The sequence below is a fragment of the Callithrix jacchus genome, chromosome 6 (genome assembly GCF_049354715.1).
Source record: "Callithrix jacchus isolate 240 chromosome 6, calJac240_pri, whole genome shotgun sequence".
Taxonomy (NCBI): domain Eukaryota; kingdom Metazoa; phylum Chordata; class Mammalia; order Primates; family Cebidae; genus Callithrix; species Callithrix jacchus.
Window position 1 is genome coordinate 120,160,460 of NC_133507.1, and position 288,358 is coordinate 120,448,817.

General features: G+C 39.0%; 2 protein-coding genes across 4 annotated transcripts; one reads left to right on the forward strand and one right to left on the reverse strand.

Annotated features, from left to right (window-relative positions):
* Positions 1 to 9,034: 9,034 nt before the first annotated feature.
* On the reverse strand, positions 9,035 to 209,088 carry SATB2 (SATB homeobox 2). 3 transcript variants are annotated; one of them, XM_078329134.1, is made up of 11 exons: positions 209,019 to 209,088; positions 200,226 to 200,306; positions 173,048 to 173,224; positions 120,996 to 121,122; positions 119,676 to 119,799; positions 107,361 to 107,463; positions 86,724 to 87,196; positions 66,818 to 67,030; positions 61,552 to 61,707; positions 46,465 to 46,662; positions 9,035 to 12,246 (listed from the first exon to the last, which is right to left on the reverse strand). In XM_078329134.1, the coding sequence occupies exons 3-11, from the start codon at positions 173,217 to 173,219 to the stop codon at positions 11,785 to 11,787; spliced, it is 2,028 nt and encodes a 675-aa protein (XP_078185260.1). In that variant the 5' UTR covers positions 173,220 to 173,224; positions 200,226 to 200,306; positions 209,019 to 209,088; the 3' UTR covers positions 9,035 to 11,784. The 3 variants fall into 3 exon arrangements, with proteins under 3 accessions (XP_078185260.1, XP_035161125.1, XP_002749652.1); XM_035305234.3 differs by lacking the exon at positions 209,019 to 209,088 and adding an exon at positions 202,336 to 203,051; XM_002749606.6 differs by lacking the exons at positions 200,226 to 200,306; positions 209,019 to 209,088 and adding exons at positions 195,678 to 195,905; positions 197,134 to 199,100.
* LOC144576820 (uncharacterized) lies at positions 202,368 to 205,286 on the forward strand. The gene is made up of 2 exons (XM_078329135.1): positions 202,368 to 202,597; positions 202,959 to 205,286. The coding sequence occupies exons 1-2, from the start codon at positions 202,407 to 202,409 to the stop codon at positions 203,182 to 203,184; spliced, it is 417 nt and encodes a 138-aa protein (XP_078185261.1). The 5' UTR covers positions 202,368 to 202,406; the 3' UTR covers positions 203,185 to 205,286.
* Positions 209,089 to 288,358: the final 79,270 nt, after the last annotated feature.

The following is a 288,358-nucleotide window of genomic DNA, read 5'->3' on the forward strand; positions in this document are numbered from 1 at the left end:
AGAAGTCCCAAAGTCTGACAATGACAGCCATGGACTATATTCCCAAAATAGCATTTCCCAAAGTAATAGAGGAGAGAGTCATACTTGCAGACAGTGCCTTAGCAAGAGGGCGCTATCCTTTAATGGTGCTGAACATAGCAAGACTTCCCCAATATTCCCAATACAGTAAGCATCTTCATTTCCACTAGAATGGGTATCAAGGATATCTTTATAAATCAACTTACTTCAGATGTGCAAGCCTGCAGATATAATGGTTAAAACCCCGTTGTTCTACTGAGTGCAGAGGTTTTCAAAGCAATGTTACCTGTAAACTCTCTGATGTAGGGAAGTTTCTTACAGTTTGACAATCTTTCTGATATTAAACACCCCAACCTGATGCTAGTCCATGGTGGAAATAGTTATAAAATGTATTCTCCCAGATAATCTAATGAGTTGGTCTGCCATCTGGAAATATTTAGTAGTGTCCAAGTGAATATAGAAGAATGATTGATGGAATTGATTTACCCTTGGTCAAGTTCACACTGAGTCACTCTTACAGTCACTCTTAGTCAAATAAGACTAGGTATTATTTGATGCCACTCCTAGTTTCTCCTAGTAAAAGCAGGCATCAGTACCACAGAGGACACTTACTTCCCCATCCACAGTGTGTCTACATTATTTCACCTTGGATTTTATTATTTTTTGGTTTACAAATTACCTACCTACTGACATATTTTTCTCAAAGGGAAACACCATGACTTCAATGAACATTCTCATATTTTTTTTAAAAAATGAGCACTTTGTACCAAGGTGCTTGGTAATGGGAATACAAAAATCTTGCAGGAAAACTATCATTCATAAGCAGGCAGTATGCTTTATATGGGCTAACCATAATTCTCTCTCTCTCTCTCTCACACACACACACACACACACACACACACACACTGCAAGGAAGTATTATTTTCATTTTTTAATTTTTTTTTACAGATGTGGAAACTAAGAGCCAGGCCAAATAATAGTTCCAAAATATAGAAAGCTAGGAAGCAGAGTGGATCTATTTCTAGATAGAAACCAGCCCTTTCTGATTTCGAAGCAACACTATGTTGTTCTAATAAGACATAGTATCTTTCCTTAAAGAGTTCGAAGCCTAGTGTATTTGGCATACTTTTTGGATCCTGATCACCTCTGACTATTTTTTCTATGTCTAGAGAATTTCCTACCTATGAGTCCAAGACAAAAGACAGAAATTTACTTTCCCAGCCTTTCTGGCATATGACTTAGGCTCCTTCAATCAGTAACTGATGCATGAGACTTTTATTTGGAAGGGAGTGAAATTTTTTTAAAAAGTACCATGTGAAATCCATTTCACTAAGCAGTAGCAGAGCCATCCAGGCTTCAGAGGCAGCAGGGGCAGAGGTTTTGCAGGTGGCTTTCAGTGCCCAGGAGCAGGGGACCAAGTTCTGATGCTTGTGCGCCGTGCTACAGCAGCAGTCTTCCCTGGAGTCATCTTAGATACTGATCCTAACCTCTAACCCTGATTTTCTCACTTTCCCAGAAATTCTCTGGGCCTTCAAATAACTTTTACTAAATTCCTTTTTCTGTTCAACTAGTTAAATTTAGTTCGGTTACTAGTTAAATTTAGTTCTGACTTTATTTCCTCACAAGGGCTTCAATATAATAGAGATTTTATAAATCTGGTTTGTTGGTTAGTTGACAAAAGAATAAATGATTTAACAGAATAAATTAATAGAAGATACACTTTCTAGGCCCTTATATATCCTTGTCACCCTCTGGTATCTCATTTTATCAACATCCTTTTAAAACATGTCATCCAGAACTGAAAACAATGTTGCAATGTGGCCTGATTAGCATTGAAGAGCATAAGATGATCACCTTTCTTGGTTTAAGCTGTTTATCTCTATGCGTGCAGTCTGGAATGACATAAGCTCTCCTAGTAGCTGTATCACATGATTAAGAAAGAAAGCCTGAGAACTTATAGGATTTAGTAATCAATATTCAATATGAGCCCTAAATATGTGAGGTGGCTACTAGAAGAGCCAATTCAGTTTTAGATGAGATCAATAATAGGGGAAAAGAGAATTAACCAAAAGTGGAATGAGCTGAGTTCCAAACTCATAAGTTCCTAGTCATGAAGGAACAAAGACTGCATGGCCTCCAGCCAAGGATGCCTGAAAAGGAATTTCTGCTTTGAATAAGAAAATGTGCAGGATGACAAAGCCCATGATTCTGTGATTCTATCTTCCAAGACAGCACGGAATCACAGACTATGAATTACCTGAATGTGGGGCTTACCAATGTCAGTTGTGGAGGCTGTTGAGGTCAAGGCACTTGTAACTCAAGTACCTTTACTATGCATTAGAGAAGTATTCAGATGAAGTTTATCTCTATAAGGCAATTGAAATATCTAATCTTGGCTGAAGTTGGGAAAATTTCAAATTCCAGCAGAGGGAAACCGCTATGAAATGTACCCCATTCATCAAATATTTATTGGCTAAAGGGGAAGAAAGGTTTGTGCCCTCCTGGTGTTTTCAATGGGGTGAGGAAGCTGACAAAAAATAAAAACATGAAACATAAGTAAATTATAGAATATGTTAGAAGCTATGAAAAAGAAAATGGAGGACAAGATAAAAAGAATCCAGAAGGCAGGTCAGTTTGCAATTTTAAAAAAGTTGATCAGAGTAGTTCTCATTGAGAAGATGATTTTTGGGCAGATGGGAAGGAATTGAGGAAGCCAGTCATGCAGCTGTTTCGGAAAAGAGCTTTCCTGGCAGAGAGAAGAGCTAGAGGAACAAAGGCCTGAGGCAAGAGTGGGCCTAGTGTATTCCAGGGACAGTAGGGAGCCTGTGTATCTGGAGCTCAGTAAACACAGGAGAGAGAATTAAGGAGAGGAGATCAGAGAAGGGTCAGATCACACATGGCCTTGCAGGTCATTGTAAGGACATTGGTTTAATCCTGAAGAGGTGACAGGGTCAAGCAGGAGACCTGTGTGGGGCTGTTTCTACACTCCAGGTAAGCAATGATGGTGGCTTTGATCAAGCTGGCAGCAATGTTGCTGGTGAAAGGTTGTAAGATTATGAATATATTTGGAAGGTAAAGCCAACAGGATTTTCCTGACAGATTAAATGCTGCATTAAAGGATAAGAATATAGGGTAAATTCAAGGCTTTAGGCCTAAGCAACTGGAAAGCTGGGGTTGCCAACAGGTGAGAGGAACAGTTTAGGGAAGAAAAGGAGGTCGTCCCGTGCCATGTGAAGTGTGCTGGGCATGTAGAGGAGTTGAATAAGCAGCGGACCCTACTGGTTTGGAGATCCAGGAAATGTCTAGGCTAAAGGCAGAAATTGTAGTGTATTCAGCATTTTTGGTGCATTTAGTATCATGATGCTGGATGAGGAAGAAGAGTACATTTGGGAAAACGAGGATGAACGGAAGAACCCTGGATCATCTTGGGCATAAAGGCTTGGAGAGAAGAGAATCAGCAAAATACACTGAAAAAGAAGAAGAATGAGGTGGCAGAAAAACAAGCAAGTGTGGTATCATTAATGTTTAAATACCTAATTGTGAAGACTTCAGAAGACTACTAAAATGCATCATTCATTTTGTGTGCAATTAAGAAAGAAAATCATATTATAGCTCTTGACTGGAAGAAGAAATGGGAGGAAAGGAGAGATGGAGAGAAAAAAACTTAATGAAAGAGAATGGAAGAAAAAGTGGGAGTGGGAGAAATGAAGAAAGTGTGGCATAACAGCCCTTTATCCTTAAAGATTTTAAATCACTCAAAAAAGATTTAAACATAAGACCTAATCCTACTCTGAAACTCATCTGAACTATTTTTAAGTCCTCTGTAACATTTGATTATATCCTGTTTTTTTTCTCCCTGAGAAAAAGGGAGGAAATGAAAAAAGGAATTATGCTAGATGCTTCCACATAGTTATTGTATATAATCATGACAACCTTGAAATATATAAATCATTAGCCCTATTTTATACTTTTGTTTGTTTTGAAAGATACAGGATCTCACTATGTTGTCCAGGGTGGTCTTGAACTCCTGGCCTCAAGCGATCCTCTTGCCTTGGCCTCCCAAACTGCTGGGATTATAGGCGTGAGCCACTGTTGCTGGCCTATTTTAGGAATGAAGAAACTAGGGATCGAGAAGTAACTTTTTCAAGATGCAGTATTAGTAAAAAATAGAAACTGGAATAACTCATTGCCACCACGCAATCAACTAGAGATGAATTAAAGTTTTAAAGATTTTTTTTCTTACCTTTTCCTTAAGGATAGGGTCCTAGGACTGCTCAGTCCAAAGTTAACACTGAATCCCCCCTGACTCCCTCAGCCTGTGTTATTTTGTCTTTAAATGGGATCATGCTTGTTAATGGATAGTGAATAAATTATAGTTATCTCTTTAATTAATCATTGCTCTGCACTATTTATTACATTGCTAATGGAATATTTTTGTAATTATTTCTCCACATGTGAAGGTAACACTTTAAGCCTTTTAAAATGTCACCAAAGAAGCTACTTCTAGATTCTTCTGGGACAGTTATAGTAGCAGATCATGGCGTTTTCTAAAAGAAAGCTTTCCCTCAGAACAAAACTCAATCAGAAATGTCATACTTGAACAAGATTATGAAAAAGTGTGTTCAGAGATGTCAAATGGTTATGTCATATAAAACATGCTGGTCAAAGAATTGATTCTCAGCTTTATGCATTCTTTCTAGGACATTCTAGGATACAAAAAGAGAGGTGGTGTGATACTGGGGAGAAATGCAGACCTTGCTTTAGAACCTGGCTCTATAATTTCCTAGCAATATTGAATTTGCAGGGTGCCTAATCACCTCCCTTCATTGTACCCTTCATTCACTGTTCCTGTCTCTGACTCAATATGCCAGTCCTAGACATGCTTATTCAGAGGACACATTGTCATGCCTATCCCCATACAGCCCTGTGTCACCTCCACCTGCCCACCCACCCCTGTTTTCTGCCTGGCCAAATGCAAAGACCTCAGTCAGGCCTTGCTATTGTCTTTAAAGAGTCCCATCCATCCCCAAGCCTGCTGAGCTATTGCTCAAATCTTTCTTAATTACTTTTGACATAGTCTCCTACAATTTATTCTTCTCCACTCACTTTGAAAAGATGAGTGGAAGGTAGAAGTAAAGCAAAATGTGCCCAATTCATAGATGTTCACTTTTAAGTGGTAAGGATTTCAGACACAAATTAATGTATTTAGCTTCACTTTCAAGGTTCCTTGGAGTAGCATCCTCTGGGGTGATAGAAAACAGAAATCTTATAAACTAATCAATTTAAATATATTCAGAACTGCTTTGATTCTGCATTAAAAATCAAGGCCACTGATGGTGCTCAATAAGTATATTTGCTGAAAAGATTGAGTTGATCATGGCATTCCTATGGTCATACCACAAGCCTTAAGTAAATATGTCTATAATAGCTATATAAAAGCTTAAATGTTGCTTTATTTCATCAGGATCCCTGAAAGTTAATAAATAAAATTAATCAAAGTTAGATCACTACTTGAGAATTTCTGAAGGCAAATGTAATATTTTCATAAAGGTTACCATTTTCAAAGCATCTTATACCACTGGATTCTCCATAACCCTGTAAGAGTCGTTAACGACATAATTAGCCCAACATTACACAACCAGGACATGAGCCACCATCACTACTCAAATATTCTGAAACCTTTATTCCCTTCAAAGTTTCAGGCTTTTCTTTATGAATATCATCTGCCATGTTCAGTCACCAAAGTCTGTAACATAAACCCAGGAGATGGGAAGTAACCTCATGAAGGCTGTCTTCAAACACTGCTCTATCATTTTTAATGCGTGGTACAGTGCCATGAATTTGGAAGAGGAAATAACAGTAACCTGTGAGTTATAATGGTCTTAAAGTAGATCATTTTAGGAATAGGTTTGGCTTTTTCTGCTTTATTTTACAAGTATATTAAGAACATGACAGTTTGGAAAAAACCTGAATGAACATCCTTAACTTTTGCCAATATTTGTTATCCTCTTCCATTACTTTTATCAATTTCCCAATTTTTATGATTTGGAAAGATCTAGAAATCATAAAAGATTACACGAACCCAAAAGCGTGTGTCTTGAATAACTGTCTAGACATATATGAAAAAGAGCAATAAACCCACTTTGAGACCTTGAGTTAGGCAGAGCTTTCTTTCTCACTGTTAATTGAGGATAAGAGTATTTGTAAGGAGTGGCTGTGAGGGGAGAGCTCTGCCAGTGTCGGGTTCCTTTCTCCTGCTCCTCTGCTCACTGTCCTACAGTGTGCCTTCTTCTCTAACTCTTTATCTTTGAATGCATTGTTTTTTCCACATATTTAATAAACAATCGTTCAATCAACATTTATGAGTGCATTGTTCTAGGTACTGAGGAACTCCATGTCTGGGATTCAGCTGTAGGTCACAAGAGCTCATGGGAAATAAACATTTAGCACAATAACCACAACATGCTACAAACTGCACAGTGGAATACCCTGGGAGTGGCATGAGCATGGAAGAATTTGTATCACACTGGCAAAGCAGATCGGGAAGGGCTTCCTGGAAGAAGAGCTGCTTGGACTGATTGTTAAAGTTAGCCAGAAATAAACTTGACCTCAGGGTGAGGAGAAGGAAGAGATGCTAAGGTGCAGGAAGTAACAGCAGGGCAAATGTGCCTCTTCACTTATCCTTATCTATCATTTTCAACATTCTTCTAATATCTTCTAATACAGAGGTTGTTAGCTGCCTAGCAATTATCCATTCTCCCCCTTTCTCTGGAATTCACAGAACAGCTAGAAACATTTACTAGACTCCCTTGCATTCAGGTATAGGACTTGAAGAAAGAGAGTATAGTCGTTCTTCTCTCTCTGTGGATTCAACCAACAGTGAATCAAAAATATTTGTTTTTAAAAAGGAATGGTTGTGTCTATACTAAACATGTACAGACTTTTTTTTTGCTTGTCATTCTTCCCTCTAGCACTTATGTTATACTAATTGTATTACCATGCATACTAACATACATAATATGTATACTAATTGTATTAGATATTTTAAATAGTAAAAGATGATTTAAAGGGTAAGGGAGGATACCCAAAGGTTATATGCAAAACTATGCCACTTTACATAAGGCACTTGAGCACTAGTAGATTTTGGTATCCGTGGGTTGGGTGTGTGTGTGTGTGTGTCGGGGGTGTCCTGCAACCAATCCCCTACAGTACCAAGGAAAGATTGTGTGTCGTTCTTTACTCCTTTTTCCCTTCTGGTGCCTGGAAGTTAGGTGTGAGAGCGAGAGCTCTAGTGATTATCCTGGACCATGAAGAAGGAACACAGGAAAATAATGGAGCTGTGAGCTGGAAAAAGTGTTGAGTCTCTGACTCCATGAAGCCAGCTTATTTCAGCAACTTCTTTCATGTAAGAAACCCTTGTTGGGTCATTATTACTTTGTGCTTTTTTTTTTCTATTGTACACAGCTAATCCTAATAATAAATGATCCACCTTCCAAAATCGTTCTAGCTTACAAGCAATAATTACTTAATTCATAGTATGTGTTTGTACCACCCATTAAACAAACTACAGTTCTGTCTGAAGACAACTTTTTTGTGACTATTTCATTTTTCCTGGATTTATGTTGTGCCTTTCCAACACAACATAAAGCACTAAGGAGGAGAAAGCACTAAGTCATACATTCTTCTTTGTCACCGCAATTTCTAGCAAATTGTCCAGTATAGAGTACATGTTTAATAAATGTTTACTATCTGATTACAGCATGATTGTCCTTTAGAAAGAATGTCTTTAAGACTCTTCAGAAAGGGGGAAGCAACAGTGTAAAGAAACATAGGTCCTCTAGACACACACACACACAGCAAAAAACCTATGAAGTGATGGCTCTGAGATTTGCTATATGACTTTGTTTACTTGAGAAATTCCTAGTTTGCTTTCTTGAAAATAGAAGTCACCAGCACAGAGACACCTAGGCAGAACCCAATTCATCTGTGTGTAGAGCCTCCCACCGATGAAGTTTGACTCCTAAAAACACAATCTCATGAAAGTGAAAGCTGCTTGTGCTAAAAGTCATTATTTCACAAATGCTTTTCTTCTTTGTCACAAAATGCAGAGTTCATTTACATTTGCATAAATAACGTTTCACCCTGTGATGAGCCACTAGTTGTTTTTAAAAACTTTCAGCACCCTGAAGCCGTCTGCAAGCACTTGGTTTTCACAAATTGTCCTTAAAACGTATCTACATGGTCCATGGGCTATTAACTGTCATAGAAAAAAAGATAAGGGAAACCGAGGAAGAAAAAGAAGCTACATCGGTATGTCAATCAAATGCAGAAAAATGAAAAAAAAAAAAAGAAAAAAAAAACCATTTACAATATCAAAAGAAAACAAAATCACTTTTTAATTTACTTTCTCTTTGTCAATTCTGAAGGGAAGCACTTGCTCTTTCCTTATTAACATTAGTCTTTTGAGCAATTTTTTCCATTGTAAGCACTTTCTAAAAAATCATTTTCACACATTTCTCAGATACATCAATCCTTTCAGCATTCCTCCATGCACACATTATGGCACCCCCAGCTCTAAATATAAAAAACTTTTATTATGTCCATTAACCGTGGACATATGTGCTCCAAAAGTTTCCTGACACGCAGTCATTTGTGGTTTTTTAATTATAAACAGAAAATATTCACTAGAAAAATAAAGCAGCAGCCTAAAAATATATCTTTATACATTTGAGTTTTGTTTGTATGTGACAAAAGATTGGCTAAATGACTGTCCCAGTTGCCAGCTCCAGGAAGTGAGCATGCATGTATTTATATAAACACAGAAACACACATATATTCACATGTGCAATTAAATCCATGCACTGTACAGGATCCATACATCTGGAATTGCGCGTACCACTGTCTTGTTTCTAAAATAAGAGTACAAATTTTCCTAAGACTCACCAGGTCTCTCTCTGCATGAAAAACTAAATGGGAAGCAAGTAATGCCCAGTAAAATACTTGACAAACAGTCATATTTATTGAATGCGTTTATTTTAACAACCAAAAAATTCTAACAGCCTAACAATGCACATAAGTTAAAAATTAATTATCACTTAGTGATAACAAAGATAGTTGATTTACATGGAAAAAAGAACATTTACAATATGTTAATCCTTATTCACATTGTTGATACCGCAATAAAACACAATTTGTTTTTTTCATTTCACAAAAAAAAAAAAAGGCGGGAAATTGTGCTTTGTCAAGAGGCACTACAAGAGAAAGTTTCTTCTTCCAAATAGATATTATATGACAGATATTGAATAAATAGACATATATGCATTGTAATTCGCAAAGATCTGGCAAGACCACAGGCTAAAATGCCCACAGATTCACTTAGAACCACTGCAAACTTGGCAGTGAAATTAAAAAATAAAAGGCAAGACTTAGCATTGAAAAATACCTAATAAATTTTTGGTTGAAGTGTAAAAGATACCAAATGCGGATGCCATCGATAGATGAACCACCTTGTAAGAGCTTGGCAAAATCAGTTTCCATTACGTGTACAGAGTGACTTTCAGCAACAGTGTAAGAAGACAATTTGGAAAGAGTAACTCGGAGATCAGGAAGCAGCAACCATGGACTTTCTGATTAAAGCTGCAGCATACTACAGAAATAGGAAGGATGGGCCCAGGGCTAACTGCAAACAACCATCCTTTCGCAAAGGTATATGACGCTCGTGTCAAGATAATTTTTAAACATCATTATTTGAAAAAGTACAGGAAAATGTCCCTTTAAAAACTCCAGAGGTTACTGAGCAGCTAGAATTAGCTTGTATTGCAACATGTCTTCTCCCTGTATATTGTAAGTTCTGAGTTAATATCTACACATAGAGGTTTTTTTAACTCCTACCTTTTATACCTTTCAAATATATAAATAGTATTAACAGTTATATTACAATGTTTGTGTAGTAAACAGAAAATAACTTTCAAAGTGATATTGCATGAGGTCTTTGACAAGGTTTCGTGAGAGCACAACTCAAAAAAGAAAAAAGAAATCCAACCACGTGGGACTGTTTAATGGCCAGTTTAAAGCATGGATTACGTTCACTAGGCCAGTCCTGAAGGTGAGGTCTCCTCTTGCAATTACTGTAAGTAGAAGTGGAAAGTAATGCTTCTGGTGTTTCTCACAGGAAGCTGAAAGAGATCTGGAGTACTATAGTAGATTGCAGCTTTAATGCTCATCCCATTAAACATCCAGTCAGCATTAGTTCTGCTTTACATAAGGTAATTGCCATGTAGGTAACTGGGATAATGTTTTCTTTTAGGATGAGTAGGTGATTCTACTGAAATCGCTTCACATACTCTATTGCCCGGAGCTGCACAAAATTCAAAAACAGTTCTTGTTAGGGCTGTCATCCCAGGAAAGGGATAGGAGAGATTAGGAACTGAAAATGTTTGATTAGGTTGATGGAATGTGTATGAAGAAGAGGAAGCACAAAGTGAAACAGAAATAAGAAATGTCTTTTGGGAGAGGGAAGGAGAGAGATTTGAGAGGGAGCCCCTTTAACTGGGCAGCAACTTCTTTTCTAACTTAATATTACACTGAACTATTTTCTATTTTAAAAAAAACAAAACAAAAAAGACAAAAAAAACAGCAACAACAAACAACTTTTAAATGAGCAGGCTTATGTTCAAATTTGAAGCCACAAGCAGGTAAATAAATTTCACAAAAAAATGTGGCTCATACTATGAATTCCATATGTCCAATGTCAAAATGTCATTTGATCAAGACTTGCACTAATGGACAGAGTTTTCTCTGCACTGAATTTCAGTTTTACTTATTTGGAATTCCACAGAAATGCATCTGTTCACTACAGTAATGACAAATTGAATAACGGAACATAGAGAGTCATTTTACTGAGTCATTTTAAGTGTGCATTGTGTCTTTAAAAATAATTTGACTTGTATCATTTTAATGTGCCCTGATTTTTTTCACTCTACTTTCTTCTATTTCTTTCTTTTTTTTTTTTTTGGCAGTGTTGGTTTATTTTGTTAAATACATACCTCAAAAATTACCCATTAAGCTGCCAGATAGGAAGCCATAGAATTAAAAAAAAAATCAGGGACAAACACAAAAAATAAATAGGAATTCAAAAATAGTCACCCCACCCTGAGAGCAGGCCGCAGTTTATCAAAAAGCCAAAGCGACTCACTGTGAAGTGGTTTTTTTTTAATACATAAACAAGTCTTTTCTTTAAGAACTAATTTCACAGTCTATTCTTTCGGATTGTAAAGTCTCTGTCCCATGCAATTTTAATATATATATGTAAATATAGAGATATATACATATACATATACACACACACTTGTAGCTTCCTTCATCTATTTCGTAGTTCTTTTCATCCTGGAACTTGCCTGATGTAACTTCCGTTAAGTGCAAGGATAATGAAGGCAGAGTCTCCTGTGATTATAATAACTATGATCCAGTCATAGAGACGGGATAAAGTGTAACGCTTTAGTGTCTTTGCCAAGGCGATGTCTGATTCGGAAATACTGAACTTATTCAGTCTATAGGTGTATCCTGTGCAACAAAGAAATGTCCAAAAGGGTAAGAAAAACAACAAAAAAAAAAAAAAAAAAAAAAAAAACAGACATAAAAAGACAAAAATAAAGCAAAAAAAAAAAAAAAAACCAAACCAAACCAAACCAAACAAAAAAACTTTTAAAGAAACAAAAGCAGAAAATCCTTGGACCGACGTATTGCTTTGCCTAGTAGGAGTTCACATTATCTCTGGTCAATTTCGGCAGGTGCTGCCTTGCTTTTGTCAGCATTTTCCTCCTCGGTTTCCACTTTGTACATCTCCTCGGAGCCTTCCTCGCTGTCATTCTCCTCTGACTCGGTCAGCAGCTCCTCGTCCTTATACTCGGCCACGTCCACTGCGGAGCCCAGGTGCTCCTTCAGCTTCCCGTGGTGCTTCACGTGGTACCGCTGGTTCTGGAAGAACTTGATGATGGTGTGTTTGGGGAGATCCAACTGGGCTGAAAGAGTGTGGATGGCTTCCTGGTCGGGGTACAGGCCTACATCATGAATAAAGCTTTGGAGGATCCCCAGGGCTTCTAAGGAGATCTTTGTGCGAGACCGGGGCTTTTTGGCACAACTGTCTTCAGTAGGAGGAGGTGGGGGAGGCGCTTCTTCTCTGGGAGGGGAACTCTCCTTGGCGGGCTGAGACTGCTGTCTATGAAGGACCTGATAATTAAAAGAGGGAAAAAAAAGAACATTGGTCTCATGATTTTATCTTTCCAAAGTGATTGGCCCTCTGAAATATGTGTTATCTATCTAGCACTGGAGGTAAGCTATAGTCATTTGTAAAGTCAGGTCTTTGGGAAGCTTAAAAGCATTTCTGGAGATTTAATATCTCACCTACAAAACAGGAGTTATAATAGTATTTGCCAACAATTAGTAGTATTTGCCAACATTTATACACTGAGACAAAAAGTCAAGTCATTTATTGCCCAAGGTCATCTTGATGTAAGCAACCTGGCTTCAGAGTCTTCTATATCTTTAACCACCAAGTTATGCCACCTCTCAGAAGGCTAATGGCAAAGAAACTGGACACAAAGGGGAAAAGTATGGACTCTACCATCATGGCTTCAAGTTCATATTCTTCCACTTAGCTGAGTATCCCTGGGCAAGTCACTTAATATCTTTAAGCCTCGATTTCATCATCTATCTAAGTAGGATAAGAAACTAACCTCCTGGTTGTAAGGATTAAATGACATAATTATTAAAAAGAACAGTGCTTGTCTTAAATTAGGGATTGGCAAACTTCTTCAGGAAAGGGCAAAACAGTAAATATTTGAGGCTTTGGAGGGTCGATCTCTGCCACAACTACTCAATTCTATTCTATTGCATAAGCAAATGAACATGGCTGTGTTCCAACAAGACTAGATTTGGCCCATGAGTCATAGTTTGCCTCATCTCTGGCTTAGAGCAAATATTCAATAAATGACAGTAATTATTATCAGTCTCATAATGACTCTTACAGTATTACAGAGGAATAATTGGTACTTAGGCCAGGAAATCAATCCTTTGTAAAATTAGAAATGATTTTAGATTATTTTGGTTCTCATTTTGATCCTTTTGATTTTAAATGTATTTTTTTTAGAATGTGAAAATGTTCAAACTAATTTAAAGACATAACTGTTTCTTAAGTTATGCGTTTAAATGACTATTTTATACTTACATAGATGGACTTTCTCAATATCACTATAAATTAATTAATCCTCTGTTTTGCATATACGCTCTAATTTCTGTGTTTTTTTCTCGTAACATTAAAGCTTTCTAATTGTAATTTAAATAATTTTTCTTTTATTTCTACCTATCCCCCACTCATTTAAATGAAAGCAAAATCTTAGGTAAACTTCCTCTTGATCTTCATAATTACTTAAACAAAATCTCTCTGCATGAAATAATTTCCCATTCTAATATTAATTGTATTAACTTCTTCAGTTTGATGAAAGAAAGCGATTCAGGGGAAATTGTCAAAGGAACTCAGCCCCGGCAATCCCCATAGTTCTATGTGAGAAGGACTTGGTAAAGGGGGAGATGGAGCATGAAGTCCTGATGAGGAACTGCAGCCACTGCCCACACCTTACAGCTTCAGCTGTATGACAGAATTACAAGGCTACTGTGCTCTACCAGCTTACAATGTGTCATGTTGGCGCCAAAGGCCAAAGACCACATTACCTATACTTAGGTCAGTGCCTAATTTCGTAAATCCCCGCAAAACTTTTAAGAAGAGTGAGTTCACGTTTTAAAAAACACAATTCTCCTTTTACTATTATCTCATATGTTATGGATGTTTTTCATATAATAACAAATTAAACATTTTCCAGAGTTCAGAAGGAAGAAATCCAACCAATTCAAAGAAAACACGTCTAGCTGCATTTGAGGATCATTCGTACCACCATCCCTGCCACCTTTCTACTATCACCACACACTACCCATATGATTCATGTCTTTTAGCTACGCAACATCAGCCTCAAAGCAAGCATTTAAGAAAGAAAAAAATCTCTGCCATTCATCCTTGTCTTGAGGGACACATGATGAAAAGATACTTTCCCACCTTGCGAAAATGTCAGTCTTTTATGTAGAACTTAGTAAGTATCAGGGCAGATGAAACTGTTACCTAAATAAGGTAGCAATAAACAAAAGAGGTTTAAAGTTTTCAAGTAATAATCAAATAATAGTAAAAAGGATAATCAGAAGCAAATAAGAGTTCCACTATAATAAGCTGATGGCTAGTGGCAGAAAGAAATCCTAAGCACAGGACTACAAAACAGTGGCACTAAAGTCCGTATAATGTTGACCAATTAAAATGAATGTTCTTAGCATTTTCCTTACCACTTTCAACTAAGAGTAAATGCATGTGGTCTGTTGTGGTAAGCTGGCATCAGCAAAAAAAAGTGAGAGCTCTGTTACTTCAGCATCCTAATTATACCCAGCAGGGAAAGCAGAGCTCTGGGGAGGTGGTGGGGGTGGCGGGAGGAACTGGTGCCGCTCAGGTCAGCTTTCACGGCAGAAGGATATTTGCTCTGAGGCCATGATCTGGACAGTATGAGCATCATAATAAATAAACCTATGTGTCAACAGGTGAGGATTCCAGTTTTTGATGAGAGAGAGACTGAAATTATGTGCAAAGTACATACTAGACTCAAGCATGAGTACTCTCCATTAGAGCAAGTGTGCTAATTGGAAAACAAAAGAGAATTAAAATGCCCCATTTTCTAAATTATGCTTGCCTTCTGTAGTAAAAGTCAGCATAACAGTTCCATTTTAATTGAATAATTAGATTGGTTCTTCGGGGACTTTCCATTGTGCATTGGTTAGATTTAAAGAGATTTTCCAAAACTATACTTTGAAGTTACTATAATCTTTCTGCATGATTGCATTTGTTCTTCTCCTTAGGTCCAACCAACTGGCCTACTTCACTCCCCCTTATTTCCTAGAACTGAGCACTAGTAATACACGTATACAGAGAAGCCAAACATGAAACAGAGAAAGAACAGTAAGAATAGCTACCCCTCACTGAATGTTTATTCTGTGCCAGGCAGTTCTAAGAACTTTACAAGGATTAACCAAATGGATCCTGACAAGTTCCTCACAAAGGTGCTATGTGGATCAAGACTGAACTGAAAACCTGTAGCATTTCCTCTTAATTCCAATAACCCTCTGAATTGGAAATTACAAACACAGGGGGCTGTCAGTCTGATAAAGAAGGTTTCCAGGGGACAATGACAAGGCAACTGCCCATGACAGACTAGGAAGGTATTTTTTCAAGAGAAGTAAGAGTAAGGAAATCATCTACAAAGTAAAATATATAGTTTCTGGTCAGATAATGTACCAAACCATAGTCAGCTGGGTGGCATGATGACATGTACATGAAGATGGTTACGTCTTCTAGCATCTTTCAAGATGCTAGAAGGTAAGGAAAGAGCAAAACACTGAATGCCCAAATTGGCCTCTCTAAAGTGAAACTGTCTTATAAGTTACCAAAGGGGCTGAGCTTTTTCTATTATACTGACACTTTTCTTTGGCTATATGTCCCTCAATCACAATATATATAATATCTGAGATTAAAAGATTCCCAAAGTTATCTGTCCCAACTATCCGTATTCCCCTAAAATGTTCTAATTACTCCAGGCAGAGAGTTACTATCTCTAGACAATTCCTAGCAAAAGGACTACATAACTTCCTCTCTAACCAATGGCTAAGAATCCTTCTTAATACCATTTGGCACTTTCCTCTAGTGGTATAAGTACTCTGAGCAAAAAGAGAGCAGTGCCTAATGCTTATAAGATGGTCTTCTCTAGGCAGGAAAACCAATCCAAATCCTCTTCTAAAATCCTCCCATTTAAAGGGCAGAATCAAGTCATCTTTTCTTCACTTTCTCACGTTTTGACTAAATAATGTCAACTCTTTTAGCCATTTTTTCACAGGAAGTTTCTGAACTCCCACTTAACTGATATTTCGGGTTTTTTTTTTTTTTCTGTTCTGCATTTCTCAGAACATCTTCTTACTTCCCTGTTAGTGAACTAGAATGAATCAAATTTGGTCTCTGTCCCAAGCAAGTGCCCTGAGAGTCATGGCATTGATGGCTGATGGAGAGACCTATAAGCGGTTTCATTCCCAGGCTCATTTGACAGTTTGGGCATACATTTTTGGTTGATTAATATTTTAAGTCACAAAATTCACAGTTAGTCCAACTAAGAGAATGCCCTGCAAAATGAAAAAAAAATTCTCTTTCCAAAGTAGTCCTTAATGCAGTCAGATCATAGTTTTCTGAGATTTTCTTTATAAGTTTAACTGAGCGTTTTCCCAACTATTGGGAAGAAAAGCTGGCAGGACCAAGGAGTTTCCAGCATTACCTTGTTTCCCTTTCTCAAAATGGGCCCAGTGGAGGGGAAATAAATCCCCATTGATATTACCTATGAACACCAAGCATACGAACACTGCATAAAACCAGAAATGAAAGCCTATGTCCTCTAAAAGGCATGCTCAAAACAGTTTTAGTCATAACTGTAAACAACCCAAGTGTCTACCAATAATAAGATGAATAAATAAATTGTGATATACTTATATAACAGAGCAGTGGGAAAAATGAACTACTGCTATACACACAAATGTAAATACCACAGACTTACTGTTGAGTGAAAGAGGTCAGATACAAAAGACTAAAAACTGTATTATTCCATTTATGTGAAAGAATAGGAAAAACAAATTAATATATAAGAATAGAAAAAAAAATAAGAAAACCCTGTCTTGACAGATACCAGCATAATGGGTTTCCACTGAGGTTTACTGAGTGGAAGGGGTGGAAAATAGCCTTCTGGGATGTTGCAAATATTCTCTATGTTGACTTGCGTGTTTGTTAAAAGGATGTGTGTATGTCTAAAAGATTATCAAGCTGTACAATTAAAATCTGTGCATTTTACTGTATGTAAACTATACCATATTTCAATATAAAAGTTTTAAAAAGTAGGCTTAGTTGTTGGCATTTATTTATTCCTAAGGTAAACCCTCGCTTCATGTGATTTTCCCAAAGAATGGAATATTTAATTCTGTAAGCATAACTATCCACTCCTTTTTACCCTTGATCTTTGCACACTGAAGCCTATCAACTCATCCTACTTCTTTTTTGGTTTGGATTTTTCTCCATCAACACTAAAGTTAATCTAGATAACAAATTCATTTCTGATAATTTCTGTAAAAAGAGTCCTAAATGGTTTATTTAAAAGCCTTTCTTTTTCATAGTTCTGCTGTTGATTTTTCAATATGACAAGCAGGGTTAACAGCAATGAAATATCCAAGTAGCTTTAATAACAGTAACAATAGTAATAATAGGTGTTACCCATTCATATAAAGCTTACTCATAAGCCACACATTGACCTAAATGCTATAAATATATTTTATGTCATTTAATTTTCACAGTACTCTTAGAGGGAGGTATTTTTGCCTTCATTTTCTGATGGGAAAACTGGAGTTCCAAAAGTAGGTAATTTGTTTATGTAGAGTTTGTAAGCAGCAGAACTGGGCTTGTCAAGCGTATCTTATTCAAGCATATGTTAAAGCCCGTGCCCTTAAACATTATGTTCTCCTGACTTCTATGAGTAAAATATAGAAAAAAATTTAACAAATACTTTAGAGTAGAGGAGACAGATCATAAATAAAATATCAGGTAGTAATAAATGCATAAGGAGGAACACTGTGGAGAGAGGAAGTTATCTGAGATAAGTTGAATCAGAGAAGGCTCCCTACAGAGGCAGCATTGCAGCCCAGGCCTGAAGGATGTGAGGCCCAGCCACGAGGAATAACATTCCAGGTAATAGAAAGGCAAGCAAAAAGACTGCTGGGTGCGGTGGCTCAAGCCTGTAATCCCAGCACTTTGGGAGGCCGAGGCAGGTGGATCACGAGGTCAAGAGATCCAAACCATCCTGGTCAACATGGTGAAACCCCGTCTCTACTAAAAATACAAAAAAAAAAAAAAAAAATCAGCTGGGCATGGTGGCGCATGCCGGTAATCCCAGCTACTCAGGAGGCTGAGGCAGGAGAATTGCCTGAACCCAGGAGGCGGAGGTTGCGGTGAGCTGAGATCGCTCCATTGCACTCCAGCCTGGGTAACAAGAGCGAAACTCCGTCTCAAAAAAAAAAAAAAGACTGCAAGGCAAGAGTATACTTGATACATGTGCAAAACAGGAAGAAACAAGAAAGCATATTAGAGCTGTGCCGCCCAATACAGTAGCCACTAGCCACATGTGGCTATTTACATTTAAATTAAACAAAACAAACAAACATTCAGTTCCTCAGTCACATCAGCCACATTTCAAGTGCTCCACTGCGTCACTTGTGCGATGCCATGTTGGACAACACAATACAGAGCATCTCCCTTAGCAGGGAGAGTACTGTTGGACAGTACCATGCTCCAGATAAACGACACCTGAGAGGGCCACGCCCATAGCTTGAAGTGCTTGGCATTCCGCTGTCAGGGTAATGCAAAGCCCTCACAACGAACTTTGATCATAACATCTGAGACAGCCAAAAGTATGCTAAGACTTGAAAACTACTAATATTTATATAATTACTTAGTAAATTATATAAAAGTAATATTTAGATAATTAGTAAAAAAAAAATTCCGTTTGTAATATATTACTGGACTTTTATCGAAGTATTACAAATAGCAATATTGTCATAAAAACAGCCAGAAGTATGCATTGGCAATTCTACCCTCAAAAGAATGGCTAATTTACATTTAACTGATTGCTGCCTTCATCAGAGTTAATTTACATTTAACTGATTGTTGTCTTCTTCATCTAAAAGGAATGATACTGAAAACAGCCTTGGGTTAAAAGAATTTTTTAAAAAATGTATCCGTATATCAAACATGTATGGAGTATCTACAATAACTGTACCTATTAATTTACACAGCCTTTTAATATGAAGTCCTATTTCCAATAATTAAGGGTTGATGAACAAGTTATGGGTAGGGTATAAACAAATATTAAGTTAAAACTCTAGTAAGCTTCTTATTTATTTGCTGTAATATCTCTGGGCTGAAATATGACACATCTGTCTATAAAGGGACGTGAAGATGGCAATGAAGAACGAGAAGTTGTAAATAAAAGAGACGTTAACTGCAAATGAAACCCAAAAGTTCCTTTCCTAGTCATAAAGCACAATTATAACATGGACACATGTTGTTTCTCTGCCTTCAAAACTGAAAAATTTGAAAACAAAAAGACCTAATGGTACCATGACCAAAGTTGACTAAGAGAGATAAAGCAGCTCTTCTTAAAGCTCTCAGTGTTCGAAATGGATGTTGAAGGCCTCAATGAAAACCAGCTGGGAGCCATGTGTAACATATAATGTTTTTTGCCTACAGGGAAGGAAGTGAGATCTTGAATGATTAAGTTTAGGAAAGTACGTAATTCACTGTTTCACTATGGGGTGAGCTGCATAAATTATAATATGCCAACACTTTGTGGTCTTCTTTAATAGAGAAAATGAGAAATTATTAAGAAGGTGACTGTGCAAGGTGGTTGATCCAGTGTAGTAATAGGGTAGAACAGTTTCCCTGGTGGTGGTATCTGTCTCCCTATGAGAAGCCTCACCCAAAACTTCAAGTCCTGTAGGGTAATGTACATTAATAGGAGATGAGAACATAAACAAGATGACCTTTGTCTACATTCATTTTGGTTTAGAATTATTTTGACTTGTTGCTTAATTTTACCTCATTTTTTAGAATAGAACAAAAACTAGGTGATCCAAAAAAGGAAAGCATTCTTCTACTAAAAGTTTCAAGAAAAAATGTATTTAAGGCCAGGTGTGATGGCTCATGCCTATAATCCCAACACTTGGGGAGGCCTAGGCAGGCAGATCACTGGAGATCAGATGTTCAAAACCAGCCTGGACAACATAGTGAAACCCTGTCTTTACTAAAAATACAAAAATTAGCCAGGTATGGTGGGGTATGCCTGTAATCCCAGCTACTTTGGAGGCTGAGACAAAAGAATCGCTTGAACCCAGGAGGTGAAGGTTGCAGTGAGCTGAGATCATACCACTGCACTCCAGCCTGGGTGACAGAGCAAGATCCTGTCTCAAAAAAAAAAAAGTATATATGTATTATATATATACACAGACACACACACGTATGTATATATGTATATATAATATACTTTTTTTACTTAAAAGTAACGAAAATTGAAAGTCCTTCTGCATAACTCAATTAGAATTTGTTGACTAGATGAAGGAATACATGCTGTCATTTTTTTAATGTACTATATATAAAATATTGTGTAGTTGAAAGTTTTAAAAACCTAGCTCTACCCTCTAATATTCCCCTTTTTTCAAAATCAGCATTAGGGACAATTAATTTTGGCTCAAACATTCAGTGAGAAGAACTTTAATGATTAATAACTAATGTAAATAGTAATGTAACTATTGTATGTCTATGTCACTATTGGACTGTGAGCTATATATTGGCATACCATATGCCTGGCATACAATTAGTGCTCAGTATCTTTGTTCTGTGGTACTGAATTCCATATTCTCTCTTCTTTACTTTCAGATCAGTTATAATTCTTGTTCAGCAAAACTAGTTATTACTTTTCTTGCTATTATTCCTCTTTAGCAAAATTATGTTTAAAAAGTAAAGAAATTGTCACTAATTATAGGAATTTATATCTAGTGTGTATCTGAGAGTAGGGATATAATTCTTTTCTGTGGAAAAAAAAATTCTAGGGCACCATATAACCTAAGACGGCATTGTATACACACCTGGTAAGGAGAAGTTTTGAGGGCACAAAGTTCTAGTTTCAAATCCAGTTTCAACCACAAAACCACAACTGCTTCCTAGTCTTCTAACTCTGAGCACATTACTTTCTCTCTCTGAGCCACAGTGTTTGTTAGTCTTTAAAATCTTCCTTGCAGTGTTAGGAGGAAAAGTGAGATAATATATGCTAAGTGTGTGGCAGGGAAGTTCTGAAGTCATAAGCAGGGTTTCAATTCGTAGTTGTTATCATTACAAAATGTGAGGAGGATTTAAGAATCAGGAGTATCACACATCACTCATTTTTGCTATCAACATGCTTACTGTAAAAGCAACAAATTAATATTTTTCACCCTCAGATCTACAAATAGGCACATCTACCAATAATTTTTCTTATTTCTTTCACTCAAATACTACATATGCTTTGTATTTAAAGTGGCACCTAACACATCAAAGCTGCTTCTGAAGCATGTGTCACATGGAATTGAGCCTCAATTTACAGTCTGTTTAAGGTGACACCTTCTATACAGACAGCCTGACATCCTCTTAGGAAGACATTCTTTATCAATGGTCCTCAAAGTGTGGTCCATGCAAGAGGCCCATGACATCAAAACTATTTTTATTACAAATATGAGATATTATTTACCTTTTTGACCTTGCTGAAATTTGCCATGAGCTTGTGGCAGTGAAAAATGCAACTGCCTGGACCATTTGGTGCTGCTGCCTTGATTGCTGCAGACCAACATTTGTACCATTTGCAGATTTCAGCAAAGTCAAAAAGGCAAATAATGTCTTGGATTTCCTATGAAGATAGTTTTGATGTCATGGGCCTCTTGCATAGACCACACTTTGAAATTTGCAGATGGTACAAAAGCACTGGTGGGAAATGCTGGCCTGCAACAATCAAGGCAGCAGCACCAAATGATCCAGGCAGTTGTATTTTTCACTGCCACAAGCTCATGGCAAAAATGATGCCACTTTCATTTAAGAGTATCTTTGACGAAGCAGTAAAATTGTACTGATTATATTAAGTCTCAGTCCTCTAGAATACTTCTTTTCAATGTTCTGTATGAAGAAAAGGGAAGTGCATATGAAGTACTTCTGTAGCATACTGAAAAAAGATGGTTGTCTTGAGAAACAGCACTTGTATGATAGTTGGACTTGAAAGCTGAGCCAACCATCTTTGTCAAGGAGTGTCATCTGGACTTGAAAGAACAACTGATAGACAGACTATGGTTATTCAGATCTGTGTATTTGACACTGTTTTGAAAATAAAGTGAGCCTATCACTCCAAGAAAAATATCTGACAGTATTTGTTGCCAGTGATACATTTTAACCTTTGAAGCAAAAATTAGAATTTTGGAAAACCTGTAGTGGCCACCATATGCGTAATAGTTTCCCAGTACTTAACTTCTTTGATATTAGCAGTGATTTAACAAATATGTTTGGTTTTGTTTTATATATGTCATATAATAAAATGTGTCAACATTTGTGTGGGCTGTATGACCTTACAAAATACAGTATTTTGGAAGACCAGTATTTTCCAAATGACCAATGTATGATGTTATAAAGTTACAAATAGGTAAAAAGAGAAAGTATGAAAAGTTCATGAATATGGTTTTAGATTCAATTCCACTTTCCAACTAACCTTTAAGAAACTACCATTTATAGAATGTTGCTATAGTATCAAAGAAGAATATCACAATTCTCTGAAATGCAAATTAAAATATTCCTTCCTATTCTAATTACATGTCTACCTGAGGCTTGATTTGCCTCACTGGTGTCAACCAAAACCACATATCATACTGTATTAGACTAAATGCTGAAGTGATTATGAAAATCCAATTGTCTTTCATTAAGTCAGACTTTAAAATATTTACAAAACTATGTAAAACATTGGCGTTCTCCTATTTTTTTGTTTTGAAAATATATTTATTGTCAAATAAACATAACATTTACATATATGCATATATAGTTGGCCCGCCATATCCATGGGTTCCACAACTATGGATTCAACAAACCATAATCAAAAATATTTAGAAAAAAAAAAGAATGGTTGTATCTGTACTAAACATGTGTCAACTATTTTTTGTCATTATTCCCCAAATAATACATTATAATGACTATATAGCATTTACATTGTATGAGGTATCATAAGTAAACTAGAGATAATGCAAAGAATATGGAAGGATGCATGTACATTATATGAAAATACTACACCATTTTATATAAGGAGCTTGAGCAGCCATAAATTTTGCTCTCTGCAAGAGGTCCTGGAATCAGTCCCCCATGGATACAAACAGATGACTGTGTATTAACTAGAATTATTACATTATTAGGGTCCTCAATAGTAACAGTGAAAAGGAATTTTGAGACCAAAAAATTTGAAAACTTTGGACAACATGAATCACACTCGGTAGTAAACACATCCTTCCTCGAGTCAAGTCACTTAGGAAAGCCTTACAGAAAGAGTGTAGGAGAAAATCACCTAGGACAGTCTTAGAGAAGAGGGTAGGAGAAATGACACAAGCATTATGATTTGTCTCTTGACTTCATCACACACAGACATTTTCACAGGCAAAACATATTCTCTTAGATACACAACTCAGCACTATTTCTAACTTCAAATGATGTTACTTAAGTTCACTCTTATGATTGTAATTTCATATCCTAACATTATAGGACTTATTAAAAAACCATGGTTTAGCTTTGTTGCTTTTTTTGGATTACACAGTATCCTAAGGTCAAAACTCAGGAAATCTGTTATTAAAAAAAAAAAGTACCCATGAAGCGATGACAAATTGCAGACTACAGGTGTTAGATTACATTTTGACTCCAGGCGGATTTAATATAAGTTGGTTCTCTTTTACAATTGCTCTTAGCACATACAGTTATAGGAGGGGGATTTTAAAAAGAGAGAGAGAAAGAGAATAAGAAAAAAAAAGTGCTGCTCAATAAAATCAGACCATGTCAAGAGAAATCAATACAAACAAGCAAAATGGTAGGAAGTCTGACACGGAAATATGTGTTCAATTTCATCCTGTCTTAGTCTGTTTTTTTTTTTTTTAATATTGTAACCAAGATACTGTTGGAACACTGTGTATATAGTTTAATGCAGTTTAATAATTGTTTCTCAAAATACACACTGGTCATAGATAAAAGCATAAAATATTGTGACACAATAAGCTGTTAAACTTGGGTTTTGGAGGAAGCATGGTTCTTCAAATAGCCTTTGGCTTATATCATTTCCTCTTTGGTAATAAATTGAGGACAACTATACCAACAGCTTTGGTATAGTTTGGGGGGGGGAAAAAGTGGCGTGGACATTAATCTGATTACTGGGAGTGGCCAGAATCTGCAAACCCCGAAGAGGTGGCTGAGTGAGCTGCTTCTTCAATTAAGGAGATGAGTAACTCTATCAAATAGATACAAAGAGAATATAGAAAACAATCCTCTCTCCAGTTAGAACTTGGGGAAAAGCATGGACACATAATGCACTTAATGGCAATTATACCTTTCCCCTTATCAGCATCACCTGAGAAACAGTTTTATTTGATCATCTAGGGCCTAACATGACCAAAATGATTCTGAAAAGACAGCAAACTCAATCCATGAGAAGACTTGGGAAGACCAGCCCCATTTAAGACAGTCAGGCTGTGAGGGTGTGTCTTTATGCCTGGGAGACTCCATCCCCAGCCCACCCGCCACACCCTCCCTTGCCAGATATCCATAAACAATAATTTCTCCCTGTTCCAACATTCCTCCACTGCTCTTCACAATGTATTCTCAGAACACAAAACCTGGCCTAAAAATTCACAGGAAAGGCCTATCTTTTGAAGAACCAATTCAAGCACAGATTAAAGTGTCTTTAAAGACCTTACATTTGGTTAAAATGAATAAAGAGTAACATGGAAATGAGCAGGGAAACAGTTACTTCTAGGTTTCTGATATTTAAATAAATGTGTGACTTGCTTCATAGGTATAGCTGAGAAAAAAAAGTGCTTCTGCACCAGCATACATGAGAGAAGATGCTCTTAGGTTAAACATAATCAGGTAACTAAATGAGGAAGCTGAAAGGTTAGGATGACTTGGTACCACAATCACAATGATATTAAAAGAACTAAACTAGAAATTTGCAATACCTCAGCAATGGCAAAAGGCCAAGAAAAAAAAATGTGCAAAGGGTTCAGATTAAGCATGATCTATTAGAATGCTTACATAGTCGATCCAGCTGGCTAAATAATTTTCAAGTGAAGTAAAAATGTGATTCAAATGAAAATAACTTGATCAATGCCAGTGATACATGATTTGTGAATTCTGAAAATTGTTTTAAAACAGATTCAAGGTAAGCTTAAAATAACAGAATACAGAGACCACTTCAGATAAATACATTTCATCCAGTAAATTTAACCAGAGAAGAGTTTTGATTCCTTTTCAATGAAAATGTTTTAAGGTACATGAAGAAAAATAATAGACACATTTAATAAGAAGAGATATCATTAGTCAGCCAAGAATTCTCAATGAAGACTTAAATAATGATTTCTAAGGTAAAGTACCAAAGAGTCAGAATTCAAACCATTTCCAAATCCCCTTATAGTATTTATAAATCTAGTGATGAAAAATGTAAATTGAAAACACCTATTCGGAATAGGATGATTTAGAAACAAGGATAATATGGAGGGTGCAAGGAAGGGGGAGAATATGTATACTTTCAGTCATAGGATCTCAGTAAGTAAGCTTCACTGAAAAAAGCATTACTATTACTGATTTATACATAGATTATATAATAAGACTCCATGGTCATATATCAAATTTCTGTAATTATTTAAATCCTGTAATTATTCTCAAAGCTCCTTATCATCTTTTGTATTTATTTCTTAAAAAGAACAAAATAATCTCACAATATTGGTAGATACTATTGTATTTATTCTTGAGAGGAAGAAACAAATTCACAAAATTGAGCTCTGACTCCAAAATCACAGACCCCTGAGTCTAACATGAAATAAATACATGCTTACTGCTGTTTGGCTAGTTAATACAAGAAAATTACGAAATTATGTTCTGTTTCAATTTAAGTTTTTAGCACAAATTTCTTTTAGTGTGAATAAACATCTTCAACTAAATCTACTAAAGCCTAAGAATAACAGTAAAAATGATGGAGGCTACTATTCGATATTTCAAGTTCAGAATTCAAAGCGAAAACAACACGAAAGGTAAGAAAAATTAGAATACCTTATGGGGAAGTTTCTTTCCCAAATGTCCATTCTGAGTGAGTTATAAAGGGATTTTTACATTTCCATCTGTGTGTACTGTTTTTAAAAAGCAGATGCCCAATTTCATCAAAATTTGCTAGCACAAAAGAGAGACCCTTCCTGACAAATCTCAGCCAAGAATCAGTTTAGGATTCAAAATCCCCATCACTATGATGGCACTAGTGACATCACAATTGAAATGTTTTAGAGCTTCTTAAAAGAGAGGGTTTCAAGTATTTAAGGAGAAAGGGTGTCTGGATGAGATGCTTTACTTCAGGGGAAAGAGATGAAGGAAGGTAATCCATGTGTTTGAAGCCTCACATGAGTCTATTTAGAATTCCATATTAGGCCACATTTTCTGTTTAATTTTTACAGTTGGGGTACTCAGAAGTCAGAACAATCTGACAGTTATGGTTAGTGAAAATATTAGATGTTCACCAAGAAAATGCTATGTCAGCATATTTTTTGCTTTCTGAATGTAACCACTTAATAACAGGACTTTAGAAAACGGCACTGTGTGAATCAAACACATAAAAGTACAAATATTCCTTTTATAGAAAGTAAATCTTAGGCAGTGCATTATAATCAACCACTCTGGTAAAAGAAAAAAATATCAAGCATTACCACACCACTGACATATTATAGTTTATTATACCCAAAAGTCCAAACTGGGTAAACAAAGTCAAATGATCAAAGAAGGTTTTTGCCTCAAACTATGAGGCAGAGGTCATTGATCTCTAGGGAGTGGCAGCAAAGATTCCTGGTGGCTTAGCATTTACAGGGTATCAAGTGAGAGCTTATCAAACATAGTCTTTAGTTTTCAACTTCATTTAATTTCATCAGAGACTGGTTTTCTTGATGATATTGTTTTCTTTCAAGAGAAAAAGAACACAGGAAAATTAAATGATGTGAGGTAAAAACTTCCCAAAAGTTAACAGGCTCTTAATTCTAGATTATGCTTTTCTATTCTAAACCACTTTTAATTCATTATGCGAATACTGGTTTTATATCCTTTACATTAATGATCTTACTACCTGTGACCAGGTATGGAGAGACTTTGGTTTCTCAACTTTGTTGCAGGTATGTTGGGAGAGAAGTGGAGAGCTGACAGACCCTCTGTTTAGACCACAGCTTTCTCAAGAAAATGAGTCTCCTTTTCCCAGGGTGCCAAGGATGGTCACTGGGAAGAGAAATCTCAGTTCCTAATTCCCTGGGGCAAAGTAACTGGACTGGAGTGACTCCTTTTTCCACAGGCAAGATTCCAGTCTCTGAGCAGCAGAGGACCATTCTACGCCCACAAGGCCACTCAGCATCCTTATCTACTCAGATTCACAAAACAAGCCCAACTGTGTCTCCATACCACGTCTCCTTGGCTTTTCTGAGCCTATTTGCTTACCCTGTGTAGGTTGTCCTTAGAAACTGGAACTGTGAAGTTATTATACTTTCAAATGTGAATATGCTTTGGGGTGGATTTAATAGCTGAGAACTCAGTGCAAAACAAACATACTTACAAATAACATTAGCAGGGAATTAATCATTAACACTCTTGATTGGTGCTCCAAGACCAACCCCCAGGTTGCTCCAGTTAAGATCTGAGAGTTCTTTCTGACTCCTTCTCCTCTGAAACTCCACGTCTCGTCGATCCCACGTGTTACTGATTATTCCTTTTAAACAATTCTTGGATTAATTTTCCCGTCTCCAGATGTACTCCCATTGCTGTAATTCAGACCCCTATAATCTCTTGCCTGAATTACTCTGACTTCCTCCCAACAGGCCTCCCTGTCCCAGCCAACCGAACATCTTGCTAAAGGCCCTCAGTGGCCTTCAGGTGGTTTAGACTTCTGTGTCCAAGAAGGCCCCATAACCTGACAGCAGCTTGAGCCCCTGCCTTGCAGGCTGTGCTCCAACAACTCTACACTGGAGCCCCCCCCACATGTTATGTCACCTTTTCTTGGAAACCTCTGATGATGAATCTGCAAGGGCCATGAGCAGCACTACTCCCTGGAAGCCTTCTGAGTTCTCCAACTCACCAGGTGTGGGGCAGGCATGCCCCTTTTGTGCTTTTCTTTCTCTTACTTACATGCTGTATTAAAGCTCTCTGGTCTCATATCTACCTCTCCACTGATCTCTGGGATCCTTAAGGCTAGATTCTGTGTTATATTCACCTCCACATACTCTAAACTTAGCACAATGTCAAGGCTCTGTGCTTTAAATGAATACTTTATGTCTATATGGGTAATAGCCATATTACACAGACCAAAAGTCATCCTAAAATTTAGAACACATCTAATAGTCCTAAGGGGAAATAAAGTAATAAGTCTACATAGGCACTAACTAAAAATGCACTTATTACCAAAAAGAGCTGAATTACCATAGTTTATAATAATGTGTTACATGCACATACACTTTGTATAGGTTCATAAATACCATATTGACTCACACAGTTCCTTAATTCCCCCCAAAATTGAAAATTATTAACACTCAAGAGACATTTAGGGTATTCCTATTCTCAGGGATAAAAACTGACATATTCATCAGTTTGCTTCTCTCTCTCCCTCCCCAGTCTGCAGAAATATTTCTTCTATCACCAGAACTTAAAGGGTCTGCAGCAGACAGCTTCTATGACAAGAAAAGTTGCTAGAGGCAAAACAGCAAATAAAAATGAGAGAATCCATATAAGACAAACAAAGGGAACCTTAAAAAAAAAACACAGAATTTATAAAAGCCCGAAGTATTTGTTAAAAAATGGATCATATGTATCACAATAAAATTCTGAAATGGCAATGGCTCTCGACTGAGCAAAAAAATATGAAGGAATACTGCCTATATACGAAATGATATGGAAAACACTGAATCTTGTCCAAAACAAATATTAAATGCCAAAATGATTTTCTTTGGAACAGAATGAACAAAGATAGCCTTTGTGAAGAAACAACAAGAAAAAAAGTAGCAAAATAAATTCAATGTATATATCTTTTGCCCCCACTTTGAGTTAACCTCTGTAGTTCCAACACCACATATTTCAAGTTAAGCAAAAAGAATGGTTTCAAGTTAGAGCCACAAACTGTCTTTACTGCTTTTTGCCTGTCTTTGTAACTTAGACTTTATCAAAATTTGTTTCTAAAAACCTGTAACTGAAACTAAATAATTTATTTTTTTAAGGTATAGTAAGAAATTCTAGAGTCCAAGTATAAGCCATTTCATTTAGACTTACAGAAATCAGAAAGCATTTTGGCATTAAACAACATTTTTTTTTAAGGTACAGTCCTTTTAGGGCATTATATAATTACCCTTACTGAGAGTACATTTTTAGTTTTGACGGGGTCTCTAATGGAATTATAATTCCATACTGAGCAAAGAATTCTATCAAAACTCATATCATATTAAAACACCTAATTAGGCCAGGCCTGGTGGCTCACACCTGCAATCCTAGCACTTTGGGAGGCCGATGTGGATGGATCACCTGAGGTCAGGAGTTCAAGATCAGCCTGGCCAACATGGCGAAACCCCTTCTCTACTAAAAATACAATTAGCCAGATGCAGTGGCACACCCCTATAATCCCAGCTACTCAGGAGGCTGAGGCAGGAGAATCACTTGAACTCGGGAGGCAGAGGTTGCAGTGAGCCAAGATTGTGCCACTGCACTCCAGCCTGGGGGATACAGTAAGACTCTGTATCCTCGCCCCAACTCCCCCAAAAAAACACTTGATTAATGGTACCCTCAAGATTCCGAACTTTCTGTTTCTGAGAAGAGAACCAACTTAATGAGATATTTTGAAAGTAGACCTGGTAAAAAGAATATTTGTGAAAAAGCAATGCAAAAAAAAAAAAAAACACTTCTTGGACTTCACAGGGCAGTAAGAGAAAAGGCAAAATTTACCACATATACTGGAGCAACGGGTATTAAATAATCATCTCTGAATAAACTCTACAAATCAATATGGTCCTTTTGGTCTAAACGAAGAATGGTATTGCCTAAAGGAAATCTCTAAGGTCAACCAGCAATTAACTGAAAGGTTTTGATTGAAAATGCTATTGACGGCTTTCATATCAGACAGCTTCCTGGCTATTATACTTCATGGGCTAAGTAGGTGCCAAGACATTAAACTGTCAATAATCTATTAATACTAGACTACTATGCTTACTCTCCCTGAATCTGGGCAGGCAAACATATTCAAGCCTTGTACCTGCTTAGAACTAATATAAATTCCCCAACCTGATGTGGAAATCATATCTTTATTACCTCCCAGTTTAAATGTCTAGTAGTGTTGACAGAGTATATGAAAAATATGCAGATAATAAATGCTTATTCAGATGAGTTAAACTAACATTTGCTTTTAAAGAGATGGCTAAAGGGATAGAGAATATGTCTTGGAATCTGACTTCCTTTCTAAGCCATATTTAACAGTTTCTAATTGAATGTAATAAACACTTTACAAAGAGAAATGAGAAGTTATTTAAAGTCAGGCTTATAGGTCTTTGCCACTCAGCATCTGGAAAGCAGTTATACATGGAGAGTCGGGGAGAACTTTTAATGAATCTAATAGAGAAAAGCACTTTAATTAAATGCTGTCAAAGTAGATTGTATTAATGATGGTACACAGAGGAATTTTAAGTCAGCCAAGTTTATTTAGCAAATAGAAACGGGGCTTTTGAAGTCTGCAAGTATTTATGTTTCTGCAGTTGCAGTACAGCTAGACGATGGTGCCAAATGAAACTGTTGAGTTATTAGATATAATTTTATTTATTGTATATTATTAAAGTTTCAAAAGTCTCATGGGGATTAATCTCATTTTCAAAATGAAATACCACATTTGATCAGAAAGGGTTAAGAAAAGAGAATATTGACCCCCAATTTTTTTCTGTTCCCTGGAATTTTGATGCAAGTGAATGTCTAGTGGGGACAGCCTTTTCTAGGTTCATCCAGTCAGAATTTACTTTATTGGACAGTAGTAGCAAAGAAATCAATGACAGTATTTCTCCTGTGAGTTTTCCTCCTGTTTTCTTTTTTTTAGTTATTTGCCACCAAACATAATTCATTCTATTTTACATAGCAATAAGCAAAATGATGACCAAAGCTCTTAAAAATCTCCATGAAAATTTGGTTGCCATAACGTTCTTAATCAAAAACATGAGTAGCCCAAAATTCTACAAAGGAAAAGGTATCAAATGTTTGACTTGAGGACAACAGGAAAAAAAGGGGTCTTTCTCAGTATTTTTGATTCAGAAGTTGACCACAGAACAAGCCTATTATTAATGATAATATTTTTTTAAATAAACAAAGAAAATATGAGCCTTAATGCATAAAAGCTGTAAAAGATTGAAAAGCTGGTCTGGCTGGAAAATACTATGTGTGTGTCAAAATGATTTTCTCTACTGTTTGTAAAAATGTAATTACCCATGATATGCTACGAGGGTTAGGCATTTCAAGTAAATCCATTGGAAGCTGAGGATTCGCTTTTGGTATTCAGTCTCTGACACTACCATGTCTGTGAGATCACAAACCACTGCCATGATTTACCACATCCTTCTTGCAGTTATATATATACCCTTTCAGTCTGTCTTTAGCTTTTAATTCAAAACATGAAAAAGGGGGAGAAAGGAAACGTGAGGGTGGGAGAAAAAAACCTCACCATCTATTTCCTTTCAAGATGAGAAAAATGATCACAAATACTTTCAACTTTCTAAATAAATAATCTAATTTTTAATGTTCCCCCTATTTATTAATATCATATGCTTGATCTGTGTCTTTGTAGTTCTGGAACTTATAAGTAACTGTGCTTTTCCCATCTCTGCCACGATGTTTCCGACTAATCTTTGAAATGTTGCAAATGCAGATGAATGTGACATGGAAGAGAAACTGATTACATACACGTTCTTTATGTGAAGAAGAGCAACACAAAAGACAGATGACAGTTACATGTTCACATGGTATAATGTACTACTCTGCTTCATATATGCAAATATATAGAGATCATCAAAGTACAGCATGCCACCTCCACTATATCAGTATTAGGAACTCAAACTGGTGGATTTCTTATCAAATGACAAGAAAATTTCTTCTCTCCTGGTACATCAGTTGCCCTCCTATGAAGATCTATCAAAGATGGGTCGACTGATAGAATATCCTGATGTATTTGATCCAGGTTATGTTTTACAACCAAAGAATCAGTTAATTTGGTTCTTTCCTTTCATTACTATGTTAACTTACTACGCATGCTGTTTAACTGTTTCAGCCCCTATCTCCTTGGGAGATTTTCATTTCCCATGATGCATCCAAATAAGAATTCCTCTCAGAAGTATGACCTTATACACCACATGGAAATATCTGACATTGGCCCACCACAATTCCTTGCCACTCTTCTCTTACCACACTTTTGAATACACTATTGACATGCATTGTCAAAAAAAAAAAAAAAAAGAGAGAGAGATGCAAAACACTATACTTTGAAAAATCATTACATGTGAACACTGCACTTATGCGATACCTGCTCACTTTAGCACCTTCTCATTTTGATCATAACAGAAACAGGAATACCTTTCCATATTCACATATATCTTTAAGAGTTCACATCATAGATTTTAGCTCTCTAATTTACTCTAAAAAAAACTACTTATTTTGAGGTGTATTGTTTGAGCTATCATATCTAAAAAAGAAACTGTTGAAATAATTTGTTCTTGTTTTCTACCTAGATTCCTCAAATATCTTGGGTGTTTGGTAGTAGGAAATCACAAACTATGGACTCATTATGCTACATGATTCTACAAAGTTGATCCAACCAGATACTCGAGTGAGCTTTGAATGTTGCACAAGAAAGAAATACAAAGATAAATGTGTCTGGACATGAAGAAATAAATTTAAACTAAAAGAAAGCAAGGAGAGGAAAGAATAGAAACAATTGCTATTTAAATAAACAATTTTTTGTTATCTGGGTGATCAAATAAGCTGTATCACCAATCAGACAATCAGCTCTGAAAACACCTGACCTTTCATTCATACAATTATTTTCAGCAAATTTTGTTTATAAAAAATAAATAACACACGGATGGCCACAGAGCTTGAAATAAAAAGTTAACTGAGGTTTACTCAGTGTTGCATTGGCAAATATTTAACAACTGAGTCTCTCAATTTAAAAAAAGACCCAGTTGGATAATCCACCAGTTTTTGTAGTGTGAATAATCCTACCACGGCCAGTTTCATGCTGCCAATGGTATAACTACCTTTTGAAATTGCTAAAAATTTAACAACTGGCCTCTCCAAGCCAGAATAGGGTTTCTCCAGCATACTCCAACTCTACTGTAGAGAAGCAACACCATGTCCCTCCTGACAAGCCACATGCTGCTTCCCACACTTGCTCACTAAATCCCTTTGCCTGGCCTGGCTTACCTGTCATTTTCCCAGCCTCAAAGTGATCATTAGGATGACCCCAATGTGATCCACAATTCCATAAAATCTTCTATATAAAAAGGTGAAGGGTTATATGATTTGCAGTGAATTTGACCTAGAAACAACTTGTGAGGAAATTGAACTTGTGACCTTAGGACTGTCAAACCTATCTAGTTTGCTTGATCTCCCATTTCTAAGGTCAAACCAAGTAATAATAAAATAAATGAATTTCAGAACTTTGGCAGTTTTCCTTTAATTGAAAGTGTGCTTTTCTATCATTACAAGGGGAAGTTCCAGACTTCAACTTAATAAAAATCAGCAGTAGTTTTCAGCAACATTAGATTTCCACACTAAACAGAAACAGCTGAGAAGCCACAGTAGGTAGGTTTGGTTACGATAGTTTAAAACTCAGTGGCTGGCTTTCTCTTGCAATTGCCAAAACCATCAGTCATAAGAAAATCAACTAAGTCTCTGAGTCCAATATAAGATGTTCATAATCTGTTATGGTGTTGCTAATTTGTTTTTCCAAAATGCATTTGAACCTCCCAGGAGCAATGTTTTTGTTTCATTTCATTGTTGTTGTTTGTATTTTATACTCTCATTAAAATACTCAAACGAAAATTAGAAATGGATAAGCCAACTCACAGTATGAGTGTTTCAGATAAGAGGGGTCTCTGCAATCACCTAACTCATGGAGTCATAATTTAGAAAACAGTAGATGGAAATTCAGAGTGAAATGCCTCATCCAAGGTCACATAGCCCTAGGACTAGACTGTATGTCACTTACAGTGCCCTTTTCTTTACCATGTCATCTTTTTTCCCACTGGGTCAAAGGATTATTGAAAATAGAGATAGACAGTAATCTTTATTCTTTATAAGATGCTCCAGTCTCTGATACAGCACATAGAAATCCTCAGGGTGGGGGCAATAATTATATAGAAAAATTTTAAATATTTGGAAACTTTTTACAAGCAAATCCCAGTCATCTGTTTATAATGCACTTAAAGTTTATAATTGGAAACCTCTGATTTCAAAAGAAGCATTTGTGTTTATTTCTATTATTATATAACCAAGATATGATTTTTTAAAAATTAAAGTCAGATGGTTATATTCATTGCCCTGTGGCTTTCATTTATAAAGCCATGACTGGTTATGTGTTTGTTGTGAACTACACTTAAAATAATTTGTTACCATCAATAGTTAAAACAGCAAAATTTGCAAATGCTTTACTTTTTTATTTCATTTGGTTTGAGTAAATTAGAACTGCTCTTATATTCCATCTACAATGACACTACCATATATATGTCCACTCCTGTTTACACGCATATATAGGAAAGAAAGAGGTAGAATTCCAGGTGGTCATGCCCAGAAAATCATTCATGTGAAAACAGGCCATGATTATTCCGAGCACAGAGGTCCTGCTGAAGGGTATCCTGGGATCACAGCAAATTCTGCATCTTCACTCTACTTGTCACTTCATATCGTAATTTGTAAAAGTCTGAATTCATCTTCCTGGTAGCCTCTAAGGAACCCAAGGCCAGAGAATAATTATTTTCCCTTGTTTGAGTCCATCAAGGCCAACATAGAGCTACTAATGTGGGAGATGCCTCTTCAGTGTTGCACCAAAGAGTCTCAAACATCATCACTACAGGGCACTTTCACAACTTTGTGGATGCTAATGGGTAGCAAGGACAGCAGAAGTCTCAGAGATGATGCAGAAGCTAAAGTAGCCTTTTCGTTTTTAAGCTTAAAAACATTAAAAAAAAAAACAAAGCACTAACCAAATTTTGTCATGCCCAATGGCATTTTATTATACTCTACAGAAGGATTTCATTCAGAGCTGAGAAGAAAAGTTCTCACTTAGCTATTAAATAAGTTACAATGACTTTTAAAAGAGCTTAAAATGTAGAAAGGCCATATGAAACCAGACAGCTGAGTCTCTAAATGTGTCTTGAAACAATTGTATTGCATGCAAATAGTAGAGGCCAGGCATGCTCCTGTATCTTGCTGAATATAAAATTCCATGCTGGCACCATCCTTGATTCAATTATTCTGGGCTCTTTTGAGTAGGAACTATTCCCTTTATCCTTAAGATTAATACTAATAATGCTCAGATCCTACTAACATTTCTTAGGTGACTTCTATGCAATCACCATCTCATATTAAGCTTCAAATAACCCTACAAATTTGGGATTATTATAGCAAATTGGCTTCAGAAATTTTAAGCAGCCTCTATATCAGAGCTCCAATTCCAGTGATAGTCCTGGAATTCAAACCCAGGTCTTCTGAAGGTCCAGTGCCTTTCCTCTCTATGCAAACACCTCGCCATGCTTCCAGCAGAGAGAACGTTTCGGTCTACTTGGATAAGCTTTTCGACAACTTATACTACCTAAGTATTTTTTAAAAATGGAGGTTTAAAATATATAAATTATATTTTCATTTGGACATTTTACTTTGGACTGAAATATTTTTTAAGTCAGACAGTCCAAAATGCTTTATCAATGACTGTATTAGTATGTATTTGTAGGTCAAGTTTGTTGAGTCCAGATCTCCAGCATGTAGCCTCATAATTATCAGAAAGGCCAACTGGGACTGAGCTTCTTAAGCTACCCGCATCTCCTATCTATTTCAACTGTAATTACTTTCTAGATTTACGACCTTGTTTGAGTGACTGGACCCAAATCAAAGTATGTGAAACAAGTACACTGACCACACAGAGTGAACTAATGAGAACTTTATCTACCCAGGTGAGGAAGCCCTTCTCTGCAGATGTTTCTTCTGCAATGATGATGAATACCTTTGAAATAAAAAATTATCAATGAGAGGCACTCTAGTTGAAATTGAAATAGAAAATGTGAAGAAGGCTCCCATTTTCCTAAAACAGCATGTGATTTTCTGCCATAACAGCTCATTATTTAGAGGGACTAGTTCACACACCTAACCTTCCAAGGACCACAGCTTATTAAAGGCACACCAATGAGCCAGGTGGTTTGGTTCATGTACTAACAATGAACTAGCCCATACCTCAGTGCCAAGTAAATAAGGTTGCTAATTTGGAGAAGTCATTCTGGCTGGAGAGAATATGAGTAGGACAAAAAAAGAGAAGTGTTTGTGTGGTCAGGGAGAAACTAGGGTCAGAATGGATATACTCATTATCTATCTGTTTTCCATCAAAACTATTTTTTAAAATGCCACTTTATCATTAATCAACAGATGCCATTCTTTGTAGAGCTACATAAATCACTTTAAACTCTACAGAACAGACTCAGAAGGTCTGTTTGGTTTGATACCTTCAGACAGCCACTTTGTTCTTTTACGGTAATCTCATCTCTGAAAGGCTTAACATGTTTTAGAGATATTATCTGTCCATTCTAGAAGCAGCTAGAAAAAGAGAAGCAAAGAGATGTCACCCAGGGTCAGGATCAGAGGAAGAAACAGAACTTATGGATTCCACTCATTTATAGTCTGAATTCTAGAATGATGTGAGGTAGTCAGAGGGAAAATGGAAGTCTATTTAAAAATACACTTCAAGTAAAGGAGAAAACTGCTCAATATACATGTGAAATTTTGGTGCCTAGAATAATACTTGGCATATTGAAGAAATTTAACAAACATTTGTTGAATGAATAAGTAAACATGGGAGAACAAAAATGGCCCATCTTCTCAATCACATCTATAACTTGAAGCCTGAGAACAGGCTTATCAATGAATTTTAATCATTTTTTCCGAAAGCCAAACTTTGCTAGATATCTATACTAAAGTATAAAGGAATGTGTTTGCCCTCTCACAGATGAAATGTGACAAGGCCCTTGACTAGAGCAATGACACATCAATATCTACAAATACCTCAATTTTAGTTTAGATTCACTGCTGTTTTTTTATGGGTGGGAAGGGAAAGAAGAATGCATTTTAATGCACTTTCTACCTTAGTCTATTTATTCTGCTGTTCTCTTTCTCGTTGTTTCTTGCTGCTCAATTTAATCAGTTTGCTCTTTCACAAAATATACTAGCCACTGACTTCTTTTAGGTTTAAATAAAGAATGTTTCAGAGTATTAAAAAAAAGGAATAAAAAAAGAAAGTAAAAGGAAGGACGGAAAGGGAAAGGAAGGAAGGAAGGGGAAAGGAAGGAAGGAAGGGGAAAGGAAGGGAGGAAGGAAGGGGAAAGGAAAGAAGGAAGGAAGGGGAAAGGAAGGGAACAAAGGAAGGAAGGAAATAAATAGCAACATTGAGTTGACCAACAGGACAACAGCAAAGCCAGCCCCTAACAAATTCCAAAGCAATAGAAAGACAATGAAGCTTTACGTTCAAAAGCATTCTGTTTCGTTTCATTTTCCTACCAAATACCAGAAAAAAAAAAGTCAAGGCACTAAAGGTTTAATATTATACCTGGTTTCATCTACTATCCCCAGAAGGAAAATAATATGAAAACATGTAGAAGGAGTACCCTTGTTATCCCAAAACTTTTTAAAACCTTTAAAAATCTCAATATTCTATTAAAATAGGACTATATTAGTAATTTTAGTGGTTTCTGAGCACTGGGCAGTGCAGAAACTTGTATCAGTGAGGACTTTTTGTACTGATATAAATGACACAGCTGACTGTAGGGAAACATTAGACAAAGTGCCTTCTGCTCAGTTTTAGAATCTAAAAACCAAGAGGGTAAGTTGCAGGAATTGTATTGCCTTTCAAAAATGCAGAATATCAAAATTAGACTATTATTTAAAGAAACATAGCAATTACGGAAGAACAAGCTACTCAAGAAATCAGGGTTCTTTATGTTTCCAGAAGGCAGGAAAAGACTGAGAGAAGTGGAACCCAGCTGTTTGACATTTCACTTCCAGCCAGTAACTAACACTGAATGTTGAATTTGGAAGGTGGTGTGTTACAGAGGTCCAGCCACTCATAGGAGGAGCTCTACTTGGCAAAAATATTAAAACTACCCCATGATGAATGAGAAGCAAAAAACTAACTTCAGTAATTAAAATGATAAGCCTAGAAAAATGCTGAACCTACTTTAAAAAAATACATAAGCAGAACCAGTAGAGACTACTATAAAAATTTATGTTTAATATTTTTCAGTTTCTACAGGACGGTGACTAAACATAAGGACCTACAAGATAAATGTTAGAAAAACTGCAATAAGATAAAAAGGTGGAATACTATGGACACACATGGAACTTAAAATCACCCTTAGGCATTGGCTTCCTACTACTTCCATGCCCACAGCACTTTATATTAAAAGAGAAGCCATATGAATCTCCCTTGATAATGAAAAGTTTATTCTAGACTTGTTAACCAGACCTGTATTCTTCTACCCTGATAAATGCAGGGGTCTTAGAAGCCAAGTTCCACTAATGGTCCTAACTTCCCAGCCCAAAGACAGCTCATGTACAGGTTACCTACAAGTGCTCTATGGCCAGGTGGCTTTCTACTTCCCCTTCTTCTTGAGCTTATTCTAATATTTTGCCCAACAAATCTCTCTTTAAAATGCAATGCCTTCCAAATTAGGCATTCAGATGATGGGAAATTAAATGTCAAGAAAGTCAGCCTTCAGGAGGATAAGGTTAACTGGTCAATTTCCCTCTTAGATAAACTTAAAGTAGTAAATATACAGTATGCAAGAGAAAGTGGGTTTGACAAAGGCATGAGAAAAGGTCATGAGGTAGAGCAGGGACCGAGGGCAGGCCTAGGTGTGGAGCAGGCAGAATTATAATATAGAGACACTGTGAGTTGTATGCAGAAGTTACAAGTTACAAGTTCTGCATATCTCTGTCTTTCTCTATAGACAAAGATATACAGAAGATGGTAGATCAGATGATGCTGGGAAGAAAACCTTGTAGTGGAAAGAAGCTGACATGAGAAAGAGGTATGCTATGTTTAGGATGGCAATGGAGAAGATGAATCCATAAACGGCAGCTGCTGAATTTCCAGTTCCAGATTCAGGGAAACCTAACTGTGCTCAGAATCTTACACCTGTATTTTCATGATGTTCTAGCATCTTCAATTTCTTTTAATACATCTCCAATTATTAAGTTGAATTTGTCTTGTAAAAGAAAAAAATTTCACAACTCTTAGAAACTGTATATTCTTTAGCGTACTTTGCCTGGCTACTTTTTAAATTTTACGGTTTCTTTGAGTTTTTAAAAATCTCAAAGTAAAACAAAGCCATAGCTAATGTCTAATCTACCGACTGTAGTGAACTTCTTCAACTTTCTGATGATCACCAAAGGAAACCTGTTCAGCACACTTTGGTAGATACTGAACGGTGAACCCAAGATGAAAATCTCTGTCTCCTAGAGTAAGAAGAATTGATAACAAATAACTTTCAAATCAAATTTAAAATTTTAGACATGTTGAAAAACTAGTAATACAAGAAATCAAGGATGATCTTCAGGTTGAATAAATATATATAGGACAACATAATATCAACATGAAAAATGCAAGTGTGGCCTCACTGACAGGAACTCCCAACATTTTCCCAAGTGAGAACCTACTTCTACCCAATTGCTACAATATTTCATTACAGATGCAAGTGCTCAATGGCATCTCTTCTCAGGACTAGAGTGGAGATTCACAACTCTGGAGCCACATTCACACAGTAGGCTTTGAATAGGAGCTTGGAATGAATCCAAGGTGAAAGAAAAATTCTAGTAACCTGGTAAAGAATTTGCAAACATTCTCAACGGATTATTTATTTTCCTGGAAGATGTCCTTCAGGAAGCAAGTTTACAAATCAAGATACAGTCTGTGCAGCTTGAGTAGAAAATCAGGGTCAGATTCCCAGGGCTGAGAGGTAATTCTGAAGTCCCCTTAAATATTAGCCATGAAAGGCACATTCTAAAGCCACCTCAAAAATGCCAAAGCAGCTATGAAAAGTAAAAATTTCAGTCACGTCAGTTCTTTGACATTACACCAAACATTTGTGGGTTTTAGTGCACTAGGTGCACTAAAATAAGAAATAAGAAAACTCTCAGAACTAGATCTACTTAGTGAATGGTTAAAAATGAAGATCTCATAAACAGCTCTGCATCACAGCAAAGCTAATAGTGAGTATTCAGGGAATGCTGGCTGCTGCACGTTAGCAGTTCTTTCTAGCACACAGATAAAAGTCACTCTGAAGGTAGACAGATGTGAATTTAAGTTCTCACTTTGAGGGAGTCACTTTAACTTCTTTAAGCTTCAATTTCTCATCTGTGAAAGTATTAATAGATAAAAATCAACCACCCCTTTGGTTGTTCACAATAACTGAAGAAGATAAGACATGTGAAAATCTCACATTTTGAAAGCCTGGCTCTCAAAAAAGCTAGTTATTGCCAGAGAAGTAGGAAAAGGAGGAGGCAGGGAGGAGGAAGAAGGGAGAAGGAGGAGGAGGAAGGAAGATGAAGGAGAAGCAGCAGCAGTGTCACCACTGTTATTATTACAGAATTTTTTTTAATAGGAAAAACTCCGAATCAGCCTCAGAGATGCTAATGATCTTTTATCTTTCATTGTTAGGCAATTACTGGTACAAGCTTTCATTCTTGGCATTGTAGGTCACATAAGTCTTTGTTTTGGGGGGTTGCCCTGTGCATGGTAGGATATTTGGCAGCATCCCTGGCGTCCATCCACTAGATGCCAGTAGCACTCCCAAATTATAATAACCAAAAATGACTCCAGATATTGCCAAAATATCCCATGAAAGCAAAATCATCCCTGGCTGAGAATCATTGTTCACTACCAAGGATAGGGAGTTTGTGGCTTATAATGAAAATCGCCTGAGTGACAAGAACCCAAGTCAAGGGACAATGCTGGTGCCTGACTGTCACTAACTGGGTCTCACATTCTTATTCAATGTACAGCATGGAATTTTAAAACAAGTACTTGTCAGGAAACCACACAGCAGCAAGCTTAGAGTTCCTGAACTGACAAAATAACCCATGGAAACAGTGCGGTGGAAATACAATAAAGCACAAATGACACAGACAGGAACAATTTGGTGAGTGCTCCCTAATCACCCTCGCTCAGTGACCTAGTCATGGCATGAACAATGTCCTTTCTTCTCTCCTGCATGAGGAGGGAAGTGTGGTCAGAGGAAAGACGGGATGCCAGAATCGCCTGTGTTTTCATTCCTCTGGTGACCCTGGCTTCAGGCAAGGCTTGACGTCTCTGCTCTAGTTTTTCCAATTGTAAAATGGAGTTGGTAGTAATGAACCTAACCTAACCAGTGTTTTATTCTAAGCTGAGAGTATCCATTCAGCATAAGGCCTTGGGTTATAATAATCACTGGGAGAAAAATCACTACAACCACAGGAAATACTTTTGCCTCCAACCTTTTGGGGTGAAAAATGGAATTTGTTTCCTCTTTTTCATAAAATGCTTTGGTTTGGTTTGCCTTACAAGGTCTCCCCTCTGTTGATCTCCCATGTGCTATCTACACATGGACTAGAAACATTATGTAGATTAGTGTATCTCAACTTGTTTTTCAGTACCAATCCCCTCAGAAGGTTTTCAGGGCATTTTGGTGTTAATCGTGGCCCCTCTTTATGAAATTTTAATACCAGAGAGATATTATCTTTTTATGTACCAGGTCCCTTTGGAGAGCCACAAGCCACTGTGAATCTAAGATATTTACCCTCCCCTAGGAACCAATTCTCAACCCCCTGGGGCAATGCTGGTCCCACTGTGAACTCATGATGTGACAGGATCTAGCTTATGAAGTGTGTTCAGATCCTGAAGAGCTAGCTTCCAAAAGCAGGGGCTCAAATGGGGGTTTCTGAAGAGACTGAGAATGCTAAAGAGAAACCTGGATAGACCAGATAATTCAATATGATGTCAAAGCTACACATCACCTGAAGAAATCCAAATTCCCAAGGAAGAACCATCTCATTCTTCCAGGGCTGGCAAGTCTCTGGGGCTGACAACATCCCTCAGTGGCTCAGGCCCAGCTTGGTCTCAATTATAACCTGTTTCAGCTCTGAAGAGAAATTCTATCAAACATACACTTAAGCCTGCAAACAACTGTGTAGGAGTTGTAAAAATAAATGGCATGTAATAGCTACCATCAAAGAAACTGGAGCCATGCGGCAAAGGCACTTGGGGCTTTGATTGGCAGTCAGGTGACCTGATAGGAGGGCAGCCTCAAGAAATCAAAAGACAGCTATATATGCACATACACTCAGAGGAGGGGAGACAGGATCTGGGGCAGCAGGGCAGTGAGTTTGTGCCCTGCAGGAAGGACATTGGTTCTAGCTACATAAAACTCTGAGCGTGGATCACATCTGACTTTCTAGATTTTACGTGGTATCTTCTAATTTTTAATGTGGACTTGGGGGTCTTATAGGAGGGCAGAAGGTAGGAGGAGGGGGAGGATCAGAAAAAATAACTAATGGGTAACCAGGGTTAATACCTGGGTGATGAAACAAACTGTGCAACAGACCTCCATGATACAAGTTGACCTACGTACAAACCTGTATGTGTACTCCTGAACTTAAAAGTTAAAAGACAAGGGCTTAACGTTTCTAAACCCTCTGTAGGCTTAACAGAAACACATCTGAAGACAACAAAAAACTGTCCATTTGTCAACTCCATTTTCACACAAAAAGCAAGAAAAAGTGCCTCTCTTCTGTAAGAAGAGAGGCTGTGACTCTAAGGGACTTCTCAATATCACAGAAAGTACCAAATGGAGAAGGAATGATATAAAGCTCCCTCTTTTTATTCCAGTACATCTGTGGGACCCTAATACAACAGATTAATCTGGTGGGTAATTATGCACAGAAAGCACTACCTCATATCTTTACCATTTTTATTAAAAATTTGGGAATAGTGTACCCTAATTACCTAAAGAAATTTAAATGGCACGCTTCCATGACCACAATGGAGAGGGCTTCTGTGTTTTTCAATATGTTGCATATATAAGAAGCTCTTAAAAATCACTGATTTCACTCATACTTAAACATTTAATAATGCACGTTTCCTATCTAATTAGACAAAAATGTAACATCACCAAACTAATATTATTCTACATATAAATTTTCAAGACTTTTAAAACAGGTAAGTAATTGTATCTCGCTAAAAACTGCGTTGATATTAAAGGCCCAAGTGAATTCCAACCCCGAGTTCCTGACTTTTGGACAATTACAGACCTTTTTGCAATAGCTTGGTATTTTTTTTTTTTGAGACGGAGTTTCGCTCTTGTTACCCAGGCTGGAGTGCAATGGCGCGATCTCTGCTCACCGCAACCTCCGCCTCCTGGGTTCAGGCAATTCTCCTGCCTCAGTCTCCTGAGTAGCTGGGATACAGGCGTGCACCACCATGCCCAGATAATTTTTTGTACTTTTAGTAGAGACGGGGTTTCACCATGTTGACCAGGATGGTCTCAATCTTCTGACCTCGTGATCCACCCGCCTTGGTCTCCCAAAGTGCTGGGATTACAGGCTTGAGCCACCGCGCCTGGCTGGTATGTTTTTAAATACAGTCACAGAGGCTGTCCCAACTGTATTATCTATGTCTCAGTAGTTCTGCTGTCTAACGTCAGTTATTTTTCTTCACTTTTCGTACTATGACTGTAATAAACAATTAATCCACAGCTTTGCATTTTGCTGACACATACAAATTCAACATTGCAAAGCAGTGACACTCAGATGTAGGCATAATGTTTTAAAAAATGTGATGTGCTGATGAGCTTCACAGTAGTTATGAGCTCAAGGTCAATGGCTGAGGCAAATTCACTTTAGAGAAAATTACCTTATTTGTACACTCTTTAGCTAAGATCTGAGTAATGGGAACAACCTTTTATAAAGAAAGTGCATTTTCTCTTAGTGTTATCAGAAGTTATGTTAATAGCCACAAGGTGCTTAAAACTGAAAAGGAAAATTAGAGATTCTTGCTTAACCATTAAATATTGTCAGCATACTCTAATTCTGAGATACTAATAGAAAAGATAATAAAACTCATAAATCCACTGGCTGCCTGCTTCTAAGATTTACTGTATTCAAACTGGCCAACTATAAGACAAAATATTATGTTGAATATCCTTTTAGCTACCTCAACAGAGGGCCCACTAAGATGATAATTTATGGACAAAAACCAGACAGGTATGGTATAAGAGCTATCATCCAGGTGAAGGGAGGCCCTCAATTACAGCAAATCATGCATTTTAGTACTTTTGTCTCAGATTTCTTTAAGTTTCCAACTTTATCATCATTTTATGATTAAAATTAGCTGATATTAATATGTAGAATAAATAACTTTTTCATTGTGGTTTTATTTTTCCTTCATTTTCTGAACTAAGATAGACCCTGAATAAAAATTCCATGCAAAGTCAGTGATTCCCTGAAGCAAGTCCTTGGCCTTGTGTTGGTTCTAGACAGAAGTCTAATCCAGTTCACATCAAAATGAGAAAAAAAGGTGGTGGTGCTGCAGGGGGAGTGACAGATTTTCAAATGGCCCAACTGTACCACTGATATGATCTTTTGTCTGAGGCTCTCCATTTCATTAATCTGTTTAATATCAAAGAGTATGTTATGAAATGATATTCATTATAACTAGGAGCTTCCCTAAAACTTTTCAAATAAATTTATTTCCTAAATTAAAAGGTTAGAAAGCCTATATTGGGCCCCTCTTTAGTTTTAACTTCAATTAAATCTCTAAGTCTGAAAGCCACTGCTCTGCGTGACTCAATCAGCAGGTTTAATTATCTATAGGGAGGTGCCCTGCTGCTTGGATGAGGTCAGAAAAGGACCAAGAAGGGAAGGGAGAGGGTGGGTCCTGAAGGGTGAGGATGAGCTATGTACCCTCATCACCCCCACCCCCAACTCTAGGATCACTGTGGATATTGCAAGAGACTGCCTCTACAATTCATGAGTCTAACTGCCAAACTATTAAATTTGGGCAGTTTACTCTGTGACTTTGACCCTGGAAACTGACCATGATAGCACAAAAGCACTGGTAGAGATGATGCTATTTAGATGAAAAGTGCTGTAAGAACTTGTTAACTTCTGGCTTCTCTCCCAAGCATGTGATGGGGAAGCAAGGGGAAAGGAGACAGAAACCTCAGGGTGGGGTGTTTCACCGAATCCCTCACCACTCCTCTCTATCAAGAAACTGTGCTTCCCTCTCTCTTCATCTTCTCCTCTTCCATTCTGCACCCACATGTGCACATGCACTCTTGCCTCAACTTTCTTCTTCTTACTCCAAGAGATTCAGAAATTGGCCAAAGGGTTCTTTTGGTGAGAGCTGAAATTGAGAGTATTGGGCAGTAGGCCCATCTTATCACCTACCCAAACAATTTGTGGGCCAAACTGTAGGGGGTCTAATGTTGGAAACCTCAATTAATATTTCTTCTTGAAAGCCATTAATTTTAGATTACAGAAAGAGGCAGTAGTTAAACTCAATTACTTTGGGAAAGCAATATTATTTCTCTCAATGAGAGCAAAAACTAAGCCAACAAACCACACAATCCAAAGGAAGGCAGATTTCTAAATGAGATGTAACCAAAGACAGCAAAGCTCATCTTAAAATTCTAAGAATCTGTCACAATCTGTCTCTCAAGGTTCAGCTGAGTTCAGTGGTATTCCCTAGGTCATGTGGCTATTTCTTCTCAGTCTAATCAAACATTCTTTGAGGAATTTTGGATGCAAAACTACTTCACAGGTTTTTTTTTTTATGGAAAATGAACTGATGGAAACCATGTTTTCCAATTGAGAGATTTCAATTCTCCATGAGTGCTCTGGCTTTACAATCCCACAAATAAAATGCTCTCAGGAAAGAAGCTGTCTTTGGCATTCAACTATTCTCAGTCATTTTTCTTTTGTATGTACATACACATACACACACACATGCATGCACACACACACTCACACACACAGTACCACTGTGACAACAGTATCTTCTGTAATTGGGGACTTGGCATGAGACATCCTCTGACAGAAGTTAGTGTTGTGTGTGCCACTTGGACCCTCAGCAGCTACTGCTGATACAGAGAGCCCTGCTCAGGCGGGGTTCGGGGGTCAGGGACACTGACCTGCACTGGCTCAGGTGGAAGCTGGACCACATGCTGCATGCGTTCACTGTGGTGGTGCCTTGACTCCTCCTCGTAGATCACGTCCCTCTCATGCTGGGGAAGGTTCAGGAAGCGACGGATGGTACAGAGGTTTTCCCAAAGGGTTCGGTTTTCTGGGCTTGGGTTCTCCTTCCAGCGGAGCAGTTCACACAGCCAGCCCTGGAGAGAGAGGAGGTCACTTGCATTAACCTGCAGAGTGCAGAGGAGCTGAGGGGGCCTTGACTGCGGTCCCGTGCCATCCTTGTAGATCATCATTTTCTGTCAAAATTGTTCCCGCCAACCAGGGGAGATACTGAAACAGTATGACTCTAAAAATGAACCCCTGACCATATAGGTGGTTATACCAATGCCCAAGAATCCTTCCTCTTGTTAAATATCGTATCGCCCTGCCTACAGAATAGATTCTCAATTGAAGTTTCTCCAAAAAAGATAAGTAAAATTACAGTTACCCGATTCTCAAAAAAAGTAAGTTGTGTCGGTCAGTTACAGTTTTTAAAAATTACCCAACTGGGCAGCACTTCATGCTAAGAAAAGAATGTAGATAGACAAATACGCATTACAGGACAGCAAATTCTAAAAAATAAAAATTGTTTAGGTGTAAACAACACTGAATTCTCTAGGGAGGAAATATTCTTACAATTATCAGTAACTCCACAAAATAGAAGTAATAACCTTGGCTAGAATGAAAAGAAATGTATATGTGCTTAATCTCTGAATACCTCGGGCTCTAGGCCCTCTTAACCATCACCTTCCCACCACAGCCACACCTGCAGGAAGGTAGGCAGTTGGTCGGGTCACACCTGCAAATGTCTGCTTCCAAACTCTGGCATCCGGATGTTCTCTCTCTTGCAACTGCATGAGAAAGAAAATGTAATGCAAATAATGATGGATTATATGAAAATAATAGAGGATGCTGTCAACATCGCTCACTGACTCATGTCAAAATATTTTACCCAGTAGCTTTCTAACCCATCATTTCCAAGCTATGTCGCTAATTTTAAAAACAAGAACTGTCCCACATCACGCCTTTTGCAAAAGAGTAAAAAATTTTTCTTAAAAGGTGCATAAACAGAAATGACTTTGTGAAAAATAATTCCCAAACCTCAACAAATTCTGTATCATCATTTGTAAGCCAATGAAAGTTCCTGACACGCATTATAAAAACCCCATATAATATCATAAGCCATTGTTTGTCTAACTCTCCACTGTGTCTTCTGCCTTTACCCAAAAAAAAGGCAAGATTTGATTATCTCCGCTGCATCAGCCAAGATAGCAACACCAGCTGTTCTCATTGTGCAGCCTCTTCCTCGCGGCCTCCATGTTAATAACCTGATCATTCCATTTTCTCCTTCAACTGCCGGCTGCAGCATTGCGAAGAGACAAAAACCCAGGCCCATCTGCAGCAGCTGTAGGCACTGAACTGTGAAGCCACCGGGGATTTATAAACTAATCTGTAACACAACACTGCCTTGTTTTTACAAGTGAGAGGCCACATTTGCACAGACCTGATCTTTTCTTGCAATAAACTGAAAGCTTGGGAGAGTTAGAAGGTTAGGAAGAATGAAAACAAGATATCTTATCATTTGCTTGGAAGTGGTTTTCCAAGAATTTTCATAGATTATTTTTTTCAACTCAACTGAAAGTCAGGTAATGGTTGATTTTCAAGGTGCAATGTATATGAAAAATGAAGACAAATTTTTTATCCCTACCAGAAAATAAACTATATTTTTAAAAAAATCTCCTAGTCCTCAAGTGTTTCCTCAAGGGTTTCTTTGCATAAAGTAAAAGAATTCTTGAAATGGAAAATAAACCATCTGTGGAAAAATAAGCTTCCACCTCTCTATCTTTTCACGAATCTGAATAAGTCTCCAACTGAATTCTTTCATATGTTTCAAACAGGTATGTTTAACATCTCCCAGGGGAGGCAAGAGCATGGACACCAATCATTTAATGGAAAATAGAAACAAAAACCTGTGTCTGTTAAAAGATGAAGATCTGAGATACCCAGACCTTAAGGAAGATAGCACCTGCTGTTCCGCTTAAGGACTGAACTGCATTGTGGGAAGCTGCAGCTAGAAAGGAGACAGGTGACAGCTGAGTGGTATCTCCACTTATGACACTGGGAATGTCTCGCACAACATTCATTGCCGCATTTGATTTATATGCGCTGTTATAATCTGCACTCATTACAATCACTTAGAACAACACTACAGGACTCGTTATGGACTGTGTGCTGTCTGCCATCAGTCTTTAAGAAGTATAGTGCCCAATTTGCCCAATGACATGCAAGGTCTTGACCTTGAAGCTATTAGGGAGCAGATTAGACACAAGTGTGATCATGTGTGCAGACATAAGCAAACCAAATTAATTTCTGGCACAGGGAGGTAGCAAACAAGACCCCGTTCTTAGGGCACCAGAGGACTTCCTCAAATCCCTGATGGAGCTGAGCTAATAGCATATTTAAGGGAACCCAGTTTTAGAGATGAAGCACGTTCATGGTATTTAGAGGGTTATTAATCTAGTTTCCCCACAAAGTGTTTGCTTGGCTGATCAGATTAAGGGATGGAGCCTTCAACAGCGCACCCCCACCACAGCAGGCCCCAAGAAATCTGTGATACTTCACAGCCTTGGACATATTGCACCATGTGTACCCAGCTGCCTCAATAATTAGCTTATGAATGTATCAGCTGGTTCTGTGATTTTTATAAATAATAACTAACCTACAGAGCAGAAAGACTGTTAAGAGCCTTATAGTAGCACAAAATTGGAAGGTGATCCTAACTCTACCTTGCTCTTCTCCTAAAGGCTGTTATTCCCTACTATGGGCATTCCTGTGATGTCATTTATAGGTATTTATTTTGTATCTGAACTGGCAATGTATTTTTGTGTCAATTTTCTTCATGGCAGCCATGATTTGTCTTCCCCTTGCTCTGGTTCGCTTGCTCATTCCACGTATTTGTATGCCTATCTTCAGGAAATCTATTCTTCCACCTCACTTCCCATCTCATGCACCATCATTTTATTCATATCATCTTTTCACCAGCACATTTGGGATGCTTATCTCTGTTTTCTCAATAGTATCTCTTATTAGCTTGTTTGCTGGCTAATGAATGTGTGAGAAAGTGCCACACGGTTGCATGAACACACACCTATGTAATTGTGAGTGAACCCATCACAGAAGAGATAAAGGGTCCCCACACTGGGATTCTTTTCATTTATATAATTTTTGCATGCCATCCAAGAAAGTTTTGCAATATCAGGCAAAAAAAAAAAGTGTAAATGTCAAATAAAACAGTGACAGATGACAGTATTCTCTATTGAATAGCACTGTTTCTGTCGTGCATGTTCAATGGGAACTCATGAATTATTAATAAACAAATCTCCTTTTTCTGTTAAAAATCTCAAGTAGGTTTTTTTGTTGTTTTCTCTGTTTTATGTGGAGCATTCCATGAGATTATTTTCATTTCAGAAATGCTGATACAGAAGTTCATCTGGTTTCCAGCCTTGGCCAGCTCTGTGAGTGGGCACCATGAACCGTGGAGTATATACTTCCCTGGGATTTCTCTCTTATATTGGTTTTAAGTTTTGAGCAAAGGTTGGCTGGATAGTCATATAGTCCATTTAGCTTTCACAGTCTGGTAAAACCAGGACTAAGTAAATTACAAGTGTTTGAGCATAGCTAGGAAGTATAGAGAGTATCAAACCTAGATCTCTGAGATCTAACTGCTAAGTTCCTGGTCTGTCATTAAATAACTGGGTGATCTTTGGGCAAATAATTATCTGTTCAAGCTCCTGGGCGCTTAGCTGTAAAAGGATGGGTGTGTTAACAAAAGATGGTCTATAAGTTCCTTTTTGGTTCTACATTCCATGATCTGTTACCTTGTTATCTGTCAGAAATAGCAGATAGTGATAAACCATCAGGGTTAAAGGTACAAAGAAAAAATAACCTTGACAAAGTGGTCAAGGTCAGCATAACTAGTGATGATATACTGACACCATGAATGTGCCGATATGCTATACTGCAAAGGATACAACATCATATCTGAGGTAGCCTTGCTCAAAATGCATAACCTCAATTAAAACATGAGAAACTATCAAACAAACCCAAACTGAGAAGCGTTCCAACAAAATAACCAAAAAATGGCAAGGTCATAAAAGAAAAGGAAAGACTTAAGAATGGTCATAGAAATGCAGAAGATTAAGGAGAAATAATAATAACTAAATGCAATGTGGTTGCTGGATAGGATCCTGGCACAGAACATAGACATTAGTAGAAAAACTGGTGAAATTAGAATAAGGCTTTTGTTTAGTTAACAGTATTGAAACAATGTCAATTTCCAGTTTTTTTTTTTTTTTGATAATTGCACCATCATCAATAATTCCACTATGGTGATAAAAGGTGTCAACATTAGGGGAAGATAGGCGAGGGATATACAATACAGTGCAATGATGCCTTCCATATTAGTTTAGCAATGTTTTTGTGAATCTAAAGTTAGTTCAAAATAAAAAGCTTTTATTTAGATACAGGAAATACCTGGAACTTACAGAGAAAAATATACATGGAGTCTAAGAGTAATGATACCAAGAGGTTCACAATTAAAACTTTATTTTACCTTCAAAATCTGAATCCAGAGAAGGAATGTATCAATAAGATCAAAGGCTGCTTCCTTGCAATCAATGGTTAAAAAGTTCCCAAGCATTTGGTGCATAAGCAAATAATATTTATTCACATCTCATTTTAGCCATCTCCTCAGCCTCTTAAACAAATATATTTCCCTCAGTAGAAAAAAACAACTCTGACTGCCCTGCCAACTATGCAGGTGAGGTGACACTCCTACCAGTCAAGATATAGTTTGTTTACAATCTGTGTGTTCCTGGGAAGTTGTATATCAATCTACATTTACAAAGCAAATCACATTGTAAATATATTAGACATTCTTACTATTTGAAGAAATGTACCACTAATTCTTTCTGGGAGATGAACAATAACTACATAGTTTATCTTTTATTAAGTTGAGAGATTCATTAATGAGTTGCATAAAGAAGAGAACTTCTAGTTCACAATTCAAGAGCATTACTTAGAGGCAACAAGAAAAACCACAATTTGCCCCTATTTTCCTTTCATAACCTCGTCTCCCACCAATTCCCCTACTGACCTTGTGCTCCAGCCACTGTGAATTACTCATAGGTACATTCTCACCTTCATGCTTTCGCCATGTTACTTTTTTAGATGGAATGTCTCATACTCAAACTTCTTTTCCCCATGAGAAGCTGTACTTTAAGGCTCAACTGATGTGGTTTCATTTGTTGTTCACTCCGGTATGACCCTAAAGCATTTTGTTTATACCTTTTCACAACTTGATAATTATTATTGTTAGGGGTAGGCATGTCTGGATTCCTATCAGAACAGTTAGCTTCTCGCTGGGAGTGGAGGGCAAGGGTTGGTTTCTTACTCATTTTAGCATTTTCAGAGCAGAGTATGGTTTCTTGCACATAGTAACTTCTCAATAAGTAGTCATTAGATTAAACCAAAATTATCAGAGCACATAGAAATTAGCCTAGAGGAATGTTTTACAGACTCATATTCAGAGAGTCATTATTAGAGAGAAGCACTAATTTTAGAGAGCAACCTTGTCAATGTTCTAAGGTTTGTTTCCCCATCTCTAATGCATGAATATGATAGGGAAAATGGTTCATTATATAAATTGCAAACAGTAATAGTAGTCTCTCAGGAAATAGATTATGTTGACAATTTTCTATTGAGCATGTATTACCTGTATGCCATGAAATGGCTAGTATATTACATATTTTATTTAATTGTCATTGTTACTTTTTACTTAAAATGTTGAGATTGTCAACAAGAAAGTGAGTAATTCTGACTATGAAGCAGTTCAGGAAAAAGTGTCATCATTGAGAATATGACATACAAGGTGAATCTTAAAAGATAAAGATAGATTTCACCAGGTGGGGAAGACTGAAAGTCTAGAAATGAAGGTAGAGCTCAGGTTATAAAGAGTGGCATGCAAAAAACTGATATGACAAAGAATTAAATTGTCTTTCTTTTCCTCTTTTCCCCCCACCTTCTTCCTTTTTAAGAAGTTCTTGGGGGAAAGACTATGATAAAATCAAGAACACGACTTATCCTAGCCTAGATATCTTTTTTCATAGTCAACTTGTATTCCTTGCTATTAACTGGGACCCACAATGGCCTGGTACTGGTAAAGTGCACACTTCATAACCTCTACCCTCTAGGGGAGTTCATTCTAAAAAGACATGACATATATCATGAAGAACCACACTACACTGATAATTTAAATAATCTGTTCTCATCATTTTAATCATTTTCTTTTCTCTCTGGGTGTATATATATGTGTGTGCTGCTATTGTTGCTGTTGTTCATATTAGAGTTTTTAAAGTTTTCTTCAACTGAAAATGAATGAGATATGGCAATATCTATTTCACTTATAAAATATTTTAGAAGATTAAAATATTTCAAGTTGACAATAAATGAGTGGCATATCCTCCAAACCACATACTGAAGGCTGAAATGTTCAAATGACCAGGGAGTCCTTTCACAAAACAATTATATGGCCCCGTGTTTGTTTGTGCTTGGAGCCTATCAGATATGAGTTTGAATCTTAGCTGTAAACCTTAGGTGTCAGTGATAAGAAGGGGAGAGGCACGCCGCAAAGAGTGGGGTTCCTGTCCATGGTACTGAAATGCCACCGCAGACAAAGTGGCATGCTTTCTCTTCCGCAGGACACTCAGTTTTGACTGCAAATTCTCCCAGCCCCTAAGTCTTTTCCTTAAAAAACAGTGGTCTATGTTTATGATCAACTTCCCAGCTTTTACAATATTTCAGAACAAATACAAACTAGAACTTGCTTAGCACTAAACACAAGTTCATAGCCTGTTCTGATCTCCCACAAGAGAGTTAATACTTTGTCCCTGTTGAATAAAGCTGTATATGCTCCTTGAAGGCAGGACCTCTTCACAGTGATTATTCTCCTTGATGTGCCTAACACAAAGCGAATGAGTTAATTCACCTATTAATTAGTAGTAGCCCCCACTCCCTTTGCCCCTCTAGGAACTCTAATGAATGAATAACTCAGCAAGTGAACAGTTCTTCAGGAGAATGACTCATAGCTTCTTGCAGCAGAAATGCAAAAGGCCATTTACTCACCCACATCTTCAATACAGAAAATGCCAGCATATGTAACCAAAGGGAAATGTTTTCTGAGTATCTCAAAAGGAAATTCATATTATTAACCACAGACAGTTCGCTTTCTAAATGAAAGCACATAAAGTCCCCAAACAAACTTTTGTAACTGTGAAAGGATTTCTCTTCAGATGGTTGAGACTCTTCTGAAGTGTGAAATGAGCCAGATAATATTCAGCTCTTGTTTCTTTGTCACTGAATTCTCTTTTCATGAATCCAATAAGTGTCTATTAAAATAAATAACCCCCTAATGACTCAAGATAACCTAATCAAGAAAACTGAAATGGATAAGAGGCTAACTAAAAGGAAGGCTTGTCAAGGGCTTCAGTGAATCCCTGATGAGGAGGTCATCTAAACCTGAAAAATTATTTGTTCTGGCTGTTTGGTTACAGTTCAAGGTTAATTATTTTATACTTTAAATGTGGTAAGTAAAAATGATCTGCTTCTGTTTTACTTTTTAAAACTGTATACTAAATTCTAAACTGTATTTTCATGGGGACCAATTTTTAGCTATCTGTGGGTTATCTGACATTTCTATGGATGTGTCTGTAAAGATTGCATCTATAATTGAGAGTAATGAAAATTTTTATTTCACAACAGCCCTTTAAACCTCTGATAGACTGGGCTCAAGTCAAGAGGGGATTACACAAAATTTTGTTACCCTTCTTAGCATAGATACATGGAATATACATAGCTATTTAATAGTATGGAGATTTGGTATGCCTTTACATGTATAAATATGTACAAACATATATACATGGGTACATGCACCTGAAAAAGCCAATTCGTGTGGAGAATAAATCCAGAATCTTGTACTTCTTCATTTAAACAGTAGAAAAACAGTAACAGCAAAATGAACTAGGCTAAAATATTGAAGAGAAAACAATCAAAATGCTTCTAGGGCCTCCCTTCAGGTCCAAATACCAGCATATCTGTCACATATCACTGTATATTGCAAACTTCCTCAAGAACTTATCATAATAAGGGGGGGAGGTGGTGGGGGATAGTGGTTGGGGGAACCAGACAGAGCAGAAAACCAGGAGTAAGAAGTTTTTTGAAAAACCAGGGTGAGACTAGAATGAGGTGAGAAAGCAACTAGGGCATGAAATGTAAATAGTATGGCCTGACAAGTGTGTGCCTTCTTACATCTTGCACCCTAGGAAGCTAGCTTGCCTTACCCTAGTCTTAATCCTGTGGGAAAAAAAAAAAATTAAATTGTCTCAACAGTAAAGTGGCAGCAACCATTCATAGATACCAACATTCTATCACTGTAAGAACCAGTTTAACTCAATGTCCTCTTCCCCAAAGGGCTGGGGAGAAATCAAAGAGGAGGCTTTAATATGGCAACCTAATTTGCCTCAAAGTCACACGCAAGTTTCTTAAGTTGCCAAGTCATGAACAGGCAAAATAATAAACTCAAAGGTTTCTGCAGAGAATAAAATGAGTTCAAAACAAGTTCAAAACTTTAGTGATGAGGTAAAAGTATTTTAAGACATTTTAAGAACTGCATATGAAGTCTGATTACATATGCAGTTCATTGATTATCATCATTATTATTGATTGTCTAATTAAGGACTCCTATAAAGCCTAACTTTAAGGCATTGAAAACATTAACATAATTAATTGTGAGGGTGGTAGAAGAACCCAATCCTTTTTTTTAATTAGTTTTTAATTTAATTTAATTTTTTTTTTTTGAGATGGAGTTTTGCTGTTGTTATCCAGACTGAAGTGCGATGGCATGATCTCGGCTCACCGCAACCTCCGCCTCCTGGGTTCAAGCAATTCTCCTGCCTCACCCTCCTGAGTAGCTGGGATTACAGGCATGCACCACCATGCCCAGCTAATTTTTGTATTTTTAGTAGAGACGGGGTTTTACCTCCTTGACCAGGATGGTCTTGATCTGTTGACCTCGTGATCCACCCGCCTCGGCCTCCCAAAGAGCTGGGATTATAGGCGTGAGCCACCGCGCCCAGCCAAGAACCCAATTCTTGACTGTGAGGTTGATGTTAAAGCTGAGATCTTATGGGAATGTCTGAGGAGATTCCTTAACTAGAATCTGATCTCTTGAGATTACACAAGAGAAAAAGGAGGAAAGGGGAGGCTGAAGGGCTCAACTTGATGCTCACACATTACTCTGTTCACATCGACTTGATTTGGCATTTGGGAATCTTGAGAAATTTCTTCACTAGGCATAATATTTTTCAAGTAATTTTAGTGTACATATATTAAATTTTTTTGAATTTGAATTTGGAATATCACCCCTAAATTTTAGTATACTTGCTCTGGTTGACAAGAGCAGAAACTAGTCCATGACAGGCTCTCAGAATGATTGGGTTCTGAAGAATTCTACCTGGCAGCTACTCAGGCAAAACTGCATACCTCATGTTAGCCTGCCTTACATGCTGAATAAGAATGGCAAAAGAAAAATCATTAGGAGTGAGACAGTCCACCAACTCATTTAACACAGGGTATTCTATGGCCTATAGTTTCTGTTATTCTTTATACCAGAGAGATCAGGGTAACCACATGTCTACTTCCAGTGCCCTAAGTTATCCCAGCCCTAATAAAGCCATACTTAAAATGGAAACTTAATAATATAAGATCAACATTAAAGTACTTTTTGTGCAAAATGGCAAAACTTTGATCTTAGTGTAACACTTTTTAAAAGCCAAGAAGCTAATGAGACAAGATAATATTTTATATTTTGTAAATTTACTATCCTACATAAAAAGGTTGTCTTAAAAAATTATAGTTTTAACTTGTCTTATAATTATGTGCTGCACAGTTATAATCACAATTAGGATATAAACATGCATATATAATCCCATGCAAACATACAAACATTGAAAGGAAAGGTTATAAAATGTTAATAGTAACCACGTTTGGGTCTTAAAATCATGGGTGATCCATGTTTTTACTTTCATATTCTTTGTCACTTTCTGAATTTTTTAAGATGAGGCTGTTAAATAACTTATGTAATCACAAAATATAAATTATTTCTTTAAAAAATGTATAAATATGTGCCTGAGACATTTTTAAGAAAAGATGCAAAAACAAAAATTAATTTGTCTTTCTTTCCTTTATTTTTGTTTTATATAAAAATAATCTGCCACAGAGACCTACACATTTTAAGTTATTAGCCTGTCAAGCAAATTAGACCATCTATCAGGAGAGATTTTAAGAAAAAAAAAAAGTTCATAAAATCTGAGCTTGTAAATTACATCTAAAACATAAGTACACTCTCACTTAGGAATACAATTTGTTAAGTAGTTGAGAACTTGAAACACTTTTTTTTTTTTTTGGTAGAAACACAGTGATAAGGCATAAAGGTCAGTACACAAAATCCACTTAATCCAAATGTACATGAGGCATAGAACATACTGAAACCCAATCACCATGTAGGTCACAGTTTCTATGGGGAAAAATGATGTTAGAATTGTGTATTAAAAGCCAGAAATCCATCTCTTCTAGCTACAATAGGATCATAATTGTGCCTCCCATTCTAAAGTGTACAGTAGGAGGAAGAACTCTCTCATCCCTGATTTTAGTGGCAGCTCTTACAGCTAGTGGGCCTTTATACATAGCATGGAGGATTGGCAGAGGTCTATATACCTTCGTAAAGATGAAGACATCTTACTAATATAATCTCACCAGAGACTCCCTTGGTCCCTGTTCATTCCAAGATCACCCTTTTTCTTTTATCCCAGCAGCCTCTGGGGCTGGCCCTTTCATTATCACCATCTGGGGTTTACAACCAGGCTGTCTCTTTCCCCTTGTCTGTATGGAACAGAACAGAGTGTCAGTTTCTCTCCACCTTCCTGATACAAAAAAACAAGTCTACAGCCCTTCTGAAGTTTGTTTTTATCTTTTTAATGGAGGAAAGGGGAAATAAAGATGAGAAATGAACCCCTTTCCATTTCTTTCCCTACTCTATTTTTACCTGAACCTAGTAGGAAAAAGCAATCACATATGTAGTGTGGGGTCTTTGGATATGCAAATAATAATAATAAATAATAAAGATTCACTCGCCTCTTAAAAAAGAAAAACGAAAGAAAACTTCAGATGATCCTTAGCATTCTATACATTAACCTACTGTAGCCTATAAAAGAGAGAAGACAGTAGGATATATGAAGGAAAAAAAAAACCAGTTTCTGGGAAATCGGGTAATTGATGTCAAGCGAGAGAGATGTGGCTGATGATGCTGTCAAAGCACAGGACCGTCCCCGGAGATGTGCCCACACGTTACAATGTTTCCTCAGCTCTAGATTTCTACTTCCCAGATCACAAGTGATGAGGTAAAATTGGGAAGAAGGAGGGAATGTGGCCCTAAAGAATCTGCAGAAGGACAGGAAGATTAGCAGAAGCTTTTGAGGAACAAAGCATTCCTGTGGCCACTCAGACTGAATGAGGGGTGTTCGCTCCCTGGTGGCCCTTTGTATGTGAGGGTCAGACTGGAGTTATACAGAAAACACTCCATGTGCTTTTACATATGGCTTCTACTAAGAAGCCCTAACTCCTGCTTCACAGAGAACTATCACTGCCATTCCATTCCATGATCTGAGTATTCTGCACAGAGAAAAGGAAGGTAATCCTTAGAATTCACACACAGAAAATTATTTTAAATCATTAAACTGGTCCTAAATAGAAAACGAAGGAAAAGTACAAGGTAAAATGTGCATAAACATGTCTTTCCCTCTGGTCTTACTCTTCTTTGACTTCTTTCTCATGAAGAAAGGGGCAAGGGTCTGATAGAAGATATCTAATTGGAAGTGGATGATGGAGTGGCCTGGCCATCACCGAGGTACTAAAGCTGAGCTGCAGGAAGTCGTCTGGGACCCTACAAATGCATCCTCATGTCACCCATGCACTAGGGAAACATATACACACACTTCCCAGTAATGGAATTTCACAATGAACTAGTTTGCCACCTTTTCAACTCCTTTTCTGAACCCCTTTCCTTGCATTGTGCCTTGACCCTAAACACTTAAAGCCCTCAAGGATCCTCCTGGCCCACCATGCCTATTCTCTCTAAAACTTTCCTCCCTCTCCTTTTTCCTGATTCAAGGCTTCCCTAACACACAGGGCAGTGTTAGATATTATTCTTAACAGCTGATTATAGCAATTAACACCAAGGACTGAGTAAGGCTTAATGGAGGGATCATTTCTATTTTAAAAGAAATTTCAGATGGAAGGAGAAGTTTGCTATGCATATTTGAACCGGGCCTTCAGGGATTCAAGGCAACTCCAGTTCACAAGAGTACCTAATTAATGGTTTCCCTAATTTCACCTTCAGGAGAAGGGAAAGCCCTCGCTGTGCATCTGCCTATTCAGTCACTGCAAGAACTTAAGATCCCTCCAAAGAAAAATAAAAGAAGGAGGGAAGAAAATGCAAGAGAAAAACCTTTGTTCTTCTCCATCCTTATAATACAATGGAGTGGGTGTGGCCACTCCCCATTGCAGCTTGGAGAGGTTAAGCCTTATGATTAGTCATCTATGACTAAGACATTTATATAAATTCATAAGGTGTATATATATGACTAAGATATATATATCCATAAGATGTATCTATGTGTGTGTGTATATGTATAGACATATATATAGACATGTACACACACATAGATACATCTTATGGATAGGCACCAAATATACTAATGGATAGGCACCAAATATACATGTGCAATGTACTAAATCATGCAATTGATTTCACTTTTATCAAGTGAATACTGATACTTATAAAATAGAGTGAATATCATTTGTTAAATTGCCTTTGAAACTACCAGTTAAGTTCATTTTGTTTGGCAGCATCATTTTTATAAAAAAACATAATGCCTGAATTGCCTATCTAGTCAGCTATTTACAATAAGGTTCCCTACTTATAAATGAAAATGAGATCATTGTTTCAGTGAAAAAAGAATAACCTCAAAGCCTCTTATCCTCACTTAAGCTCAATCTTACCTTCAGCATATTCATTCACAGAACTATGTTTTCCTCCATATTCTACGAAATCAGGGCTACTGATTTCTTCAGGAGACATAAAAAATTTGGAGAGCTAAGCTTCTGCCAATTGGCAAAAACAGCTTTCAATCAGCTACCTGAATTATTTTGGGAGGCTGGAGGCATCACTATTTCCAAAAACCATAGTGCTAGTCAACAGGAAGATTATAGGCATTTTGAATCAAGTTCTCAGACTGTGGTCTTCAGTTTTTCTCAAAAGCTGCTTATAAAAGGACTGTGTGAAACTTTGATATTTACATCAAGTCACAACTAAGGGGCAGGTTTGCAAAATCAATTGTGCAGTTTTTATACTTGCTGCACATTTACCACATATGTCCTTTATTACACAGTGGAAAACCATTAAATGCACAGTAGTTTTGCCAAGTGGCATTATGCATTTAACAGCTTTATTCATTTAACAGCTCCAACTCTCATTATATTTTGCCATGTGGTACATGGGATTTTATGCATTTAACAGTTTAAGAGGCTCTATGGTATTTTCTTTTCATGTACTTCATACTATGGTTGGACATCGTGTCTTAGCAAACTGTATTTCGCCGATTTCATTGATGAGAGAAAGTCAGAGTAATCTGGAAAAATTACTACACTGAAATTGAAAAGGGAAACAAACATTCTAATCCCTTTCCAAGTTCCTTGATGTTCTACTCCTCTCCTTTTATCAACATCTGAAAATAACCTACATCAGGTTAAAACTGCAGGTAAAAAAAGCTAACCTCATACTCTATAATTAATCTAAGTAAAACATTTAACTATAGTTTGAATTTTTTTCAGTTTTAAAAACTTAATTTTTATTGAAAACATTCTTGTTTAATAGAAATACAATAGTCACTTCCTTTCTTTATAGCACACAACAGATTTGTTAGGGAGATGATCAACCATTTTACTATTTACATACGCAGGATGAAAACATTTGTCATATAAGGACACAGAGGAAATCAAGCTCAGAATCAAAGGACTCTCAAAATTATGCTTCAATTAACTTTTGTTTCCTCTACTCTGCATTAGGTGTTCACCCTAGGTATAAATAAGTAAGCACGTACCTCAAACTAACCTAGGATTCTAGGTTTGGGCAGACGGTCCCTTTAAATGAAGAACTGAAGCAGATAGTAGATCCCATCAACTGTTGCTGCTTTCAGAAATAAAAAACCTAAGCATCTGTCTGCTCTTTTCCCCAGAGCATTACATTCTCCACAAACCCAGCACTCTGAAAAATTTTACTGGATAAGCTTCTATGTTTTTCTGTTAAAAGATTTTAGCACTTACTCTGCACTCCCCCATGTGTGTTTTCTCCTGGAAAAACAACTGTATTCTGTACGTAAAAGAAACACCTGACATCAAAAGCTGTCTCTGGGGCTGGGGAAAAGTGGTTATTATAACAGAGTCAGCCATGCCCCTGCTGGGAACAGGAGAGGTGATGAGACTTGGCTAAAACTTGGTCTCAGAAAGGTGCTGTCATATACGTTCTAAGTTTTGTTCAAATATATTTAATATATTGATATATGTATCAAATATATATATATTTAAAGGGAGAGGGAAAAAAGGGTACACTGCAGTATTTGGAATAAGGAGATAAATTATTCCAGGCTAATTTTTTTTTTAATCTTTAAAAGAAAAAAGGTGGGGTTTTGGCCTCATCTCTATTTTGAACTCCAACGGGAATAAAAGCAAACTGGAGAGCAAAAGGCAGAACATGACAAGTTCCTTGGGGATTATTATTGTTATTATTATTATAGGAACAGATGTATTTTTATTGGTGGGAGGAGGAGAAGGGTCTAATTCCAGCCCTCGATTTTGCTCTTTTAAAAACCACTCACCTGACTTTTATTTGCAGCCACTTTGGCAAACAGGGCTTGAGACACCTTGGCCCTTTTCATCTCCTGTTGGATCTCGTCATAAATGGCAGCTGTGATGTTGACGTTGGCGCCGTCCACCTTAATAGGGAGGTCTGTTGTCGGTGTCGAGGTTTTGGCCTACCAAGAGACCATGAAAATAATAATTTAAAAAGTGCTGCATTCAGCCCAGCCATCTGTGCAGAAATTATCAAAGGATTTCAGTCAGCTGATGCCAAACTGCATTAGCTACAGAGGGACACTTCCTGTCCATTATTCTAATCAGGTTAATTGTGATTGGAAATAATTGCAGTGCATTCCTATAGGACATGCAGAATCCTGTCAACCCTATTCTCTCACAGTATCCCAGATGATGGTTCACAGGTAGGATGACTCTCCTAGACACCAAACTATAAGCAATCATCTAACTACAAAACAAACATGCAGAATACACATGCAGCTACCTTTTTCTTTCTAAAAATGGCTAACCTTGGAAGAAGAGCCAATTCTTCCAGAAAAAAATGAGTAAATGGGTAGAGGTCTCTAAATAATAAATTATTACTCAATTTAATGCACTCTTGAGTCTCTCTCATTCTTTATTAAAGCTTTATGTATGTCATTCGAGTATGTATGGTTTCCCATCATTATCATCATTATGCTACCCAGACAGTCACCTAATTTCACCTAGGAAATCAGTGGAAATGAAACAAAATTTCATTTCATAAAACTAGGCTTCAGAATGCCTTTGATGTGCCATTTTCATTTTCTTAAACTCATATTGTGGTTTTATGTATTCTGCCGTGCTCATTTTAATTGAATGATTTCCTATCAGCTTCAGAGACAAATGAAGGACAATATAGAAAGTGTCTGTACTTCTCGGGGTTAGGATAATCCTAGAATGTTTAAGTCTACTTAATCCAAAAGATGGTGATAACATTTACTTGCTGTGAGCCCTAGAACGCTTTGCTGGTGTCTAATAAGAGAGGGCTGAGACATTTTCTTAGAACCTCCGCAGCAAGACTTTAGGAAAAGACATCCTTGATCCTTGTGCACTACCAGCTGAAGTGGCCAAACCTGTTTTTTTTTTTTTCTTTGTCCCCATTCACCCTAGAATCCCAGACCAACAGAGTTATCCCCAAATCACAAGTTTCTCTGTGCAGATGCCCTGAGCTGTTCTCCACTGGATCCAGCAGGATGCAGAGAAAGGTTTAACAGGCAGTTTGGACCCTGTGATCAATGGTGTCTGGAGGCAGAACTTAAGGCCCTACATTTCCATAAAGGCTTTGCTTCCTAAGAGTGCTCAGTGACTTCTGCCATTTTCCTTCTACCTCCTTCTCTCATACTATTTTCTAATTACCGCAAAGCAAGAATCAGTATAATGTATGGTGTGCTTTTAAGGGCCAGGTACTACGGAAAGCATTTAACTTTTGCTATCACATTTAATTCCTTTAAGATTACAATGAAATAGATGTTTTATTGTCATTTTACAAGAGGAAGAAACTGAAATAAAAGAAGATCTTAATCTAGGACACCCAGCCTCTCATGAAGGAACCATGATCTGAACACAAGTCTTCCAGGCTTGAAAGCATGGGCTCAGGACACTGCACTACATACTGCCTCTAAAATCTTCAATGTATGCCAGATGCTGCTACAAGAATTCTCTTACTAGGCTAGGACTTTCCCATTAAAATTCAATTCTCTGTAATTTTTTAAAAGAAACCCTTTTTTCTGCTCAAAATTTCTAGTTAACCCACAGGGCTTTCCCTGTACATGTCTGTCTTTCTCAGTTCAGTTTTCTTAATTTGCTTCACTGAGGATCTCATCCTACCTGACAGGTCAAATCTTCTTTAGAACCATGAGGGCTAAAATGAAACCCCTCAAGGAACTACAAAATATGGTTGAGAGCCCAGCTTTTGGAATCAGAGAAACTACAGTTCACATCCTACCTCTTCCACTCAGCCATGTGACCTTACACAAGTTACTGAATCCATCTAAACCTCAGTTCCCTCATCTGTAAAATAGGCACAATACCACAAAATAGTGACAATTGAATTCATGCTAAACGTTCACAATACCTAATACACAGTAAGCGTTTTAACAAATGATCATTCTTATCTTAGTATTATTTTGTTATTAGTAAGTACACCAAGGAATGCTGGCCAACTGAAGAAATAAAATGAGACTGGAGGTGTAACTTCAAATCTGAAATTTCTTCAATTTGTTTTTCAGCTACTAACAAAGTACACATGGGGTCTGGAAAATAATCTCCCTGTATCAATGTAAAGCTGCCTGTGTACACTAAATTGCTGACTCCAACTCAAAAGCTGATTCAGTAAGTACTCCTCTAATACATGTTCTCACAATGAAATCTGTACTGTACTACGATCTTTACTGTTCAGATGTCTATAAAGAATTTTAAGTTGGTAATCACAAAATGTTTTAAAAGACTTTAATAAATTCTCCTTTCTCAATCTTTACCCAAGAGAAAAAGAACACAATTCTAGAGAATGTACAAATGCAATGCCATGACTACATTCTTTTTTTTTTTTTTGAGATGGAGTTTCACTCTTGTTACCCAGGCTGGAGTGCAATGGTGAGATCTCGGCTCCCCGCAACCTCCGCCTCCTGGGTTCAGGCAATTCTCCTGCCTCAGCCTCCTGAGTAGCTGGGATTACAGGCACATGCCACCGTGCCCAGCTAATTTATTGTATTTTTAGTACAGACGGGGTTTCACCATGTTGACCAGGATGGTCTCGATCTCTTGACTTCGTGATCCACCCGCCTCGGCCTCCTAAAGTGCTGAGATTACAGGCTTGAGCCACGGCGCCCGGCCGCCATGACTGCATTCTTAAAAACATGTTGAAATATTTATTTTCAAAAATCTCAAAACTGTAAAATTAAATAAGCAATTTCCCTGCTATACCTATCCCTAAAGGGCACCTTTAACTATTTTTCTAGATGGGATTCTGCTCAAAGTAAGCAAAATATTGACCCTGTGTGGACTTTTAAGTCAGTCTAGCACTGAAAGCTATCAGGTCTTTGAAAAGGTACCTACAATATATAATCTTGTTAGGAAAATAGTATAGAAGAGCTGAAAACAAACACACAGACCTGTGTTATTTTCTAACAAGTAGAAGCAACTTTCTAAGAACAGCTGCCTTGTCAAGTGGCCATGAAGTATGGTTGGACTCTTCTCTAATGGTTTAAATAGGCTTCAAAAGTGGCAAAAATATTGATGAATTTAGCAGAAGTAAATATTAGTGTACATTAACAACTTGCCCAACTTACTACCTCAATATGTATTCCCCAGATTTTTAAAAAAATAAATAAAAATCCTTGGTAACACTCATCCAAAGTAAGCAGTCAAGAGACTTATTTTTGGTTTAATCAGTAACTAAACCTCATAATTCACTAAAGACTGAAGTGTAAGGGACAAAATTTGGCAGTACATGATAGAAAGTAATCTTCAATTAAAAGTTTATTGCAGAGTACAAAAATGTGTGAAAAAATGGATATACTTGAAAAAGCTCAAATACTACTAGAATGCAATTCTGCTTCTATGTTTAATCAGTTCCTTAGAATTTATTAGAAAATACTCACAAAACCAAAGCTATAATATCTAATCAAAATAACCTTTGGTTTTTCAACCACCCATTTTTCAGATTTATATAAATGTATATCCATTAGGCCAGGCACAGTGGTTCACACCTGTAATCCCAGTACTTTGCAAGGCCAAGGTGAGTGGATTACTTGAGGTCAGGAGTTCGAGACCAGCATGGCCAACTTACTGAAACCCCATCTTCATTAAAAATACAAAAAATTAGCCTGGTGTAGTGGCACATGCCTGTAATCCCAGCTACTCAGGAGGCTGAGGCAGGAGAATCACTTGCACCCGAGAGGCAAAAGTTGCAGTGAGCCATGATAGCACCACGGCACTCCAGCCTGGGCAACAGAGCGAGACTCCTTCTCAAAAAGAAAAAAATGTATACCTATTAAATATTGGTTTTAAGAATTATCACTCAGAACCTGCAACCATTGTAGCAACAGTGAATGGGCTGGCTTTATCGTAAGTCTATCGAGTAGTAAAAGTTTAGGGGAAATAGGGGTAGGCCAGAAATGAGTGGACTTGGATGTGAACTGGAAATGATCTCTGACTGCTGAGAACTTGACCCTTGAGTTAGGAGCTTTGAGGCACACATTACTAGATGTATACATTTGCATGAGGTCTAAGAAAAGAATACTTTTCAAGCATGTGAAGAAGAATGGAAATCACCAAATCCTGTGGGGAGATCAATCTAGGAAGGAAAATAATTAAGGCCTACCTTTCCACCATCATTTTCTAGAGGATCATCAAGTGACATTTCAGTCATTCTTATCTAGCCACTGCATATGCATGCTTCCACTACAAGTGTTTCTCCATTTTGTCTTTTTCAGACTACATAAAACAGAGCTTAAACTACCCTCTGCCCCCTACCCCCAGCCATCCTTCAGCCCATCCAGCCAAACCAAATAAACATACAATTTAAGGGAAAGCAACGTGTTGCTATGCAAACTCAGCTTCAGCACAAATGCCTAACTCCTTTTTCAGCAACTGAGCAGCTATATATAAACATCCTAGAGCCTGCCCCTGTGCCCACTTCTGCCTACCCACCCCTCACCTACCATATATGGAAGAATGGGACTTCCTAAATGGATAGAAAATATAGTATGAGATCATATGGTCAGAGGTTCATATCCTTTGACCAACGTGTTCAGCAGATTAAGAAATCCTTGAATTGGCCTGGCATGGTGGCTCATGCCTGTAACCCCAACACTTTGGGAGGCTGAAGTGGGCAGATCACCTGAGGTCAGGAGTTCAAGAACAGCCTGGACAACATGGTAAAACCCTGTCTATACTACAATAGAAAATTTAGCCGGGTGTGGTGGTGGACCCCTGTAATCCCAGCTACTTGGGAGGCTGAGGCAGAAGAATTGCTTGAACCCGGGAGGCGGACGTTGTAGTGAGCTGAGATTGTACCACTGCACTCCAGCCTGTGTGACAGAGTAAGACTACTTCTCAGAAAAAAGAAGAGAGGAGAGAAGAAAAAGGAGGGAGGAGGGGAGGGGAGGGGAGGGGAGGAGAGGGGAGGGGAGGGGAGGGGAGCCGAGCCTTGAATTATGTCTCTTAGTGTTCGAGGGAAAACACAGTAAGTAGTGAAGGCAAGATGTTTCCAAGTCAAAGAGTGAAAACTCCGGAGAGCAAGTTTCTCACCTGAGGGGTTCGGGAGGAGCTGGGACTGCTGGAGGCTGAGGAGACCATGCTCACATTGGGATTCATGCTCCGCTCTCTCTCGTCCTGGTAGATGCGATCTCGCTCCACTTCTGGCAGATTGAGGAAATTCTGCATGGCCCTCAGGTTTACTAGAAGAGACTGAGAGGCTGTCCGAGGGTCTTCTTCCTTACGCAGAATCTCAGACAACAATCCCTGATTAGATGAGGGAGAAAATACACCAAGTCACATTTGCAGGTATATGTATGTGGTTTCTGTCTTCTGCCCCTCTCTCCTTTTGCTTGGTTTAACTAGCTGGCTGTGATGTCAAGAACCTCACGCTAATTCTGTAGGGTTCTTTGGTATGAAGGGAATGTACTTGCTTTCTGGGGGATATGCATTATTTTAGGACTGTTCTATTCTGACACTTTATCAACACTGTAATAATCATCGGTGTACAGACATGCCAGCTAGCAAGGTAGGCACTTGGGAAGAATTGTGAAACTGCAATTACCACCAGGTGCCTCCTACAAGTATTTCAGGAACTGTTAGAACTCTCTCTGCTTGAAACTGGGAACACTTGGCAGTCCTGCTTAGCTTTACAAATCTGCCAAGTTTGGTAAATTTAGTTTCGACATTTAAACAGCATGGGAGATTTACATCAATTAAAAAAAAAATTGGCTAAATCTCTGTATGACCGGCCACTGTTTTCAATATAGATATTTCTTAATGGCAAAAAAAAAAAAAAAAAAAAAAAGACACAGAGCAAATGGCTACATTGTATTAATCCTCTCATAATTTCCCAATCCACATACACAATAGTTACCCTTACATATGTATGGAGGGCACCTGAATCTTTTATGAGATATCTTCATGGGGGAAGCCCTAATCTCACCAGTAAAGCAATGAAAGTGAAGGCACCTCTGGTGTAGGGCTGAGCACAGCATAACAACATGGAGTGCTATGATAGGCCCAGACACTTTCTGAATGTGTGACTCACCCAAAAGAAAAGCTTTACATAGGAAATTAGTGTTTTCATGTGCTCTGACGACAGAGAATTCACAAAGAAAAGAAAAGTGTTGCCAAGTCTCCAGAACAGTATGGACTCCAGAAAAGGGTTGGAGATCTAAGGTGGGACACTGTAGTATTGGGGGTCAGTGCAGATTCATTTCCATTCTGCACACTTGTTGGATTATCACATGGAGACATCACTTTATATTCCCAGCTAATACTGCTTCTCAGAGCAGTATAAGACAGGGTTTAGGATTATCCCCCTGGGAAGAGCGGCAATGTTAATCCCATATCTTAGAACAGATGGGGCAACTCAAATCATGAAAAGTCACTTCTTTAACTGTAGTCAAGTAGAACAGATGCCAAAGACATTTCCACTCAGGTGAAAATTAATGCAAAGGAAACACTATCAGATTTCTAATATGTGGCTTTAATATGAAAAGGCAATGGATGTAAGAGGAATATGCTATCTCTGGTGGTCCAAAAATCTTCAGGGTAAGATAGGCAATGTTTTAAAATAAAGCAATGCATTATAACATAGTGAAGCAAATGCCACTTATAGGCAGTGTGTCACATAGCACTCCAAGGAAGCAGCCACCACTCAGAACATCACATAGTCAATTCTACTACCAGGAACCTTACAAGCACTATGTCATCTGTCAGTTTCACAATTTGGGTGTCATGTAACTTTGATTTAGAGAAATTCTAAATAATACCTGGTATAAATGCTAGAGATCAGTGTGTGGTGTGTGTGACTGTGTGAGTGTGTATGCATGCATGCCCAAAGGAGGAGACAAGATAGGATGTGTATGTAAAAACAACCGACTGGTACATGATTCTTGAAAACATCCACATTTCCTGTCATGCTTTTAGAAGAAACGAGTGAGACACTTATCTTCCAGAAAATGTGATATAATCTAGGTATTGACTCTGAAATTAAAAGTCAGTACTGCCTAAAGTTACCCTACTTTCCACTTGCACTAAGCAACCTGAAATATTCATAATGAATTGGTTTTCAACATACAAATCTTCAAATGAATATGCAGAGAAGCAAGAGCAAAGTGGATTTCAATTTTCAATACCAGTAAAGACCACTAAGATTGTTATTTTCTGAGTCTTCTTTTGTTATTTTCTGAGTCTTCTTTAATGATAAATTCTGCATATAAAGGATGAGTTGGTCTTTTTCCTTTTCTCTCCCTCCTTCCTCTTTTGCTCTTTCATGATCATACATAAATTTGGGATTTCAATAAATTTCAAATGACTAAAACTTGAAGGAGTTTTAGGGTCAACATAGATAAATTGTTTTAGTTATTATCATTATACTCAAGAGATCTCAAAGGCAAAGTTTATAAATTTATTCTTCCCCTGTGAAATTATTTTCACAAGTTGTGGAGTATATTACAGCAAACATTTTGGATACAAAATAGTGACATAACAAAAATACTATTCTAATGAACCATGGCTCAAATTTATGTTTGCTCATCCTTAATTTAAAAAAAATTTAAAAACACAGAGTGTTTCAATTTCTTTCTTGTTTTTTTTTTTTTTTTCATTTTAAAACTATATAGCTCCTTCTCCTACATTTTTTATATACTGGACAAGCTTGCAGGGAAATTAATCCATTTCCAAAAAAAAAAAAATCAAGATGAAGTATCCTTGAGAATGACTGATCATCCATTTCTGAGGTGAATACAATATTTAGATTTTTAAAGGCTGGTGGAATATACTGTTGCCTCTGTTTCACATGCTTAATTGAAGATAAAGCCTCAAACCAACAAGGTAGCTAGTGTCACCTACATATCTTACCCCCAGAGAATCAGAACACTGTTCTAAATTATTTACTAAAACTCTCATCTGTGTAGCTATGGTCCCAAAGCAGATTCTTTTCACCACAGACATTTTCAATAACAAGTGACTCACTGGTGGGCACAAGAAGAGTTTTAGTTGTTTTGTTGAGTGTTTTTCATTTGGGTTATTTATGTGCTTTTAACTATTAAGACTGGGATGTTTAAAAATGTAGTCCAAATTCTGCAGTCTCATAAATGGAAAGTGAGTCTATTTTGTTAGTTGAAAATCATCAGAGGAGAAAAAGATCAGAAGAAAATAGACAGCATAACTTTCATATACCACAAATCACCCCATCTAATTATCAAGATAAGTAAATGTTTATCATATTGAAACTGTCTTGAATAGAACATAAATTAATAATTTATCTCACATAAATATTTCTAAAGCCCTTGCCACTATGTCATCTGGCATTTTAATTATCAACCAGCCAAGCTGGAGGTGTCAGTTGGACATTCCCATTATGTAGCCTGGGACATAGAAAATGTGGCACAGCACCTGGGCACTGAAAAAAAAGATCTACTTTTATGAATAGAAAGGTCATGAATATTGAGAATGTGCAAATGGAGGGAAATTAATAAATTAACCAGGATATAGCTTATTAAACTTTCATATCAGTAATCATATTAAAATATATTGCAAGTATTGAGTAAAGTGATCATTAAGTATTTTCCTCATCATAGGCAACAGAAGCTTCTCCAGGGACACATTAAAACAATTCCCTCCACAGTGTGAGCTGAGATCATGTAAGACCAGGAAATATGTTGACTAAAAGGAGCAGAAGGAACATCTGCACAAGGTAGAGCGATACCCTCCAAAATAATTCTTGGGTTACAAGCCACTGGAAAAAGAAGGAAGTCAGGTAAAGAGAACCTCAAATTGGCCTTTTCTACAGCCTAATTAACATTTTGCAGGCTTCATATGATTTCCAGGACCACCAAAGAATATAGGAGTTTGGCAAAATATTCATTAAAAGAAAAATAATTCAAAGTACAAAATGAGCAGTAATTTACTATAATGTCATCTAGTTTGCTTATAATTTAGCCTGCTTGCTGCTTCTACACACACAACAAAGAATGGGGCAAATTTTTTTTATGAAAAATTGATGCCCTTATTTTTTCTAGTATTTTAAAATAATATTTCTTCATAACAAATTAAATGACCTTACAGATTCTGAGTCTGCACCTTCTGTGCCAACGAGTTTTTTATTTCCATCCTTCCTTAACATTTTATGTAGTTGGTCCCAAATTGTTGGTGTGTATGATACATGCTGATATTCAGAAAAGTCGGGGAAATGCCATCATGAATGGCTCTATAAAATTTACTTCCAAGTTTTTGCCCTAGCCTTTGAAATCTTGTCTGGGACAGGTGAGAAATTATCTTTGAGGAGCCTTTAACCCTGTAAGAGAGCAATAACAGAACCCACACCTGGGCCAGGTTTTAGGCATGCTGAGCCTGAGCCGCTTAGGGAGTCCATGCCACTCCTGACAGCAACAGTTAAAGTCATTACTGAATAGATTTTAACAGATATCTGTTCTTCATGGCTCTCAGACCACAAGTAATTCTCTAGGATCAGGCTATATCTCTCATGGATTACCTCGGAAACCTCTAAATCCAATATCTCCCATTAATTTTCTAGGGAACCCCCAAATTCAATATACCTAGTCTCAAAAAATAACAGATTAGTCTATTAATTCATTTGTTATTTATGATTGAATACAAAGTTCTTAGAGGAATGAAGAGATTTAATAAGAGACACATTCTGCTTCCTAGGAGTTTACCCTACGATGGGAAAGAGAAGGTATTATAGTGGCACAAAGTAAAAGATGCCACACATCATCAAAATGTAAGCCAGAACTAGTGTCACTTTGGTTCAAAGGAGGGAGAAAGTATTGTCAACCGCAGGATCCAGGGAAAAAAATTTTGGAAGAGGTACGATTTAACTTAGCTGGAACTTTAAATATAGATAGTACATGGATACAGACTTACAATGAAAATTGGGCAGCTTGTGAAACTGGGGAGTATTAGAACATTTGAAGAAAGAGAAAGCAAATGCCTATTCGGGAATACCAAGACAAACCTCGGTTTCCCTAAAAGCTGTAAAATAAAGCGCAAAAACTGATAAAGTGATAGAAGATATTTTGAAGCAAAAATAGTATGTCCATATTAATATGATTCTGAAATACTGGAGTAGTTAAGCAGCAAACATTACCGCCCAAAATGAAGTGATATTAGATAATCTGTTCAGCATTTTTGTCACCTGCATCAAATTAGGCTTTCAATATGCAAAACATCTTCCTTCCAGAAAAACAAATGATCACGATTCCATTTAATTGTAATTTAATGAGGCGTAATTTATTTTTTAAAGTGATATCCACCAGGTGTGTACTGAGGAAACTGGCCCAGCCAAACCCTAGTACTTCCCTTTGGAAAAAGCCTAAAGCTAGCTAGAAACTGTTTTCCTTTCTGGAAATTTTGTTTCTGTTTATGGCAGTTGAAATGAGAAGTAGAAAAGGTAACTTGCAATGTTCATCTATTTACTAAAACATGTAGCTTTTAAACTATCTCAATCCAAAAAATATTCATTTATCAGAGAAAGCATAAGTAGAAAAGTATTAGGTTCCAATGTGAACAAAGATAGACATTCAAATGTCATGTAAATCCCAAGGACAGCTTAGATGTACTTCTGATTCCCATGCTAAAAGTAAAAACATATGCTGAACACTTCTTTAGAAACATCTGGACTAGACAGAGATAATAAGCCCTATCCCCTCATAATATATTTTAATTATTAATTCTGGGATGATAATCCTCTTCAAAAATCAAGTTACATCTCTTTAAAGGTATATGATTCCAAATATTTACTAGTAAAAACATATTTTAGTTCATAATTATATATTGCTTTAAACAAATAGTATCATAACCAATCAGTAAGGTTAAAAAAAATCACATACTGCCATTTACAGATTAAAATTACAGAAGCCTTGGCACTCATATGGGTCAACCAACCACCCTGCCCCTGGATAACCTAGCACATGTTTCCCTTGATGCCAGATATAGGTGATGGGGGGTTGGAGGCAGCAAAGCACCTTGCCATGTAGGTACCTATGCAACAATCCTGCATGATCTGCACATGTACCCCGGAACCTAAAGCACAACTAAAAAAAAATCTATAAAAAAAAAGAAGGTTCTTTCCAAATAAGTTCCCCTTATTCCTCATGTTTCACCCCTTTTGTATGCTTGCTAGCCTTAATTTTCACCTAATTCTGAAATATCTATGTCCAGATGACAGGAAAGCAAAAAACTGGTATCCTCTTAAGAAAACTATGTAATATCAAACTCCTACTCTAATCACACAAAGTGAACTCTTAAATTTCAGTGGTCAATTCAGAGTTGGCCAAGGGGGTTAAAATCAGCAGCATGGCTATAGAAAGTATTGGTATCCTACCACCTGAAAGCTGACCTGACAAAATCATTTCTCTCCTAACCTGCAGTCTCTCATTTCCTTCTAGATACTCATGAGAGGCATTTCCCACTCTGTTCACAAATATTAACAGGTTTCCCTGGGTTCTGTATTCATAATCTACAGCCCAACTATGATTCTGGCTGCTGAAATTCATTTGTGTAATGCTAAAAATACTCTCCCATACCCCGCACCCCAGAGCATTGCTTAGCCATGAAGCCAGAGTACTTAGTCTAATTTGAATAAAATGTATACAGGGCACAACAATGACAATTTGATTTTTATTATTAAAAATGATGTGTTAAATCCTCAAAGAAAATGTCGTTATTGCATTAGTTTAATAAAATCTCTTTTATTACAATATTTCTTTATTAGGAAAGGCAGCCTATGCACATGGCATTTTAGTAGGATGGAGTGGATAGAATTGAGCATCTAAAGGGAATTGATGTATTCTGCAAATATAAATGCATATACAAAAGTAATGTTTGCAGAAAAATGTTCTTTCTATAGAGATATATTCTGTAAAGCACTAAAAGACTAGGTATACATCTATATATGTATACACACTGCAGTTGGAAATACTTTCTCCCTCCTTTGAACCAAAACAGCGATAGTTCTATCTCACATTTATGAGACATCTTTTGCACTGTGCTACTATAAAACCTTCCTCCCATGATACAGTAAACTCCCTGGTGGCAGAATCTGCATATTTTGCACTTAGCAGCCTGTTGGTAATATACAGGAATGGTTCTACGAAGGCACCAAATGCATTATTTTTTAAATTTCTGGAGGTGGGACTCCTATCTTTGCTAAACAGCTAGCAGCAGGCCCTGGCAGGCTACATATTGAAACCATGACTCACATTATACTCAATATCTTTTCATTCAGCCTGCTGAAAACAAGATAATTGAAACTGAAATTTGGGGTCATGAAAACTTCACTTTAGAACAAATATTTCAGGTACCCCAGGTCTGAAATTTATTAAGTAAAACACTTGTCTCACAGATTTGTTTTTTGTGGATACAATAAAACTTCACTTGTGCCAACGGACACGTCAGAATACAGTACGCATGTAACACAAAGTGAGTAGATATAACAGAGCATTCTTGAAGCCAGAACAGTTCCCTTAACTGAATACGTTTGACCAAGCCACAGTTGAGCACATACAGTAGAGGAACTCAGCCAAGAGCAGGTTCCTGGGAACTTTACTGTTTTTTGCTTGTCTGTTTGTTTTTGCCTACTTAATCTATGAAATGATTGTCCCTTCCTCCTTGCTATCTCTAGGAAGTCTTAGGTACTGGAATAAGAGGCTACACACAATCCAATTCAAAATTTATAAAACACATTAGCACCAAAAAGTAAAAGCAAACAGAAATGAACAGGTTCCCTTTGGAAACGTTTTACTAGTAGTGTTCTTCAGCTCTGGGCACATACATGGTTTCTACTCACACCTCAAGTACCTGGCACTAAGACTATTTCATTCACAAAGTTCTGGGCCCTTCTTATTCCTAGTTTCCATGAGTGTTCTGTAAAACAACTGCTGGCAACCTGCCCAAAAAATTTACGAGCTTTGGCTACTTTGTCAAAACATTGGCAAAAATAGTACTTTCCTAAAACAAAACAAACAAAAAAATACATTTATTGAATATTTATACCTCGAATGTATCAGATGCCTTCAAATATAAGCAAAGCAGTCTATTAACACTTGACACTTTCTGAAACAGGTATAAAATAGTATTCTTTCCTGCTGAAACATTTCTGGATTAGTTTTAATCACCTTCAGGGTCAAAAGCATTTGTTCTCACATAGCACATGGGACACGTCAAAGTCCTAATTATATCACAAAAGGATTACTGGTTTGAAAGTCTGTTTACCCTCTGTACCTCTTTGAAGAAGGGATTATGTCCTTCATCTTCCACTCAGTGGTAGCAGAAATTATTTAGAATAAAGTAGTTTTGAGTGTGAGTCATGAAATCAGACTCACTGGGTTCAAAATAGGGCTCTAATTGGACAAGGATCAATTAGGCTCCCTATGGCACAGTTTCCTCACCTGTAAAACTAAAATAATTCTGCTTCCCTTATGGGGTGCCCTGGAGAGCTTGTATCTGTATGTTGTAAATACTAAGAGTTTAATCAATGTTAGCCATCATTAGAATTTCTAATATAGTTTATGAATACTTAATAAATATTTGATAAATAAATACATAACAAACATCACAGTAAAATTTTTATTTTACAGCTACAACTTTATATATATTCAAGACACTAGTTATATTTTGCTAAACGTCTTCTCATATAGAAGGCAGAAAATACAAATAATAACTTTTAGGAAGTGGAATAATTAAAACTATTTGACATAGAGAAGAGTAGAAAGAAAAATGTAATAAATTATATGAAGCAAAATGACCACATGAATATTCTAGATAACACTAAATTAAGATATTCAATTTATACTTCAGAAGAGTAGTTTAGAGAAGAAACTGCCTTTCTCTAAGTAATTTTGCCATCTTTTAAAATCAGCTTTAATCTGTATCACTGTTCAAACATGGGCCATTATTAGTGGATCATAAAATTAATTTAGCATATCATAACTTTGTATTATAAATTGGAATTAAAAATCTTAGAAAGTACCAGAGTGTTTCATACATGGTAACAGCATTGTTCCATGAAGGATTTCTTTCTTTCATGAAGCCTTTGGTTTAGAAATCTATAGATACGGAGAGGTGGAAATGAGATATAGCTAGAGACAGACATACAGACGTGTGGGCACATGCACATCTGTGGGTGTGTACCAGTTCATGATGTAAAAAGTATTTCTTATAGGTACTGCAGTCAAAGTAGTTTGGAAGTAAATTCTGTAGTCTATACTGACAGTTTTAGGCACAGAACTGTACATAAAATTGACACAACCTAGTAACTTCAAATTGATAACAATTATATTTTTCTCTCAGCATTTCTGGCCTTTAAACTTACTTCACTTTATTTGAGCAAATGTGCAATTAACCCAAGGCCAAGTGATCATCATTTTAATAAATGGTCATGAAAGGAAAACTCCTTTTATATATATTTTAAATTGGTTTAAATGAGCAATGGTGAAAATATATATAAATAATGGGATCTAAAGCTAGTGTTTCCTTGAATTTTTAAAATAATATTAAAAAAATATTGTAAATATAACATCACTCAGAATTTCAGGAGACTAGTTAAATAATACAACAGTGGACTTTTGCATTAAAAGTGCAAGTTTCGGCCGGGCGCGGTGGCTTAAGCCTGTAATCCCAGCACTTTGGGAGGCCGAGGCGGGCGGATCATGAGGTCAAGAGCTCGAGACCATCTTGGTCAATATGGTGAGACCCCGTCTCTACTAAAAATACAAAAAATTAGCTGGGCATGGTGGCGCGTGCCTGTAATCCTAGCTACTCGGGAGGCTGAGGCAGGAGAATTGCCTGAACCCAGGAGGCGGAGGTTGCGGGGAGCCGAGATCTCGCCATTGCACTCTAGCCTGGGTAACAAGAGCGAAACTCCGTCTCAAAAAAAAAGTGCAAGTTTCAGTCGCACGTGGTGGCTCATGCCTATGATCACAGCACTTTGGGAGGCCAAGGCAGGCAGATCACTTGAGGTCAGGAGTTTGAGGTGAGCCTGGCCAATGTGGCAAAACCCCATCTCTATTAAAAATACAAAAAAAAAAAAATTAGCCGGGCGTGGTGGCACACTCCTGTAATCCCAGCTACTCGGGGGCTGAGGTGGGAGGATCACTTGAACTCAGGAGGCAGAGGCTGCAGTGACCCAAGATCATGCCACTGCATTCCAGCCTGGGTGACAAAGCAAGACTCCCATTGAAAAAAAAAGTACAAGTTTCTACCGAAACATACTCATGAGAGGAGACTGTCTTCATTGAGGACAGAGACCTCTGTGAAATGAGTCAATCATTTCCTGTTAGAGAATGGTGAAACAAGATTATAAAACTCACCAAAAGTGAGTTTTCTTTAGTAAAAACAGAGAAGCCCAAATTTTCTATAATGAGTCTAATAACTAATTTTTAAGGGCTTTGCACATTGGTCAGGGATGAAAGGAAAAGATAGCCTGGGTGTGGTGGCTCACGCCTGTAATCCCAGCACTTTGGGAGGCCAAGGTGGGCGACAGTCTGATCTCAGGAATTCTAGACCAGCCTGGGCAACATGGTGATACCTCATCTCTACTGAAGTGCAAAAAATTAGCCAGGCATGGCAATGCATGCCTGTAGTCCCAGCTACTTGGGAGGCTGTGGTGAGAGAATCGCTTGAACATAGGAGACAGAGGTTGCAGTGAGTCAAGATTACACCATTAAACTCCAGCCTGGGTGACAGAGTGAGACTTCGTCTTGGAAAAAAAATAAAGGACAAGACAGACTAGCATGCCATCATGTTTGCTTCTTCTGATTCTCTTGTATGAGTTTTGTGAAGAAGGGAGAAAAAAAAGTCTTCTTTTACATACAAGTCTCTATTTCCGGTGGATTTAGAAGTGTGAGGAGAGTTGCATATGTTTGACAGCTGCTAAATTAGCCTTCTCTTTAACCAGAACACAAACAAAGCCACTATCTCCCCAAGTCTGTTTGGATGAGCCCTTTGACCTACCAATTCAGGTTTTGTGGCTAAAACTGCCTTAAAAAGGTGACGATTAACAACAGATAGTTATGTATGTGCAAGGGGAACTAAAGGGAACCTGCTACCTACAGGGCTACCCTCAAGCAATCTAATAACTTTGAGACACTGCTATCCTGGGAGATATTAATATTATTATAATCTGAAAATCTATGAATTCAAGCCAGTTATCCTGAAATGAAAGACTGTTTATTTTATGAAGCAAGCAGGGCCATCTCTTCCCACTTTATTAATTTAATGTTCTGAAATCAAAAGAGGGTATATTATTTACTTCAAAACTCAATAACAGGTTCATGCTTGATCTGACGCATTTCATATTTACAGCTCATCTTTCAGTGGGTGGACTTCCTTTTTTCACAGGTTTCCTTGTCATTTTATAACAAGCTCACTGGACCATGAAGTCAAGACCCCTGGACTTACGTTGTATTCTATTACTCTATGACTTGCTGGGCGCTTGTATCTCTATTGGATAGTGGGAAATAATGAGCTGAGACCAGAGGCAGGCTGACAGAGAATTCTGAATACCTTAAACCTCAAGTTTTCTAGAAACATAAACTGTATGTATGATTATATCGTGCCAATCTTCGGCTAACAATGTGTATAACTCAAACAAAGGAGTTTAAAGAGAAGTTTCTACTCCAAAAATACTGACTGGTAACACACTGAAGCTCAGACTCCCCAATATTTTGGTTGCCAAGATTTTCATGTTATTGCTACATATATCTTCTTAACTGTGCCACTTCAAAATATAATATTTAGAAAGTCCATCATTTTTAACCTTAATAATGTGGGGCATGGATATACTATAAACACTGTGTCAATAAAGTATAAAAGTAAAAGCCATGTCATTTCACACGAAAAGTTTACATTTTAGCAGTTGACCTTACTGTCAGCTTTCCTGATACATCATTCAACCTTATTACCCAATCCATTGAAAACAATCTCCGTTCCTGAGTGACTTCATAAATTGTATTTATGAACCTGTCTTAAGTTTCTTCAAATGATGTGGCTTTAATGACTAAACTGTAGATTTTTTTACAAAGTCTCACAAAAACTAAAACTAGTCAAATGAGGACGGGTCAACAAATTCTTTGAGTTTCAAAGAATTTTTAAAATCCTGTTCTCTATCACATAAGACCAGGATGCACAGCTTTCCGAAGCAAGGCATTTGATGTAAGGTTGCAAACTATGTAACTCTGTGACTTTTTCAATGAACTGAAGGAGCAAGACACCAAATTAGAGACTTGCTGTCACAAAAGAATAGCACATTTTGCAAAACACACCTGTACTTACGACTTGCAAATATGTTTCTAAGAATCAGCTCAGAAGAACTACCTGAGACACAAAATGAACCTGAAACTTTCTTAATTATGGCATGATCTGCTAGAGAAAGAAAAAAATAGCCATACAACACAAATAATGAGTGTGGCAAATGTCTCATTTTCAAATGATACAGACTTCTTATTGCTAACTGCTTGCATAAGGATGTTTCCTGAACTCTGCAACGAAGGTAAGGACACAGTGGTATAGAGAAGATATGAGGATCACACCTGATTTCCCTTTTCCGGCATTCTAATGCTCCCGTTCACATGTGACAGGGCATCCGTTCCACTGGATTTAGCCTAGTTTGGCTCAAAGCTTCCTCTACTTCATTTAACAGATTTGCTCAGATAGAAGGTCTCAGAGGAGAAACAATGTTAGTAAAGGGGGGATTTTTGAACATACGAATATGTAGGTCATTGGATTTTTAAATAAATTAGAGAATAGTTTATCTATTAAGAAAGATTACTGTACATATTTTATGAAACCATGCTTATTATAGGTCAGTGGATATTCTACAACCATCCCTCAGTAATATTAAGCCTTTTAAAATACTGTCATAAACCTTTCTATACTGGCACAAACCCCTGGTTAATTTTTTAAAGTCCACAAAGTAACAAAGGGCAAAAGAATGCTTAAAGTTGGAATTCATAATCACACTGTCAAAAGGCAAAGATGTAAACAAATTAAACAGTCAAGCAACATATTTCATGCACATAGGCCTAGTAAGTCAAAGTATGTCAGCACTAAAATGAATTCAAAATATAAGCAAGGAAGAATGAATATAGGAACAAAAAAAAGGAAACCTGACAGAGCACTTGTCCTACTGGTTCCTGCTACTATGATTCCCATAGACACTACCCACATCACTGCAGGAGCATAGGAGAAGGATAGGGCCTAGGGGGAAAGCTACTCTCAAACTCACAGAATCATGTAATTTGCCATTTAGACCCAGTAAGAACAGTTTTCATTTAAGTCAAATTTGGCAATCTCACAAGGCCTTAAATTCAGCATCTTTTTCTGTCTCATTTTTATTCATTCTCTCTCTCTCCCCACATTCAATCATAAGTCAGTCTGGACGATATCAATATTGATCCATTGAATTGCAGAGCTATAGGGGGTGTAGGTTTTAAACAATAATACTGGTGATATTTTCAAAAGAAAGGAGTAAAAAATTCTATACTAGTGCCATAATAACATATGGCTTTTGATTTGCAAAGAAAGTGGACATAAAACTATAGATAGGTTTTACTCAAACTTACTACCCCATGGCATGACCAATTAGGCTAGAAATGGCATAGATCAACAATCTGGGATAAAACACAGATCCTCAGATAGAGACTGCCACACAAGTGGTTTATTGAGAAGGACTTGCAAAGAAAACTGCTGAGGGAGTGTGAGAAGCAGGTCAGGGAAGAGAAGAAACACAAGCAAAGTCCCAGCTTCAGCCTGGCCCTGCAGAGCACTATGGAGTGGAAGTTAAGGAGGCCGGGAGCTGCATTGTTTTCATCCTCCTGTACCCATCAGACAGTGGTAAGCATTTCCATCTCTGACAGGATGAGCAAAGAACATCAGCAGCCCAAACTGAGGAGAGCCCTTTAATGGAAGAGCCTAATAGGAGACTTAAAACTTTCAGAAGTAAAACCAGGGGAGGGGTGGGGGTGGGAGAGCATCAAAAACCGAGCAGGAATGTCATCTGTCTGAGCCTCCTCTAGTGTATAATCATCCATCTCACTTTGTGGCCACAGGTTAAAGTGCTTAGAAATATATCACAGGATTGCCCTAATATTAATGGCGAGGTCAGAAATTGCCTTATCACTTTCACCTTACTGTTTTCACTGGGTCTCATTTGCCATAAAAGTCTTTAGAGACAGAGAAAGCAGAGCTAATCTTATCTTCAAAAGACTAGTGAAAAAAAAAAAAGAGTGGTGATATTCAGAATGTATTTTATAAAAGATCATAATGACCACCCTGATGGAACAGACAGGACACAAGGCTCTGCCATACTGTGTCTAGAAACACATGAGTCCCAGGCCCGTTGTGAAGATCCCATATCCTGGCATTGCACGACCTCTAACGTGCTGTATCTCCAGCCCAGAACAAGTGACTCAATTTTATGTTCTTAGTTTAGACAGTATGTGTTTTTGTTAGCAAATCAAAAGAGAAATGTAAGGATTAAAAAAAAGCAATAAAAAAATAAAATCATATTAGCAGAAGGCTGTCTATTTTTGACTCCAGCAGATGCCATGACATTGTCATAAAGTGTGGACAGGGCATCATGTTATCAAACAAATACATTTTATGTTCTTAAAAGACATATTTATTAAAATAAAAATAAACTAAAAAGAAGCTCTCGAAAATATGGCTCTATTCTCTTAATTATGTTATTTTACATAATCAAATGATATGGTGACAATGAATCAGCCATAACAAGGTAATGAATAGTTTCTCTTTGGAGAACCGACATTTGAAATGTTATTTATTATGAATTTAAGTTTTTCATCTGGAAGTCTTAAGAAAAACTGGGAAGTTATTCTTTTTTAACAGTTCCAGCTTTATTTGTAAATGTTTGCATATTATTTTATACATACTTGCACACAGACACAGACACACACACACATACACACATTAGATTTGTTCTTAGTATAATCACGAAGTACAAATCCAGGAACACAAAATATAAGGTGACAGAAAGCATTAAAATGCTTTTTATTGAATGATAATATATGAATAATAGAAATCATGAACTATTTCTGGAAAATATTCAATTGACTGAGGATATGCTACAATGTTTATTTTTGTTTATTCTAGTTGGCAAGTTATTATATCATCCATAAATGTCTGACTTCACTCAAAAAAGTCTAAACATTTGGAAAATCTATGGTTGGTTTCATGGGGCATAATATACCATATTTTCCATTTAACAATGCTGCTGGTAAAACCAGCTGCCCAGTCCTGCTGTTAGTGACTACAGTACATACAGCAAAAAACAATCTGCCTGCTGACCTCCTGCTTAAGTTCAAACTATGTCATTCTGTCAATACCATCTACCTTGATTAGGTTGGGCTTTATACACAACAGGTTATGATCCCAGAGGGATGAAAAGCTTTTCCAAATTAAAAGCAGAATTTTAAAAGGAAATACTCATACATTCCTATGCAGTTTCCATTTGATATCCTCAAGGCTGGCCCATGAACTCAAGCTCATGTTGATTGAAAGTGAATGTTTCTTTCTGGGTGTAGCCATCTTACAAATTTAATGGCAGGAGGAAAATAATAAAATGTGTTCCATGCTTCAATTAGACCTTTTATAACTTGGCACTTCAAAGATGGCAATGCCAAAGAAAAATCATTAATCCATAAAAATAGACAAAAAAGATTATATGGGAGAAGACAGACCTCCAGGAGTCTAGGGCCTTGGCAAAGTATATCCTCTCACCAATACGGTCTGTCTTTTATTTTACCTCATTGTGAGTTTTCTCTCAGGCTTCATGCTACTTGGATAAAATGTATACTGTGTTTGCTTCTAAAATTCAAAGTAATACAACCATGCCTTCAATTTTATCCTTAGCCAAAGGAGCTGTATACATAATTAGGCAATAAAACGTTGGCTAGCCATGAAATGCCTATTCATGCACATGAATGAGAGATGAAAGAACACACACACACACACACACACACACACACACACACAGAGAGAGAGAGAGAGAGAGAGAGATTGAAAGAGAGAGAGAGCGATAATTGCAAAATACAGAGCCAAAAGATAGACCCTTCCAATTTTTAATTTGCAGTAGTATGCAACAGACTTACTCAAAAGGATCAGAGCCTTTCATAACTCCAGTCCAGATAACTACGGACACACAAATATTGCCTGAGTACTTTGAATCACAAGAGAAAATGGAGGAGTGATGTCTGGAACATGTGAGAGTCTGTCAGGACCTCTGAACTCATTCTCAAGTGATATTAACAGACTCTTTCAATATTAGAATGTATAAATTAGCTAAGAGTCAAGGGAGCAAGAGATTTCACCTCTCTTGGTCTCCTGCCATACCTAAAATGTCAGCACCAAACCTCAAACAATCCCACTGTGTTTCTTCCTTGCTCACAGTCCTGCAGTTTCAATGCTGCAGAAGACCGTTACCAAACCACAATGATTGGTACCATCCCTAGTTCATGCTGTGAGGCCCCAAACTACCTCCTAAATCCTGTGATCTCAAATTGACCCCCATCACATCCAAACTGCCCACCCACTTCTGGCCTCCCTTTCAACATCAAATTTTGGGAAGTACTTACTCCTGCATCCTCAACAGCTAATCACTCCTTAACTCCTGAATTCTAACTCCTGTCCTCATCATTCCAATGAAATTACACTCTAAACTTTGCCAGTCTTCTTCCGACCAACTGCCAAATCTCATGACATGGTTTTAAGCCTCTTTCTCTTAACTTCTTAGCTTTCCACTACTGTGTCCCTATTCTTCCATCTCTACCTGTCCCCATCTCCTTTCTTCTGTCTTTCTTTCCTGGGGCTACTGCTGCTGCTGGTGGTGGTGGCAATAGCGGTGGATTCTCCCCTTCCATACCCTGACTCTACCATTTCCTGTCCCAGACCCTGTGACACAATTTCTAACCTCTTTCTCTAGCACTGGTAACAATCCCTAGTGCCAAACTCATATTTTCAATGACTGTTGCACATTTTCACTTAAGAAGTCGGCCAGAAAAAAAAAAAAAAAAAAAAAAAAAAAAGAAGTTGGCCAGCACTTCAATATCAAAATAACCCAATCTAAAATGATGGCTTTAACCTTACTCCAACCACTCTTTCCATGTCTTCCTCAATTCTCTTCATAATTATACCTTTATTCTTAGTCATTGGGATTGAAGCTCGGTGTCAGCTCTACTCCTCTCTTTATCCATTCATATACTTTCTGACAATTTTATTTCCAAAATGTTTCTTCTCTGTACCCTGCCCACCAGCCTAGTTCAAGACCTCCATACATTTCAGCTGGATACTTGCAGTAGCCTCCTGAATCATATTTTTACCCTCTTGCTATCAACCCTCTGTAAGATCTAATTCAGATGGTTGAGTACGGCACATTCCAACATAAGACCTTAGATGGTTTCCACTGCCTGTTAAAGTTCAGAGCTCTTGTCATGGCACTCAAGACCCTTTTCAATCTGTGAGCTTCCTTTTACATTTTATTATCTACCTTTCTTATCAACTACCAACTATACTTGCATTTTTTATACTTGCAAATTGATAACAACTCTTTGCATGAAAATATAACGAATATCTTTACACCAAAATTAGAAGTTTTTCCCATGAAAAAGTAGAAAATATATAATGAGAGATAACCACAACTTGCCACATGAGGCCAGTAGGAAAATCCCAACCATTAACAAAAACTCATTTTTCAAGGTCTCATTAATCATAGGACAATTTCAAGACTAATAAAAATTTAAATTGCCTACATAACAGAAATACATTTCAATTCAACCAGAGACCCAACACACTTTTAAATAGAGAAAAAAAGTATTAACTGACTTAAAAACACTGTCTATTTAACTCATGTAGCATTGCTTAAAGAGTATCTACAAAATTCTTACCTCAATGTTTTCTTGCAAAAGAAGTGGACACCAAAAGTACACAGACTCTCTTTAACAATGAACCATTGATAAACATATAATATTTATAACCAGTGTAAGATCTCACTTAGGTGCATTTTTTGAGCATTAACTTGCATTAGGCAATCCAATTTACCGACGTTTATCAGATTTCTTTCCAGTGAGAGTTTTCACTTAACTTTTTTTTTTGAGACGGAGTCTTGCTCTGTAGCCCAGCCTGGAGTGTAGTGGCACAATCTAGGCTCACTGCAACCTCCACCTCCTTGGGTCAAGTGATTCTTCCCTGCTTCACCCTGCTGAGTAGCTAAGACTACAGGCACGCACAACCACTCCCAGCTAGTTGTTTTGTTTTGTTTTGTTTTGTTTTAGTAGAGATGGGGTTTCACCATGTTGGCCAGGCTGGTCTTGAACTCCTGACCTCAAGTGATCTCCCTACCTCAGCCTCCCAAAGTGCTGGGACTACAGACATGAGCCACCATGCCCAGCCTCTTAACTCCTGAAATAATCATTAAATTTGGAAACATTCTTGCATCTTCCAAACTACTGGAGTTTCGATCCAGCATGCTTTCTTATATTTGTAAGGTCCATCTATAGTGCATGTTATCATGTGTCTGTGAACAGGTATCAGATAAATGAAGGCATTCCTACATTCTGTACATTCATAGGGTTTTTCTGAGAAATGAGTTGTTTTATGTCTTCAAATTATTCCTGCATTTTTTAACTCAACATTTTTCCTATGAATTTCTTTAGCTTAAAATAATACTCTTCTTCATCTTTGGCTGCTGTACTTTATTTATTCTTCAAGGTCTAATCCCTTGACAACCTAATACTCTAGTGTGCTGTTTACATAAGTGCTTGCCCATTATCTTTTTCCCTCTTTGCATCTACACAGAGCTTAGCTTCCTGCCTTGCATTTACCAGGTGCTGAACCTTTAACCTACTGTTTTCTTGAAGGCTTACCATATTCATTCTCCTGGAAGTATTCCTCACCTCCAGCTCGCCATGAACCTCCACCACAATCATTGCTTATACTCTCCCACATTACTCATCACACTTCACATTTTATTCTAGTTATCTGGTTACACGGTTTCACCACTAGATCACCAGCTCCCTGAGGTTATGCACATTTGCTTTGTTCTTACTCATATAAGGGCTAGGTAAGTGTTTCTCAACATGTGGCCCCAGACCAGTGTCATCAGCCTCACCTGGGGTTTTGTTAGAGATATTCATTTCTGAATCCAATCTCACACTTACTCAATCAGAAACTATGGGACAAGGCCCAGCACTCTGTTTTCATAGCTCTCCAGGTGATTCTGATGTACACTCCAGTTTAAGAATTACTGGAGGAAAAGAACGTCTTACATATAAGCACCCTCGATAAAATAAGACGTACATGAATTAACTGTTTATGTTTTCAATACTTAATGTTATATTGGCGTATAATTCTCTCAAACATTAAAAATAAAAGTAAGCTATCCATTATCATTTTATTAATATCTCAAACCTAACTTGTATGTTTTGAAGAATTTTTATAAATTTTTAAATAAAACTTGACTTATATAATTATAAAATATAATTTTATTCCTATTATAAAGTTCAAAACCAAGGGAAAAAATAGATTGTCTGGGTATGCATAGGTTTATAACTTGTTTTAAAAGGAAACCAGCAAGAGAGTGATAATCACAAAATTCAAGATCAGAGTTACATCTGGGAACAATAAATGGAGAGGATGAGAGAGTACATACCCAAGTCATTAGTAACATTTGGGGTCCTGAGCTGCATGTTGGGTTCAAAGATGTCTATATTATTAAAATTAATCAATTAGTTAATTAATTAATCAGGGTCATGCATTGATCAATAGTGATAGCATTTCATGAACTAAAGATTATTAATTAATCTAATTATATGTGCTGAGATCCATAAAACTTTTTAAAGAGATAAAAATAATTACAACCTATCTCAATTCTGTCCCTGGTATTATTGTTAATTACAGTGTTCAATGCTAATTGTACCTGTGTGCGGTTGAATGCCACTCTTGCAAAGACAGCTTGGGACACACTGGCCCTCTTCAGCTCATCTCTGACTTGCTGGTAGATATCTGGAGAGACTTCCACAGAAGAGTTGGTTGGCTCTGGCTTAACTGCTCTGGGGATGGGTGGATGGTTCAGGAACTGCTGGTTGATGGCTTGAGGATGCTGGTGAGCCAGAAGCCGGCTAACGGCAATCTGTTGGTTTATCAGATGGGCCATGGCTATTTGTTGCCTTACAAGTTGTGGACTGAGCTGGGGAGAAAGAAGACCAGGGCTCATGATGGGCTGTAATGCGGGCACTTGGTTTCTGATTGGAGTACTGTGGTGGATTTGGCTGTGAGGAGACTGTTCGTTGGTTTTCCCCAGGGATGCCAGCTGGTTCATATTTGGTAAATGCATTGGACGCTGGCCCAGAACACAATAGTCTGAAAGGTTTTCTCGTTCCACTCTTTCCACTGTTAAGAGATAACAATGATAATTCATCATTATTTTCATTGGTACAATTTATTGCTAATATTGTAGAACTGAATTATCGAACTTTTGGTATGTTAATAATATAAACATTTTTCAACCAATGATGGAAGTTCCAGCATAAAAGTGATATTTTTTCCTGCCAAGTGTTACAATAGATTTTTTCATGGAACATATGAAAGTAAAAATATCTGCAACTTCAATTTGTTAAAATTCTTAAAAGTAAGCATTTCATTAAATATCCAAGACAGAAACCAATGACTATTCTAAACCTTCTTGGATCCCCAAGCCCTATCAACCCCCCAATCACCCTTTGTTATAAGAGCACTAGCTGTTCTTAGCTTCTGTAGCATGCAGTTAATAGTTATCAGGAAATGACAAGGACAACATCTCCTGCCAAATTAAGTGCTACCTTCTAGTAAAAATCTCACATAGATATTATCATACAACTATGGAAATGTCCTTTAAAAAATGTCTACCACATAGTATATCCATTTATTGACTCATTTGCTTTTTGATACAAATGTTTCTTTAATGTTTGATATTTTAAACATTGTGATATACACTCAGATAAGAAAAAAAATCACAAAATTAATAACATCACCTCAACTTGCCATTAAATGAAGTTCTCCCCTCTCCAGGTTATCTGCTTTATTACATTACATTGCACTTTAATAAAGATTTAAAGAATAACCTTGAAAGGGAAAAAAAAGTATCATACATGTAAAAGCATAAGGCAAGTATTTTTCTTTCCCTAAGATAATGTCTCAGGAAAGACAGAGTCACCTCATAGCCAAATCTCTATCCAAGTCTCTGTATTACTCTGTCATGAAAAACAAAACTCGGTTTAGAGAAAAGAAATAGGGCTGAAAGAATCCCATCATTATTAGTTTTAAATGCTTATATAGGTATAATATAATCTAACAAGATATCCTTTTGAAAGCAAAAATTCCATATACATTTTGTAATTATTTCTTATAATTGCAAATGCTGGATATGATTACGCAAAAGTCCATTAAAGATAACTTTAAGAAGCTAGAGATCAAACATATTCACCTACAGAGCACATTAAAAAAAATTGCCCCCCTATTATGCAAAGGGCACATGTGGTTTGGCATATAGTTAACAGTGACAGAATCACGTTTTTATCAAAAAACAATGAGTCTCGGAAAATTTAGGCAGAAATAATGTGTGCTGGACAACTGCATGAGATGACTCAAAACAGGGGAGTTGGTGATGTCAGGCACTGGTGCCAAACCACATGTGAAGCATCTGAATAAAATCAATGAACTGTAAGGGTGAAAAAAAGTAATATTTCTAAATTAATACTTTATGTAATATGTGATTTTAAAAATGTATGTGTGGAAGTAAATGAATATATTAAAATGTGGGTAGATATTTAACTATTTCATATCTATGTCTACAAGTTTTAGGCATGCAAAGTATCTCACTGAGAAAGCACGTGAACAGGCAAGTCTTGGTATCACCTTATATTTAGACATGTACAGTGCTTTTTCCTGCTTTTTTTAAAAAAAAATCTGAGTTCAGCCAGGGGCAGTTGAACTCACACCTGTAATCCCAGCATTTTAGGACACTGAGGCAGGTGGATCACCTGAGGTTAGGAGTTCGAAGTCAGTCTGACCAACATAGCAAAACCCCATTTCTACTAAAAATACAAAAATTAGCCAGGCACGACAGTATGCACCTGTAATCCCAGATATTTGGGAGGCTGAGTCAGGAGAATCACTTGTTGCAGGGAGTGTCTAGATTGCACCACTGCACTCCAGCCTGGGTGATAGAGTGAGACTTAGTCTCAAAAAAAAAAAAAAAACAAAAACCTGAATTCTTGCTTAACATTCCTAAAAACTCCCAAATAAGTCAAGAGTTTACTTCAACTTATGTTAGGGCTCAATTTCTAACTTAATCCTTACACTGTTTGTTTGTTTTTGAGACAGTTTCACTCTTGTTGCCCAGGCTGTAGTGCAATGGCTCCATCTCAGCTCACTGCAGTCTCCACCTCCCAGATTCAAGTGGTTCTCCTGTTTCAGCCTCCCAGGTCACTGGGATTACTGACATGTGTCACCATGCCCAGCTAATATTTTTGTATTTTTAGTAGAGACGGGGTTTCACCATGTTGGCCAGGCTGGTCTTGAACTCATGGCCTCAGGTGATCCATCCGCCTTGGCTTCCCAAAATGCTGGGATTACAGGCATGAGCTACTGCACCCAGCCTAACCCTTACAATGTAATGTATTTGTTTTACATGTCACCTTTCCTTTATAAGATTCAAGATAAATTATTTTACTCATCTTCTAAAGGTGATTAGAAGATGAGTAAATTATTGTATTAATTAAACTTTGAAGTATATAGTCTTCAAACCAAGCAAATGGAGCTATCAGATAACATAATCTAACAGTTTCCATAGAACAAGAATTGCCATCATAATTTCCTCACTGAAAAGAAAAAGGTAAAGAGACCAGGAACTGCTTCCAAAGTAAAATCTTACAGACAAATGTTTGGTTTCAGTTAAATACTTGATTCACTTTTGCTTGTTTATTTGATTTTAATTCAGTCAAAGTAAAGGTAAATTCAGATATTAAATAATGTTTTCAGGTACTTAATAAGCAAATATTTTATCTATTTCATTTTTTTTGTGGGGGGAGGGGTTTGAGACTGAGTCTCACTCTGTCACCCAAGATGGAGTACAGTGATATGATCTCCGCTCACTGCAACCTCTGTCTCCTGGGTTCAAGTGATTCTCATGCTTCAGCCTACTGAGTAACCGGGATCACAGGCATGCGCCACCACCACACCCAACTGATTTTTGTATTTTTAGTAGAGATGGGGTTTCACCCATGTTGGCTGGGCTAGTCTCAAACTCCTGACCTCAGGTGATCCAACCGCCTTGGCCTCCCTAAGTGCTGGGATTATAGGCGTAAACCACTGTGCCCAGTCATCTATTTCATTTTCTACTTAAAATTCATCCTCCTATAAAATGCTTTCTTTGAAAAAAAATGTTAATTTTCCAAAGTTCAGGTATTTTCATTTTTCAACAATTTAATTACATTTGAGTGAGTTTACTTTCTTGAGATATATCTAAATCACATAATTAAAAAACACTTCATTCCTAGATCTAGTCAAAATCATGTACACAATTAAGCGTAAACATCAGAGCTCTCTGACACCTATACAAATTGGTGCAATAAGAGTCTGAATAATGTCAGTCCCTATTCTTTAAGGTTATATATAATCACTATCCTTCTGAGCATCCAGGTAGATCCTTCTAAATTCTTATAGTTAAGAAGAGTAACTATGGAAGTATCTTGTAGAGAAATAGCAGCATACTACATCCATAGTAACTCCATGAAGTACTAACTACCTAGTAAACGTTAATGAAGAAATTGCAAATGCAAATATACCTACCTGTTCAAGTAGATAACAGCCATAAAAGCCAGCTACAGAAGAACTAGGTGGAGGAGAGAAAGTCTATCTATTTCAAAGGTAGCAACCACTATCTTACCTCAGCCAGTTTCTGTCTAATTTTTTTGTTTGTTTTGAGATGCAGTTTCGCTCTGTTGCTCAAGCGATTCTCCTGCCTCAGCCCACCAAGTAGTTGGGACTACAGGCGCGCACCAACTTGCCCAGCTAATTTTTGTATTTTTAGTGAAGACAGAGTGTTACCATGTTGGCCAGGATGGTCTTGATCTCTTGACCTCCTGATCTGCCTGCCTCGGCATCCTAAAGTGCTGAGATTACAAGCATGAGCCACTGCACCTGACCTCTAGCTTTCTTATATTGCTGTTTCTTTAGATTTTTTTTTTTTTTTTTGAGACGGAGTCTCCCTCCGTCGCCAGGCTGGAGTGCAGTGACTTGATCTCAGCTCACTGCAACCTCTACCTCCCGGGTTCAAGATATTCTCCTGCCTCAGCCTCCTGGGTAGCTGAGACTACGGGTGCACACCACCATGCCCAGCTAATTTTTTTGTATTTTTAGTAGAGATAGGGTTTCACCATGCTGGCCAGGATGGTCTCCATCTCTTGACCTCGTCATCTACCCACCTCAGCCTCCCAAAGTGCTGGGATTACAGACGTGAACCACTGTACCTGGCCCAATTAGATTTTTTTTCAAGAAAACATAAAGTCTGGATTTTACATGGTATCTCCTAATTTTTAAGTATTAGCAACTAATTCTACTTCAGAAGGCAACAAAAGCCAAACAAAACATTTCTAAAAACTAGATCTGCCCATGACCTGTGAGACTAGTCACCCTTTATGTTTTTCATTCCCTAACAGCTCTACCAATAAAAGCCAAGTTCTTTACTCCCAAGGATAAAAAAATTATCATCCCTACTTTAAGAATGCCTAAGGATCAAATGCTCATCAAAAGGTTGCATCTCCAATGACCGAGACAGAACACAATTTCAAAAACCATTTACACAGGTTTTGTCTTTTTTTTTTTTTTTTTTTGAGACAGAGTCTCACTCCATTATTCAGGATGGAGTGTAGTGGTGCGATCTCATCTCACTGCAACCTCTGCCTCCCAGGTTCAAGTCATTCTTGTGCCTCAGCCTCCTGAGTAGTTGGGATTACAAGCATGTGCCACTGTGCCTAGCTAATTTTTGTATTTTTAGTAGAGATGAGGGTTTCACCATGTTGGCCAGGCTCGTCTCCAACTCCTGACCTCAAGTGATCCACTTTCTTCAGCCTCCTGAAGTGCTGGGATTACAGGCATGAGCCACTGTGTCTGGCTAACTTTGCCTAAATTGAGAACATTTTAATTTAGTTCTTACTGCCACTGTCATAAAAATAATATCAGAATAATGTTATAAGCCTCTTAAGTCACTGCAAGTGAAGTACAGATGCTTAAAAAAGAGGGAGCATCAGGATGTGCCAGACTGCAGTGGGAAGTTGAGCCTGAGCTTTATTTCTTTTTCTCTTTCTTTCCTCCCTCTCTTCCTACCTTCCTCTCTTTCTCTTCTTTCCTTTCGTCTCTCCCTTCCTTTACCTTCTTTCTTTTAAATTAATGTGAAAGGAAGCACAATGTCTGAAACACAGACATAAGAGCAGTGCCTGGTTTTGTGTTCTTGCTTTTTCACAGTGTAATGGAAAGCATCATGTTAAGTCTGTCTGAAACTAAACAAGACCAAAAAGAACACCTTGGCCCTAAGGGTCATCTTATCTTTGCAGTATTTAGCAGATCAGAAATCCTGGAAAAAAAGGCCAGGCTCAGGCCTGTATTTGGGAGGCTGAGGTGGGCGAAACACAAGGTCAGGAGTTCAAGACCAGTCTGGCCAACAGGGTAAAACCCCGCTCTACTAAAGATATAAAAACTAGCTAGGCGTGGTGGTGGGCACCTGTAATCCCAGCTACTAGGGAGGCTGAGGCAGGAGAATCACTTGAACCTGGGAGGTAGAGGTTGCAATGAGCTGAGACCGTGCCTTGCACTGCAGCCTGGGTGACAGAGCAAGACTAAGACTCCATGTCAAAAAAAAAGAAAAAAAAGAAAAAAAAATCCTGGAAAAAAATGAAGGATAAAAGGCAGTGCTGTCTCTGACGGTGAAAGCAATGTTCACATTCACAATAGAAAATATTCTGATAAAGGCAATATGCTTACTTATTAAAGAAAGAGTAAAAACAACTGTCTGGGCATGCCTATAATCCCATCACTTTGGAAGGCCGAGGAGGGCGGATCACTTGAGGTCAGAAGTTAGAGACCAGCCTGGCCAACATGGTGAAACCTGGTCTCTATTAAAAATACAAAAATTAGCCAAATGTAGTGGGTCACACCTGTAATCCCAGCTACTTAGGTGGCTGAGGCAGGAGAATCACTTGAATCTGAGAGGGAGAGGTTGCAATGAGTTGAGATCTTGCCACTGTACTCCAGCCTGGGGAACAGTGAGACTCTGTTTGAAAACTAATTAACTAACTAAACAAACAAACAAAAACCTCACAACTGCTCCCAGGGCTCTGAATAAGAGCTGCAATTTAATTCACAGTGAACTTGATTCTACTGTGGCTGAAGCTGTGAAGGTAAGTACTGCAGAGGGAATTGCCTCTAGCTTCCAATATAAGTCCCCAAACAGGATACAGTTTAAGGAACCGTCAAGGCAAAGAGGGCTCAAATGCTTCTATGTTCAGTAGCTGTGAGACTTCTGGGAACTATTCCAACATCTGGGGAAGGGTGCCAGTCCTGGGACCTTCCAGATAAACAGTTCAGATCTGGAGTCTGCTCAGGTCTCTGGGACACTCAGAGTTCTAAGAGGATCTTGCAGATTCCTTCAAGCTTCCTAGGACTGAGTGAAAACTGCAAGAAATGGCCAACCATTATCAAACCACCCTCTAAGCTTCTGGGATTCCATTTACCTCTAAAGTAGGTAGGGCCTTTGTAGCCCTGTATCATAATTTCAGAAACTCCTAAAACCTCAGCAAGTTCACAGAAATGATGCTCTAACCAAGAGCACCCTATGACCATTAGCTATCCAGATGCTCACAACTGCTGCCTGTCACTGGTTGTTCATAGAAAAGAAAGTTACCCTCCTCCCTCAGGAATTTACCTGCATAACAATTAAAACGTATTTGGTCCAAAAATCTTGTTTTATTTAACACACCTTTTATGGTACATTTAGGAAGCCAAGCATTTGTTTTAAATATTATAAATCCTGACATATATTTATATATTTTAGGTTGTTACAAGAACATTTTCAATACTCAAAAAATAAAATAATACACACACATATGAAACTGAACCTTCAAAGGCTTGGGTTGTGACTAGGTGAGTGATCTGGGGATTATCTGTAAAATGGAGAGGATTACCTGTAAAGTGGTCTTAAAGTAACCTTCCACGTTACTTACCTGAGAGCATCTTTCAAAGTACCGTTTTAAAACAATTCTCTTTCTCAGAATACTTGTTTCTGCTCTTTATTCTTCAGCAGGAATTTAAGACTGCCCTTAGACATCTCTGTGAAACTCCCCATTACAAGAAAAATAGTTGTTTATACAGTGGCAATAGCAGTAGTAATTACAGTATTGCTCTTGCAAGTTTATCAACACTGCTAAAAGGATAGATAATATTTCTAGAGCTATTATTCTAGTATTTTCATGCAAACCTTAACACAGATGCTTTTGTGAAATAGCCCCTGGGGTTTGTCCATAGTTATAATGGGTAGAAAGCAATGAATTGGGTAAAAGGCTTTGCACTGAGAAATTTCCAGAATCTCAGGCCTATGGATTTTTCTTTAAGCCATTAAGATGCTTATGCAAATGAAAATGGATTAGGATGAATGAGTGCTAATGGATTCCTTAATAAGATAACACTCTAGTATTCCCCAGAACCTCTCCTAGAAAGCCTGGGTAAAAGAACATAAGCCAAAAAAAAAAAAAAAAAAAAGTAAGAAAGAAAAGAAGATGGCAGAATTTCTCTATGACTCCTTCAACCTCGGAAAGTAATTCTACAAATGGAAGTGATTCTATAAACGTAAAAAAGGACATAGGCTTGCTTTTGGCACTCCTAGTAAAAAAAGCTGCCAATCAAATCAACAATTTCAAATTGGTACCCAAACATTGGAGCACAGAATAAAGATACTCGAGCATATGAATACCTTAAATTTACAAACCTCTTCTCCAGGTTCCCTGCTCCCTGACCTCATGCTCTAAAACTTTAGAGACCAATTTTAAAGATAATGATCTTGTCTAATACCAGGGAAATTTAAAAATGTGTTCTAGGTCAAATAACTGTCCAAATGCAGATAAATATTTAGAAATATTCAAAAATGATTATGGCTGCTGGCTCTGGCCTCGTAATAAGAAATAATAAACCACATGGCCAATGAAAACTAGCTTTTTCCTTTTTCTGTGCATAACTCAAAGTCAAGTTCTAGGGCCTAAATGTTTCACATGTATTTTTTAATGGATTTTCCTTTAAAAAATATATTTATTATAAGTGTAAGAATTTTTATATTTTTACTGCTAACATACCTTTTTCAAACTGTATTGACAACTCAGGTAACACCAAGCCCTACCATGTATACAGTGGTTAAAGCACTGAGCTAAATCCTTTACACAACATTATTGTTTAACTCTCACAACAATTCTATGACATGTTTATTAAGATGCCCATTTTATTGAAGCTGAAGCTCAGTCAGCTTCTTTAATGTCATTATTTGGCCGGGCGTGGTGGCTCAAGCCTGTAATCCCAGCACTTTGGGAGGCCGAGGAGGGTGGATCACAAAGTCAAGAGATCGAGACCATCCTGGTCAACATGGTGAAACCCCATCTCTACTAAAAATACAAAAAATTAGCTGGGCATGGTGGCGCGTGCCTGTAATCCCAGCTACTCAGGAGGCTGAGGCAGGAGAATTGCCTGAACCCAGGAGGCGGAGGTTGTGGTGAGCCGAGATCGCGCCATTGCACTCCAGCCTGGATAACAAGAGTGAAACTCCTTCTCAAAAATAATAATAATAATCATGTCATTATTTGACTTTAATGTCTTAATAGTTTGATGTTACAAACCTGTTAAAGGAAGACCCTGAATTCAAACCTATGTCTTCAGGACCCTGCAGCCTGTATTCCACTGCTTAAGGTAAACCACCCAGTTTAGGGCATGTGATTATTAATAGTTTTAGGGTTTGGGTCAGGAGCAATCAACTTTCTTACTGGTAAGTTTCACTTTGTATTTGCATGTGTGCGTGCACAAGTGCACACGGCACACATATGTGACATATAGGATGGATGAGTCATTAAGAGCTCAACCTGAGCCTCCACTGTATGCTTTGTATAACGCAGACTGAAAAGACTGTCAATTCAAAAAGTGATAAAATCACTGATTCCTCAACAGTTGAATCCGCTAATCACTTAAATAGAATTATTTACATTAAAATTCATATAATAAATGTAACAAACATTTATTTATCAACTATTATGTGCCAAGAATGAGGGCAGCCCCTAGAGATACAGTACTGAATAATCTTAACTTTAAAAAAACTCAATCAATATATTTGCTTCAGACAATTTAATCGTCTGCTACACATAGATGGGCCCATAACATCTGTCTATGATTTAAAGTGCATTTCTATTGGATGCTAAAAGATAGCTCCTGTAACTTCATGTTTTGTCAATTTACTAGCAATTCATTCTAGTCATCTGTAAGATATATATATATATCTTAATATATATGTTAATATATATATAAATATATATATATTTAATAAAATGGGCATCTTAATAAACATGTCATAGAATTATTGTGAGAGTTAAACAATAATATATATATATGTGTGTGTCTTATATATATGTCTTACACTATATATATAGTGATTATATTTATTTTTATAAATCCCCTCCCTTTATCTTATTTTTCTTGAGGCCAAGCTTTTGTCCCAAAATGAGTGTCATCAGCATGGATTCCACCTGACTGATGAAAGACATGAATAACACAACAGAGAGCTTTTGCAAGTACCCTATAAATTCTGTAAATAGAAAGTATTTCTTTGAAACAAGTACACAAGAAATGAAATGGGGTATGCACACTCACGTAACATGATAACCTTGAGAATCTTGGGGAATCAAAAATTCATATATAATTGAACTATATGAAATTGGTGATATGTAATAATTTTAACCTATAAAAATGGCAATTCCATATGCTTCCACCTGATACTTATTTTTTCTACTTTCACTAATCTGGGCTACATATTAATTCTCAATAAACTCATTGTCCACCAAAAGTCTTTCATTGGGTTAACTTCTTTTTAAAAGGTAAACATAACACTAATTTCCCCCAACAAACCAGAATAGCATGCCATCCGCCAACACTGAGTAAGCCCAGACGCTGAAAATACCTCTGGTTTATTCTCTCCTAGGTAATAACTGAAGGTGTATGGTTAATTTATTATACAAAAAAAAAAAAAAATTCTGTTAATACAAACATGGGCTTGATTGCAGTAGCCAAAGCTAATATGTTGTATCTCTCAGATATAAATCCCATACCATTAAAACAAACAAAACTATTACCAGAAGAGTTCACTGAATACAATTTTTAAAAATTATTAGGAGCTTGAAAGAGCTGGAGTTAAAAAAAAAAAAAAAGAAAAGAAAAACTAGCTACCAAACCCAAAGATTTTCTTTTCCTTTAAATTTGTTTAAGAGAATTTGTCTCTGGGTTGAGAACTTGCTTGCTAAGTCGCTGCCTAGAGCAAGATACTCAGAGCCAACTTGTTAACTCCTAATAAAACAGCCCATAAGCAAAGTCTACCAGCCAGCATTGTGATAATACCATATGACTGGTTTTCTTAGGTGTATTTTCCCCTTATTATCAACTTCCTTTTTCCATCATATTAACCTCCACAGAAACATATATATCCACCATAAAGTAACTCAAATGTAGACACCTCTTGTTTCTTTGGTAATAAAAGCTCCTAGGACCCATTATGTTCCATGGAAAAAGTGAGCATTATCCGCCTTTCCTAGACTACACCCTCTGCACCAGAACACTATTGTCCTTTTTGGTTTCAAACAATGCTTTATCACAGTTTGATGTCACTGATCATTTCAAGTATTCCTATAATGTTCTATATAAGTTATAGCTGCTTATATCTAATCATATCTTTATTTTTATCTAAAACTATAATTTCTAAGGTGAATTCAGCACATGATAGTAAAAAAAAATCATATTGTTGAAATTTAACATTACTGCTTAGGAAAATTCTGCCTTTGCCAGTTGGCATTCCATGTGTATTAATCCTTTAATTCAAACTACCCAAGAAAAGTTAATCAAGGAAACAATCAATTCATGATTCATTCTTTTCCTCTGACCAGTCTCTGTGATTTTTATAGGACTTGAATGTTTTAGGACATTATACTAAGGAAAATACTCAATAAACTAGCTAAGAAAACCTCAAAGGTATTTATCTTAGGCTACACAAATGGTCTCTAATTTGTACTTTATAAAGGTATTACTGTCCCATTCAACTGAATTGACTATTGTTAAGTCTTTAGCTCAATAACTAGTAGAAAAATAGAATGATTCTAACCAATTACTAATTTTCTAAGGACATCTGCAATATGAATTAAACAAGCAAAGATTTTCTTTCTTTTTTCTCTCAGTTGAAAGATCAGGTAGCAAATATGATTAGTGCCCCATATGATATATGTAAAAATAAAACTGCTCTAAGTACATATATTCAAATAAGTTCATGTATATTATATCCAATTCTATTAATATTTACTAAGTATTTACAGTGTTTAAGGGACCATGCTCTCAGGACTCTGGGGAGGACAGAAAATAAATATGTTCTCATGTTCCCAAAACCTCCACCTCTGAAGAGCTTTTGGCCCAGAAGAGGGATGAGTCAAAAATCAAAATTACCAATGTACACACAATTTAGAAAGGTGATAGCCTAAAAGGCCAAATGTTAGAACTCATAGTCCGATTTGTTTTCTAAGTAATTATAGATTCACGTCCATTCCCTTGGGAATTCAGGACTCCAAGGTCAAATAATCTCAAATTCTTGCAAAGGGGAGAATGAAAGCCATTCATCAGTCAGGCGAGTAGTTAAATAACTGTCTCCCATTAGACAATGTGATTGAAGTCCTAGCATCTTACATAGCATTTATAGTTAAGTACGAAGCACCTTAGGAGCTAAAGTGCTTTTTAGCTTTGAACTTTGTAATCGACTGAGGAAAATCAGGTAATAAATAATCTTTATTTAACTTATCAAGAAACCAACAGAGTTCTCTGATTTTAACTTACTGGTCTCCCAATAGAAGAGGATATTCCCACAATCATCCGATTTTAAATAAGCTGGGCATTTCGTGGTCAACACACAAAAACACTCATTTCACACTTCTGTAGATTCATTGTCAACCACCATCACATGTACCTTCATTTTTGAGTTTTTTATTTTGTTTCTGGACAGGACAAGTGGAAATCTGAAGCTAGGAGTAATCTAAAGCACACTCTCTCTCCTTGTTCCCCAGACATGGTCTGTCCAGAACCTATTGCAGGTATTCTCACCACAAAGCCCCATCCTAACCATTCTCTCCTTCACTGCTAGAAGGTCATGCCAGCCCAGCCCCACACTTCATGCCATGAGCTGCCCATCCTCACTGTCCACTACATTTCCAGAATCTTCCTCCTTATGCCTCTCCTTGACCTTCTCCCAGGTTCTGAAGAAAACATCACTATTTCTCTTTCTTTCAAATGGGACAATATCATCTGTGCCTCAGATCCATTCCCTACCTCCTTGCTGGTGGACTCTTGTTTATCACTCCTCTTCCTCTTCAAAACTGCTGGCTCCATTCTCTTTCTGCTAATTACACTTGGCTGTCATGCTTCAGTTAGCCACTTTTAGACTCTTTCCTCTCATGTCCTTGCCACTCCTCACTTAGTAGATGCACAGACTTGCCCTGTTCTCACACTGCAGAGACAGCTCCTTCCAATGTCATTAGGCTATCCTTTCTGCCAAAGCCAAGAGCCTCCAATTTCCTCTCCTCTCCCCTGCCCCTCCACTGCACCCTTGATAACACTTCCCCACTGATAACTCATCTTTCCTTGGCTTCCCTTGACACCTCACTCTGTATAGTTGCATCTTCTTAACTCCTGACCCTTTTCCTCTAAAAGCTTCCAGCCCTCTCCTGCTCTTGCTCTCCTCTTTAAGGAATGTTCCTTTGGTACCATTTCAACTGTCCTCCAATAATGTAGCCTGAAAATTTATTCGCCATCTGTCCTTTAGTCATCTGGTTCTACATCTCAAACAGCCTAATGGATATTTCTACCTAGTTGTCAATTTTCACTGGGTATCAGCAATTTCATCTCCACTGTTATTGTCTTATTTCTGTCACAAGCATCAGGAGTCACTTAAACTCAAAACCTAGATTCTGCTTGCATGTCTCTTTCTCATTCCCATACCCCTATTCACTCTCACCAAGTCTCATGGCTCTTTTCTGCTTGAACCTCTTGCATCGGTGGCTTCCTGTCTTTCTCACTCCTGCCACTCAAAGCCAGGGTCTCATTTCCCTCACCACTCCACTTCCATCAATTACTGCAACAGATTCGATTTTGCCTACTTCTACCAGGTGTACACACCTATCTTCCCCCTCCCACCCACCTCCCTTCCTGCCATACACCTACTACTCACATCCTCATACAGCTTCAGATGGTGTCTACAGGAATCATTCTTAAAACCACCATGTTCAACATGTCACTCTCTTGCTGAAAAACCTTCAAGTATCCCCAAAATACCTCAACTGGGCTTTCAAAGACCGCTAAGGTGTATTCTCTACCTTCTCATCCTTATTTTTCACTGTTATAACACATATGATCTTCCAGCCAGATCCCAACCATTTTTCCTTTTTTTTTTTTTTTTTTTCTTTTTTGTTAGACAAGAGTCTTACTCTGTCACCCAGACTGGAGTGCAGTGGGGCAATCTCAGCTCACTGCCACTGCAACCTCCACCTCCCAGATTCAAGCAATTCTCCTGCCTCAGCCTCCCAAGCAGCTAAGATTACAGGTGCATGCCACCATGCCTCGCTTATTTTTTGTATTTTTAGTAGAGACAGAGTTTCACTGTATAAGTCAGGACAGTCTCGATTTCCTGACCTTGTGATCTGCCCACCTTGGCCTCCCAAAGTGCTGGGATTACAAACGTAAGCCACGGCACCCAGCCAGGTCCCAATCATTTCTACCAACATTTGGTGTCATTACCCTCCCTATATCCAGGATTTTCTACCTTTGCCTTTTCACTGATCAAAAGCTTAGCCATTCTGAGCACCTGTTATATTATAGTATCAGGATAAATGTAATGCCATTCTAGACATACTGGACAGCCACTTGGTAATTTTCTACCTCTTCATCTGTACTTATGAACATGCAGTTGCCCGAAACATTCCTCCTTCTCTTTTCCTCCTTGATGCAAAACTCTACTTGTCCTTAAGGTATAATTCATGCACTGCTTCTCCCTAAGCACCCACCACCCACTCCATGTCAAACCTAGCAAGAAGAGTGTATGGACCTTCCTCTATGCTAACACCACACTAGTTTACATTACTACTATATATTTGCCAGATCCATTTATACAGCTGCTTCTCCTGCTAGGTTGAGGGCAACACAACTAGAGGTAGGAAGCACATCTTATGTGTGTATGGACATTTCTCACGGCTTCTAGCACTGACTATGGCTTGTAGCAGAAGCGTTCACTAATCATTTAGTTAAAATTATTTATTTAATTATGACTACAATTATCTCATGAGGAAGGACAAGTTAATGCTCTCCACTGTATTCCCACCCCTTAGAATTCCACCAGTTATTATATGTAAAATAGAAGCTAAAATTTGTTTTTGAATGACAAGATAAGTATTATATTATGAATTAAGTGTTTTGTATAGATTGTAGGCTTTTAGAAATCAGGAGCTATGTTTTATGCTTCTTCTAAAGAGTAGGTACATGATGGCTGGATGGATGAATAGATGCATGAGAAGTAGGGAAGGCAAAAGGAAAGTAGATAACTTTTCCCTTTGCGTCCTTTTTTAATGTCTATCTAAAATAACATCATAAATAATATAAATATGAGTAGATTGCAAGTTCATTTCTTTTAATCTACAAACTACATCACTAACAAACAAATGTTTTTACATCTTTAAACATTTATGAATAAGTATATTCGGTCCAGCAATTACAGTACAGCTGGAATGAGCTTCTTAAGATCCATGCAAGGAATTAGCCTATATCTAAGCTGAAAGCTCAAGACATTCCCATGCACCATTTTTCCCCTTAAACTACCAATAAGCTTTCCATTGGAGGGCCAAGCAAGCATAGGTGATCTATGCCTACTATCAGTGACTATCACAATGAAAATGTGCAAGGTTCTTCCATGCGTTGGAAAACTGGTGAGATGGAAAATAGTTGATAGCAGAGGTGAATGTTTCTATTTCCATGAATCCAATATATGCGACAACATGAGTAGAATTGGAGAACACTGTGTTAAGCAAAATAAATCAAGCACAGAAGGACAAATGCTGCATGTTCTCACTTATATATGGAATCTAAAACAATTTAATTCATAGAAGTAGAGAGTAGAATGGTGTTTAACAGAGACTCGGAGGTGGGAGCAATGAGATGATAATCAAGTGGATAAAGTCTCAGTGAGGAGAAACAAGTTTGATTTTTTTTTGAGCTCTACAGTACAGAATGGTGACTATAGCTAATAATTGAGTACTGTGTATTTTAATATCATAGAGTAAGTCTCAGATGTTCTTATCACAAAAATGTCAAATATTTGGGGTGATGAATAGATTAATTCACTTGATTTAATCATTTCACATTGTATTAAAAATCATAACATCATTTTGTACCCCATAAATATGTACAGCTATAATTTGTCAGTATAAAATACATAAATATGTATACAATATTCGAAGGATTTTATGCTGCCATTACTTTCAACAAGATACAACATAGGGCAGACAAACTTCCTTGCAGAACATTTCATTCAGATCCGAAGCTGAAAGCAAATTTCTTTCATGACAGAAAAATTAGGTAGACAAAAGTAAGTTACTTCTACCTCATCAGAGTTAAACAACAGCAGAGGCAGAAAGACCTGGAGTTGATTAAAGGCATTGTCCTGACCACTGATACCACCATGGCTAAGCAAGGGCTGCCTTATGGAACCAGGTCAGGGGACACTGATTTCTCTATTCAACTCCAAGGCACCACTTTGTAAATGACACAATCATTTTCGAGTACAAGAGGTGCTTTAAATGTGGTAACATTATATCATTTCAACTATAATGATCATAATTACTTATTTCTTTTAATCACAACCCACTTAACCACTTTAGTACAAAGGACTAGTTCAAGGAGTTTAATTTTCATTCAACATCTAATCTTTGTGTTTACCGAAACCCTTCATGGGCTTTGTTTACTGTCTGCCTGCTGGCCTGGACGTTTGATCTTGCAAGACTAGATCAGACAGGGTCAGATAAAATACTGATTACTAGAATAAACCAGGCTTGCGGAAGTAACACTGGTTTTTAAAATCTTCTTTTCTCCCAGATTTTTAGTATCTGGTAAAATAAGTTCAAATAAACAAATAAAATTAAGACAACTAACAATCAGGGGGTTCTTGGGCAATGACTGAGAAAAGAAAAGTGATGTGGATAATTTTGCACTCTGGCCAAAATACAGGATTTGGTTAGGTCCATTCATTCTAATGGTATTATTTTATGACATAAATAATTTTATAATAGCCACCAGTATTTGTTTAAACTTTCAATGACACTTCAATTCTTGAGGCATACTAAATAACTGTCATTGACCTCATCAAAGGTGACTACTTATTTTGCTTTTGGTACCAGATGAAAAAATACTTTAAATATAAAATTATTTTCCTGTAACTTATTAATTAGAACACATTTAAAATATGTAAAAGATTCTTTTTTAAGGCTTTTTCTTATTTTTATTATATCCCCTGCAAAAGTAGATTGCCATGAGAGTAAAACTAATGATGGTACTATGTATATGATTGCCACTTTGTTTCATAAAAATGATAAGGAAAGTTCACATCTCAGGATCAGCCAAAAAAAAGAGTTGGGTAAAAACATATATATACATATATTAAAATGTGTAGAACTTATGAAAAAAAATTACTTGGGTAAATTCCTCATAATCCTAAGACCTTAAAAATAATTTTGGAATAGTATAAATGTTTCTAGGTGTCTATGGATTCTCCTCACTCCTAAACATTAAAAAATTATTAATATTGGTCTTTTTTTTTTGCTTTTAGATAAAATGTACATTTTTTTTTCTTATACTTGGAAGCTTATGAGCTCTACATTGTAAAATCTGGACCAGATGCAATTATAGTATGCTGTGATCAGCAATTTTAAAAAATGCTGCCTAAACCAACCTACCACCCTTCCCTACCCACCCACTCCATTTTCTTCAATGTCAAGTACTCCTGTGAAACAGATTCATGGTCCTAGACCTTGAAACCAGAGTATACACACTGTCTCCCTATCTATCCTGAAGTAATGCTCATGTTAACTCAAATATGTCTGTGTCAACCATGATTGTCTTTGAAATTAAAGAAAAAAGGTAAACAGAATGTGCTTTGCTGTGATCACTGGGGAAAATAAAGTTAACATGCTAAGCCAAACCAATTTAGGACTTTCTAAAGAATAAGTGTAAATAGTTTAGCTATAATAACAACAAATTCAAAAAATGCACATTAAAATGTTTACTTCAAAATTTAGACAATTCCATTTGTATACAGTTTTTACATCTGTTTTTGATGATATCAAATTATTGATTATTCATTTTTCCCATATTTATTTAAGCATTAACTATAGAATTTGCAATCTGATCTTTTTTTTATCCTTTCAGTAGACTTTTATTTTTGCCAGGTTTTAGTCATATTTACTTTGATCTTTTGGAGTATATCATTATTTTACTGTTTATTTCTATGAGAAGAGAAAAAAATCTTGACCTAGGAGATCTATATGTGGCAATTTGTAACAGAATCACATAGCTTATGTTTAGGAAATCATGTTTTTGATTAAGAAGCAACCACTTAGTTCCCACTGTTTTATTAAAACAGACATTAGCAGATAATAGGAAACATATTTAACAATGTGGCCTGCATTTAGTTTGGGATGTCAGTAAGTTTGCTTGAGATTGAGATTTTCTTCTATGCTGAATAGTGCATAGAAGTGCATGTAAATTAGTAACTTTGAGGTAGAAATGGAAAGTAGGGAGGCTGGGAGGGACATGGAACTCTGACTTCTAGTTTCTCAGAGCCCTATGGTAGAATTCTGGTTTTGCTACTACTAGTTTCCAAATTTGAAATTGACTGCTTCTTTTTTCACTTTGAAAGCAGGGACACAAATTTTACAAATCAAATCATTACTTTCCCATGAGAAATGTATCCTACTAGGTAGAAACTCCCACAGCAATCTATTCATAGAAAAAGGCTTCTACCAAATAAAATGTGCCTGCCTCAGTCCGACACTTCCTTTTTTCTTAGGGTCGAAAGTTAACATAACGCACTTCTCTGGGTGTTTATTTTCTGCACACCATTATACCTGTCAGGAATTCTTTGTTTTTCCTCCCACTCCCTTGGTTGATGAATCAACACCACTTGAACTGTTTTATGGCAGCTTGTGTTTACTTCACACATACCTTAACCTTCCCTTTTCTCCTCCTACTGACACACACAGACACACACACACACACACTTTTCAACAGCAATGACTAGCTCCATCTCTTTGAATAGTAGGTGTATACAGTGTCTGACAGCCTCTTCAGGTGTGGATCCTTGACCTACTGAATGAAATCAAGGTCTCAGTCTGCTTTTACGGCACTTAAAGATTTAACTGTGCATTTACTATCTTAAAAAGAAAATACAGCTTGAAGAATTAAAGCTCAAGACATGAGTGTTGATGTGTGACTGCACACACACACATACACACACACACACACACATTCTGTAGTGGCAATTCTGAAAACACTAGAGTGAAGAGTTTCCAATTTTTCTGAATCTGGAATTACACTCCAGCCTATTAAAAGAAGACAGTCTCTTACTTTCACTTATAACAGCAAGTAAATGGGATCTAACAAATGACCTTGAAGCTGCATGATTCTTTTGATTTTTACCCAAAGAGGATATGTTCAAGTAGTTTAACAATCCTATTTTAAAAAAAAAAACTTGGAAGCAACACTTACAGAAAAGAAACCCTTCTGAACCACATAATGATGTTGTATAATGAGAAGGAGTTATTCATCTGATATTGTACAAGGGTGAATATTAATATCCTAAAGCATTTGCCCAGACCAGAATCTAAAGGGTTCTAAGAATTTTAGAATCTATTGAAAAGAAATGGATCTTAATTCAATTTTCAGTGTACTTAATTTCTCCCGGGTAGCTCAATGTTTTGACTTGCCTCATAAAATGTATATTTAGCATAAAACACTCTCATTCCTTTGTGATCAGAAATGTGCTGCCAACGTAGGTAAACTTCATTTCTTCAGAAGGTAACCTTTAAAGAAGCTCCCAAGTATTCAATAGCCAACAAGCACTACTTTGACACCCTATCTCCCCTGAGAAAACCTCCAAGTAGTAAAACAAATAAATTCATCCTTTACTTTTACTTACCCACCATAAATTGTCATTTGCCCCTCAAATGGGGGCAATGTAAGCAAGGCTAGGAATTCATGCAACAAAGTGTGATAAATATGTCATAATTATGCAAAATATGGACTAGAAAGACCATCAAACCACTGTTACAAAAAATTCCCCAAATCCCCTCAGGAACCTGAATAGGTAACAGGAGTGAAATCCAGAAAGCAGGTATCTGAGTAAAGTGAAAACAAAAGAAGTTTTCCACCACTGACATATTTAAAATGGTCCTGACATGTTTAAAGGTCTAGGTGATCTAAAATAGCATGCTATTTACTACATAAAAGAACTCGATTTTCAGGACCAAACATAATTCCATATGTAATACATTACGGCTAGTATGACTCCTATGATTAATTATTAGTAGTTTAGTATTCTACTATTATTTATCAAGAGGTTACTTTGTGCCAGTATTGTCTTATTTAGTCCTCGCATCTACCCAGTGACCTAAGTACTGTGATTATTTCCTATTTTCAGATGAGGAAATTGAGTCTTGGTGAAGTTAAATAATCCACTTAAGCTCCCACAGCTAACATGTAGAAGCCAAAGATTTGAACCCAAGTCTGCCTGAATGCTTTCACCACTGCTCTGGAGTCGTCGACAAACGAACATACCAAACTCCATTTCTGATCAAATACTTCCTGATACCGTAACAGTATCGGTTAACCAGTACCTGAAATGTAAGTGCTGATTTAAGCAAGAATGATAGCTTTTAAGTTTCCATTCTAAAGGATTTTGGTCTTTGCAGGTATCACTTACGAAAACTATAAACTTAACATACTGTGCTACTAATTTTACTTTTACTTCAAATATCTTCTTAGTTTTAAGAGAGCCGATTTGGATCTCATGACAGGAAATTAAAGATCTCACCTTTGTAAAAAATTATATACGTTGTATATTAAACGAGTATAAATTCCAAACAAGCAGCAACTCATGAACCTCATAAACTGAAAACAGGCTTTACAAACAAAAAAGTCAGTTTACCTTTAATCTTCTTGTACTTTTTATACCATCTCCCAAACTCCTGGCACTTGGTTGCTGACACATTGGCATAATATGTGCTATTTACAATGGATGAAATCATACTCTGAAAAAAAAAATAATTATTTTTTCAAAATATGAATACTTTTTAGGACAAGAAACAGCACTATATCGCCAGCTAACCTGTTTTGTCTTTGAAACTTTAAACAGTCACTCTTCCTTAAACTAAACTATTTAACATCAAACATGATTACCATCCCTTTAACTTATACAATGATAGTGCTTTCTCCAAAAAGCCAACCCTGGGGCAATGTCAACAACAATGGAAGGGACAGAACATGTTGATAAAATGCAAAGAGGATAAACAGTTGTTATTTAGGAACCAGAGCAAAAGGTGAGATCAGATGCTCCAGCATCCATAATCCAAATAATGCCTTTAAGATGTTTCTGTCCCGCTTCCAACTACAACAAGCTTACACAGCCAAGAATCTGAGAACATCCGTGCTACACACTGCAGAACAACATTTAGGAAAATAAGTTAAATTAATATAATTTATAGAAACGTGTGATTAGCACTTGTGTGAAAATTCACCAAATGAAAAAATTAACAGTGCTATTTTGGAGCAGGGGAAACTAAACATAACACTTGTACTGTGTTTCAATCAAAAATGAACCAAAGCTCAAACTTTCTGAGTGTTTAAGTGCCTTGCTCTCATCCTCCTCAGCCCAACTGATCAGCTGATTTGTTTGTATTAATAATTCGAGTTAAAAGAGAAGGGGAGCATAACCTGACTTAGCACTGAAAACTTAAAATTATAATTGCACACCTTGAATTGAACTTCCTACATAGATATATTTGAAGTTAATACAGTATGTTTGAGCCAACATTTGTGGCAGATGTTAACTTATACCTGAATTGACTGTGTATGTTTTATACATAGATTTTTATTTCTTGGTTTTTATTTTGTCTTAGGCATAAACTCAAGAGATCCAAATGACCTCTGTAAGGTTGGATATCTTGCCTTGAAATCTCATCTTTCTCAAAAAAAGTTAGCCCCAGACATATAACAGTCAGAGAAATCTTAGAACTGCTAATGACATTTCTACAAAGTAGTAGAGAGAAAAAGGGTAACAATAAATCAAGTTATTTACCAGGAGGTTAAAATGCTGACAGACTTTCATAGACTCCCATTTAAAACATCAGACTCCTCTTTTTTCAATCACTCTGCAGTACTGGTGGGGGAGGGGGTTCTTAATTCAATTCACAGAAGCCTCTTTGGCCCTTTCTATATAGCAGATGGTTAGCCCTCCCTAGTTGCTGATATACACATGACAATTCCTTTCTCTAAGGGAAGATAGTAAGGATAACTCTTTTCATCTCAAGGTCTGAACACAGCACTGGGCTAATATCATCAGAGTGTATCACAGAACCTATGGGGCCCTGTCTGCTGCCTTACAGGATGACCATTAGAATCCTCATCTCCCTGAGGCAGGGCTCTGCTTTGTGCTATTAACGACCATGCACAGCTGTTTCCTAACGAGCTAGCTCCCTCTCTGGGCTGAGATCCTCTGCTCCTAGACTGTGAGACCCTTGAGGACAGTGACTATGTTTGTTTCATTTTTTTTTTTTCTACCTCGTGTCTCACATAGTCCCGATGTGGGATATCTGAGTCACTGAAATTTAACACAGGAAAAGGGACAGAGATGAAATTTAAAAGTTCCAAACTGAAATGTAATAATAAAATTTTTTAACATGAAAGTAGCTTAATAACAGATGCATCAGCCACACTGGTGTATGTGAATAATCACAAATGTACTTGTCATCTCTCTATCTTGTTTCTATGGATTTATCCTCTGGAAAGGCACAGGATATACAGCCACAGCAGGCGTCGGAGTTAAACCCTTTATAGCGAAATGGTTTAGAAAGTGGACTAAAACAGACAGTGTCTAATTACTGCCTGGTGCTGTTCCTAAATTCTTCTTGGTTCATAATACGAGGAAGCCCAGAAGGCTGCATTGCTTTGGCCCCAGATAATCCAAATTCCCCTCAATCTCTAGCCTCTCTATTTTGTCCTTGCTCCTGCTATATCTTCATTGACCCTGCACAAGACAGAGTGGCAAGGAAATGAATATCTGGGCTCCTACTGGCTCCATTGGCAGGTCGTGTATTTCACACAACTCATTTATAAAGTAGACATTGGCTACCCTGACTCAATCAGATTTGTTTTCTGTCCCAGATAATTATAAGTAACTTTTACCTCTACTGATCACAGGACAATAAACAGGTTTGAACTATGAACTGAGAGAAAAAAAATGGTATCAAATAAATTTCCTAGATAATGAGAATCTTTAATTGCCAGAAAATTCTCTTTGAGTTTACGACACATTTTATTCATATCAATTCCCTGCAGGTCTTTATACAGAGCTAATACCCAAAATAGTTTTTACTGATAAGAATTGTTATAGTCCATCCTCAGAGGACTTTAGAATCAAAAGATATAAAAATATCTGGAGAATATTTTAAAAGAAAGGCTATGTTATGTCTGATTATTCCAGTTTCATGAATTTCTAACCCTAAATTAGACTGTTAAATTCTCATAATCTGAAGCTAAATCAGTAGACTCCACTAGAATGCTCTGGACACATACTACAAGGTCATCTTGATGTTAGTGTCCATTAAATATCTAGAACATCAAAACTTAATTAATGATATGTGAAGCTGAAAGGGGCTAACATGAACCCAGCATGTGCTATTAACTCTATAGGAAACAATGTTCTCCAGAGGTCCTGGGACACAGAGAATCTGTGTTTTCCATATTTCATCCACTTTTTATACTTTAACATCACTGCAATAGAGACGCATCTTACAATCAATTGTATCGTAAACCTGATGAGACACAATTAATGCAGAATGAGATGAGTAATGATTAAAATCTTTCCCACCTACCACCCAGCCAAAAAAGATCTAATTCAATTTTTTGCCTTTTAAAAGACGTATAATATTGCAGTTTGTGTTGCTCTTTTACGTTTTCTAATCATTCTACAACAACCATACAGCTGGACTTTTAGGATGCACATCTTTTTGATAAAGGAATAAGATCTGAGTCCACTTTTTCAATCCAGAATGCAACCAATTTGAGTATTCACATTTATACAAAGCAATACTAATACAGATAACCCAGAACATATGTGTATTTTTAACACTTAAACAGAAGAACTATGATTTACTAAGGCTAATATTAAAATGATTTTGCATTTACTAAGCACATATCGCTCTGCATGGTGGTGGGTGGTGAAAAAGAAAAGATGAGGTACACATATAATGGGCAACTGAGGCAGTCCCCATTTGAGATATAACTAGTGTTTACACTACCACATAAACAGTGGCCACAGACAAAGCTACTTTATGAATATATTATGTTCTAAGATAAATTAAAAGGTTTAAAATGTCTTTCCAATTATAGAAACTTTTGAAAATTTCAGACTTCTATGTAGTTAATTATGAAATTTTAAGTATAAAGATTTTGGATGGGAGATAAAGTCTAGGGGTCCTTATTTGTAGTCAATTTAACATTTATTTTGCCATTAATATCTGGAATTTTTTTAAAATAAGGTACTTGAGAAATCAAACTATATTAGAATTTTCTTTACTTACTCCAAGGTTTACTAGCAGATTTGAATTTGCTCTAAGCTAAACTGCAAGAGAATAAATTTTACAATATTGTTATTTAATACTTATGATTGGTAGATTGACCTATCTAAAAATAAATTTTATTTTAGATTCCTGAAACAAATTTTCAACTCACTTGTTTTTCAACTAGCCCAGAGAATAGATGTCACATATGATTATAAGCATGGTTCATGGCCAGGCATGGTGGCTCATGTCTGTAATTCAAGCACTTTGGAGGCCAAGGTGGGTGAATCACCTGAGGTCAGTAGTTCAAGACCAGCCTGACCAACATGGTGAAACCCTGTCTTAAAATTAAAAAATAAATAAATAAGCATGGTTCATTTTGAAACTGAGGGCCCAGAAGCTCAGAATGAAAAGTATCTTTCCCAAAGTCAAAATAGCATTGGGAGGGACCACGAAGACACTCTTCGTGGACCAGTATTTCATGGGTCTTTTAAGGAGGGAAACGAATGAATGAATGGAAGGAAACAGTCAGCACCACCTGCATTAGCTACCAGAAGCTCAACAGCTAATGCTGTACCAATACTTTAGACAAAACAAAAAACAAGGTAACAACAGCAAAAAAAGGAAAACGTGAAGTTGTGATCTCCAGCCCCTTACATGAATTAATTAAGAAGTTATAATCAGGGCCGGGCGCGGTGGCTCATGCCTGTAATCCCAGCACCTTGGGAGGCCGAGGCGGGTGGAACACGAGTTAAAAGATTGACACCATCCTGGTCAACATGGTGAAACCCAGTCTCTACTAAAAATACAAAAAAAATTAGCTGGGCATGGTGGCGCGTGCCTGTAATCCCAGCCACTCAGGAGGCTGAGGCAGGAGAATTGCCTGAACCCAGGAGGCGGAGGTTGTGGTGAGCCGAGATTGCACCATTGCACTCCAGCCTGGGTAACAAGAGCGAAACTCCGTCTCAAAAAAAAAAAAAAAAAAAAAAGAAGTTTATAATCAAAGAAAACTAAGGAACCTAGAGGCAATTTAAAACTTAATAGGAAAAAGCAAAATAATAAACACAGGTTAAAATGATTTGTACAATACACTTAGAAAAACAGAGATCTGAGCAACCCCCTTTCCCACAATAAAATGAAAGAAAGATAAAATAACTGTATATCCTTCACTGTATTCTGCCTGGCTTGGTGGAATTTATTTGTTTGAACAGCAGTGTGGTACTAAGAGTAGCAAAGCTGAAAACACATAATACACTTGCTGTAAAGAACATTTTGAAACAAAAGTGAAGAATTACATATTCTGCCAGTGAGAATCCCCTGTCTGGGGGTGGAGGAGTGGCATTCCCTAGCCTCCTCTGCCATGTCTAATGACAGAGAGAGCAAAGACAGGCAATGAGTGATATGTACATTCTTTGCTCGTTTTCAGCCTTTTCAATCTGCTTGGTGAGATGCTAAATAATATATTAAACATGAGAATATAATGATACTTCAATTAGGTAAAGGGAAAAACTTGATTTGGAGGAATTACTTTGTCATGAAAAAAATTCATTTAATGTCATTTGGCGGCCTTCTACTATCCCTCCTTCCCCACTTCTGAGCTGTAATATCAGAACCGAAAACTGCTGCCATTTTAAAGGAACGAAACACTTCCTCTGAACTTTGGAGTATGAAAACACTACATTTGAGAGCTCTTCCCCTAAGCTGCTGCTGAACCGGCTCGCTTGTCTAACGTCAGCACCCCCTCACCCCCGTGACTGGGAATATTGTCTCCTGCATCAGAGAATGTAAGGATTCTGTGAGATGATTTGTGTAAAAGGCCTAGCACAAGATGTGGAATCAACAAATGGCATCTTTCTCCCCACTGTGCAATTATTTCTTATGGTCACTGCAATCCCCTGGTTAGGAATTATTGTCAAGCTGTCATTTGTGAGCCTTCTTCAATATGAGTTCATGAGGTTGGGACACAAACTAAAACAACTACATATGAAAATAACTAAAAGAGACAGTTGGCAACTGGTTAACACATGACATGATTCATCCCCTCTACATGCATGAACTTAGGCTGAATTAAACGGACAGCTGGCAACTGGTTAAAACATGATTCTGGTTCATGCAGTTAGTTGATCAGCCAGTGTGTATGATGAGCACATGCTCTATTTGCCTTTTTCTGTGGACCTAACTGGCTGCTTGATTTCACTACTCAATTATTTTGGCATGTTGTACAAACGAGTTAAGTCCAAATGGGTAAGGCTTGCTTAGGATGACACAAGTAATTATCCTACAATCTATTTCTAAAGGCACACTATACAAATGCCTTACCATTGTCACACTGGAAATCTAGTAACATCTTTGCAATTCAGTAACTTTAGTCAGTCATTTTGTTCCTCAAATATTTAGCAACAAAATCTCAACCAGCAGCATGGGACAGATCTGCTTCAAAAACATGTCTACATGCTAAGTAAAATAAACCAGCACAAAATAAATGTTCTATGATTCCACTTACATAAGGTAGGTAGAATAGGCAAATTCACAGAGACAGAATACAGAATAGAGGCTACCAGGGGTCAGGATGAGAGGAGAATAGGGAATTGTTGCTTAAAGGTTACAGACTTTCTGTAACCTTTGGAGTGATGAAAAAGTTCTGGAAAGAGACAGGGGTGATGGTTGCACAACATTGTGAATGTAATTAATGCTACTCAATTGTAAGCTTAAAAATAGTTAAAATGGTAAACTTCATGTTATGTATATTTTACCATAGAAAATTATTTTAACATATCAAGAGTCACAGAGAACATGTGTAGGAGATGGGGCACATTGGAAGTTGCATGCACTTGCAAACTATTCTTTCATTACAGTTTTCAGGTTGGATGCAGTGGCTTATGTCTGCAATCCCAGCACTTTGGGAGGCCGAGGCAGAAGGATCACTTGGGGTCAGGAGTTCAAAACTAGACTGGCTAACACGGTGAAATCTTATCTCTACTAAAAACACAAAAATTAGCTGGGCATGGTGGCACTCACCTATAATCCTAGCTATTTGGGAGGCTGAGGGAGGAGAATCACATCAGCCCGGGAGGCAGAGGCTGCAGTGAGCTGAGATCATGCCACTGCACTCCAGCCTGGGCAACATGGCAAGACTCTGTCTCAAAAAGAAAACGACAGCAAAAAAAAAAAAAAAAAAAAAAATGCCCCACAATTTTTGGTTAATAAGACTGTCTCTTTATTCATTCCATTTGAACATCATGATCACCTATGAGATGCACAAGGCAGGTACTGGTACCTCTACTTATTTAAATGGGTCAAAACCCTAAAGACCTGGGGTTTTGCAATCAAAAGCCAACCTTAGGTCTTTCAACTCCTCCTCAAGTAAGAATAAGTAAGCCACAGAAAGATGCAATCATGTTTTCCAATTCGAATAGTTAAGGACCATTTAATAAGGGAGGACTATGCCTAAGGTCTGGTAAATTAGGATGCTCAGGACAGCCTGTGACAGAGGAAAGAGGCTTCAAGTGGTTACTCCCAGAGACATCAGAGGAAAAGGAAAAGGTGCCAGCACTTAAACACACTTTGAAAGGTGAAATCAAAAATAAATACGCAGACACAAAACCACAATCTGTACTTTCCAAGCATCTGGCCAGACAGAGAAGGGCTAAATCATCACTTTCCTGTTTTAAATATACATACCTCAGGCTACAATTGTTGCACTTTTATGGACTTCTCCATACCTTTCTTTTGCCTTCAAGGCTGCTCTTTTGAACTGCAGACCACTGGGGTGTTCAAGAAAGTATGAACTATCCACTAAATCATTCCTTTATGAAATTGCTAAACTCGAGTGAAGAAACACCTAATACAGTTTGGCTTGGGGGTAATTAGGAACAATTATTTCAACAACAGGAATCTTTTACTCATGAGTTGAGTCTATTTTTGAAAAACCCAACAAATCACCTTTCTCACCTAAGGTGAGTAGTACTGGATACCTCACTCTCTTCTTCCCATATTGAAAGGGATTTAGTTCCTCTCTCAGCTTCATTGTTGTATCCCCAGCCATTGCAAAGTGCCTGATTCTTAATCAGGACTCCAGGAATGCCAGTGGAAGTATACTGTTGGATTACTGTTTCACCTTGCTTAAAACAAAAATGCATTCTTTTTCACTTTACATAGGCTGAACTTCAAAAACTGCATGCACCTGTTCTGTGACAACCACCAACAAAATGGGCAAGCTTTTCTCCATACCAAAATACCATCTAGCTATGCAATATAAGTGAATAATCTGGAATATTTAAGGGTAATGATCATAAGATGAATGCCAGGGTCACATTTCAGCCATGCTGGCTGAAAAGAACTATCCCAGTGAGATTTTCCATAACTACACAGCGTATCAGAAGCCTAAATCAAATCTCCCCCAAATCTAAACATGAGAACTGAGGCCCTCTTTAACTGAAATGTGCTGGGCATCAATCACCAAATTACTCTGTTCACTGTTTCTAGTTCAAAATGTTTTGGAGCTGCCAAGAACACTGCAGTAATAATAATAAAACTTTAACTTTACATACTAAGAAAACTATACTTTCTGAAACATTTTTGTACTTAAGTCATTAAGCACATCAGAGAAATAGTTAACTGAGAGTTGTATTGCTCCTGCCATAGGACCTTTGGCAATGTCTGGAGACATTTTGGTTGTCACAACTGGGGGCAGGGGTATAGTGGCATGCTACTGGCATCTAGTGGGTAATGGATGGGGATGCTGCAATGCAAGGACAGCCCCCACCACAAAGAAGTACCCTGCCAAAAGGTTATCCTGCATTATAGGATCCCGCATTATAATTATATGAGATGTATATAATTATATACATATATAATTACATAATATATGTAATTATCCAACTATCCTGCATTATAGTAACAACTACATGCAAAATATACATTATGCTGAATGGTGAGGGCACAAAAATCAGTAAGAGATGGCCTTTGTTATTGTGGACAGTCCAGCTAGTGATGGAAACTGACAAGTTACAATGACAACAGGCTAAGTGCTATGACAGGGGTATTTACAAAAGGCTACTAAGAGCAAATGAAGCAACTACTTCAACCAGAAGGTTGAGGTACTTCACTAGTGGTGACTTTCCAGCTGGAATCTGAAAGATAATTTCATCAAGTAGAAAAGAGTTGTATGTTCTAGCCAGGTGAAATCATGTGTGCAAAAGCAAACAAGTGTCAAACTGAAGGATTCTAGGGTCGCCAGGATTGTGTGCAGGGGCTTCCAAAGCCAGAGATTAACAAGGTACATCTCCCTGAAAAACCAGTCTCATGTGGAAAGATGGAGATGACTAACTTAACAGGTAAAATAATTTTATGGCATTTAAAAAATATTTAAAACACAGGGGTCAGGCGTGGTGGCTCACACCTGTAATCCCAGGACTTTGGGAGGCCGAGGAGAATGGATCACGAGGTCAAGAGATTGAGACCAACCTGGCTAACACAATGAAAACCCATCTCTACTAAAAATACAAAAAATTAGCTGGGCATGGTGGCATGTGCCTGTAGTCCCTGCTACTGGGGAGGCTGAGGCAGAAGAATCTCTTGAATCCGGGAGGCAGAGGTTGCAGTGTGCCAAGATCATGCCACTGCACTCCAGCCTGGGCAACAAAGCAAGACTCCATCTCAAACAAAAACAAAACACAAAAACAAAAACACATAGGTATATGGACTAGAATACAAACTTGGCATTAATTTTTAAGATAACACAGAAGGTGGCTTTGTTAGATTTGTAATGCTATACTAGTTTGGTTGCTCCTACTCTCAAGAGATACTTGGTAAAGTCTGAGAGCAATGGTAAACATTTCAGAATAATTAATTTCATGTGTTTGGAATACAGGATGAGCACAGGAAGAGGCAAGAAGTTAGCTCTAGTGAAAAATAAGGCTGAACAGTGTCATCCTGATGGTCTTATGCTATGGAGTCCTACTTCTTATAGGCTGGGTAGGGGGAATCACTGGGAGATTAGATTATAAACAAGGAACAGGAGAATCAGGTGGCAGGAGAAAAGACATTAGGCAAGAAGATCTGAAATAATTTAGATGATAGGTTATGAAAGGATGAACAAGGCAGTGGCACAGGAGAAAAAGATTTTAGATGGAGAAGTGGTAGAAACCATAGGATAAAACAGAAGAATGAAGGAGAAAAAACTGTTTAGGTCAGGCAACCACATGAGTAAACCATGAGAGCAGACAGCGGAGGGGAAAAGAGATTTTTATGATGGGGTAAGATGATCTCATTTGAACGTCAAGACAACCCTGAGAACTATGTGAAATACGCAGATATCATGATGCCCAGCTTATAGATGAGTTTAACGAGGCTCTGAGAAGTGGATGGACTTGCCCAGGATAACATATCTGGCAAAGCATAACCGAGATTAGAGCCCAGGGCTCTTGGCTCCTGATCTGGATTCTCCCCACTCATGTTGCCTCTCTAGTCATACTTGTAGTTATAACCAAACATGACTATAATGATACAACAGTTTGGACCAAACTTCCGCATGCCTCAGAAACCCTAGATAAAATTGTGAATTGGTAATATCAAGTTAGAGGCTTTGCCCACTTTCAGTAAAATCCCATTTTGACTTCCATGTGAATGCAAGAGAAAATAAATTGTGAATGATGTGAATGATTGAGAAATTAGGGGAAAATTATTGACAGCTTTTCCTAACTTGTTCTTTATCCAGTTCCTCTGTATCACCAGCATAATCAAAATATGCATTTTATAACTTTATATACAACAGGCTTTAACACCTACATACATAGCTACAGGTAGGTATTAAAATGGCCTGCGTGAAAAGTCCTAAACATAGGTCAGAATAATGTCCTATCCTATCTAACTGCCTATATGTGAATGTATGCCTTCTTGATTTTTTTGGAAGCAAAAATATTAATAGCATACTTTTCTTGAGAGGATACAAATTCCAAAACACTCTAAAGGACACACACACACACACACACACACACACACACACATCACCTCTCAATAATAATAGCTGATACTGTTTATATGCATAACTGAATGCCAGGCATTGGGCCAAGCATTTTGCATGATTTCCAAACATTGAATCCTCTTCATATAACTCAGAACCATTACTACTCGGTTTTACTTACTAAAAATAAAGGAGGGGGCTCATAAAGGTAAGGTTATAGAAGCTTGTCAACCAGGACATGAACCCAGCTCTGATTCCAGGATACATGCTCTTAACCAATAGTCTTCCTCCTATCTTCCAGAGACTCTCTTACTCTGGAACAAAGCTCATGGCACAGCAAGTTTCTGCAATAGGTTTCCCATCATTTTCCTGCAAACTTAACAGACATTGTCTTAAATCATGTGTAGCAGCTCAAAAAGGAAATAAGATTTCCATTCAAAGCTTCAAATAATATGTCAATCTGAGTTCAATTCTACAGCAGCCCTAAGCCACTATAAGCAAAATATTATCTCATCAGTAGAAAACAGTAGGGTCCCAGCCCATGAACACAAATGGAAAAAGCAGCCCTTTCCTCCACTGCTCTTCTTTTGATCCTCTCAATCTCATTGTCATGGCTTGTATTCGTTTATGGTACATTCACTAAAAAATGGAGTATCACTTTTTCTCATGATGTATTTTCATGGGGTGAATTCACTACAAAACCTCTACAAATCTGTATGATGTGAAGATCACCTCTCTGCACCAGATAGGCAAAAGGTCCAATAACTCATGCATAGATGGGTTCAGCACGGCTGACTCATTCAACTGACCAAGTAAAACAACAATCTGGAGCATCCACTTTGAAAGGGGATGTCGGGAGTAGCATCTCAACCTGCCACTTAGCCAGCTAGTATGCTTAGGCAGTGACTATAAGTGCTTCTCTAAGCTTCTATTTCTTGATCTATAAAATGGAGACACTGGTCTCTATCTCCAATGAAATACGTGATAAATTAATGGCTGTATATGTGAAATGTTTATTTTTATTTTTTTTTTATTTTAGGGACAGGTTCTTGCTATCTTGCTATATTGCCCAGGCTGGTCTCAAACTCCAGGACTCAAGGATTTCCCTGGCCTTGGCCTCCCAAAGTGCAGGGATTACAGGTGTGAGCCACCATGCCCAGCCCATATACATAAAATGTTTTAATACTTTCTCCTTACCCCAAAAGACTCAATAAATAATAACTTTTTTCTTTTTTTTCTTTCTTTTTTGAGACCCAGGGTCTTGCTCTGTCACCCAGGCTAGAGTACGGTGGCACAATCTTGGCTCACTGCAACCTCCACCTCCCAGGCTCAGGCAATCCTCCTACCTCAGCCTCCCAAGTAGCTGGGACTACAGGCATATGCCACCATGCTCAGCTAATTTTTGTATTCTTTGCAGAGACGAGGTTTCACCATGTTGCCCTCGCTGGTTTTGAACGTCTGAGTTCAAGCAATCAGCCTGCTTTGGCCTCCCAAAGTGCTGGAACTACAGGCATGAGCTACCCTGTACCTGCCCAGTAAGTGGTAACTTCTATGCTACAATCAGAAGCAACATAATCTTTATATTTTTTACACCTCAAATGCAGTGTAAGTCTATAAATATAAGACAGAGAAGACACCTATGGAAGCAGAAGGAACCCTCCTGCTAGGGAGTCTACCAATGGCTTCCTCTGTTTCCCAGATACCACCTGGAGATACTAACCTGGGAGAGAGGGCATTCTTTGGCTAATGTGCTCTGGTTCATCTCTTTGAGCAGCTCCTTTAAGGCATTGCGGACTGTGGCATGGTTCCACTGCTCCGCAGGCAAGTCTTCCAACTTTGAACAACTGCAAAACAGAGCAAGAATGAACAATACACAAACCTCATCCAGGGCCCCTGACTGAAGAGGAGACAGTGAAGCGGTGGTTCTTGGGTCTTGTGTGTACTTCAGAAGAAATGCTGAAGAATGGGGTCTAAGTGAGGGAAGGAAAGTAAAACTGCTTCTCCAAAACTTTGCTGGAGCCCAAGGGATCTCTTTTGTCATCCCACTCATATAAGAAAAATAGTCACTTCCAATACAAGAAATGCTATTTTTATAAAATATTATTTTTGCAATGTGCTGATGGAAATGGCATGGCAGTGTGGTCATAAACTTCCCCAATACAAATGTCATTATTGGGCATGCCTAAGATTAAATAGCAAACATTCCCCATCAAATTTGCGGTTTGAAGGCCCACCCTCACCCCCATAGGATGGCTCAGAGTTTTAACTTTCTGAACCAAAAAATAACTTTTAAGATCCTCACCCATTTATAGACACAGATGGGGGTCCATTCTTAAAGTATAAATCCCCCAATAGGGGAAAATTCGAAACACTTACATTAAAGGACAACATTCCTTAAATCACACCTAGAAGGCACTTTACAATAAAAGACTGCAAAGAACCTCCAGTTCTTTAGAGGTATATCATGTTCTGGGGTGTGTGTGTGTGTGTGTGTGTGTGTGTGTGTGTGCGCGCACATGTGATGTGGCCCTTGGAAACAGAAAATAAAGATCTCCAAGAACAAAACTCTCCTCTCGTGTGTGTGTGTGTGTGTGCACACGCGCACGCGCTTGATGTGGCCCTCGGAAAGGGAAAATAAAGGCCTCCAAGAACAAAACTCTCCCCTCATAACACAGACCTGAAAACAGCAAAGGTATTTATTCTTCAAATACTATATGTGCTGCACATTTAAGCAGGCCTAGCGGACCCATTGAATAGGGGCAGTGTGAAGTTCCTCTTAAAGGATATGGATTTTTAATGATTTGTCAAGTTGCCCCTACCTAGGTTACCACTTCACAGCTTCTAAAAACAAAGCATAACACAGTTGGAATGTGACTATAAAGACGCCTGGGGAAGGGTCCTCCTTCCTCTCTCTCCTTCTTTTCATTTTGTCCAATGTCTAGAAATTAATGAAGACAGGACATGCTGATCTTTGCAGTGAATCTATGATTGACAGAGCAGCTCTGAGGGTAAGGAAAGGCAGATGTTCAGAAACACCCACCTTTGTAATTGGATTTTCAACGTCACAACATGATAGACATCTTGTAGCATGTCGGCCACTGTCGCGTCGGGTGCATCTGTCACATAACTGAGGGGGAGAGGGTTCCACCTTCCCAGCTTGATTATTCCTGCACAGGGAAGAAAAACATAATAAACACATATCTGCTATTTATTAAACCTTCCCATTGTTTGTTCAATGTTAAGAAGGTCATTCAATCATCAACGTTCAAGGCCCACTCAGATATTTTACAACCCGGTGCAATAAGCTGTTTCTTTCTGGCTGACAATTGAGTTAGTTAACTATACAGGAAGATGGGAATGAAAGAATGAAGTTTAATCACAGACAATCAGTTCTTTTATGTTTTCCTGTTTCTTAAATTACTTAGAAAACCATACGGATACTTCCTTCCCCCCTAGAATTGTTTCACATTCTAACTTAAGTCTGATGCTAAATATACAGGACTGCTGATTTCATAGACCAAAAAAAAAAAAAGTAAGCCTTAAGTAAATATAAAATTCAGTTTTGAATTGTACAAGAAAATTCCTGTGTGTGGGCTCAGCACGCAGTTACATCCTGACTGTGGTGTGATTCCCAGTGCGAATAGCATTTGGAGCTCATGAAGCAGTTAGAGTTCGCTCCCATATCCGTGTTTCACCAGGCAGTGGGGTTGGTTTCCCAGGCCAAATGCAATACCATGGTCATTGACCACAGATCAGAAATAGCAAAGATGCCCTCAACTTCCTTTTTTTTTTTTTTTATTTCTCAGCTCTTTTGAGAGTGACAATAGCACTTTTTTGCCTGTGGATTTTGTGCTGCATATGGTAAACATGCATAACAATGAAAAAATAATAAAAATCCTTTTCAAATTTGGACTACGTAAAGCAGTAATTTTAGGAATACCCTTGTTAGAGGAAGATTCATAGGATGGTTTCCGCGACATATGGTAAAAATGCTAACTTATTCATAGATAGGCTCATTTTATGTGGTGCACAGGGCACACATAACATTGATGAAGAAAAACAGAGAAACCCATTTCACATATGATACAGGGTAACAAAAATTTTATTTGTATGCGATGAAAAACCCAACGGTCTCCAGGATGTCAGAAATTGCCACACATAAAAAGCAGTGATGCTTTAGTGATAAAAGAAAAACAGCATTTTAATTTTTATTTTTAACAATACAGGTGAGTCCAACTACAGTATTCTTAAAAAAAAAAAATCATCAAAGAGAGAAAACACCTGTGTACCCAAGTGAACTTTTAAAGCTTCACAAAATGATAGCTATGGGGCAAAATTCCAACAATAGGAAATGAACTCTCTGGTCAGGGTACGTCCTGTCCAAGATGAAATAAATGAATGCGCAATGCTTGACATAATGCTTGAAAACAGGGAATAAACAGAACAAAAATATTAAAATGATACACTGTTTCAGTATTAAGATTTAACAATCTGGTGCTGAATATGCTGCAGTATAAATAGTGCCTGGACTCAGATCCAATAAAGTAACACAGCTCTCATTCATAGTACCGTATGTCTCCAGTTCTGGCTCCTTAAGTCATATCGCACTTGCCAAGAAAAGCTGTTTTCTTGCGGGGATAGTTTTCTTAACATTCTCTCTCATGACAATGAAAAGTGCACAGCACGCAGCATGTACTAGTCATGAAATGAACATCCAGGACCCACTGGACAGCCACCCACGAGAGAGTGGGTCTGCTTCCTTGCTTCTTTTACTCCTGACATTTGCAAATACTAAAAAGAAACCATGTAACATGTCTAACTTATTTCCTTTTTAAAAAATCATTCTACAATTTTAAATTCCTTTCAAAAGTCATTATCGTGATCACCCATAAGTTGAATATAAATTGACTGTGTTCTAAAGGCACACAGATAATATATGAGAGAATGGGCGGGGTGGGGGAAACGAAGTTGATAATTATGCACCATGATAGGCAAGTAAAAGAAGCAGATTTTGTGGGTCATTTTGGTTACCAAGACTATGCAAGTAATATAAAAAAAAGAACTCTACAAACTTCAATGCACAACTCTACAGGAGATTCATTCAAGCTGTTGTAGTGTCAGTAGTTGATTCCTTTTTATTGTAAAGAAGCATTCCATTGTAAGAATACACCACACTGCAGCCAGACACAACAGAATATATCTGTATGATTTCATTTATATGAAATACAAGAACAGGAAAGACTAATCTAATAGGGATAGAAGTCAGAGGGACAGAAAGGGGCATTGCATAGACAGGGACATAAGGGGATTTTCTTGTTTGGCATGGTGGTTGCATGGTTATACAAATTGTCAAAATTTATCAGACTAATCACTTACTATGCATACATTTTTGTATGTAAATTATACCTCAATGTTTTAGAGAGGGGAGGGAGAGAAATTTCTATAGGAAAACATAGACAACTCATTCTACTGGAAATAGAATCTCCATGTAGGTAAATTATTACCACACCTTGCTGAGCCGGAAGAAGACTTGTTTGGGCTGGAATTAGACATACACAGGTGTTTTCACAATACTTAATACCTCCACATAGAGCAGCTGCTACAGGTTGGTTTCTACATTTTGGAAGAGAGCTGTTGGCACAGGTTATTTTCCCAGGCAATGGGAAATGTATGCTTTTTCTTTTTTGTACCCTATTAACTAACTTGCTCAGTCCAAGCAGTCATGGTCTCTGCCCAGCTATTTACCAGGGTCTGCACGTACAAGATCTGTTAGGAGAGCTATGGCCAGAAGGCCACTCTGCTCCAGCCCGGTAGGGGCTTAGAGTAACTCTTAATGAGCCTTTCCTCCAAACAGGTTCTCTGTCTAATGTATTGTATTAATCCTCTTTGGAAACACATTCCTTAGAACAGTCCTCCTTCCCTGATACAAAATAGACAAAAATATTACTTGGAATAGTAGTTAAGTGTTAATTGAGGAAATCAAATTGGGAAGCAGTATACCATAGTGACTAAGAATGCAGGCTTCCAAGTTAAATTGCCTCTGTTCACATCCTGGCTCTGCCACCTACTAATTATGTAACCCCAGCAAGTTACTTAAAATTCTCCATACCTCAATCCTCTCATCTGTAAACTGGAACAATAAAAGTACTGATCTTACAAGAATATTGTGCAGATTAAATGCAAAAGAATTAGTAAAAAGCCTGAATATAATTTAATCTCAAAAACTGTTTAGTCATTACTGTGACTTGTTTAATGTGTCTGAAAGAATAGTCAGTTTATTTCAAAATATGTCGACACAAAAGATTTTTTATGATTATATTAGCTTTCAATCATATGTCTACAAAAGGCTTGTTTTTAATCACAAAGGAGGAGTATACATCGATATGTCCCATCTTCTATTCCCACCACTTCCCCATTAATTTCTTCCATCCTTGCTCCTCAGTGGCTTCTTTATAAGTAGATTCAGATCTCCTCTACTTTTCTTTTCTTTCTATTTTTTTTTTTTTTTGACACAGGGTCTGGCTCTGTCATCCAAGCTGAAGTGTAGCAGTGACATCTCAGCTCATTGAAACCTCTGCCTCCCACACTCAAGCCAACCTCCCACCTCAGCCTCTCAAGTAGCTGGGACTACAGGTATGTGCCACTATGCCTGGCTAATTTTTGTACTTTTATAGAGACAGGGTTTCACCATGTTGGCCAGCCCGGTCTCGAACTCCTAGGCTCAAGCAATCTGCCCACCTCAGCCTCCCAAAGTGCTGGGATTACAGGCATGAGCCATTGCACCCAGTCCTCTCCTACTTTAAAAGAAATAAAAACACGATGACATTCTCTCTGTTCCTTCCATCTCCTATTTTCTGTACCACTAAACCTACTTTAGATGTACCTCCAATTTCTCCATCAGTTCTTTACCCATGGATATCTAGTTTCAACTCCCTCTGTGAGGAACTAGAGATTCAGAAGGGATGGGTTATCTTAAGTAGTCAAAGTAATATTACTAGCAAGTAGCAGAGCTCAGATTCACTTCAAAGACCAGGCTCTCTCTCTTCTTGTTATCACACTGGCTCAAATGAGAGGCAAACTAGAAGAAAAGACAGGTTCCAAGTTTCAAAAGGCCATAGATGCCTGAATCAGTAGCACACTGTATAGGACAGAGGTTAGGAGTAAGGTCTGGAGTCAAAAGTCTGAGTTTACGTCCACCTTCCTCTGCTTGTGAGACTTTGGGAAAACTGTTTAGTCTCTCCATGTGTCCATTTCTGTATCTGTAAAATGGGGATAAAAACAATGCCTACCCTTTAGGGTTATCATGAGATTTTGCATGAAAAGGAGACTTTAGCACTGGGACTGCTACATAATAAGTGCTCCATAAAAGTTAAATTCCATGGAGAACCAGAAGTAATTCAGATTTTGGATTTTTTCAGATTTTGAAGTAGTTCCATTATACCTACTAGATGAGCATCCCAAATCCAAAAATCCAAAATCTGAAATGCTCCAATGATCATTTCCTTTGAGTTTCATGTTGGTACTCAAAAGATCTCAGATTTTTAAACATTTCAGATTTTGGATTTGCAGATTTGAGATGCTCAACCTGTACTGGACTGAAGATGGATTAAAAAGGGCAAGGATTCCAAGGGGAGAAAAAAGAGCTAAAATAATTCAGGGAGGTATGTCTAGTTACAACTATAACAGCCTCTTCCTGGCTTCTAAGAAGGATGCAGACACCATTAATCACTCCAGTGTAGTGAACAAGGAGAAAGAAGAAAGAACAAGTCATGTGACCATTGGGATAATACTGCAGTACTAGAGAAATGCCAATAATAATGGCATAACTTAAGTACACAGATGTTATTCCCAACATTCACGTTCTATGAGTAAGTTTTATAACTACAATCTGAAAAAATAAAAAAACTAGTGATGATTACATTAGGAAATATTTCATACATGTGCATATGCACATGCACACAGACACCCTTGAGTTCAGCCAGACACATAGTAGATGCTCAATGCATGGCAATTTCTATTTTTCTTCTGAAAATTTATCACACTCTCACTCCGTCTACAGAGTACTGATCCCCAATATTCACTTCTAGAAACTGTCTATATTATTCTTGAAATTCTGCCATGGGAATAATTCCAATCCTGATAACCCAACTGAAGTAATCCTTTCTCTATAACACTGTACAGTAAATACTCTTGGTTGGTTTGTGTATCTTATAAGAAACTTATTTAATCACAAGATCCTTTTATGTTACTTTACAATTGCACAGTTTTATATACAACCATTAGTTTATCCTTATGAAAACAGCCTGAACTCAGCATTCTACCTGAAGTATGCCGAAGATCAAAGGAGAATGACGTTTCAAGGATATAAGTGTATGAAAACCAGGACTAGACCCTAGGCTTCATTTTGCAAGTTTTTGAACTACTGGCCCAATATCCTTTCTACTCAGCTCTACTACTGCTGCCCTGAGGATGTACCCACATGCAAGTGCCCAACCACACAATGGGCCCCTGGAGAGGAGAGCCAGAGCTTATCCGCAGTCAACACATCAGGCAGTGTCTGGACATTTAATGTTAAACCAATGAATAAATGAGACCATTGAGCAACAGGTGACTTCACAGGCCCAGAAGACTGAAGAGCCAGTTACACTTGGGACTTCTCTGGAAAAAACAGTTTCCCACAACAGTGCCATTTCAGACATAAACACTGTTTACCAATCATCTTTATTATTTACAAAGAATTTATCATTGGCAAATGTTTAGAAAATGCTTGGTGTTAAAGACTATTACAGATGCTGTTTCAAGGTCTTTGAGTCATAGATTGCGGGCCTTTATTTTGGGGTTGAAATTCATACAAATGTTAACATGATTGAATTGAGCACAGTATAAAACTTTATATCCAGACAAATCTGTTCACTGAAATATAGAGTACCGATCCACTCAATGTGTAATGTGTACAGACCAAATAACAAAATGCAACTGTAGGTAAATTTCCCATTAGTGATATAAAATTAGATTGGGAATAGAGGCAATTTTTGTCTAAAATTAAAAAGATACAATAATGGAAACCAGTTTTTTATTTTCTCCATGCAGTATTCTGCCAGAGTTAAAGAGCTGACATTTCAGAAAGAGAAATATCAATAGTTGTGTTCACATGATTTTGGTATTAATCTACCTCAAATAAACCAATCACTCTTCTCAGTAAATACATACTTCATATTTTTAGTATTATTTGCCTCTAATTATATAAAAACAAGAAGGTTGATAATACACACTATATATAGTTGATCAATATTTGATTCAAGCTTTTAGAAAGTCAGTCACATCTTAGGATAAAATAAAATGTGATAACAATATAATCAGTGAACCATTAGAAGGGTTTATATAAAGCATGAAACATTCATTCAACAAATTTTTCCTGTGTGTCTCCAGCATAAGTCACTAAGATGCAAAGATAAACTTAATATATACTGTCCCTGTAATTATGGAGCTCACAATTGAGCAGAGAAGCTTATTATTGCTAAACACACAGCTAAGTGAAACCACTCCTAAAATAAACCAAGATGATAGCTTCTACCCCAGTACCTCAAATATGAGAAATATTTACTTCACGAAGGCCTACAACAGACCGCCTGTGAAGTACATGAGAACAATTCTCACAGTTTGCAGTGGCATGTAAATAGATGCTGATAAAATAGATACATATATATTGGGTATGCTGCAGGATAAAGTCCACAAATCAATCTGTGAAACAGATATAAGCAACCCAGCAAGATACCAGTAGTGTTCTTCCAATTCAGCTTAATGGATAATCTTCTTCTATTCCAGGTGCATTTTAACATTAATTTTTAAAGCAAAATGAAAACTCAGCCTGAGAAAAAAAATGAGACATTAGCTTTAATATCCAAAGGCTGGGGTTTATATATCTCATAACTCCCTGGAAAAGATCTCAGCAAAAGAGTGTCAATAAAAAGCCCAGCCTCAGAATAACTAAGCCTTGGGGCTTCTGGTTCTCGGTATTATTTCCACAATACCAACTGCTGATGAGGCCCCTTGTAAAAACAGGAGAACTCATGACATTGATTGCATCTGTTTATACTCCTCGGAGTGGTAGTATTCTTATGCTATAGCATATAATTTTCTGTTGTTCAGCTATGCTTTGTTAAAGAAATTAAAAACTGTCTATCCTATATAATAAGAACATAGAATTATTTATCCATAAATCAGTTCACAGGAAATCACTACCCAGCAGTATATAATAATTCAGCCTGTGTTTCTAACCTGTGGCCTGACTATGGTACATCATCAAATTGCAGCAGCAAAAAGACATAAATTGTAGTTATTATTGCTAAACCTGTGGTGGGAATGACTTTTCAATACGGAAAAAGAAAAAAAGGCAAAACACAAATGGTTTTTGAAGTACAGACAGTTTACTTTTTAATGCATGGTTTAGCAGTACCTCAATACAACTTACTGGAATAAACCTAACTCTTCTATACCTTCTGCTTTGATTTTAAGGACTCTCTCTATATATTTCAAATGGCCTCCACTGGGCTAAAAGTAAGTGGAAAATGATTGAGTCATATGTCTTATCAAAAAAAAAGTAAGTGGAAAATGAAACAGCATTTTTGAGGCATCTTACATGATTCAAGTGCCTTTTAACTTACACAAATTAATGAAACCTCATGACATGCTTGTCTGGGAGCCTACAGTATATTTAATCCTGCATTTATAACAATACAAAAGGAAACACCAAACAAAAATAAATAATTCAATGAATCAAAATAAACACTGAGGCTATACTGTCATATGAATTTATCTAAAAATCAAGAGATGCAAGTGTGTACGTGCACACACACACAACAGTTTCCTATCCCCATGGATAACTTCTGTATTTGCAAGAATTCCAGCAATACTGACAAATACAAAGAAAGTAGTTTTTAACTCTTTAAAAATACTAACCTTTATATTTAAATCATATTTATGTCTTTCAGAGGAAATTATCAAGAAGAGTATTAGCATTTAAAAATCAAAATTAATTTTAGAGTACTTTCTGAATAAAGTATAGTGATACAGTTGTCTGTCTTTTTTTTTTTTTTTTGAGCTGACTTCCCCATTACACTACAGAAATGTTCTATTTTAGAAATATATACAGTACCATTTGGTGCCTTGTTATTCTATACAGGGCTTTTACAATTTTGTGGCATAAAGATTTTGTCTCATGTAATAGATGCTGCTTCACATTTGGGAAATGTTATGTTACAACCCTGATTTTTATTAGATTATTTAATATAAGCACTAAGTAACTAGACTAAATTAATAAAGACCTTATTGGAAAAAAAAAATGGAGAGACAGAGAGAGAACAAAATTAAATAAAACTTTCTGAAGTTGGCATTTCAGAAACCTTTATTTAATTTTCAGAATTCCAGTTCTTCTGTAAAACAGCCAAAATATTGGTCAGGATATGAAAAAAAATGTAGTTGGCATTTAGTTATTTATTTCATAAAAGTGCCATTTAAAATTATTACATGGAGAAATAAGACAAATGAGAAAGAAAAGTGTGATGAGAAATTATTTGGGGTTGGTTCTAAACTTCCGTCACTCATTAAAAGCGAATTCATCCAGTACATATTTTCTTATTGTTGTTCTAAGTTTAATCATTTTCTAAAAGAGTTTTAAATTAAAAAACTGATTTTGGCAGTTAATGCAAACAAGCTTCTCTTTTTTCTCTTTTCTATTCAGAAATATATTTGCATAAAGAGATTTCCCCCTAGCATTTGTCCCCCTAAAATATCTTCAATAATCAAAGACACAGGTGAAAAAAATATACTCTTTTAAACATACTTTGCTACATTCTAGCAGATGCTATTCATAACTTATGTTTAGCCCATGTTTCTGCATCCTCTAGGGTAAGAGGTATCCACTGAAGATCTAAGCATACCAGTTGCCTCACATATTTCACATCCTAATTAATTACATGTATTCTTTTCAGATGGGAACTAAAATGTTGCAATAGGTTTTTCTGAGGACCTGGCTTTCCAGGTACTCCATCACTGGGCTCAATACGCTGAAAACTCTATCGACTGCATGCTCCCAGTTATACATTCTAGAACTGTCCTCCAGGCATACTGTGTTTCCTACAATTTAGGGTTACATAATACTTAATCTTAAGGGCAATATTATGATGGCATGCAGATTATCAAAGAAAACGTTGCCATATGTTAATAATATGAAAGCAAATGTGTATTCATTTATGTTGTACATTTTTATTCATGTTCCAACTAACCTGATTTTGCAGTAATTTGCTAAGAAACTACAAGACATAGAAGCACTATGGCTATAACTGGTAGAAGTGGCAACTCCTTTTGTTTTGAAGATTCTGGTGTTTTTTGTTCCCTTAAGAATATTTTAATAAATTTACTTTCAATAGTCATATACATATCAGGGACATTTTCATATACACTTTGTTAAACCTAATAATGCACCATGGTTTCAGATGTTTGGCACTCAAAGATATTCTGACAGTGCCTTGATTTACATTTTTTGGAAATGTCCTATTTAAAGGCTGCAAACAAAATTTTAAAATACGCCACTACCATTTTAATGGCTGTAAGAGAAGCCAAAGGTCCAATACATAGGAGGTGTTTTCTCAGTAGGCAAATGTTACTCTAACCGAATCAAAAGTAGACTTACAGTCACAACACACATGGCAATAAATAATGACAACAGCTTATTTGAGCCCCCCAAAATATTCAGCAATGTTAGAAAAATGTCATGTAAATTGACAGGCAACAGAAATGTGGTAGAGTTAGAGACTATTCCTGATGCATGCCTAGTTTTCCTGTGGCAGCTGGACCACACAGTTAGAGACAATCTGGAGGGTAGGATTCGTTTTCTCCCCACTCCCAGGAATTTGCAGATTAGTAAGGACTGTGGTGTTTGGAGTGGTCAGATTAAGTAAATGGGTTCCCAAGTTACAAGTTCATTTGTAGAGCAGTCTCATGGCCCTCATCCTGGCCTCTGAAACAAAAGCTCCATGGGTAGATCCCAGGAGACGCTAGTGATAAGCCAGGTTTGGAAATCACTGACAAGGGTGCCCAGTAAAAAGCAAGGACTCGGGGCATCTAGATGTATCTGTTGATGCTCCTCAAAAGAGCAAAAATTCAAGATTCCCAGATTTCCTTTTTTTTCCCTCAATTCACTGGCAAATCTCACTACTGTTGAAGAGAAAGAGGAAAACTATGACATGTAAGTAGGAAAGTGGGACTAGGGTGCTTTGTAACTGTGTTTTATTTCCTTTTAAGTATGAAGGACTTGACATAGGCTAAATAGACAATACCCGGGAAAAAAAATAGTTTCTTGTGTATTAATAAACCTGAGAAATTTTTCTTTTTTAATCATATTTAGACTATAAACCACCAGAAGGCAAAGGTCATGTCAATTTAAATTAGTCTAACAACTCTGGCTACAGCCCCATACAATGAGAATGCCTAAAATATAATGCCACTTTTGTTGAAGAGCACCAGCCTGGCAATCAAGACATCCTAGATTTGATCTTGGATCTGCACCCTTTTGGCTGCAGCTCTGCTTCTGTGGGTAACTCACTTAACCTCTCTGGGCCCCTAATTTCTCTTCTACAAAATGGGGAGTTGAAAGCTAAAAACAAGCAATAAACAAACTCCCCTGCCTGACTCACAAGATGGTAATTACAATAAAATGACATGAGTTAAAGTGCACTGAAAACTACTAAGTGCTGTATAAACATATGCTGGTATCAATGGATTTTAAGTTAATATAAAAGAGGTAAGCATTACATTTTTTAGGACGCTTTAAAGGAAAAGTTACCTTTACTTAAAGAAGCAAAATCCTGGACCTTCTAAAATGTCACCTGCTGACATGGCAAGTCATCTGATATAGTCCAAAGACCCTGGACTAGGAAATTTGTCCTAGCTCACTGACTGGGGCATCACTTACTCTCTTTCAACCTCCATTTTGCCATCTGTAGGAGTGTCCACAATGAGAAAAGGCATCGGGGACACCTACCCTTTGTTACAAATGGTCCCAGAGAGCCTCTGCACTGAAAAGTATTTGGCACCTCTATTCTTCACTGGACTGTAAGTTCCACACATAACATGGTGCCTGGCAGATGGTAGAGGCTCAGAGATGAAGAAGGAAGAAAGAAGAAGAAAGTAAGGGAAGGAGTTGGGAATGAAGTGGGAAGGGAGAAAGGGGCACTGTGCCATGGCCCATGGGCAGCACTTTCTTTGCAGGTTGACCTTGTCCTTCCAGACCCTTCCCCAGCTTTCTACCAACGCCCAACATATGGAAAAGTGAGTCCCAATCCTCTTAGCACTCTGGACATCCGGGAAGACTACCACACGAGATGTTCTAGACACCTGATAAAGGCACAGGGAAGAGCCTCAAAAGCTGAAACCCTCAGCCAAATCTTGTGGAATCCACTATAGTCCCAGAGACTTAGATAATCTCCATGGCCCCTTGCAGTTCTGATGTTCTAGATCAAAATGATGCCCAAAAACTTTGGGGATTAATAATGGTAGCTTCGATTACTGTCATTTTAAAAAACACATTAAATTTTCAAAACAAAATAAAGTCAACATTGAATTGGTAGGCTGACTTGATTTTTCTGCCATTAATGTTCTACTTTTCTTAAAAAAAAAAAAAAAAGGCAAGCACCCAGCTTTTTGTTTCTCAGAAAGGGCTCATTTTTAACAGAAAGGGCTCATTTTTAAACTTTCAAAGTATAGTAAACAACTTCTAAATTCAGGATAATTGAAGGTCTGCCAGTTGGTGAGCAAAACAACAATGGCTTTCATATCAAGCGAAAAAAAAAGAACATGGCTTGATCAGGTTTTTTTAAACTGAATATCATTCTGCCAACTGCACTTCTTCCTAAAATAACAAAAACCGCTGCCTACAGACTACTAATGGACTTCTCTACCTGAATAAATATATTGTGTTCATTAGTTCTTTATGTTAAAATTATTAAAAAATAATTTTTCCCAAGGATCCTTTTATGTTAATGAAAGATAACACAATCATTAGGACAAGTAAAATACTCTCAAATCAATTTTACATTTGCATAGTACCCAACAGAATAAATTGTTTATATACCTTCACAAAAAACATATATTTGTATATGACCAATGAAGCCCCTACTATAAACCATGTAAGTAAATAAATCTAATTTCCTCAGGAAGAATGATGCTGAAAGTTAGGAGCAAGGTACAAAAATCTCAAAATTATCTGACTACAAATCCTAATACATTCCCTAGGAATCACTGATAGACACAAAGACACTCCACATGCATACAAGATTTACTTTTATTCAGAGATTTTAAGATATAAAAACTGGTAAGATGAAAAGGTGGCAAGAACTGTGTGAGAAGAGAGCTAATACTCTAGATTTCGATTACGTTCTACTAGAAAAAAAGGCTGCGGGCCAGGCTCCATGGCTCATGCCTGTAATCCCAGCACTTTGGGAGGCTGAGGTGGGAGAATTGCTTGAGCCCAGGAGTTGGAAACCAGCCTGGACAACATAAAGAAAAACCCTGTCTCTGAAAGAAAGAAAAAAAAACCACAAAAGCCAGGCATGGTGGCACGTGCCTGTACTCCCAGCTACTTGGAAGGCTGAGGTGACAGAGTGAGACCCTGCCTCCAAAATAAGTAAATGAATGAATAAATAAAAGTATAAATAGATAAAAGGCTGAAAAGGGGCCCCAGGGGCTAATGTGTCATATGGATTTTGTTTTAATTCAACCACCCTCAAAATAGCTTGAGTGGTGTTTCATTTTAATATCATATTGCCATCAACTTTCCAGCTCTAAAAGGAAGGAAAATCACAAATAAAAATATATTTAGTCACTCAGGTCACTAACTTAAATGGAAAAAAAAAAGGAGGAGGATCCATTTAATTTTATTTCATGTTGTTTCATTTTGTTTTGCTTTCATTTTTCTTTAACATACACATTCTATAATACTCAGGAAGAAAAGCATAGAAAATATTCACTATGGTCAGGCACGGTGGCTTAAACCTGTAATCCCAGCACTTTGGGAGGCTGAGCTGGGCAGATCACAAGGTCAGGAGTTTAAGACCGGCCTGGCCAATATGGTGAAACCCCATCTCTACTAAAAATACAAAAATTATCTGGGCGTGGTAGTGTGTAGCCGTAGTCCCAGCTACTAGGGAGGCTGAGGCAGGATAATTGCTTGAACCTAGGAGACAGAGGTTGCAGTGAGCCAAGATAGCACCACTGCCCTCCAGCCTGGGTGACAGAGTGGAACTCCATCTAAAAATAATAATAATCAAAATAAATGAATAAAAATTAAAAAGAAAATATTCACTATGATAAGGCTTATTCCCTTCATGTCTAATTTTTTTTTAATACAGATGAGCCTTTGGATACTGATGATACCTTAGTGGGCCCCAGTTTACCTGTACTCATTTTTAGTTGGTTAAACAGTATTTAATCATAAGCACTTTATAATAATCCATCAAGAAACTGGTTGTTTAAGTTTATCATGGTAATTACTATGTTACTACACCAGAAGAAAGTAGTTAACCAAGTTACCCAATATCACATTGATTAATTTGTACCAGAAATAACAAGCAAGTCATTAATTTTTAAACTCTGATAACAGTTTCCAGTATGACTCAAGGTAAGTTAAACTTAGGTTAAAATGCCCATGGACATTTCTTTATCAGTTTGTGGTTCTTGGACACTTGGATACAACTTAAAACCAGTCATAATCAACCAGAGACCACCTCATTCATCTAAGCTAGCCTGGTGCCTGACACTTAGTAGATAGTCAAAGAAATGCTTGAAACATGATTATATTCTAAGAACTATGAGAGTCTAAAAACGATTATAAATTCTTTCCCCATCATATCCATGTGACAGATAATTTTAGTGTTTAATTTGTACTTTGCCAAATAAAATTAAGAAATAAGAAACAAAAGCTTTGCAATTCTTGCCCTTGCTATCAAATTACTTGATGACACAAATACTCGTTTGGGGTGGTACATGCAATAATGCTTATAATAAATCAGAATAAGGCCCTTAAAAATAAATCTTTTATTCATCCATAAACCACTCCACGTGAAGCAAACCCACATAAACGACTTTTATATGTATTTTGGGTACAGCTACTTCTTTCTCTGGTCTGCCCATGATGATGCAGAATATGTAAACTGTTAGATGTGTTTCTCACCCCTCCAAGGGCAAGAAATAATTTGGGTTACAAAATGATTTCACATGAAATACTGCTCATGTTAAAGATCCAGTAATTTTCAATACGGGCTAAATTATGCAACTGACAAAGCTGACTTTACTTTGTATAACGCTTTATGCACCCGAATCTTCAAATAGGGCCCAATTTGTCTTTTTGAACTTCTTGTCCCTGCTTAGTTCATACAAACCTCTTATTCTTTTCCTACAAAATATAATTATTAGTATCAAAATATTTTCTTAAAATGTGTTCTAATAGTCATAAGAGATGCTTGATATTTCCATGTTTACTGTCTCTGTTACCTTTTTAGAAGATAATTAATGCTTCACCCAGGGACACTCAAAGTAACTACTGGAATAATGCAAAAATTCAATTGCCCAGAATGGATATCCTTATACAAACATTCATTCTGGATAGTTTTAAATATTTGCAAGTGTAAGGCCTACAGATGTGGTTTACAAAAATGAGAATAACATTTTGCATTTGGAATGTACGAGAAAGTAATCTCTCAAAGTAGCTTCAGCATAAAAAAAGGTCACAGTCCCACCGGTCTCTAAAAACCTTGATGTCCTCAGGGAGGACTCAAGCGAGGATGGAAGAAATCATAAATGCTAAGGGTGGTCTGCCTCAGGTACATGCTGAGAAACTGCTCTAATGTAACCTGACCCACAGTTATTAGTGAAAATATCACCTTTGTTGTTACCTTATTCCCAACAAATTCATTTCTGCTTTAATGGAAAAGATCCGGGTTCACACTAATCAGGCCCAAAGGAAGGCCATATTAGCAGTTTGGCAGGTGCCGGAGGGCCATACCTAATCTGCATAAAATGAAGCAGATTGCAACCGCCCTCATCTTTTTTATTTTTAAACTGGTTTTTGAAGCAGAGCATACATAAAATCTCAGAGGGAGAGACAGGAGATGGTAGTGCATACATTTTCCTTCATGCCTTTATTTTCATTCTTTTTGTACAAACCATCTTCCTGAATGGCTGTTTACTAAAGAAGAATAACAAAATAAAAGGTGCTAGGAAAAGGAGTAGGCAGTGATCATAAATGTTTAATAAAAAAAAAGTCATATATTTTCATAGATCTTCACAATCCTCTCTAGTATACTTTCAGATCAGTTTTAATTTCAGTTTAGTGTTTTTATGTTTTTTGAAGATATGCTAAATGGAAATATACCTTGAATTTAGGTAAAGGTTGCAGCTAGCAGAGACTCCAAATCTAATAATTATTGTTAAATCTATAATATGCCTAATAGAGAACAACAGTATATTAAATATCACCAGTATCATCTCAACACTGGCCTCTGCTATTCATCGAATAATTTAAACTGGCAGTGGTCTTTGTATCCAAAGAATTTATCATCAAAGTCATTCAGTTCAAGTATGGGTGAATCTGAAAAATAACTCAGCAATAATGAATAGTAACTAATACGAGTCACACTAAATTTGGAAAAAAAAAAGAATGAATACACAAAGCTAAGTGTATCTGATAATTTTTTAAAATACAGTTAATGTAGGCCTAGAAGTCCCAAAGGGAACCATAATGGAAGAATTTGACTTTTGTTGCTTTAGAAAGATACATCAAAGATGGCTGGGCACTGTGGCTCACATCTGTAATCCTAGCCCTTTGGGAGGCCAAAGCAGGCGGATCACAGAAGTCAAGGGTTCCAGAGCAGCCTGGGCAATATAATGGAAACTCCATCATTACTAAAAATACAAAAATGAGCCAGGCATGGTGGCACACTGCTGTAATTCAAGCTACTCGGGAGGCTGAGGTGGGAGGATCACTTGAATCCAGGAGGCAGGGTTTGCAGTGAGCCAAGATCTCACCACTGCCCTCCTCAAACAAACAAAACAGAAAGATATATGAAAGATACTCAGTAGTTTAGCAGAGTGCTATGTGACAAAAGAACATTACAAATGAAATGGTTCCACCTTAAAGAAGTCACTATGTTAAGTACATTTCATACCTTGTCAGGATAACAGAATTAACAAAAAATAAGGAGTACTGGTGGTTTGGGGGAAGAATGTTAAGAGGATCCTAAAGTTCTTTCTAGGGCAATGAGAAGCCAATGTAAACTATTAATACACGATTTAGAAATACCAATATATTGGCTGGGAGCAGTGGTTCAAGCCTGTAATCCCAGCACTTTGGGAGGCCAAGCTGGGCAGATCACAAGGTCAAGAAATCAAGACCAGCCTGGCCAACATGGTGAAACCTGATCTCTACTAAAAATACAAAAATTAGCTGGGTGTGGTGGTGTGCACCTGTAGTACCAGCTACTCGGGAGGTAGAAGAATCGCTTAAACCTGGGAGGTGGAGGTTGTGGTGAGCCAAGATAGCACCACTGCACTCCAGCCTGGTGATAGACTTCAAAAAAAAAAGAAAAAGAAAGGAAGGAAGAAAGAAAGAGAGAGAAAGAGAAAGAAAGAAGGAAGGAAGGAAGGAAGGAAGGAAGGAAGGAAGGAAGGAAGGAAGGAAGGAAGGAAGGAAGGAAGGAAGGAAGATTAATGAAAAGACAGGCACATGTTTTCTAGAATAGGGAATCTGGGACATAGGGAACTGCTGAATAATCTGGGCCACACAGGAACTACTGCAGTAGAGAGGGAAAAAAAAGAGAAAGAGCATTGGTGACCTTGGAGAAAACAACAGAATCTGCAGATGGGCAAAATAGAAAAGCAGGTGCTCAAGGGTAGCAGAATACATCCCCCAAAACATGCTATTTCTCAGACTGATTATTTTCAGCTGAAGACAATTGAGAAGCAGATACAGATGCACATGTCAATAAACTTGTTTGTTTGTCTTTTGTTAATCTGTCTTTTGTCATTCAATTCACAGGGTCCTGGCTGGAGAACAGCTCTACGGGTTAGAAGAAAAAGTTTTTTCCTCCCCTACAGAATAAAGTTTTGAATTCGAATCACAGGATCAAGTCACCCACACGCAGTGCCTCTAGATCTCCTCATCTGTAAACAAGATGATGATGGCCTCTACCTCAAAGGTTTTTGAGGACATTAAATTAGGGAATACGAATTCAGGTTCTCTGTTAGTTTTAAACATTTAATCAAATGTAAGGTACTATTATTGTTGATGTTACAAAGAGTATACACAATAATAAAGAACTAAAATGACTGATTTCTTGTTTAGAATCTTAGAAGATTCACCAGATCTGACAAGTGTGAAAATAAAAAAATAAGCACTCACAGAATGAAGAACATTATTTTTTCTAACAGTGGTTAAGAGCTAAGTAAATCTAATAAATTGAATTTGAAGTGGTAATGAACAGACAAACTTTGAACTTTTAAAGATAAAGACATAGGTGAGATTTAGGCTAGTGACAGTGGCTTGTGCCTATAATCCCAGCACTTTGGGAGGCTAAGGTGGGCAGATCACTTAAGCTCATGAGGTCAAGACCAGCCTGAGGAACATGGCAAAATTCCATCTCTACAAAAAAAATATAAACACTAGCCAGAAATGGTGATGTGTACCTGTAGTCCCATCTACTTGGGAGGCTGAGGTGGGAGGATGGCCTGAGCCCAGAGGCAGAGGTTGCAGTGAGCCAAGATCCTACCACTGCTCAAGCCTAGGTGACAGAGCCAGACCTTGTCTCAGAAAAATAAGCAAATAAAAGATTTTACAAAGTAGAAGAAATTCATGTTGGATCAGGTGAAGAAACAGAACTATGCATTCTTGGGAATGGAAGCCATTTTGTAATTTCCTGGTATAGAGAGAATGGTTTTCCAGGTAATTGCAAAAATCCTGCATTTATAATTTCTTGCTGCATGCCAGACACTTTATCCCTGTATTAATCTTCACAAAAATCCTATGATATATGTATTAGTTTGTTCTCACATTCCTATAAAGAAATACCTGAGACTGGGTGATCTATAAAGAAAAATGTTTAGGCCAGGAGCGGTGGCTCACGTCTATAATCCCAGCACTTTTGGAGGCTGAGGCAGGCGGATCATGAGGTCAAGAGATCGAGACCATCCTGGCCAACATGGTGAAACCCCATCTCTACTAAAAAATCCAAAAATTAGCTGGGTGTGGTGGCGTGCACCTGTATTCCCAGCTACTTGGGAGGGTGAGGCAGGAGAATTGCTTGAACCCAGGAGGCGGAGATTGCAGTGAGCCAGGATTGCACCACTGCACTCCAGCCTGGCTCCTGGGGACAGAGCAAGACTCTGTCTTAAAAAAAAGAAAAAAGGTTTAATTGGCTCATGGTTCCATAGACTGTCAAGAGGAAGCATAATACTGCCATCTGCTCAGCTTCTGGGAAACCCTCAGGAAACTAACATTCAGGACAGACAGCAAAGGAGGAGCAAGACGGTTTACATGGTGGGAGCAAGAGCAAGAGAAGTGGCGAGGCGCCACCCATTTTCGGACAACCAGATCTTGAGATAACTCACTCACTTGCTTTTGAGAGGATAGAAGTCAGAAATCCACCCCATCATCCAATCACCCCTACAAGGCTCCACCTCCAATATTGGGGATTATATCTCCATGTGAGATTTGGGCAGGGACAACATTGAAACTACATCAATATAGATATTAATGTCTCCATTTTAGGTTAGAATAGATGATTTGCCTAAGATTACAAGGATGTTAAATGGCAGACACTGGGACCCAAATCAGCCTGACTCTAAAACCCACATTCTCTTCCTCAGAACAAGGTACTTCTTATCCTCTGGAGAATGCTGCTTAGCCTTTGAGACCCAACTCAAGCCATCCCTCCAGAAGGAACAGCACTTTTCCTATTCCTTCCAAGAGAATTAATCTCACCATACTCTGCATTTACTCAAGAAGTGAAAAACTACACAATTCATGTGATATCTCCTTTCCTCATTAAAATGCAGGCAACTCCATGGAGCTTCATCTTAGACCTCCATGTTGCTCTAGCACTGAACTGAGCACCTGGCATAAAACAGACATCCAATCAATATTTGGCAAATGAATACCTAGAATTTAAAGACTCCAAATTGCCACCAAATAATATGATCTCAATCTTTTTATGCTGTTATTTTTATTAGCCATATGTATTCACTGAGGGTCAACTACGAGCCAGGTAGAATTGCACTAGGTGTTGTACCATCGACACATTTATACATTATGCTATTTAATCTTCACATCATTTTTTTTTTTAATTTTTTAAATTTATTTTTATTTTTTAGAGATGGGGTTTCACCATGTTAGCCAGGCTGGTCTTGAACTCCTGACCTCAGGTGATCCACCTGCCTCAGCCTCACAAAGTGGTGGGATTACAGGCATGAACCACCCACATCATTGCTTTAAAGTAAGATCCCTATTTTAGAGATGAAGCAAAAACCAGAAACAATAAAAAAAAAAAAGAAACTACTTGCTATTTGCACTTACATAATAATGCTAAGACAATGATAATAATATCAGGAATGAAGAATCTATTTGCAGCATACACAGTGCTAGGACTTAACTGTTTGTTACTTCCTTTAATTTTCACAACAAACCAATGAGGTAGGTGTTATCATCACATTTTGCAGGTGAGAACACCAGGAGACAAAAAGGTTAAGCAGTTTTTCAAGATTACACAGCTAACAGGCACCATAACTATTTAAATTCATATTTTTTACTCCAAAGTCCACATTCTTTCCATCATATCAGATCTCTTCTACTATATTATGCTGCTTAAGTCTTTCTGTCTTAAATATCTGAGATAAACACTTGAGATAAAATAAATCTCCAACTAATGATTTAACCTACATTGTTTACACTTAATACATGAGTCAGTAAGAACTAAAAATAGCCAGGCATGGTGGCTCACACCTGTAATCCCAGCACTTTGGGAGGCTGAGGCAGACGGATCACCTCAGGTCAGGAGTTCGAGACTAGTCTGGCCAACATGGTGAAACCCTGTCTCTAGTAAAAATATAAAAATTAGCCAGGCATGGTAGCAGGCACCTGTAATCCCAACTACTCAGAAGGCTGAGACAGGAGACTCACTTGAACCTTGGAGGGGAAGGCTGCAGTGAGCCGAGAACGCACCACTGCACTCCAGCCTAGGCAACAGAGTGAGACTCCAACTCAAAAAAACCAAAAATAAAAATTTAAAATAATAGGATGTTATAAGAAAGAATAATCAGGTAGTCAGAGAAAATGGCCTGAGGGATAAAAATAAATAAATAAATAACCTGCCTTTCAAAGAGTGATAAAAAGAGGGTACTGGGCATAAATGTGAGGAAAAAATGTACAATGGTCATAAAACAGGAAAGGCTAGGCTGGGCTGGGCTGAGAAATTCAAAGAGGGCCAGTGTAACTGGGAATAAGCTTGGAGAATAAGTATTGCAGACGTAGATCAGAACAGATTAGAAAGAGCTTTGCAGATCACAGCAAGTATTTGTATGTCACTCTAAATTAAACAGAAAACCAGGGAAGGGTTTTAGGCAGATAAACAGTATTATTTACTTTCTGTATTTAAGTCATCACTCAGGTTACTGGGGGAGTCTGCCCTGAAGTGGATGAGAAGTGAAAGGGAGAGATACCAGCTAGGAGGCTGTTGCAGAGGGCGAGGTGAGAAAGGAGGGCAGCAGAAAGGACCAGGTGGAAGCAGTACAGGTAAGAAAAAAAAAAAAACCGGACACTTCCAAATTTTCCTCAAGATTTGATCCACTATCTAGTCAAGCATGGTGGCAGGTACCTGTAATCTCAGCTACCCGAAAGGCTGAGGCAGGAGAATCACTTGAACCTGGGAAGTGGGGGTTGCAGTGAGCTGAGATCGAGATTGCACCACTGCCCTCCAGCCTGGGCAACAGCAAGACTCCATCTCAAAAAATAAAATAAAAGATTTGATCCATCATCACTGAGCTCCTTGGTATTAAAAAATCAATTGCAGGCCAGGCGCAGTGGCCCACGCCTGGAATCCCAGCACTTTGGGAGGATGAGGCAGGCAGATCACAAGGTCAGGAGATCAAGACCCTCCTGGCCAACATGGTGAAACCCCATCTTAAAAAAAAAAAAAAAAAAAATCAATTGCACTGAAGGGAACATGAAAGTTTCAAAGGTTCTAATAATGCTCTCTTTCCTAAGCAAAGTGATAAGTACAAAATTTTTGTTTTGTCAGTTATGCTTTAATACTAAATATATACATTACTTATATTCTTTTGTGCGCAGGACATAGTTCACAATATTTCACAATAAGACATTAAAAGATATCAATGCTATGAGTTTGAAATGACGAATATCATAGAATACTCAGATTTAACAGTCTTGTCATTTCAGGTGGGTTTTATAAATCCCTCAGTTCGACCTTTCAATCAGGACAATGAAGCTCTTTGCCAGCTCAAATTCTAATGAAACAGGTATTTCTAAGTCCAGGTTAACTGTAATAATGAGAAAACTAAGTTAAATTTAAAATCTGAAATCAGACAGTGTTAAGACCTTAAATGTCAGTGAAGATCAATCATGAATCTGTCAACTGGGAATAGAATGCAGACTTTTAAAATTATTGTCCATTATCCCAGTTAATGAATCAAAAACATAGAATGACACCCACAATGATGTTTATTAAAGAGTTATTCTTAATATTTTTAAAACTCTAAACAACCTGCGTAAAACCAACAGAATGCTTGTGTAAATTATGGTATTCTGACACCATCAGCCATTAAAAAGGAATTAAAAATTAATGCCATGACAAAATGTTTGTCATGTTAAGTGAAAAACTAAGATATATAGATAGCCAATAGCCGATAAGGAAAGAAGGAAAAGAGACTGTGAGGGGTGTAAAGAGGATTGTAACTTTATCAGCAAAATTTTCAAGGTAAGAAATATCTTGGGTCACAGGTTACGCCAAGGGGGAATTTTATTTTATCCATTTTGCATTTTTTATACTTCCTACAATGGGTATGTTTATTACTTTTAAATTGCTGTACTTTCTTTCCTTGCAAATAAGGCAAAGCAACCTACACGCAAAAAGGAAGCTATTTGCATTCAGAAATCTCAGTTTTTTAAATAAATTCTTGACTATTTTCGGATGAGAAACCCTCCAATTTAGAAATCTTTATATAGAAACACGAACAGTTATAATGTTGCCTAAAAGGATATTAAGCAAGAAAGCCTTGATATTCAAAGTGGCTGGATTGGAACACCAACAAATTAAATCAATCTGGTCGGGTAGCAAAAATTAAGTCCTCCTCTATTCAACCATCTATTTAGCAAACATCTACACGGTGCCTTCTGGAATGGCAGGATACCAACCTGACAAGGGGGACACAGAGAATCAGAAGTCAATCTCTATCAATAAGGAGTTTATTATTCCTGGCTGGAGAAAGAGCAGGTAATGCAAAGACACCAGGAACAAATGAGCCAGTAAATAATCCACGTGCAGATGCCGAAGAAAGACGAAGCAAGAGGAAGGAAAGGAGTGGCCTCTGAATGTTGTACCGAGAAACCTGTCTAGATGAGGAAGACTCTCAGATACCCAAGATGACTGCCAAAGGGGACATGTTAGCCAGTGCCTCCTCACTGAAAGCAAGGGTAACATCATATCAAGAAAAGAGGCAAGGCCTTTCACATGAAAGCAGCCATCACAGAGGCCAGCACCCCGACTCCTGATGTGGACCTGCTTTCTCTCATTTAGCTAAAATTCCCCTTATAGCGTGCCTAATGAATGATTATTATGTTAACAGATAGAAGACAAAATATAAGTGGCACCTCTAATTGATATAACCAATAACTCTCAGTTAATGATTACTTACTGTAATTAAAATAGTGCCCATTATTAGAAGAAAGTTTTAACGTACCACAGGGAAGAACAATACAAGATATAAAATGGCACAGTATAATTCTGGGTGCAACCATGCAAAAAGAGTATCATTTAAATCAGAGATTATTCATTTACCATATATTCTTAGCATAAGGAAAGTATATTCATTTTAAAAGTATGCACCCTTTGAGTATTGCTTTCAAGCTATGTGTCTTTTTAGATGCCAAAAATAAACATTTATAAAAACATTGTTTTAAACCACAGGCTGTTTTTTTTTTTAAAAAAAAGAATCAAATAATCACAAGTAACTATTTTTTAAAAAGCAATTCAGTTACATTTTTGCCTCCAAAGTATTATATCACATCTATCAGAATACCAGACTACCCTTTTTATTTTCCTTTCTGGTTATGCCCTTAAAAACACTGTGATGCTCCTCAGAGCTTTAAACTTGTAAATAACCCCTCCCAGAAGCCCAAATCTCCATATCTTAATATCATGAAAGCTGGAACTGTAAAATAAAATCTGTTAGCAGCTGAAATCTTAATGAGGTTCTACAAAGAAGAGGCTTTTCTGCAATGACTCAATGCATGGAAACAGTTGAGTAATTATAAATGCATGGGCTGAATGTGAGTTGGCAAATATAATACCACAGAATGTACCCAGAACTAGGGTTGTCCCAGTTCAAATGAGACTATATTCCTTTACCAGTACAGGCAAACAACTAACCTGAAATGTCTTTGGCTAAGAGATAGGTGTGAGCCCATAAAATTACGTCCCTTGACTCCTCATTTACATGGTGACAATCTGTTCTGGCCCACCAGCAGCCTGTTCAACAACAAAGCACTTCAGAAAGAGCTCTGCATAATATTGGTTTCATCAGACATAACAGAAGCCAATGATAAACGGACTTGAGCGGTGGCTCCCAAAACTTGGGGACATGAGACTCCCCCATCAAGAACTTGAGAAAAATAAAAATTCTGGGGTCTGCCACCAGGGGACCCAATTCATTAGATTTATATGAGCCTGGGAATCTGCACTTAAAGGAGCACCCTCCAGCAAAACAGGCTGACCAAAGGAAATACAAGAATAGGGTGTGTGCCCTGGAGGGAAATAGAGAAAGGCCAGAGGGCAAATGCAAACGATGAGTGGAGAAAAGGGAGCAGCATTTTTTGGGAGGGTGTATGGGGAGTACTCCACCACTGTCACTTTTTCAGGGAAAAGGAAAGCAGTTTCCTCAAAAGTGTTCCCTGAACCTTCACATATATAACTGTAAACTTAGAACATGTCCTAGAAATATTTTAGTACAATTATTCATGGTAAAGAAATCAAACTCCACATGCTTATTTCTGGTGAAACGTAGTTTTTTAAAATAAAATAAAATAAAAAAGCTTCAGGGCCAAATTCTCTCAAATCCATTCTTACTTAGAAATTCCAAAAATTTAGGAATGCTTGATTATATGAATATTGCATGGTCTAAGGTAAGTGGAGTGGGTCCTCAGTCCACGGGTTCTAGATCTGCAGATTCAACAAACTCTGGATTAAAAGTTGTAAGTAAATAATAATGCAACAATAAAAAATAATACAAATTAAAATACAGTATAACAATTACATAGCATTTACATTATATTAGGTATTATAAGTAACCTAGAGGTGATTATTTAAAGCATATAGGGGGAGGTAAGGAGGTAATAGGCAAACACTATGCGCTTTTACATAAGATGGACTTAAGCATCCTTGTTATGTTGGTATTCAAATGAGTCCTGGAACCAATCCCCCTAGACACCAAAGGCTGATTCTACTATTATCCTCTGCTTACTATAGATAAAAAACGGGTGGAGTCTTTATGATTAACACACCTAAACTTGGTAGAAAGTTAAAATATAAACACTGAAACCTTACAGTTTCATAATTTTGTTTTCACAGTTTCTATTTATTTTTCCCTAATCCACTAAATTCCAAGCCCTATATGTTAATATGTTTAGTTTTTACAATGTGTAGTCCTTTGTGCAAAATTCAGTGAAATATCAGCATTTTCCACTGAGAATCTATCCCACCGGAAAAACAGAGGTTTCAACAGAGCCTTCTAAAAGCTACAGGCTGCCCCCATAGTCATCTGGCTTATAGTCCTCATCATGGAAGGCATAATATAATAAATGCCTTTATGAAGGTAAACTATGCTGGGCTTAACTCAGAATAGACTTTTGAGAGACAAGCCACAGGAGTCTCTGAGGTACCAAAGACCACTCCTCCTGAAGGGTACAATAAACAATAACATTCTATAAGGAGGTATGTATTCTATAGTTTAGGAAAACAGATATGAAGAGCTGGAAAGAAAATGGGAATGATTCCATGGATGAAATCATTTTAGGGGAGATGGTTTAAAAATGTTGTGAAGCTGTGAAAATATTTGTATGATCACAATTATGAAAAGAAAAAGGGTGGGCATCATCATGAGAAATAATTGTAATAACAGTAACATTCATTGTGTACAATGTCACTTATAATTAAAATAATATCTCAATCAATCCGTAAAACTGCCTTAAAGTAAGGAGGGATCTTATCTTATTTTCCAAATGAAGTATAGAGAAGTTGGCCAGGAGCAGTGGCTCATGACTGTAACCCAGCACTTTGGGAGGCCGAGGTGGGCAGATCATTTGCGGTCAGGAGTTCAGGACCAGCCTGGCCAACACAGTTAAACCTTGTCTCTACCAAAAACACAAAAAAATTATCAGGAGGCTGAGGCAGGAGAGTCGTTTGAACCTGGGAGGCAGAGGTTGCAGTGAACTAAAATGGCACCACTGTGCTCCAGCGTGGGCAACAGAGCAAGATTCTGTTCCGCCCAGCCCCCCCCCCCAAAAAAAAAGAACAAAAGAAAGAGGCATAGAAAAGTTAACTCCCTGAGGTCAGATGCCTTAGTAAGAGGTGAGGCCAGCATCTGTAAGTTATCTGATGATCTTAAATGATTAAGACTTGGTAAGTATTGTGGAAAATGGAGCAGAGAAACAAGCAGGAATGTCTAAGAATCTTATCAAAGAGGTTACAGCCCAGGATATCTGAGATATGTGAAACCTGCTAACTATGACAAAGTTATTAAGTGAAGTCAAGAACTTAATGATGATCTAGAAAACCACAGGATAACTGCTTGTGGCAGATGATATCCTGCAAAAAGATAAAGAAAGTGAAGGCAAAACTACCTAATTACCCACCTATTTCCATTTTATCTGCTAGACCAAAAAAAGTTTCAAACTGAAAATGCTAGAACAATGGCTAAGAGAGCCCTAGGAGCTATTATGAAAAATAAAATCATAAAAAAAACACCTGGCTGCAGTAAATGAGTGTAAGCCTCCTGGCCTAGAGATTCACATCCTTGGGTACGAGAGGAATGCATAGAAGCACTATCGGATGGTAAAATAAATAAATAAATAAAACCATGAACAAACAGAAACTCCAGAACAAGTAAAATTTTCACTCAAAGTTCAAAAGTCAAAAAGTAAAAACGTTCAGTCCACAGATGTCATGCCAAACCACAATCCTGTCCTTTTACTGGACTTACAGGAACAGCAGAAATATGTGAGGAAGCCTTTCATGATAAGTTAGTGGACCTGACAGTGCTGGTCCATAGCTTGTGCCTTGTTCAATAACTAGTGTTTTTTAAATTAATAATCAGCCTGAAAGGTGATCTTCAGGGTTACACACAGCGTACTATCTTGAGCCCTGCCTATTCAACAGTTTACCAATGATTTGGATGAAGATGCTTATAAAATCTGTAGATTTTGCAATGTTAATATAGTTGATAATATGATTTAGAGTCAAAATGATATTCAAGATATCACTTGACTATATAAAATAAAACAGAATTTAACAAGAATACAATAAATTACTTTTTAAATTATATATGTATACATAAATTTATATGAAAAATGAAACAAACAAAAACAAGACAAACAATTACATTGAGGTGACTTATTATGAGCCACCATTGTGGACATCTGCTAAAATGAATTAATGCATTTATAGAATGTCAAGATCAGCCGGGCGCAGTGGCTCACACCTGTAATCCCAGCACTTTGGGAGGCCAAGATGGGTGGATTACAAGGTTAAGAGATCAAGACCATCCTGGCCAACATGGTGAAACCCCAGCTCTACTAAAAATACAAAAACTAACCAGGCATGGCGGCAAGGCCCTGTAGTCCCAGCTACTTGGGAGGCTGAGGCAGGAGAATTGCTGGAACCTGGGAGGCAGAGGTTGCAGTGAGCCAAGATTGCCACTGCACTCCAGCCTAGCGAAAGAGCGAGACTGTCTCAAAAAAAAAAAGAAAAGAAAGAAAGAATAGAAAGTCAAGACCACACTGAGGTAATGGGATAAGTTAGTTTCAGAGGAATCACGAGCAACCAGATACAAGGGTGATACAAAGGTGGTATATCAGTTTGGTGCAATTACTCTTGCACCAACCTAATACAACATGAAAGGAGAGAAAAGAGACCAAATGCACAAAGAGACCCCTGTAGTTGTTTAGCCTATCCAAAAAAAAAAAAAAAAAAGTCTTAGGGAGGGCATGATCTTAGTTTCCAAATAACGAGTTGTAGAAAAAGAAGTATATCACTATATTTTCAAGATGATTTCCTTTACAATCCCTAGAAATAGTAGAACAAGAGCAAATGGTGATGTCTACAGACTCACAGAAAAGTGAGCTCCTCATCTCTGGAAGTAGCCAAGCAAAGGCTGGATAAAGCTCCACCAGGGAAGTCATGGAGGACAGTACAGAACCCAGTGAGAGACTGGGAAAATATAACTTAAGTTTTATGGCTCAACAATAATCCCAATAGCCATCTAGTTTTTCTCTTTTCAGTAGAGAAGAGGACATGATGATGTAAAACAGAAATTGAAAATAATAATTAGAAAGCTTAGATCATGTGCAAACCTCTAACATTTTCTAGAGCAATACTTGGCTGTAAGATATTGCATAGTTAATACCACTTTACTGAAAAAATAGCTTTTTCCATGGACAAGATGGTGAATTAACATTTTATCATGGCTAAAGGACACTGCCTACTTTATATTTTCAATGCCTTACTTAAAAAAATCAAGACAAGATTTTTTTCTATACCATGGTGTCATAACACCACTTACAATAAATGCCAAGTATTTCTGAAGGAAGAATCTTTGCCTGGACTATGTAAGCACTATTTAGCATTGTTTTGTTTTTAAAGATTGGTCACAGTGCAAATGCCCTTTCTACTGTAGGGGGTAGTGTTAAGAAAGTTAACTTGAAAAGAGTTTCTAGCTCATCTTCACAATGTAATAATACTCCTGCTAAGTCTGGATATAATTATAAATCAACAAAGAATGAGGAAGAGAGGAAGTTCAACACAGCTCCCCATCACGCCACCACTGTCCCCCACATCACTGACTTTTTTTTTCCTTTTGGTTTGTATACATCACAGGCCAGAGTCATTAATAACCTGTGCAAACAGACTATTCCAGAGATCACAAACTGCCTTTTTCTGTGTGTGTTAGTTCAGCAGTTCAGGCTATTTGAGGGATCTTAAAAGCACTACAGAATAAAACCTTTGTTTAAAGGAATATGGGGCACAGATTCTTCTCCCTGCTCCTCCTCCCAGAAAGTTAAGCAGAACTCCTTGAACTCTGACCTGAAAGGACACTTGGGTCAGCCACATCTAATCCTAGACTCTGAGATTAGTTTAATGGTATTTGAGGCAGCCGGGATCAACCGTGCTAAATTCTATGGCCACATTGTAAAATGAGTCATTGTTCCTTGGGGAGAGTATTCTCGTCTCAATTGGTATTTGGGTTAAACTGATATTACTGATCACCTATTCCTCAGTACAGATAACTTCACAATTAAAACAGGACTATATTTACACCTCATTTATCAGAACTCCATATTTTCCAGTATCATCTGCAACTCTTGCTTCTTTGCAAAGGTTGGACAAAGAATGCTGGTAATTAACGTCTTTACCAATTTCCAATCTTGAGGTGAGACCACAACTCTGAAGCACTGCCCTCCCAGCACATGCTACTATAACTTTATGGAACATTTAGACTGCAGTTCAAGAAGAATGAATGCTCCATTATTTTAACAGTCTGCTCAGGGTGGTCACTCTGTTTTTTATGCAAAATGTACTACACAGGAATGACATCATAAGGGCATCATAAAAGCAAGTGTTAAAACCTATGATGAATTTTCCTACTATAACTAAGCAGTTAATAAGTGTAAAAGTAGATCAAAACATACACTTATGGTCTGGTAAAACATTTACATTCACCTTTGTAAATATAAAAATAAAGTTTTTTTTTTAAGCCATAAAATTCCTTTTTGCCTCTTACTTCTAAAACTCCATTAGTGATCACAAACACCTGGATTTTTTTTTTTTTTTTTTTTTTTTTTTTTTGCTAATTAGAGAAGCCCAAGTAGTATTTGCTAATACATGGCGTTTATTAATCTTGTGTAGTCTTTCTTATGATAAAGATCTCATTTGGGCAATACTGTTTTGTATCAAATTAAAACACACTGAATCATTTACTCTCCTCTGCCACATGCATTCCCTTTTCACTCTATAACAAAGCTTCCTTTGCCACCTGTGACAGGACTTTTTTCCAACTCACTGTGGCTAGGGGAAAAAAAATCACCTCTCATCTTTGTCCTCCCTATTACTTAAAATTTAACTCCATCCTAACAAGTAAAATGTATCATGCAGAAATTCACCAAGTATATCTATGCATGGCAATCCCCCTTAACTTTCCTTGTTTATATCTACCTTCAAACAAGAAGTGAAAAAGGAGGGAGGGTGTTACCACCAAATGAATATTGCTCTATTTATTAATTTTTTTCAACAAATATTATTTTAATATGAATACCTACCATGTTCTAGGCACTATGCTATGCACATTGCTTGGATGTCATTTTCACCTCACAACGCTATGAGGGTAGATATTATTTTTATTTACAGATAAACTGAAGTTCATAGAGGTCAACATACATACCCAATGTCACAAAATAAGCAAGTGACACAGTCAATGTATGAATCCCTGCCCTGCTATTCCAAAGCTAGTGCTTTCACCACTATAAAGGTTACAGTGCAGTCTGGACTGTATGGCAAGTAGTAGGTATGGACAGGACTAGTCCCCAGACTACAATAACTCACAGAACAGGGAGAAAAGAGAAAAGTCAACAGATAAACAATAACCCACTGTGTTAACAACTGTTACAAAGATAAGTGTTACAAAAGCATAAAGAAGAAAGTAACTAATGCTGTTTGGTGAACAGTGGGATGAGGGGGATGATCCTCCTAGGCCGATAACCTCAGTTTAATTTTAAGTTTCTCAAGTGAATTGAAGATGGGGAAGCATTTCAGAAAATGCATAAGGACAGAGATTCAAGAAAAAACATGGTGCCTTTGATGAACCACAGCAAATTCAGCTCTGAAGGAGGGTAAGGAATGCAAGAAGTCACATGGTTGAAGGGGATGCAAAGGAAGACCGGAGCCTGGCTGCCAGGCCCTAAATCTAATGAATAGAAAAACACTGTTGTCCAGGCACAGCGGCTCATGCCTGTAATCCCAGCAGTTTGGGGGGGCCAAGGCAGGTGGATCACCAAGTCAGGACATAGAAACCATCCTGACTAACATGCTGAAACACGGTCTCTACTGAAAATACAAAAATTAGCCAGGCGTGGTGGCACACACCTGCAGTCCCAGCTACTAGGGAGGCTGAGGCAGGAGAATTGCTTGAATTCAGGAGGCAGAGGTTGCGGTGAGCCAAGATCATGCCATTGCACTCCAGCCTGGGCAACAAGAGTGAAACTCCATCTCTTAAAAAAAAAAAAAAAGAAAGAAAGAAAAGAAAAGCACTGTTGACCGGGGAGTGTGAAGCTATCTGAGGCAAATGACAGCTAGACAATAAGGACCATAAGGACAGTGATGCATACTTGAAAAACATTTAACAAGGAGGATATAAAATATCGTTGTAGCCTGAGTCAGGTAGCAAATATTAAGAATTTCTGGTTTTGTCTGGAGTAGTCTTGACTGAGCACTTCTATATTACAAACAGGAGAAGCCAATAAAAAGTGAGAAATAGAAGATATTAGAATTCTGGGGACAAACCATGAAGAATAATCCCAAAAAAAGGTGAGAATCAGCAACAGAAGGATCAAGGAGAGACGCTGCCCCTGGGCAGGGGAGGGAACCCGTCACCACACAGCCTTACCGAAAGCACAACACACAAAGACTAAAGCATCTGCTTTAGCATGGCATTACTTCATCTTCTGTGCTGTTCTTTATTTGTTCTATGTGTCTTTGTCTTCTCTCCCCAACTAGGTAATAAGTCCCCCAAAGGGAGTGGTCATATTTTCTATTTCTTTGTATCTCCCTCCATATTAAAACATATGAGCCAGTCTTTTATCACAATGATTGGAGGAGGAAATCAGGGATAGAGTTAAAAAAAGCACCTTCCTAATGGGGACAAGTCACAGATAAGAAATAAAAACCATGTATCTTCACTTTGTAGGGGACAAACTGTAATATACATGGAGAATAAGGCTGAGCTATTTACCAAGAAATTAGTGTAATAAATTGTCACATTATAAATAATCCTGTTAGAGCAGGGGCTTAGGGATGAATCTGCTATCTCTTACTTCCCTTATAATAAATAAATGCAAGTACTGTATAGTTGGTAACAGAAAACACTAGTGCCAAGGAATAGTACAGAATTTTTTTTTTAGATAATACATTTTAAGTTAATATATCAAATATGTTTACTAGTTCTTTGGTTCCTCAAATTAGGAGAAAATATTTTTTAATAAAATGTATATCTTCTCTTAATCTATATGTTTATTTTTGTAACTTACTCCATGTTTAATCTGAAAATAGTACTCCAAAGCACATATGTAATCTTTTCTTAGCATCACAGCTTTTGGCTTATAGGCTTTGAAGTCCCCAATTTTATAGATAAGAAAACTGAGGTTCAGAGAAGTAGCTTCTCTCAACACATGCATGTTTTAATAATGATGCCAGACCTAAAGCCTTTTTCCTAAGTCACTGTCCCATATTCTTTCATTCAACAAACCTAAAATGGAAACTGCTCTCTGAGATTATTTTCTCTGAATCTAATCAGGACTCCTTGCTGGCACTGTTAGCTTTCTGCCCCTCTGCTCCCTGCCTTCTCTGATTTCCCACGATAGATTCACAAATAAGCTGTGGCCAACAGTGCTCCTTACCTACCCAATACTTACATTTTCTACTAGAGAATCCCCTTTTTTTTTTTCTGAGCAGCATTGTTTCAAATGAAAAACTTGATTTCCCAGGCTCTCTAGTCCTGAGACTCAGATAAAGACCAAGTCTTAAGGAAGGCTGTCCGTTCCAGAATAACAAAGGCAGAGCTTCGTGAGAGGCATTTGGCCTTCTGCTCTTCTTTCCCTACCCTCTTCCTGCCTGGTATCTGAACTGGATATCTGGAGATCCAGCAGCCACTTTTCACTCATAAGAAGAGATGTCAGGAAGACTGGAGCCTGAGCCCAGGCCCCTGGGAGCATTGTGAAGATGCTGCACTGGTCACCTATATGAGACAAATAAAACCCCTGTTTGGTTAAGCCACTGTTGTAGAGTTATTGCTACATACAATCACTTGCAGTCTTAACAGATTAATGCCTAAGCTAACATTTTAATAAGGACGTACATATTCCTGACATGTCACTTCACTGACTCAAACCCTTTCAGTGGTGGTCTCAAGCGGGAGACCACTAAATAAAACATTAACTTCTTAGCTTGGCAACGAAGGTACTTTACAATAGATTCTTGAGTCCTGATACCTCTTAAACATACCGTGCATACCAGGCAAGCAGAACTCCCTGCCAACTGTCTGTCTCACCTTCTCTCTGCCCATCAAAATCTTTCAGTCTTGTCAAGGCCCCTCTCACACATCACCTCCCTCATCCATCTAAACTGATCCTTCCAATCTGATGAGATTTTTCCCTCTTTTGAATTTTTAAAGCAATTTTGTCTTCAGGATAGCCACCGTACTTGTGTGTTATCCTGGGCAAGGGTACCTTTGGGTCGGGGATCTTGTCATACTGGTATGAAAATGCTCCTTTTTGCCCATCTGCCCTGCCCCAGGGCAATGCCCGATACATAGCAGACGATTAATAGTCTCTTATTAAATTGAATTAATAAATACTTCCGCCTCTCCTAATGCATCTCTGACTGATCCAGAAAAAGTCCATGCCAGCACTCTAATGACTTAGGAGGGAGCGTGTGTGACAGCAGGAGTGAGCTGAGCTGTAGTTCAAACTGCTGTATTGTTTTGACACCAGAACAAGTGATAATGGGCTGTGACTCGGTGTGTCAAAGCGCTCACTCAAGACTCCGGTGCCAGCCTCTCCTGCTTGTCACAGGCCCCAGTCTGCAAAAGCCTTTCCTTTTGAAGCACCATGTGGCTTCTCCTTGAGAAAAGACTATAGCGGGTCACTGCTCTCCCCAAGGATCACAAACAAAACAATGACTGGGAGCAAGGTCTCACTGGGATCTGACAGCTACACCTGTCCCTCCAGGAATGATCCCTGGCAGGTGTGCAAGAGGGGATGAACGGGCAGCAGGATGAATGCAAGCCAGGACAAGGCAAAATGGCAGAGTTTTCCCATAAAGCAAAGGCCACCCCACGGGCAGCACTGAGGAAGCACGAAGTTCATGTCGCAAAATGTTGGGGAAAATAAAAGTTTACAGAATGAGTGCAATGGAGAGTATGTAATTTAAATACAACCTAAAAACAAAACAACTAACATAAGAATGAGCACAATAATAATGTGTGTATTAAAAAACAGGATGTGAAGCAAGAAACACACTGTCCTTCACAGTACAGGCTTGTAACACATACTTTACATATGTGTGACTACAAGCCCCAAAGGAATCTGTTATCTTCAGGAAGAGAATAGTTGCAAGCTTGTTATCTGACCAGTGGCCATGGGCTCAAAGAAATAACTGTCCAAAATGACTAAAACAAACTAACTGTTGTACACAATAAATTGAAATGGAGACCCAAGTCATAAATTAGTATAAATCTCCGAGGAAAGTTGCTAATCATTAGCCACATGAATCATTTAAAGTGCTATATAGCATCATTTTTACTTATTAGCTGTTATGTATAACATGCTTAAAATTGTATTGCTATAAGAATTTTATACTAATAATGCATGCTAGTTAAAACATAACTGAGTTTACATTAAGATAATATATATGGATATCCAAACTGCACTGGAATTCTGGAGATGAGTTATTTAATTTGATGGGAAAGTGAATACTTCATTCATCACAAGTGATTAAATGATTAAATCCCTCATTTATCCAATGAGGATGTGCCTGATAAGTGACCCATGGCCCCTCACCTCTCTAACACCTTCCTACAAGGGCCAACTGTGGCCACACAAATCTCTATGATTAGAAGCTAGATCTGGGTGGTCTTCACTGTGATCCTCCTGGCCCAAGCCCTTCTCTTTCCTAGCATGATGCTCCACCCTGCTCTCCAACACTTCTGCGGATATCCTCCAAGGCCAGTAACACTCCATGTGAGTCGTCCTTCTCTATAAGGATGTCCTCAGCCCCACCAAGCCTGTGTGCCAACTTGTAGCATCATCATTGCCCTCATTGCCACTGCCAAAGGCCACAGCGTAGAGAGGTGGCTGTCAAATGCACAGACCTCAGCAGGAGTGAGTACTAAGGAAAAATAGAACCACGGACTCAGGACTCAGCAGATATTACTTTACAATATTTGGCACAAGGACTATTATATTTCTATTTTGGTGCATTTCAGTTATTTCCATACAGGTGTGGTTCTATTATACCGAAGTAGGTTATTTTGTTTATGATCTAGTGGATTATACTTTGTGGAAAACTGAATAAATTTTAAAAATATACAATTTTGAAAACACTACTTTATGTACAAATCTATGAATGGGTAATTATCAAATAGACTATCCACTAATAATTATATTTGACCTTGAGGTACACCACACAATTTCTGATACAGATTTACCTTCATAATTATACTTTTCTTAAAGTATTATTAGCTTTCAGTTGGTAATTTAATATTTAAATAAACACACACCAAAAACAGTGGGACCACACATCTCCTAGTTGGCAGGAGGGAGGTCTTCTTCAAATGCTACATTTTACCACAAGTAATTCATGTTTAATTTTTTTTAAGAATAGAATTTGCTCAAAAATCAGGGAAGACAGGAGGGGTTTAAATACTAAGAAAAGGGAGAGAAACAGTAAAGTAGAAGACTGGAGAGGTGAAGAAAAAGTCAATAAAGCAGAATAAACTGCTACTTTTGAATTCACCTCCATTTCATTTATCACTGCCTTACAGGCTAATTTCATTATGCAGGAACACAACTGACTGTAACATAACATGACCTACTGCCTTTAGGTGTGCTGGGCACTTAAGTCATACAAATATCACCATTTACTTTTTTTTTTAAGCCATGATCATTTAGGCCAGGTAAAAGTGCACCAAAATAATATAATTCAGCATGAAGCTATCTCCTGTGAAATGCTCTAGGAGAGAGAATGAAAAGGAGCCATGATTCAAAGGTGACAAGTTCAGTTCTCATTACATTCAAATTTTCCAGGCTACAAATACCTACTGACAAGGAGTCCCCAGAGGAAATCATTTACATCCCTTCTGCTCCACATAGCCCCAGATTTGTTTTGAGGCAGTTCCACAAGTGGAACCACTTGAGAAGAAAAGATAAGAGCAACTATTTCAGAGGAGAAATGAAAGGGAAAATCACCTGTTTTCTCAACACGACCCTGGGAAGAGTTGTGTTAAATTAAATGGCTTCGCTGTAGTCAAGCTGCCTTTGTACTGAAGTAACTCAATATTAGAACTTTAAGAAGAAAAAAGAAGGGACAGACAAAACATTTGTCCCGTGACTAAAAAATTAACTCACTAATTACAAAGCCATCAGTGAATATATAAAGTTTCATTTGTCATTAGTTAAGGATATTTCATTTTTTAAAAATACACAATTGTAACTAGATGATAGGGGTGGAAGGGAAGTTTTATTATATTGTCAGTGTGTGTAAATATATTAAGTGCTGTGAAGACAAGGGGAAAGAGGCAACGTAGTTCAGAACACCTTATCCACAAAAACAAAACAAAACAAAACAAAAAAAATCATTCTTCTAAGTTGACACAATCATGGAATTTAAAACACGGAAAACCAGAAGATCTAGTCTTCCTAGACCTTAAGAAAATTTAATGTTGGTAGTTCACATCTAGTATCTCAGAATAAGGGCCTATATATGAATTGAAGCTAAAGAAAACAAAAGAAATTAACACACTGTATCTGGCTTCTGCATTGTAAAGTACCAATATTAACAACAGGCATCATAATAGCAACTAACATGATTCAGCCCTTACCCTGTGTCAAGGGCAATGTAAAGCACTTTATTTGGATTGTTTCATTTAATCATCCTAAGAACCTTATAAGGGAGGAATTATAATTACTACTCTGATTTTATAGAAGAGGAAACTGAGGCAGAAAATCACAGAACTGAGAAGTGGGAGCACCAAGATGAAAAGCCCAGCAGAGTCCACAACGCCTAACCACTGCACTATATTACAATACCCTCAATCAGAACCAGACTGTAAAAGACACAGAACTAGAGGGCCAAGTCGATTATACTGTGTTAGCTGTCAAATAATCTAACTGTTAAGTGAGCAAAGCCATTGTGATCAATTGCTTATCAGGAACAACTCCTAACCACTTCTTAGGGGAAAGAAACTATTCAATTTGTTCTTTGCCATTTCTGTTTCATTATATTTAAAATTAAATTATTTTAAAAACTAATGTAAAATATGAAAATTTTTTCTACATCCAAACATTTTCTACATCCACAATTTTTTTTACATCCACACATTTTTGTACAATTTAATTTGTTGATTTGGTCTAATAAATTCTAACTCGTATTAAATAACCACTTCTAGCCAACGTTTTGTTACACATAATAGAAAACATACCCAAAAAGAAAGCATTACATAAAGTATCTAATACAAGTCTTAGTTATACAGAATTATGTCCCCCGTGTGTTGCAATTCATCAGGCTGGAATCAGAGGCGAAACAGACTATGGTCTGCTGGATGGAGTTCCTTTTTTCCCTTATTGACCCAAAGATCTGGTCTCCACTCCTGTTCCTGCCCACTCTTTACAAATCAGATGTCATTGATTCCTAAAGGAATCGGCTGAGTGATTCTGGGCAGCTCAATGAGAACCCCATCACTGCAGAGCAAAACCAACATGATACAGTGCACTGGTAATCAACACACATCAACTCTCTCCCACACAGATGACCATGCTCTCGTTTTCCCAGAATCACCAGTACTACAAACAGAACTATTTTGGTTCCACACATTTCAAAGCCCTTTTAAAATTCAAGACAAACAAATGACTGTGGCAGCTTAGGGACACAGGTCCTTTGAGAAGTGCTTCAACTCACAACATCAGTATTTTGAGTCTTCACCTTCCACCACCACAGAGGCCTAGAACACAGTGTTTTTAGGCCAGTGGGAAGTAAAAAGAATCCTTAGTCAGTCTTACTATGAATACATTACCCTCCAGCAGAAGTCAACACATATCTTCCAGGAAACTATTCAATGTACTAAGAGAGATAATTTTCTAAATGATACCCCCAGTGCCCTGAAAATAGTCCATTCTCCCCACAGAATAAAACAACTTATTTTTAAGGAGTAAGTTTATGCTAAAGATGGTCAATTAGAAAGATATATCTGCATTCCATGACTTTAGAAGTTCAACCTGGGCTTTGCTCGACAGCATGTTTTTTAAAAATTTCAGAATGGGTTATAAATTACCTCGGGATGTCCATGTAAAGGCAGTGCCGCCTGGGAATGGTTCCTGTCATCTTGTAGCATACTCAGCTGCTCCCTCCGCACAAATGGCACTTGTAATGAAAGCACTGCCATATATCTTGATTTGTCAGAGAACAAATCAGTTTTATCTGTTCGTTTTGTGGTTTAGTGTCATAGGTATTTCAGAAAACATAATTTATAATTCCTCATGCAATTATATATGAAATTAAATCATCTCACTTTTCCAGAAGCATCAAAATATTTCAGATTAAGTAGAATGCATTTGTAATGTCTTTGAAGTTCTCTTCCTCTCTCCCTTCCTCCCAATCTACCCCCAAAGAAAAGATAAATAAATAAAGGAAAAGAGAGAGAAATATTTAGCATTTTAATGAGTTAATCTAGTTATATTAGGTTAGGCTTACAGGGACTTTTATTCGTGTTCTTAATGATAACCCACTATTACAACAATGTCTTAATCATGCTCTAGAGAGGCAGAGGGGTGTGGTGGCTAAGCCACTGTCTCAAGAAGCAGAATGCCTGGGTTTGAACATTTAGATCCTGGCTCCATCACTTACTTGCTGTGTACCCTGGGGTATGTCACTTAGCACCTCTGTGCCTCAGTTTCCTCATATGCCACACGAGGTTTGTGAACATTAAATGATTTAACGTGTGTTAACACACTTAGAACAGTGCCTGACACACAGTAAGCTGTTTCCTAGCATTATCATCAGCAACAATACCCATACCACTCTTTTTTTGTTTGTTTTTAGGACTAAATAGACTTGAGAATCTAGTAAGACTATGTCTTAAGGCATTCCAATAGGGGACAAGAAAAAAACCATCCTACTGATGGGTGCTTGTTTGGATGATAAATTGGTTATTTTAGGGAACTCCAAGACAATACGGCCAGCAGCCCTTACTGAGTACGAAGTGACAACTCAGTCTCCTGAACCCCAAATGTTTTAATCCCCTGATTTACAGCAGGGTTGGGCCTATTCCTTTTGATTTACCTGGTTAAATTAGTATCTATCAAGAGACTCCGATAAATTCATAATCTTGTCATCAGTCACAACTGGAAATTACTCCTTAATAAGTAAGATGGAAAAGCGACTGATGATCTTAATTGCATTACTTTAAAGTGCAAATGGGTGCATTTTAATATCTAGTGGGGGTTACAAGTAAAAAAGGAACAGTAAATTAGAATGTAATATATTACATAGATATCTGATTTGTATACTTATTGTATACTTAATTATGCAACATTAGTTTCATAACTAATATTTCTTTCATATAAATTGATACTTTTGGTTACATGAATACATTTTAATAGATAATTTAAGTTATATAAACGCTAGGCAAGTATATCTATTATAAAAACCCAGGTATATATTTACTGAAAACTAATATTTCTCTCTATCTTGGGACCGCCATCATATTCACATAAGAAGAGAAAGATCCCTATATCTGAGAATAGGCCTCAGTATGAGCCGAATGACTCCAGAAATGCACTCAGAAGGGAGACAATCAGAATGGAGCCAATGACACTATTAACAAAAGGTTCAGAGTAGTCAAATAGGTTCCAGCTAGGCCCATCTCATACCTGCTATGCTACAGACTACGAAAAGAAACTGGGTCATCTTAGAACTACACAATGCAGAAGGGAGACAGAGAGAAGCTTATCTCTTTTCCATGCCCAGTAGGACCTGAGGTCCCATAGAAACAAACAATCAAAAAGGATTACAACCCATCGCTCCAGCAAACATGGGAGATTTCATGATTTGTTTGACAAATTCCCTACCTCCAATAATGAATGGGCTGTTCTCAAGCAATTCAAACATAGAAAAAAACCTTCCTTCAGAGTTTCCCCCAATGACTCTTATAAAATCTCCATCCTACTGCACATGGCAAAAAACAGAGGCTAACAAATGGACAAACTGGGAAAGTTATTAATTCCTGGGCAAAGAGACATCTTAACACAGGACTGTCATTCACTGTGAAACTCATAAGCAGTCAGTAACTAACCCGCACGATGCAGTGTATATGTTTTATAAAGAGGAAAATGAACAAAATGTGGGTTAAGAACAAGACTATTACAAAAACAAAATATGAAATCAATTAACTGAAGTTTCCTAAATGACACAATGTCTTTATAGCCTTCTTCCACATTAAAAACAAACACTTAACTCTTTTCCACAGGCAAAGGTAAGAAAGCATGCCAAACGAACATTAATGCCAAAAAAGCTTTTTAAAAAAATATCTGGCCTTGCACCTGCAATGAACAATGAAAATAATAACTGTATCTGCATATAAATGTTGACGTAAATCACTCTGATTGCCCAGCATGTGCTGGGTATAGTTTCTGGACTTCACACTTCCTATTTTACTGACCACTCTTAAATCCTTCCATTAATGATAATCAAGAGAAAACTAATGTTTCTCATTTGATTTGAAAATCCAAAGCTTAACTGTTATGTAGTATTATTTCCATATTCTATATTATTAATTTTAATACTAATTTTAATATTAATTTTAAAATTATAGAATATGGAAATTATACATTATAATGTTAAGTAAGAACCAGGAATGAAAATATTGCATCTGACCTCCACTATGTAAAGTTATGTTTAGAGCTATAACTAAAGGAAAATAACACAAATATTACCTGTGTTTGCCTCTAGAATGGTTGATTCATGAGGGAAATTTGTCTTCTTTCTACTTTTTAAAATTTTTAGTTTTTTGTAATGAACAAGTATTACACTTTATAATTTAAAAAATTTTTAAACTTTATAGGAAGCGTATATGTACAAATTTACAAAAATAGGATCTAACGAAACAAGTTCTTATAAAATGCCATCCATGATAGCAATTTCAATTTTGTTATTTAAGCTCAAAACAAGTTCCACACTCAATTTAAAAATATATATCTTCATTAAGTTACCAATTTGAAAATGTCAATCTCTGGTTTATGCCTGTAAGGCATAATTACTATTCGTTTAGATTCTAGACTCGATTGACAGATCTAATACAATGACACTATATGGGATATTGGTTAAGTACACATTTTCTGAAGCCAGTTTCTGGTTCTAGACAAGCTATTTCCCTCTCTGAGCCTCCGCCTCTTTATTGGTAAAATATGAACATTAATATTACGTACTTCATGGGGTTATTATGAGGTTGAATGAGTTAGTAAATGTTAAGCCCCAGGACAACGCCTGGTATATAAGAAGCATTCAATAAATGTTAACAGATTTTATTATATCCATAATATGTCAATTATGTAAAAGCTTCAGTTTCCCTCACAAAAGCAAAACCATGACTTAATATAAACGAATTATAACAATATTACATTTATCCTATTCCAAAAGTGAGCTAGTCCATGTAAGTAAATTTTTCAGATAATTCAGATAACTGAAACTTAACCTTTAAGTATCATTTTAGTTTTAATCTTCAAAACATATTCAAAACCTGTCATTTTGCTCTGGTTAAGCAGCTGCTTTCCAGAAGTTTAAGTTTGCTAAACCCTAGTTCTAGATAAGATGGAGAGAACAGGGTCAAAATAAGCGTAATATAATGTTAGTTCCTACCTAACATTTTATTACATACTGAGTTACTTATTTTCCATCTCCCCTACATACAAGAATATAAGTATCTTGAGGGCAGAGACATTATGTATTTGGATCTTTGCTGTGTCTCAACACCTAGAATAACATCTGACACGTAACAGATACTCAAAAAATATTTGTGAAATGAATAACACGATATGATGCTGGAGAACCAGAGCCTCCAGGTGCACTCTTTCAAAGTTTCTTAGTAGTTTTCCTTTCCACAAAATCAGAGTAGAAGAACTCAACCACCTATCTTCCAATAGTGCTCAAAAGACCTAAGAACTTAATTTTAAGATCTTCAAAGAAAAATATGTAAGAGTTGCATGGAAAAATCTTCCGTGAACAGATTTCTCCATGCAATTCTGATACATTTTCATTACAGATTATGTAACATATGCCCCCTTTAAAAGAAGTCTCTTCACCCCCTTGAGGAATCACTGTATTCATAGTAATAAAACAAGACATTTAGAATTGTTTATTACCACAGCTCTAGAACATAGATTCTCAAGAAGAACCACCGTTTGAAGTTGGTAAGGCTGATGAGGGCTTTCAATCAAGAATAGGCTGTCCTCTTCGCTCAGCTCCCATGACGGTAAGCTTTTACCTGGGAGATTATTAGACCTGAGAAGCTAAATCATTGAGGACAGAGGTCTTAAATGTTCTAGGAGCTTTTCAGCATCCTATTCCCTGATTTATAAACCGGACAGAATACCTTGGAAGCATCTCTCAGCAGAGAACAAGCTGGAAGCTGAGGGGGATCTCAGTGCTGTCTGATTTGTATATAGCCTACAGCAACCTTTTCCAACCTGAGTAACAAGCTTGTAAAATAGCAGCACAGATTTGCTGCTCTGTCCTGAGTTATATTTCTTCAAACGAAAAAGAGGTAGACAGATAGAGGAAGAACCTTTGTGTTTTCTCTCATTGATACACAAATAATTTTGCCAGTACTGCTTTTGAGCACGCAAGTGGCACATGCTCTAGAGCCTTAACTTAAGACCCTTGTTAGCTCTCAAAGCTGCCATCAAAAAGAAACCTGCATTTCAGAGGGCTAAGTTTTAAATGCTCATCATGGTCATGCAAAACCTATCTGGCACCTGGGAAACCAAACCCAGATGCCCACGTGTGACCAAACAGACAGCAGAATGCTCACTTTTCACCCCTGCCTCTCAAAACCACCAAGGAGCTCTTCTGTCACACTGCACACAGAGGAGCTGTGGGTCCCACTTATGAGCCAAGCTATTTGAACTAAGTAATAAATAAATTGAGCACTTACTGATATTACAGAAATAAATGAATAGTTAAGAAACTAGGATTCCATACTAATGTGAAAATACATTAACACTGTATCCAGAAAAGTTTGGACAAAGTATTAAAATGTAAAATGTACACTAAAATATGAAGTGAAAGACCTGCAATTCTGAAATTTCACAATTTTGTAAAGAATTAACTGAAATTACAAGATTCAGATGATGAGAAATCTTCTCCAAAGGAAACAAAGACAAAATAGGAGGCAAGGAATTTCTTAAAAAGCATTTTAATATTACAAAATGCTCTATGGCCAAGACTTTCTTACTGTCCACTATGAATGCCAAATAGACTTTACTTAGAGTAGGAATATAATGGTATAGCATCAAAACTAAGAGTTATATCAACAGAGAGGTTTAAATGAAAAGGATGTACCCAAAGAGTTAACAACACTACGGAAAATCTAAGTGCTTTAATGAATGTGCTTTTTTATCAAATGAGTTCCTTCAATGAAATCTGTACTGCATCTTCATAAAGCTACAAACAGACCTAGGTATTCAGCAAACAACTCTATTTTGCATTTAAAAATCTATAAATTAGTGAAAGACAGTTATGCTTTAAAGGGAAACAACAGGCTGGGTGTGGTGGCTCACGCCTGTAATTCCAGCACTTTGGGAGGCCGAGGTGGGTGGATCACAAGGTCAAGAGATCGAGACCATCCTGGTCAACAGCTTGGGTAACAAGAGCAAAACTCCGTCTCAAAAAGAAAAGGGAAACAATAAAAAATTAAATGTGATATATATCACATCAAAGTATCACCAATTTTAGGCTCTAGGTTTTACACTTGAAACTCCTAGAAGCTATATATTTTAATGGGACATATCTTCATTATTAAATGAAGGTTGTTTATATCTATGGGTCAGTTTGTTTAACCTGGATTATCTTACATGACTGCCTCAGATGACCAGTCCGCTCCAAATAATGGGCATTAACGCCTAAGCTATGAAGAAGAAGGACTTTAGGCAGTTTAAAAAATATACCAAAGTTAATTGCTACCACGGTCTATTATGCCAAACAAAACAGACAACTGAAAACACTGATAAGTGCTTTCCTCATCATGTAGGAAATAATGAGCTAGATTTTTAAAATGAATTATTTCCACTCTTAGGATTTTCTTAAATGAGCATTCAAGTAGAAATTAAAAGGTCAGAGATAAGTGAGATCACGCATTCATTCCTTGCCCTAAACAGCTTTCATCATGCACTATGTAGTCAACTGCTAGGCATCCTGAAAATCAAGTTAGATAGAGTATTCACCCTCTACAAATCTACATATAAACAATATTTCCATCTGCTGACCTTCATGTGAGCCATAATTATATATCTATATATGTTAAATACATATTTATGCCAACATAAACAAATATAAGGAATACAGAATCATAAATATTATATGAGATATTCAATCTTAACTATGTATTGGGATGAGGAAATAAGGGGAATATTATTTTAACGTTGGCATTTAATGTTTCAGGTTTCACTGTGTGCATATGAACATGCATATGTGCAGACATACATATGTATGAATATTTAATTTTATGTAGCAGACAGAGGAGGAGAGAGCAGGGGGTATGTTAAAGAATTGCGTTCCCCAAATCAGTGTTTTACATTGTGGCCAATCAAGCTGTAATGAAGGCTGAGACATGGTTAATAGCAATTTGGGGTAGCATTTTCAGCTCTCTTTAGGGAGCCACAGAATGTTTTTAAAAGCAGCTTGTCTGTTAAAAGTTTGTTCCAAGGTCTAAAATTTCTAAATATGTATCTTTTTTCAACATTGCCCTTATAAAGAAAAAGCTGGTGAAAGTGTTGCAAACATTTAGTGCTTAATTAAAGAAGAAAAAGTAGGGAAAAGAGAGAAAGTGAAAGGAAGAAATAGAGAAAATTAGACAAAATAAAATTATTTTAAACATTTTCTTTTTTTTTTTTTTGAGACACAGTCTCACTTTGTCAACCAGACTGCAGTGCAGTGGTGCAATCTCAGTTTACTGCAACCTCCTCCTCCCAGGCTCAAGTGATTCTCCTCCTGCCTCAGCCTCACAGGTAGCTGGGATTACAGGTACATGACACCACGCCCAGCTAATTTCTTATTTTTAGTAGAGACAGGGTTTCTTCATGTTGGCCAGGCTGGTGTTGAACTCCTGACCTCAGGTGATCCACTGCTTCAGCCTCCCAAAGTGCTGGGATTACAGGTGTGAGCCACCTCACTCAGCCCATTTTAAACATTTTCAATAGGAAAAATGTCAAACTTTCAGAACATGAAAAACCTTTTGGCTCCAGACAACATATATATATATATATATATATTTTTAACCATTCTCTCTCTCAAAAAAAAAAAAGCGCAAATTTCTGAATTTCTTTACTAAGAAATTATGAAGATTATGACTAAGATTATGACTGCACTTATCACCTATCTATCATCTATCTATGTATCAATCTAGAGTGAGACTCTGTCTCACTCTGTTGCCCAGGATACAGTGCAGTGGCACAATCTCAACCTCAGCTCACTGCAACCTCTGCCTCCCGGGTTCAAGTAATTCTCCGGCCTCAGCCTCCTGAGTATCTAGGATTGATTATAGGTACTCACCACCATGCCCAGATAATTTTTGTATTTTTAGCAGAGATGGGGTTTCACCATGTTGACCAGGCTGGTCTCAAACCCCTAACCTCAAGTGATCTGCCCGCCTCAGCCTCCCAAAGTGCTGAGATTACAGGAATGAGTTATCATGTGCAGCCACTAACTGCTTTTTTGAAATCATAGTAGTTGAAGGAATTTATAGGACTAGGATTTTCATTAAGTTTAGCAAACAAAAAATAACTGAATTAAAGCAGCAAACCTACGTTTCAGAAAAAGAATTTTTTTGAGTAAGAGAATAGATAACCTATAGAGTCAAAAGAAATTTAAGAGACAAATCAACCAAGAGCCACTTATAGATCGGTAAGGCTCCTAATTGAATAAGCCAACACTAAAAAAAATTATAAAATGATTAAGAAAATTTGAATATTTACTGAAAGTGAAATTAAAGAATTACCTTTTTTTTAGGAGTTACGATAGTATTGTAGTTTAGGCTTTCTAAGAGAGTCTTTATCTTTTAGAGATATTGATTAAAATATTTATGGATAAAATATAAAGTCTAGGATATACTTTGAAATAACCAGTGGGAGAGAGGGTGAGAAGTGGGTAGGGACAGAGATGAGACAGGATTGGCCATGAATTTCCAACTGTTGATCCTAGATGAGGAGTTCATGAATATTTAATACATAAGTCTCTTGAATTTGTATATGTTGCATGTTTCCATAAAAAATGATTTTAGAGAAGTAAATTAAGAGCAGAGCATTTCAAGCACTGAACAGTTTAAACTGAAAGAGTATTCATTTCTAACAATAAAATTTGCCTTAGAAGTAGCTTCTATGTAAAGATCTTCCCATAGTAAGAAATAGTACATTGAAAAATATATAATAAATAAATGAATAAAGTGATAATAATAAAAGCATTCATTTTTTATAAAAGTATCCTTGGCATTTTGGTTTTATATATTTTTTTAATTGTCATTGTTTCCAGTTCATAGATGAAAATTCTTCTTTCTACATACAATGACTTCAAGCAGATGAGGTTCAGATCAACACTGACAAAACATCTGTAAGTTTCATAAGAAACTACTAGATTAGAAATATTTTCTATTTTCATATCAGGACTCATTTTGGTCACATAAGCAAGAATTATATATTTGAAATGCTAAACCTACTATAGGCCCTCTGCAGGTATTTAGTTTTAGAAGTTGGCTTCAGTACATGACAATTCTGCAAAGTTTGGCTTTTTGTTTGCTTTTAAATTGAAATGAAATCTGTCTCTTTTACTTTGAAAAAGTACATATTTTACTTTAAAAAAAGTAATATATTTCATCTTGGAAATGAAATCTATAAACATCATTATCAAATATATATAATCGGCATGTATTTAGTAACCATCTAATATAAAAGTCCTACCTTTCAGGGCTTGTGTACAAAAGTAAAGAGCAAGTGCTGGCAATCAAACAGGACAGCTCTGTGGTTAAGGACCTTGACTCTAGAGGCAAATCAATGGACTTCAGATTCCAGCTTCTCCACCCACCAGCCTGTGCCCCAGGGAAAGTTATTCCCCCCATCTTTCTTTGCCTCAGTTTTCTCTTCTGTGAAATGGGAAATGTATGATAACTTGCTTCAAATGTCTGTTATGAGAATTAAAGGAATTAGTACATAAAAATCTCTTAGAATAGTGCCCAATATATAGTAATTGCTCAATTGTTACCTTGCAGTATTTTAAAGCTCTAAGAATTGCCTGGGCATAGTGCCTCACACCTTTAATCCTAACACTTTGGGAGGCTGAAGCAGGAGAATCATCACCTGAGGCAACATAAGGATACTTCATCTCTTCAAAATATAAAGTAAAAATTAGGGTGGGCATGGTGGCATGGCCACCCAGCTACTCAGGAGGCTGAGGCAGGAGGATTGCTTGAGCCCAAAAGTTCAAGGCTGTAGTAAGCCATGATTGTGCCATTGCACTGCAGACTGAGATAAACATCAAGACCCTGTTTCAAAAAAAAAAAAATGACAGGCATGGTGGCTCATGCCTGTAATCCCAGCACTTTGGGAGGCTGAGGCGGGTGGATCACCTGAGGTCAGGAGTTTGAGATCAGCCTGACCAATATGGTGAAACCCCATCTTTAAAAAAAAAAAAAAAAAAGAAGAAAAAAAAACCAACTTAAGAAATCCCTTGGTGTACACATCACAAGGGCTCATTAATGGTTTATTGATTCTGTTTTTAATCTTCTACTGAAAAAACAGAAATGTATCTGTATCATGTATAAATTTTCACATTTATGGATAAATTAGGTATAAAGTGAACAGCTTATAAAAATTGGGGAATAAGATAAACATAATTATCTTCCCATTTAAAGAATTCATGGAAAAAGTAAAATTTCATATTTATATTTTTTTCTGATTAGAAAAAGAAGAAAATCCCACATAATCCCATCAACTACTCTGTTGATTATTTTAATATACTGCCTTTGTCTTTGTTCTATGCATGTATGTGGAATTTTATATCATTGAGAATATGCTTGGCATCCTGCTTGATTCACATAACATTTATTAAATATATATATATTTTTGAGATGGAGTCTTGCTCTGTCGCCAGGCTCCAGGCTGGAGTACAGTGGCACAATCTCGGCTCACTGCAATCTCCGCCTCCTGGGTTCAAGCAATTCTCCTGCGTCAGCCTCCCGAATATCTGGGACAACAGGTGCATGCCACCACACCCAGCTAATTTTTGTATTTATTAGTAGAGATGGGGTTTCACCATGTTGGCCAGGATGGTCTTGATCCCTTGACCTTGTGATCCACCTGCCTCAGCCTCCCAAAGTGTTGGTATTACAGGCGTGAGCCACAGTGCCCAGCTATTAAATACATTTTTTTCTGTGTTTTAGAAACATTTAAAATGACTGCATGAATGTAATTACTCCAATGTAAAATTATGTACCCATAGTTTTGATCTTAGAAAAATCCACTGAGAAAGGATTTTTCTTCTTTATTTGCTAAACACTTTTGTTTTAAAATAAAATAGTCAGCCTGGCACAGTGGCTCATGTCTGTAATCAGAGCACTTTGGAAGGCAGAGGTGGGCAGATCACCTAAGATCAGGAGTTCGAGACCAGCCTGGCCAATATGGTGAAACTCTATCTTTACTAAAAATACAAAAATTAGCCAGACGTGGTGGCAAGCACCTGTAATCTCAGCTACTTGGAAGGCTGAGGCAGGAGAATTGCTTGAACCCTCGAGGCAGAGGTTGTAGTGAGCCAAGATTGTGCCACTGCACTCCAGCCTGGGCAACAGAGCAAGACTCCATCTCAAAAATTAATTAATTAATTAATTAATTTAATTGCCTGATCAACAGTCCATTTTAAAATTTATTTTACAATTAACAGAAAACAGGGGAGAGATAAAACGCCCACTTACAAATTAACTCAAACAAATACAGTGAGGCACCACCTTGCCATCACGGCTGCCTCCCAAAGCCCACCATTTACATTGGCAAGTATGAATAGTTACTCAACCAGTGGGCTCTGGACAGTGCGGGGAGCTCCATGGCTACTGCCAAAAGCCTTAATGGAGAAGAACTGAAAGGATGAAAAGGAAAGAAGAAAGAATAGTAAGGGGAGTGATGAGTTTTAAGTTGGGAGTGAGGCAGTTCCCAGAGAAGCAGCAGTACCCTGGATTAACATGCCTCTTTCAAAAGACTTTTAATGCAGAGACATGGACTCACAGCCCACCATACTTACAGTGTAAAGTGTGCTTGCCATTTATTAGACCTTAGCCTACCTATTCTGGTATAAGCAAATGGCCTGGCAGCTTTCAGCTTTCTACATATGCAAAACAGCAAGTCTGATGAATCCTGCATTTCATATCCTTGAGAATCAGAGTTAACAGTATGTATGTTGGGAAATGGAGGGTATGGGTCAGCTAGAAAGGCAGTTCCCATGGTGTATGACAGTATCTTTCACGTTATTCTCTCTCGGGTTCTAATATTCAGCCTTCAAATAAAGGTTACTTTTAACAGAGAAAAAGAAATCCCTAAACTCCATTTTAGTAGAATTCCTATCATTCTTCAGAAGCAAATATTGTTTCTTAATAAAAATTATTCAACTCACCTGGAGGGAATATCCTCTTAGAAAAAAAAAATGACTATCCTGTGTTCACAAGAGCATGGACCTGCTGCCTTGTCACTGGGACTTGAGGACTATTCCAAATAATGACATTGCTAATGTATTTCCTCCTTTACAAGCAATCTGAAATACTCTTTCAATTCAATTACTGAAACTCTTTTCTGGTCACATCAAAATGAAAAATCACGTTTCAAGAGCCTAGATTTTCAAAATGGCTAAAGCAACCTACTATCCTTGCAGTTTAGTTCTGCCCAACTTTTTCAGCATAGGAAAAAGAGATTCAAGAATACTGCAGTTTCTCTGCTGGAAATGGATTTGCTAGGATGTCCCCTCAATGACTCCCCCATCTTGGAGGAATTATATAAACATGAAAGAAACAACAAAGCCAAACAAAAACGAACAGAAAACTACCCCCATAAAACCTCATGCCTTCAGTCATCAAGTCATATTTTGTTCTACCTCTTGGCTATCCTTCTCACATGCTGCTGTTTGTCCAGCATATGAATTACCTGCCTAATCATGCATACTATTTGGTCTATAACACACATGCAGCAAACAGCATACTTTTAATGATCTGAATGAAGACAATGATCTAATACATTCATTTCAAAGTAAACAATTCTAAGTTATTCCATTTCGCCAAAACAGAGATCGAAAGCCTAATTTAAAACAAACTGTGATTTTTTTTCTTTGTGAGATTACAGTACAAGACCAAGTGATAAAACCTATGCTTTCCTATAAAATAAAGTGTATCTGTACTGTAGAGCACCTTAAGAATATTGATTCAACTTATAAAAAGTATAATAGCATTTTAGCCTTAATATTCAAAAACCTTGAGGAAGCAAACAGCACTTTTGACTTGTCGCCTGTTTAATAATCCTCCGCCTGAGATGACATTTATTGCTCGTATATCTCACGTTGGTGAGTAGAAGAATTCTCAGTCCAAATTCCTGAAAGGAATAGTGTGGCTCCCTAGTGCAAATTTCCTGAGAGCCCCTTCCCTTAGCATGTGCCAAGAATCAAATCTTGGCCACTTAGTGCTCTGTGTTCCACATGTGAGCTCGCTAAGCACTGAACGGCTGTGCTAACTGAGATGGATGGCCCTGTCAAACAGGAAGCTGGCACACCAGGGTGCAAGCAGTGGGATACAATGACCTTTACATTCAGAGAAAAATGTCCCTAAAGTGGCATGAAAAGTTTGTCAGGGGAAGGGAAGGGAGATTCTTTTATTTCATTTAGGTACATAGCATGACATAAAAGCAATGGTGCCCAGTATGCAATTTGCTCAGGATCAAATCGTGAATATCCCTCACACCAGAAGGAAAGTCGTTGGAAAAAGGAAATGAATCATCCTTTATCGGGCTGCTTTGAGAGCACTGGACTCTATGATTCAGCTACACCACTGTGCCCAGCCTGGCCAGCGCTTGGATTCAGACTGCGCTAGGATTCACAATAACTCGTAGGGTACTACCTGCTCTGAGAAAACATTCCTAATTTTTATTAGGCTGCTTTCTTGATAGAACTAAAGTATAACAAATATTTAAAATATTTCTTAAAAAGCAATAATCTACTTACAGAATCAAATTCAATACCTTGGGAATTTAAATCCCTTGGTTGGCACATTTGTGACTTCATATCAATATTTAATCTCTCATAGTATCCTTATCGGTACAAATGAGGCTCTGACTGATAGTTCTTAGGAATGATATGAAGAGAAACTCATTTTAAAAACAACAAAAATCCTTGGCATATTCACAAATGTTAACTAAAGATAGGAATATAGGACATTAATATATCAACTAAGATCCGGAAGTTACAAATTTCTCTCCTTTAGTTATAACCATAATCATAAAGAATACAATTCAATCATTTCAGTTGAAAATGAAGAACAATAAATTCCATTAGATCAATTTTTTTTTCCATTACTCAAGGTTTGGGGGTATTTTGTTGTTATTTGTTTTGTCAATTCTTTGGCATGAAAAAACAATGGGCTATACTTCAAAATGAAACAACAGAAGCTCACAGTGGGCTCCCCAGTATTGTATAATACTCACTGAAATAATGATGCAATTTTAATACTTAATTAAAAAGTGAAAGGATTGATGATAAAGACACTGCAATATTTTTTAATTGGATGGACCACATCAAAACTACAAAACAGTTTTCAAAGATACAAAAGGATAAGAGGCATCTATTTTTTTCTGTTCAATTAAAAGCTTATCACAAAGTGCAGAAGCCACAGGCCCAGAGCAATAAGTAAATTTCAAAAACTGAATGCTTTATACATCATGTATTATAAGTTTGAATAAGTCAGGAGTTAAATATCTCAGGACTGGCCCTAACTTAGAGAAATTAACAGTGTTATGAATGCAAGAAAGCTATGATCACTTTGAAATGCAAGTTGATTTTAAGGCTCTAGAAGTGCTGGTCAAATACTTCCCAAAAAAAAACAAGAAAACAAGAAACAAGACCTTCTACAAGAAATATTCTGCTGCTCACTAGGAAATGCTACATCTGAAAATTCTCCTTCAACCTTTGTTTGGAGAACTATTTCAGAAAACATATTCTTCCTCAAATTATGACACACAAGAGACTTGGGAGGAGAAGGGAGAGGCATTAATACCTTGGGCCTGAGCGGCAGAGCTATGAGAATACCCCAGGGCCAGGAGCGCAGTCTCCACCAGCTGGCTAAAAAGCACATCTTTCCGCACCAGGACAAACTCAGCGTGTTCTTCTCTGTTGTCATATTCAAGAGAGCCGTCCAACTGCTCCACGACACAAAAGACAGGAATCATCAAACCTGAAGGGACAAAATTCAAGAGCAAAACACAAACATTACAAAGCAAATCTCAATCACCACGATGAGAAGGGAAGCGACAGTTATAAAAGTCACTCATCTGTGATCGACAGTGGTTTAGATTAAACAAGCCTCTTAGTCATATAGGCCTAATGGAAAGCTGTGGGTTTCCCCCCCTATTATTACAGAATTGCCTGGGGCAGCAGCAGAAGCCCTTAGATTCCAGTCATTTTCACCAACCAGAGGTGTCCTGGTACATAGGTAAGACAAAGGTAACCTTATAGGTACTCGATTCTTTAATGTCTACAGTTTCATCATTAACTGTTAATCAGCACTAGTATTTTCAGATCAGATCTGCTCTTGTCTAGAAATACATTTCAAAGCTTCCAGTTGTAATAAATATATTACTTTTAAGTGTAAAAGTAAAATACTTCAAATCTCCTAGCTCCTTCTTACTAAAAAGATATGTTTGATTTTAGGGTCTAAGCTGTTATGTGAATATAAGAAAGTCAATAGAAATTTAAAATAAGTCCCTCTTATATATTTTTTTTAATCCTAGTAAATAGGTTATCAACTAGCCTAAAAATAACATCATAAATGTCTTAACTTATATTTAATTTATATCAAAATATAGACCCAAACATAAAAGTGTGCCTACATAAAATTATTTTCTACATTAACATCAGTTACTGCTGAAAAGGGAGGATCTTTTCTTGTGTTTTCAGAGAAAAGAAGTAAACTACCCTAAAGAATAAAGCAAATCGCAGTGGCTCACGCCTGTAATCCTAGCACTTTGGGAGGCTGAGGCGGGTGGATCATCTGAGGTCAGGAGTTCAAGACCAGCCTGACCAATATGGTGAAACCACGTCTTTAAAAAATAAAATAAAAAAATAAAAGAATAAGGCAAATTAGTCTAGTTGAAAATCTGTTGAAATCTGTTGTCACTGAAATATTTCTCTGCTTTGTATCAAAGTGTGAAAAGCTAAAAAATGTTAATTCACCAAGGATTTTTTAAAATTGTTTTTTTATTTTTAAAAAAGTCATACATGCACTTAAATCTAAACATAACCAAGGCAGAAGAAGATCAAAGTTTTACTAACACACAAGTAATAAACGTGGACCCTGCCTAATGTGATTCGCACAGATTAGTATGTTACAGGTCTTCTTTTTGTGCAAGAAAAATTAAAAGTTATGAAGGATGGGTGAGCAGGCAGACAGGGGAGGTAAAAGTTACATGGCCAAGGTGAAGGTATTCACAACAAAAAGAAGATCTTTGTGTGAAATGACTATATGGGAATATGGCCCCTGACACAGAGAATGCATAGGAGTTTTTCAGAGCCCACTCCCTGTGGCCTCAACCCTAGGAGCCTCCTGACTCACTCTGATCTGGAAAGCCGAGGGTGGGAGCAGATGCTCTACAAACTACTGGGTCACAGATTGAGGTTTTTGTTCTAAAGATAATGCATTGGTGCAACTGGTTCCCATGTGCTAATTATTATTATTAAAGATAATAAGTATTGGGTATAATTATTAAATATAATCTTATTAACAATAATAATACTCATTAAGAATTGTTATCATTAAAGATCATGGTAATTATTATTAAGACTGCACAACAGTCTAACAAGTCAAACCATATCATACAAGACAACTATTGACTCAGTGTTCACTGCTGAGAATAAAAAAGCAGTATTATCGTCTGAAGCAAATATACTCTCCATGGTGTAGATTTATTTAAAAATATCAGATATGGGTGGTGCAGACTGAAATTTTAGACAAAGAAGAAGATTTAGGACAGCTACACAATGTCTTGCAAGACATATTTTTTCATTGTGACCATTACTGCTAGATGAAATCCTTATTTATTTATAGCAAGTGTATTCCAAATAATATATATAGAATATGTAGCAAATAATATAAATTAGATTTCTTCCAAATTATCTTTTCTTTTTTTTTTTGAGACAGTCTCGCTCTTGTTGCCCAGGCTGAAGTACAGTGTTGAGATCTCAGCTCACTGCAACCTCCGCCTCCTGGGTTCAAGCAATTTTTCTGCCTCAGTCTCCTGAGTAGCTGGGATTACAGGCACCTAGCACCATGCTCAACTATTTTTGTACTTTTAGTAGGGACAGGGTTTCGCCATCTTGGCCAGGCTGGTCTCAAACGCCTAACCTCAGGTGATCCACCCTCCTCAGCCTCCCAAAGTGCTGGGATCACAGGTGTGAGCCACTGCACCCAGCCCCAAATTACCTTTGTAGTCATTCATCTATCCAGGATTTATTGAACACCTACTATGTGCCAGGTGGCTCCAGGGATACAAGTAAGAACAAGTCTGATACGACTGCTGCCCTCAATGTAGTTGAAGGTGTTGTAAAACCTTCCTACTCAAGCATAATGGGATTTTATAGGACTCATTCATGAGAGTCCGTACCAGCAAGGAATAGCCCCCATTTAGAGCTTTTAACTCTTACATGCTAGCATATAATCTTTGTCCAAGGAAGTAGGTAGTTTTTTACTTCTAATGATTTAAGCATATGCACACATAGGGCCATATAGTCCATGGTGCCATAAGCTACTCCACCACTAATACCTGTGTGTACATAAGTGTCAATGCTGAAAACCCATGTGCAATTCCTAATGTCAATATCTGAGTGTCACACATCTGGGAATCACAGATAAGATCTTTAAATGAATCCAATTGCTCCATAAGCTATCATGTCTCCATTACTTAGAAACTACAAATCTTTCTCAAGTCTATGGTCAACTGAAAAACTTATGACCCTATTAACTTTTAAAAATAATATTAACTATTCAACCAGTTAGATATGAAATATAACATGAAAGCACAGGGATCTATAACATGTTGATAGCTATAAACATGTTTAAAACACAGGGACTTATGTTTTATAACTGTCAATTACTTAAATAGTACCTAAAGATTTTGCTTCAGTGATTGAAGGAAGCAATTGTTGGCTGACACATCAGTAATAACTTCTTACAGAAAGCATGCACCAATCCTCCACTGGCATCACTTATTTAAAAAAAACAGGGGGGGGTGCTTTGTGGTCATTTATAAAACACTATTAATGAGGAATATATGATAAGAGGGTTTGTTATGCAGCACATACATATATGAGATACTGAAGAATATCATAAAGAGCTTATATTTTTTAAAATTTACCTTCTTACTAGAATTTGACCCATCTCAACAATTATGGTTTTTATAATGAAATGCAATTTTTACAAAAGGAAAAAGGAGGAAAAATAGATGCAGTTACTAGTGACAATAATAAGAGAAATGAAAACTAGTCAAATAGTATGACTGAGTTCAAGTGTTGAAAGAAGAAAATTAAGGCATAAGTTTAAAAAGCCTTGAAAAACTGAAAATCCCTAAGGGAAGCAAACTGTAAAAGAATGAGTAAAAATATATGCAGAGAGAGAGAGAGAGAGAGAGAGACAGAGAGAGAGAGAGAGAGAGAGAGAGAGAGAGAGAGAGAGAGAGAGAGAGAGAGAGAGAGAGAAACAGAGATTTGTTCATTTTATCCACAACTCATCCCAGGCAAAAAGTGGGGGAAAAAAAAGAAAAGAGAAAAAAGTGACAATGGATAGCAAGATAGGGAGATGCTTGAAAAACACTTCAGAAAATAATTTAAGAGAAGAATTTAAAAGCTTCAATAAAAGAAAAATGTAAAACTGAAATGCATTTTCTTTTTTTTTTTTTCATAACCTCAGTGATATGAAATGCATCTTCAACAAAATTTAGAAATGGTGAAGAAAAAAGAAAAACTTGCTCTAGCAAGCCTTACTAAGCCTTTTACAATTGCAGGAGGTAAGCAGGTAGTTTAATCTGGAGAACAGGCGCTCGGCCTCAGCCATTTGCTAAAAATTATGAGTTCTTCTGGTAATTGGGATAAATGATGAATTCTGTTGTCAAAGAGGCCAAATAAGCCTGGAAACCTCTCTACACTAGAAAAATGCATTTTTCCAACTGTCATTAGTGATGATACTGAAATTGTCACTTTTATTCTGACATTATTTCTGAAGAAGTGTGTATAATTTATAAAGAGTTAACCATTGTTACTGCCGCTGTTCATGGCAACAGCTGTGAGAACTGAGACACGTGGGAAAATGGTTAGATGTGGTGATGAGCAGCACCAGGTCAGGGTCAAGTCCTGGCACTGTCCCTCTTTACCTGTGTGTGACCTTAAGTAGTTAATCTGACCTCTCTGAGGCTCAAATTCCTCCTAGCTAAAATGCAAACAATATCTACATCATAGATCTGTTGTGAGGATTAAACAACATTACATAGTTAAATTGTCTGACAGCTCTCAAACAATGGAATCTATTTGTTTTCCTTTTTCTCAAAATCAGTATTAATACGATTTTACAGAGGGAAAAAATTAACCAGTAATTTTTTTCAGGGTCTGTAATCAATGTTCCTGATACTAAAAGGCATTTCTTCAGAATAAAGAGGACACTAATAATCACTGAATGGCCTATTATGCAAATGACAATGGCTTGAAGTGTTTAGCATGCCCTATAGCAAAAAAGGTGAAAGTGCTTAAAAAGCACAGTAAAACTACCTGTCCATTATAGCAGCCTCTAACTTTATGTAGCAATTGAGCACTTGAAACATAGCTAGTCTCAAATCGAGATGTGCCATAAGTATAAAATACATACTAAATTTTAATGACTTAATAACAAAAAGAAATAAAAATAAATACATCATGAGGTTTTTTTGAAAGTAACTGCATGTAGAAATATCTTGGATATATTGAGTTAAATAAAATATGTTATTAAAATTAACTTTACCTATTTAACTTTTAGTGTAGCTACTAGAAAATGTAAAATTATACATGGGGCTTATATTTGTATTAATATCACAGAGCACTGTTTTAATGAATCTGCCAAATAACAATATACAAGTTTTTCTCGCACAGGATACATTTATCACATTTATCACAAACTGACACTAGGCCAATTGTGTGACTGTCATGAGCCCTTTAGCTATCTTTCCTCTGTGTTCCAGATCTTAGGAGTCCTGAAGACAGAGGCACTCTTGGTTAAATTCCGAAATCCAAGGTGTTACCTTCTCTGCAATTGCAGGCTGCTGTTTTATTACTAACTATATTAATCCAGCTACTCTTATTAGGAAACAGTTCTTTCCCCCTTCCCTTCATTTTAAAGAACAGACTTCAGGGAATGTCAATACTGGCTATGAAAGTGACCTGAGGAATATGTATTCTTGAAAGCTCTGAATGTTTAAAACTCAACAATAAAAGATGAATGGTGCAGCTGTGGCAGGGTGTCTAGGTGACAGAATTCAAATTCAACTAACTTCCGCCAAAGTTAGGACATGAAATAAACCCCTGCTTTGTACTGCACTTCCTAGATTATCATGTAATCTAACATACACACCTTTATCTTCTCCTCACATTTACCCTGTGACAGGGTTAGCATTATTCTCATTTAGTAAATTAGGAAACTGAAACTATGAGAGAAGTAACATGCCCCAAGAAACACAGCGAGGCAAGGGCAGAAGAGTTCAGGTTATCCAGCTGTAAATCCCAAGCAGGCTGCTTTCCTGAGGGTTGAAAACAACACTCCAGAATCCACACTCATTGAAATCTAAGGGCTTGGCTTCTTACTAAAAAAGACCCTTTACCACTTGCTATGTCCAACGGGTGACTTGTGCTACTCATAAGTGAATTCACCTTTTGTCTGCTTACCAGGTGTCAGGAACCATGCTAGGCACGGAGGGAAAACCAAAATGGGCTCCTGACCTTCCATCATTCACAGACAAAGAAAGGCTCACATGAATGGTCATACTCTAGTGCAAATCAGCATGGTTTCCAGACTCCTCCCTATCCCCTTTGTCTTCTTAGTCCACCTGTACTTCTGAATTACAGGACCCAGTCTGAGATGGAGGAGGCCAGGCTTTCATCTCCCTTCTTTCAGAGGAATCCTGAAGCTCATCTGTCTCTGGAAGGAAGGCAGCAGACAGGGCCCACTCCCTTCCCTGGGGCCTGCAGCATATTTAGTTCTATCGCCTGAGAAGGTCTGAGGGCTAACTGGAGATTATGAAGACTGTAGGGCAGAGCCTTGCATATCTTTTCTTTGTATAAAAATGAATCTGAAGTACCAGAGAACAAGCTGCTTGAAACACTGAAAAAAAACTTTACCACAAAAACTGAGTGAATAACTGTCTTCAAGAGGACTGAGACAGAAAAAATGAGAGATGGCTAATATTTTTTCTTACTGTAAATTTACCAGAAAATCAAAATAACTATTTACTTGTTCTGTAACCTCATATTCTTTCTCTCATGCACATTCATACACACACATACTGAGTCACAGACAAGAAGAGAAGTAACTTGCCAACATTAACGTCTAGCCCCTTCTTTACACCCTAAAATAATAAAGAGGCCAGGCACAGTGGCTCACACCTGTAATCCTAGCACTTTGGGATGCTTAGGCAGGCAGATCACCTGAGGTCAGGAGTTTGAGACCAGCTTGCCAACATGGTGAAACCCCATCTCTACTAAAACTACAAAAACTAGTTGGGCATGGTGGTGGGTACCTGTAATCCCAGCTACTTGGGAGGCTGAGGGCAGGAGAATGGCTTGAACCTGGGAGGCAGAGATTGCAGTGTGCCAAGACCATACCACTGCACTCCAGCCTGGGCAACAGTGTGAAATTCTGCCTCAAAAATAATAATAATAATAAACAAAAGCCTGAGCACCTAAAATTGTGACCAAAACCAGAAAGAATTAATAGTCTCTTTCACCTCCCTGTTAGGGTCCCAGGCAAAATTTCCAAAAGGGATGCAGTAAGTCCTTCCTAGTCTCCTCTTAGCAGCCCTTCTGTCCTCTACGAGGCACTCAGCCTCTTGGGGTAAGGCAGCCTCAGGTTCTACATTCCACTCTAGCCTCCTACTCCCTCCAGGGGCTGATCTCAAAAGTTCCAGAGATTAATAGATAATCTCAAAAGTTCCAGAGATTAATAGATAAAAAGATGCTTGCAGCAAAACACACTGCCGTGTGTGTACCTATGCAACTATCTTGCACGTTCTGCACATGTACCCCAAAACCTAAAATGCAATTAAAAAAAAAAAAGGGACCTGTGAACCTGGAAAAAAAAAAAAAAGATGCTTGCTACACTGCTTGAATGGTTTAGTGGCCTCCTTAATCCCCTCAGCTAGATCTTCATTGTAAAAGATACATTTTATTTCAAATAAACTTCTAGTGGGAAGAATTTCAGGTAGTATAACAAGATACAGTAGAAAAAAATTTTTCACCAATTTTTTTTGAGAAGGAAGAGCAATCATTTGGATGCAAAGGGAGCCACCCACAGGTCCACAGATGGACCAGAGGCCCTCTAGCATCCCCCAACTACTCCAGTTTTCGACACTCCTCCTCCCTGTTCTTAGCTTATAAACTACACATTCTCTGAAAAACAAATAATTCACTTGTTTTTCTAGTTGGTTTTGTTTTTTTCTTAACTCTTATTGTAGAGGAAGCAGGAGCTTAGACAGAGGTAGGACAGCCGCAGAAATTCTAGGTGGTTTACAGGTAGAGATCAATTTTCCAATTACAAGGAAGGCAAACTCTGCATCATAATTACTGTTTTGTTTTGTTTTTTTTTTTTGAGATAGGGTTTTGCTCTTGTTGCCCAGGCTGAAGTGTAGTACAATGGCGCAATCTCAGCTCCAAGAAACTCTGCCTCCAGGGTTCAAGCAATTCTCCTGCCTCAGCCTCCCCAGTAGCTGGGATTACATTCATGTAACACCGTGTCCAGCTAATTTTGTATTTTTAGTAGAGACAGGGTTTCTCCATGTTGGTCAACCTGGTCTTGAACTACCAACCTCAGATGATCCGCCCACCTCGGCCTCCCAAAGTGCTGGGATTACAGACATGAGCCACCACACCCGGCCAGCATAATTACTCTTAAGCACAAACTGCGCCATACATACAATAATTCGATTTCATTATTTATCTATAACCCAGGTGCAACTCAGGATTACATCTCCAACTAAATAATAAATATTATTTATTATTCAATTTTATTATTTATTATGAAATAAAATTAGACACTACTTTGCAACCCCTGAGGCCAATCTTAACTTTGGACAATAAAAACAAAAATAGGCCAGGGTGAGGATGGGAGAGTGAATGCTAGTCCTCTGTCACTGACCACCCCAAAGGATCAAACTGGGCCTCAAGTGGTAGGGAAGGGAAATGAGTTCTGGCCTTCCATACCTGATTCCAGGCAAAGCAATCACAATTCATCCTGAAGTCAGGTCCGAAGGCTGAAGGAGAAACTCTAGGTCTCTAAACATCCTCCAGTTACAGAAATTTAGTGGGAAGATCAAGCTGGCCAGGCAGTTTGCAAAACAGTATTTCACAGGCACACAGGAGGCAATTTGTGGCAGCTTATCTAAACAAAAAAAAAGCCTGAACCACACCTGGGAACTCTGCCACAGCAAGCCTGACCCACGGAACTAAATTCTCTGATGTCAGGAATGCTGAGGCTCTAGTGGGTGTGGAGGAGAGGCCCACCGCTTTCCTCCTCAAACATGGTCTGGGCTTGTTAAGTCTTCTTTACTCCCTCATGCCCCTCCCACCCCAAGCCTGACCTATATAATGGGCCCAAGATAAATGTTGGTTTAGTTTAACAAAATGCCAATTCCAGTTAGTTATTAATCACCACCATTAATAGGCAGTGTCTCCCTAGCTATCAAACTCGTCCATATCACTCTGGCCCCACTGCACTGCATTCAGCATCAGCAGACAAGGAAAGCTTTCTAGGAAATGGTCCACACAAGTGGATGCAGGAGCTTGCTCCATGTTGTCCAGGGGAAGCTGGCCAGACCACAGCACTGTGTACGACGACCACTGTTGACAGAACTTGTTGTCACATCATTACGGGCATCACATGGATGGGTGTGTAACAAAGTCGTGCACTGCACTGTGCTCTGTACACGCCCTAGAGCCACCGGGATCTTGCTGGCAGTCCTACCCATGCCCTGCACTGAAGGACTACAGCATCTTTTCTAAATTTAATAACTATAGAAAGACAAAACGCTTAATGATCCTAGAATTTAAAAAATAAATAAATAAGGACAAAACACCCGGCAATGGCCAGAGCCTATTAATCCCAGCTACTCGGGAGTCTGAAGCAGGAGGATGGCTTGAACTTAGGAGTTTGAGGCTACAGGAGTTCGGGGCTCACTGTGCACAAATAGGATCGAGTGCACAGTGAGCTATGATCTCACCACTGCACTCCAGCCAGAGTTACAGAGCCAGACCCACCTCTAAAATAAATAATTTTTAAAAATACAAAGGAAAAAAGGAGGATATATAAGTTTGAATAGAATATAACAGAAAAGTTCAAGTGTATGGCATATTATTGAAGTATCCTTAGTTCAAGCGTAAATTCTTCAGGTTCTTTTTACAATAGTTTAAAAATGCATACATGTATATAAGTCCTAAGACTCAACCGCATATTAAAAATGACTCTACCATAATTTATGAACACCAGGGTTTCTGTCCTTTGTTAAGTAAAATTTCATTCTGGAGGTTTCAGAGAGGTTTTTTTTTTTTTTAGACAGAGTCTCGCTATGTCGAAAATAGTATTTAAGCGGAGATCGATTCACCTCCCACCTCACTCATCATCCTCTCTGGAAAAGCTATTTACAACTCAGAGTCCCATGTTGTCAAAAAAGGAGTCAATGAAAATTGTCCTTACACTAACATTTACTTCAGGTTTTGAGCCTCCCTAAATGTTATTTTTTCTAATTCAAACAATTAAAAAAAACACCTTGATTAATTTCTCCAGTGTAGTGTTAAAGAAAGGTAAACTGTACTGAGGTCCTCTTGCAAGGAATTAATAAAGGAATCAAGTGCTCAGTTCTCAATAAGACAAGACTACCCAGATTTCTAGTGGGAATATTTCATAGCACAAGCATGTTTTCTTTGGGGAATTTAACTCACAAAAATTATTAAAAATTGAGATCAAACACTGGTGCAGAGCCTCAAAGGAAATCATACTAGAATGGAGAGATTTTTATCAAATAAAAAACTGAAAAGTAAAGTTTTCACAGCAAAAAAAAAGGCTTTCTCCCTCACAAAAAGAAAATCCTACTGTCTATATTTGGAGTTCAAACAAGAAAACATTTACGGATATTTAATAGACGTATAGAAAGTAACACTGTGCAATGAATGCAGATTTCACAAAGCCGAGCTTAAGCAGACAGGCAACTACCACCATTGTTTCCCAGCCATTAAAAGCCACTCTCATTCTTATATTCAACAAATGCATCCATCAAGATGCAATAGCAACCAAGCTGGTGAAAAGGCTAACACTGAAAAGAGAAAGAGGAAAAAAAAAAAAAAAAACAGGAGGGAGAAAGAGCAAGAGCAAGAAAGTCAAAACCATAGTGTGGATTCTCTAGTCCCCTTAGGGGATCTGACTGAGATCTCTGGTTTGCAATAAGTAGGATATTATTATTGTGACTCAGATCAAGTTAATAAAACCCAGCCTACAGAGCAGGGAAACCAGGGTCTGACGGAATACTTCCCAGACAAAATATTTTAAGTATATATGTAGTACCTGTGCAATTTATAGAAATTAATCAGAAAAACAGAACAGAGAAAACTAGTATATATTTTTTTCACTTTACAGTTCTAATACATCTTCTTTAGAATTTATATAATTTCCAAAATAAAATATCAAAATTAATATTTTTTAAATGAAAGAGACTATTGAAGTCTCTGCACACAAATCTCTTGGAAACCTTATATACATCTGAATATGCCTATCCAAAGGCTATCACCCAGCTAAAGAAAGAGTTATTCCACTTTTTACTGCCTTTGAGAAGCGTTATCAAAGCCTAAAGTGATTTCTCTCCAGGACAAAAAGTGAGAAATCTTTACCCTAAATAAAATGCAAGATTCTACCTTCCTCAAAGCAAAAACCCTGGAAGACTACTGCAGCATTTTAGATCGGGAGTAATTCCGGGTATGAACACCTTAATCTCAAAAAAATTTCATTCTCCCAGAATCCCTGGTTCATAAATTATTTAAGCATAAAATATTAATAATTTCTGAACCACAAAATAAAGGTATTGGTGTTGTCCCTCCCCCTAGAAGGCCAGTTTCAAAACAGTTCTATACTGACAAGCCCAGTACAAAATAACAGAAACATAAGTCAAACACTCTTTCAACTCCATATTGAAGGAGAAAAGAATTTCATTTGGGATTAACTTAATAGTATACGTTTAATTTTATGGGTGAACTCTAGTATCGCCCAAGAGATGAGAGCTACTATTTTATCTTGGCACCATCACTGCTAGATCTAGATGAAGATGATAAAAGAACCTAAACATGACAGTTTCTATGAATATAAGTTCATTTCTTTATTTTGTTAACACAAATAGGATCGACAAACAGCTATGTTTTCCAAGAGCAAGCCTGTGTTTATTCTATATATGAGAGGCTGGCGGCAAGAAAGATGGCTTTACTGAGTCATTCTAGCAAAGGAAGAAGAGAGCTGCATCTCAGAAGCCTGCCTTGGTTAAAAAGAACTGTCTCCCTCAAACTCACTTTCAAGCTATACATCAATCTTCAATATAATTATGTTTGACAGAATATAAGCTCTTGGCAGTTAACTTGTTTACAATAAATGCTTAGTTTGGGTACATGGACTGTATTTCAGCCCTACAAATATCAAACACAAACCTACAACAGTCCCATTATGAAGCTGAGAATTATTTTGCTATAAATCTTTTTATTGGGGGGGGCCAAGGGAATTACTTTTCAGCTTGTTTCCCACTAACCACTCGGAACAGTGTGAAAAGAGGTATGTTTATGCTCTGACCCTGTGCTAATTGGAATTCTATGCATTTCCTTAGGAGAGTATTCAGTATCAATGCTGAACATGCAGGTCAGCCCCCAGTTCTGCCATGGCGGCAAAAAATGCACATGAAACAAAATGGTTCTTACTAAAGTCACGGCATTTTCCTACAGTTCTTTTTCTCCTCAAAGTTTCTTGGGAATTAATGACCATTTGTAACAGTGTTGGCAGACTTTCAACCGTAAGCACCAGTTTTGAGGGGGGGTTATAAGTTAGCTGTAAAAATGTGCTTAAGGCTCAAACCTGCCGTATGAATAGAGTTAGTTTTGCTGAATATTACTTAGAGATTCATTTGAGAAGGAAAAAGTCAGGATCACCTTATTTACCCTTGCAAAACGGCTTTACCTGGGTATTAAAGGTATAATAACTTCCTATTCAGAGAACAATCTGCTCTTCTTATACTCCCTCAATACTAAAGGGTTTGGGGTGTTCTAATATCACATTTCCCAAATCTAAAGGACAGCATCTTGTCTGAATGGAGCCTCTAGGAATGCTTCTCTCCTGACAGGCACCTTCACTCACATTCTGAATACCTTCTGGTTCTCAGATGAAGACAATTTATCATTTTAAGATTTCTTTGTTGCTTTCTAATTTCCCACTTAACATGTAATTAGATTCCTATAATAGCTCAACTTTAACACAGTATTAATACATCAGAAAGATCATATTAAGAAGCACAGTTTATCTTCCAAAATAAACAATACTGAAAAATTCAGTCATGTTATAACTTAATATTAAGATTACAATTTCTTTCTAGTCAATGTTACAATTACAGGTGACAAAAAAATTTAAAACGTGTTTGCCTCTCAGCTTCTAATAAAGAAGAATAGCAACTAATTTATAAGTTTCAACTGTCATGCAAAATGATTTTATTAAACATTTTTACCACATGGCTTTCTTGTATGCAGGGAAGAGAGACAGAAAAGAAAAAGATTTTCACTGCATTATCAGCCTCACAGAACTTTCTTGTTAATACCAAAGCACTAGTTTGCAATGTGAACTAATGGAAAATTGTTAAATTCACCAAAAATAACCACTCATTTTTTTAAACTAAAGAAGCCCTTTAAAAACCTTGACTATTTAATTGCTGTTTACTTGAAGAAGGGGGACAAGGAGAAGGTGATCGTAATAAAAAAAAATCAAAACACTTTTTTTTTAATTGTACAACAAAAATTCCCTCCAAGGCAAAAAAGACATTATGCCAAGTTCCACCCAGAATTAATGTTTAGGTTTAAATTATAAAGTCCAGAAGAAACGGAACCACTAATAGACCCTTAAAGCTCATGGCCTTCATCAACACTGTTAGGTTATGTAAATTTTAAAACTGAAAACACTTTGCTGACAAAAGCATTTTAATGAAGGCGCTATTAACTAGACTCTCTGGATTAAATAACTTTTTTAAAAAGGCTTTTTTAGGGCGTTTGATATACACTCCACTCTAAAGGGGATGATAAATGCTCGGGAGAATTCTGAAATTATGAAATCTCCACCAGGAGGATGTACTGTCTATCTTGTTTCTTTCATTTTGTCACCTCAGGAAGGTTTTTAAATATGAAACCCAAGAAAACTCAGCGACAGATGAAAGAAATATTCCCCTGTAAGTCTGTCAACTGAGTAAAACCTGGGGCTCTGACTGCTCGGATGGCCAACATTATTTGCATTATTTTAGTATCCCCACAATGAGCAGGGTTCCTGGGTGAACTCCACCATCACCACCTAGGTTTCTTCAGAAGCTCACAGTTTCTATGAATAAAGTAGCAAATACAGCCCAGAATGAGGGAAAATGAGCCCCTGATCTTGGCTGCTGCCTGGCGGTTCACTCGGAGTTGCTGAAAGCATAGCTCTGTGGAATAAGAGCTATAGTCTCAGCAATGTTAAGGACATCGATTTCATGATTCAGAGGATTGCAGGTCAAAGCAGGAGCCTCTGCATTTCGGGTGACAGTCAGGTGAGTACGTATCAGGTGATGTGCCCACAGGGAAACTCCGGTTGCCCCCATGTGTGCTGAGAAGAAATGAAGGTGCTCATTATTCAGCCTCAACTCTCTCCCTTTCAGCCTGGTTTGGACTTTGGGAAGAGGAAGAACAGCAGGCCCAGGAACCACACCTAACCCTTACTTGGCTGGGCTTTGTAACAAGAGGAACATTCATTACTTCTGACTTCCATTTACAGAGACAAAAAAAAAAGCGGGGGACGGTTAGAGAGTAGCTTCACCTCAGGTAGAATTTAAGAAAATGGGATTTTCCTGGTTACACTGTGTATGAAGACAAAGTCAATGGTCATTTGTAATGTCTCCTGGGAAACCACTTCCCATGCGTTCCTCTCTAACTTCCCCGGGAAGGAGAGCCAAATGGTCTCTTCCCCAAAACAGATTTTAGCTAATAAACACAACAAAGTAAGGGAAAAGCACTTCAGTTTTTCTGCATCTTCTTCAAGACTAAAAATTTGTACATTGTGTGACAGGTCCACCTCATTTTTCTTAATGATGTTTTTATTATTCTTTCACTCAATTAAAGCAGAAATGAATATTGCATCGTCTGACTGTATAATTGTTATTGTAATCTGTTTTCGATCACTGCTTGGGAAATGGGTCCCAAACAACATAAACTCTCCACTGCCTCAGAAGACAAGTCATTTTCTTTTACTACAACACTTAAAGAGACATTTATCATGCTGCTCTGTTAGCATCTTTGTATTATGACAAAAGAAGGTTCTTCTTCTGTTTACCCCCAAAAAATAATATTTCAAAAATGCTATTGCTATTTCAAACATTCTGATATGAATGCATCTTCCCAGTAAGCTATTAAATATATCAATTTTGCCTTTCTTTATATGTAATAATAATTGAAACAAATGCAATAAAAGTACTCAATTTTAATATAGGACATAATTGGGAAATCTAAAAATGCAGTATTTTTACTTTATGCCTTTGGTCCTTTCCCAGGAGTCTTGGGCATGGCATTCAATCAAATTTGCTCTCTTTGCAAAGAAAATATTTTCTTGTGTTAAAAAAATATCAATCATAATCAGTTATGAAAGAACTGATACACTTGCTTTCCAGCCAAATGCAAAAACAAGTAAAAAGTATTTTTTAAAGAAAGAAAAAGATATATGTGGTTAACGTGATGAAATTCAAGCTGTTTCTACAACAAACGCCTGCAAATCACCTTTGTCAGATCTTAGTACTTTGGAAAACATTTGCTCTAACTAGAGTCTCTTATTTTATATATTACATACATATATATCTGTGTAAGTCTTCAGTCAAATAAACAAAAGAAAGACACTGAACTGCTGTGCACATGTCAGTAACTGCGCACCCATCAGTGGGCACCAAACAGCTACCCTGGTCTGAAATGGATCCCTTTTGATAAACAGTAGCTTGCAGTGCTTCCCCTTAATTTTTTGAACTTTGTTGTTATGTTAAAGTTTAATAATCAACTGTGCTAAAATAGAACTCCATTCCAATGGTATGGCTACTAGGTTATTGCAGAATTGAATTTGCCCACACACTATTAACGAGTAATAGTACCAGGAGCAACTAAAACTGAAATATATTAATCCAGGAGGTTTTCCTGTGCAATGTGTCATAACTACCCATAAAGAATATGCTTACTATAAGACTTACATAGTTTGCTGATAACTTTATTGCAAGGTTCAAATTCTTGAAATTTCTATTAATGATTTTATCTGCATTTTAGGCATTTGTCAAACTAATAACTATAACATCTACTAGTTTAAGGACATAATCAAAAAGGAGGAAAATGCATGCAATAAATTCTATCGTCATAGTTGTATATCTAAAACAGGTTTATTCCATATTATGTCTTTTTATCTAGTTTTAAAAAAATCTGAAACAACCAAACCTTTTTAATTGAGTAGCAAAAGATACTCAAGTTGTAGAATGCGATTTCTGTTGCAGCCTTTCAGTGCCCCTTAATTATACTGATTTTACCACAATTCTTAAATCACTTGCTACCAAACAGCAAAATAATTCTCTTAATTGAAAAATATATATACAGATAGAGTTCCATAATTTTGAAAACTCCATCATGGAACATTTTTACAAAAACACTGTAGCATGTCATGTTTATAGGGTTTGTTTCTAAGTAGAAGAAGAAAAATAATTCTTTGGTTAATTGTTAACAATTAAGAGAGCAATGGAAAATAGCACACTATAGTGGCTACAACTGTGCTTTTTTCTAACTCTGTAAGTCCTCAACTGGTTTTCGTTTTAGTCATACCTCAGTTCCACTCAGGGCATCTACTTTGACTTTAAAATATCTATCACATTACATTTAAGTAGTAGGATGATGAATCTTTTGTATATAAAAATCCATTTTTAACACAGACATTTTCAAAACCTCTATTGCATTTTAAAATAACAGGAATTCACAGCTCTCCTTACTGGCACCCTAAATTAATGCTGGAGAGCAGTGCTGATTGGAAGTGAAAAAAGACCCATACAATCAAAGTCAGTAGAGGCAGATCATTCATTTAAAAATTGCTACAAAGAAAAGAATAAAAACTAAAAGGCAAACTCTTTTCTTCATTTTTTTGAGCTAAGCTTAAAGGTCTCCTGCTTGAAACCATTTTAGGTTATTTCTCTCTTTTTTTTCCAAAAAATAATGAGTTAAAATGTATGGGTTAGATCCAACATTTCACTGCTGTTCTTATTCTTGGGGAGTGGGGGAGACGGGGAACTTGCTGCCAAAGCTTCTGAAAAGAGAGTTTGGGCTGCTAATTTTTCGTTCACAAAATCTAAATTCCCCTTATGCATTCTCACACAACTCATGAAATAATATGAAACAGTATTATATCACTGCAAATTGAGACATTTTTATCAAAATAAAGAGTGATGATGCCAACATTTCATTTGTCATTTCCCACTTGTCACTTTTCACTGACAAACTGTTACACATACAACTTTTGTCAAATGCTCCATCTTTAAATATGTTCCAAAATGCCATTGTATCTCAGTATTCATGTAAAGAAGATAGTAAAAATTACTGTGTTGCCATCTATTAGTTATATAGGTTTTTAAAAGACTACTTATTAAATAAAAGAGCATGAAGTAATCTTTATTAATTTACATGCTATATAGAATGAAGTCTGGCTTTCTGAAATAAAACAAACTACATACTTTAAACACCTAATGTGACATTCTTAGTTATAAGCAACTTTTCTTAATGGTCAGAAATTTTATTCCAACAGAAACCTAAAAAGTTTTAAAAGTATAACCCAAGAAAATAATACAATTTGGAATTCATCTAGCCCTGTAAATTTAACATGTCTTTTTAAGTATACACATATACACTAACTCTATAAAAAAATACTTTTTTAAATGAAAAAAATAGGATTTTAAACTATAAGCACCAAACTTCACTGCTTACTACTTTGCCAGATGTACCAAATAATTACTGTAGTCTTGCCTGGAATAAAGCTGATTTCCATATATTTAAAATGACTCCAATTCATATTCCTAACTATCTAATAAATGATGATTGTCTGTTTTCCCCTCTCTACAGAGATAGACTGGTTTAAAAAATTTCAAGAAACAAAAGAACAATTCACACAGGATATCTCATATGTACAGACTTTGCTGGTTACAACCCTCTGGGAAAGGATGATATTGGTTATTTTCTGCACGGGTTAAAAATCAGATGACTTAAGAGACATCTATGTCATACACACACACACACACACACACACACACACATGCACATACACACACTGCACTACAGATGATCTTGAATATACAATGGTCAGTGGGTTTCTGCTGATGGAACAAACCTAAGTCTTCCAAAATTACTTGAAACATCAAATTATGCTCAGGACTTCGAGGGGTGGATACCCTATGTTCTATTTAATGTGTATGTTCCATTGCATATATTTTTTTAACCAAGTATATCTTTATTTTAATAACAGGCCAAGAACCAAAAACACTTTAGAGAAGAGTTATTTTTCTACCTCAGCAAAACTACAGAGGACATGTTAGATTGCTGGATGACCCCAAAGCCTAAGTTCATTCTATTTAAAAGATCTTAAAACCTTTAAAAAGAGAGAGAGAGAGAAAGAAAGAAAGGAAAGAAAAGAAAAAAAAGTGGGTGGAAGGGAGAAATGCAATCTTTTCTCTTTTGAAGTAATGAGTCCTTCCTACAAGTATTGTGATATTCATCCTTGGAAATGGAGCTTTCTCCATTTTACCCATGTTTACAATATATTTCTAAATTTCTAAGTATTTTATACATCTCAATATATACCTATCTATACTTTCATATCTGTACTCCTTTCAAAAAGTTAAACGTCTCTCTACTGTTGCTGATATGGTGACTACACCTGACCCGAACTGCATTTCTTTTCATCTGAAAGGAAATGTTCCACATGTAGACAATTAAACTAACTGTTGTTGTAGACAATGTTCAGCTTGAAATGAGGCCCTGACTAACCATCTTGATCACATTTGCTTCCCTATTTGAATACATCAGTGTGTACTGCATAATGATTTTTCTCCCCTTGCAACAAGACAGTTATGTTCTTGAAAGGGCTGCCTGGTAGCACAAATAGGTCTACTTTGGGTAGTCTAGTTACAACTTCGACAGAGAGTACGCCAACAAAATTAAATTGTTATTTATAAAACAAATTATTTTTCAAGAATAAGCAATATTTAAAAAAAAAAGCAAATCTCTCTAAAAGGTATTTCCAATATTTAAATATTTTTCCCTAAAATCTAGAACATTTAACATCAAAAAAATCATAAAAATTCGTAGGAAAATGAAAAATATCAAAAAGATTTCTGATGTTTAATGCCTCCTATCAGCAAATACACCATCTGGTATATTCAGGCACTGTTCATTCAGTTTAAATAAAGCTGTCTGAAAGTTCTTCTTTAAGCCAAACATTAAAAAACGAAAATGCTTGTGTTAACAATGAATGAAGCACAATAATTTCTTGCCATTAAAGCACAACTGGCCAGCACCTTTCAGCAGTCCAGGAGAAAAGCAGAATGCCTTGCTTCCTCTGGAAACTTGATTGGCATCACTTTCATTTTATGCTGTAAGTTGCGTGGCTGAAGCATTCCACACAGCAGAACATTTTAGGTGCTTAAGCTAATGGTGGTAAAAAGGATCATCTGACTCTTAATGTTCATCATCCTTAATAATCTCTTCTTTTCCTTAAACTTGAAATAGATCTGTAAGTTTTAATCAACAATTTCACAAATATAAATTTCCCCACCATTAATCATCCTTTTTCAAAATCCTTATGGAGTGAATTACTAGCTGAGAGGGGACGCCAATTCTAGTAAGTGAATGTTACCCAGCAGGGATATAAAGCTGTCAACACCATGGTGCTCTTGCTAGCTCTAAACTCTCTCCCAGCCTTCCTATGTTTTTTAAAGAGATATTAGCCTTTTTTTCCTAAGGACCTTCTATGAAAGCTGACTGGCATATACATCTGAACCCTTATATTTTATTACATATATGCTTTAAAACACACCGCTCAGATAAGAGCAAAAAAAATCCTAGAAAGTGTTGCAAAGACAAAGCAAAACTGATCTAGTTTCTAATACAGTCTTCTAAGACTAACCACATTGTAAACAACACACTTTTAAGTCCCCTGTTAAATAAAACACAACCTTAAAGACTGTGACAGTGTATCTACCACTTCTACTATTTAAATTCAGACACTAAAATAATGCCCCCCTTTTTATGAATACTTAGTTCTCACCGAAAACACAGCAAATTCCCTCTTCTTAAATAAGTAGAGTAACAGCAGTAGAATTTACTATTGCAACCAATGCATTCATAAATATATTTAAAATATATTTACCTCACTGCTTATCAAAAGCAGTAAGATAAATTGCTATTTGATTGGACAACCAATTAACTTGATGTCGCTTATTTTTAAAAGAACAGCATTTAAGAAAGAGGAACACTAAAAGTTAACAAATATGTACTCCCAAATTTTTAGCTACATTTTCAAGACAAATTTTATTGTATCTGTCTTTACACTATTGACAAGACTGCAATATATCTGAAAATGGTAATAAATAAATGATACAGAGCTATAAATACTTGTGTAGTTATCTATGATTACTATATTGCTTTATAAAGAAATTTTAAACAAAAGAACATAGAATGGTAGAAATATAATCTTTATATTTACTCTATGTTCAAAAAAACCTTTAATTACAAAAATCTTTTAAGTAGAAATTAATTTTAAACTTTTTTAAAATTTAGAATGTGCAGTTTTTAAAAGGATTGGCTTTGCTCCAAACTATATATATGGTTAAAAGTTACAAAGCAATTATTAATATCTTAATGTACATTTGGAAATTATATAAACTTAAACTCGTAAAGTAATTGTTACCATTCAATTAGAAAGCTCTGTACTATCAAAATCTTATCTTCTAAGTTATTATACTCCAAAGTTGTCTAAATTGATCTCTTTACAATCTGTTATACCATACAGAGTAAAAGCTTTCTTTTTAAAAAAATTAAAATTCCACTAAACATACACTATTTCAACCACTTCACTATCAAGTATTATAAATGATATGTATTAAGCCAAAATAATGTCATCTTTATTTTCAATTTGGGAAGCAGCTAATAAGACCTCTGCTATTATTAAATACAGTTAATTAAGAGAAAGTGTCCAAGGCAGCTGGTTGAAACAAATCTATTATTCTTCACCAAGATAACAATTTTAGTTTATAGCAAATATATAAGGGCTCAAATGTGAACTATAGTTTCAGAAAATTTGAAAAGCAACCAAAAACCAAAGGTATCCCTAGTCAACAGAATGAGGCAATTTCCTTCATAGTTCAACATGACATAGAAGAAGGGAAAAAAAAATTGTTTAGGGAAGCACAATTCTTACTGATTACATTCTGAAATGTTTAGAGACTCCTTTCAATTTAGCGAATTTTTTTATATTGTCAGAAAGATATCAAAATTTTAAGTCCAAACCTTTTCTGTCCACAAAGACGACTTTGAAACACACTGCCTCCAAGGATTTCCAAAACTTTTTCAAACAAACATTTTTAGCACTTAGCATATCTCATAATGGGTACCATCATACTCTCTATGTATTCTTCTTTCTCATATGCATATACTAAATGGTTATACAAAAAGTCTGACATTATTTGCTCCAGTATTGGGACAACAAATTAACAAGCCTCACTTTTAAAATGTGTGTCACAGAACTGTTAAGTTTTTTCTTTTGCTTCAATAAAGTATATTTTCAAGTAACAAAAAGGGGAGATAAGCCAGAATCTATCATCGAATTTTTTTTAATTTACAACATTGAAAGGATGAATTATTCTCAAGTGAAATGATTAATATGAAGGACTGAGACAAACCATGCCTACCATAAGTAAATAGAAATAGCAAAATAAGTAAAAAGAAAAAATATATGATTTTATAAAACATACGTGTTTAACTCTTTAAAGGGTAGTGAACATTTTTAGTGGTAAGTAGGTATCTACTTTGAAATACACACAATAGACACTTATAACAAGAGGGTGGGAACTTATCATTAAGGTTTGCCAAGGTTTTATATCATTTAAGACAGGTTAACATAAAGAATTAAATTAAATGGGCTACTTTTGAAATTTTAGAGAAAAAAGTCAGAAGCAAAAAATATTAAACTACTAATTTATCCCAAACACACAGAAAACCTGCACGCCATGTAAAATTGTGTATTTTACATGTAAAAGACAACTAAGCAAATGGCTTATAAACTTCAAAATATTTCAGAGTTTAAATTTATTCTATATCTTTATTTTATATGATTGCTTTTCCTGACCACTTTAAAAGAAAGTAGTTGCTTAAGTAGTAAAAACTACAAAAGGTTTTCTTTAAGTAAAATTACTAATAAATTCTTGGGAGGTAAAACAGCATATAGTTAACAAGGCTACTTTGCTATTTTTAGCTGTTGTCCTATAATTTATAACAAAGTTACAAATGCATACAACTAAACTTTATAGCCAGCAGCAGCATTTAAGCTTGTAAGGGCCTGATGAATTCATGGTGATTCTTTATTTCCCATATTTCACCTGGCCAGAAATATTCCCAGTTGTCACTCATCTGTCTTTGAAGCACTGTCCTAACTAAAAAGTAACATCAACTGCCCTTGTTCCTGTACTCGCTTGAGTATTAACGACTATTTTATTCCCTAAAAGCGAACACACCTAACCATCAACCCTACAACAGACACTCTGAGGCAAGGCAAAAGAGTTAAATCACTAAAAAGCTCTCTAGGAAAATCTAGAAACAGTTAGCTGGCTGTGACATAAACCTGCCAACACCTCAGCACACAGTGGCAAAATGCCCAAAAAATGCCACCCTCTGGGTAAAACCACTTTCTTGTTTTAACTCGAGATGAAGCTACCAGTTGCAGATGAGAGGCGACGGGGGCATTATTTGGCAACCTGGAATTCACTTCCTGTAATCCTACACCGCGACAGCGCCTAATCAACCTGAACCCTGACACCCGGGCCATTATCACTGGGCCTCGGGCTGCGCGCCTCCCTGCTCGGGGCTGTTACCTCCCACGGCCTTGGCCACGGCGCCGTTGGGCCTCCCGCGGGCTCCCATGGGGCTGCCGTTCTGCTCCAGCCGGGCCACCTTCACCGGGGGAGGCCCCTTGACATCCGGGCTGCCGCTCCGCCGGTCGGGGCTGTCCCGCAGACACGGGCTCTCGCTCCGCCGCTCCATGCTGCTCCGACTCGGAGACAAAGTTCCCACCGGCAGGTCGCAATAAAACGCACAGGGACCTAGGGAGGGGGTGGGGGGAGGAAAGGGGGAGGGAGAAAAAAGAGGGAAAACCGCTCACACACGTGATAGACGTTCAGGCCAGTGGCAGAGCGCAGCACCACAGCCACACAAACTTCCTCCCACGCTGCCCGAGGGGCCCGAGCCGGGAATCGGGTCCCAACCTTACACTAGGCTGCCCCCAGGAAGGTTCGGCGACTCTGCCCAGCCGCAGCTCCCCAGAAGTCAGCCCTAGGGGTCGCGGCCCGGGTTGGCACCCAGGGGCGCCTAAAAGTGGTCCATTCATTGGGAAGGGGTTGGCATAAACCGTTCCTGGGTACAACAGCTTAGCCCATCCCAGGGTCATGGTTGTGGAAGAAAGGAACTTCAGAAAAAGACGTTCCACTCACCTGGGAAGGGAGTGGGGGGCGTGGGGTTGTGAGCAAGTCCATAACCAAATTAACCACCCGGTAAATGCGCTGTGAATGGCCAGGCAAGAGAGCCAAAGGCCGGGCAAAGAACCCCTTAAATTCCCGCTTTTTACCTACACGGAGCAAGTCCTGAGATAAACACACACTTTGCATAAAATCAATCCTAATTCCACATTAATAAGCATCTGAAAACACTTAGAGGTATTTATCAAAATAACCTCCACCACAAAAGCGGGCGCTACAATTATTCTGCAGCGTTCTTATCTTCATCTGATCCCCAATGCTTTTTTAAAAGATCTTCAGCATAAAACACAAAAGCAAAAAGCATTTGAATTCTTAGTGCAGGAGCAGTCTTCATCCTCCCCAATTTTAACTTCGCTCCAGAAAGTTTTCCTCTGGGTCGCTAGGTTGGCAGTGCGCTCCTCACGGAAGCCGCAGGTCTAGACACCCCTGGATTGGGGGATGGGGGGCGGGGAAGGAGGGAAAACACCTGATGAAACGGCGCTCGCGCTGTCACTAACACCCGCAAGAAGCAGGACCCCAGCACCGTACTGTGTGCTGGGAATCCTCTTGGGCGGTCTCGCCGTGCGAGCAGCCTCAGCGCCACTGGTCAAGGAGACAAGGTGGGGGTGGCAGAGGGGAGATGAAAGGAAGGAAGAGGGACAAGACCCGGAGCAGGAGGGCTGCGAGCGAGGGTTCCGCTTGCATTCCCCGACTTCGAGGTCCCAGAGGCCGAGAACTCCAGGGAGGGAACTTCGCCGGCCCCGGGCTTCCCCGAACTCCCGAGCGCGGCGCGGGAGCCCTCGCCCTTCGTACTTACTGCTCACGGTCTGTCTGAAACTTGGCTGGCTGGGGCTCTGTCCATGGAGCAAAAGTAGAGAATCCAGGGTGGAAAGTTTCTGGTGCTTGGTTTTGCAGTGTTCTCCTAGTCTTCTTCCTTTCTCTTTACTCCTTCCCCTTCCCTCTTCCCCAGGTCCTAACGTTTAAGGTCCTGGGTCAGGGTGTCTTCTTCTGGTGCGGAGATGGTTGTTATGATGATGATGGGGGGAGGGAGGAGGGGGAGGAGGAGGAGAGGGAAAGGACTCCTCCAAAGGGACACCCGAGCGAGCGGGGGAGGGGACGGTGGAGGGGGGGGAAAGAGAAGGAGGCTGAAAGAGCCTTTTCACACCTTTGGGAAGGAGACCCGTTCTGGAGAGAAGGGGCTGAGAACCCAAAGGCAGCAGCGGCGGCTGCGGGCCGGGGCTGCCGGTTCGAAGAGCCGCTAGCTCGCAAGGAGGCGCGGCCAGAGCGGCGGGACCGATGATACCAAGAGCGGAGAAGGCGCAGGGACCCGGGACCGCGCGCGGGAGGAAACGCGGCGGCCGCCCAAGCTGTCACCTCCAGCCTCTCCCCTCTCGGCCGCCTCTGCCAGCAGCCAGAGCCGGACTCACTGACAAGCCGCAGAGAAAGACACACTGAGAGGGAGATGATTATTAGTTGCGTTGAGTCATCAGGCAAAGTGAGTCCTTTTGGGTTGTCCTCGGTTTCCGATTTCTCCCCCTCCCCCTTTCCGTCCCCAGATCTAGCGCCTTCAAAATAATAATTTGGGGTGGGGGTAGGGGAAGTCTCTGGGTTATTTCGGGATGGGGGTGAGGGGGATGGATCTAAACCCAAGCCAGACTGGTCCACCGCAAGAAAAGAGGGGAGTGGGGGGCGGGGAGGAGGGTTGGGGAGGTTGCGGGGGGAGGGGGGCCCCGCCTGGCAGGAAATTAAACATCAATCAATCAATCGCTGAGAGCAAGGCGACCCTACGGCGGCGGGGCTTCGGAGGAGGCAGAGGGACAAGCTAGGGGCGAGTGGGAGGCAAGGAGGAGGGAGGAGGAGGAAGGGGAGAGTCGGCGGTAAGAGCGGGGTGACGAGGACCTCGCGCAGGAGGCAGTGAAGGACCGATGGCAGAGGACCGAGTGCGGCGCGAGGCGGTGGCCGCGGCCAGCGGGTGGGTGCGTCTGGGCGCAGCCGGACACCTGGGCCCAGGGTCTGGTCCTCCTCCTTGTGGCGGGTCCAGGGCGCGGCCGCCTAGCTCAGCCCGTAGGCGCACTGGTCCCGGCGCGGAGGCGGCGGCGACACGCCAGTCGCTGGGTGCCGCGTCTGCCGGCGGAGGCTCAAACCAACGCGCAAGAGGCTACCGCGGCTGCCTCGGCTCCCAGCTCTGTTAACTGCGCGGAGTACTTTCGACTTTGGAGATGGGAGGGCGATCGCCTCCCCCACCCACCGCCTCCGCCCACCACCCACCGCCTCCGCCCCTCCGAGCAACTTTTCCCGGTGCCTACTAGCTCCCCCTCAGCGCCGAGCCCAGCGTCCCGGCCCGCCGCGCTCCGTGCCGCGGCGCGCGCAGGGAAGGCCGCTTCTCCTTCACAGCTGGCACGGCCGCGAGTCCGGAACAATAGCCCGGGTGTCCCGAATGGCAGGAGCACGGCCACCGCCCGCCGGGCTGTGGGTGGCACAGGAATGGGGGTTGCGTGGTGGGCGCAGAGCCGGGTGCATCCCTGGATGGCATCCCTGGAGCGCTCGCCGCTCCGGCGACATCGCGAGCGGCGCAGACCCTGCCGCTGGGAGCCCGTGACGCGGTGGCGGCGAGGGCGGTGGGTCTGCCTGTCCTCGGGCTACGGGACTAGGGTTCTTGGGGACCCCGCGCTGCTCGAGCCCAGGGCTGCGGGAGCGAGCAGAGCTGTGCCGTGAGGACTCGGCCTCCCCGCCCTGGGGGAGGCCGCACAGGAGCGTCCCCAGCAGGTCCCGCGAAGGCGTAACAGAGTCACAAACTTTTGCCGACTCCCGCGGCCGCGGCCGGCTGCTGCCCGACTCCGGCTGCGGTGCTCATTTAAGGTGGTGCGGCTACTAGCCAAGCAGGCCGGCCTCCGGCCGCGCTATTGTCCCTGCGATTCCGCTTGGGCGCGGTGCCTCCTTAAGGAAAAGCACGTGGGCAGGGGCCGCAGCCCCCGCGAGATGCTCAGGGCGTCGGCGGACCTTAGCCGCTAGGACCTTAGGTGAGAAAATGTGGACGCATCCTCGCCGGCCCTGAGGCCAGAGAAGCCCCCTCAACTGCTTGCGCCTCCTGTCCCTCCCGCACACGCCGACTCTCCCACCTAATCCCCTGAGCCCCGAGGGCTCTCCCACTTCTCGCCGCCAGAGCCACCGATCCCCCTTAAGAAGCGTCGACTGTACGGCGGCGCCAGAGGGCCAAACTCAGTTCGGTTTCGGGAAACGCGCTCGGGAGTAATTCTGGAAATCCCAGCTGGGTGCACAGACTGTGGAAAGCTGAGTCCGCCGATTGTGCCCGGGACAAGGCCGCCTTCGACTCGCCGCATCTCCCTGGTGGGCGGCAGGCGCACAGGCTGAGAGGCTTCAGAACCTCTGGAAGAGAAAGGGTCCCAGAAAGGAAACCTGCCCCCGGCCTAAGAGTCGGCGCCCAGATCACCAAGAACCCAGCACCCAGGCGCCGCCCACCAAGTTCCAAAGAAGCCCCAGGCGACCCGGGAGTCGGTCGAATCCCAGCCGAGAAAAGAAACAAGCAGGATAGTAAATCTTAGGGGAGCCACCCTGGGAACTTTAGGCAGCGTTTGCCTTTCCCTGGTTTTCTTCACCAAGCCCCATCCTCCCCCTGCACCCCACCCCCAGTCAAACGGGTTGGACTCGGTAAGAGCAAAGTAGCTCTAGTAAATCAACCCGTGGTGGTGGTTAAAAGGTTTGGGGCTGCAAAGAAACAAACTGTAAGTTTGAGCAACAAACTTTTTTTCAATCGTAATAGGTCGAAATGGGAAGGGGGTGTTGCAAAAGCCAACTACTACTGTCAAACTTAGCCCGTTTACAGCATGAGGAAAGACGTATTTCTTACTAATATCTCAACAACGATAACAATCTTGTTTCCTTCCTTACCTTGATGTTGAACTGCGAATCCTCCTCCGGATCAATGTCCAGGAACTTAGAAGAATTGGTGATATTAGGAGTTCAGTACTTCTGGAAAAAAATGCAAATGGTTTAGCCAGGATCTTTCCTGTCTGATTCGTCACTATTATTATATCTGATGATGCGAATGGTTGGAGCGATTCAATCCTAAGTCATTAATGAGCTATTTTATAAACACCACTGTCTGAAGAGTTTCATTTACATTTTGCTAAGGATCTCTAACCTCACAGGCTTGTGTCAACAGCATGATTTGAAGGACTTCAGTTACACTCTTATAAACAACACGGCTGTATTGTTAATCATTTAATATTTTATAAAGTGTAAATATTTTATTATGTTTTGAAGGGAACTATTGATTCTAAATTATTAAACCTCTGAGACGGGCTATTTAAATGAAATATACAATTAAGTACAATTAAATGTACATTGTGGCTAGTTTGTTTTCAGATTCTTCATCCTTTTAGATTCATTGCTTTTCTCTTTATTGGAGTTTCCTCTTGTCCATTTCTGATAGTGAAAAAAAATCTATCATGTTAAGGAAAAGCCTGAATTATTTAAATTTGCATTAAAGAAAGAGGAAAATGTCAAATACGATTAATTATGACCAGAAATGTATTTTGGATGTTTGTAGAGTTGTATTTCATAACACATTTTACAAATTTATTTCGATTTAAAGGAGAGTTCTAGGAAGTTTTGTGATGTATGTCCGGTGTGGGTTTTTTTCCTCTGCAGTTTTGTCCCCAATAAAGGCCTTTTCTGTTTCAAATTACATATGCTTTTTACTGCACAATTTTTGTATTGACCTTATTTCAACTGAAGCGATTATTTCCAGCAGGTTTAATTTCGACAATAAGATATATTTTAAATAATATTTTTACCTTTCGCTCGGATTTTCTACTAAAACAGTAAATAAATTTGATGATGATTCAAAAATATTTGTTTGGTTTCGTTTTGTATCCCTCAAATGGTTTATTTCCAAACATTTTTAAAACAAAATCACACGAAAGAATTGTTTTAATTACGCTCGATTTTTAAAAATACTTTAATACCCATTTTGTGCATTAGGAGATAGTCTGCTTCCGTGCTCAAAACACAGAGTTCACATGTGGGGGACATTTTTATCCCTCAGTTTCCTTCTAACTGACGTTTTCGTCGGGAATCTGCTCAGAGTTTTCCCCTTTTCTTTACCCACCCCCCAAGTTTTTCTTATGTCATTTAGTAAAAGGCTGCCTGTCTTTCACCAACACAGATTTGTTATTTTTAAAAATCGACAGATCTTTATATGCTGGTCTTAAAGGTGTATGGTTTTTATTTCCATCTTCTCTCCTTTTCTGTGAGGCCTTCTTCTTCTATGGCCTGCACTTTTTTTTAATGACGTTTCTTGATTTCTCTTTGTCAACATTAAGTTTTTGTTTTGCTTACTTTCGACCCTGGTCAACCTTCCTTCCCTGAGGCCCGCTCGGGACGGCGTAGGCCTGGGCGCCCGGGTGCAGGGTGCAGGGTGCCGGGCGCGGGACTTCAGCTCTCGCCTGTGCCACCCGAAACTCTGAGGGCCGGGCATCCTTCCCCAAGCTCCAAGGCTTTCAAGTTCGGCCATCCCAGCAGAGAGACCCTGCCTCTTAAAGAGCCCTGGAATATTGTGCCGCGTTTTCCCTCCACCCTGGAACAAGCAGGGAAAACTTTGGGAACCGCCCGCGTCAAAAGCTTTCGACGGCTTCGAGGAACCCCAGCGGGCCTGCCTCTTCCCCCGGAGCTTGCCCTGCTGGGGGCGGGAGGAGGGCGGGAGGGAATAATTTATTTCAAATGAAGCCCACGCCAGCTCTGAAGCCAATTTCCGCCGTGGACTGTCCGTGGGGAGTTGGCGACCAACACTTTCTCGGACGGCATAACCGCGAGGGGCTTAGACTGGAAATCGGATGCGCCAAGAGAACAAGAGCTCGGGGGCCAGAATACCCCGGGGGAGGCGAGGTGGGGGGGGACGCGCCTTGGAGGACCGTTCGCCCCGGGTGGGCTTGAGCCCTTTCCCACAGTGCTCCGGGCGTCTGGGGACTGACCCGAGCGCAAGGCGGGGGACACTTACTTCGTTATCCGCACGCTTTCCTCGTTGGCATCAGAGCCGGACAAATCCCAACCCGCGCAAGGCAAAGATAAATGACTCCAGGCTTCCCCGGCGGCTCTGGGGGCCTGGGCGGGGGCGGAGCGGGGAGGAAGCCGTCGGCAGCCGGTGGTAGGGACGGTGGAGGTCCTCCAAACGAACTAGCCCCTACGGCCGGAGCAGAGAGATGCGCCTCAGGGGGACGACTGATGGGGAAGGACGGTGGGCAACGAGTCGGAGCTAGGCGGTGAGCCCAGCACCCCAGAGGCCCGAGGGTCGGGGGCTAGCGAGGCGGGCCATGCAGGGGCCGAGTGGGCGGGAAGGGTGGTGCCAAGGTCTGCCCAGGAGCTGCCTCCGGCGAGGACAGGGAGCTTTCTGCTCTGGGGTCCCCGGGGTAGGAGACAGGCGTCGGGTGTTGGCACTGCCTGACCCGGGGGAAGAAGCAAGAAGATAGGTTTCAGAGCTGGGGGTGTCGTTGGTGGGAGATATGGGTGTCCCTTCCGCGGCCATGGGCCTGGGGGCCTGGGAAGGCGGGGGTTCCTGCGGCCTCGAGCACCACCTTGGCACTCTGGGCAACGCCCCCCGGGGCGCCCTTCATTCTTTTGCAGACCCCAGAGCGTAATAGGTGGGTGTCCTTCTGCAACCGCGCTGCGAGAGAATGACCGCCCTACTCATCTAGTTCACTTACAGAAATCGACTGTAAGCCGGGCAACAAGGCACGGGGGGAAAAAAAAGGAAGCGCCTAAGGAGCCGCCGCTGCGTCTCCGCCCCCACCTCGGAGCGGCGGGAGTTGGAGCCCCGGGTGGCGCTCCCGACCGGCTGCGTTTTCCTTAGGGAAACACGGAGAGAGGCAGAGGATCTCAAGCCCAAGGTGGCTACGAAGAGCCCCGAGGCCTCGGCTTGGCGTCAAAGTCCCAACACCCTGGAGCCCGGGTCACAGCCCGGGTCACTGCCCGGGTCCCGGCCCCGAGCCCCCGCGTCCTCTCCCGACAGCGCCACCGCGTGGGCTGAGGCCGAAACCTTCCGCGCCGGCTGTGCCCGTTGCGTCCCGGAGTCAACTCTTCCGCGTCGCCTGCACGGGTTAAGGATGTGGCGGGGGATGGGCAGGCCCTGGCCCAAGGAACCACCGGCCACTCAACACAAAAACGCGCTGGCACGTGCAAAATTCGAACGCCCACAGTTTGCCACAACCTCTTGAAAAGCACACCTGGAAAGCCCAAGCCATAGCACCCCGTCCCCACCCCAAATTTCAGACAGGCCGGCCAGCGTCCCGAAATTCGCTCCCACCCCTCGTAGGGGCGGGCAAACTCAGGCAGCCAGGCCAAGGGGGCTCAAACCGCAGTTGCCTCCGGAACGCTTTGCGGCAGTGGGCCCACGCGGGTCCAGGCGAGAGGGCGAGAAAGCCAGCTGCGGGACCCAAGGTCCCAGACACCTACTGGAGCCAGGGACGAGAAGGACAGTGTATCCCGCGGCCCAAACTCGTACGGAGTCGGGGGCAACTTAGAAGGCTTCCGGAGCTGGCGCCTCCTCTGTTTTCTCGATCTCCGGAATCCCCTCGGACACCCTTTCAGTCCGTCAAGATCTTGGCCTCCGGGAAAGGCCCAGGTGGCTATGACAGCGGCGACTCCGGCTCAATTCTTCCCCACCCCGCTATGCGTTCCCTCCCGGCCCTGCAGCCAAGCCCAGAGGAACAGCATCACCTCGCGCGGTCCCTGCGCCACATCTGGACTTGAGAACCCGGTGTCGGGCTTAGAGGACTTCACTGGGCAGGTTGGGGTTTGTTTTCAATAAATTCAGCTATTTACACCACCACCTCCACCATTCACACACACACGCGTACACACATACACAGAGGGACTGTCAACTTGAGAGAGTGACCCAGAAAGGTGTAAATTTACCTGGTGCCCACCCAATTGCAAAGCTCTCAGATCCACACAAAACAGTAGCGAGCCCTGGAGGTCTGATCGGCCCTACGCCCGACTCACGGCGTGAACACCCGCGCTCTGGACCGGTCGCAGGGGCCGGTGCCCAGCGGGCCTGGGTCGGAGGAGCCCCGCAGTGGGCCCGCTGAGCTCTGGCGCCCCGCAGCCGCATGGCCTACTCGCTTATCCCTTATTATTGACTGGGACCTGTTCCTTTCCAAAGTCTGATCCCCGGTGTCCTACCCTAGGCCACGCGGAGCTCTGTCTCGTCGTACCGGGCCCTGAGCCCCTGGCCAGTGGCTCACCTTGGCTCGCTGCGCCCGCCTTGGCCCCAGGCGCCCAGGATCGAGCTAGGGGCGGTAGGTCGGCGCGGAGACGCTGGCTGCTCACTTCCAGGAGCCCACAGAAGGTGCCTGCGGCGTCGCGCGTCCAGCCCTGGGGCTGATTTAAATAACTAATAAGCTCAGAGAAATTTTACGAGGGGAACTTTTCCTTTTAGTATCAATAAAGCCTAGTAATTGGGTTTGTTGGTTACCTAAGCTCCAGTTCCAGTTTCTCTCTCTCTCTCTCTCTCTCTCTCTCTCTCTCTCTCTCTCTCTCTCGCTCTCTCTCTCTCTCTCTCCCCCTCTCTCTCCTCTCTCTCTCTGTCTCTCATTCAGAGGCAACGTTTTCAAAAACCGGCAATTGCGTGTGCGTTTGGGGTGTGCAAGTGTAAGTGTGAATGTGTGAAAGTTATTTGTTTCAAAAATCCTTCCTCTCAAGAGCAATCATCATTGTAGTTTTGAGTGAAGAGTTTTCAAAGGTGCTATTTCTGTCAACAGAAAACTGTTGACAACCATTCAAGTCTCACAATACAAGTGGGGGGTGGAGTGTCCTAAAGATTGTCTGGTTGGATATGATAGAAAGACATCTGCAGTATTTCCCTAATAGTTTGCATTTTAATTAACTTTCATAACATTCTGACTTCAACTCAATATCCGTTGTTTTCAGTAAAGACTTCTATATGATAACACATTATAATTTCTTTTTGGTTTTCCAGTCTTCTTGAAAACAGTTCTTAATTGTAAGGAATTTTTCCACCTGGGAGCCATGCCGCAATTAAAAAATATAAAAGAACTTCCATGAACAACAACAGCAAATAACCCATTTGTTAGTGTCTGCGAAGTTGCTGGCACTATACAAAATCTCTGAAATGCAAAGGCAATCTAAGAATGTTTCTCTCCAACCATAGTGATATATACCTTTTTTGTTTTTGTTGTGTGGAAGTTAAAGACACTTTTAAAGAGACTTTTAGAAAAGTATTGTGCTAAAATTTACCTAAACCTAAATTCCTTATCAAATCCAACATAACTAGTGCTTGTGAATGTTAGCCTAACGAAATGAAGAGTATTTCTGAATCAGATTATTGTTAGAGTCAGACGCTAAATAGTCAATGAAAAGAAATGGGAAGTCAAGTTTACAAACCAAGACCAGAGAAAAGCCGGCTCCAGAAGTTACCAGGAACCCACCCAAACCTGTGCACTTATTATCTCCTGTATTTACGTATTATAGACAACTTTTCCTTTACACTTTTAGCTAGAAGATTGATGGGCTTCCCTTAGTTCGTCTGGTTTTAGGCTTTAAGACCCAAAGTCCACTGAGGGCTGCCTCTGCCAGGTAACTTTCAGAGACTGAGTTACTTGGAGACAGACCAGGCCCTTTGTACATTCCAAGTGAAGGCATCTTGCCCATTCTTCCCAGAGCCACCACCCACCTAACCTCTTCTGGACACCCAAGAGTTGGGGTACGAGCACCTGACCCTTCTCAAGATCATCCCCCAGCCCTTGTTGGCACTTGGCTGCAGCAGGATCTGAGATGTGTACAAACTCCCCATTTTCTGCTTTCCAGACTATCACAGACAACTTTTCTTCCCATCTGTTCCCTGCTGGACTCCTGTGATCACCCACCATCCCCGGTTGTTGCCATCTCTGGGCTCTTGGTGGTCAGCCCTTGTCCCCCAAGCTGGCCAAGTTGAAGGAGGACTTGTCCTCCATCTCTGTCTCTCAGTACCAGGAAGCTGAGATCAGTGGCAGGGAACGGTGGATTGACAATGAAAGTGCAGAGCTGAGTAGGGTAGCTCGGAGCCTCAGCAATGGGCTCCTGATTTCCTCCAACAACCTGTGGTCTCTCGGGCTCCCTGCTTTTCCACTATTGGTCCCATCGTGGGCTACCCACCTCCACTGAGCTGCTCTGGGAACCTAGGGTCTCCCCCATTACCTGCCTGCTATGCCATGTTTTGGTTTCAGTTCAGCTATTTTCTGAAGATGTGGAAACCACTTTTATTCTTTTTCTGTGTCCCAGTACTCTTCTCCTTTTATAAGACTGTCCCCCAAGTCTGGCTGTTACCAGACCCTGTGCCATCTCCCCAAGCTCTATTTATAAGAGCAAGAAGTGATTTGTCTGCCTATAGCAGGTTTATTTAAGACAGTTATGCTCTGTGATCTCTTTGGGCCTCAATCAATGCACTTTGATTTGAAAAGTCAAATAGAATCACATCTTACACGTGTGGCCCCAACTGGCCGCCCAGACTGAGGACAGAGCTGTTGTGTTTCTACATCAGCCTTACTGGACCTTTGAAAGAGAGACCTCAAGTCAGGTCTTTCCGCCAGAGTCAGGCCTTCCTGATAAGGGCGTGAAGGGCAGGCAGGACAACCAGAACGCTCCTGTTGGCCAGTGGCTAAGGAGCCAGGAGGATAACTTCTGCGGATTTGGCTTTCAGTCTGCTGGAGCTCTCCCCAGCCGGAGGCCTTAGCCCCGCACCCTCCCTTGTCCAGACCGGCCTGTTTATGCGCGCGCCGGCGGGGGGGGGGGGGGGGGGGGGAAGCCGGGAGGCAAATCTCTTTTCCAAGCAGCTTTTATCCAACAGCCTCCCCTCCCCGCAACTCTCAGCCTTAGATGCCGAGCTGCAACCGAAACGTTTTCCAAATTTGTCATCGTTGGAAACCTCTGACAAGTGGAGTGCAAAATTTTAAGGGTTTCCAGGTAGGCTCTGACTTCAGGCGTTCAATGAAAGGGGAAGAAGGGCTGAGGGCGGGGTGATGGACACGCACAGAGGGCTCCCTCCTCCTCCACGCACAGAGAAGTCTGCCGGACTTCTCTCCTTCTGCAGCCCAGCTGCACCCTTGAGCATGCACTGGTATTCCCTTCCCCCGGCTTCGGAGAACATTCTTTAGTTCTCAGGAAGGAAAGACAGCAGTCAAATCAAGGTCTTTTAGCTTCCCTTCTCCAAAATACCCACCCCCCTGCCCTCGCCACCACCGCGTTGTCCTAGGACACAGGACCCCAGGGTCAGGGCCTCAGTGACTACAGCTTATGCCACCTAAGACAGAATGGGGTGTCCCCACCTCCACTGCTCCTCTCAGCCCCAGCATCCAGGTCCCCAAACCCCCGCAATTCTGGCCGGAGAAGCCACAGACTTGCCACCAACATCATGGTATCACCAATAATTAATCCACTCAGTTTTCAGTAGATGTGGAATCCAACAAGAGTAACAACACCCTCCCCGCTCCACCCTCTTTCTGTCTCTATAGAATTCAAAGCACTTGAAACATTCTGAGCGTGCCTACAGTAGGGTCTCAGAGGAGTTACCCTGAAAGCTGTTGAGAACAGCCACCTTTGCTGTCACTGAGACCTTGAAAGGGTTAGCTCTGGTAGGCTGTGTGCACCCAGGCTCTGGTTGCACCAGGATGGCTTCCTGCAACCCAGTAGGAGGTCTGGGGTGTGTTGGTCGAGTATTTCGTTTCTTCCTCTTCCTTTATATTTTTAATGTCCCTCTTTATTTCTGTAGAGGAACAACCTCAGCATCAGAAGGGTGCAGTTGTTTGTCCTAAAGTGGCCTGTAACTTGCTCCTACCCTGCTACAGGACATTAGCTCTGGGAGCACAGCCTGGCAGGGCCTTCGCATTGGGCCTAGACATCCAACTGAGGCCCGGCAATCCCACCTGTGGGGCATCTTGCAGTGGGGTATTTGTGCATCCAGGGCGGGGAGTGAGGGGGAGAGAGCTGGTCTGGTGCAGTATCCACCGCCTCCCTGAGCGGAGCTCCATTATAGACTCAGTGAATGAATCCATGAATCAGCTCTACAGCGGAGGGGTAGAAGAAGCAGCGGTCTCCGTTAAATGGGCTGTTGGCAGTAGTGGCTGACAGCCTTACCTCCTCGCAGGCCCGCCTCTGGGCAGTCCTGAGGTGGCCCTGGAGCCTCGCCAACAGCCCCCGCCCCTCAGGCCGAGCTCTGGCCCTGGCAATCTCTGCACTTTGTCATCACGCCCGAGTATTTGACATTCGCAATTATCTGCAAATACCCTGATCGGTTTGTATATGAAACACTTTTTTTCCTGCCTTAAGGTTGGAATCTGGTAAGTTTCAGACAAGTGGTTACGGGGGGGAGATGACCCAGGGGACCCTGCGGGACCGGGCCGGTGAACCCGATTCAGCGAGGTGGGCGTCGCGAAGGGACTGGTCTGCATGACGCTCCCAGATCCCCAGCCCGGCTCCGAGGAAAGGCCGCGCGGAGGCGAGAGAGGGCCCCACGTCTCGAGTCTCGGGTCTCTCCTTGAAAGGAGCACCTCCTAATCCCGTAGGAAGGGAGGGTGAAGGGGGAGGGGAGATCCAACTACCCGCAAGGCCGGAAGGTTAATCATCTTGATCACCGGAAAGGGTGCTGCCCCGCCTGGTCGTCACCCGCTCTCGATTTTGCCGCAGAATTACCTGCTCAAAGAGCCATCCCAAGAAGCCCTCAGCTCCGCGGTCTTCCCGCCCGCTCCTGCGGAGAGTAAACAGCGTTCTCTCTCAAAAGAAGTTGGATGCCCCTGCGACTCTCCTCCGCCCTCCGGCGGTTCCTAAATCTAGGAGAGGCAGCCCCGGCATCGCTCACTACTTCTGCACCTCAGCTTTGGGCTACCTGCCCAGTACAGACCATCAACCAAAAAAGAAAACAAGAAAAGAACAAGTGGTGGTGGGGAGGTGGCGTCGGGCAGGGAGGGTAAAGTAGCGAGATTACTTGTTTGACTCTTCTGTTTTCTTAGGAACCTGATTCTGGCCCCCGGCAGAGCCTAAGGGCCCAAGCCAGGGACCTAGAAGCCGGACCCAGTTCTCGCGAGGTGTTCACAGTCTAGGCGCCCCGGGCTTGGCGTCTTACTGGCCAACAAGCCAAGTTCCCTTGCCACGGGTGTATCAGCAACTTAAGAGATAAACACTAGTGAACCCCCTTCCCACATTTAGCTTGTGGCTCTGCTACAGACACTGGGCTTAGTCGCAGTTCACACCTATTACACATTCCCGGAAAGTGGGAGGAGTAGGGCGCAGAGAAAGGTATGTGTATTGGGGGGAGGGGAGATGTGTGCAAAACCTTCCAGAAAGTGGGGAGGTAGTTTAGAAAGTTTTTCTCTGTAGCAGCCCAACTTCTGAGAAGGCAGAGAGAAGAAGAAAGCAGGCAAGAGACGAATCCCTTCCTCTCCCCTTTACCGCCATCCTTCACCCCCTGGACCGGGCTGGTCACCCGGCTGGGAATCAAGAGTGTGTGGCTGGGAAGACACCAGTCTCTGCGCTCGGGTTCAGCCCAGTCGGGCAAGAAAGTGTGGGCAGCTGGAGAAGGTCGTCACAGCCTCCCGTGGTATCCTGATATCTGAGAAACCCATAAGGGAAAGGGCTGAGACGATTCTTTCACACGCAGGTCATAGCCCCTGCCAGAAGATCCCCAGAAGATGCGGGGTACGCCCAGGGCGTCGGCCTTCTTTTACCCACAACTCCCTGAAGCTTTGTCTGGGGATGCCAACTTGGGGCATGGAGGCTCCGGGCTGCTCCGAGGCTGGGGGGTTTCTGCTTGGGTCAGAGGGATCACGACCTCAGCAAAGCCAGGAGAAGTTGGGTGACACCCACTGAGCATCGCACTTAATTCAAAACTGCCCTCAGCCTGCGGAAGAAGCGAAGGCAAGAAGCCTGGTGGCGGTCCAACTTTCGCCCCATTATTTTCTATTATTTTTTATGCCCATATCATTGTTAGGTGTATGACTGCTGTACACCAACGGCTTGTTCTACAGAAAGTGCCCTTGAGGATTGGGTTAAGCTTTGCAAATTTGACTTCCCAGGTAATGCGCTTTATTATTCTGCTCCCGACTTACCCACCATACCAGTGGGTACCCGGAGCAGCACCCACTTGGCAGAATTGGTGACTGCTCGGGCCCAGCGGAGTGCGCATTGCCCTAACACGTGTGCGGAACTGCACCCTTCCCGGAGCCTCTGCACTGTGGGCCCTTCAAAGAACTGGCGATCCCGCTCACCTGTCCACAACCTCCACTTTTAAACTAATTCGCACCTGCATCTTTAACCCCAAAAGACTTGGCCTGCGGACGCTGCTCTGACTCAGGACGCGGAGAGAGTCGCAAAGGCGAGAGCCAGGGGCTGGGGACTCCTCTGCTCACCTTAGTCCTTGATTTCGAAGACCCCAATTAACTATCTTTTGAGTCAGGACCGGCGAGTGCAAAGTGGCTGGGCCCGGCTGACGCGCTCTCTCCCGGGTCCGGGTATCCCACCGCAGCTGGGGTGGATGGTGCGGACTACCCCCAGGCGCACGCAGATTCCCGGCAGGGAAGAAGGGCTGGGTGTTCCAAGGACGGTCGTTTACCTCTCCCGAGATCAACTCTGATCCGCTGGCAACTTAAACGCCTCTGAACTCGGAGCGCTTGGTGGAGCGCCTCCCTGCACCCACCCCTACCCCTGGCTGCTTCCCAGGCCCAGCATCTTTCCCACCACTCTCACCCCCCCCCAGGGCCCCGCCCGTTTAGAGGCGTGCGGTGGGCACTCGGTTTACAGAACCGGCTTTTCAGATGTTTATTTGCAACTAATTGCTTGTGCTGGAAAATGCTTGTTACCCGGGCGGAGCGCTTCCGCTCTGCGCGGTCCGGCCCCGCGGGCGGCAACTTGCTGATCCCACCCGCAAAGCCGCAAAGGAGTGGGCGGCTGGGAAGCGGTTGTGCCACCCCGGACCCGGCCATCGGCGCTGCCCTAGACTCCCGGTAGGGGGAGCCGCGGCGGGCGCCAACCCCGCTTGTGTTCCGGCCTCGGGTAGGCCCTGTAGCCAGCGGCCGAGACTCCCAACACAGTGCTCGGCGGTCTCCTCACCTGCCCTCCAGATAAGGCGCCATGAGCAGAAGGGAGCACAGGGCCAAGCTCCCTCCTAATTCCCTCTTGTTGCAGAGCAAAGAAGATGGGGGAGAACTAATTATATTCTCTAGGTCTAAATATTGTTGAAAAAATTTATAGGTGAGATTACTTCCTTTGCCCACATCCACATATAATATATCCATTATATGTGTTTGCTCACATATGTAGGTATGTCATATGTAAATATGTACATATGTGTGTGTATGTATGTGTGTAGCAGTGGTTTGAGTCCTTTTAATATTTTAGGTAACCTAATTCCTTCTCACTGTATTTTCCAAGTCACTTATTTCTAAGAGTTTTAGGTGATCCCAGCAAAAAATAGGAGCTCAGATGGGACTTGCTGGTTTGGCTGCAGTAATGTCAGCAACAGTGTCTTTCTGACTTCATAGATTTAAGTAACGGTTTAGAGGCTTTCATTTTAAGATATGACTAATGTTTAGGGAAGGTCAAGGGGAAAGCAGTTAGACTGTGAACCTGCAGACCATGCCACTGCACCCAGTGTGGCAGCACACCTTTGCTGAACGGCCAGAGACTTCCTACAGATGAAAGACTGTAGGCTCTCCTTTTACACAAATCCATCTTTCGCTGGGAACCTACAACTCCTAACAATTCTCCTAATGCCAAGTCCTCAAAGCCTCTTCAAAGAGAATCATAAAAACGAAGAATTTCAAATTTGGAAGGAAACCTATAGTTTACTGGTGAGAAGCTTGAACTGAGTAGAGAGGCAAAGGATCACACTCCAGATGAGAAAGGCCCCATGCACTGAGCTGAGACTGGAACTCCCCTCTTCCGACCCTCAGTCCGGTACAGTTTGACTACAGAGCACTCATTATCATTGTGATTATTATGATCCCATGTATTTTAACTTTCTTAGGCATATTCCTCTAACACTATTGTAATAATAGCAAAATCTGAAAGAATGTCACAGTTGCTTCCAAAAGGCTGAATTTTAGAAATGAAGTTACATATAACATTGACATACCTGGAGGAAAGACCAGAAAAATATGATTTTATTGTTTTATCCCCATTTAAGAATGTTGGATACATGAGGCCAGGCACAGTGGCTCACTCCTATAATCCCAGCACTTTGGGAAGCCAAGGCAGGCGAGTCACTCGAGGCCAGGAATTCAAGACCAGCTGGCCAACATAGTGAAGCCCTGTCTCTGTGTCTGCCAAAGATACAAAAATTAGCCAGGTGTGGTGGCAGGCACTTACAATCCCAGCTACTCAGGAGGCTGAGGCAGAAGAATCACTTCAACCTTGGAGGGGGTTCAATGGGATTGTGCCACTGCACTCCAGCCTAGGTGAAAGAGCAAGATCCTGTCTCAAAACAAAACAAAAAATGTTGGATATTTGAAAGTATGTGAATGAACGAATATACAAACAAAGCAATAAAAAAGGTGGTATTGTTGATATTATAAAAGCATTCTTCCAAGTTGTGTATTTTTTTCTCCAAAAACCAGATCTAACTTAGTCCTTAATTTAAGTGTTTGTTTGTAGATTTTTAAGTGTTAGATTTTGGTATCATTTTTATGGGTCAACAGGAAGGAATTTCTAAAATAAGATTTGAAAAAACTATATAATAAAAAATTGATTTAGTGAAAGTAGGGAAAATTTATTTGAATGAAATATTGTAGGATAAGCCCAAAACACTACCCACAGACTTTGTCATAAATCCTGGGATATAAACAATATTTTATCATCCTTTCTATAATTATCCCCTTTTTGTTTTTGATAGGGTCAACACAAAAATTGCTATTTGCAAGGTCAATTCACTATTCCTTTTTGTATTCTTGTTCACAAAGACAGAGAAACATTATCAAATGAAAGTGTCTCCATCTTTTTCCGTAACTAATGTCCAATCTTTAGCAAATGGTGCTGTGATGTCATTGAAATAGGTATTGGACAAAGTACCAATTGATTTATTGATTTCCCTTCTTCAAAGTCATTTGGGAATTGAGGAGAAAAATGAAAGGCATAGCTTGGCTGAGATGTGCAATACTTATTGTATCACACACAGACACACAAAAATTACATTTGGCTGATAAAATTGACAATTCAGAAGCATTGCTTACAGAAATTCATAATGGGGTGACATCAAGGCCACTCAGCTGATCAACCTGCCCTTTCTTCTCCTTATCATTTTATTTACTCTTCCAATTTCAGCCTTTTGGAAGTCAAAATCCACCAGGTTTTCAGTTAGTTTACAAGGGGAGCATGAGGAAAAGAGGGGTCACAGGAAAGGCAATGGTTTATGTACTGTTGCTTTCAAACACAGGACCCCATAAACTCTGTGCTGGGGTCCTATAAGCACAGTAGTATCTCTAACACTGCCACCTGCTGGGAATCTCACAAGGGGTGCTCTGTGGTCCATGGACTGGTGTGACTTCCCACCTTGGGTGGGAAGTCTCTGAGAGTATCCTGTGGCCTAAACCTGTGATGGTTCACAGCAAACCCATGGCAATAAAGAAAGACTGTTCTGATTGTCTTAGGTTTTTTAGGAGAGGGTTTCAAACCAGGGCTCCTTTCGGCCTCAATCATTGAACTGGTTTTTGAGGAGAAAGATTTTTAATCCAAGCCCTGTTAAAAATGCCAACTAAACCAACCAGAGAAATTCCACATTGTAACATCTGCCTAGGAATTACCATACACAACAGTATCTACAGTGAAGCTCAAAATATATGAATAAAAACAAACCTCAGAATTCCTCTCCCTTGGCACTCCGCATGGGTGAGCTGTCTTGAGTAACAGGGAAGATTTACTATAATGCATTTGAAACACAATTTCATGCAAGCTACTTTGTTTTTCCTGCTCTCTTTCCACACTTCAAGAAGAATAGAATATTTTTGTCTTCCAAGCTTTCTATTCATTTATCATAATCCTCTAGGTTTAGCACCATCATTTAGAAAATCCCTACTTGGCCGGGTGCTGTGCTGTGGTTTACGCGTGTAATCCCAGCACTTTGGGAAGGGGAGGTTGGTGGGTCACCTGAGGTCAGGAGTTTGAGACCAGACTGGCCAACATGCTGAAACCCTGTCTCAACTAAAAATGCAAAAAATTAGCTAGGCGTGGTGGCGGGCACCTGTAATCCCAGCTGCTTGGGTGGCTGAGGCAGGAGAAGAGCTTAAACCTGGGAGGCGGAGGTTGTGGTGAGCTGAGATGGTGCACTCCAGCATAGGCAACAAGAGTGAAACTCCTTAAAAAAAAAAAAAAAGAACAAAGAAAATCCCTGCTCACCAAGGATGCTTGACTCTACTAGACCTGTGAGTGCTGGAGTAAGGGAAAGGGTATGGTGAAGAGAGGTTCTCCCCTCCCCAGAGCATATGGTTCATTTTGCTCACACTTGAGCCTGGATTGTAGGCTCTTGCTATCACAGAAGAAACTAGATGGGAAATACCCTGGAAAAAGGATTTGGAACACTGCCTACCTACCTCCCATACATCCCTCCCCAGCCCCTCTCCACTGCCCAATCCCCCCATCCCAGGCTGGTGTTGAAGATGTTGGATAGGGAAGTGTGGTGGAGGAAGAACTATGATCACATTTAAGAAGGTTATGCTAGTGTGTGGAGCTGATGCAAGAAATGACTCTTTTAAAAAGATTGTTTTTATTTAGGCCGGGCATGGTGGCACACGCCTGTAATCCCAGCTACTTGAGAGGCTGAGGCACAAGAATCACTTTAACCCAGGAGGCAGAGGTTGCAATGAGCCAAGATCATGCCACTGCACTCCAGCCTGGGTGACAGAGCAAGACTCTTGTCTCAAAAAAAAAAAAAATTACATTTATGCAAACAATAGTATCCACCTTCCCACAATGACTATTTAAAGATACGTAAAAGTTCTGTAACTATTAAAGGAAATGAATTATGCTTTAGGATTTTAAGCCTACAGAGGAAGTCAATTCTGTCTTTGCCACTTATTAGCTGTGTAAACTTAGAGAGATCAGCTTGAGACTCTCTGAGCCTCATTTTTTTCCTTTTTATCGTATGGGTATTATACAATCAGGTATCTCAGAAAACTGTGAGGATTAAATGAAATATTACATGTCATTTGTTTAGAACAGTTCCTGGAACATAGTAAAAACTCAGAAAACATTCAGTAAAACGTTCAGTATATTATTGCGATGTGCGAATTGCTGATCCAGTTGACTCAATTCACAGTGCAAATTACTGGATTTGAAAAAGGAGTTGAAGATTGGGTCACATTGTTCTCTGATCCATTTTCTTTTAGAAAAATAACTCAAACAACCCTATTACTTCACTAGCAATGAACTGTCCCTGGATATTATTATTAAGCATCTCACTAGCACCTTTCCCTCAGCTGTATGGCACCCTATCTTCCCATATACCAGAGACTCCTCAGCTGGGTCAGGTGGGCCAACATTACCAGGATTATATGCTGAGAAGCCATTTGAAAGTCTTTCATAGAAGGCTGTGCTTGGGCAGATACAATTTTTCATCATACAGTCCCAGAGATGTGAAATCATCAAGGTTAGAGAAAAGAAAGAGACACTGAGAAACTGTATCCTCTAGTCTTTCATTCTTACTACAGGACCAAATGGTGTGATACCAAATGGGTGACAAGGTGCCAGGCTTACTCTTAGAAACATGTCTCTTTTCTGAATTAAATTGCACAGTGGCTGATAGTGTTTTGTCTGTTATTAACAAAGTAATAAGACACTGCTATTTCTCTTTCTCTAAGATGATCTTTTTTTTTTTTTTTTTTTTTTTTTTTTTTTGAGACAAAGTCTGGCTCTGTAACCAGGCTGGAATACAGTGGCTCGATTTTGGCTCACTACAATCTCTGCCTCCCGGGTTCAAGCGATTCCCCTACCTTAATCTCCCAAGTAGCTGGGACTACAGGCACGCACCACTACACCCAGCTGATTTTTTTTATTTTATTAGGGACAAGATTTCACCATGTTGGCCAGGATGGTCTCAATTGCCTGACTTTGTGATCCACCCACCTCAGCCTCCCAAAATGCTGGGATTACAGGCATGAACCACTGCACCCAGCTGATGATCTGTTTTTATGAAAGAAAATGGTTACACCTTGTTGAGTTGGGCAATATTCTCCATCCAATTTATAAACTCCTATGCTGTTCTTACTGTGGTCGGCTTTTTCTCTGGGCTGTGTTCTTTTTGCTACACTGAAAGCACAAGTAGCCCCAGGAGGGGGCAGTGACAAAGCTGAGACATCCAGGAACAGCAATACCAAGTCATTCATTCTGTCCACTTACCTTCAAGACCAAATGAAAATCCAGGGGGTTCTGCATGAAGACGCAAAAGAGCTGTCCCTCCAGCCTTTCACAAAAGCAGAAAAGATTGTAGAAAGTAACAGCCAAAGGCCCACTGCCTCCGTCCTGTGGCTTTGTGTCTCTTTTCAGATGATTTCTCAAAGTCCATACACTGAGTCAAGTCCTCTGTCTTTTTATACACATTTTTATGAACCTGGTCTACCAGTGCCTTTGACTTGAGAGGTAGGTTATTAAAATGCAAAGAGTTGTTAGGCCGAAGAAGAGAATGTCAGAAGAAAAGAACCTAAGATGCTGCTCTGTCTGGTTTTCTCTTTGATTCAATGTTGTGTTCTTTGTGAACTCTGCCTCCACGTTTACATTAGTTTGAAACATTCCGACAATAAAATTTCAGTGACCTTGCAGACTGCGTTCCCTCCCACAAACCAAACAAAAATTGATTGCTTTTTAGCAATCAATACTCTTTGGCAACTTAAGGGGAGATGCCACGCTGGGAACCCTTGTCCCACTTCAGCCAACTGGGCTATTAAAACTAAAGCAGAACCAAGGAGCCTGAGGTAGCAACTTTCTTGCTCCTTCCCTCCCCTCCTGCAAAACAGCCATTCATTTTTATCACTTCTGTGAATATTTTCAGTCCTAGGAAAGGGAGACAGCAGAAAAGGGAATGGCTTTGGATACTAGCCACCCAATTGAATTGACTGAAAAGTGCAGGCTTCTGCTGATAGAGACTTCACAGATCCAATTTAACTGAACAGCTATACTGAGAAGCTACTGGTTCATTCATTTATTACTCAGCTGTCTTTTATTTTATTTAATTTATTTATTTTTGAGATGGAGTCTTGCTCTGTCGCCCAGGCTGGAGTGCAATGGCGCGATCTTGTCTCAGTGCAATCTTCACCCCCAGGGTTCAAGTGATTCTCCTGCCTCAGCCTCCCAAGTAGCTAGGATTACAGATGTCCACAAACCACAACCATGCCAGACTAATTTTTGTATTTTTAGTGAATACGGGGTTTTACTGTGTTGGCCAGGCTGGTCTCGAACCCCTGACCTCAAGTGATCTGCCCACCTCAGCATCCTAAAGTGCTGAGATTATAGGCATGAGCTACCATGCCCAGTTTGTCTTTTATCTTAAAAAAAAAAAAAAAAAAAGAATGAATGAAAACAACTACAAAATGATAGCTATAAATTTTCCTAGGCACTTTACTTATGCTATCTCATTTAATCCTCACAACAATACTATGAGATAGGTACTATAATCTTCCACATTTTCCTTCTAAAAGTGAGTTTGGAGAGGTTAGATAATTAGGACAACGTCACAGTGCTAATCAGGAATGGGGCTTAACTAAGATCAGAACTACTCAGACTTTCCTTCTATCTGGTTCTGTCATTAACCAAACATTGAAAAGTCAGAGATGGGTTTTTTAATTCATGGCCGTTTTTTTTTTTTTTTTAAGACAGATTTTGGAGTTTTGCTCTTGTTGCCCAGGCTGGAGTGCAATGGTGTGATCTCGACTCATAGCAACCTCCGCCTCCTGGGTTCAAGCGATTCTCCTGCCTCAGTCTCTTGAGTAGCTGGGATCACAGACATGTGCCACCACACCCAGCTAATTTTGTATTTTTTTTTTTTTTCAATAGAGACAGGGTTTCTCCATGTTGGTCAGGCTGGTCTCAACCTCCCAACCTCAGGTGATCCACCTGCCTCCGCCTCCCAAAGTGCTGGGATTACAGGCATGAGCCACTGCACCTGGCAAGTTTGTGGCCTTTTCTAAAGGCACCATTTAGCAATGATTTTGAAATGCCTTTGCCATCCAGGAACTGCCAGGCACATTAAACAGTACAACATTGCACCCTCTCAGAGTTTACAATCTATGATCAACTCTTAATTGCATCACATCCTGCTAGATCATACAGATAATGAACAAAATACATGAATAAACAAAACAGAGGTTTTATAGCCATATGTTCAATGACACAAGTTCATATTATATAGTGACAATTGCATTGGATTAGCATATTTAAAAGTCCAGGCCATTAGAGGGCTTTCTAATCTACTGATGAAATTTGGGGCCCGTTCCATGGAGAAAAGGGTACCTCCAATACTGATGAAAATAAGACAAATGGGACGGGCACAGTGGCTCACACCTGTAATCCTAGCACTTTGGGAGGCAGAGGTGGGTGGATCACTTGAGGTCAGGTGTTCAAGACCAGCCTGGCCATCAGGGTAAAACCCAATCTTTAAAAAAAATTAAAAAAAAAAAAAACAGAAAAGAGAAGAAGACAAATGAACAGAGATTCACATTGGGATTCACAGTTTGCTAAGGATGGAAGATGGAACAGTGATCAAAACAGTCAACAAGAGTCATAGGGAAAGTGGTTGATTGGCAAGTCAGGGCAAAGCTGACGTTTCCCAAGGCTACACAGCTTGTTACTGACACTCCAAGCCCCCCATTAGCTTTGTATTCCTTTGTATTTATGATCGCCATCCCTATAAAATCTTCCTACAAATATTTGTGGGAAGGATGACACAGTGGTCTGACACACATAAGTCATCTAGCAAAGATATAAATAAAGTTCTCAAACTATAATTATCTTGAGATGGTGTGCGGGAAGCATGGAATTTGCAAGATCTCACCTTGTCCTCAAATAACTTGAATTTATTTAGGATACAGGATTCACACCAATAAAATAGTTGGCAATAACGAAAAGGACATAATTGATTTTCCAAGGGATGAGGTACAGACATAAATAAAATGTCATAGACATGACAGATAAACTTAAGAATTATTACAGTCCTGGCCAGATGTGGTGGCTCATGCCTATAATCCCAGCACTTTGGGAGGCCAAGGCAGGTGGATCATGAGGTCAATAGTTCGAGACCAGCCTGGCCAACATGGCAAGACCCTATCTCTACTAAAAATTCAAAATTAGCCAGGTCTGGTGCCATGTGCCTATAGCCCCAGCTACTCAGAAGGCTGATTCTCCTGAATCACTTGAACTTGGGAGGCAGAGGTTGCAGTGAGCCAAGATCACACCATTGCACTCCAGCCTAAGTGACAGAGTAAAAAAAAAAGAAAAAAAAGAATTAATATGGTCCAGGAAGGTGTGAAATCTGGAAAAATGTCTGTGACTTAAGTAAGCTATGAGGGCCAGGATTTACAAGAGCAGAAGCTGGGTGCTGTAAGCAAAATGGGCAGGCTTTCTTTCAGAGACTAGGCTGAACGAGGAGGGAGGAGCATATTTGAGAGTTAGAGTAGGACTATTTATGGAGGCTTCGAGTGTAGCCCGAAATATTTAGACCTGTCAGAAAAGAACCTAGAGCCAAAGTAGCTCCTGACTGTGCCTCCCATTCCCTAACTTTTGAGGTATTGAAAACTGACTTCATTTTTTTCATTCTTACAAAAGTCATACATACTTAATGTACAAGCATTTAAATGTACAGTAAGAAAAATAAAAACATCAGCTCCAACAAAAATAAAAAATAAATATAATACAACTCTAATAACTTTACTTGGTACATTCTGAAGTAAAGAAGGCACACAATGAAAAGGATTTGGGGAATTATGGCAATAATATGCAGCTTTGAGGAACAAAAGGTGAGTGGCAGCAAGACAAGTTACCAGCAAGATAGGCAGCAAGATAAGCTTCTGAGAATCCTGAGAACCAGGCCCAGTAGCAGTGGGAATGGGGAAGAAAGGCTGGATCTGAGAGATCTTCCAGCGGAGGGCACCATCAGGCATTCTCTTCTGATAACTGCATTCCACAGAGTACTCCCAGCCTGTTGGAGTCCTTGCCCCTGGGCATAGCAATCAGAATCTTTGCCTGGATTTTCCTCTCCTATTTATTTTCTTTCAGAGCCTGAATTACCTAGTGTCTCAGAAACTGGTCTCATCCCAGTACAATAGCCCCAAGGTATATCAAGAGAGTACTAAAGTTCTAGAAATTACTATCTGCATGAGAGATCCTAGAAACTGTTTTTCAGCTTTTCAGAAACACTTTTATGGATTCAGACTCTTGGACTGACCCTCTGAAGTCTTTTTCAAACTGAGCAGGTGTAGAGGTGCTCCTGGGTTAGCCATGTGCTGGATGGGCATCTCCTTTGGGGAAGAGAATGTAACCCTTAAATTTGTCAGAACAGCATTCACATTTCATAATTCACCACAGCACTTCAATGCTTGCTCTATCCCTCTCCACTGGCAAATCACTTTTCTCAGTTGCTTCATGGTTCTTGCATTCAATTTCCAGCTCTGTTTTGCAGTAGCAATTTTTTTTAAGACAGAGTTTTTGCTCTGTCGCTCAGGCTCGAGTGCAATGGTGTGATCTCGGCTCACTGCAACCTCTGCCTCCTGGGTTCAAGCAATTCTGCCTAAGCCTCCTGAGTAGCTGGGATTACAGGTGCCTGCCACCACTAATTTTTTTTGGAATGTTTTTGTATTTTTAGTAGAGACAGGATTTCATCATGATGGCTGGCTTGTCTTGAACTGCTGACCTCAGGTGATCTGTTGACTTCAGGTGATCTGCCTGCCTTGGCCTCTCAAAGTTCTGGGATTACAGGTGTGAGCCACAGTGCCTGCCAGCAATTCTTTATCATATTCTTTGGCAGCTTAAGGGGAGATGCCACACTGGGAACCCTTGTCCAACTTCAGTCAACTGGGGTATTATAAACCAAAGCAGAACCAAGGAGCCTGAGCAAATAAAGCAACTTTCTTGCTCTTTCCCTCCCCTCCCAAAAAACAGATATTTGTTTTTATCACTTCTGTGGATATTTTCAGTCCTAGGAAAGGGAGAAGGAGCAGAAAATGGGGATGGCTCTCTATAACCACCAGCAACTTCTCTGCCTCTAAATTACCTTTTTTTTTTTTTTTTGAGACCAAGTCTCACTCTGTTACCCAGGCTCACTGCAACTTCTGCCTCCTGGGTTCAAGCGATTCTCCTGCCTCAGCCTCCCTGAGTAGATGGGGCTACAGGTACATGCCATCATACCTGGCTAATTTTTGTATTTTTAGTAGAGATGAGGTTTTGTCATGTTGGCCAGGCTGGTCTGGAACTTCTGACCTCAGGTGATTCTTCCTCCTTGGCCTCCCAAAGTGCTGGGATTACAGGCATGAGCCACTGTGCCCAGCCTCTAAATTACTTTTGGATCACAAACTAATAACCAAATTGTTTAAAAGAAAACACTTTCCTAGGCAATGTATTTTTTCCTGTGGTGAAAAGTGGGGTGGATAGATGTTCAGAAATAAGTATCAGCACTTAAGAGTAGCTCTCATTGCTATAATAGTAAGGAGCTTGTGACAAACTTCAGGTTCCCAGTATTGTTCTCAGGTCTTCATCAGGTCACATGACTGCCCAGTGGAGAAAGCCTGTATTTCCCAGTTTCCCTTGCAACTATGTGACAAGTTTTGGCCAATTAAATGAGATAAGTGATGGGTGTTACTCTTGGTCTTAATTTTCAAATAATCAGGTATGTACCTTCTTGAACTATTTGTCTGCCTGAAAAAAACATAAGGCACCTCGGCCTCCCAAAGTGCTGGGATTACAAGTGTGAGCCACCGTGCCTAGCCAGATGATGGTAATCTAAATATAACACAAAAGTGTGGCCAAGAAAAATTGGATCTGTGCTATTGACGTAAAGATTGTTGCTACCATTTTCCCCAGCCCTTTGATTTCCTAACTTCTCGGTCTCACATTCCCTGCTTGTTCCTGACTACCATTTCAGGACTTAAACAAATAATGGAAACTAAGGAAACGCGCTCCAGACCACCTAACATTTCCAGAACACGCCACACCTCCCAGGCAGAACTTTCGCCGTGGCCACACCGTCACTCTGCTGATAGGAAAGCTCTAACAACCATTCCTTTCTCAGGTTTCCTCCTCTTCCAGTGATCCATCTCTGCAAAGTGGACAGGTCTTGCACCTGTCCTACCCTGAAGTAGGCTCCCAGCAACCTCTGCTGGGGTCTGCCTATCGCTCAGAATTTTTCTCTAAGTAGAAACCAGCAGAGAGGTCACTGAAAGAATTAAACAGAGACAGGGACTTCAAAGGCATTCATGCTGAGTGAAGGCACTACTCCAATTAGGCCCCTTCCCTCGGTTTCCTAAGGGCAGCTTTCCAAATCTTGATATCCAAACCCTCTAAATTATCTTCCTCACCCTTAAGGGGACAGAATTGCTTGAATTCAGACAGCTGTGGGCCACTCTTCCCCTGCCCCACCTCGTTCACCCTCTATGCACCAGTAGAAGCCACCAGAGACCGGAAGCCAAAATATCCAGTCAGATCTTCCATGATCCATTCCCAGTTCTGTCACTTAACAGCTTTTAAATGCTGGTCAAGGCAACCTTTTTTTGGTTTCTTAGCTATAACATATGGATAAAAATCTATACATGCCTTGCCTGCCTCACAAGATGTTGTGACAATAAAAAGTGATAATTTGCTGAAAAGAACTTTGAAAACTGTAAAGTACTACACAAAATTCAGTTATTCCTGCCTTGATATCAGTGTCGATGAGTCAATCCATAATGTCAGTTTAGAAAAACAATTAAGCAAGTTCTTACACATAAATTATATTATCTGAAAATTTTATATCAACCAAATAAATAGAAATATCAGATTTCCTGAGCTTGACATGGTATCGAGCTCATACCAAACAGCTCAGTAATCTACAACATAGATTCCACATGCAGAACCTGGTATCATCCCAGAAGCCAAATCTAGTTAGAGTCATAGAGAGCTGCACCTCATCCCCACACCATTCTCTAGGACAGGAGTCCACACAAAGGAAATCAAAGTGCTGGGGATGGGAAGAGAGGATGGAAATCCCTGTGTGGGTAGCCAGGCTGCAAACCAGGCACTCTGGGAGTTTATCTTACTCCCCCTGCTTTGTTTGACATTTTCTCCTAGTGACATTCCTGCCTTTGCAGTCTCATTTGGTAGCATCTCTGCCCATGCACTGGACTCTAGCGCCCTCTAGGTGGGGGTCTGTCCTCCTAGCCACTAGAGCCATGTTATCCAACACAAATATAATGCAACATATTTTAAATACTCTAGTAGCCATCTTGTTTTTTCTGGTGGCCATCTTTTAAAAATAAAAAAGTAGAATTAATTTTAATAATGTATTTTTTTGAGACAGAGTTTTGCTCTTGTTGCCCAGGCTGGAGTGCAATGGCATCTCGGCTGACTGCAACCTCTGCCTCCTGGGTTCAGGTGATTCTCCTGCCTCAGCACCCCCAGGAGCTGGGATTACAGGCATGCACCACCACAACCGTATAATTTTGTATTTTTAGTAGAGACGGGGTTTCTTCATGTTGGTCAGGCTGGTCTTGAACTCCCGACCTCAGGTAATCTGCCTACCTCAGCCTCCCAACATGCTGGGATTACAGGCGTGAGACACCATGCCTGGCCCAATAATATATTTTATTTAGCCCAACATATCTAAAATATTTTCAACATGTAATGAATACAAAACACTGGTGAGATATTTCATGTCCTTTTTTTCCCCCTACACTAAGTCTGAAACCTGGTATGTATTTTATATTTATAATACATCTCAGTTTTGGACTAGCTGAATTCCAAGGGCTCCAGAGCCACATGTGGCTAGAGGCTACTGGATTGGACAGCATAGCACTAAAGTAAGTCACAGCCATGCATAGGAGTCTTTGCCCAGTGCCATTTCGTTTCCTAGATCCTCAAAGCCAAGTTTCCAAGGCTTCCAAAGTGCTAATAAGATAACCTGAGGCTCCACGGTAATACGAGGGAATTAGAAGAGTTAAGCCTCTCTACTCTTCCCTTTATTAACAGCCAAACATCACAGACAACCCCCACACACTATGTTTGAAATACACAGATTCCTTCCTCTTTTCCTAGAAACTTTTGTGTTTCAATGGTAACTTCTTAAACTTTTCTTTTTTTGACAGAACTCACTCTGTCACCCAGGCTGAAGTGCAGGCAGTGGCGTGATCTTGGCTCAATGCAACCTCTATCACCTCCCAGGTTCAAGTGATTTCTCTTCCCTCAGCCTCACAAGTAGCTGGGACTACAGGCGTGTGCCACCATGCCCAGCTAATTTGTATTATTTAGTAGAGGTTTCACCATGTTGGTCAGGCTGGTCTCGAACTTCTGACCTCAGGTGATCTGCCTGCCTCAGCCTCCCAAAGTGCTGGGACTATAGAAATGAACCACCACGCCTGGCCTGCATTTTCTTGAGTAGGGACAGTGCAGTGGCCAAGACGAGGGATAACTGTGGGATCTGGCCATTTAAAGATGACAGAGTTAGTGAATGTAATCACCTCAAGTGTTTCTTGGCTCTGAATTTAATTCAACAAGCGTGTGTTGAGTACATATCAAGTATCCTGCTAGACAGCAAAAACACTGAAAATAGGGACCAGCTCTTCCTCATCTCCGTATGGCCAATGTCTCAACTGGTAAGTTTATACAATTTCAGCCAAAAGCAAAAGACAGTTGATGTTTTCTTTTTCTGTGCAGTTTTATTTCAGAGAAGTAAACATTTGACATTTGAGAGACTTTCTCAAACACTGAAATCCACTGGTGAACCTTTATTGCTACCTTGGAGCTCTCCTGGATGGATGGGTGAGAACTATAAGATGAACTCAAGTCAACCTTCATTGTCTGAGGGGGAAACTGAAGTCACCAGATCTTGGATATATCCATAAAGAGATGTTTACAATCAGATACTTTTCATGGGGATAAGGGTAAGGAGTAGTGAGCAATTCATATAATTTTAACAGAGTTTGGCCCAGTTCACTTTTAAAGGCTCCAGGCAGAGCCCCAGGCAAGAGGAAAGACCACCAACAATCTCCAACAAGAGAACCTTCAGGGTTTTGTGGCCCAAATGGCCAAAGGGAACCTTTGTACTCTTAGAAATGCCTCTTAAGCTTTTAAGGCTTGCAAACTGCCAAACTCTGCGGATCATTTTGTAAACTACAAAATCACCAGCTAAAAAACAACATATTTTAGCCAGGTCAATCCAAAAAGCATCCCACACAGTACTTATTATAGAGAAATCTTGAACAAAAAAAAAACCCCTGGCCTGGGACATTTCCCAGGGAATCACAAACTTCTTTGGAAAACAGAAATGTCCAGTCATCTCATATGTGGGATGTGTGAAAAGTGCCCCGTCAGGGATGGATGGTGTTCCAGAGGTTCCTGTTTAAGTTCCTCGTTGGAAATCCTGAATGCATTTTCCCATAAAAACACTGTTGTTGATTAGGCTCCCAGCCTATCCTGAAAGGACTGATTAACCCAAAGTGCTGCTGAAATACACCACTTTCATAATGAAATGTAGCAGGCTGCTATGTCATTCCTAAGAATTAAGCCCTAGAGGAAAACAAGTCCACTGAAAAAGAGCCTGATACTCAGAATGAGGGCTGAATTGAGTGGGAGGTCAATTGCCTGCCACCTCATCCCGGCAACAGGGAGCCTGCGGCCCACAGCCCCCGCCCTATGAATTGGTTCTGTTGCCTGCTAAGGTCTCACTGAAGACTGAAGACTCATGGGCTCTCTCAGAAGACTGAAGAAAGAATTTCTCCTCTAGTTTTTGCCACTGGACACATGCAGTTCTCTCCCCAATACTGCCCCCTCCTGGGGAAGGGAGCTCCTTCCCCTAACTGTCGTCCTGATTAAAGCTGCCTTGCAGAAGGCAATCCCCCTTAGAAAGACACCCAAACTAAAGAGGAGAAAAAGAAAGACTTTACATTATTTTTTAGGTGAATCTTTTCTCTGAATACAGAAAGGAGAAACCAAGAGGATTGGTGCTGGTCCCTCAACCTAGGGAGGAAAGCAGGCCGGGGAATTAAGGAGCATTTCAACAATGAAACATTTATGAATAATAAATTTAAGATCAATAAAATTGATATGATACATTCTGTAGGAATTTAATAAATCTGTGTTAACTTCAGTGTTCTCTATGTTTCTTTCTTTCTTTCTTTCTTTTTTTTTTAATTGAGACAGAGTTTCACCATGTTGGCTGGGCTGGTCTCGAACTCCTGACCTCAGGTGATCCGCCTGCCTCGGCTTCCCAAAGTGCTGGGATTACAGGTGTGAGCCACCATGCCCGGCGTATGTTCTCTGTGTTTCCTATATTGAAGGAAACAATTTTTCCAGGTCTTGAACTTTTTAGCAGGCCTCAGAAAAGCTTCACTTACTTTCTTTTCTTGTTGGTTTTTCTTTTGAAATGGGGTCTTGCTCTGTCACCCAGGCTGGACTGCAGCAAGTGTGGCTAATTTTTAATTTTTTTGGAGAGATGGTGTCTTGCTAGGTTGCCCAGCCTCCAGCAAAGCTTGCTTGCTTTCTCTGTCTCTCTTTCTTCCTTTTTCTCTTTCTTTTCCTCCCTTCCTCCTTCCCTTCCTTCCTTCCTGCCTGCCTTCCTGCCTTCCCTCCCTCCTCCCTTCTTCCTTCCCCTCCCTGCCTTCCTACCTTCCCGCTTGCCTGCCTGCCTTCCTTCCTTCCTTCCTTCCTTCCTTCCTTCCTTCCTTCTTTCCTTCCTTCCTTCCCTCCTTCCTTCCTGCTTGCTTGCTTTTTCTTCTTTCTCTTTCTTTCTATTGCAGGCTCAAGTGATCCTTTCCACCTCAGTCCCCCAAGTAGTTGGAACTACAGGCACACACCACCACATTTGGCTAACTTGTAAATTTTTTGTCAACATGAGGTCTCCCTATGTTGCCCAGGCTGGTCTCCAACTCCTGGTCTCAAGTGATCCACCTGCCTCAGCCTCCCAAAGTGCTGGGGTTACAGGTGTGAGCCACCACAACTGGCTCAGAAAAGCTTTAAAAGCTTAAAGAACTGTGTCTGTGGCCAAATATTCCTAGCTTTCTGAGATACAGCACAATTATCAGGGGGACTGTTGGGTTTGTTTCAGGATCAATGTTAGCCTTAGGATGGATCCCGTCAAGAAATAACTGACTTTACAATTTCACAAATCTTGTTATCCAGAAGCACCTAATAAAATAGACTAGAAAACTGGTGGCTTCTAGCAAAATTAAACTTTAGGCCTGCCCACCAGTTCTACTTTCAGGGATCTGTCTCAATGAGCATATACCAAAAAAGGTGTGCAAGGATAGTCACTGCAGCACTGTTTATAATCTTGAAAACTTGGAAGCAACCCAAGTATCTGTCAGGAGGGGAATGATTAAATGACAAACATGTTTCTCTGCCACGGAATATCATTCCAAAGTTTCTAAAGATTTAAGTGGATTTATACTAACTAATGTGAAAACCTTGGAAGACAGGACTTTTTTTTTTTTTTTTTTTTTTTTTTGAGATCGAGTCTCACTCTGTAGCCCAGTCTGGAGAGCAGTGGTGTGATCTTGGCTCACCATAACCTCCACCTTCTGGGTTCAAGTGATCCTTGTGTCTTAGCCTCTTGAGTATCTGGTACTACAGGGATGCACCATCATGCCCAGCTAATTTTTGTATTTTTAGTAGAGACAGGGTTTCATCACGTTGGCCAGGCTGGTCTCGAACTCCTGACCTCAAGTTATCCACCTGCCTCGGACTCTCATAACGTTGGGATTACAGGCACGAGCCATCCAGCCCAGACTGAAGACAGATTTTTAAGCGGAAAAAATGTTACAAAATACTCTGAGCCCAAAGATGATAATCTATAAAATCATATCTTGTTTCTATATTAATATATATATTTTATACTATATTTATTTGTAACTACATAGAATAAAGCACTGAAAAAAAGATACCTCTTTTTTTCTTCTTTTTTGAGACAGAGTCTTGCTCTGTTTCCGAGGCTGAAGTGCAATGGCGTGATCTCGGCTCACTATAACCTCCACCTCTCATGTTCAAACAATTTTCCACCTCAGCCTTCCAAATAGCTGGGATTATAGGCACCTGCCACCACGCCTGGCTAATTTTTGTATTTTAATAGAAATGGGGTTTCACCATGTTGGCCAGGCTGGTCTTAAACTCCTAACTTCAGGTGATCTGCCTGTTTCGGCTTCCCAAAGTGCTGGAATTACAGGGGTGAGCCACTGCGCCTGGCCAAAAAGATACCTCTTACTCTCAGAAGGAGAGTAAGGAGAGTAAGATTATTTTTCAAGGAGGGGGCTTGAAGAAGACAATACAGAAGGACACCTAGTAGATGTGAAAGGCTACTATGAACTTCTCTTTTATTTTTCAAGGAGTCTTTCAAGTCTACTTTGTGTCTTTCTGTATTGTCTGCATTTTTTTTTAATAATGGAAAAGTATTTAGTTGAATAATTTAAAAATTACATACAAATCAGACCAGAAGCCTGATCACACTGTACACGTGGTTGGGGTAGGTCCAGGCTTGATCTTAAGTCTTTTCTCTCCTTAGGACTTGGCGAGTCTGAGCATGTCTTCTGAGGTAGAATTGCTAGGAATCTATTTTCAAGACAGATAAAGAGTTATCTGGGAGAGGTTTACTCCCAAGGGAAGAGAGAGGCAGGCACACATGTGTAGCCTACTAACCAAGGTTCAGTGGGTGGAAGCAGGAGCAGGTGTGAACCCAGCCCTGTGTGATTTGTTAACTAATGGCTAGAAATTAGGAAACAGTTACTCAAGGGCACAGAGAGAAGGAAACTGGGCAGATGTGAAGGACCGCCGTTCCTCTTCCTTATTCTCTCAATGTGTGCATGTTTGTTTTCTGCATTCCTATCAGGGTAAATGCCATCAAGTCACACAAATTTAAAAATCTTCAGGGCTCTGCCTCCCTTTCTGTTGTCCCTCACAGATAGGTCACTGAGCCTTCTCAATCTGCACTCAAAATGCACCTCTCATTCATTACCTTCTCACCATTCCCACTTCTTTCCATCCAGGAGGACAGTGAAGTCTCTCTGCCTCAAAGTAACCACCATACAGCTGCAAGCAGAATCTTCCTGAAACACTGAAGATTATTTTACCTTATTAAGCTCTGATGGCTCTTCCAAATTCCTTGAAAAGTCACTACTGGGCCTGAGCTGAGCACATGCTGCTATCCAGGAACAATAAAATGACATGCTTTTCCCCAGCTTAATATTTTTATATCCAGGCCCTTGCATTCACTATTTCTTCTGCTTGAAATGTCCTCTGCAGACTCCTCTATCTGGTGAATTCTTACCCAGCCTTCAAGACCCAGCTGAAAACACTTCGCCAGTGACTCTATCCTCTTGTGCTCCTCAAACACCTCGTATACACATCTATCACAACACAATCATATTGTATGATCATGATAGTTTCCAAGCTTGCCCCTTAATATAGATCACGAGCTCTTCCAGCATGGGTTTTTATTCAGTATTTAATATGTGACAGGCACTGTTTTCAGCACTAGGATAATAGCAATTAACAAGATACACAGGCTAGTGTGGCGGCTCATGCCTGGAATCCCAGCACTTACAGAGGTCAAGGTGGGAGAATGGCTTGAGCCCAGGAGTTCAAGACCATCCTGTGCAACACGGCCCCATTTCTACAAAATACTTTTAAAAATTAGCCAGGCATGCCAGTACATGTCTGTATTTCCAGCCACTCGGGAGGCTAAAGTCAGAGGATCTCTTGAGCCCAGGAGTTTGGAATTACAATGAACTATAATCATGCCACTGCACTCCAGACTCGGTAACCGAGCAAGACCCTGTCTCTTAAAAAAACAAAACAAAAAAAAAACCCTAATGTTGGTTACTGAGAAAGGCTGTGAACACGCAAAAACATAGGTAAGGGGACAAAGTGAGAAGTTGGGAATCTGCTATTTCTACCCATGATGTTTTAGGTCAGGGAGGGCCTCTCTGAGGAAGTGACATTTGTGTAGAGAACAAAATCAAGTGAATTTCTGAAGGCAGGAGTGAGGATTGGGGGAAAGGAGAAATCCAAGCAGAAGAAACAGCAAGTGCAAAGGACCTGAGCTGGATATGAACTAGATGTGATCCAAGTATCATGAGCAGGTCAGCACAGCTGGAGTAGCATGAGCAGGGAAGAGGGTATGGACGATGAGGTAGGAGAGAGAGGCAGGGGCCTGAAGTCATGGTAGGAAGTTTGGATTTTATTGTGAGCTTTTTTGGTGAGATATTGGAGGGCATGATCAGATTAAAAATTTTGTTTTGTTCTGTTTTGTTTTGTTTGGAGATAGGCTTGCTCTGTCAGCCAGGCTGGAGTGCAATGGCATGATCTCGGCTCACTGCAACCTCCACCTCCTGGGTTCAAGCAATTCTCCCACCTTAGCCTCCCAAATAGCTGGGATTACAAGCTTGAGCCACCACACCCAGCTAATTTTTGTATTTTTAGTAGAGATGGGGTTTTGCCATGTTGGCCAGACTGGTCTCGAATTCCTGACCTAAAGTGATCCACCTGCCTCGGCCTCCCAAAGTGCTGGGATTATAGCTGTGAGCCACCGTGCCTGGCCATGACTTAATTTTTAAGAAGGTTGTCCTGGCTGCTGTTTGGAGAGTAGACAGTGTGGAGCTGGGGGTGGAGGCAGAAAAACAGAGGAGGAGGAGGCTTCTGACATTGCCCATGAGAGATGCTGGCTTGGATTGGAGGGTGGCAGGGAAGTGGTGAGAAGAGTGTGAATTCAACATTATTTGGGACAGCAGATTCTAAAGCAGTTGCCGAGAGCTTGGAAAAGAGAGAAGCCAGAGTGTAGTTTAGATTTTTAGTCCAAGCAACCGAGTGATAGGAAATGAATTACTTCTTTTCATAGTACCTCGACATATACAGCAGGCTGTCAAGAAATTTTTGTTGAAATTTGGCCTGCGACTAAGGTTTCAGAACACTTCAATGGTGCTAAGTTTTTCAGCATTGTATTTTTTTTTCTTATAAATGTGTTTATCTTGACATGGAATTTTAAGTCAGAAATCTGGTGCTAGGATCCACCCCTCAGCAGTGGGGCTCAAGTTCTGAGTGTTAAGATGTGTCTGTGTGTGGGCACACCTGTACACATGTGTATGTGCACGTGTTTTTATGTCCACACAGAATGTGACTGGAAGAAAAGTCAGTGTCTTCGCTTTAGTTGTACATGGTGTTTGGTCTCTTTCCAGTGTTCCTGTGTTTTGGAAAGTACTTAACAAAGGGGTAGTAAGGACACAAAGCATGGAAAAAATTCAGCAGAGCCTCTGAATGACAGATGAGCCAGACACACACACTCCTCCAGCATTATGACAGCTGAAATGCTTTACATGTCTCCAGCTAACCTTACATGTAACTATCTTTCATGACACACATGTAACAATGTGCCAAATTTAAAAAGAACAGAAGCAGCAATAATCTGAAAAATCATTTTCCTGATTTTACCATGAGGTCAACCTTCATCTTCATCATAGCTGATTGATTTTATTACTGCCTCTTTCTGGCAGCTTCTGCTTGATGAACGAGTGTTGTTTGAGGTAACCATATACTTCTGTATTGAGATCAAGGAGTGCAAGAGGAGACTGGGGCTTCCTAATGCTGAATATAAGCAGAGATCTGAAACACTCAGTGGAGATACTAGAACTGTAAAGATGTATATTTACAAGTGTTGCTGCTGAAATGGTATATACACGACATATATATTCCTGAAAATGATGAGTTTTGTGAAATCTTGCACTCCAAACCACAGGTCTGTGGAGAATATATAGTTGAAGCAAACCACTCAAAATCTATGGAACCTAATCACTTAATCATTAGAGAGTACCTAAATTACTAACAGCGAGCACAATTTAAGATGACTATACCAGTACAATTAAAAAAGATATGCTAAATTACTAATAAATAAATATATTATAATTAATATAGTATTTAAACTTATAAACTAAAAATTAAGTCTGAAACCCCCTAATGGACTAAATGGACCCCCTATTGGCCAAGAGGACCCTACAGAAACCTTAAAAACTGAATTCCCAGCCATGATGGATGGGAGGTTAGACACGCCTCATTATAACCCTTCCCTTTTGTGTTTGGTTTAGACACAACTGACCACCATTCATGTTAAACTAGAGGTCATAAGAGTGACAAAATGGGCTTTTTGTGGCAATAAGATACCAAATTATTATTTTTATTTTTGAGTCAGGGTCTCGCTCTGTCACCCAGGCTGGAGCGCAGTGGCACGATCTTGGTTCACTGCAGCCTCCACCTCCTAGGCTCAAGTGATCCTCCTGCCTCAGCCTCCCAAGTAGCTGGGACTACAGGAACGCACCACCATGCCCAGCTAATTTTGATTTTTTTTTTTTTAGAGAAAGGGTTTTACCATGTTGCCCAGGCTGATCTCAAACTCCAGGGCTCATGCAATCTACCCACCTCAGCCTCCCAAACTGCTGGGATTATAGGCATGAGCAACCATACCTGGCTAGATACCAAATTATAAACAGGACCTAAGGCTGTGCCAGGCAAGGGTGAAGTCAACCATCCTGCACTTAAAGAATAAACTTATTTTTTAACTGCCACAAAGTTTTTTCTTTTTCTTTAGCAGCCAAACAAGTGCTGGCTTCAAGAAAAGTAATACTGAAATAATTTGCACCTCATCCACTACCAGATGCTGACCCCACCCCTCTATTCTACAAGCCATAAATGCAGCTTTGATTGGGCAACAGACAAATTTCAGTAACTTTCTGCTGATAGGAATACCACCAACCATGGACTGGTTCTGACTGGTTTACAGAGGCTGTGCACTTGAATGCCTTATGTCCTGAAAAGACCTTCTGATGTATAGGACCTACTTATAACACATTTAATCGCTAAGACTCAGCTGGGTGCAGTAGCTCACATCTGTAATTCCAGCACTTTAGGAGGTCGAGGCAGGAGGATCACCTGAGATCAGGAGTTCGAGACCAGCCCGGCCAAAATGGTGAAACCACATTTCCTCTACTAAAGATACAAAAATTAGCCAGGCACGATGGCTCACATCTGTAGTCCCAGCTACTTGGGAGGCTGAGGCAGCAGAATTACTTGAACCCAGGAGGTGGAGGGTGCAATGAGCCAAGATTACTTCACTGCACTCCAACCTGAGTGACAGGGCAAGATTCCATCTCAAAAAATAAAATAAATAAATAAAATAAATGCTAAGTCTCGACCTCAAGGTGAATATGGGTCATATGTAACACGCATGTTGTTTCAATATGCATGTGTTGGGACCACTCTCGTGAATATTCATAGCTCCCCCATAACCTATTGAATATGTATGTTTGGTGAATGCATTCAGCTTAAATTACTGTCTTAACCCTCTCTCCCTCAAAGTGCCAGCCTTTTGGCTTCGACTTTCCAGCCTGTCGGAATGACCACTTTTCAGATTGTAACCTTTCATAAAAAATAGACTCTCTTTTCCAATTTTAGAAATTATATGATTCTTAAATTAACAAACTTTTTTTTTTTTTTTGAAGAAGTCTCACTTTGTCACCCAAGCTCAAATGCAGTGGAGCAATCTAGGTTCACTGCAACCTCCCCCTCCTGGGTTCAAGTGATTCTCCTGCCTCAGTCTCCCGCATAGCCAGGACTACAGGCACGAGCTACTGTGCCCGGCTAATTTTTGTATTTTTAGTAGAGACAGGGTTTTACAATGTTGGCCAGGCTTGTCTTGAACTTCTTTTTTTTATTTATTTATTTATTTATTTATTTATTTATTTTTTTCTTTTTTTTTTTTTTTTCAATTTTTTATTGGATTATAGGTTTTGGGGTACATGAGCAGAGCATGCAAGACAGTTGTGTAGGTACACACATGGCAGTGTGCTTTGCTTTTCTTCTCCCCTTCACCCACATTTGGCATTTCTCCCCAGGCTATCCCTCCCCACCTCCCCCTCCCACTGGCCCTCCCCTTTTCTCCCCTATAGACCCCAGTGTTTAGTACTCCCCTTTCTGTGTCCATGTGTTCTCATTTTTCATCACCCACCTATGAGTGAGAATATGCGGTGTTTCATTTTCTGTTCTTGTGTCAGTTTGCTTAGGATGATGTTTTCCAGATTCATCCATGTCCCTACAAACGACACGAACTCATCATTTCTGATTGCTGCATAATATTCCATGGTGTATATGTGCCACATTTTTCCAATCCAGTCTATTATCAATGGGCATTTGGGTTGATTCCAGGTCTTTGCTATTGTAAACAGTGCTGCAATGAACATTCGTGTACATGTGTCCTTATAGTAGAACGATTTATAGTCTTTTGGATATATACCCAGTAATGGGATTGCTGGGTCAAATGGAATTTCTATTTCTAAGGCCTTGAGGAATCGCCACACTGTCTTCCACAATGGTTGAACTAATTTACACTCCCACCAACAGTGTAAAAGTGTTCCTTTTTCTCCACATCCTCTCCAGCATCTGTTGTCTCCAGATTTTTTAATGATCGCCATTCTAACTGGCGTGAGATGGTATCTCAATGTGGTTTTGATTTGCATCTCTCTGATGACCAGTGACGATGAGCATTTTTTCATATGATTGTTGGCCTCATATATGTCTTCTTTCGTAAAGTATCTGTTCATATCCTTTGCCCACTTTTGAATGGGCTTGTTTGTTTTTTTCCTGTAAATCTGCTTGAGTTGTTTGTAAATTCTGGATATCAGCCCTTTGTCAGATGGGTAGACTGCGAAAATTTTTTCCCATTCTGTTGGTTGCCGATCCACTCTAGTGACTGTTTCTTTTGCCGTGCAGAAGCTGTGGAGTTTCATTAGGTCCCATTTGTCTATTTTGGCTTTTGTTGCCAATGCTCTTGGTGTTTTGTTCATGAAGTCCTTGCCTACTCCTATGTCCTGGATAGTTTTGCCTAGATTTCCTTCTAGGGTTTTTATCGTGCCAGGTCTTATGTTTAAGTCTTTAATCCATCTGGAGTTAATTTTAGTGTAAGGGGTCAGGAAGGGGTCCAGTTTCTGCTTTCTGCACATGGCTAGCCAGTTTTCCCAACACCATTTGTTAAACATGGAATCCTTGCCCCATTGCTTGTTTTTGTCAGGTTTATCAAAGATTGTATAGTTGTATGTATGTTGTGTTGCCTCCGGTGCCTCTGTTTTGTTCCATTGGTCTATATCTCTGTTTTGGTACCAGTACCATGCTGTTTTGATTACTGTAGCCTTGTAGTATAGTTTGAAATCCGGTAGTGTGATGCCCCCCGCTGTGTTCTTTTTGCTTAGAATTGACTTGGCTATGCGGGCTCTCTTTTGGTTCCATATGAAGTTCATGGTGGTTTTTTCCAGTTCTGTGAAGAAAGTCAATGGTAGCTTGATGGGGATAGCGTTGATTCTGTAAATTACTTTGGGCAGTATAGCCATTTTCACGATATTAATTCTTCCTAACCATGAACATGGAATGTTTCTCCATCTGTTTGTGTCCTCTCTGATTTCGTTGAGCAGTGGTTTGTAGTTCCCCTTGAAGAGGTCCCTTACGTTACTTGTGAGTTGTATTCCAAGGTATTTTATTCTTTTTGTAGCAATTGCGAATGGCAGTTCGCTCTTGATTTGGCTTTCTTTAAGTCTGTTATTGGTGTAGACGAATGCTTGTGATTTTTGCACATTGATTTTATATCCTGAGACTTTGCTGAAGTTGTTTATCAGTTTCAGGAGTTTTTGGGCTGAGGCGATGGGGTCTTCTAGGTATACTATCATGTCGTCTGCAAATAGAGACAATTTGGCTTCCACCTTTCCTATTTGAATACCCTTTATTTCTTTTTCTTGCCTGATTGCTCTGGCTAGAACTTCCAGTACTATATTGAATAGGAGTGGTGAGAGAGGGCATCCTTGTCTAGTACCAGATTTCAAAGGGAATGCTTCCAGTTTTTGCCCATTCAGTATGATATTGGCTGTTGGTTTGTCATAAATAGCTTTTATTACTTTGAGATACGTTCCATCGATACCGAGTTTATTGAGGGTTTTTAGCATAAAGGGCTGTTGAATTTTGTCAAATGCCTTCTCTGCGTCAATTGAGAGGTGGTTTTTGTTTTTGGTTCTGTTTATGTGGTGAATTACGTTGATAGACTTGCGTATGTTGAACCAGCCTTGCATCCCTGGGATGAATCCTACTTGATCATGATGAATAAGTTTTTTGATTTGCTGTTGCAATCGGCTTGCCAATATTTTATTGAAGATTTTTGCATCTATGTTCATCATGGATATTGGCCTGAAGTTTTCTTTTCTCGTTGGGTCTCTGCCGGGTTTTGGTATCAGGATGATGTTGGTCTCATAAAATGATTTGGGAAGGATTCCCTCTATTTGGATTGTTTGAAATAGTTTTAGAAGGAATGGTACCAGCTCCTCCTTGTGTGTCTGGTAGAATTCGGCTGTGAACCCGTCTGGACCTGGGCTTTTTTTGTGAGGTAGGCTCTTAATTGCTGCCTCAACTTCAGACCTTGTTATTGGTCTATTCATAGTTTCAGCTTCCTCCTGGTTTAGGCTTGGGAGGACACAGGAGTCTAGGAATTTATCCATTTCTTCCAGGTTTACTAGTTTATGTGCATAGAGTTGTTTGTAATATTCTCTGATGATGGTTTGAATTTCTGTGGAATCTCTGGTGATTTCCCCTTTATCATTTTTTATTGCATCTATTTGGTTGTTCTCTCTTTTATTTTTAATCAATCTGGCTAGTGGTCTGTCTATTTTGTTGATCTTTTCAAAAAACCAGCTCTTGGATTTATTGATTTTTTGAAGGGTTTTTCGTATCTCAATCTCCTTCAGTTCAGCTCTGATCTTAGTTATTTCTTGTCTTCTGCTGGGTTTTGAGTTTTTTTTATCTTGCTCCTCTAGCTCTTTCAATTTTGACGATAGGGTGTCAATTTTGGATCTCTCCATTCTCCTCATATGGGCACTTATTGCTATATACTTTCCTCTAGAGACTGCTTTAAATGTGTCCCAGAGGTTCTGGCATGTTGTGTCTTCGTTCTCATTGGTTTCGAAGAACTTCTTTATTTCTGCCTTCATTTCGTTGTTTACCCAGTCAACATTCAAGAGCCAGTTGTTCAGTTTCCATGAAGCTGTGCGGTTCTGGGTCGGTTTCTGAATTCTGAGTTCTAACTTGATTGCACTATGGTCTGAGAGGCTGTTTGTTATGATTTCGGTTGTTTTGCATTTGTTGAGCAGTGCTTTACTTCCAATTATGTGGTCAATTTTAGAGTAGGTGTGATGTGGTGCTGAGAAGAATGTGTATTCTGTGGATTTGGGGTGGAGAGTTCTGTAAATGTCCACCAGGTTTGCTTGCTCCAGGTCTGAGTTCAAGCCCTGGGTATCCTTGTTGATTTTCTGTCTGGTTGATCTGTCTAGTATTGACAGTGGAGTGTTAAAGTCTCCCACTATTATTGTGTGGGAGTCTAAGTCCTTCTGTAAGTCATTAAGAACTTGCCTTATGTATCTGGGTGCTCCTGTGTTGGGTCCATATATGTTTAGGATCGTTAGCTCTTCTTGTTGTATCGATCCTTTTACCATTATGTAATGGCCTTCTTTGTCTCTTTTGATCTTTGTTGCTTTAAAGTCTATTTTATCAGAGATGAGAATTGCAACTCCTGCTTTTTTTTGCTTTCCATTAGCTTGGTAAATCTTCCTCCATCCCTTTATTTTGAGCCTTTGTGTATCCTTGCATGTGAGATGGGTTTCCTGGATACAGCACACTGATGGGTTTTGGATTTTTATCCAATTTGCCAGTCTGTGTCTTTTGATTGGTGCATTTAGTCCATTTACATTTAGGGTTAATATTGTTATGTGTGAATTTGATACTGCCATTTTGATTCTAAGTGGCTGTTTTGCCTGTTAGTTGTTGTAGATTCTTCATTATGTTGAAGCTCTTTAGCATTCAGTGTGATTTTGGAATGGCTGGTACTGATTGATCCTTTCTATGTGTAGTGCCTCTTTTAGGAGCTCTTGTAAAGCAGGTCTGGTGGTGACAAAATCTCTGAGTACTTGCTTGTTCGCAAAGGATTTTATTCTTCCTTCACTTCTGAAGCTCAGTTTGGCTGGATATGAAATTCTGGGTTGAAAGTTCTTTTCTTTAAGAATGTTGAATATTGGCCCCCACTCTCTTCTGGCTTGTAGTGTTTCTGCCGAGAGATCTGCTGTGAGTCTGATGGGCTTCCCTTTGTGGGTGACCCGACCTTTCTCTCTGGCTGCCCTTAGTATTCTCTCCTTTATTTCAACCCTGTTGAATCTGACGATTATGTGCCTTGGGGTTGCTCTTCTTGCAGAATATCTTTGTGGTGTTCTCTGTATTTCCTGCAATTGAGTGTTGGCTTGTCTTGCTAGGTGGGGGAAATTTTCCTGGATGATGTCCTGAAGAGTATTTTCCAGCTGGGATTCATTCTCTTCGTCCCCTTCTGGTACACCTATCAAACGTAGGTTAGGTCTTTTCACATAGTCCCACATTTCTTGGAGACTTTGTTCATTCCTTTTTGTGCTTTTTTCTCTGATCTTGGTTTCTCGTTTTATTTCATTGAGTTGGTCTTCGACTTCAGATATTCTTTCTTCTGCTTGGTCAATTCGGCTATTGAAACTTGCGATTGCTTCGCGAAGTTCTCGTATTGTGTTTTTCAGCTCCTTTAATTCATTCATATTCCTCTCTAAGGTATCCATTCTTGTTATCATTTCCTCGAATCTTTTTTCAAATCTTTTTTCAAGGTTCTTAGTTTCTTTGCATTGATTTAATACATGATCTTTTAGCTCACAAAAGTTTCTCATTATCCATCTTCTGAAGTCTAATTCCGTCATTTCGTCACAGTCATTCTCCGTCCAGCTTTGTTCCCTTGCTGGTGAGGAGTTTTGGTCCTTTCTAGGAGGCGAGGTGTTCTGGTTTCGGGTGTTTTCCTCCTTTTTGCGCTGGTTTCTTCCCATCTTTGTGGATTTGTCCGCTGGTCGTCTGCGTAGTTGCTGACTTTTCGTTTGGGTCTCTGAGTGGACACCCAGAATGTTGATGATGAAGTATTTCTGTTGCTTGGTTTTCCTTCTACCAGTCTAGCCCCTTCGCTGTACGACTGTTGAGGTCCGCTCCAGACCCTGCTTGTCTGGGGTGCACCTCTAGTAGCCGTGGCACAGCGAGGGATGCTACCAGTTTCTTTTTCTGCTCTCTTTGTCCCAGGATGATGCCTGCCTAATGACAGTCTTTTGGATATAGAGGGGTCAGGGCGCTGCTTGAGGAGACAGTTTGTACTTTATAGGGGTTTAATTGCTGAGCTGTGCACTCTGTTGTTCATTCAGGGCTGTTAGGCTGCTATGTTTGATTCTGCTGCAACACAGCTCATTAAACAACCCTTTTTTTTTTCTCAAATGCTCTGTGTTGAGGGGTTTGGGCTTTATTTTTGGATGTCCGATCAGGTGTTCTGCCCAGCTCAAAGGCAGACTAGCCACTGTTTGGCTGCCGAGGCTCCGCCCTTCTGTTGTGTGATTTGCGCTGTTCCTGCCAGCTCTGCTGTGGTCTCCGCCACGCCCTGCGGCGGAGTCTCTTCGTTGTAGCGTGTTGCCTCAGCAATGGCAGGCTGCGTCAGCAGTGGGCGTGTATCTCAGTAGGGACGGGTTGCCTCGGCAATGGCTGGCTGCGTCAGCAGTGGGCGTGTATCTCAGTTGGGGCGGGTTGCCTCGGCAACGGCTGGCTGCCTCAGCAACGGCTGGCTGCCTCAGCAGTGGGCGTGTACATCAGTTGGGGCAGGTTGCCTCCGTAGTGGTGGACGCCCCTCCCCCACAGAGCGTCTCGGACCGTCTGCCCGGGATAGTTTGAAATCGCGGTTTTGTTCGTCCCACTGGGTATCCCAAACGATCTGTCCCTGCAATCCCCTGGGCTGGGCTACTGTGCAAGTCTCGTTCAGTCTCAAGTCCAGCCCTCTCAAGTCTCAGGTTGCCGGTTCAACAAGGCACCCGGACAAGCGCGCCCTGTGGGGATTGCTGGGTAGGGCCGGCCGCTGCTGCCCCGGCTGCCGGCTTCGCCAGGCAGACCTACTGCCTGGCGTCCCGTGTCTTTTTATACTTGGGAGTTTCCCCGTTCTGTGGGCAACAAAGATCAGTCTGGAAATGCAGCACTGACTCACCGTTTGCGAATTCAACGCGGGCTCCAATCCTGGGTTGTTCTCACAGCGCCATCTTGAGTCCCCTCGCGTCTTGAACTTCTGATCTCAAGCAATCCACCGGCCTCAGCCTCTCAACATGCTGGGATTACAGGTGTGAGCCACCATACCCAGCCTGACAAACTTTTTAAAAAAGGCATCATTGTTTGATGAAAGGGGCTTTAGATGGATAATGGATGGCTACAAATTCTTTGCTATTCTTGGTATTGAGTGGTAGAATCTAGTACCCTTTTCTTCTAATCTGAACTGACCTTTGTAACTTACTTGAATAGAATGCAGCAAAAGTGATATTCTAAGATTCTAGAGGTTAGCTCATAAGAAGGCTTGGAGCTTCCACCATGGACTCTGAGAATGCTGGCATTGGGAGGAGGCAGCTGTCATGTAAAAGAAGTTCAGTCACCCTGAGATCAACATATTGCGAGGAAGCCTGAGCTTTCTCCATGGGGGTTAGAAAGCGACAGAGAATTACATGTACAGAGATGGGGGATGGGAGGGGAGGACAGGAGAGAGAAAAGAGAAGAGAAAAGAGAAACCTAGCCAGCCCCAGTTCTCATCCACTGGATTCATCACAGCTAAGGTCCCAGATGCTGTGAAGCAGAGAGGAGATCCACCCAACATTGCCAATACTTGGGTAAATTAAATGTGTTGTTTTAAACCACTGAGTTTCATGGTGGCTTGTTATGCTGCAATAGATAAATTAAGCAGGGCTAAAAAGAACAATTGATGTTGCTGAATTATGGAGGAAAATAAAAAAAAACTTCGGGGAGAAGCAGTGAATAAAGTAAACAGAGCCAAGGATAAGACTGTGGGGCAACTGTGGATTCTATTCACACGCATGGCTTGTGGTGCTTTGCCTTTAGTTGCTCTTACTTGCTGACACAACATGTTAAAATTCTAGGAAAAATCACATTTGAGTGAGCACAACTTTTGCATGATATTGGTATTCTTATCCCAATTGCCAACAACTTAGGGACTCATTCTTATTAAACAAACAAGCTGTCGAAGAATACATTGCACTTGCTTTAGAACCCCATGCCTTCTACAATGTAGAGAATAAAAATGTCTTGATGGATTCTTTGGATTTTGCACTTCAGGTTGAATTCCCATGAGTCACTGGGGAAATAACAGCAAGCAGAAAAAAGCTTCTGGGTCCAGGAGAGAGTGAAGGCTTCTCACACACAGATAGAATAGTCACTGTGTGTGTGTGTGTGTGTGTGTGTGTGTGTGAGAGAGAGAGAGAGAGAGAGACAGAGAGACAGACAGACAGAGAGAGACAGAGAGAGAGAGTCCCACTGTGTCACTCAGCCTGGAGTGCAGTAACACAATCATAATTCACTGCAACCTCAACCCCCTTGGCTCCAAGAGGTCCTCCCACCTCAGCCTCCTGAATTGCTGGGACTACAGGCATGCACCACTATTCCCAACTATTTGTTTTTATTTTTTGTAGAGAAAGAATCTCACTACGTTGCTCATGCTGATTTCCAACTCCTGGGCTCAAGAGTTCTCCAGCTTTGGCCTCCCAAAGTGCTGAGATTACAGGTGTGAGCCTCTGTGCCTGGCCAGATGGTATCTCTTAATTATAGACAAACAAGTAATGAAACAAAACTTTCTCAACCAGCTAAAAGGCATCTATGAAAGACTTATAGTTAACATTATATTAAATGGTGAAAGGCTGAATGCTTTCCCTGATTGCAAGAAAAAGGTAGGGATTTCCAATCTCACAGTTTTAATTCAACATTGTACTGGAGGTTCTAGCCAGTGTAATAAGGTAAGAAAAAGAAGTTAAAGACATATAAATTGGGAAAAAAAGAAAAACATTTGTCTTTATTTATAATGTGATCCTTTGTATAGAAAATCCTAGAGAATCTACAAAAATACTATTGGAACTAATAAGCAAGATTATCAAGGTCACTGTATACAAGATTAGTATTAAAAATCCACTGTATTTCCTTCCTTCCTTTTTTTTTTTTGGTTGAGATGGAGTCTCACTCTGTCACCCAGGCTGATGTGCAACGGCATGAACTTGGCTCTCTGCAACCTCTGCCACCCAGATTCAAGTGATTCTCTTGCCTCAGTGTCCCAAGTAGCTGGGATTATAGGCACCTGTCACTGCACCCAGCTAATTTTTGTAGTTTTCATAGAGATGGGGTTTCACCATCTTGGCCAGGCTGGCCTTGAACTCCTAACCTTATAATCCACCCACCTCAGCTTCCCAAAGTTCTGGGATTACAGGCATTAGCCACCATATTTCTATATGTTGTAATGTGATCAACTGTATTTCTATATGTTGATAATAAACAATGTGAAAATAAAAGTAAGAACACAATTCCATTCAGAATAGAATTTTTAAAAACTCAATACTTATAATAAATTTAACAAAGTGCAATACCTGTACACTGAAAATGATAAAACTTTTCTGAGATAAATTAAAGTTTTAATTGTAGAGATGTTCCATGTTCACAAAATACTATTAAGATTGCAATTTTTCCCAGATTTGTGTATAGATTGAACAGAATTTCTGTAAAAACCGGGAGGCTTACTTTTGTAGAGGTTTTTTTTTTTTTTTTTTTTTTTGAGACAGGGTCTTGCTCTGTCACCCAGGCTGGAGTGCAGTGATACGATCTTGGCTCACTGCAACCTCTGCCCCCTGAGCTCAAATGAGCCTCTCACCTCAGCCTCCCAAGTAGCTGGGACCCTAGGTGCACACCACCATGCCCGGCTCTCTGTTGCAGAAATTAACAAGTGAATTATCTCATTTATATGGCCATATGAAGGATTAAGTAATTGAAATAATTGTGAAAATGAATGAAGTTAGAGGACATACATTATCTGATTGCAAAACTTACTATAAAGCTACAATATTTAAGACAGTGCAAAAAAAAAAAACATATTAGATCAATGGAACTTAATGAAAAGTACAAAAAATAAACCCTTACATTTGTAATCAGTTGATTTTCAACAAAAGTGTAAAATCAATGCAAGAGTCTTTCCAACACAGTGCAGAGAGACAATTGAATCTCCACATGTAAAACAAATAAAAACTTAGAACCTCGCTTCACGCTATATACAAGAGAATAAAAGTACAACACCCATACTGGGAGGATATATTTGCAAATCACATCTGATAGAGAATATATAAAGAACTCCTACAACTCAATTATAAATAAACAACTCAGTTAAAAAAGGGCGAAATATTTGAAAAGACCTTCTTCAAAGAAGACATAGAAATGGCAAATAAGCAAATGAAAAGATGTTCATCACCATCAGTCATTAGGAAAATGCATATGAACACCATGATATGCCAGTACACACCTACCAGAATGACTAAATTAACAAAAATAAAACAAAGAGATTAACACTCATTGATGGAAGACAGTGTTACTCACCTGGAACTCTCTTATACTACTAGTAAGAATACACATGATACCACTTAGGAATCAGTCACTTGCCACAGGATCCAATAATCTCACTTTAAGGTGTTTACTCAAGAGAAATGAAAGCCCATATATGAGCTTTATTCATAATTATCAAAACTATAACGAACCCAAATGTTCATCAACTGGTGAATGGTACACAAATGTCCTTCAACTGGTGAAGTGGAAACAATCCAGTACCAATCAATTGAAAAATGATTAAACAAAATACGATATATTCATAAAATGGAATACTAGTCGTAAACAGGAAGGAAGTACGAATAGATGCCCCAACATGAATGAACCTGGATAATGCTCTGCTGGATCAAATGTCAGACACAAAAAGTTTTGTATTGTGTAATTCCACTTATATGAAATGTCCAGAATAGGCAAATCTATATACAAAGAAAGTCAATTGGTGGATTCCAAGGACTGGAAGGAATGAGAAATGGGAAGTGACTGCTAATGTGTATGGGAGTTTTTCTGGAGGGAAAAAATAAAAATATTCTGTAATTTGAGTGGTAATGATTGCACAACTCTTTGAAAACACTACAGATTACTGAACTGTATACTTTGTAGAAGGGTAAACTTGGCCAGGCACAGTGGCTTACACCTGTAATCCTAGCACTTTGGGAGGCCGAGGCGGGTGGATCACTCAAGGTCAGGAATTTGAGACCAGCCTGGCCAACATGATGAAATTCTATCTCTACTAAAGTTACAAAAATTAGCTAGGTGTGGTGATGGGCACCTGTCATCCCAGCTACTCAGGAGGGTGAGGTTCAAGAACGGCTTGAACCTGGGAAGCGGAGGTTGCAGTGAACTGAGATTGTGCCACTGCACTCCAGCCTGGGTGGCAGAGCGAGACTGACTCCGAAAAAAAAGGGGGTATGTAAACTTTATGGTATGTGAGTGGTATTTAATAAAGCTGTTATTACAAGAAATAATAGTGGCTTTTAAAAAAGCATGATCCTTTGTCCCCTATTTTCCAGTTAACACTTAATATGTGCTCCTTTAGCTCTGCCTGGTGCTTTCAGACTCTAAATCTCTTTGGTTTGAATTCTTTAGACACCACTCAGCTCCTCCCACAGTGCACTGAAAATGGAAAGTCCTCTAGGGCAGTAATCCTAAGTTCTGGACAAAGGAATATATCTTCTTTGCAATTTTTGCCATCTTAGCATATTATTGATATCATTCATTACTGACTTAACACTTTTCCTTAAATCAATGCAGACCTAACATTAATGCCTACGTCAGTGTTACCTAGGAAGTGATGCCCATGAATCATAGATTTGATGTGCTAGTGTGGTATGGTATTTTAAAAATGTTCACACATTTATTATTTATTATATAGCTCCCTTCTAAAGGTGTAGACAAATTATCCTACCCTGTGTGGCCTGTGCTTAGCAACTCACTTGTAATGAGTAGGATATGGCAAGCAACAGTTTGTGACCTCTAAGACTAGATGATGAAGGGGACTGTGATTTTCCCTTTGTTCTCTCTTTTAGATTACACACTCTGGGGAAACTAGCTGACATATCATAAGAGCATTCAAGTAGCCTTATAGTGAAGTCCATGTCCAGTGGAACTGAAAACTCCTCTCAACAGCCATGTGACTGAACCCTCTTAGAAGCAGGTTCTCAGCCCCAGTGAAGCTTCAGATAACTGCAATCTCTGCCAGTATTTTGACTGCAACCTTATGGCTATTCCTGAGCTAGAACAACTAACTAAGCTGCTCCTGAATTTCTGATCCGCATAAAGTATGAGTATATTAGTCTATTCTCATGCTGCTAATAAAGACACACCTGAGACTGGGTAATTTATAAAGAAAAGAAGTTTAATAGACTCACAGTTCCATATGGCTGGGGAGGCCTCGCAATCATGGCAGAAGGCAAGAAGTAAAGGCACATCTTACATTGTGGCAGGCAAGAGAGAATGAGAGCCAAGTGAAAGGGGAAACCTCTTATAAAACCATCAGACCTTGTGAGAACAATATGGAGGATACTGCCCCTGTGATTCAATTATCTCCCACTGGGTCCCTCCCACAACATGTGAGAATTATGGGAGGTACAATTCAAGATGAGATTTGGGAAGGGTTTGATTCTCAGGGAACCCTAGCTGAGAAGGGCTGAAGAGGGGTTAAGTTGGGCATAGACGCTGGAGCTAACCTGTATAGGGTCAAATCCAGGCTTCACCTGTAACTTGCTGAACAACCAGGGACAAATCATTCAATCTTTCTGTGTTTTAATAATGATCGGGATAATAATAGTACCTACTCTGGTCCTAGAGTTGTTAGGAAGATTAAATGAGTTAATACATGTCAACACTTAGAACAATGTGTAGCGCATAGTCAATGTTATTCAAAGGCAAGTTATTATAAACAATTCACTATGACAAGAATAAATGTCCATTAATATGTCACCTAAAATCAGCTTGCATTATGTCAGTGGTGTATGTACCACATGATGCTAGGTAATAAGTGGCTTCCTTTCCCCCATGGCTACTCCTCTTTACTGATAGTTTTCAAAAAGCTGTATTAAATCTTTTAAGCTGCTAGACTACAACTCAGTGTGAAACTGCTTCTGTCCAACCTTTATGATCTGAGAAGGCCTTGGTCACTTCTGTCTGCCAGTCCACAGGCAGAGAGAGGAGGAATCATCAGTTAGCAAGGAAGGGAAAATGTGAGAGAGCCCAGCTCTTTGAATTTCTCACTGACTTTGAATAGGCTGTAAGGCAAAGAAGCATAGAATGTCTACTTGTGTCCTCTTAGCATTGTTTCTAAACTTTAAATCAAAAAGAAGTTAAACTCCACACTGAATTGACCTTCTGAACTTCAGATTTGTGGCACAATGTTGATTTTAGGCCTGAAAGAGATACTGGAGTGTTGCTGAGAGCTGGACTCCTGGAGAGAGTTTTATAACAGGGACAGTCTGACTCAGGGTCTGAATCTAATAGTCATTGCACATTAAAGGCACCTAGTGATCTATAAGGTAAGAATAATGCTATGATTTAAGTGCTAATAATATTTGTTTTGTGGATGAGAGCCATGTTACAACTGTGTTTAAAAAGAATTTTAAACTAACCCTACTGTGGGCAGGGCTCTTGGTGGGCAATTGAGTGCCAGTTTGAAGGGGAAAAAAATGTGTGTAAGAAGCATGTGATGTTTTTGCAGTGGTTTGAGGGCTGGGTTTGGTAATTATACTCTTGAATGCGAAAATCCAATGTGGCATAATGAAAAACACACCTCTGTCCTGCTTCCAAAATGAATTCCAAATACACGACAGCCTTTGCACAGCAGACTGTATTCCATAAAGGGTACATTTGCTGCACTTCTGTGTCTACAAGAGCACCAGGACAAAAATAAGAGACCATAAAAATGTGTGCTGCCTCGTCTCTTTTGTTCCTATTAACTCTTTTCCTCTGAGCTACCTTAGTGCTCAATCTACTTATTTGAAAACACATCACAGAAAGAAGAGAAAAATTATCACGTGGGTAGCAAATACAGTGTAGTTCAAATCATCATTACAATAAAATATTGTGCATAAAGAATCCTGAAGAGTGACAAACAAAAAGGACAGTTTGTATTGGGTGGGAAGAAGAAGCCAACAAGAATTTATGTGGTTCAATGTGAAAGTTATTTTTTTCACAAAGAAATTCTTATCTAAGCCCTCCCTGAGACATCAGGCATTTGACTACAGGAATTCAAAGGAACTGAAAATCACCACATGGATTTTGAGCTACATGATCTGGACATTCATGACATCTGTCCTCCCTTATCTACCAGAACTTGCTAATCCAGAAGGGGAGACATTTTCAGTTTCTTTTGTATTCAAACCAATGGGTGTAAAAATATTACATATTTCCCTTAACTGCCTACAAGGAGGACTTAGTTTCACTGTATATGTGTTGCAGAGAGCCTAGCTGACATGTTATATGGTCAAATATTCTCTATACAGTTATTCAATCAAGACATTTTTCTCAAAACTCGGTATTGGGAATAGTTACAGTTTTCATGAACAATTTTCAGGAATAGGTTTCATTCTTTCACTTTTGATCCTAGGCAGCTCAGTGAAATTCTAGCCAATATTTTACAACTTATACTGGACTTTTTGAATGCACTTTGTGTAAATATGTTATCCCTGGTTTTTATCTTATTTGTCCTACTCTAATTTTCCCTTTCCCACAATTCCTCCACTTAGTCTTTTTATCTTGAACTATATTTTTGCATATAAGCAATTTTGTATCCACTTTTGGAGTAAGGCATGTTTTAAATTCCTGAATAAAGTATCTAGAAAAAGAAGTGAGTACCTTTTCAGCAGTTATGCTGATCAGAGAACTATTGCCTTCCTTCTTCAACATGTAAAACATTTTGGAAGCTATCAGCCTGGTCTGATATGCTCACCAATATGAGGTAGACCAGATGGCTGATAAACTCCCACATCTTCTTTCTTGACAGTGTAGTGCATGACAGAGACCCCATCAACTAAGTTATAATGGCTGGAAGACCCCCGGTTTCAACTCCTTTGATAATATATGGCTGGAGAGTAGATACAGTCAAAATAACATCCTATATATACATATAAAAGATAACATCCTGTGTGTATATACACATATAAAATATCATAGATAGATATAGATATAGATATAGATATAGATATAGATATAGATATAGATATAGATATAGATATAGATGTTATAGATATAGATATAGATATAGATGGTTTGCAAAACACTGAGGTAAGGTTTTGCTTTGTCACCCAGGCTGGAGTACAGTGGTGCAATCTTGGCTTACTGCAACCTCCTCTTTCTGGGTTCTAACAATTCTCCTGCCTCAGCCTCCTGAGTAGCTGGGATTACTGGTGTGTGCCACTATGCCCAGCTAATTTTTGTATTTTTAATAGAGATGAGGTTTTGCCATGTTGGCCAGGCTGGTCTCAAACTCCTGACCTCAGGTGATCTACCTGCCTCGATTTCCCAAAATGCTGGGATTACAGGTGTGAGCCACTAACCAGCCCATTCAAAATATATTTCTGTTTATCTTAAACACATATAAATTACTTTAATCATACTGAAAGACCAGTTTTTACACCTACTATTTCCAGCTTGGTAGTTATTAGTACCATTACCAGCTGATCATTAGCCAGCTGGCTAATACTTCAGTGCTTAAGAAATGTCAGGTACAGTGCTAAGTGTGCATCACTTCATTGAACCCACTCACACAATCCTACAGGTAGATATTATTATTATGGCTGTTTTAGGGTTGAAGGAACATGGAACAAGACTAGTTAAGAAACTTTCCCATGAACATGTGATGGATTAGTGGACTTAGGACCCAAACCCAGCTATATCTGATTCAGTTGCTCATACTCTTAACTCCTATGCTGAGGGCCTCACATTTCATGCTGAACACAGAGTGATGGACTGGGTGGCAAGAGATGGAAATGACATCTTTAGTTTGCCAGGAATGAGGCATGATGAGGACTTCACAGATGAGACTCATGTCCACAAACTGTTTACATCTCACAAAGACAAATGTAATTCCATGGTCAGAAACAATAGTGTCTGACAATTCCTACAAGGGCAGAGCTAAGATTATTGCAGTGAGTATATGAGTTAAAATTAGGAGTACTTCAGGCTTTGTTGAGAAGGAATCTATAATAAAAACTTTTTAGTGAACCTGAAAAATCAGTCTGGCCCATGGTAAAAACTATTACCTTGTCATCACATGGTTTCATCTTCCTGAGAACATGATAGACTTCATTTCCTAGTCTCCCTTTCAGTTAGATGTGGTCGTTGTGACTACATTCTAGCCGATAAAACACAAGTAAAAGGAATGCACTTTGCTTCCAGACCCAGTCTATAAAAATCCCCCATGTAAAGTTCCTGCTATTTCTTGTTCCATGGGCTAGGGAAACATCTATGGGTGCCTCAGGAAGCTACATGTTAAAGATGGCACAGCCTCTGTGAGCTGGTTTGCTGAATGACTACATGCACAACATTGTCCCCATTCCCCCACCTCCAAATTCCTCACCAAGTTGGAATCATTTAAGCCTATTTATGTGAGCAAGAGAGAAACTTGCGCTATGTTTAAGCCTACCCTGTATAATATGTAACTCAGAAACTTAGTTTATTATTCCATGGAAAAGTAAGTGGTCTGGATAGGCTACAGGATCTATAGATCTTCAAAGTTATGCTCATTTCTGTACCACCAAACAAAGTTTCTGGACAGCTCATGTTGAAAATTTCTGAAAGCTCATTCTGTAACTTAGCTAAGAAAGATAAAAACCCTAGTCAAGGAAGCCCCTTTGGGTGTGAAGAGTGGTACTCTCTGAGTCTCAGTTCTCAAGTCTCCCAGACTGCTTTCACTTTGAGCTTGTCCACATAACACTCTGAAGTACTGGCCCATGACCTTAATTTCCATTCTCTAGACATGGTGATTAGATCCACTCACCCTGGTGCTTGACACTTGACTGTCCTGTAAGGACTCAAACATAGCTTGCCCCTGTGGCTCTCAGCATCTACATTGCCTCCATCATTCATTAAAGCTGGTTGAGCAACTACCATTTGCCAGTCATTTTGCTAGAATCTGGGGAATCAGATCCATTCGTTTCTATCACATCCAATTTAATTGACTAAGACATTTATCAGGCTTTCAGGAATGTCAAAATTTTAATAAAAGCTGTATCAGGCCAGGCATGATGGCTCACACCTGTAATCCCAGCACTTTGGGAGGCTAAGCTGGGAGGATCACTTGAGCCCAGGAGTTCAAGACCAGCCTGGGAAACATAGTAAGACCCTGTCTTTACAAGAAAATTTTAAAAAGTTGCCGGTTGTGGTATGTGTCTATGGTCCTAGTTACTCAGGAGGCTAAAGTGGGAGGATAGCTTGAGCCCAGGAGGTCAAGGCTACAGTGAGCCATGATTGTGCAACTGCACTCTAGCCTGGGTGACAGAGCAAGACCCTGTCTCAAAAAACAACAACAAAAAAAAAACCAAAGGACTCTGTAATATTAATATTATATCTGCCAGCTCTCTTTACATCCAATAGATGCTTAGCATGTGTTGGAATGACTAAATTATCAGTACATGTAAGTAGTAATGACTTTTCCACCCATAATCTCTATTTCTACCCATAATCTCTACGATGACTTAATGATGGCAGTGAAAAGCACACTTAAAAAGTCATGATAGGCTGGGTGCAGTGGCTCACACCTGTTATCCTAGCAAGTTGGGAGGCTGAGGCAGGTGGATCACTTGAGGTCAAGAGTTCAAGACCAGCCTAACCAACATGGTGAAATCCCATCGCTGCTAAAAATACAAAAAATTAGCTGGGTGTGGTGGCACGTGCATGCAATCCCAGCTACTCAGGAGGCTGAGGCAGGAGAATTGCTTGAACCCAGGAGGCAGAGGTTGCAGTGAGCTGAGATCACACACCACTGCACTCCAGCCTGGGCAACAAAGCAAGACTGTCTGAAAAAAAACCTGACAAATACTTCATCAGCATAGATGGTATAGCACAGCTCCTCTATGTACAGGCTTTTCTAGTTTGTTTATTTAAAGGTAGAATTATATTTAATCATATATGTACATCAGAGGACATAAGAAACACGTTTGATAGGTGCCAAAAAAGCATTTCATGGAAATCAACACCCATTCTTCATAATAATTATCAGAAAACTGAAAAAGGATACTTTCTAAACATTGAAAATAACCAATACCAGGCATTAGACTGAATGTGAAATATTAAATAGTCCATGACAAAAATATCCATAGAACTTCTATTATGTACTGTTATTATATAAGTTCTAATATAATAAGAAAATGAAAATGAGATTATCTCTCTTTGCAGATAAGATTCTATGCCTACAAATCCAAAATAACTAAGTGAAAAACAATTAGAACTTATATATGGTGTTTTATCAATTCAACTGATTTACAAAATTATACTTAAAATCTGTAGCTTTCTTATATACCAGTAATAACCAGTTTAAAATGTAAACAGTTACAACTAGATCAAATGAAAAACACATAGAAATAAAGCTAATGCCTCAAGCCTGTAATCCCAGCACTTTGGGAGGCCGAGGCGGGTGGATCACGAGGTCAAGAGATCGAGACCATCCAGGTCAACATGGTGAAACCCCGTCTCTACTAAAGATACAAAAAAATTAGCTGGGCATGGTGGTGCGTGCCTGTAATCCCAGCTACTCAGGAGGCTGAGGCAGGAGAATTGCCTGAACCCAGTAGGCGGAGGTTGCGGTGAGCTGAGATCACGCCATTGTACTCCAGCCTGGGTAACAAGAGCGAAACTCCATCTCAAAAAATAAAAAAGCTAACACATGCATAAGGCCCTATATGAAGAAAAAGATAAAATTTTGCTAATGCATGCAAAATAAAACATGGATGAATCATGTATGAATGATTAATATATGCATCATGTTTCTAGAAAGGAAGATAATTCTGTGAACAGAAAGATTTTTTTCCAGATAATCCATACATTTAATGCAATGCCAATTACAATCCCAATTTAAAACAACAGGCATAAGAGAGGTTGAAAAAAAATAATGATTTGGAGTTTTTCTGGAACGAGAATGACCAAGAAAATATGTTGAAAAGAATAATGAGAAAGATCCTGCCCTATCAGATATTAAAGCACTATGAACCCATGGTAATAAAAGAAGTGGTGCCTAGACAGTGCAAAGGTTGGTAAAGTATGTAAAGCCTGAATTCTGGGGAGGTGCACCATTGAGATAAGAGCTGAGCTATGCATTTAAGGAGTCTGCTGTCCATTGGCATCATTGCTGGTCAGGGGTACTTGCTTTTAGAAGACTAGGAAGTGGTTGTGCTATGGTACCTACTAAAATGAGATAGAGGAGAGAATCAACTTGGATTTGTAGTTTTGGAGCAGAGAGTTTGAAATGCTGAGATAAAACTCTGAGAAGAGGGCAAGATGATTAAAAATCATTTTAAGCAAGTTTCACTGTGCAGAAATGTACGATGCTTTTGTCAGTATCCCTAAAAACCCATGGTGCTCTTCAGTGCTTTCAGAAGAGAATATTTGTCGAGTTTTTGTTTATTTGTTGGTTGATGATGATGTGTTGAACCTGACCATAAGGTAAAACCAAACGTCCGGTATTACTCAGATTACACAAGGATTTAGTGATTGATAAAGTTGACCTTTAATATAAATGAGGTGGAAAATGGCTTGTTTATAAGTGGTGTTGATACAGCCAGTTATGATTTTTCTCTGCCCTTCTAAATATAAACAAATGTGCTATAGACTAATTTTTGGGGATTATAAATTTGTATTATGCTCACTGCCCCCATTACAGTCCTTCATGACAAGCAGGACATTAGTTGGGCAGTTGGGCCTGGATATTTTCCTCCATCTGTAGTTTTCTGAGAGTTTCTACTATGAAATAGCATTGGATTTTGTCAAATGAGCTTTCTGTGTCTGTTGAGATAACCATATGGCTTTTTCAAATTTCTGCTAATGTGGTGAAATCTATTGACTGATTTTTTAATGCAACCAGCTTTGCATTCCTGAGATAAAATCCAGTTGGCCATGGCGTATTACCCTTTTTGAATTTTGCTAGATTTACTTTATCATATTTTGTTAAGGATGAAGTGGTAATTTTTTTTTTATTTCTACTGCACCCAAGAAAGAAAGCAAATGACAGAAGGACTAATTTCCCTTAGCAATGGAAATTACCTTTCATAGTCTCTATAAAATAAAATATTGCCCCCAAGAAAACCCCAAACAAGTAAAATCATAAATTTCCTTTTTTTTTTCTTTTCCTCTGATTGCAACTTAAGCGTATTAAAAATCTTTTTTTTTTTTTTGAGACAGAGTCTTGCTCTGTCACCCAGGCTGGAGTGTAGTGGTGTCTCCACTCGCCACAATCTCCGCCTCCTGGGTTCAAGTGATTCTCCTGCCTCAGCCTCCCAAGTAGCTGGGATTACAGGGGTGTACCACCACACCAGCTAATTTTTTGTACTTTCAGTAGAGACGGGGTTTCGCCATGTTGGCCAGGCTGGTCTTGAACTCCTGACTTCGTGATCTACCCGCCTCAGCCTCCCAAAGTGCTGGGATTACAGGCGTGAGCCATACCACCTGACCAAAATTATAAATTTCAAGAGAGCAAATTGAACATAGAACATCAGCAAAATATGCACTAAAAGTAAAGTATTATGTATGTTTAAAGCTACAGATGCTAAGGCTTTGGGTAATTAAAACAAATTAGCACATTTATTGAAATATCAATCATAATTATTATAGATAGGTTAGAAGGCAGGAAAGGGGGATTATAGTACATTGCTTTTTGACTAAGTGAGAAAATTGTAAATTAGAGAGTAGTCAATTAAATAAATCACATATTCTTGGAATTTTTCTTAGAAAAGCTCTAACATCAATAAATTGTTTTGCAAATACAGTTCCCTTTAGTTTGGTTATGATAATGTTCCTTATAACCCTATTTCCCTTCTCCCACACTTCCCTTATCTCCTAACATGTAATTAAATTAGAACATTCTTTACTCTTTTTAAGTATTACCTCCAAAGCCAAAACCAAAAAGATAACAGATTTAAGGCCAAAACAAAAAAAAAACTAAACAATAAACAAGCAAAACCCAAACTAAACTACCCTCTCATCACCACCTAGCAGCATAATAAACAAGGTAAAAAGAAAAATAAAATGAAAATAATTGTAATATATGATCACCACAGGTCAATTTTGTTAAAATATGAATATGTCTTAAAAGTCAAGAAGAAAAAATATCTCAGAATAAAAATAAAGGTATGAACAAATGCTTAACTAAGCAGAAATACAAATGGCCAAAACCATAAAAAAAGTTTAATTTTACAAGTTATTTAAAAATGCTAGTTAATAATATAATCACAATTTTTGGTTTGTTTGTTTTTTTAGAGAAAGGGTCTTGCTTTATTGCCCAGGCTGGAGTGCCATGGCACCATCATAGTTCACTGCAACTCTGAATTCCTGGGCTCAAGTGATCCTCCTGCCTCAGCCCCACAATCAGAAAGGACTATAGGCAAGTGCCATCATGCCTAGCTATTTTTATTTTTATTTTTGTAGAGACTGGATTTCACTATGTTGCTCAGGCTAGCCTTGAACTGCTGGACTCAAGCAATCCTCCTGCCTCAGCCTCCCAAAGCACTTATAGGCATAAGCCACTGCACCCAGCCATATATTGATTTTTTTTTTTTTTTGCTTATTAGATTGGGAAAAATATGAAAAAGAATTATAAAGCCTGATGGGAACATGACCAAATCTTCCTGCAAAGAAAATTGATGATAAAGATAAAGATAAAAAGCCTTGAAGACATGCTTAACTAACTTTCATACAGAACCATAGGGAGACCTGTATAGTTTGTGACAGCAAGGAGTGTGAGGAAACTTGGATGTCTGTTTTTAGAATGATGGATAAGTAAAATGCAGGCATACAGTGGAATGCCATGCAGTAATTATAATAAATAAACTCAATTTTCATATAACATGAATAAATATCAAAATCAATGTTTAAGTCTAATTTGTAAAAAACAAAATGAGATTTTTAGGTGTGCATCATTTACATATATCACCACTGTTGTTTAGAACAGACAAAGCTTGATGAATGCCAACGGTTGTATCATTTATGTATAATAACCACACATACACAAAAAAAGTGAAAAAAAAGCTCAACAGCTGGGCACGGTGGTTCATGCCTGTAATCCCAGCACTTTGGAAGGCAGAGGCAGGTGGAACATGAGGTCAAGAGATTAAGACCATCCTGGTCAACATGGTGAAACCTTGTCTCTACTAAAAATACAAAAATTAGCTGGGCATGGTGGCGCTCACCTGTAGTCCCAGCTACTTGGGAGGCTGAGGCAGGAAAATTGCCTGAATTCGGGAGGTGGAGGTTGCAGTGAGCCAAGATCCTGCCACTGCACTCCAGCCTGGCAAAAGAGACTCCAGCTCAAAAAAAAAAAAAAAAAAGACAAAAAAACCCTCAACAGCCAGGCAAGGTGGCTCACATCTGTAATGCCAGCAATACTTTAGGAGGCCGAGGCAGGTGAATCACCTGAGGTCAGGAGTTTGAGACCAGACTGGCCAACATGGTGAAACCCCATCTTTACTAAAAAATAGAAAAAGCAGCCAGGCATGGTGGTGGGCACCTGCCATCCTGGCTACTTGGAAGGCTGAGGCAGAATTGCTTGAACCCAGGAGGCGGAGGTTGCAGTGAGCCAAGGTTGCACCATTGCACTCCAGCCTGGGCAACAAGAGCAAGACTTCATCTCAAAAAAGAAAAGAAAAAAGTAAAAGAAAGAAAGAAAGAAAAAAAGAAAAGAAAAAAAAAGAAAAAGAACAAAAGCTCAACATCACTGATTATTAGAGAAATGCAAATCAAAACCACAATGAGATACCATCTCACGCATGAATGGCGATTATAAAAAAGTCCAGAAACAACAGACGCTGGTGGGGCTGTGAAGAAATAGGAATGCTTTTACACTGTTGGTGGGAATGTAAATTAGTTCAACCATTGTGGAAGACAGTATGGCAATTCCTCAAAGACCTAGAACCAGAAACACCATTTGACCCAGCAATCCTATTACTGGGTATACACTAAAAAAGAAAATAAATCACTTTATTTTAAAGATACATGCATACATATGTTCATTGCAGCACTATTAACAATAGCAAAGATGTGAAATCAACTCAAATGCCCATTAATGATAGACTGGATAAAATGTGGTATATATACACCATGAAATACTATGCAGCCATAAATAGGAACAAAATCATGTCCTTTGCAGTGACATGGATGGAGCTGGAAACCACCATCCTCAGCAAACTAAGACAGGAACAGAAAACCAAACACCATACGTTCTCACTCATAAGTGGGAGCTGAAGAATGAGAACACATGGATTCAGGGAGGGGAACATTACACACTGGGGCCTGTCGGCGGGTGGCGGGGAAGGAGAGCATCAGGATTAATAGCTAATACACTTGGGGCTTAAAACCTAGGTGATGGGTTGATAGTTGCAGCACACCACTATGGCACATGTTTACCTATGTTTGCATGTCCTGCACATGCATCCTGGAACTTAAAATAAAAATTTTAAAAAATACCGACATGTGTTTTTCAAGGATATACAGATTTCTACATAGAAGACTGGATAGTGAATTGAAAGGCTATATATTAAATACACTAGGGTGGGTACCTAGGAGGAAGAAAGATGGGGAGTGAAGGGAACAAAAGTAACATAAAATAAAATGTAAGAGCAGTCTTGCCTGGACTACTGAACCATGAACTGAAGTGTATGAGAAACACAACTCTGGACAGCTGAGGTGCCTGTCTGTAACACCAGCAACTGTACTACAGCTAGAATCTATCTAATACAATAATTAAAGAATTTCCATAGACTTTTTACTTTAAATAAAAGACACTGAAGTGTAACAAGTTTTACAAATCATAAATGTAGTCTAATGATTGCTTTTCTTTTTTCTTTTCTTTTTTAATAGAGTCTCACTCTGTTGGCCAGGCTGGAGTGCAGTGGGCTGATTTCTGCTCACTGCAACTTCCATCTCCTGGGCTCAAGCAATTCTCCTGCCTCAGCCTCCTGAGTAGCTGGAATTACAGGCATGTGTCACCATGCCTTGATAATTTTTGTATTTTTAGTAGAGATGGAGTTTCACCATGTTGGCCAGGCTGGTCTTAATTAAACTCCTGACCTCAGGTAATCTGCCTGCCTTGGTTTTCCAAAGTGCTGGGATTACAGGTGTGAGCCACTGCACCCGACCTGATGACTTCTTGCACAGTGAACACACTCATGTAACTGCCTCCCAGATTGAGAAATAGAACATGTTCAACGCCTATAATCCTAGGAGCCCCCACCAAGCCATATTGGACCTCATCAAAAGTAACCACTATTCTGATTTCCCACACCGTAGATTAGCTTTGTCTGTTTTTTGTTTGTTGTTGTTTAAGATGGAGTTTCGCTCTGTTACCCAGGCTGGAGTGCAGTGGTATGAACTTGGCTCACTGCAACCTCCACCTCCAGGGTTCAAGCGATTTTCTGCCTCAGCCTCCTGAGTAGCTGGGACTACAGGCACACGCCACCATGTCCGGCTAACTTTTGCATTTTTAGTAGAGACAGGGTTTCACCATGTTGGCTAGGCTGGTCTTGAACTCCTGACTTTGTGATCTGCCCTCCTCAGCCTCCCAAAGTGCTGGGATTACAGTTGTGAGCCACCGCACCCAGCCCTATATAATAATAATTTCATTCAAGTAGATACATACGGTGTAGACTCTCTGTGAGGATACTTTTTCTTGCTACTCATAATCCAAGACTTGCATAATTTTGCTTCTCTCTAGTTTCCTTGCTTTGCTTGCTCTCATCTCATGTCCTTTGATTCAGTGCTTTCCCATCATTCATTTACTCCTGGCTTTGTCTCCCTTTGCACTTTTTTTTTTCTTATTTCTTTGGTTTCCCTCTTGACTTTCTTGTTTCCGTCCCTCTTCCCTTCACTCTCCTCTCCATCTTCACTTGCTGTGCTCCTCACCTACCTCCCATATCTCTTACCTTGGTTTTTCTTGGCAGACAGGGCCCATGTCCTGATTCCTAACACAACCCCAGCCTAGCTCTGTGCTCCTATCGCAGAGCCCTAAGTCCCGCCACCTGGAAATCCATGTTTCTTGTTAGGATTTAAAGACAGGTTGTTTGTTTCCTTGATGAGAGGACTTTTTAACCCTATAGTACAAAGCAATTTGGCAGATGACCCTTGCAATATTCACATAGGTATTTGTGAATGGGAATGAAGAAGGAAACAGAGGTTTTAGCTGCCAGTCCTCTCTCCTGTGGCTGAAGAGAGATTGCTCATTGCTCTATTCTCTTTATCTCCTTATGTTCCTATCTGGAACTTGAGACTAGGTTGCCCAGTATGGTCTGCTTTTCCATGAAAAGAGGCAACTCTGACTCCATTCATTCAAACTTTTATGAAAAATATTTTGAGTGCCTGCTATGAACTGAACACAAGTCCTTAGGATTATTACAGCATGACAGCACAGTCCCTTGAGCAGGTCTCAGGGTTTTTAAATAAAGTGAATGGGCCTGTCTCTCCCCTAAATTCAATGTAATTATCTTGGTGAATAGAAGGAAGCCTTTCAGCTGTGGAAATACTATCTCGCTGGATGCTTTCAACCAAAGAGAGAATGTTGACTTCATGTGGGTTGGATCTAGAAGTCTTCAGAGAAACCTTTGGATAGTTCCAGCACCACTTATTCCTCTTCCTCCCTACTTTTCGGTGACTCCTCAACATGCTAGCCTTGGCATCTTTTTTTTTTTTTAATTTTTTATTGGATTTTAGGTTTTGGGGTACATGAGCAGAGCATGTAAGACAGTTGCATAGGAACACACATGGCAGTGTGCTTTTCTTTCCTTCTCCCCTTCACCCACATTTGGCATTTCTCCCCAGGCTATCCCTCCCCACCTACCCCTCCCACTGGCCCTCCCCTTTTACCCCCAATAGACCCCAGTGTTTAGTACTCCCCTTTCTGTGTCCGTGTGTTCTCATTTTTCATCACCCACCTATGAGTGAGAATATGCGGTGTTTCATTTTCTGTTCTTGTGTCAGTTTGCTGAGGATGACGTTCTCCAGATTCATCCATATCCCTACAAACGACACAAACTCATCATTTCTGATTGCTGCATAATATTCCATGGTGTATATGTGTCACATTTTTCCAATCCAGTCTATTATCAATGGGCATTTTGTTTGATTGCAGGTCTTTGCTATTGTAAACAGTGCTGCAATGAACATTCGTGTACATGTGTCCTTATAGTAGAACGATTTATAGTCTTTTGGATATATACCCAGTAATGGGATTGCTGGGTCAAATGGAATTTCTATTTCTAAGGCCTTGAGGAATCGCCACACTGTCTTCCACAATGGTTGAACTAATTTACACTCCCACCAACAGTGTAAAAGTGTTCCTTTTTCTCCACATCCTCTCCAGCATCTGTTGTCTCCAGATTTTTTAATGATCGCCATTCTAACTGGCATGAGATGGTATCTCAATGTAGTTTTGATTTGCATCTCTCTGATGACCAGTGACGATGAGCATTTTTTCATATGATTGTTGGCCTCATATATGTCTTCTTTCGTAAAATGTCTGTTCATATCCTTTGCCCACTTTTGAATGGGCTTGTTTGTTTTTTTCCTGTAAATCCGTTTGAGTTCTTTGTAAATTCTGGATATCAGCCCTTTGTCAGATGGGTAAACTGCAAAAATTTTTTCCCATTCTGTTGGTTGCCGATCCACTCTAGTGACTGTTTCTTTTGCCGTGCAGAAGCTGTGGAGTTTCATTAGGTCCCATTTGTCTATTTTGGCTTTTGTTGCCAATGCTTTTGGTGTTTTGTTCATAAAGTCCTTGCCTACTCCTATGTCCTGGATAGTTTTGCCTAGATTTCCTTCTAGGGTTTTTATGGTGCCAGGTCTTATGTTTAAGTCTTTAATCCATCTGGAGTTAATTTTAGTGTAAGGTGTCAGGAAGGGGTCCAGTTTCTGCTTTCTGCACATGGCTAGCCAGTTTTCCCAACACCATTTGTTAAACAGGGAATCCTTTTCCCCTTGCTTGTTTTTGTCAGGTTTATCAAAGATTGTATAGTTGTAGATATGTTGTGTTGCCTCTGGTGCCTCTGTTTTGTTCCATTGGTCTATATCTCTGTTTTGGTACCAGTACCATGCTGTTTTGATTACTGTAGCCTTGTAGTATAGTTTGAAATCCGGTAGTGTGATGCCCCCCGCTGTGTTCTTTTTGCTTAGAATTGACTCGGCTATGCAGGCTCTCTTTTGGTTCCATATGAAGTTCATGGTGGTTTTTTCCAGTTCTGTGAAGAAAGTCAATGGTAGCTTGATGGGGATAGCATTGATTCTGTAAATTACTTTGGGCAGTATAGCCATTTTCACGATATTAATTCTTCCTAACCATGAACATGGAAAGTTTCTCCATCTGTTTGTGTCCTCTCTGATTTCGTTGAGCAGTGGTTTGTAGTTCTCCTTGAAGAGGTCCCTTACGTTCCTTGTGAGTTGTATTCCAAGGTATTTTATTCTTTTTGTAGCAATTGTGAATGCCAGTTCATTCTTGATTTGGCTTTCTTTAAGTCTGTTATTGGTGTAGACGAATGCTTGTGATTTTTGCACATTGATTTTATATCCTGAGACTTTGCTGAAGTTGCTTATCAGTTTCAGGAGTTTTTGGGCTGAGGCGATGGGGTCTTCTAGGTATACTATCATGTCGTCTGCAAATAGAGACAATTTGGCTTCCACCTTTCCTATTTGAATACCCTTTATTTCTTTTTCTTGCCTGATTGCTCTGGCTAGAACTTCCAGAACTATATTGAATAGGAGTGGTGAAAGAGGGCATCCTTGTCTAGTGCCAGATTTCAAAGGGAATGCTTCCAGTTTTTGCCCATTCAGTATGATACTGGCTGTTGGTTTGTCATAAATAGCTTTTATTACTTTGAGATACGTTCCATCGATACCGAGTTTATTGAGGGTTTTTAGCATAAAGGGCTGTTGAATTTTGTCAAATGCCTTCTCTGCGTCAATTGAGATAATCATGTGGTTTTTGTTTTTGGTTCTGTTTATGTGGTGAATTACGATGATAGACTTGTGTATGTTGAACCAGCCTTGCATCCCCGGGATGAATCCTACTTGATCATGGTGAATAAGTTTTTTGATTTGCTGTTGCATTCGGCTTGCCAATATTTTATTGAAGATTTTTGCATCTATGTTCATCATGGATATTGGCCTGAAGTTTTCTTTTCTTGTTGGGTCTCTGCCGGGTTTTGGTATCAGGATGATGTTGGTCTCGTAAAATGATTTGGGAAGTATTCCCTCTTTTTGGATTGTTTGAAATAGTTTTAGAAGGAATGGTACCAGCTCCTCTTTGTGTGTCTGGTAGAATTCGGCTGTGAACCCGTCTGGACCTGGGCTTTTTTTGTGTGGTAGGCTCTTAATTGCTGCCTCGACTTCTGACTTTGTTATTGGTCTATTCATAGTTTCAGCTTCCTCCTGGTTTAGGCTTGGGAGGACACAGGAGTCCAGGAATTTATCCATTTCTTCCAGGTTTACTAGTTTATGTGCATAGAGTTGTTTGTAATATTCTCTGATGATGGTTTAAATTTCTGTGGAATCTGTGGTGATTTCCCCTTTATCATTTTTTATTGCATCTATTTGGTTGTTCTCTCTTTTATTTTTAATCAATCTGGCTAGTGGTCTGTCTATTTTGTTGATCTTTTCAAAAAACCAGCTCTTGGATTTATTGATTTTTTGAAGGGTTTTTCGTATCTCAATCTCCTTCAGTTCAGCTCTGATCTTAGTTATTTCTTGTCTTCTGCTGGGTTTTGAGTTTTTTTTATCTTGCTCCTCTAGCTCTTTCAATTTTGACGATAGGGTGTCAATTTTGGATCTCTCCATTCTCCTCATATGGGCACTTATTGCTATATACTTTCCTCTAGAGACTGCTTTAAATGTGTCCCAGAGGTTCTGGCATGTTGTGTCTTCGTTCTCATTGGTTTCGAAGAACTTCTTTATTTCTGACTTCATTTCATTGTTTACCCAGTCAACATTCAAGAGCCAGTTGTTCAGTTTCCATGAAGCTGTGCGGTTCTGGGTTGGTTTCTGTATTCTGAGTTCTAACTTGATTGCACTATGGTCTGAGAGGCTGTTTGTTATGATTTCAGTTGTTTTGCATTTGCTGAGCAGTGCTTTACTTCCAATTATGTGGTCAATTTTTGAGTAGGTGTGATGTGGTGCTGAGAAGAATGTATATTCTGTGGATTTGGGGTGGAGAGTTCTGTAAATGTCTATCAGGTTTGCTTGCTCCAGGTCTGAGTTCAAGCCCTGGATATCCTTGTTGATTTTCTGTCTGGTTGATCTGTCTAATATTGACAGTGGAGTGTTAAAGTCTACCACTATTATTGTGTGGGAGTCTAAGTCTCTTTGTAAGTCATTAAGAACTTGCCTTATGTATCTGGGTGCTCCTGCATTGGGTCCATATATGTTTAGGATCGTTAGCTCTTCTTGTTTTATCGATCCTTTTACCAGTATGTAATGGCCTTCTTTGTCTCTTTTGATCTTTGTTGCTTTAAAGTCTATTTTACCAGAGATGAGAATTGCAACTCCTGCTTTTTTTTGCTCTCCATTTGCTTGGTAAATCTTCCTCCATCCCTTTATTTTAAGCCTTTGTGTATCCTTGCATGTGAGATGGGTTTCCTGGATACAGCACACTGATGGGTTTTGGATTTTTATCCAATTTGCCAGTCTGTGTCTTTTGATTGGTGCATTTAGTCCATTTACATTTAGGGTTAATATTGTTATGTGTGAATTTGATACTGCCATTTTGATGCTAAGTGGCTGTTTTTCCTGTTAGTTGTTGTAGATTCTTTATTATGTTGATGCTCTTTAGCATTCAGTGTGATTTTGGAATGGCTGGTACTGGTTGTTCCTTTGTATGTGTAGTGCCTCTTTTAGGAGCTCTTGTAAAGCAGGCCTGGTGGTGACAAAATCTCTGAGTACTTGCTTGTTCGCAAAGGATTTTATTTTTCCTTCACTTCTGAAGCTCAGTTTGGCTGGATATGAAATTCTGGGTTGAAAGTTCTTTTCTTTAAGAATCTTGAATATTGGCCCCCACTCTCTTCTGGCTTGTAGTGTTTCTGCTGAGAGATCTGCTGTGAGTCTGATGGGCTTCCCTTTGTGGGTAACTCGACCTTTCTCTCTGGCTGCCCTTAGTATTTTCTCCTTTATTTCAACCTTGTTCAATCTGACGATTATGTGCCTTGGGGTTGCTCTTCTTGCAGAATATCTTTGTGGTGTTCTCTGTATTTCCTGCATTTGAGTGTTGGCCTGTCTTGCTAGGTGGGGGAATTTTTCCTGGATGATGTCCTGAAGAGTATTTTCCAGCTTGGATTCATTCTCTTCGTCCCCTTCTGGTACACCTATCAAACGTAGGTTAGGTCTTTTCACATAGTCCCACATTTCTTGGAGACTTTGTTCATTCCTTTTTGTGCTTTTTTCTCTAATCTTGGTTTCTCATTTAATTTCATTGAGTTGGTCTTCGACTTCAGATATTCTTTCTTCTGCTTGGTCGATTCGGCTATTGAAACTTGTGCATGCTTCACGAAGTTCTCGTATTGTGTTTTTCAGCTCCTTTAATTCATTCATATTCCTCTCTAAGTTATCCATTCTTGTTATCATTTCCTCATATCTTTTTTTAAGTTCCTTAGTTTCTTTGCATTGATTTAATACGTGTTCTTTTAGCTCACAAAAGTTTCTCTTTATCCACCTTCCGAAGTCTAATTCCGTCATTTCGTCACAGTCATTCTCCGTCCAGCTTTGCTCCCTTGCTGGTGAGGAGTTTTGGTCCTTTCTAGGAGGCGAGGTGTTCTAGTTTCGGGTGTTTTCCTCCTTTTTTCGCTGGTTTCTTCCCATCTTTGTGGGTTTATCTGCTTGTCGTCTGCGTAGTGACTTTTCGATTGGGTCTCTGAGTTGGTCACCCAGATTGTTGATGATGAAGTATTTCTGTTACTTGATTTTCCTTCTACCAGCCTAGCCCCTTTGCTGTACGACTGCTGAGGTCCACTCCAGGCCCTGCTTGTCTGGGGTGAACCTCTAGCAGCTGTGGCACAGTGAGGGATGCTACCCGTTTCTTTTTCTGCTATCTTTGTCCCAGGATGATGCCTGCCAAATGTCTGTCTTTTGGATATAGAGGGGTCAGGGAGCTGCTTGAGGAGATAGTCTGTACTTTTTTGGAGCTCAATTGCTGAGCTGTGAGCTCTGTTGTTCATTCAGGGCTGTTAGGCTGCTCTGTTTGATTCTGCTGCAACAGAGCTCATTAAAAAAAAACCCTTTTTTTCTCAAATGCTCTGTGTTGGGGGGTTCGGGCTTTATTTTTCGATGTCCGATGGGGTGTCCTGCCCAGCTAGAAGGCAGACTAGCCACTGTTTGCCTGCCGAGGCTCCGCCCTGCTGTTGGGTGATTTGCCCTGTTCCTGCAGGCTCTGCTGTGGTCTCCGCCATGCCCTGCGGCGGAGTCTCTTCGTTGTAGCATGTTGCCTCAGCAATGGCAGGCTGCGTCAGCAGTGGGCGTGTATCTCAGTTGGGGCAGGTTGCCTCGGTAGTGGTGGACGCCCCTCCCCCACAGAGCATCTCGGACCGTCTGCTCGGGATAGTTTGAAATCATGGTTTTGTTCGTCCCACTGGGTGTCCCAAACGATCTGTCCCTGCAATCCCCTGGGCTGGCCTACTGTCCTAGTCTCGTTCAGTCTCAAGTCCAGCCCTCTCAAGTCTCAGGTTGCCAGTTCAACAGGGCACCCGGACAAGCGCACCCTGTGGGGATTGCTGGGTAGGGCCGGCCGCCGCCACCCCGGCTGCCAGCTTTGCCAGGCAGACCTACTGCCTGGCGTCCCGTGTCTTTTTTATACTTGGGAGTTTCCCCGTTCTGTGGGCAACAAAGATCGGTCTGGAAATGCAGCTCTGACTCACCTTTTGCGGATTCAACGAGAGCTCCAATCGCCTTAGCATCTTAAAAGTCATACTAGTTATTATCCCTTACATGAACTGCTTATTCATTTAAATCTAAAAAGGCTGCAGTACAAGAATGATCATTCACAACATTAAATGTGTCAGACTAACACTGTAAGTCGTATATGATTATATCTCTCAACTATATTCTTTTATGCTTGGTCACTGGAGATTGTACATATGTATTGTGTTCATGCACGCAAGTTTGAACAATTAAAGGAGATGTTGGTCTATAGTGCATTGGATCAAGTAGATTCAAGAACAGTAACCACAGAACAATGTATTTTATACTCTTGGCTTGTTCCTCTGACAAGAAACTCTTCAGGACTCAGGTCAAAAGAATAAATATATACACTATCCTTTCTAGGCACAAATTCACTTGAGTGAGCAGCTAATAGAATAACTAGTCTCAGAGATAAAGAATCACTGTGTGACTTGAGTATATGTAATTATACAATGTATATATAGAGAGAGAATAGAGAAAGGAGTGTGGAAACCAAAATTTAGTTGCTACCACAACTGTATATGTTCTAAACTTTCTTGCATCTTGAGTATTTTGTCCTCAAAACTAGTTTTTATATTTGAATATGTAATCACTTGCATTTCTTTATGGTCTTGGAAGATTTTAAAATATATATGTATTCATTGGAATCTATTATACAGAATTTTTAGATATTGTGGAAAAAATTTTTCTATTGCTCCTTCATAAAGCAGCCTTAAGGTTTTTGTTTGCTTTTCATTTAATAAAATGTGGAGAGATCATGAGTTGGGGGTTCAGTCTCTGCTGAAGACCTACTGTGCTTCTTATGATGTTGAGCATTAGTGGTAAAATGTTTTGGAATCTTTATAGTATAATGGCTTTAACACTTCTGGGGTCAGGGACTGAATCCTCAATGCATGGCCAGTGGACCTATCATACAAAAATGGTTCAGCAAATATTTATTGAATGAGTGAGTCTAAATTGTGCCATAGAACAGATTCATTTACTTAAGTGGCCAATTAAACCAGTTCACTCAGTCAATTTCATTGATTTGGTGACCTTACTTAGATATAATCTTTAAACAGAAAGTCATAATAAGGGAAAGGATAGAAAAATTCCCATTGTTGTGTTGTAGTGAAAAAAATGGTATAAAATATGTTATTAAATTGAGTTGCATTTAAAAGGAAGATAAAAACTTTCAGGACTATAAAAAAAAATAAACTAAACTTTTGAATCTCTGAATAGTAATGGGGGTGGGTGGAAACTCTGAAGACAATAATTTAAAAACAAAAACAAACTAGTCCTTTAATTATAGCATAATTATCCAGATTTCAAACTGTGAATTCACTTTTGCTTTGGTCTTTTAAATAAATTATGCATGTTTTCCATATGGGGCCCCACACCAAAACTCCTTTTTAATCTGGAAAAACATTTCCAAAATCCAAGTTTGTATCCAAGCTCTGGGATATTAATTTGATTTTGGATTCTTCCACAAACTTTCCATGTTTAGAAATCTTTTTGAACTGTCCCTTGGGATACACATGTTTGTATTACACATATTCAATGTCTTTTAATAGTAACATTTAGGAATTCAGTAGGAAAAAAATAATGCCCTTGTAAATTTGATCTCTTTTGCAAACATAAGAACATGAAATGTTCTTTGGTTTACCCCCCACCAGGTTTACATTAATAAACCATCAATTGTAAGCTCAGCCATCCAATTCCAAAAGAAGTCCAACTTCAATATTATAGGCTGTTTTATTCTGTTGCGCATTTAACAAAGGATTAAGGCATAATGCATTTTTAATTAACTGAAATATTAATGGCAAAAGGCTTTTAAGAGAAAATGTTTAAAGAATTACTCATCATAAACATGGTTTCAATAGAATTTATTTATAAAGCTGTGTAGAGAACCAGGAAAGGATCATTAAAACTTAATTTTTTTTCCTCTTATATAATATCAAATAGTTAACTTGAAGAACTTCTTAGATAACAGCAAAAAATGTGGGAGCATTCTTGGGGGCTATGAACTAATTAACAAGCACTGAGATTTTCTGCTATTTTGCCGAGTTTTTGTGAAACTGTTTATAGTAAATTGTAGAGCCTGAAGGGAGATTCTGTTCTGCCAGCCAGACTTCTTAATGGGCCCACACTCCATCATCATAAATGCCTTTCTTAGTAGCCACACAGGCACCTCGAACTTCAGCTAATGAGATGATGAAGAGTAACAGGGCAGCAATCACAGCACTGGTCAATCCTGTACTGCCTTGCTTTTATCTCTACTGTCTACAGTACACAAAGCCAAGTCAAGATTTTATATACTGTCCTTGATAGCATCTCAACACTGAAAATGGACTGATTTTCATGGCTTTGAAAATTTTTAAGTTAGTTCATTCAATTAGGGTAGTGTTTGGCTTCATTTAACAGAAACCTGCCAACAGTGGCTTAAGCAATAAAATTTTATGTTTCTCAAATAAATAAGTCCAGAAGGAAGCATTACAGTCATTAAGAAAATCATCAGGGATTGAGGTTCCTTCTAGTTTTCTGCTCCATCTTCCATGGTGTTTGATTTTCATTATTATAAGATGGCTGCTCCATCTCTAGGCATCATATCTATATTCTCATCTGGAAGAAGGAAGTGCACAGCACCAATGTGCATGGCAGCTGAAACTACTCCTTTTTAACAAGAAAAAAAATAGCTTTTCTGCCGGGGGACTTCTGCTTATATTGCACTGGCCAGAAATTTCTCATATGGGCCACCTTTAGGTTAAAGAGTTTCCTGAGAAATTGAATCCTGTCTGTTTTTTCTCTGGGATTCCCCCAATAAAATCAGGTCTCCCTTGGTAAGGAATAAGGGAGGAAATAGAGGACGCTGGGTAGATAAGTAGGAGCTGTTGTCATACATGATCAGTCGCTGGTTATGGTGACCAAATATATTATCTGCATTCTTTTTTAGTTTGCATTGTATAGACACGGCCTTGATTATCGCCCTCTGATAATCAGATCTAAAACCATTTATATCACAACAACAAACTTTAGCTGTCAAATCCCCCATTCTTTCCCACAGACCTCTTCCAGCCCAGGTGTTTCCCATGCTGTTTGCAATAAAGGCAGAAAATGGGAAGAATGGGTCAAAAGAGGTCAGGTGTGGTGGCTCACGCCTATAATCCCAGTGCTTTGTATATAATCCCAAGGCAGGTAGATCACTTGAGGTCAGGAGTTCAAGATCAGCCTGGCCAACATGGCAAAACTCATCTCTACAAAAAATACAAAAACAAATTAGCAGGGCATGGTGGCACATGCCTGTCATTCCAGCTACTCAGGAGGCTGAGGCAGGGGAATCACTGGAACCCGGAAGTGGAGGTTGCAGTAACAGTGAGCTGAGATTGCGCCACTGCACTCTAGCCTAGATGATAGAGTGAGACTCCATCTCGGGAAAAAAAAAAAAAAAATATATATATATATATATATAATATATTTTAATATATACATATTTTATATTAAAATATATATTATATATATAATATATATTTTTTATATATGTATGTGTCCAAAGGATGATTTCGGCAGATTTGTCTTAGTTGTATTTTTCACTCATAGGATCTGAGTCCCATATCATTTGGCTACGAAGTGTGTGTGTGTGTGTGTGTGTGTGTGTGTGTTTGTGTGTGTGTGTGTGTGCGCTTTGTTGCTGTTGCTTTTTAACCCATTAGAATAGCTATTACATTATTTTATTGTATTAACTTTTATTTTAGGTGGCAGGGCATGTATGCTTTGGTTATACAGGTAAACTCATGTCTCGGGGGTTTGTTGTACAGATTATTTTATCACGAAGGTACCAAGCCTAGTGTCTAATAGTAATTTTTTTCTGCTCCTCTCCCTCTTGCTACATTCCACTCTCAAGTTGGCTCCAGTATCTTTTGTTCCTTTCTTGGGCACAAAAATTTAAAAGCTGATGATCACACACTCCCGATTTCTGGCCTAATTATGTTTCTGCATTAAATTAGAAAGCGCTTCTTGATTCCTCACTATTTTTATATCAGGTAAACCCACAACACTTGGTATGAGAATAAATGACCTAGTTAGGGTCTGCAAACTAGGGCCAAATCTGTCCAGCCGAATTTTTGCAAATAAAATGTTCTTAGAATATGGCTACACCTACCTATTTCTTTATGTAGAGTGATGGTTGCTTTCACAGTACAAAGGCTGAGTTGGCTAGCTGTGACAGAGACCATCTAGCCTATAAGATCTAAAGTATTCATTGTATGGCCTTATATGGAAAAAGCTTGTTGATCCTTATCTAGACAATCAACAACTTAAAATGAGCAAGTTTCATATTGTGTGAGCATCACTTCTTTCTAAACACGATGTGACAAATACTTTTTATTTCATACCTTTATACTTTCTCTTTCTGTTTTATACCTGGACATAACTGTCCAGCAGCAGAAGCAAATGACCCTGGTGCAGAAATCTTTGAAGAAATTGACAAAAGTAATGAGAAGTAAAGCACAGGGATTAATTTGTTAGGTAGTCTTGAGTGACTGACATAGTAAAATAAGAGGCTTTGAAAAGTTGGGGCTATCTATATCAATTACAAGGTTTTTCCCCCCAAGATGGAGTTTCATTCTTGACATCTAGGCTGGGGTGTAGTGGCACAATCTTGACTCACTGCAACCTCTGCACTAATCAGGTATTTGGTTTTAAATTCTCAATTTCTTCATCTATAAAAAGATGATAAAAATCATACCAGACTCATAGACTTAGAATTTAATGAAACAATCCATGTTTCCATTTCTTGCATATAGAGAGTGTTTGTGGCTGCTATGGGTATGCTGTTGGGAGAGGAGTTTAGTTAACCTTCCCATTCCTACTCTGGGAAGCGAGTGATATCTAGTCCCAGCATATGAGTCAAAGGCAAGTTCATGTGTCCCAGAGTCTATCACAAAACATAAAAACAGCTCTTCTAAGAGTCAATTGCAATAGTACTCAGATTCCAAAAGTAATTACTTTACAAATATTTAGGCTGAAATGCTAAGATTTACTTTAATTCTTTTTTTCTTCCTTATGTCAAGCACAATGAACTTTGAGACAGGGTCTTACTCTGTCACCTTGGCTGGAATGCAGTTGTGCAATTGTGGCTTACTGTAGCCTTGACCTCCTGGGCTCAAGCGATCCTCCCACCTCAGCCACAAGAGTCTGGGACTACAGGTGTACCACCACACCAGGCTAATTTTTAAATTTTTGTGAGATAGGGTCCTACTGTGTTGTCCAGGCTGGTCTTAAACTCCTGGGGTCAAGTGATCCTCCTGCCTTGGTCTCCCAAAGTGCTACACGGGTGAGCCACCATGTATGGCCATAATGAATCTTACACCATCCAAGACTAAACAACAAACTGAAGACAAAAGGACAAAATTAACTACTATTTCAGGTAATCTAAAAAGCAAAATTTGGAGACTGACTTTTCTCTCAATTTACAGATATAATTCACTTGTTGTTCAAACGGGTTTCTCTTCTGTTGTCACATCCAATTCAAATATTGGACATTTTAAAGTATAAACCCATAGGGCAAATGTCCAGCATCAACCTGCCTGAGCTGAAATTTGATCTTTGGTCTCTGCTTTTTCCTGAATGGATCTCTTCTAGCTAACCAGGAAAAAGGTCTTTGATTTCTTAGAACTGGGACTGTCAAAAAAGTCAAGTAGCTACCACAGAGCTAGGCCCACACTAGAGATGACCCCAAGTATGGAGGAGTTTGGAAGTTCTTATCAAATTAGCATCCTGTGGACAAACACTTTGTCTTAAGCCATCCTTTAAGATGTTAGAAGGACGTATAGTCTTATTTTTGTTGCTCCTGAAAGCTATTTTGTTCAGCTGCATCTGCCCAGAGCTATGGGTTTGTCATTCCCATGGCTAGTGGTGGCTGCCTTTTTTCATATTCCAGAAAGCTGAGGTTGTAAAAACATCATTCTTACTGACTCTTTCAAGTGCCCATGCGGTGGTCTCAGTCTAAGTCCATGGTGTCCCTGGGTCAAACTTCTGATTTCTTAATATTTTTTGAATTATATTTTTAACTCATATGCAGGCCAACATTGAAGTCCAGGAAACACAGAGAACACCACAAAGATATTTCTCAAGAAGAGCAACCCTAAGGCACATACTTGTTGGATTCACCAGGGTTGAAATGAAGGAAAAAATGCTAAGGGCAGCCAGAGAGAAAGGTCGGGTTACCCATAAAGGGAAGCCCATCAGACTCACAGCAGATCTCTCAGCAGAAACGCTACAAGCCAAAAGAGTGGGGGACAGTATTCAACATCCTTAAAGAAAATAACTTTCAACATAGAATTTCATATCCAGCCAAACTAAGCTTCATAAGTGAAGGAGAAATAAAATCCTTTATGAGCAAGCAATTACTGAGAGATTTCGTCACCACCAGGCCTGACTTACAAGAGCTCCTGAAAGAAGCATTAAACATAGAAAGGAACAACCAGTACCAGTCCCTCTAAAAACATACCAAATGGTAAAGACCACTGACACAATGAAGAAACTGCATCAACTAGCAGGCAAAACAACCAACTAGCATCAAAATGGCAGGGTCAAATTCACACATAACAATATTCGTCTTAAATGCAAATGGGCTAAATGCCCCAATCAAAAGACACAGACTGCAAATTGGATAAAAAGTCAAAACTCATCAGTCTGCTCTGTTCAGAAAACCCATCTCACGTGCAAGGACACACATAGGCTCAAAATAAAGGGATGGAGGAAGACTTACCAAGCAAATGGAGAGGAAAAAGAAGAGCAGGAGTTACAATACTAGTATTTGATAAAATAGAGTTTAAATCAAATCAACAAAAATCAAAAGAGACAAAAGGCATTACATAATGGTAATAGGATCAATGCAACAAGAAGAGCTAACTGACCTAAATATATACGCACCCAATACAGGAGCACCCAGATACATAAAGCAAGTTCTTAACAACTGACAAGGAGACTTAGACTCCCACACAATAATAGTGGGAGACTTTAACACTCCATTGTCAATATTAGACAGATCAATGAGACAGAAAATTAACAAGGCTATCCAGGACTTGAACTCAGATCTGGACCAAGCAAACCTAATAGACATCTACAGAACTCTCCACCCCAAATCCACAGAATATACATTCTTCTCAGCACCACATCACATCTACTCTAAAATTGACCACATGATTGGAAGTAAATCACTCCTGAGCAAATGCAAAAGAATGGAAATCCTAACAGTCTCTCAGAACACAGTGCAATCAAATTAGAATTGAGGATTAAGAAACTCAGTCAGGGCTGGGCGCGGTGGCTCAAGCCTGTAATCCCAGCATGTTGGGAGGCCGAGGTGGGTGGATGACGAGGTCAAGAGATCGTCAAGAGATCGAGACCATCCAGGTCAACATGGTGAAACCCTGTCTCTACTAAAAATACAAAAAATTAGCTGGGCATGGTGGCGTGTACCTGTAATCCCAGCTACTCAGGAGGCTGAGGCAGGAGAATTGCCTGAACCCAGGAGGCAGAGGTTGTGGTGAGTCGAGATTGTGCCATTGCACTCCAGCCTGGGTAACAAGAGTGAAACTCCGTCTCAAAAAAAAAAAGAAAAAAGAAACTCAGTCAGAACCACACAGCTTCATGGAACCTGAACAACTGGCTCTTGAATGTTGACTGGATAAACAACGAAATGAAGGCAGAAATAAAGATGTTCTTAGAAACCAACAAGAATGAAGACACAAGGTACCAGAATCTCTGAGACACATTTAAAGCAGTGTCTAGAGGGAAATTAATAGCAATAAATGCCCACATAAGAAGCAAAGAAAGACCTAAAATCGACACCCTATCATCAAAATTGAAAGAGCTAGAGGAGCAAGATCAAAAAAACTCAAAAGCTAGCAGAAGACAAGAAATAATTAAGATCGGAGCAGAATTGAAGGAGATAGAGACACAAAGAAAACCCTTCAAAAATCAATACATTCAGGAGATGTTTTTTTTGAAAAGATCAACAAAATAAACAGACAACTAGCCAGATTAATAAGAAAAGAGAGAAGTATCAACTAGATGCAATAAAAAACAATAAAGGGGATATCACCACTGAGCACAGAAATACAAAGCATCATCAGAGACTACTACAAACAACTCTATGCACATAAACCAGTAAACCTGAAAGAAATCGATAAATTCCTGGATACTTGCACCCTCCCAAGTCTAAAAAAGGAAGAAGCTGAAACCCTGACTAGAACAATAATAAGGGCTGAAGTTGATGCAGCAATTAATAGCCTACCCACCAAAAAAAGCCCAGGTCCAGATGGGTTCACAGCTGAATTCTACCAGACATATGAAGAGGAGCTGGTACCACTCCTTCTGAAACTAGTCCAAACAATCCAAAAAGAGGGAATCCTTCCCAAATCATTTTATGAGACCAACATCATGCTGATACCAAAACCTGGCAGAGACTCAACAACAAAAGAAAACTTCAGGCCAATATTCAAGATGAACATAGATGCAAAAATCTTCAATAAAATATTGGCAAACCAACTGCAACAGCACATTAAAAAGCTTGTCCATCACAATCAAGTAGGCTTCATCCTGGGGATGCAAGGCTAGTTCAACATACACAAGTCTATAAATGTAATTCACCACATAAACAGAACCAAAGATGAAAACTGTATGATCATCTCAACAGATGCAGAGAAGGCCTTCAACAAAATTCAACAGCCTTTATGCTAAAAACTCTCAATAAACTAGATATTGCTGGAACTTATCTCAAAATAATAAACACTATTTACGACAAACCCACAGTCAATATCATACTGAATCGGCAAAAACTGGAATCATTCTCTTTGAAATCTGGCACTAGACAAGGATGCCCTCTCTCACCACTCCTATTCAATATAGTATTGGAAGCTCTAGCCAGAGAAATCAGGCAAAAAAAGAAATAAAGCATATTCAGTTAGGAAAGAAGGAAGTCAAATTGTCTCCATTGGTAGATGACATGATTGTATATTTAGAAGACCCCATCATCTAAGCCCAAAATCTCCTAAACTGAGAAGCAACTTCAGCAAAGTCTCAGGATACAAAATCAACGTGCAGAAATCACAAGCATTCCTATACACCAATAACAGACTAAAAAAGAACCAAATTGAGAGTGAACTCCCATTCACAATTGGTACAAAGAGAATAAAATACCTAGGAATACAACTGACAAAGGATGTAAAGGACCTCCTCAAGGAGAACTATGAACCACTGCTCAAGGAAATAACAGAGGACACAAACAGATGGAAAAACATCCATGGTCATGGTTAGGAAGAATCAATATTTTGAAAATGGCCATACTGCCCAAAATAATTTATAGATTCAATGCTATTCCCATCAAGCTACCTATGACCCTCTTCACAGACCTGTAAAAAGCCACTTAAACTTCATACGGAACCAAAAGAGAGCCTGCATAGCCAAGACAATCCTGACCTGAGCAAAAAGAACAAAGCTGGAGGCATCACACTACCTGACTTCAAACTAAACTACAAGGCTAACAGTAATCAAAACAGCATGGTACTGGTACCAAAACAGAGATATAGACCAGTGGAACAAAACAGAGGCCTTAGAAGGAATGCCACACATCTACAACCATCTGATATTTGACAAACCCAACAAGAACAAGCAATGGGGAAAGAATTCCCTGTTTAATAAATGGAGTTGGGATAACTGGCTAGCCATGTGCAGAAAACAGAAACTGGACCCCTTCCTGACACCTTACACTAAAATTAACTCCAGGTGGATTAAAGACTTAAACATAAGACCTAACACCATAAAAGCTCTAGAAGAAAACCTAGGCAAAACCATTCAGGATATAGGCATAGGCAAGGACTTCATGACTGAAACACCAAAAGCATTGGCAACAAAAGCCAAAATAGACAAATTGGATCTAATTAAACTCCAGAGCTTCTGTACAGTAAAAAAAAGCAATCATTAGAGTGAACCAGCAACCAACAGAATGGGGAAAAAATTTTGCAATCTACCCATCTGACAAAGGCCTAATATCCAGAATCTACAAAGAACTAAAACAGATTTACAAGAAAAAAAACAAAAAAAAAACATTCAAAAGTGGGCAAAGGGCATGAGCAGACCCTTTTCAAAAGAAGACATTTATGAGACCAACAAACATATGAAAAAATGCTCATCATCACTGGTCATTAGAGAAATGCAAATCAAAACCACATTGAGACTCCATCTCATGCCAGTTAGAATGGCTATCATTAAAAAATCTGGAGACAATAGATGCTGGAGAGGATGTGGAGAAATAGGAACACTTTTACACTGTAGGTGGGAGGTAAATTAGTTCAACCATTGTGGAAGGCAGTGTGGCAATTCCTCAAGGACCTAGAAATAGAAATTCCATTTGACCCAGCAATCCCATTACTGGGTATATATCCAAAGGATTATAAATCATTCTACTATAAGGATACATGCACATATATGTTCACTCTGGCACTGTTTACAATAGCAAAGACCTGGAACCACCTAAATGCCCATCAATAATAGACTGAACAAGGAAAATGTGGCATATATACACCATGGAATACTATGCAGCCATATAAAATGATGAGTTTGTGTCCTTTGTAGGGACATGGATGAACCTGGAAACCATCATTCTCAGCAAACTGACACAAGAACAGAAAATCAAACACCGCATGTTCTCACTTATAGGCGGCTGTTGAACAATGAGAACATATGGACACAGGGAGGGGAGCATCACACATTAGGGTCTGTTGGGGGGAAATAGGGGAGGGACAGTGGAGGGTAGGGAGGTTGGGGAGGGATAACATGGGGAGAAATGCCAAATATAGTTGACAAGGGGATGGACGCAGCAAACCGCATTCCCATGTATGTACCTATGCAACAATTCTACATGATCTGCACATGTGTACCCCAGAACTTAAAGTACAACTAAAAAAAATATATATATATATAGTTACCTTAACACCAAAGAAAAAAAAGAACTTGAATGTAAAATCTTAATATTATTTTGAGTTTGTTGATTAATAATCTTTGAATGCTTGAGCACACAGTTTTAACATATGTGTGCTATTTGATACATCATAGAGTACCGTTCAATTAACAGGTTAAAAAGATGTACAAATGCCTTTATGTTAATATATATGTATGATTTATTTATTTACTTATCTATTTATTTGAGACAGCTTCTCACTCTGTTGCCTAGGCTGAAGTGGAGTGGCATGATCTTGGCTCATTAAGACCTGCACCTACTGAAGTCAGACAATCCTCCTGCCTCAGCCTCCTGAGTAGCTGGGACCACAGGTACATGCCAAGATGCCCAGCTAATATTTTTGTACTTTTCATAGAGATGGGGTTTTGCAATGTTGCCAAGGCTAGTCTCAAACTTCTTAGCTCAAGTGCTCTGCCTGTCTCAGCCACCCAAAGTGCTGGGATTGCAGGCCAAAAGAATTTTTTGTTTTAATTGTGTAGCGGTGTGAGATATTTCTCTAAAATAACAGATACGTTTTGGTTTAGTATACAGAAAAGATAATTTTGTCTTAAAAGTGTTGATTGTGTCAGAATAAAATAAGTGATAATAAAAGATAAGTGTCAGAATAATAAATGCAGGAGATTGCTCTTGAAAAATGAACTTTATTTGTTTGAGATCATAACATCTATAAAGATTGAGTTAAAAAAATGTATTAGAAAGTTTTGACCAACTTGTTTAAACATGATGGGCTCATTCAAAAGAGAAAATGTTTATAGATCTTTATGAGCAAATTTGAATGAACTAGAATGGGATTTTTTTTCTGTTAAAAATGCCTAAGTTCAAGGTTGAGAATTAGAGTAAAATTAAAAAAAAAAAAAAAAAAAAGGCTGTTATCTTGTGACCAGATAATTCAATTGGTTCTTTTAACTCTCTTTGTTTTGACATACTTTTATGGACATATTCATAACATTTTTAAAGGCTTTTACTTTAGAAAAAGTTAAGGTTCTTAGTGATGACTATATTAGTCTGTTCTTGCATTGCTGTGAAGAAATATCTGAGATTGGGCAATTTACAAAGAAAAAGATTTAATTGGCTCACTGCTCTGCAGGCTGTACAGGAAGCATGACACTGGTATCTGCTCCACTTTGGGGAGGCCTCAGGAAACAATAGTCATGGTAGAAGGTGAAGGGGGAGCAGGAGTAAGAGAGAAAGCAAGAGGAGAGTTGCTAAACACATTTAAACAACCAGATCTCATGAGAACTCACTCACTATCATGAAAACAGCACCGAAAAGATGGTGCTAAACCATTCATGAGAAATCTACCTCCATGATTCAATCACCTCCCACTAGAGCCCACTCCAGCACTGGGTATTAGAATTCAACGTAAGATTTGGGCAGGGACAGAGATCTAAACCATATCAAGAACCTTCAGTAACTGCTGTGTTTTAAAACTATTGTCTATAACTATTTCTAGCCTGAAGCGTATCATCTCCTATGACAACTCTTCTTGATTTTGTCTTTTTCAAACATAGAAACCAAATTTAGAGGACTAAAAATGTTTATAATAGGTGATCATCATGGCAGACAGGAGGCAGGACTAGATTGCAGCTCCGTACAGAGCAGCTTGTGAAAGCTTGCGCTGTGATTTTTTAGCTCCAGATCAGTTGCAAGAACAAACAAGCAATCCCAAGAGGACCCACAGACCCTCTGAAGGAAGCAGACTGCTCCTGCAGGACCCAGGAGACACTCCAAATACTGTGGGTGCCCCAATTATGGAAGTGAGAAAGAAAGATCCTCCTGCCCGAACACACACCCCCATTGAAGAAGCTGAAGGTCCTTTGTGGGAGAAGTTTCTGACTTTACCTGGAGCTAAGCCAATTTAGAGAGCAGGGTGAAGTACAGGGATAGAGGAAGCAGCAGAAAGGCCCTGGAAGCTTGTTGCATTTCCTAGCAGACCATTTCTGCCAGACAGCACACAGATCCATAGGGAGGGTGAGCAGAGGAGCAGTGGGTATAACTCCACAGGGAGAAAGAAATCTGTAACTGAACTTGGTAACAATTTGAATGGGGCAAAAAGCCACCTGGCCAGAATTTGGGGGCAGGTGCAAATCTGGTGTGCAGACTCCACACATGGGGGAAGAACCAAGCTCTTTTCTCTCACAACTGGGAGGCGAGTAGCCTGGGGCAAGTTTTCAAGCTCATCATGCTCACTGCCTGGAAACAGACTCAGGGCCATTATGAAGGTGATGGGGAGGAAAGTGGGAGTGAGACTCACCCTTCAATTTGCATAGGAGCTGTGTGAGGCCTGTGACTGCTGGCTTTCCCCCACTTCCCTGACAACCTGCTTGAATCAGCAGAGGCAGCCATAATCCTCCTAAGTACACAACTCCAGTGACCTGGGACTGTCAGCCCCATCCCCCACAGCAGCCACAGCAAGACCTGCCCAAGAAGAGTCTGAGCTCAGACATGCCTAGCCCCACCCGCACCTGATGGTCTTTCCCTACCTACCCTGGTAGTGGAAGACAAAGGGTATATGATCTTGGGAGTTCTAGGGCCACACCCACTGCCAGTCCCTTTCCACACTACTATAGCTGATTCTTTCTGGAAAGCATCACCCCCTGACAGGAGGCCAAGCAGCACAAAAATAGAGCATTAAACCACCAAAGCTAAGAACCTTCACAGAGACCACTGCATGCTCCCTGCCACCTCCACCAGAACAAGTGTTGGTATCCATGGCTGAGAGACCCTTAGATGGTTCACATCACAGGACTATGCGGACAATCCCCAGTACCAGCCTGGAGCTGGGTAGACTCATTGGGTGGTTAGACCCAAAAGTGAGACAACAATCACTGCAGTTCAGCTCACAGGAAGCCAACTCCATAGAAAAAAGGGGAGAGTACTACATCAAGGTAACACCCTGTGGGACAAAAGAATCTGAGCAACAGCCTTAAGCCCTAGACTTTCCCTCGGACAGAGCCTACCCAAATGAGAAAGAACCAGAAAACCAACTCTGGTAATATGACAAAACAAGGCTCTTGAACACCCCCTAGAAATCTCATTAGTTCACCAGAAATGGATCCAAACCAAGAAGAAATCACTGATTTACATGAAAAAAGAATTCAGGAGGTTGGTTATTAAACTAATCAGGAGGGACCAGAGAAAGGCAAAGCCCAATGCAAGGGAATAAAAAAAATGATACAAGAAGTGAAGGGAGAAATATTCAATGAGATAGATAGCTTAAAGAAAAAGCAATAAAAAATTCAGGAAACTTTGGACACACTTTTAGAAATGAAAAGTGCTCTGGAAAATCTCAGCAATAATATAATATGAACAAAGTCTCCAAGAAATGTGGAATCATGTTAAACAACCAAGCTTAAGAATAATAGGTGTTCCTAAGGAAGAAGAGAATTCTAGAATTCTAAAAGCTTGGAAAACATATTTAGGGGAATAATTGAGGAAAACTTCCCCAGACTTGCTAGAGACCTAGACATCCAAATACAAGAAGAACAAAGAAAATCTGAAACATTCATCTCGAAAAGATCTTCACTTAGGCACATTTTTGTCAGGTTATCCAAAGTTAAGACAAAGGAAAGAATCTTAAGAGCTGTGAGACAGAAGCACTGGGTAATCTATAAAGGAAAACCTATCAGATTAACAGCAGATTTCTCAGCAAGCTAGAAGAGATTAATGCCCTATCTTCAGCCTCCTCAAACAAAACAATTATCAGCCAAGAATTTTGGACCCAGAAAAACTAAGCATCACATATGAAGGAAACAAAGTCATTTTCAGACAAATGCTAAGAGAATTCACCATCACCAAGTTACCACAACAATAACTGCTAAAAGGAGCTCTAAATCTTATAATAAATCCTGGAAACCCATCAAAATAGAACCTCTTTAAAGCATAAATCACACAGGACCTACAAAACAAAAATACAACTTAAAAAGCAAAACCAAAAAACAAACAAACAAAAAGTACACAGGCAACAAAGAGCATGATAAATGCCATGGTACCTCATATTTTAATACTTTAATATTTAATGTAAATAGCCTAAATACTCCACTTAAAAGATACAGAACCTTAGAATAAATAAGAACTCACCAAGCAACTATCTGCTGCCTTCAGGAGACTCATCTAGCACATAAGGACTCACATAAACTTAAAGCGGTGGAAAAGACATTTTATGCAAGTAGACACCATAAATGAGCAGGGGTAGCTATTCGTATGTCAGACAAAACAAACTTTAAAGCAACAGCAGTTAAGAGAGACAAAGAGGGGCATTATATAATGGTAAAAGCCCTTGTCCAACAGGAAAATATCACAATGTTAAACATATATGCACGTAACACTGAGCTCCCATATTTATAAAGCAATTATTAATAAACCTAAGAAATGAGATAGACGGCAACACAATAATAGTGGGGAACTCAATACTCTACTGAGAGCACTAGACAGGTAATCAAGACAGAAAGTCAACAAAGAAACAATGAATTTAAACTATACCTTGGAACAAATGAACTTAACAGATACATACAGAACATTTCATTCAACAATCATAGAATACACATTCTATTCAATAGCACATGAAACTTTTCCAAGGTAGACCACATGATAGGCCATAAAACAAGCATCAATAAATCTGAGAAAACTGAAATTATATCAAGCACTCTCTCAGACCACAGTGGAATAAAATTGGAAATCAACTCCAAAACGAACCTTCGGACCCATCAAACACATGGAAATTAAATAACCTGTTTCTGAATGAGCATTAGGTCAAAAATGAAATCAAGATGGAAATTAAAAAATTATTTGAATTGAATGACAAATGACACAACCTATCAAAACTTGTGGGATTTTGCAAAGGTGGTGCTAAGAGGAAAGTTCATAGCCCAAGTTCCTACATCAAAAAGACTGAAAGTACACAAACAGACATTCTAAGGTCACATCTGAAGGAACTACAGAAACAAGAATAAACCAAACCCAAACTCAGCAGAAGAAAGGAAATAACCAAGATCAGAGCAGAACTAAATGAAATTGAAACAAACAAAAAATACAGAAGATAAATGGGCTGCATGCTCACACCTGTAATCCCAGCACTTTGGGAGGCAGAAGCAGGTGGATCATCTGAGGTCAGGAGTTCAAGACCAGCCTGACCAACATAGAGAAACCTCATCTCTACAAAAAATACAAAATTAGCTGGACATGGTGGTGCAGGCCTGTAATCCCAGCTACTCCAGAGGCTGAGGCAGGAGAATCACTGGAACCTGGGAGCAGTGAGCCAAGATTGCACCATTGCACTCCAGCCTGGGCAACAACAGTGAAACTCCATCTAAAAAAAGAAAAAAAAAAAAAAAAAAGATAAATGAAACAAAAAGTTGGTTCTTTTAAAAGATAAAATTACATAAGCAGAATATGTATGAAAAAAAGATAAATAAAATAGACCATTAGCAAGATTAACCAAGAAAAGAGAAAATCCAAATAACCTCACTAAAAAATGAAACAGGAGATATTACAACTAATACCACTGAATTACAAAAGATTATTCATGGCTACTATGAATCCCTTTAGGTACATGCACTGGAAAACCTAGGAGAGATGAATAAATTCCTGGAAAAATACAATCCTCCTAGCTTAAATCAGAAATTAGATACCATGAACAAACCAACAACAAGCAGTGAGATTGAAATGGTAATTAAAAAATGATATGTTTGTTTATCTTGAAAACCCTAAAGACTCCTCCAGAAAGCTCCTACAACTGATAAAAGAATTCAGCAAAGTTTCCAAATACAAGATTAATGTACACAAATTAATTTTCTGTACACCAATAGTGTCCAAACACAGAACTATATCAATAACTCAACCCCTTTTTATAACAGCTGCAAATAAAATCAAATAAAATACTTAGGAATATACCTAACCAAGGAGTTGAAAGAACTTTACAAGGAAAACTACAAAATACTGCTGAAAGAAGTCATAAGACAACACAAACAAATGGAAACACATCCCATGCTCATGGATGAGTAGACTCAATATTGTGAAAATGACCACACAGTGCCAAAAGCAATCTACAAATTTAAAGCAATTCCCATCAAAATACCACAATCATTCTTCACAGAATTAGAAACAACAATTCTAAAATTTATATGGAACCAAAAAAGAGCCCACATAGCCAAAGTGAGACTAAGCAAAAAAAAAAAAAAAAATCTGGAGGCATCATACTGCCTGATCTCAAAGTATACTATAAGGACATAGTCACCCAAACAGCATGGTACTAATATAAAAATGGCACATAGAACAATGGAACAGAATAGAGAACCCAGAAGTAAACCCAAATACTTGCACCCAACTGAACTGACTCTTCGAAAAAGCAAACAAAAACATAAAGTGGGAAAAGGACACCCTTTTTAATAAATGGTGTTGGGATAATTGGCAAGCCACATGTAGGAGAATGAAACTGGATCCTCATCTCTCATCTTATACAAAAATCAATTCAAGTTGGAGTAAATACTTAAACCTAAGACCTGAAACTATAAAAATTCTAGAACATAACATTGGAATAAGCCTTTTAAACATTGGCTTGGGCAAGGATTTCATAACCAAGAACCCAAAAGCAAGGGCAATGAAAACAAAGATAAATAGCTGGGACCTTATTAAACTAAACAGCTTTTGCACAGCAAAAGGAACAGTCAACAGAGTAAACAGACAACTCACAGAGTGGGAGAATATCTTCACAATCTACACATCTTACAAAGGACTAATATCTAGAATCTACAATGAACTCAAACAAATCAGTAAGAAAAAAACAATTCCATAAAAATTGAGCTTAGGGACATGAATAGACAATTCTCAAAAGAAGATATGCAAATGGCCAACAAATATATGAAAAAATGCTCAACATTACTAATGATCAGAGAAATGCAAATCAAAACCACAATCCAATACCTTACTCCTGTAAGAATGGCCATAATAAAAAATCAAAAAACATGGATGTTGGCAAGGATGTAGCGAACAGGGAACACTTCTACACTGCTGGTGGGAATGTAAACTAATACAGCCACTATGGAAAACATTGTGGAGATTCTTTAAAGAACTAAAAGTAGAACTACCATTTGATCCAGCAATCCCATTACTGGGTAGTGGGATTCTACCCAGAGGAAAAGAAGTTCTTATTTGAAAAAGATACTTGAATATACATGTTTATAGCAGCACAATTCACAAGAGCAAAATTGTAGAACCAATCCAAATATCTAACAATCAGTGAGTGGATAAAAAAACTGTGGTGTGTGTGTATATATATATATATACACATATATATATATCATATATATCTATATATCATATATATCTATATATATCATATATATCATATATATCTATATATATCATATATATCTCATATATATCACATATAGCATATATATGATATATATATCATATATATATGATGGAATACCATGAAGCCATAAAAAGGAATGAATAAACAGCATCTGCAATAACCTGGATGAGACTGACAACTATTATCCTAAGTGAAGAGTAACTCAGGAATGAAAAACCAAACATTGTATGTTCTCACTGATATGTGGGAGCTAGCTACGAGGATGCAAAGGCATAAGAATGATACAATGAACTTTGGGGACTTGAGGGGGAACAGGGAGACGAGGGTGAGGGATAAAAGGCTAGAAATAAAGTACAGTGTATACTGCTCAGGTGATGAGTGCACCAAAATCTCACAAATCACCACTAAAGAATTTATTCATGCAACCAAATACCACCTGTACCCCAATAACTTCTAGAAATAAAAACAAACAAACAAACAAACAAAAATATTTATAATCGCTTTTATCCCCTGACATAACTTTGGGTTTCCTAAATGAATAAAGGTAACACAAAGATTTGTTTCTTTACTTTATAAATGGAAGGATAATAGGGATAACTACACTTGTTTGCCATTCTCTAAATTTTAATAAACTCAAGACTATTATGGGAGCTTCTTTCTCTACAAAACTTAGGATAAATTTCTTTTTAACTGACAAATTCAAAAAGAAGTTCACCATTTCTATGTTAGTTATGTATAAATAAAATGTATTACTGTAAATAGGTCTCAATTATTGTATGTTCTGCATGTTAAAGAAAACACAGTCATATAGATCATGTAAAATCCATACAAAGATTTTTGTCTCCAGGTTTAATATGTAGTATCTGTAGTATAGATTTTTGAATAAATTAAAGGCCTAGACATTTATCACTGTCCTTACTACCTATATTATATTCTTCCTAGGATGATCATTGACTAAATACTTCCAAGTTAATTTTATGTGATGCCTCAGTAGAGAATTTTATTCTTCTCAAACTAATACTGTAGTTTAATATAATAAATTGGCAAAATATGTTTATTCTTTCCACCAAAAGATATGAATAGACTTCCATGCCTGCCACCTAATCAGCCTCCATATGTTAACCAGGTGATTATAAGCATTTGAAAGATTTTCAGGTAACTCATGTCTGTAATCCCTGTGCTTAAGCACTTTGGAAGGCTAAGGTGGGAGTAGTACTTGAGTCCAGGAGTTTGAGACCAGCCTGAGCATCATAGCGAAACCTCATCTCTTAAAAAAAGAAAGATGATCAGATAAAGACTTCACTTAAACCTCATTAGAGGAGACTTTTTCATAAAATATTAACAGCTAACATAGCAATAAGACTCCAATAATACTTATTTCCCAGATAAGACATCATCCATTCTTCAACAGTAACAATTTTTAAAAACTGTACTTAATAGAAACATTAATCTGAGGGTCTCTTTAGAGTCTCCTAAAGCAAATGGTCCACAGAATAGATAGTGAATTCAAGATCCTTGAATCAGATAACTGGTCCTTATAGTCAGGTTTGGTTCAAGACCATCCCTCCCCAGTAAAACCAGAGGCCAGAAACCACTGGTCTTGTGTTTACACATTTTGCTCCTTATCCTCTAAGCCATCTTATTTCCCCTTGCTGGTTCTGGTGTTTGAACTGTTAGTAGACACTTCGGTCGCTCACTCATGCCAAACCCTTATCCTTTATAATTTTCAGCTAGTGGATCACATCTTTAGTCACCAGCAAAGTTAAACAACGTACAGCTAAACTAAAGATTTAAAAAACTTGGTTATTTAAGAAATACGGTAGTTTTGGGACACTTGGGGCATATTTCATCCATTGGTTATAATCCTTGTATCAGTGTTTGACTCATGATAGCTGCCAAATGCATGCGCTCCAGTCTTAACTGTTGCTGCCTGCCCACTGTCATACTAGATGATTCAATAAATAACCAGTCGACAAAAATACCTAGAAGGTATAATGCTTATTGTTACCAAAACAACTACCATTACAAATATTCAAATCTTTTAAATAAATTCAGGCATTATAAACACAGGTGCAAAACTAAAGACTGTATTTCCTAAAGAAAATGATTACAAGAAAATGAAAAATGGCCATACTAGCAGTTGAACCATGGCAGAAGTGGGAGAGATACTGAGAAGTGAAACAGAAGCCATTATTTTCAAAGCGTCAAAACAGATAAACTGCACTTCACTAAACCAAGTCAACTTGTACGTCATACAGTTTCCAGGCTCTTTTTATTTGAGATGGTGTCTCACTCTGTCTTCCAGACTGGAATGCAGCGGTGCGATCTTGGCTCACTGCAACCTCTGCCTCCCAGGTAGGTTTAAGCCATTCTTCTGCCTCAGCCTCCCGAGTAGCCAGGATTATGGGCATGCAGTCACCACACTCAGCAAATTTTTGTATTTTTAGTAGAGGTGGGGTGTCAGCATGTTGGCTATGTTTCTCTTGAACTCCTGACCTCAAGTGACCCATTTGCCTCAGCCTCTCAAAGTGCTGGGATCACAGGTGTGAGCCACTGCACCTGGCCTCTAGGCTCAAACTTTTTAAACAGGACCTATTCAGATCTGTATGTAATGAAAGAAGACTACAGACGAACTGACCCAATAAACACTAACGGCACAGGCTAATGTGGTTGAAGATCAGATACTATTCCAGCAATTTGCCTGGTCAAGGCCATCCTTTGACTAATCCAACCCTCCAAAAGTTGTAAGAACCATTCATTAACTCCTGGGCTCTTAAAATGCCCCAGAGATCCTCTGGAGTGCCTTCTCCCTTACGCACCAAGATAAAGAACTGTTGACTTCAGGTGTGTCCCTGATGGTCTTTGTCTGGTAGGATTTCAAAATCTTACAAAATTGCTATTATTCCTATTCTAACATTTCAGATTTTATTGGAAATATTATCTTATAGCAGCACTGTGCAATAGAAATTTCTCTGACAATAGAAATAGTCTATAATCTGCAGAGTCCTTCACAGTAGCCACTATCCATATGTAACCAGTGAGTACTTGAAGCATGGCTAGTATGATTGAGGAGCTGAAGATTTCATTTTTTTTTTTTAATTTTAACTAACATAAATCTAAATAGCCATATGTGACTAGAGGCTATAAAATTGGACAGTGCAGTCTTAAGAGCATATACCATTCCTGACCCTGCTGGTGTACTTTATCAAATGGGACATTCTTCTCAGGGAGAAATGCACGTCCCTTCTTTACAAAGTCATGTGATAGTCTCTGGATGAATGCAGAATGACAGCTGTGATGCCGGGGAAAGGTAAAACTTAGTTCTGGCCTTGTGAGGAAACAGTTTTAGTTGAAGGAGGTAGTTTCTGCCTCATTTTCTGATTGAACTAGCTACTGCATCACTGAACAAAGATTAACAGGAGGATTCTTCTCTCTACTCAACAGCCAAAGGTGTTAATTCTGATTCAAGTGAGACAGAGTGAAAATGACACTGTGTTTATGAATTCAGCCCCAGCGTACTCTTATTTCTGGAAATCCCATGAAGATTCTGGCACATGGTAAACGCTTGTCTTTATTATATTTTCCTTTGTAATGTGAATTTGTATACTTGTAGGTGTCTCAGCGGGTATTTTAAATGGAGAGTTAGTAGACTGTGAACCACAGGCTGTTTAAGTTGGCACCTTCATAAACTAGAAGTCCCAACGTTGCTGGAAAGTTGATTGCAATGCTTGATGGTATAGCAAGAATGTCTATTGCTGAGGTGAATTATTTTAGAGCATTGATTCTCCAATTTTGATCTCACATTAGAACCACTTGAAGAGCTTTTAAAATTCCAAATGCCAGACCACATAATTCAGAATTTCTCAGGGTGGGACTCTGGCATTAATATATTTTGTGCCCTAGATGATTTCAAAGAGCAGCCAAAGACAGCACTCATTTTTATAATGCTAAAAAGGGCGAAGGATATGAACAGACACTTTACAAAAGAACATATATGAGGCCAACAAACATATGAAAAAGTGCTAATCATCATTGGTCATTAGAGAAATGCAAATCAAAACCATATTGAGATATACCATCTCATGCCAGTTAGAATGGCGATCGTTTAAAAATCTGGAGACAACAAATCTGGAGACAACAGATGCTGGAGAGGATGTGGAGAAATAGGAACACTTTTACACCGGTGGTGGGAATGTAAATTAGTTCAACCATTGTGGAAGACAGTGTGGCATTCCTCAAGGACCTAGAAATACAAATTCCATTTGACCCAGCAATCCCATTACTGGGTATATATCCAAAGGATTATAAATCGTTCTATCATAAGGACATATGCACACGAATGTTCATTGCGGCACTGTTTACAATAGCAAAGACTTGGAACAAACCCAAATGCCC

Coding starts and splice junctions, on each gene's coding strand:
- SATB2 (XM_002749606.6), bottom strand. CDS start 195,846: ATGGAGCGGCGGAGCGAGAGCCCGTGTCTGCGGGACAGCCCCGACCGG. Junction 173,225..195,677: donor CGTGGCCAAGGCCGTGGGAG/GTAACAGCCCCG, acceptor TTGTCCCTTCAG/GTTTGATGATTCCTGTCTTT. Junction 119,800..120,995: donor TTGAAAATCCAATTACAAAG/GTGGGTGTTTCT, acceptor TCTGTTTTGCAG/TTGTTCAAAGTTGGAAGACT.
- LOC144576820 (XM_078329135.1), top strand. CDS start 202,407: ATGACTCCAGGCTTCCCCGGCGGCTCTGGGGGCCTGGGCGGGGGCGGA. Junction 202,598..202,958: donor CAACGAGTCGGAGCTAGGCG/GTGAGCCCAGCA, acceptor ATTCTTTTGCAG/ACCCCAGAGCGTAATAGGTG.